General features: G+C 35.4%; 1 protein-coding gene, 1 non-coding gene and 1 pseudogene across 5 annotated transcripts; all 3 read left to right on the top strand.

Annotated features, from left to right (window-relative positions):
* Window positions 1-88,941: 88,941 nt before the first annotated feature.
* LOC115515124 lies at window positions 88,942-89,049 on the top strand. The gene has a single exon (XR_003969183.1). It is a non-coding gene; the product is annotated as a U6 spliceosomal RNA (small nuclear RNA).
* Window positions 89,050-104,896: 15,847 nt separating this feature from the next.
* On the top strand, window positions 104,897-254,417 carry LOC115514131 (pleckstrin homology domain interacting protein). 4 transcript variants are annotated; one of them, XM_030315881.1, is made up of 41 exons: window positions 104,925-105,150; window positions 105,266-105,324; window positions 105,460-105,489; window positions 105,679-105,738; window positions 120,941-121,091; window positions 121,179-121,277; window positions 139,445-139,605; window positions 155,064-155,285; window positions 155,560-155,660; window positions 160,263-160,333; window positions 161,727-161,827; window positions 161,917-161,957; window positions 162,725-162,823; window positions 163,617-163,770; window positions 164,202-164,336; window positions 175,872-176,000; window positions 177,167-177,392; window positions 180,965-181,102; window positions 181,768-181,951; window positions 186,837-186,951; window positions 198,233-198,373; window positions 201,038-201,114; window positions 203,653-203,884; window positions 205,290-205,349; window positions 207,394-207,513; window positions 209,465-209,572; window positions 210,310-210,434; window positions 210,562-210,644; window positions 214,190-214,301; window positions 214,470-214,531; window positions 216,901-217,056; window positions 218,247-218,367; window positions 220,809-220,934; window positions 223,747-223,816; window positions 224,190-224,240; window positions 224,553-224,702; window positions 231,888-232,040; window positions 233,416-233,579; window positions 234,034-234,293; window positions 234,799-234,996; window positions 254,142-254,417. In XM_030315881.1, exons 1-41 carry the CDS (start codon window positions 105,111-105,113, stop codon window positions 254,294-254,296), a joined length of 5,040 nt encoding a protein of 1,679 aa, XP_030171741.1. In that variant the 5' UTR covers window positions 104,925-105,110; the 3' UTR covers window positions 254,297-254,417. The 4 variants fall into 4 exon arrangements, with proteins under 4 accessions (XP_030171740.1, XP_030171741.1, XP_030171739.1 ...); XM_030315879.1 differs by lacking the exon at window positions 254,142-254,417 and adding an exon at window positions 238,957-244,425 and having other exon boundaries at window positions 104,931-105,150; XM_030315878.1 differs by lacking the exon at window positions 254,142-254,417 and adding an exon at window positions 238,954-244,425 and having other exon boundaries at window positions 104,932-105,150.
* Window positions 141,962-145,857, top strand: LOC115514134 (annotated as a pseudogene).
* Window positions 254,418-262,666: the final 8,249 nt, after the last annotated feature.

Below are 262,666 nucleotides of genomic sequence, written 5' to 3'. Positions count from 1 at the left end.
AAAATCCTCCATAAGTCAGCAACTGTGAAATGTCTACAATGCGCCCCATGGTGGATAGCAACAAAAGGAAACTTTACTGACCTTTTCTGTCAAAATGAGTTGCTTTTCCCTTGCATTCTCATAGCACTTTTCTTGACCTATATTTTGTACTTATTTTATTTCATCTGGTACCATAAGACAATGCTTCCTTGTCTGTTTCTCTAAGTAGAAACAGAGGCAAGGAGTCTTTCATCCTTGTATTCTCCATAGCACCTACCTAGTGCTCAGTACATAGTAGTTACTTAATGAACGTTTATTGAAATGTTAGGTACACTAAATTAAAAGTCAAACTTTTCTCTCCACTTTCAAAGTCCTGCTAACCTCAAAGGAAGGCAAAACTACAACACTTCATAAGAGAGGAAAAAAGACCCTAGCATACAATATTAAGTGTTAAATGTGTACAGTTCAGAACTATCTTGAGCATCTGTGGGAAGATTCAATGGTGGGGAAAGCATGGAGGCTCCTGATTTGTTAAGGAGGCATGGATGAGTCAGAGAGGAGCAAGAGGACCTGTCAGACAAGGGAACAGTCTTTATAAAGGCTGGAGGCAAGTATGTAGTATCAAATATATCTAGAGTAGGTTCATCTCCCAAAACTATGTTTTGGGTACCTGAGAAAATTGATTCACCACTGCCTGCTTCCCTTATGTAAAATGATTGGGTTGGATTTGATTAATGGCTTGTAAAACCATTTTCAAAACAGTAAGGTACTAATAATTCTCTCTTGATAATGATGGGAAAACTGCAGGGGGGTGTATGACTCACCCTCTTGACCATCACCTCATCCCTAGGGGCAGCTCCTAACGTTCATTGGCTGAACCCATGGAACCCAAGTGTGTTGAACCAAGGGATCTCTGAAGGCCTGGGTGACAGGATGACTCTTCCCAACTACCAAACTTGCTCAGTTTGTGCAGAAAGACAGGGATACATGATGACCGGAGTAGAGCATTGATGGTAGGAAGCAGAGAACACTGAGACTATGGACATAAATCACTCAGCACTGTGCGTAGCACACAGTTGCAATTCAGGAAATGTGATATAATGTATGTGGGAATGTGATCTTGTGGGCTAGGAATGTGAGCTCTTCTACATGGTCATGGAAGCATTGAATGGCAGTCACCAGTGTTTGGATTTGATCCAGCAAGAAACATGGAGCCCCCCTGGCCTCTTGCCCTGAGAAGACACAGGATGAGCATGGTGTCCAAGGAAGAGGATTCTGGCAATTAATTCAATTTTTAACCCGTATTTTCCCTTTAATTAGAATATAGTCTGGATATTGCATTTCACAGGATTATTATTAGTTTTTTCTAAGGTGTAAAATAGTATTATAGTTATTCTTAGGAAATCTGTGCTGAAGTCTTTTAGGGATGAAGCGTTGTGATAGCTGCAACATTTTCAAATAATTCAGATATGTACACACGCATACATACACAAATATCCATCTACATAGATATAGCAAATATGGCAAAATATTAATTGTTGGATCTAGTGGTTTATATAAGAACTCCTTATATTATTCTGTTCTGTATACTTGCATATTTTCATAAAAAAGAGTTGGAAAAGAAGTGGGAAATGTTTTCTTTTGATCTTCTTATAGGAGGAAGAGAACAATTAATAGTGATAATCACTAATGATACTCCTACACATTAGGAGAATACTTACTCTGTGACAGTCTGTGAAGTAAAAAAAATTGGCCTAACCCAAAGCTCCTGAGAAGTAAACCTTTGAACTCTTACAATTTCCCAAGTGATAGGAGTGTTTTTGTTATTCCTGGTAGGCACCTTGGGCCATGAGTATCAATCCAAACTGGGGTGGAGGAGGATGAGGTAGAAAGAAGACTGGAGACTGATGGGCAGTCAGTCAATGGGCAATCAGTCAATTAGTCATGCCTATGTAATAAAGCCCCAGTTAAAACTCTGGATACCAAAGCTATGCTGAACATCCCAGCATGGCAGTATTGCATGTGTATTGTCACACATCGATACCAGCAGGGTAACACATTCTGAGGAAAACAGAAGCTTTGCCTTTGAAACTCTGCTAGACTCCACTCTATGTGTCTCTTCCTATAGCCTGTTCTAATTTGTATTCTTCCCCTTAATAAATCATAACCATGACTGTAACTCACTTCCGGTGAGTTCTGTGAATCCTTCCAGTTTTATCACATTATCAACCCCAGGAGTGGTTTTGAGAACTCCTTGAACTTGCACTTGGTCTTAGAAGTGACCACAGTCTTGGAGATTGTGCCATTAGGCTTTGCAGTTTGGTGAACACAGGCTCAGATATTCTCCTTAGTATTTTTGTATGAATGTTAAATACTCATAACCTAAGCATAAATGAATTGCAGTAGGACCTACTATGTGGCCTATTTCACAGATAAGGAAACTTAGGAACAAATAACTAATTTGCCCAAGTTTATATAGTGAATAAATGGTGGAACTAGAATTTAAACTGTGGCAGGCTGCTCCAGAGCTAGTGCATCTTGTTGATAAGGAAACAAGTCTCTATCAGGAATACAAGTGAAAAGAATTCCAGAGTACATAGGTCCAAGGAGCAATGTAGGTTGAGTTCCGTGTCTTCCATTCGCTAGCTGCAGAAATGTATAATAATAATGCACCTTCAGAATGAATATCCTGAGGCACAGCAAGACACTGCCCTGAAAGACAGATTCAGTGATGTTTAATACTACTCACTTTGTTTTGTAAGGCCATTAAGTGGACTAATTAATTTTATAAAGAAGTCCAAGAATTCTAACAGAATGGGCTTTCTCATAAACGTTCCCCTTATCCAAGTAACAAGACCTCCACATTCTCTGACCATTCTAGTTAATAGGAGGCCTGCTGTAAAATTTCAGTGGCATGGAAAAATTGCTTTAAAAGCGAGAGCAGTCCCACACCTCTTTCCACTAATTGATAGTTGACAGTAATCCAAATCTAAATGACATGTGCTTCAGAATTCAAAAATAGGAATGGTAAAAACTTTAACACCCTAAAAAAAATAAGATGAGGAAAGAAGACCTATCTCACAAATGGAGCTCCTATAGACTCTTCTTTGCAAAATTCAAAATGTTCCAATGGGAAAGGTCTAATTTTCAACAAGCCACAAATTTCAAGACTTTGCAAGCACTTTGGTAATTTCGTAAATCAACTAGCTGAATATGTGTTCAATTTTAATCAAATTGTCACAAAAGCTTGCAGACAAATGGTACTATATAGGTGCAAGCAAAAAGTGTGAATGACTGTCTGCAGTAGTCACCAAAGTCGGGCATTTGCTCTTTGAATACGTGCACTGATGTGTGAACAATGCCCTTACACAGGTTGTGCGATGCTATTCTTCTCTTGCCACCCCCAAAAAAGCCTGGAGGTAAGCAATTCACTAGTGGGGGAAAAAATTAAGCAATGCCAAGAGTACATAAAAACAAGAGAGATCCAAGAGATTAAACCGCTGGTGCCGCTTTATTCTGCTAACTTGAGCCTAATGGCCAAACGACTCTCTTAAGAGGTTTTAGTTTGTGCCTCTCTATGGAATTCCTTAAGTGACTTATATTTCATCTAAAACATAAAACCCACAAGTCCAAACACTATGTCTTGACATCATGCTTTGCTCTGATCTCTGCTATCATCATTTTCTGATTTTTTTCAATCATTAAAAACAAATCGATTCTAAAACGTAATTACACACTGTTCCAAAACCTCATGTAGGAAAAACAGAAACAAAACAAAGAGAAGAAAAAAAACACACACTACAAAAGGAAAACAGGAAACAGTGTTTCTATAAACTGAGAATAGTGCAAGGGCCTGAAATCATTATTACACTGTATGTTAACTAACTTGGATTTAAATTTTAAAAAAACTTAAAAAAAACCCACAATAGTAAAAGTGCCTATCTCATAGGAGTGTTGTGAGGATTAAATGAATTAATATTTTTAAAGTGCTTAGGACAGCACCTTGCACGTAGTAAGCTGTATAACTTTGTTTAATACAGTTTTTTAACACAAGCAGAAGAAATGTCTGGGTCACAAGTGGAATGAAGTGAGTGAACATGAGAAACCCGCCTTTGTCCTCCTTCTAAGTAATTTAGCACCGTGAGGCAGTTGTGGAGCAGATAGAATTGAGGTACAGTGGGAGAAATGTGTTTCAAGCAAGTCTCAGCTAAGTGTGTTACCCCTCAGTTTATTTTCATTATGTGAGTTTTTTGATTCTGCATACTTTGAAGTTTGCCTCAAGGGAAAAAGTTGAATTGGGACTCTTTGTGACTAGAATCTTTGGCCTAGAAGGTTGGCACCTTCGACTGTTTCTCATGCCAAGCCTTTGAGATTCTGTTCCCGTTCCAAAAGCTGACAGGAGCTTCCTTGCAAGTTGTTCTAAAAGAAATGAATGAGACTAAACTCCAACAGATTTCTGCCTTTATGGACCCTTAACTAGCCTAATTAGCTTGGTGAATTAGCAGTACGAAGGCCAGAATGCAGAGTGCAGCAGGCCCCAGCACTGGGGGTTGACACATACGAGGCTCACAGATCACGAAGCAGGACCAGTCCTGCGGCCCGTGGGGGACACTCAAGAAAGGCTGCCCTGAAAACACTGCAGAAAAGCTGCTGCCATCTTTTGGCTGATTGCACAGGAACATGGATTTTGAACCATGAGCTATGCAAATCTATACCCACAAAAAGGCTTTGTAATGCCAAACCTGGTGAGCATAAGATATTACATCGTTTATACTTTTGGACTTGAAAAAAATGAAGGAAAATGTTAATTAAGGTTGTTCTGAGTAGCTCTTTTCCATCCCCAATGGGAGGGAGGAAATGACTGCCAATGGAAAGTGGCATTAAGCAGGGACAGAAGGGACCCAGGGCTTCTTAGTACAGTTGTACTAGACCCAGTCAGAGCCACCCCCTTTGCATAACAAATATTTGTCTCCTCTATTATACTGTACTAATGCTTATAGGTAATATACCCATAGGTGTAATTTTAAAAACTCAATATACTGCTCTAACTGCAAAATGCAGAAGAATTTAAAAGGAAAGTAATTTATAATAAACTATTTCTATATGTAAATGTTTGATCATGATTTAACAAGAAGACATAATGGAGTAGATAGATGCACAAAATAAGTTTAGATTGAAGAAAACACAAATTCAGTGAATTGTCAACATACTTCCTTTATACTGGAAACTTTGAAATCGGAGTTAAATATGTTTATATATGCATGGAATCACTGCAACACAAGAGCTGCAGTCGTACCAGAGACTCAAATACTACAAGGGCGCTGCAGTTGGTGATGTGGTGTTCTGAAATGGCGCACGACACTTGTTAAAGCTCCAAACTAAGCAGTGTTTAAAACTGTGCAAAAGGTATTCAGAATACTCAGTATGTATATGTTAAAACAGAGTTAGGTTCTAGGCTTAGAAACTTATGAGCGTGATTTCTTTTTTAATCTACCTGAATATCTGGGGGGCCTGAGTGGCTCAGTTGGTTAAGCACCAGACTTCAGCTCAGGTCATGATCTCACGGTTCATGGGTTTGAGCCCCGTGTCGGGCTCTGTGCTGACAGCTCAGAGCCTGAAGCCTGCTTCAGATTCTGTGTCTCCCTCTCTCTCTATCCCTGCCCCACTCGCACTCTGTCTCTGTCTCTCTCCCAAAAATAAATAAACATTAAAAAAATATATACATGAATATCCAGTGGGGACATGAGAACATCATGAGAGATGTAAGAATGCTACACTCTGTGGGATTGTTCACACACTGCAGGATGTCCAGCACCTCTGGTCTCTGCCCAGGAAATGCCAGCAATTTCCTCCAGACACCTCTCACCCACCTCCCCACTTCTGATCATTGTGACAACTAATAATGACTCCACAAAAGACCAGAATACCATCTGAGGGCAGAGGGGTAGGCTCCATTAAGGAACACCACTCTAGAACTTTAGTATCCTCTTGGTGAAGTCAGAATAGGAATGAATCTGGGCATGAGGTTAGGTCCCAAGTGATGGAGCCTCTGCTGTTGTTTGGGGACCTGATGGCATCAAGGTCACAAATACACCTCCTTTCCTGTGTTTTTCCATTCTACCTTTTTAATTTTAGTGTACTTTTTTTTTAAGTTTATTTATTTATTTTGAGAGAGAGAGAGAGAAAGAGAACCTGCACACAAGCAGGGGAGAGGCAGAGAGAGAGGGGGAGAGAATTCCAAGTGGGCTCTGCTCAGTGTAGAGCCCGATGTGGGGCCCAAACCCACGGACAATGAGATCATGACCTGAGCCAAAGTTGGAAGCTTAACCAACTGAGCCTGAATACCCCTGTACATTATTTTTTTACTCAAATGTTTTGAAAGTCAAGTAGTACATAACAGTTACCTGCTATATACTTCCCCATCAAGCTCTTTCCCCAAAGGTATATACTTTCAGATATTTCCTCTGATATTATGTATCCATAATTCAAAATATGTTTTTCTCTCCCTTAGGGATTGATGTTTTAAATCATAAGCTTTTAAAATTTATATATAATTACATTATTATTATATATAATTTTATATTTTATATATAATTATGTAATTAAATAGAACTTTATATTATATACAATTAATTATAGATTAAATTATATTATTAAGTATAACATATAATAATACATATTATTAAAGTAATTTATAATCATAAATGTTATCTACTGGCTTTCAAATAGGGTATATAAATGTTTATGCCATATGTACAGCATATATTAAAATTAAGCTACTTTCACATAGTGTTTTAGAATTTACAAGCACACAACACTTGCACACACATCATCTCATGTGATCTTCACAGAAGTTTTGAGAGGGTTATTGTTAGTGTCATTCTCATTTAAAAGATAGGAAACTGGAACACAGCTAAGTGACAGATCCAAGATCTTGACTTACAACATAGCAAAGACAAGACTAGAGCCCGGAATGTTTGCTCTTAATAGACTTGTTTTCTACCTTGCTTCAACAGCTTATTTGCCTATAGACCTATTCTGCTTAGATTCCCTTCCAGCACTTCAAGGCCCTGTTCCAATGCCACTTTCTTCCTGAAACTTTGCTGACCCTCCCCAGGCTGTGAGTCCCCAGCACTTTGGCCCATACCTCCATAATAGCACTCATCACAATGAATCATGACTTGTCCTTTTCACACTGCCTGAAGTTGGATCATGAGCTCATCAAAGCCCTAGGCAGTTTCTACTTCCTCTTTTTGTCCTCAGAGCCCAGCAGGTTATAGGGCACATGGAAGGTGCTAGTTATCCAGGAATGTGAAGAGGCATCTGTGTGTCAGGACTTGTGTTATGTGCTGGGGGTAGATGACCAGAACAGAACACATTCCCTGGCTTCCAACCCTCCAGTTGGTAAATACGTGAATGCTTGAGTGCTACTTTCTGAAATGGATAGAGAAGCAATGATTTCAAGAGGATAGCCACACAGACTGCAGTCCACTCAGATTTGGCTTGCTTTGCACCTTAAAACTTAAAAGATTAGCCAAAACAGACTGCAAGAGATACTCATGGAGGATGAACTAGATTCATAAGGTAATGAAGATCTTGAGAGAGGAATGGAATTAACAAAAGAGGTCAGTAAAGGTATATTCTGACAAGAACAAAGATGAAAAATGATTTTGGTGAACAGAAGTGAGCTATAAGTAAGGCCAATAGAAGTTTACATTAATCAAGATGGGGAATTTATAAATGCATGGATTGATACTTTATCTGAAAATTTTTTAATAGCTTTAACAATAGAGAAGATATCTTTGGCTTTCAACATGATCGGGGAGAAAGGAGAAGAGGAACAATTTTTTTTAATATGAAATTTATTGTCAAATTGGTTTCCATACAACACCCAGTGCTCATCCCAACAGGTGCCCTCCTCAATGCCCATCACCCACCCTCCCCACCCTCCCACCCGCCATCAACCCTCAGTTTGTTCTCAGTTTTTAAGAGTGTCTTACGCTTTGGCTCTCTCCCTCTCTAGCCTCTTTTTTTTTTCTTCCCCTCCCCCATGGACTTCTGTTAAGTTTCTCAGGATCCACATAAGAGTGAAAACATATGGGATCTGTCTTTCTCTGTATGGCTTATTTCACTTAGCATAACACTCTCCAGTTCCATTCACGTTGCTACAAAAGGCCCGAAAAATAAATAATCCAGTGAAGAAATGGGCAGAAAACATGAATAGACACTTCTCTAAAGAAGACATCCAGATGGCCAACAGGCACATGAAAAGATGTTCAACGTCGCTCCTCATCAGGGAAATACAAATCAAAACCACACTCAGATATCACCTCACGCCAGTCAGAGTGGCTAAAATGAACAAATTAGGAGACTATAGATGCTGGAGAGGATGTGGAGAAACGGGAACCCTCTTGCACTGTTGGTGGGAATGCAAACTGGTGCAGCCACTCTGGAAAACAGTGTGGAATTTCCTCAAAAAATTAAAAATAGACCTACCCTATGACCCAGCAATAGCACTGCTAGTAATTTACCCAAGGGATACAGGAGTGCTGATGCATAGGGACACTTGTACCCCAATGTTTATGGAAGAGGAACAATTTAAAGAGATAAGCCATGGGGCATCTGGTGGCTTAGTCAGTTAAGCATCTGACTTCAGCTCAGGTCTGTGAGTTCCAGCCCTGAGTCGGGCTCTGTGCTGACCGCTCAGAGCCTGGGAGCCTGCTTTGGATTCTGTGTCTACATTTATCTCTGCCCCTCCCCTGCTCACACTCTGTCTCCCTCTCTCTCTCTCTCTCTCTGTCTCCCTCTCACTCTCTTAAAAATAAATATTAAAAAAATAAGAGAGAAGCCTTCAGAGGCAATATGATAAGAGAAAAGGAGTAAGGCTTAGCAATAAGCTAGTAATGGATATGAAATTGAAAGGAGTTTATAAAGTTATCAAATCAAGTGGTATTGAGAAATTATGAAGGAAAAGAGAGGAGGCTTTGTAGGGGGTGAGTAATTTTTTCATTGTCCAGTTGAGCAAGAAGTGAATGCAATGAACACCTAGTAGGAATTACAATATATAACATACAGACTTTATCCATAAATGCTATTAAAAGGTATTTCAATTGCCAGTTATGCATTTCTTTTATTTTTCCGAGCCTAAAAAGGAAAATATCCTCCTTTACCTTTGGTAAATAAACACAGTTGTAAATAAATGTATTGGGGGAGTACTGTGTTAGCCAAATACTTTAGTTCAAAGAAAGCATTGACTATTTGTAAAGAATAATGTAATAGGGGCACCTGGGTGGCTGAGTTGGTTAAGTGTCCGACTCTTGATTTTGGATCAGATCATGATGTCATGGTTCGTGAGATCGACCCACATCAAATTCTGCGCGGACAGCATGGAGTGTGCTTGGGATTCTCTCTTTCCCTTTCTCTGCCCCACGCTCTCTCTCTTCCTCTCTCTCTCTCAAAAATAAATAAATAAACTAAAAGAAGAAGAATACGCATAATAGTAGATGCATACATGTGCTAGGCCTTGACACAAACTTGCCCTAATCTTCTGCAAAGAAGTTTTAGTGAGAAAACTAAAGTAACTTGCCTTTGGCCACATAGAACAGCTCAAAAGATCTGCTGTGCCAGGCACAGTGCTAAGCATTTCATATATAGTGTGACCCTTAATCTTTATAATAAATCTAAGGAGAAACTATTGTTCTCATTTCATGGATGAAAAAACAGGAACTCAAGAATAATTCTTGCCCGAAGTTGGTAATAATAGTTGTAGGAAGAATCTCCTGAAAGTCCACCTGGTTCCTCTCTTCCACCTGGCATCCAGCAATTCCTCTTTGATGATATGATGGATTATCAATTGTGCAAGGGTGTCAATGTAAACATGAATTATAATTTCCAGAAATATCTAGTTAAATAAACTCTCTTTTGTCAAAAAATCATTATCATCATTATCATCATCCTCATCATTGATGACAAACATCCGCCATTCTCAAAAAGAAGGCACTCAATTTTCATTAATGATGTTGAGTTGGGAAAATTCCTCATACACAGCAAGTTAATGGCCACTTTAGATTCAAAACAGGGGCTCAATAAAAGGAACAGCAAAGGAAGATAATTCTTGTGGCTCCGATGCAAAGCATGCATTAAAAAGGTAATTTATAGGAAAGGCAGACTGAATGAATTTCGGGTTGAAATAATGAATGTTAAATTAGGCTTTTTAAATCTTAAAGGAAGCTTCAGAGTGACCAAGTGTAATTTTGTTTCACACTTTCTCCTTTTATATTAGCATTTGTTTTAGAACAGCCAGTAATTTATCTTTAGCTAGCTTCTGAAACTAAATAAATTGATTTAAAAAGAGAGAGTTTTAATAAAATACCTCTGTTCCTGATGCATTTATTTGTGTCTCCACCCACAACATCTTTGTTGAGAGTCCAAGAACTAAAGAGTCACTTGGGGCTATGCCCTTTCAGGACCAGGTGAAATGGCAATTATCAGTGTAATGGGGTCAGCAGAGGGCCAAATAGCTTTCCCTGAATTAGCATGTGAGGGGAGTGTGGGCAAATTAACTGTGTATGACTAAACTCCACTTTAGTTGCTGCTGGTGACACATTGCTGGAGCCAGATTCATCTCTAAAAATGGAACTCTTCAGGGATCCTGAAAGAGTTCATTTCACATTCTTGGTCATTAGTCTGCATAATAATAAAGCTCACAAGTATTGAGTACTTACATACACTGGGTTTTGTGCTTTACAGTATTTCATTCTCACAATAACCCTAGGAGATATTGATTCCAACAGGATTCAGTACAAAAAACAAAAGGAACCCTTCTAAGTATTTTAAGCAAGGTAGGATATAAGACAGGGAATTGGGTGTTTACGAAACTATTAGATGGGCCAGAGGAGCAGGTTCTAGATGGGGCCTCCAGAACTGATTCCCAGAGAAATAACAGAACCGGTCTACGAGGAGAGCAGTTACCTTCCAGGTTACTGAAGTTAGTAAATTTACAAACCATGTGCCAGAACAGGAATCCAAATTCAAAAAGCTGCTACCATTGCCACAACTTTTGACACCCAGGCAGCTGGAAAAAGAATCCCGGAGCACTGCTCAGATGAAACCTCACGCCTCCAGGATTTTTAGTGCCAGCAGTAAGATGGCCAAGTGAGATGAGAGGATGGCCTTCTCGTGTCTGCCTTCCAAATTTCAAACAAATCCATCTAAATGATGGGAACTAAATCACAGCCAAACTCCTAGCTGCAAAACAGTTTGAGAAATGCAGGATTTTAGCTTTTCAACCTCTGCAAGAGAGGAAGGACCGAGAAGGGAGGTGGAATATGTGATAAGCAAGGTAATCCACATTATTATTCCAGGGGGGTACTCTATTACCATCCTCATGCCCCCTGTTAATAAATAAGGGAACTGAGGAACAGAGAATTAAGTAAATGGCCTAGTAACACCAAGGCAGTCTGCTCCAGAACCCGTGCTCCTAACCATGGGCCTTTACCGCCTCCTTATAGTCAAGTTATGGTCCTTGTGCACAGAGACTAAATGAAAATTCTGGCAGCATTGCTCACCAAGTTGAAACTTTTTTTAACGATAAAAAAGTTCCCACAAGGTAAATCAGGAAAGAGCCAAAGCTATAGTAAGGGTACTATTGGATTCTTCCTACTTTAATAATACTAAACAAAATCCATTTAATCAGATAGATCCAGCAAAACTCTTGAATTTTACTTTTTTTTAGGACCTGACTATTGATTTAGGTACTATTAGATGCTATGGAAATGGTGTTTCAGCTTGGAGAACCAAGAATAAACAAGGACCCAACTGCAGATTAATCCCCTTTCAACACTAAATTCAACCCAAAATCTCAGAATTTACCACTACAATCTGATGAGTAACCTCTTCCAGAGACAATGGAATCAGACCTCCAGAGAGCAAAAGAAAATATCTTTTATCCCCAGCCCAGAACTGGTGTGACTGAGACGTTTCCAAATGTTTACCAAGCCCATTTTAATTTCCTCGTGGGCTTCATTGCAGTTAGACTGGGGCATGTAAGTTCTGGACAATGGAGGTTGGGAAGTAAAGATGTACATTACTTATAGGCCTGGCCACCCTTTCCACCCATCACTGGACCCTGATGACCAGTCCATGTGTTGATGATGGTGGGATCACAAGATAGAAGGAGCCGGAGCTCCTCACCACACTAGACCATGATGTGAGGAAGCAATACATTTTTATGGTATTAGGCCACTGAGGTCTGGAGCTGTTTGTTACAGCAGTTAGACTGACTAATCCAGCTGACCTGGACCTTCTACTAAAGATCTTCTTGACAAAGACAAGACCAGGTCAAGAAGACCTAGCCCATGGGCAGAGGCACAGCATGTTGGATTTATAGGCGAGTAGCCAAAAGGGTGTTACTCTCTGGATAGCCTTAGTTTCATGGCGTTTTACCTGCCTTCTCCTCATCAACATCAGACTCTTTTTTCAAAAATTCATTCAAATATTTCCATACCCTTTGCTTTGCTTCTGCTTCTCAGACCAGAGTAGCAAAGCTGGACACAGTGTTGGAGAGGAAAATAAAAGAGCTAAAATGGAATCAGGGAAAAAGGACTCTACCTGAAATTGCTGGACCTTTAAAATCTTTTGATAGTGTCACCCCTGGAAGAAGTAGTCCCTTCCATCTGCTGAAATCAGATCATTGATGAGCCCTCTTCCACCTGGGGTGGGAGCAAGCAGCATGGGAGGACAGTAAGGACACAGAGGATTTGAGCTCCCTTTTCTGGGGAACATTGGTGATCACAGGATAGGACTGCACTGATGAGGGTCCCCTTCTGTACACCAAAAACATATGAATAGGCTAACCCAGAATTCACACACCCTAAAAAGAAAACCCTAAAGCTCCTTAAAAGCACCATTTATATACAATAGCAAATATGTTCATTGTAGATCACTTTTAGCTGTTCATTAAACCAAATTCCCTGGGGACATTTTATGTCAATGCTTTGGAAATTAGTCCTTGTTACTTTATGTAATTGAAAACAATAAAACTAAGTGCCTGTTATACTCTTCTGTAATTTGAAACAGGGACTCCCAACCTCAGGTCCTATCTCCAGGCCCCTCAATGGCCTCAGAGGTAATGATGGGAATCTGCATTATTTCCATTATATCAGAAAATCTTACAGAAATTGAACATTCAACTTAAAGCTGTATGACCTAAATAAAACGTTGTTTCTATTTTTTGACTGAGATATATCAGTTTAGTACAACAATTGATCATCTCAGAAGATAATTGATAGTTGATCACCTTATGCTACCTGGCCGTGCTGAATAGCAGTCATTTAATGTCTTTGATTAATCACCCAATAAGATCTTCATAAAGAGCAACCTTTAAGAAATGGGCTCCATGTAAGAAAAATTATTAGCAGTTTAAGAATCTAGCCAAAAAGTGGAAACAACTCAAATGTCCATCAATGGATGAGTGGATAAGTAAAATATGGTGTAGCAATACAATGGAATATTATTCAACAATAAAAAGAATGAAATACTGCTACGTACTACAACATGTATGAACCTCACAAAACATGCTTAGTGAAAGAAACCCATCACAAAAGACCATTTATTATATGACTCCATTTATATGAAATGTCCATCAGATGCAAATCTATAGAGACAGAAAGTAGATTAGTGGTTACTTAAGGCTGAGATGAAGGACAATGGAAAATGACTATTAATAGATATTAATAGATTGAGGGGGCGGTGATGACAGTTAGATTATGGTGATTGCACAGCTCTGTATATATTCTAAGACCCTTTGTAGACTTAAATGGGTGAATTTTATGCTATATAAATTATATCTCAATAAAGCTATTAAATTTTTTCAGAATCATGAATTGAACTCCATAATTTTCCATTTGACCAAAATTTGCCTGGATTAATGGAATCTTATAGTCTCGGAGTATAATTGGGCTCTGGAGAAACAACACAAAAACAAACAATAACTGTCTACAGCATCTTCTCTCAACCCTCTCTCCCCACTTCAATTGGGTCTTTCTCCTGTACCCTGTTCCTTACTCACGGCAGGAAGTCATGAGAAGAGAAGCTGTTTCTCCCACCGCATTGTCCCAAGAAATGACCCGGGGCTTTACACATTTTCACTTCTATGCAGAGAATACAGCCTGCGGCGCTTCAACCACAGCAAAGTCAATCCTTCTCTTTGGCAGTTTTCCCTTTTCCCTCTATAGCTGGTTTTACCTGGCACTAGATCTGCACACATGACTTTTCCTTTTCTCTCTTTGAGTCATTTAACAAATTCCTACCAAAGTCACCAAGAGGCACAACAGCATTCTCCTAATTATAAGTTGGAAGCCAATTGTAAAAATTTCAGAAAATATACCACTGGCCAGTAATAACCTTTGTTAATGTTTTGGCATATTTCCTTTTATGGTTTTATATATATTTTTACTCTTTTTTTTTTTTTGAGTTGAGATCATACTAGAAATTTATTTTTGTACATTATAGGAATCATGTAACTAGTCTCCTTGTCAGTAGCTGCTAAAAAGCCTAGAGGCAAAAGCACAAAATCTTACAACATTCATGCTCCGGATAAAACTCTCCTAGCTTAATTTTATGATTTTCCATTTAGTTTTTTTCTGTCCTAATTTCCTTGTTCTTTTATTTCTACATTCAATCTTTTATTATATGTATCTCTATAAACAATGCTAAAGGCTTTCCAAAATAAATACTTTTGTCCCTCACAATCATTCTTAAGTGTACAGTTCAGTAATGTATTCACACCATAATCTTGCAAAACTGAAACTCTGTACCCATTGAGTAACAATTCCCATTTCTCCCTTCCTCTAGACCTGATCATCATCATTCTACTTTCTGTTTCTATGAATTTGACTACTTTAGATACCTCACATAAGTGGAATCATACTGTATTTGTCTTTTTGTGACTGGTATATTTCACTTAGCATAATGACCTCAAAGTTCATCCATATCGAAGCATATTGGAGAATTTACTTCCTTTTTAAAACTGAATAATATTCCATTGTATGTAAATATTTTGTCTATTCATCCATTAATAGACATTTGGCTTTTATTTCCAATATTCTTGGCTATTGGGGATAGAGCTGCTATGAACATAGGTGTACAAATATCTCTTTGAGACTCCACTTTTAATTTTTTTGGATATACAGCCAGAGTAGGATTGCTGGGTCATATGGAAGTTCTATTTTGAATTTTGAGGAACCACCATACTGTTTTCCAACATGATCGCACCATTATGCAATCTCACAAGAGTACACAGGGATTCAAGTGCCTCACCAATGCTTGTTATTTTGTTTTTGTTTTTGTTTTTGTTTTGATAGTAGTCATCCTAATGAGTGTGAGGTGATATCTCATCGTCCTTTTGATTTGCATGTCTCTAATGATTAGTGATATTGTACACCTTATATGCTGTTGGTGATTTGTATATCATTTTTTTTAAATAACTATTCACATCCTTTGCCCATTTTTGATCAGATTGTTTTTTGTTGTTGAGGTGTAGGAGTTCTTTGTATATTCTGGATATTAACCCTTTATCAGAGATATGATTTGTAAATAATTTCTCCTATTCCATAGGTTGCCTTTTCACTCTAGGGATGTGTCCTTTGAGGCACATAAGTTTTTAAGTTTAATGTAGTCCCATTTGTCTATTTTTGCTTTCGTTGCCTGTGTTTTTGGTGTCATACCCAAGGTATCATTGCCAAATCCAAAGTCATGAAGTTTCCCGTATGTTTTTTTCTAGAAGCTATATGTTTGGGGGTCTTATGTTTAAGTCTTCAATCTATTTTGCATTAATTTTCATATATGGGATAAGATAAGGGTTTAACTTCATTCCTCTGAATGTGGTTATCCAGTTTTCCCAGCAGCATTTGTTGAAGAGACTGTCCTTTTCCCATTGAATGATCTTGGCATCCTTGTCAAAGACCATTTATTTGACCATATACATGAGGGTTTATTTCTGAGCTCTTTACCCTATTCCTCTTATCTGTATGTCTGTCTTTATGCCAGTACCACACTATTTTGATTACTGTAGCTTTGTAATATGTTTTGAAATCACAAATTGTGGGGTTTCCACCTTTTTTTTTTTTAATGTTTTGCTTTTTGGAGTATCTTCAGATTCCACATAAATTTTAGAATGATTTTTTTCTATTTCTAAAATAGTGCCATTGGGATTCTGATAGAAATTGCATTGAATATATTCATTGCTTTGGGTAGTTGACATCTTAATAATAAATTCATGAACACAGGATATCTTTCCATTTATTTTTTTCTTTTTTAAATTTCTTTCAGCAGTGTTTTGTAGTTTTTAGTGTAAACACCTTTTTTCACCTCCTTGATTAGGTCTGCTTCTAAGTAGTTTATTCTTTTTAATGCTATTATAAATGGGATCATTTTCTTAATTCCTTTTCAGATAATTAATTATTCGTGTATAGAAATAAAACTGATTTTTGTGTGTTGATTTTGTGTCCTAAAACTGTACTGAATTTGTTTATTATTCCTAACAATTTTTTGTAGAATCTTCAGGGTTTTCTACATATAAAATAAAATCATGTGCAAACAGATAATTTTATTCTTTTCTGATTTAGATGCAATAAACAATTTTTTTAATGGAATAAATGTGTTCCTGTGTTATTGAGATATGACTGACATGTAACATTGTATCCACTTTAGGTGTACAATATAATGATTCCATGTATGTGTATATTGAAAGATTATTCCTACAATGAGTTTAGTTAACAGCCATCACCTCAAATAGTTACATTTTTTTTTCTTGTGATGAGAACTTTGAAGATTTACTCTGTTAGCAACTTTCAAATATACAAGACAAGTACTATTAACTATAGTCATCATGCTACACATTACATAGTCAGAACTTATTTATCTTATAACTGGATGTTTGTACCTTTTGACCACCCTTACCCATTCCCCCACTCCCCCACCTCTGGCAATTACCAATCTGTTCTCTGTAGTTCAGGGTTTTGTTGTGTTTTTGGTTCTGTTTCTTTGTTTGTTTGGTTGGTTTTTTTGAGATTCCACATATAAGTGTGATCATACAGTATTTGGCTTTCTCTATCTAACTTATTTCACTTAGCATAATGCCCTCAAAGTCCACCCACATTGTTGCAAATGGCAGGATTCCCTTTTTTATGGCTGAATAATGTTTCATTATGTATTTATACCACATTTTCTTTTTTCTTAATAATTTTTTTAATGTTTATTTATTTATTTTGAGAGAGAGAGAGAGCGCGCGCTTATGGGAGGGGCAGAGAGAGAGAGGGAAAGAGGGAATCTGCACTGATAGTGCAGAGCCTGATGTGGGACTTGATCCCACGAACTATGAGATCATGACCTGAGCTGAAATTAAGAGTCAGATGTGTAACTGACTTAGCCGCCCAGGCACTCCTATACCATATTTTCTTTATCCATTCATCTATCAGTGAACACTTACGTTGTTTCCATATCTTGGCTTTTGTAAATAATGCTGCAGTGAGCATGTGGATGCAGATATCTTTTCAAGATAATGATTTCATTTCCTTCAGTCATATATCCAGAAGTTGCATTATTGAATCCTATGGTAGTTCTATTTTTAATATTTTGAAGAACCTTTATACTGTTTTGTATAGTAGCTACACCAATTTACATTTCCACCAAAAGTGCACAAAGGTTCCCTTTTCTCTACATCCTCACCAATACTTATTATCTCTTGTCTTTTTGATAATAACCTTTCCAATGGGTGTGAGGTGACATCTCATTGTGGTTTTGATTTGCATTTTCCTGATAATTAGTGATGTTCAGTACCTTTTCATATATCTATTTGCCATTTGTATGGAAATTGTCTTACTGGAAACATGTCCAATTTCCTTATTTGGAAAAATATCTACTCAGTTCTCCTGCCCAGAATAAATTTTATATACCACCTTTCACTATCAAAAGTATTCTCAACATCATTAAAAACGTTTGTAAACATGATTTTTTTTTAATTTTTTTAACGTTTATTTATTTTTTTGAGACACAGAGAGACAGGGCATGAACAGAGGAGGAGCAGAGAGAGAGGGAGACACAGAATCCGAAACAGGCTCCAGGCTCTGAGCTGTCAGCACAGAGCCCGACGCGGGGCTCGAACTCACAGACCGTGAGATCATGACCTGAGCCGAAGTCGGACGCTTAACCGACCAAGCCACCCAGGCGCCCTTGTAAACATGATTTTTAATTGCTACATGAGTCCACCATCAAGGTGTGCCATAATTTACATGACCATTCTTCATTGTTCTATTGTTGGACGTTTAGGTTGTTTTGAACTTGTGTTATAAGGAGCAATATTCGAAAGCATGTCTTTATGTATAGTTCTTTGGTCACATTTAAGATTTTTTTCTTTATGATAGATTCCTAGAAGCAGTACCACTGAGTTAAAGCTTGTGAATATTAAGACTTTTGACACATTTTTTTTCTAATTTGGGAAAGCATAACTTTAAAAAGATAATTGAACATACAACATTTGGGTACATCATTCTATCTTTTGAGAATTTACATTATATCTTTATATTTTTAGATGGCATGAAATACATCATATAGGTAGCTTCAAATACACAAATATGTGAATTTTATTTTTCATAACATTGAACTCTTTTGTTCCTTCCCAAATCCTTCCCTTCCTTGCTGGGCTGCTGGGCAGCCAGTACTGAAGAGTGAGTTTTGTGGGGCCAGGATGGGAAGGGGTAGCCTACTTTAGGATGTACAAAGTAGGAAGCAACTATGGGGCTAGTTTAGACAAAGTTTTGGGGGGACAGATGGCAAGGCTGAGAGTCATTTTTCTGAAGACATATAGAGCAAGCCTGAGAGGCCTGACCTAGATTGGACAGTGCGAACCTAGTGCAGACCTGTGGGCCAAATGAGGAGTGTATCACAGCTGGGGGGCAATTGGAAAGGTGGGAGATTCGGGGCTGTCACAATGATTGGGAGGGTACTACTGGCATTTAATGGGCAGGGGAGAAAAATGCTAGAGATATTGCTTGGCTTGAGACTATTTCCTAAATTAATTTTCTAGCCCTTAATGTCAGTATCTCTCCCACTGACATACACTGGACTACTTTTGTGTTGATGCTTCCAGACTCCAAGGGCTACCCTGTATTTGTTCCGTTCACCATTAAGGACCATAGAAATGTAGAAACTCACATTCAGTGATTTAATTAACTGGATAACTTCAAAGTCCCTAAATGTGAACCATTTGAATGTTGGGTACCTTTTTAAAATGTATTCTCTAGGGTTGCCTGGGTGGCTCAGTTGGTTAAGTGTCAGACTTTGGCTCAGGTCATGATCTCACAGTTTGTGAGTTCAAGCCCTGCGTTGACAGCTTGGAGCCTGGAGCCTGCTTTGGATTCTGTGTCTCCCTCTCCCTCTACCCCTTGCCTGCTCATACTCTGTCTCCCTGTCTCTCTCTCTCTCTCTCAAAAATAAACATTTAAATAAATAAATAAATAAATAAATAAATAAAATGTACCCTCTAGTGATGATGGGTTTGGAATAAAAGGACAAATTTTATATTTATTCAAAAACCTATTATAAACCACAAACTTTATGTATTAGTCTCTTATGGCTACTGTAACAAATCACTACAAACTGAGTAGCTTAAAACAAAAATTCATTCTCTCACACTTCTAGAAGTCAGACATCTGAAATCAAGATGCCACCATTTAGAGAGGCTGTATTCCCTCAAAGGCTCTAAGGGATAATACATTCTTTGCCTCCTCCAGCTTTTGATGTCTGTAGGTATTCCTTGACTTGTATCGACTTTCCTCCAATCTCTGCCTTCAATAGCCTTCTCCTCTTCTATCTTATGTCCCTCTGTTTCACTCTTATAAGGACATTTGTCTTTGGATTTAGGGCCCAGCTGGCCAAGCCAAGATGATTCCTCATGTCAAGATGCTTAACTTAATTAAATATCTAAGACCTTTTATAAAATAAGGTAACACTCACAGACTCCAGGGATTATGACATGAGTATCTTTATTGGGGGACCACTATTTAGCCCACTACTACACTTTACTTCCAGAATCTTAAATTTTATAGCAATTGTATGATGGAGCATTGTATTTCTCGTTTACAAGTGAAGACACTGAAATTTAGAAAAAATGAGTATTTGACCAAAGGGTCCTGGCACTTGAAGAGCTAAGATTCATGCCGCAGCTCCCTCATGCTTGGATCCAGTGCTGATAGGATCTGCCTCATGCCTGGTGAGTTACATGGCTCTGTCTTCACTAATGGAAAAGTCAGTCTCAGACAACAGAGTTCACAGATGGCTACGTACACACCACTAGTCTTGACCTAAAGAAATAAAACTTTTTTGCTAAAAGAACATTTAGTCAAATACAAGAAAAATATAGTCAAGCCATTAGAGGTGCTCTTTCCACAATCAATTCTGAGTATGTATCAATGCAACCTAAATTTAGATATTGCAATGTTCCAAAAGTGCCTTTTTCCATTTTCTTATCCCCTGAAAAAAAAGATACATTTTTCTACCTCAGTCCAACTTATTCTCTCAACATTTGTTGAATACCTACCATAATTTATGATATAACCTCCCTTTAAATCTTTCTTGGGCATTTTTATTTTAGAGTAAGCATACATTTGAACTCACACACATATACAAAAAGGTATAAAGATAATTCTAGCATTCTCTATATCCTGGGTTATTTTTTAACATAATTTATTGAACATTAACTTTTTATTCTTTTTGCTTAAATTTAAGATATATTAAATAGCTTTAAGATTTTACATAACTGTGAGTGGTTATTTCTAAAAAATTTTTTTTAAATAAAGATTTTTTTTCACAATTCAAATTTAGGAGTGTTTTGAAACAGGGCCATGGAGTACACATTCAGTCAGGCCCATCAAAGCAATTGTAAAATAAAGAGAATATCCTACTGCTTTTCAAAAACAGGTCATTTTTCTACCAAGAGTGAGTTTTTCAACAGATACATATTAAGATATCTCATTATATACATAGTCAAAAAAGTTGATGGTTTAGAATCATAACACTTTTCAGGGAAAGGATAGATTTCCTGATAACCTTGTATGTTTAAGGAAATAATGTATTTAATGAACTTACACACAAATAACATCTGTTATTACTAATTGGGTAAATAATGTGGAAATAAAAAAAATTGAAATGACATTAATTTGGCTACACTGGAGAGCATCCACAAAAGAGACCCCTTAGAAGCTTTAAAATGTAAATAGTACCCATCAGGGGACGTAGCCTCACTTCACATAATAGGTTTTCAGATAAACAAGTAGGGGAAATTTGCACTAATTCTATAGGGGCATAATTAAAAATAATTAGAAAAAACCACATATTTTATGAAATAACTTCAAGAAAACATACAGAGATGGATTTTGCATTTTCAGAAAATGGTGAGCATGTTGCACAGTCCTGGGATCTGAAGTCCCCAATGATACAAGCTTCCTTCCCTGTGTACCTGCCAATTTTCTTTAAAAAAAAAAAAAAGAAGAAGAAGAAAAAGAAGGAAAGGAAATACACACACACACACACACACACACACACACACAGGACTCTCCAGGGAAGAAAAGGCATGTGTTTAATGACTCAGTCCTTGGCAACCATCAATAAGTATGCTAGTTACAGGCAACCAAAGAGTGTAATATGTATACTGCAAATCCAGGAAAATACTAGAGTGGATAGATAGATAGATAGATAGATGACAGATAGATGAACAGATTCCTTACTGTGAAATAAAAGAGTAAACAGAATGACAATCACTCTTGGCCTTTGCTACAATAACAAACAATAGCCAAATCTCAGTGCACCCACAAATATTTATTTTTCTTTCACATTACATGAAGGCTAAAGATTCACAGGGCTTGTGCTGAGTTTGTCTGGGTTCTACATGTCTTCTCGTTCTGGGACTCAGGTAATACTCATAGTAGAGAGCAGAAGCTAAGAGACAGAGCCAAATTACACAAGGACATTGTTCTGCTGGGACACAGCATACTCATCTGCCCACATTCCATTGGCCAAGCAAATCCGAAGTCAGTAGGGTGAGGAAATATGTTGTATTAAGAGGAAATATGGTGGGGAGCCTGGGTGGCTCAGTCAGTTAAGTGTCTGACTTAGGTCATGATCTCATCGCTCGTGGGTTCTAGGCTCCTGTCTGTCTCTGTGCTGACAGCTCAGAGCCTGGAACCTGCTTCAGATTCTGTGTCTGCCTCTCTCTCTGCCCCTCCCTCACTCATGTTCTCTTCCCCCCTTCTCTCTCTCTCAAAAACAAATAAACTTAAAAAAATTTTTTTAAAGGAAATATGGAAAAGTGGAGAGGAATAAACAATTGTGAACAAATAGTCTATCACACCTAAGATATAGAAAATAGCAAAATAATATGACCAAATATATTTATTTTAAAGAAATATTATTATTAAACATTTAGGCAATTCAAACAGGAAAGTGCTCTAGTCAGTGGTGGACCCAAGTTTTATGGGGTCCTAAACCTATGCATTTTTGATAGTCTTTAGAAAACTATGATCAAATACTACTAATACAAAATTAGGGGACTTAAGCTTAAGCTTAATTAACATCAAGGTAAATTCAATTTTGTCTTCAATTTATATAATGTAAAAAAACTTAATGTCATTCATCGGTAAAATTGTAACCAAGATACATATCCTCTACTTCAAAACTTGTATTAGCATAGTTCTTTTTTTAAGCTGAATTTTCTTTTCTTTTATTTTTTGTTTTTATTTATTTTTGAGAGAGAAAAACGAGCATGAGTGGGGGAGGGGAAGAGAGAGACAGAGACATAGAATCTGAAGCAGGCTTCAGGCTCTGAGCTGTCAGCACAGAAAAACTGAAAAATTTTAAACAATTTTATTAAGTTTTTATTTATTCGTTTATTTATCTCTATATCCAACATGAGGCTTGAATTTACGACCCCAGCATCAAGAATCAATGCTGTTCTGACTAAGCCAGCGAGGCGCCCCCAGCACAGTTCTTTAAAAATAAAATACCGTGGGGCGCCTGGGTGGCGCAGTCGGTTAAGCGTCCGACTTCAGCCAGGTCACGATCTCGCGGTCCATGAGTTCGAGCCCCGCGTCAGGCTCTGGGCTGATGGCTCAGAGCCTGGAGCCTGTTTCCGATTCTGTGTCTCCCTCTCTCTCTGCCCCTCCCCCGTTCATGCTCTGTCTCTCTCTGTCCCAAAAATAAATAAACGTTAAAAATAAAATACCGTAACTTTTAATAGGCAAATGATGTTTATTCATTTGGTCCTAAGAACACAATACAATAATCTTCTGTCCTCCTGACGCTACACAGGGCACAGACTAAAAGGAAGGTGGGAGTTCTCTAAAGGTCCTCATCTAAAGAAACCCATCTATTCACAGTTTTATTTATTCAAAGAATCCAAATTGGTTGCCATTGTTAAGTATATTATGACCATCTCATACTGCTGTTTTAATGCGTATGTTTCATTTTGGAAAAAAATTTAGGCCCCTACCCCAAGAGACAACTGATGTGTAGATGCAAGATTGTTACTGAGAATTAACACATATTTTTTTTTTATTTTTTTTAAATTTTTTTTTTCAACGTTTATTTATTTTTGGGACAGAGAGAGACAGAGCATGAACGGGGGAGGGGCAGAGAGAGAGGGAGACACAGAATCAGAAACAGGCTCCAGGCTCTGAGCCATCAGCCCAGAGCCTGACGCGGGGCTCGAACTCACGGACCGCGAGATCGTGACCTGGCTGAAGTCGGACGCTTAACCGACTGCGCCACCCAGGCGCCCCAACACATATTTTTACAGTAAACACAAAAAGCACATTATTTCTTATACATTTTCCACATCCTAGATATTGTTGAGGATAATAAGGGAAATCATAGATGGTATGGTTTTCAAGCCAGTGAGCTAAATAAAACTAAGCAATAAGAAGGGGGTAGTGTTAGAATATGTTGGAATGTATAGTAGTAGGCCCAGATCCAGTCAGTGTGGGTTAAGATCAGGAAGGTGGAGGCCAGAAAGATAAAGATTATCCTACTCTTTCTTTACTTGGTGTGGTAGGCAGGATAATGACTCCCTAAAAAACCTATTTCCTGTCCCCCCAAATCTGTGAACGTTACCTTACATAACAAGGGTACTTTGCAGCTATGATTAAGGTTACAGACCTTGAGATGGGGAAATTATCCTGAAATAGCCAGGTGGGCCCCATCTAATCACACGAATCCTTAAAAGCAGAGACCTTTTCCAAAGGTGGTCAGAGAAAAAGGTATGGTGACAAAAGAGTCAGTGAAACTTGTTATGAGAGAGACTCCACCTGCTATGCTAACCTCCAAAAGCAGACACAGCTCTGCTGACACATCTATGTTAATCTAGTGAGATCCTTACTGGACTTTTGACCTCCAGAACTGTAAAAATAAATTTGTGATGCTTTAATCCACTCAGCGTATGGCGATTTGTTACTGCAACAATAAAAATCTAATATATTTGGCAAAGGCGGGAAGCGAGCCACTTGATGACATATGCAGATGGTATCCTGATTCACCAGTGGGAATGCTCTAGGAAGATTCATTCCCTGAAGCTCAGCACCAGGTCCTGGTCTTTGACCCTCCCCCCAAGTTTCTAGGGCTCTCCCAGGTACCCACTGCCACTCTGCATGGCCCACCAGGGGAAATCCTAGTTTATCTCTTCCAGTTTCTTCAGTTTGTTTGTGAAGTGACATTTCAAGATTACTCTTAGTTTGATTTTTCTGCATGAGGTATAGTGGGAAAACACGCTTCAGCAACTGCATGGGTCACATTCTCCAATGTGATCAAGCTGTTTGCAGTGGATCAGGGAAATGATTTTGGAAGTACATTCATTTTCCACTGGTTCAGTGTTTGACAGTTTGGTTTGTTCACATTGCTGAAAAAGAGAGCATATAATGTTAAGTTCTGTGGTCTTTGAAATATGGATATATTTGAACTGTAAAACTGCATTCTGATTAAACCCACTTAAACATTGTTGCAAAAAACACAGGTCTGTATTTTTGTTCTCAGCTGGACATTCTGCTGTGCAAAACAATATCTGCCTAGCTCCAAAGGGGATACTCAGGAAGAAACCATAAGAAGAACCTCTAATTAAAAACAAAAGCAAAAAGTGAGTCATTTGGGAAAGTTAGAAAAAGATATAGAATATACGCAAAGGCAAGGGATGGACCGATTCCAAAACATCGTTTAAAATAGTTTGAATAGAAATGGTCATTGACTAGAGGTGAAAAACAGTCACACACAAGCTATTATGAATGATTTTCCTCGCACATAAAATAGGCTAGAAAGTGAAATCAAGCAGCAGTAAAGTCATGATAGGTAAGTGGACTACATCTACTGGGGAGGAACAGAAGTCCTCAGGTAAGAAGAAACTATGAAAGAATAAAGCCATTTGCCAAATAATGGACCAGAATGATGAGCTTTGTGTTAACTGATATTATAAAGTTATTATATAATATTTTAGGATACTTTAATGCATATTCTTTTTCAACATCAAAGGATTTAATGTTGAGAAGAATGTTTACCATCCTCACAGAGCTTAGTTTCTGGATTTCAACTGTGCATCACTGAGAAAACAGAATGTAATATTAATCAAGCATTACGTTGCCCAGAATATTGACTATTTATAATAGACACTTATTAAGAAGAACCACTAGTATACTGACACTATTTAAATAGTAGAGATTGGCAAAAAAGGAGGTTATTTGTGTTCGTAAACTAGAGATATTTATTCATGCCAACTTTATTTCCAATATAATCCAAGTAGAAGCACCAGGAGTATATTATGTATTTCCCCTTGAGAGATGGCTAAGTATAACAAGGAGCACTGGACTTGGTGCCAGGACACCTGGGTTCCAGTCCCCATTCCTCTGCTTCTGGCACTGACAATGCTGGGAGTCTCCCAGAGCCTATCCTTCACCTGAAAAACAGAGATAATGTTACCTATTTTTTGTCTGATTCACAAAAGAAGGTAACATGATATACCACAATATGAAAGTGCTTTGTAAATTTTAAAGGGTCATACATTAGGGTCCTCACATGATGCTTAAAAAAACATATGTAGTATATAAGTCATTGAAATACCATTTAGCACAAATATACATTGTAACAACTTCTGGTAGAATTTAATCAAAACTTAATCTAATGATAGTTTTATAAGCTGGTTCTTGTTCTTGTCATGAACTTTGGTTGTGTGCTTGCACTGACGTCCTTTGCACATGAGTATTCTATAAATAAATGTTGCACTCTCCATAGTTTTGCCTAGAGCTAGCCTTTTACCTTGTTTCCAAGTTCTCTTACAATTGGTGTTCACAGCCAAATTGTGTCTCCATTAACGTGCCAGAACAAATGTTAAATTCACTGATTTATTGACCAGCAAATATTAATCACTTATTATGTACATAGCACTATTCAAGGCATTATTCAGTAAACTCAATGAAATGAACAGTTTGATTTTTTTCCCCCTCTGCAAAACTGACTAGCTCTTTGTCTGAATTAATCAAATCAACCAGTAGGTTTTTGGCTTCCTGTAGACACAGCTTAAATGTCACTTTCTATCTTGAAGCTGCTATTTTGAGAATTGGTGATGTGTAGGTGGAAAACACTTTACTATTTAGAAATAGAGTACTATACAGTAAGGCTTATTAGGCAGTTATTTTCACTTTGTAGTTTTTGTTTCTTTTCACTTTTTATTACAGAAAATTTTAAACATGTACACAAGCATATGGGATAATATAAGGAATTCCCATATACCTAACCTAACTTCAACAATTAACAATTAATTCATGGTCAATATTGCTTCACCTGGACCCCTACCCAACAGTTCGTTATCCCATATTATTTTGGTGTGAATATCAGAGTTTATATAATTTAATTCTCAAGTGTTTCAATACGTATCTCTAAACATAAAGATATTGAGAAAATAACCACGGTAGCATAATCACACTCAAAATAAAATTAGCAGTAATTCCTTAATATCATCAAATATTCAGTGTGTGCTCAATATTCCAACTGTTCTGTAATGTCATTTTTTTTGAAGTTTGTTTCAATAAGTTTTCAAATAAATCCACCCATTGTGATTGGCTGTGTCTCTTAATTCAATTTATACTTCAGCTTTCTCTATTTTCCTCCTTGCAATTTATTTGTTAAATAAATTGAGTCATTTGTCCTGTGGTCTTTTCTACAGATTAGATTTTACTGAGTGTGTCCTATAATATAGTTCAATGTTTTTCAGTCTTATGTGTTTCCTGAATATAAGTATAGAACTGTGCTGTTCTCTATTTCCATGTGTAGCTTCTTTTTTAAAATGCACATTTTTCAGGGGCACCTGGGTGGCTCAATCGGTTGAGCTACCGACTTCAGCTCAGGTCATGACCTCATGGTTCTTGAGTTCCAGCCCCACATCAGTCTCTGTGTTGACAGCTCAGAGCCTGGAGCCTGCTTCAGATTCTGCACCTCCCTCTCTCTCTGCCCCTCCTCTCTCTCTCCCTCTCTCTCTCAAAAATAAATAAACATTAAAAAAAATAAACATTTTGCATAATAGTTTGATTTACAGAAAAATGTGAAGATTGAACAGAGTTAACACCCAGTTTCCCCTATTATTAATATCTTCTTTGTTGTTGTTTTTATTCCAGTATAGTTAACATACACTGTTATATTAGTTTTAAGTGTACAACATAGTGATTCAACAATTCCATAGGTTACTCAGTGCTCATCATGGTAAGTGCACTCTTTAATCCCCATCACCTATCTCACCCATCCCTCCTATCATTAATATCTTTTTTTTTAGTTTTTTTTTTTTTAAGTTTATTTATTTTGAGAGAGAGAGAGAGAGCAAGCGGGGTAGGGGGCAAAGAGAGAGGGGAGAGAGCGAATACCAAGCAGGCTCTGCAGGGTCAGCGCAGAGTCTGATGTGGGGCTCGAACCCACAAACCATGAGATCATGACCTGAACAGAAATCAAGAGTCGGACACTTAACCGACTGAGCCGCCCAGGCACCCCTCATTAATATCTTAAATTAAGATGATTCATTTGTTACAATTAATAAGCAAATATGGATACACCATTAATACACCACTAATATCCATACTTTATTTAGATGCTCTTAGTTCTTACCTGATGTTCTTTTTCTATTCCAGGATCTCATCCAGGATACTAGATTGCATTTAGTTGTCATTATCTCCTCAGACTCCTCTTGGCTATGACAATTTCTCAGAGTTTCCTTGTTTTTGATGACCTTTATAGTTTTGAGGAGTACTGGTGAGTTATTTTGCAGAATGTCCCCCATTTGGATTTGTTTGATGTCTTTCTCACGACTGATCTGAGATTAAGGGCTTTAGGGAGGAAGACCACAGAGGTAAAGTGTCATTTTCACCCTATCACATCAAAGGTACATACTATACAGATAATTTATCATTGTTGATATTAACCTTGATCACCCAATTGAGGTAGTATTTGTCAGGCTTTTCCAATATACAACTACTCTTTTTCTCCTCTTTCCATGCAGTCTCTTCTTTTCCCGCAGTATCCTTTGGAAGGATAGCTCTATGTGAAGCCCCTGTTCGTGAAGTAGGAAATTATGTTCCATCTCCTATAGGTGGAATAGTACATACATTATTCCGAATTCTTCTGCATGGGCAATTTTTTCTACTCCTTTATTATTTATTTATTTATTTATTTATACTGGTATGATTCATGGATATTTATTTTATACTTTGGATACAATCCTATACTACTTTATTTTGTTGCTCAAATTGCTCCACATTTGGCCATTAGGAGCTCTTTCAGTTGGCTCCTGTGTCCCTTTGTCATACCCCACCATTGTGAGTGTGTGTAAGTTGTTTTTTAAGTAATTTCCTATTTTCTGGCATGTAAGATACCCCAGGTTCATCTTGCATGTTCCCTGCTCTCATCCTAGAACAAGGATTTCTCTAAAGATCCCTGGTTTCTTTTATTAGAGAATGGTATTAGAAACCAAGATCTGGACACTAAGTTTAATAAAATATTTTTAATCATTCTTTTACCGACATTTTGTCTATTTCAAAAAAATTTAATTATTTTGTTATAGTTTGTGGTAAAATTTTTATTTTTTAAAGTTCCAATTTTCAAAAGTCGGTGGGTGTTGGTAGCATAGTGGTGAGCATAGCTGCCTTCCAATTTTCAAAAATCACTTTTAGGGTTTTTTATCTTTAAATTTTTATTATATATAGAGAGAGAATGAGCAGGGGAGAAGGGTAGAGGGAGAGAGAGAGAGAGAAAGAGAGAGGGAGAGAGGGAGAGAGAGAGAGAGACAGAGAGAGAGAATCTCAAGCAGGCTTCATGCTCAGTGTGAAGCCCAATGCGGGACTTGATCCCACAACCCTGGGATCATGACCTGAGCTGAAATCAAGGGTCAGATGCTTAACCAACTAAGCCACCTAGGTGATCCAAAAGTCACTTTTAGTCTAAAATTTCTGCCTATATTGAACAGTAAGTCTTTTTTTCAAGCAAGTAATTTACACATATATTTTGGTTTTTATATCTTACTATTAAATCTAGGGTATGAAAATTTGAATTTTTCTATATTTTGCCAATTCAGTTAGTTCAAGTATCTATTTGGTTAAGTGATGTTAAGTGTCTGTAATCTTTGACTCTTTTTTTTAATGAATTGACTAAATATTTTGATATGTATAATTATAAGGTAGCTAGAGAAAGTGGATAAAATGGCAAATGTCATAAAGAAAGATTATGTTAATTCTGTGGAAATCATACAACAAAAATTCATTAAGGTGAATCTGTTTACTGTGAACTTTCTGAATAGCTAGGTAAACTAGTCACTAAAATTTCCTCGTAACATTTGTGAAGTGTTTGTTAAGAAAATAAACAATAGAAACATTTTAATCTAATAATACAAAAATAAAACATCAAAAAAATTTTTGAGTATAGTTGAAACACAATGTTACATTAATTTCTGGTGTACGTCATGATCCAGCTTCTCTCTACATTATGATGTGCTCATCACAAGTGGAGCTACCATGTGTCACGATAAAACTTTTTCAAGAATTGTCATTTCTCTACAAGTATATTACTTATATTTTTTCATTTGTTGTATCTTCATAGAATTCATTTTTAAAAAATAGGTTTATGAAAGTTATCCATTAGGATTCCAAAGCCAGGCAAACCTAGCAAAACAGGTTACCAACTATCAGGCAAGTATATTTTTCTGTGTTGTTTCCTTCTCTGTAAAATCAGTTATTAAGATAAATTGGCTCATATTTGTATAGAACTTAATACATACACTACATGTATGTATAAAATAAATCCATATCTAGATGTATTGACATACATGTATAATGTATGCACACACAGAAAAATACCTAGAGCCCAGCCCTTCCAAATGTTCAGTGATAGCTGTGCTTTTCTTATCTTTAATAGTATTTTTTTCTACATACTCTAATATTACTTTTCCTTATTTTATTAATAGTTAATAACTTATACATTTTGAAAATTCAGACTGACCTCACCATTCAGTCCAAATTAGTGGAATTTGCTATAGTTAATATATTTTCTCTGAATCAATACTGTAATGGGAATGTTTTGATATATATTAATGAGTTTTTCTCCTTTGCGTTTCTTAATGTGTGACCTTTGCTCATTCTGCCCAAGGCATTAGGATTATATTATAGCCGGAATGCAAAAATAAAGAGAGTTTCAATATTCAGCTTTTAATATCCAAAGGAGAGGTTTTAAGTTTGCAGCAAAAAAATAATCCTGAAATTTGGTCTTTGTCAAAAGACTATACAATTTTCTATATTTTTTTAGCTCCATGTTGACTTTGTCTATGGAAGTTATAAAGTGACAGGGATAGACAGAATTCAAGATAAGACCTGAGGGAGGACCTTGTAACTTGGGGAATATCATAAAGAAGGAAAGGAGAGGTCAGGCTATCTCTTTTGGCTTAGGGGAGATTTGCAGCAAAGAGAAGAGAGTCAGGGATAGAAAGTAAGACCTAGGCAGAAGCCCTTCCAAAAGGGTAATGCCTTAAATATGTTGGGGAATCCTGAAGGCAGAAGGCCTTTGCTTTGCTCCCTCTGGTGAGCCTTGGGAGAAGAGGTGGTGTGGTGCCCAGCAATGGCATTTGGTGGGAAGAATCTGTCTACACCAAAAAGTCTGATCTGCTGACTTGCCTGGCCTGTGTGCAGTAAGCAAGGGATCCAGAAGTTTCTGTGTGTCCTGGTGAGGAAAGCAAAGATCTAGAAAAACCCAGTAGACTAACAAGATCCAGGGGCAAGGTCCAGTGATGGGTGCCTACACAATGACACACAAGGCAGATGGGTCTGTCAGCAACCAGCAGTTGCAATTTCCAGGGACCAGACCAGGCACTCAACTGCAGAGATCAGTGAGGGTCCACCGATTCAGAGGTCACTATCTGAATCCAAAACCCGTTTTCACCACTACTCTCCCCACCTCCACCCCCTCACATGACATCATGACAGTATCTTAGAGTTGAGTAAGGGGAGGAAGAGAAAATCTTATATAATTAGCATTTGCCTAAAAGAGACTGGCATGCCCAAAAGAGACTGATTAAACCACCAGAAACTCAGTTATAGTGACTCTGTAAATTTAAAACACACTATCTAGTAGGTGAGAAATAAAAAATCAGTTATGAGAAAAATAGTTATTAAGTTTGCAACCCCCTTAAAAATAGAAAAGCTTTTGCAATGATGAATGCCTTCCCTTCCCTGGCATCTATGAAGATCAAATGGGTCAGTTGATGGGAAGCAATGTTGGAAAGTGAGAGTACTCACTGCAGGCAATGATAATGGCAGCTGCACATACTGCCTTGAGCATGATGGAATTGGGACCATACAAGCAGCGGGTACATCTCAGCTGTGGGCCAGGAGGCAAGGGTATAGACAAGAAGCCAAGTTCAAGCCAATTACATGGTATCAGGGAAAAGAGACCAGAAATCAAGAGCTGCATGCAGATGTAGCTGAGAAGTTGTAGGAGGAGAGCCAAAAAGCAGCAAAGGACCAGGTCTGAGTACAACCTCCCTACATGGGGAGCAACGTGGAGACACATTCTTCAGGAATGACACAGGGCCTAGGGCTATCTGATATGTTCTTTTTTTTATGTTTTTTAAAACATTTATTCATTTTTTAAGAGACAGAGAGAGACAGAGCATGAGGCAGGGAGCGGCAGAGAGAGACGGAGACACAGAATCCGAAGCAGGCTCCAGGCTCTGAGCTGTCAACACAGAGCCCAACAGGCTCAAACTCACGAACCATGAACCACGAGATCATTGCCTGAGCTGAAGTTGGCCACTTAACCAACTGACCCACCCAGGCATCCCTATCTGATATGTTCCTTAATTAAACATATGGTGAAAAAGACTGAATATGTAATAGTAGATTCACTAAAGATCCTCAACAGAGTGTGGCTCCTAGTCCCACAGAAAGAGTCTTGAATTAAAATTAAGAATCATCTTGTTAGGGTAGAGAAATATGAGAAGGTTAAGTCATAAAACTAAGTGAAATCAGGATAATTAATTCATGGGAAATTTTCTCAAAGCTTCCATTTGAGGAAAGAAAGTCTTTACAAGAATAAGGGGAGAAAACAGATTCAGGGATTCTGATGAATCATATGTTATTTGGCTCGTATTTATGGCACCTATGGTGCCAGGTTCTTTGATAGGTAATTAAGAGGTCCTTGCTAACAATCCAGTAGGAACAGATAAGTCAATAGACCTTTAAAACAAATGCACAATAATGGGAGAGGTATGGGAGAACAGAGGAAGAACAGAGGGGAAAATGGCATTTTTGTAGTCTGAACTGTCCAGTGTGGTACCTAGTTGGTCAAGTCTCAGAGCATATTTATTGAGGGCCTACTATGTGCAAATTGTACTAGAGGATATAAGAGTGGATGTGGGATGCCAAAAGAGGCTTTCCAAAAGGGGATTGCCATGAGAAATCCAAATGGTGTCCTGGAGAAGCAATTGACTGTTTGGAGCTGGGGTTCTAAAATGATATCTGGACTGGAGATGCAAAGCAGCTTAATTCAAGATGCATAACTGTTAAAAAATAATGCTCATATTCTTCTCTTCAATAGAGCTGTGTAAATGATTTTTATTTTTCAAACTTCATACCATAAAAACAAAGTTTTGAAATATATTTGAAGTATGAATCGAGAATATTATTTCTAATATTGAATAAGTACTTGGCAATGTAAAAAGAAATCAGTTTGCTAATTTAAAATGTTGGGGGGTTTTGTATGGCAGGTTTTCTAACAAAATTATAAAATGTGCGTTTAACTTTATATATTGTTCTTTTTACTCTCACAATTGACATATTTTAATTTTTCTAATTTCTTATTATTGTTTAATTAGAGTCTAACTATAGTTTTTTAAAGTCACAGATCAAATTTTTATCATTTCTTGCAGAATTCCATTCCTTTGTGAGGTCATTTCTGCTTCAAATTTTTTAATTTTCACTGAGATACAATTGACATATAAAACATTGTGTAAATTTAAGGTGTATATGATATCATTTCTTTAATGTGTACCTTTATCCAAACACACATGCGTACTAAAATTTGACAGTGTTTTGTCGTCAGTAAATTTGGAAAATACTAGCCTGGTGCACCCATGTTGGTGTGGCTGGGGCCTAATTTATAGCTGTGCAGTAACTTGTGACTTAAACCCAGCCAACTGCTAGACACTTAAAATGTCTTTGATTTGGGAATGTTAATCATTGTCCTTCTCTCAACAGAACTAGTTGCGTTCAAGAGAGGGCCCCAAGCGTTGAGCCCCAACTGACCATGATGCCCGATACAATCCCTGTCTTTGGCTAAGGCTGGCTCTACTTGACTGTGAAACTAGTATCTGTTAGGTCAAGGTCTTACTAAAATACTGCTCAACATGCTCAGTCTTCACTGTGGGTTTTTACTATATGAAAATGGAATAGTTGGAGCTAGACAGAGAACTTCCATATGTAAAAAGACAATTGTCTCTCCATGCATGAGTTTGTTTTATCATAATGTTACAAAACTTCCAAGGAAATTGTGGCATAAATTATGTATTTGAAATATGCTTACCAGATAAAATCCACCCAATGTTCCTGTCTACCACAGGCATTCATTGCTTGGCCAAGTCCCAGAGAGTGAAAACTCTCTATCAAGGCCCGTGTGTTTGTCACTTGTGAAAGGTGAGTCTGGGAAACTATTAATATGGAAGTGGTATGAAATTGGTATGGAAATGCTATTTGGAGTTTCTATTTTAATTCCAGATGCCAGAGAAAATTTCAAATTGTTAACCATTGTATAATTGGCAAGCCTTAGCGTTTAGATCCACCAGCCATATTCATATGACTCTCTAAACACCAGAAGAAAGTCCCAAAAGAAAGAGAAGTGGAGGATAATGGCATATTGAAAGTGTGGCTGGGCACCTGGGTGGCTCAGTCGGTTAAGCGTCTGACTCTTGATTTTGGCTCTGGTCATGATCTCACGGTTGTGGGATTAAGCCCCACTTCGGGCTCTGCAGTGACAGCACAGAGCCTGCTTGGGATTCTCTCTCCCTCTCTAAACAAACAAACAAACAAACTTACAAAAAATGTGTGGCCTACTTATCAGAAAACAGATATTTTGCTTTTACTTTCTTACATTAGCTGGGGACAACTGATTCTTTCCTGACTTCAAATCATTTATTAAAAATTCAGTATTAAAAACAGATATAGAAACCTATCAAAATACATTTATGGAAGCAATAATAAAACAACATTTGCAAAGCTGTAGTCATATAGATATACATTCAACATCACCCAGCATTTATTGGGCTTTTCTTGGGAATGTACTAGATACTGAGGAAAAATATGTAAATAAAATAGAAGACATGGCCTATATGTGTCAACACTGTTTCTACAGTTAAAACAATTGTTTGATTTAAATCTGACTCTTCCGATGCATTTAATCATTTATTTGCATTTATTTGCGTGTGACCAGTTAATATGAAATGGAACTTTGAAATCACCCATTTGATTCAATGTAGACTGACAGACTGTTTAAAAATTTTTTAATGTTTATTTATTGGGGGGGGGGAGGGGCAGAGACAGAGGGAGACACAGAAACGGAAGCAGGTTCCAGGCTCTGAGCCGTTAGCATAGAACTCGACACCGGGGTCAAATCTACAAACTATGAGATCATGACCTGAGCCAAAGTCGGACACTTAACCGACTGAGCCACCCAGGCGCCCTGACAGACTGTTTAAATAATGTTCTCTAATGAAAGTTTTTAGCTTGAATTACCCAGTGTGGTATGTAGTTGATCAAATATCTCATTCATACATATTTACTGAGGGTCTACCGTGTGGTAGTTTGTATTAGAGGATACAGAGGAATGTAATCACTGTCCCCATCTTGGAGAACTTATACTCCAGCAAGAAATAATAGTATCCTTCAGGCAGGGCGTGATAAGGACCAATGATACAAGAGGGAGTGAATGTCATGGAAGTTCAGAAGAAGGAAAGGTTTCCATGGGTTTGAGGGTCTAGAGAGAATTCTGAGAGAAAAAGTTCAGGCTTTAGACTTAAGATTCTCATTATTTAATGAAAGATAATTCTATAGTGACAAAAAAAGTTATCTTTTACATCAACCCTCAAACATGTTTGTGCTGTGAAGCTATATTATGAGATTGGGTATGTCATGTTGTTTATTTTTTAATATTTTAGTCCCTAAATTCTTTCAGTTACCAGTTAAAGCCCAACAACAGCAACAACAACGAGACCAAAATTAGTTGCATGACTTTGTATCTCCAGATAATGTCGTTATATAAATTCATAGTTATAAAAATGAGTGGTACTAAGAAAACAAAAAACCCTATAATCAAATAAGAAATTTTATAACTCTTAATGATATTACTACTTAAATATGAGGGGGAGGAATGTGACAAGATTGTCTTACAAAAAACATTAACATATTGTCCATCAGGTTTTCTTCAAATTCATAAGACCTCATTTTTCACTTATTTATTATGAGTCAGAGCTACTAATCTTCATACAACAAAATAACCACACTTTTCAATTTTCAAACGTTTTCTTTTTCTGACCTAGGAAGACCCAAGTGGATCAGAATTTCTCCTGCTCTAGTTAAGCGTTAATTTTTGGCCAAAGATTCAGTCATAAAGGCTGAATTTGGGGGAGGTTTAGCGAAGGTTAAAAAAAAAAAAAAAGAAGCTATATAAAGGAAATGATAGTGTAATTTTAAGAAGAATATTTATAGCTGTGGGTACTAATTTATTCTTTTAAACTGGCTCTGTATTTTGAATTGGTCTAAAATAGACCAACCCTACTAAATTTACATTGGATGAGTGTTCAGCTGTTATGTATGTGCAGAGGTGGTATAGCATGGTGGTTAAATGCCCAGACTCCAGAGTCTGACTTGTCTGAGTTCAAATCCCAAACCTACCTCATCCTCTCCACATTTCCCTGGGCAAGTTGCCTAAATAAACTCTCTATCTTTTTCTTTACTGTAAAACAGGAATAATAACGGTGCCTATCCCCGAAATAAATCGGTACGTGGAAAGCAATTAAAACTGTGCCTAGCAAAGAGCAAGCACGAAGCGTTAGCCATTAATATTATTCTGTTTTCATGTAGTGATAACTGCAGGTGTGTTGTTTCTTTACTTTTCTGTCTACAACATCTTTTCTTTCCTCTCTCCTTCCTCCCTCCCTCTCATCTCCTAGACTATCTATCTTTCATTTTATGGCCATTTTCCATTGCTGTGCACATGTCTTCACAAAGGTGCCCAATAACTGTTGAAAGAATGAACCAAACTCCTATTTATTTTTTAAATCCCCTCAAAACCAATCCTGGCCCTCTAACCCTGTTCTGTAGTGGACAGGGTGCTTTCTTCCTTGCTCCCATGAGCCTTTATGTATACCCAGTCACTACAGTTAGCACTGGAGGTTAGGGTGATCTGTATATGACTCTTCCTCTTTTTCTTCAGGTTTGTTCAAATTCACGAGATCTTGTTTCTTAGGAATTACTGTGAACCGATATCTCTGAACTTCTTGAGGGTAGTGGCTCTCACCTTCATCCTCTAAGGTTTGGCACACTGTAGGCCTGGCTAATGATTGATTGAATGAGTACATGGACAAATGAATGGACTCATCCCACCTCCTCAGCAGGGGCTGGACATTCTCCTTCCACTAGTCACCATCCAGGAATGTAAGCACATGGGCCCATGGGTCCTCTGTTGAATGGCCTGACCCTGGGAAAGGTTGGCAGAAACCAATAGCAAAGAGCTCTGCCTGCTGTTGTCTAACCACAGAAATGAATGCTATAGCTAAAATTGTAGTCTAACACCTTCATTTTTCAAATGAAGAAACTAAACCTTAAAAAAGGTTCAATTAGCCAAGATCTCTTAGCATATTAGAGAAACAACTGGGAATGTGATTTAGGTTTCCTGGCTTGTTGCCTGTACATATCCAAGTGCAGAGAAAGTTTTCATTTAAGGTTTGCATATTCCATTGAAAGCTTAGTAGTAACAAGTGGAAGGAGGAGGGAGATAGGATAAATAAAAAATGTCCTTGGAATGCCTGGGTGGCTCAGTCAGCTAAGCATCCGACTCTTGCTTTTGGCTAAGGTCATGATCTCACAGTCTTGAGACTGAGCCTTGAGCCTCAAATTGGGCTTCACATTGACAGTGTGGAACCTGCTTGGGATTCTCTCTCTCTCTCTCTCTCTCTCTCTCTCTCTCAAAAACAAATAAACAGGGGCACCTGGGTGGCTTAGTCAGTTGAGCAAGTGACTCTTGATTTTTGTCTCAGGTCATGATCTCATAGTTTGTGAGTCTGAGCCCTGCATTGGGCTCCCCACTTACAGCAAGGAGCCTGCTTGGGATTCTCTGTCTCCTTCTCTCTCTGTCCCTCCCCTGCTTGTGTTCACAAATGCCCTCCCTCTCTCTCAAAATAAACTTTAAAATAAATAAACTTTTTAAAAAAAAGAAATGTCCTTGTTTTTCTTGTTCATTATTTTTTTAAGTTTATTTATTTATTTTGAGAGAGTCTGTGAGCAGGGGACGGGCAGAGAAAGGTGGGGAGAGAGGGAATCCCAAGCAAGCTCCACGCTGTAGTGCAGAGCCTGACACAGGGCTCGAACTCACAAACTGTGAGATCATGACCTAAGCTGAAACCAGGAGTCCGACACTTAACTGACTGAGCCACCCAGGCACTCCCTTATTTATTAGTCTTAGCAAAAGCCTTGCTGGCTACAATATCCTCCCACATGTTCTAACTATTAATGATCAAAGCCATAGATAGCAACTACAAATAAATGTTATGGTAGCTACAGTATGTTATATTTCAGGATCTAAGAACATGTACTACTCTCAACTCCCAGAATCTTTTCCTGTTTTTGGTAACCATGCCTTGATTTACCTCTGGAGATCTATGTCTTTCCAACTCCCTGCCTTCTTCGTCATAATTTCAATGAAGATGTTCAGAATGTCCCAGTCAAGGTGTGGCCTTGTGAACTCTCATTCTGGGAATCTGGATCCTGAGCAGAATGCTGCTGAGACAGGGTGTAGATTCATTCCAGTGAGCTTCTTCCCGCAGACATTGTCCACTGATCCTTTTTACCTAATCCCTACAACTGCTCTAGGTCTGCCGTTCCTGGGGCTGCTCAGCAGCTTTCCTTTTGATTCTGTGAGCTAACCTGTATTCTTCCAACAAATTTCTTCTCTGTTTAATTAGGCAGAGTTTGGGGCGCCTGGGTGGCGCAGTCGGTTAAGCGTCCGACTTCAGCCAGGTCACGATCTCGCGGTCCGTGAGTTCGAGCCCCGCGTCAGGCTCTGGGCTGATGGCTCAGAGCCTGGAGCCTGTTTCTGATTCTGTGTCGCCCTCTCTCTGCCTCTCCCCCGTTCATGCTCTGTCTCTCTCTGTCCCAAAAATAAATAAACGTTGAAAAAAAAATTAAAAAAAAAAAATTAGGCAGAGTTTGTTTTCATTGCTTGCAATCAAATTCTGGTACTGGTTGGACTTCAACTTGCAAGTTCCACTTTAGCTATGGTTTGTGAGTACAAACCAAACTGGCAGAAAAAAGAAATAACTAGTAAAATGTATGTGTGTTCATGTGCGAGAGAGAAATCTACTAAGCATATAATTGCTTAAGAAAAAATAGATTTTGTGCTACAATATATTCAAAGCAAAACAAGCCAACCATATTTTTACCATGGAATTTGTATACGTCTTAAGATGGTCTGGAATTAAATTATTCAATTTAGGTTCTTTGCTACCTGACCTGACATATATTTCCCTTACAACTTAATATTTAAATTAAACTCATTTATTTATGTAGGTAATAGTAAAACAAACAAATCAAGTTCATAAATTAGAGAAAATAGTATGTATAGTTTAATTTATTCGTATTTATTACACTAAGCTATAAATACATACATTTTATAAATAATAGACATGAAAAATTCTGTGTAAATTCAATGTTAATGATTTCACTATGAACTGTAGCTATTCTTTAATTTTAAATTGCACTTAATAGGTTAAACTAGAAAGCACATTAAACATGTTCATTTTAAGAAGTATTTATGAAAACTCCTTAAGAATTAAATTATAAGAACAACCATCTATGTTCTCTCTGAAAAATAATTATTTTTTGGAAGAATATGACACAAAGGTCTTGAATAAATAATATTCGGGGTTTTTTTCCATCTCTCCTTTACATTATGAGGTTTTTAAACATGTTATCTATTTAACTCTTTCTCAGGTGAATGTGTTTTGCAGGCTGAATGTTCCACCAAGCACTGGAAATAATTCCAAAGGGGTATTTATAGTAGTAGCAAAAAAGTACCTAAAAAATTTATGAAGAGGTCTTTACAGTTTCCATAATGCACATTTTTATAGTACATGTACACACATTTGAAGGAATTTTCTAATAGCTAATGTGTCAGTCTCTATGGTTGGCATACTCTTCAATTTTTAAAAAAATGCATACAGAAGCAACACTAATTTTTATTTCTTCCTCAATACAGGAGCTTAATGCATAATATTTACAACTAAGAAGCAGAAAGATAAAAGAGACACAAAGCCGATCCCACCTGCCTTGCTTTATCTGGGGTTACTTTCCATTGCCTTTCACACCCTGACCTGTGTAGAACGAGGCTCAAGCACTGGTCTTCAGCACAGGTTGACACCGAGGTAATGTGTGCATTGTCATTTAGCACGTGTTCTCTGATAACACTTAAAATAATGGTCTTTCATGAATTGGCAAAATCCATAAGAAGACAGTCCTGGTTTCCTCAGATTCTGGGTATTTTGATTTGTGAAAACTGCTAGGACTATGAGTGTGTGTGTGTGTGTGTGTTCTCTTTAGTTACCTATTTGGTATGGCTTTTCTGTGCCAGTTTTCAACAGAAGGGGGGACTTTAAAAAAAACCAAAAATTACTTTTGTATTGTTTGTGAGATAGGAATTTTTACATTAAAATTTTTTTAAGTTTATTTACTTTTGACACAGAGAGAGGGAGAGAGCCAGAGCATGAGTGGGGGAGGGGCAAAAAGAGGGAGACAGAATCCGAAGCAGGTTCCAGACTCCAAGCGGTCGGCACAGAACCTTACAAGGAGCTTGAACTCATGAACCACGAGATGATGACCTGAGCCCAAGTCAGATGCTTAACCAACTGAGCTACTCAGGTGCCCCAGGAATTTTTACATTTAAATGGAAAGTACATTTTAAGATTCAGAAAAACATACATCAAAGTCTTATTTTATGATTACGCTAGGAGGAGAATGTTTCTGGGGAGGGAGGAACAATAGCCTGGAAGGGAGAAACAGAAAGGAGATTTTTATTTTTAACTCAAGATTTTTATTTAACTGTACTGTTTGGATTTTTAGAACAATCATACACTACCTTTTATAATTAAAATTAAATTTTAAATGTTTGAAAAATATTGTTACTATATACTACAATAAAGCCTTGTAAAAACTGGAAAATGTATGTTTTTCATTTGTTCTTATAGCTTTTAAAGTTTGACACAAAGTAGTTTAAGTTTTTTCATTTGAATATAGTTGACACACAATGTTACATCAGTTTCAGGTGTTGATTTTTAATTTTGATTGAGCTTTTACAATCCTTTGTATAGATAAGTAATATAGTAGTATTAATAATGATAATGGTGACAGCAATAGCTTCAAGGGCTTGTGCTAAGTGTTTCCTATACATTGTCTATTTCATTCTTACAAAACCCTACCAGTAGAGGCAGAGCTAGGTTCAATGGGACTTGAAGTTGATAGGGTTTGGGGAAGGATGGATCTTTAAGAAAATAATACAAAATTACCATGGCCCTTTACAAGGTTCTGGAAAGGGATCTGTGCAGCTTTAGCTAAGCTTCATAGGCTTTCTAATAAATCCATCTTGACTCGTCAATCACATACTAGTTTCATTATACATACAAGAAACTGAAGCCTAGAGAGATATCTCACCTAAAGTTATATACCTAGGGAATGGACAACCAAGCTAATTGCAATATTTTATTATTTTAATACAATTCTCTGTATCTCAGTAGTCTATGATCTAAAGTATTTCCAGTGGAAAGTTGGAAAGAGTATTCAACTCCTGCCCAGCTCTCATTACTACAGATCTCTGCTTCCCTTAATGACTTACCCAGTAAGAAAAGTAGAGGAGAAAGAGGGAACACTGAAGGAAAGCAGGAAAGAGTAGGGAATGGAACAGGAGTGACCAGAAGTTGTGCCATTGAGAGAAGGAAGGAGAAAACAAGCAATGTCCAAATTCATGAGCACGTGCTTTAATGGCTGTCTATAGGCTACCATGGGCTTGCTGAAAAAGGCAGGGGGAGGCCTGAGTCAAGGGTTCTGAAGGTCTGAAGCAACAAAGGTGTTCTTGCTTGAGATACACTCATGATGACGTACAGGGGTAAGACAGAATGGGAAATGGCCATGTTAGCTAATGGCATTAATATTATCAGGCTAAAGGTTAGAAAAATCAAAAGGAGCCCCGAGTAGCATTGTTTGAGGACTTGGAGCAGAAAAGAGTTGAAATAGCTGATATAGAGCTTAATCTCCACGAGAAGCAGGAAGATTCGCACTTGGAGGAGATCAAGAGATCTCCAAAATGAGGGAAGGAAGGTATATTGAATGATTTCCGATCTAATTTGAAGAGTTCCCTATTTTCAGTCCAACACTAAGGGTGATCCTTTAGGACTAGCGATTCCAAGGCAGACTTGAAAGAGCTACCAAGGGAGTCTGTGCCCTCTAATTGCTAGTCACCCTTAGATCTTTCACAAGGTCTTGCATGCAATGTGCCTTTAATATAATAAGTACTCAGTAAAAGAGTTTGAACGAATCAATCAATAAGTGAAGCTCACCAGAAAGTATAACCTTGAGCTGCCAAAAAAGTAAACTTCCTTAGGACCCTTCAAACCTTTCCTCCCCTCTAGTCTCCTATTTCCACCTCCCTTTAGCAAATCCCTTCCTTCTAGGAAGTCACTGCACATGAATGGAATCCCTAAGTAAACTCATAGTCATGGTTTTTCTCTCTAGGTCTATGAAGATGCATAAATAACTCCATAGGAGTGGAAAGACCAAAGGCAGAGAGATCTTCTGAAATAACCTGATTTATAGGTATGTATGAATACAGAGCTATTATTTACTTATAATTCTCTGTATATTCCCAGGGAATTTGTGTTACTGTAAAGTTCTTGGTCATCATCCTAAACCAGGTACTTGATATTTCCTGACAATCCTACTAGATCTTTCATATTTGCCACAAGCTCTTTCTCATTCCCACAGCAATCACCAAGTCTCATCAGTGCTACCTCTCCAATCTATTTGATTCCATACATTCCCAGGGTTCATCTGGAGTTCTGACCACTATCCCTTCCCTATCGATTACAGCACTAAATTCCTAATGAATTTGCCTACCTTTCCTACTGTTCCTCTTCTTTCTCCATTCCAGTAATCATCTTGGACTTCTCTTGACTTCTAAAACATGCCACATGCTCTTCCTTCACAATTTTCTACATGTGCTCCTATTCCCTGAAACACTTTTTCTCTCTACTCTCCATTTAGACAGCATCTACTTATGCTACAAATTCCCAACTAAATCTCTTTTTTAGCAAAGCATTCCCAGACGTGTATGCCTAGTTCAGTTCCCTTCCTGTATGTTCTATCATAATAGTCAACTTGCTTTATGGCGTTTATTTGTTGAATGTATCTTCTCTGCTAGTCTGTAAATTCCTTGAGGTCAGGGACAGTGTGGTCTCTTTCATTCCTGTGCTCTGAGCTCCCGAGTTCCACCCCAGGAATTCACAGTCCTCCAAGGTCTCTATTTTTCTTTCTGCTTTTCCTTGCCAAAGCCCATGAAATCTTTATCTAGTCTGGGAAAAGTTGAGAAACCTTCTCTTCTTACACAGCCTGCTTTCTTTCAGATATGTTGTCTTTGCCAAGGCCAAACCTTTTGAAACTCAAAAGCAAAGAATTGATCTTTGTGTTCTCTGTATTCTGCTGTTTCATCCCTCTGCCAAGATAATAGCAGATGGAATGGCAGACAAGTATGGGGTACAGGAATATCTATGTGGGGGTTGGGGTAGCAACCAAAGGTTATCTCAACTGTCAGTCACCTCACATTCGCAGCGAGCACCTTACCCAAGAATGACATCTATCCTCCATGACTTCTGGATCCAGTGCCACACTGCTTAGATTGTCTCTCCATGACCAAGGATCCTATTCTCCTGGAAGCTAGAAATTTTACTTGCTGACAGCCATCAGCTTTCAACTTTCTCTGGGAGTTTCCCTCAGGCGTAGTCAGCCTCCTTTCCTAGAGTGGAGTCCCTTCCTACAGCCATCTCGTATCCAGTATAAAGGTGGGCCTCTTTCCCTAACCCAATCCCAGGAGTTGGCTGAAGTCTTGTTGTGACTATATATATTACAGGCTACCTTCTTGGGCCCATCATGCCTCTTTCTCTTCCCCTGGAAGTGTCAGTCCCAAGAGCAGTCCAGTAAATTTTGTGCACAGAGATGTCTATCTCAGGGGCTCCTTCCTAGGAGACTTGTCCTATAGCAGCCACCTTTAGATCCATTTGCCTATGATTGTGTGTATATATATATATATATATATATATATATATATATAATTTCACCTATCTATCTGCCAATTCTAGAAATCTAAAGAATATGGGGGGAATTTCAGGTCATTTAGAGTCTTCCCTCTTTTTTAAATGTATGTATAAGAAAATTTAGTACATTCTCATATATATACATTGATTGTGTATATATAAGTCACATAGAAAAACAGTTATAGTTTATTTCTGTTTACTTTAAATTTCAGATACAGTCAATGGGGTATTGTTGCAAGGAGAGAGAAAAGATAGGAGAAACAAAAATTCTGCACATTTATCTCTTTCTAGATTGCATTGGAAAGGATTTTATATGTGTGTGTATATATATAGAGAGAGAGAGAGAGAGAAAGAGAGAACTTGTAGAATTAAAAATAAGAAAGAAATGTAAATGAAAGTTGCTGGTAATTTTTTAAATACGAATTATAAAATTTTATAAACTTCTCTATAAGCCAAAATAACTCAAGTCATCTTGAAGAGTAGAGCTGATGTTTGTTATGCAGATTATAAAATACCATTTGCCAAGACTTTTAGTGTTAATTGCCTCTCACTGAAAAACTGAAGAAAATCAAGTTGAAGAGAAGGTAAGATTTAAAAAGACAACATTCATTGTGTTTTTCATGCAAAGGAATGATAATATTACTTTTTCCTGAGAGTTGAAAGATCTTAGAAGTCTCATAGTGTCGAGTCCTGGCCAGTGCAAAAATACCTTCTGTGAATTGTTTTATTTTTGCTTAGAACACATAAATATTTTTCTAATATTAATTTATATTTTCTTGTTTTGAAGTTTAATTAATAATCTTGGCTAAATATCAACTTGAGGCCCTGTGCACTACATTGCTTTTTATCATTCTTTGATTGTCTTAATATCGGTGCATTTACGTATCTTTTGTTTAATTTTACCCATGGGAACTATTACATTTAGTTAGCAATGAGTGTCTAAAGGACATACATTGATTTGCTTTGGTTTGCTCTCACACTTACACTACACTTACCCCATGTTCATGAGAATCCAGAAGGTTTTCCCTCTTTGCTGAGCAACTACAAAACAGAGGTGGACAGTGTCAGAGTAATACTGACAGTGTCAGTAGAATAACTCTCTTGAGCATTGCCTCATTATGAGTGGATTATGTTACCAAGAAGACACCTGTAATTTGTTTTCCTGTATGTGAGTGTATGTGTATGAGGAACAAGAGCGAGAATGTCCCCCTTGCTGAATAGTTTATTATTATTCTTGCCTCTTTATGAACAGTAGAGCAATTCCATTCAGAACACAGAAATTAAAACAAAGTAATAATAGCCACTCCTTATAAGTGTTTCCTATGGTCTAGGCACCATGCGGAGTGTTTTACATATATTTGGCCCATTTAAGCCTCATAACCCTCTGAGGTAGGTATTTAAAACCTACACTTTATAAATAAAAACCTGAGGCTCAGAGAGGTTTAAGTAATTTGCCTAAATTAACATAGCTGGAAAGTTACCGTAAGTCATATCTGATTTTTTTAAAACCATTTTTCCAACACTCAAAGATTTTCACTTCAGGTCTTGACCGACTTCTCCAGAAACAGCCTCTTTGCCTTTACCTCTCCCTCTAGGATTAAGTAACTCAATTCCATAGCTGCTCCTCCCCTGCACATGAAAATGTCCCGTGCTCCTTCCCTCTGCCAGCTACCTTTGCTTCACCCAACCATCTCTCACTACTCAGCGTTTTATCTGTTCGTTATCTCCTAGACCTTGCTAACTGGATGACTAGCTGCCAAATAAAATCACAGGAGGAAAAGATAAAGCATCTCATCTTTCTCTCTTAAGCCTTCCCTCTCTTCGACTTCCTTGTTGGTGAGTGTTCAAGTTCTCCAGTTTCCACAGGGCTAAAAATAGCCCACTGTGTGTGGCAGTACGTGCCATTTCCTGGGGCATGAAGGCTCCAGTAAAGACAACTAGTGCAGTGAGTGCGGGGTCACCCTATCCTTCGTCCCTGCACCCGCTGCCGGGGGCCTCAGACTTCCGCCGGAATTTGCTCATAGTCACTCTTACACAGATCAGATCAAAAGGAACTGGTGTGTTTCCTCTCTCAGATGAGAGTGGTATAACTTAGCATGGCTTCAAGGACATAATATGAGTACACTTGTTGAGGTACAAATATAATTCAAGCCTGTCAACCATACCATTGTTCCAACTAAGCAGAGAGGCTTGATGAGAAGTAAATGTTAATTGTACTGCTAATGTATAACGAAACATAATTAAACTCATTGCACATTGTTGGAGGAAAATCTTTCCTGGTACATACATAGTATTTGGGGGGCCATTTTTAAAAGGGGCTTACATTAAAAAAGACTCCCTGCCAGGACAAAAATAGAAACGAAATGATAAAGAGAAAAATATATATAAATCCGTACTCTCCTCAGCAATCTGTTATGAAATAACGTTTTTCCACAAAAAAATAGCTTTATCATTTTTTATTAAGTAACAATCCCGTGAACTTCTAAAAATTAATCTGATATTAGAGAAGAAAGTAAAAATTACACAAAATCCCCCGCACTGAGAAAAACAAGTTTTGTGACAATCCTTTCTGCATACACATTTAGGCCTAAATCCCTCAGTTCATTTCCCTAGCCACAGGGATTCAGAAGTGCAGCCAGTTGGGGCCAACAAGATGTGAGAAGAAACTGGCTGAAAGGTTTTATTTCCTCACTCTTAAGAATAGGTCATGGGGAAAAAAAAATGGCTCTTTTTATCCTGGCCATTGTCAAGTATAGGTGTCACTTCTAGAAAAACTGTTGCTATAGCTTTCTTGATACCAGCTTCAGAAGGAAACCAATTCAATGTTTATTTATTTTTGAGAGAGAGAGATAGAGAGAGTGCAGGGAAGGGGCAGAGAAAGGGAAACACAGAATCTGAAGCAGGCTCCAGGCTCTGAGATGTCGGCACAGAGCCCAGCTCGGGGGGCTTGATATCAGGAACCGAGAGACCATGACCTGAGCTGAAGTCAGACGCCCAACTGATTGAACCACCAGGCACCCCAGGAGGAAGCCATTTCAAAAAAAAAAAATGAGCAAAGATGAGAGAATCACAGAAAAATGATTTGGATATAGACACTGAGTTAAGCCATTCTTAATGACCACCCTGCCTCTGGACTTCTAGGCATGTGAGCCCATAAATTCCCTTCTTGTTAAAGCCTGTATGACTTGGATTTCTTGGTACTTCAAGTGGAATGCCTCTTAACTAACACAGGTATTTTTTGCCCCAAGAAAAAGCTTAATATTTATATAGAGTCAATCATGCATTTTCTTAATAATCTGGTTAGTAATTTAATAATAGTAAGTACTTACTAATAGCAAAACGATATTGCTTTTCACAATATCCCCAACATATAGGTTATACACATTATCTCGCAAACTTTATCTCTTAAACATTTTATTATTTTATTTTTTACCTTTTAAAATTAGTGGAATGCTTTTATACATCATATGAGGTAATGGTCCAATATTAATCTTTTCAAATGAATAACTAATTGGGGCGCCTGGGTGGCGCAGTCGGTTAAGCGTCCGACTTCAGCCAGGTCACGATCTCGCGGTCCGTGAGTTCGAGCCCCGCGTCAGGCTCTGGGCTGATGGCTCAGAGCCTGGAGCCTGTTTCCGATTCTGTGTCTCCCTCTCTCTCTGCCCCTCCCCCGTTCATGCTCTGTCTCTCTCTGTCCCAAAAATAAAAAAAATTAAAAAAAATTAAAAAAAAAATGAATAACTAATTAAGCAATTTCTAATATGAAAATAAAATGTACTAATTTACTAAACCATTCTCTCCCTTTTGAAGTGCAATATTACCATTCTCCTATATTGAGTTCCCATGTATTCTGCAATTTTTGATTTGGTCTACTAATCTATTAGTCTATCCGATCTATCTGTATGCTAATACCTCGCCATTTTGATTATGCTAACTTTATAACATTTTAATATCTGGAAAGGAATCTCATCATTATTTTTCATATTCATATATTTCTTAGCTTCCCTTGGACACTTATTCTTGCACATAAAATGTAAGATATTTCAATTTTTTAAAAACATAGAGATATAAATTACAATTCATTAAATATATATAACAACATGGGCAGAAGTGACAAATTTGTGAAATTAATCCTCCCTTGTAAGAATGGGGTATATGTTTCCATGTGTTCAGCTGTTGATGTAGTTCTTCAGTAAGATTTTCTGGTTCTCTTCCTATAGACCCTGAACTTTTCTTATTAAATTTATTTCAAAATATTTAAAGTTTTTATATTATTGTCTGTGGATTATTTCTTACATTTCTAATTCTGATTATTTCTAGTATAGAGCCATACCATTACCTTTAAAATAAGTATGATATATAAGCATGTTACCAAATTCCCTTATAACAGTTTCAAACTTGAATCTTTAAGTCTTTTGGTTAATGTCTAGAATGATATTTGCTCTTGGTTTTGCATAAGTAGTATTTATCACGTTAGGTAGTTTCCTTTTATTCCTAGTTTGATTGAAATTTTAATAGAAATGGCTGGTGAATTTAACCAAATGCCTTTTCAGCATCTATTAATATCATTTTAATACATTAAAATAATGATGTAATAAATTATGTTATTGAAAAAGTTCCTGCCACAAAACCATCTTTGCATCTTGGCAATGAATTATACTTGGCCACTACTGACACCTACTACACTTTATTTGCTAATATTTTTATTAATAATTTTGTATTTAGGGGTGGGTGCCTGGGTGGCTCAGTCAGTGAAGCATCCAACTCTTGATCTCAGCTCAGGTCATGATCTCACGGTTTGTGAGTTTGAGCTGCACGTTGAGCTCTGCACTGACAGTGAATAGAACAGAGCCTGCTTAGGGTTCTGTCTCTCCCTCTCTTTGCCCCTCCCCTGCTGCTGCACATGCACAGGCTCTCTCGCTTTCTCTCTCAAAAATAAATAAATAAACTGGAAAAAAATTTTTAAGGTGCCTGGGTGGCTCAGTTAGTTGAGTATCCAACTCTTGATTTCAGCTCAGGTCATGATCTCAGGGTTTGTGAGTTCAAGCCCCATATCAGGCTCTGCATTGGCTACTCTGAGCCTGCTTGGGATTCTCTCTCTCTCTGCCCCTCCCACACTCACACTCTCTCTCAAGATAAATAAATTAAATTAAAAAAAAATTAAAAACAAATCTTGCCCAAAGTGGCTTTGTGACTCCTCATTCATATGAAGCAAAAGTTCCTGAAGACTCTTTTTTTTATATTTTATTTATTTTTTTTTTGAGAGAGAGAGAGAGAGAGAAAGAGAGAGAATGAGTGGGGGAGGGGCAGAGAGAGATGGGGACAGAGGATCTGAAGGGGTCTCTGCACTGACAGGCTGAGAGCAGCAAGCCCGATTCTGGCTTGAACTCAAAAATTGCGAGATCACCACCTGAGCCAACTTCAGACACTCAACTGACTGAGCCACCCAGGTGCCCCAGTTCCTGAAAACTCTTGAAAGAAGAGGTTGTTCATGTTCTCAAAACCCCTGTGCCTCTGTGAAAAGTTTTAGGAATGGACAACCTTCCCACACTATTGACTTACCAATCTTGAACAATGCCATAGCTATACCACTCTCCTCTCCCATCCTCATGGTCATTAACTTGTGACATCACATTATCTCACAATCTTATTTTCTTTGTTTATCCTCAGCATCTTGAGAATACACACCATCCACATTGATGATTCACCAAATCCCCATCTTGCAATTCCTTAATATTTTTTCCATCTACAATGCTCATCTCCTTATTCCTCAACACCCACTTCCATAGCTACATAAAAACTATCATTATAACAGCTTACATTTACAGAACACTTTTTGCCAAGCACAATTCTAAAAGCTTTATGTATATTAACTCATTCGGTCCTCACAAAAATCCTTCAGTGTAGCTTAAAATGTCCTCTGAGCAGACTGAGGCACAGAAAAAAAATGTGACTAACTTGCCTAGTGCCATATAGGTAGCAAGGGGCAGAGTTGTTATCTAAACCCAGGTAACCTCCTCTTAACCACTATTACATTATTCTCCTGTCTCTATAAGCATAATTTCCTGTCTTTTAACTATTTCTGCACCAATAGTCCTGCTAAACCTTTTCTTTAACCACATTAAACATACAGTTTCTTGTAGAATCTTTTGCCCTATCAGATTCTCTGGACTTTACTTTCTTCCTATTTGGATTTAACAATACTGTAAATCACTATACTTTTGCAAGCCTTAATTATTTTGAAATATTCTCTTTGTACTAAAACTTATTTTCCAAGCCTTACTGTGGGCATAATTATTTGATTTTTCTGTTCCTTCTCTCAGGCTGGCCATCACAGCTATATAAAATGATACACTAGTGTTGACTGACTCTACTATAACCCTATGACCCAGCTGACACCTGCCTACCACTGCTCTTTGGTTCTTTTCCTTCTATCTACTTGGCTGTCTTTCCCATTCTGAATAGTAATAGTCCCCCCAACTGCTCAATAATTTTATTGCCCACAGTCTTGCTATTCACCTTCTCAGCAGATGACTTAATTTCTAATATCACAAGAATGCTGTGTCCATCATGAATAAACTCCTTTAACTTCTCCTTTTCTGCCTCCAAATTTTTCTGTATTTTTGTCCCTCTCTAAACTTTTCAACATTTGTGAGAGGAAGAGGTGGTCCAATTTCTCTCCAGACCCCCTAACTTACCATCTTGAATCCATTTTCTTCTGTCTCCTTTAAATTGCATGCCCATTAAGTACTGAATTTCAGATTTGTGTTTTGGTCAGAATCATCTACGCTATACTGCAATAACAAAAATCCCAAAATCAAATGGATTAATAAAAAAAATGTGTTCATTTATTCCTTCCACCAAAACTATTGTGGATATAGGCAACTCTCCAGTGCAATTGACTTTGATATGGTGACTCATGAATTCAGGTAGCTATGATCATGTGGTTCCCCACATCAACATGAGGTCCCAGTGGTTCCCATGGCAGGGGAAGTGAGAAACTAAAAAATAACACAGGTGTTTTTCACCATCTCAGCTCACAAGTAACACATCGAACTTTTGCTCACAACGTATTCATCTGCACTACTCATATGACCTTGCCTAACAGCAAGGTAGCTGGAAATGGAGCTTTCAAAGAGATTTGAAACAGATTTGAGGACCATGTGGAATTGTTTCTTCCATGTTTGTATCAGTCATCTCTCTCATTTTGCTGAATCTTTTGCCTCTATCACAAATCGTGCCAAGTGTAAACCATCTTGAAAAATGCCCACCCACCATTTCATCTACATACCTTCCCTGATATATTCCCCACATTCCAGCCACACTGTACTGGTTGATGTTACCCACAGGTCTCATGCCACAAGCCTTATTTTCTCTACTCATGAGATTCCAGCTTCCATGTAGATAGATGCTCCTTTCTGGGATACATCTATATTCCTTGCCTCTGCAGCATTCCTGCTCATTCCATAAGTCCTATAGACAGAAAGAAGGTCTTGTATCTGCAATTTATAAACCTATATATCATATAGGTTTATATACCTATATATATCATATAGGTTTATATACCTATATATATCATATAGGTTTATATACCTATATATATATATATATATATACCTATATATATATCATAGTATAATTATTATTTGTATGATTTCTTGACTTTCCATATAAACAATGAGATCACTGAAGGAATAATTGTATTTTATTGACTCACATATTCAGCACCTTACATAGTAGTGCCTGGCACATAGAAGACTTTCAGCAAATGTTTAGAGCATAAATGGCTGAATAAATCCATGAATAGTAAAATTTCTGAATACCAATAGTGGAGAGTGTATGTTGCAATTTTTGAAGTATTATTTATGTCAGGGTTATGTCTCATTTTTTAAAAAGAGAATACAATAAATATTTATTTTAAAAATCAGTTGGTAGCAGGGGTGCCTGGGTGGCTCAGTTGGTTAACCATCTGACTTCAGCTCAGGTCATGATCTCGCAGCCTGTGGGTTTGAACCTCGTGTTGGGCTCTGTGCTGACAGCTCAGAGCCTGGAGCCTACTTCGGATTCTGTGTCTCCCTCTCTCTCTGCCCCTCCCCTACTCATGCTCTGTGTCTCTCTGTCTCTCAAAAATAAATAAATGTTAAAAAAATGTTTTTAATTATTGGTAGCATAAGTAGTGTGAGATAAGGAATTACTGATAGCATTATATTATTTATGCAACGTTAAATAAACATAGCATGACACAAAATACATACTAACCCAATCATCCATTTAAAGGAGTTAAAGTATGTCTCAATATTTATGATACAATGCCTTGCAATAAAGGCTGGGGGTGCTCTGGCATGTCCTCCATGACTGGTGATAATGTTTATAATATCAAGAATATATATGTGAAATTTGCTTATATGTGAATTTTGCTTATATATGTTATAAATGAACATGAAGTGAAAATATTAATGTTGGAAAAGAATTGACTAATTGATAATAATAAAGCTAAACAAATGTTTAAGGAAGATCTTAAATATGCTGAGGAAGCTTATAATTGTAGGTTAGAATCCTTTAAACTTATATTTGACATAGGCATGAAGGCTTGGGCTATAGATAAAGCTGAAATATTAGCATATAATTTCAACCGTTAATTTTGGGCATTTCTATGATGCTTATTCACTTAATTATGGCATTCCACCATTTGTCTTGAAGTGTAGGATAAAAATTATTATCCTCTGAATCTTTCTTATGTTCTAAAATAGAAGCACGTAGATAAGAGGATCTTGGCCAAAACAGTGTTTTATTTGTTCACTTATCATAAACCATACCATATAGAATTTAGCCAATGTGGACCATGCTTTTGTTAGAAAATGCTTTTTGAAAACTAGGATCACTTCATATGTTAAGTCCATCACTAATCCTCAAAATGGAAACTATTATTAAGTTTGAGATATACATATATATGTTATATATTTATATATATATAACATATATAATATATGTATATATATGTATATGCTGGTCCATACTCTAAGACTGGCTGGAGATAGTTGAGGAGGAAAAAGGCAGGAGACAGTCAGGAGGGGTAGCTATGCATGCAAACATTTAGCAAGAGTTTTCCCTAAAATGGGAATCAGAAACTGGAAGGAGTCAAGGTAAGCCTGGTTGAACACAGGTGCAGAGCAAACCCAGAAGCTGGAGCCAAGGATCAAAGGCAAGTTGAGCCCTAACAGTTATTGAAAAGAAAAAGTAAATAAAAAGGAGCAAGCAAGAGGATGCTAAGTAACCAAGGTGGTGAAATAAAAATATACCAAGAGAGAGAATCAAGGAGAGGGCAGAGTAATTAGCTAGAAATGAATTAATGTCAGAAGGAATGTTCAAAGAGCAAGAGGGTCTGTTGAGAATTCTGCTAGGCATTGCCTTCTGCTTCTACTTTTGTTTATTCTTAATCTCCCCAGCCCAGGGCTTTTGATCCCAGGCCTTGAAGGCACCAAGAATGACTTCTGACATTTCAACTCCTACAAACATTTTCTTTCTCTCCAAGAGAAAGAGCAAAGGTCTTAACATTTCAAAATTCAAAGGTAAAAGCATGCAATTGAGAATTTTTTTTAACACCGAGGAATTCTTTAAAATTCATAAAAGTCTTATTTTGTCTATATGTTATTTCATATTTCACCTTGCAAGAGGACTATATATATGTTCCTCTTTTTGTATTTATGTATTTATATACAAATTATATATTTATTTATTTTATATATATTATATATATTATTTTATATATTTTTTCTTCTTTTATATATATACTTTCCCCCCCCAAAGACAGTAGCCAAATACTTGTCAATCATCTGTATGCTCTATTCCATCTCACTGATTTATTCATCTCCTTCTAAATTGGAACAAATGGAGAGTATTCAAGTCAACTTTTTGTTATTTTGTTTTCTTATGAAAGATTATGAAGAAAAAAACTTGTTTGACTCGTTGCTGTCAGATGAGCTTCACTAAATTCAAGAGTCACTCAGTCCTGCTCCCATTTCCTTTTTGTTTTTCTTTTCTTCTTCCTTTCCACCCTTCCTCCTTCCCTTCCTTCCATTATGTTAAAGAAATAAAGAAACGGGGAACATCTAGTCATTACATCTTAAAGCCTAAGAGAGGCCTAATGCAACGAGAAGCCATTGAAGGTTTTTGAAAAGTGGTAAAGTTTCTTGTTTTGTTTTATTTTTTTTTTAATTTTTTTTTTCAACGTTTATTTATTTTTGGGACAGAGAGAGACAGAGCATGAACGGGGGAGGGGCAGAGAGAGAGGGAGACACAGAATCGGAAACAGGCTCCAGGCTCTGAGCCATCAGCCCAGTGCCTGATGCGGGGCTCGAACTCCCGGACCGCGAGATCGTGACCTGGTTGAAGTCGGACGCTTAACCGACTGCGCTACCCAGGTGCCCCTGTTTTGTTTTATTTTTGATGGACTCTAGCTGCATAGAATTAGATTGACATAATCCTTGCTTCATGAGATAGTTTCATCATTGGTCTATGTAAGGCCTATTTTGCTTTATTCATACTAATTTATTTATAATAATATTATTATGTTATTAATGGTACTAATTCCTAAGAAAACTCATTACCCTGCCAATTTAAAAATATATAATTATGGTGCATTAAGAAAAAGACATATAAATCTACACAACTAATGGTCATATCTTGCAGTTACTGTCACCTTGGCAATATTAAATTTCAGATTCATTTCCAGGAGGAAACTGGGGCCAAGAGTTCTTTCTTGATGAGATAAACTTCATGGAACATTCCCTCTTTAGATAACAAGGAAAGCACATCCCGGGTGATATCTGTGAATGCCTGGAGATAAGTGGGCATTATCTTTTCTCTTGTGTGAGACTCACAAATCGAACTCACAATAATAACTACCTTCATTGGGCAGCTACTCTGTAGCCAGCACTGACATAGGCCCTTGATTAAATATTCACAATAAGATCCTGACAATTAGGTACCTATTATATAGGCATTTTTATCAGCATGGTTTAAATGCAAACAGAGGCTCAGAAAGGTTTAAAAATTTAGCGAAGGTAGCAACACTAGTGAACGGTGGAATCCTAAGTTAAACCTGGCTCTGGCTGTAAAATTGCGATTCTCACTTTAGGCAAGTTACACATTTACTCTGAGCTTCAATTTCTTCAACTGTTAAGAAAAATAGAGATAACTTGTTCTAATCTAACACAGATCCTGGTACACAATTTCAGGTTGTCTGGGGATGAAATCTTTGAAGAGAGCATAAAGATGACAAAGACACTGAACCGTTCCCCTCTTCTAGGACTAGGGAGAAGAGTATATTCCAACCAATTTCCTCCCTAAGGAAGAACTACTTTTATAAGAAACATTAAGAGGTAGTAGTTAGAAGCACGAAGTCTCCATTTCCTCCTCAGTAAGGTGGGAAGGGTAATATCTGGCTTATAGGATTGTTGTAAAGGGTAAATAAGATGATACAAAGGAATTATCAGAGTTTGCAAATAGTAATCATTCAAAACATATTATATCAATATCATCATCATCATCATCATCATCATCATCAAAAAGCTATATACCAATCTTGAATTATAATTTCCAGAGGCAGTAATGCTGCTAACAGATTGAAAAATATAAAACTCCTAACTAATTGTAAGTTACTCTTAAAAACCGTGGTTTTCATATCCCTAATTTCTTGAAGAATTTTGCTTTGTAGGATCCACCTTTCTAAGTAAAGACCACGCCAGATGGAAACTGGTTCTCAAAGAACTGTGCCCAAGATGCTTCATTCTGAAAACATGATTGGCCAGTTTTGGGGGCTTCAGCACATGTTTGAAGGACTAGGGATCTGTGGAGGCTGAGCATGGCACCCGAAGATATGATACTTGGCTCCCATTCTCACTCTTAACCATCATCAAACTGGTTATATTCACAGAGAGCCCAAGGGCCAACACCTTTGATCTGTGCATAATTTTGGCCATAGAGACATTTCATCTAATGAAGACTTTTTTTATGAAAGGAAATTAAATGGAAATAATAGGCAAATGATTTGGTTGTAATGTATCAGAAATCAGTTTAGGCTTTGTTTTTATAATATAGACTAGGTGAATACACCCAAAATAGAAATGTAAAATACTGTATGAAATATATTTCTAATCTTTCCAGTGCTATGGACCTCCATATGTAAATCAGATACTTGCTGAATCAAACAACATATTATTCATAATTATATGATCATGGCATGAAAATCTAGACATATTGCACATGCACAGCTAATAGAATTTCATGGCTTTAATGGATAAGCAAAAGTGAAATATTTTACTATCTCCATCAAACATTCAAAAGATCATACTCCTACTGAGATTATTTATTATGATGATGATGCTTTTTATAAAGATCAAGTATGAGTAACCCCCTCCAAAAAAAAAAAAAAACTTAAGCTGTTTCTAAGGGCATAACATTTAGAAACAACATATGGTTCCTGTAGTCAAGAATAGGTTCCTTAAATTAGCCAAAGACATTCACAGAGAAATGAGTTGGAGGAAATAGGATCATGGGCAAGAGGGAAAAAATTGTCATCTCTCATCCTTCTGCTCTTCATCTTCCTTGCCTGGCTGAATGTGGTTTTGGTTTGATACCCAATTTTAGATGTAAAAATAAAACAGGTGTTGTTAGCCTCATAAAGAAAGATCTTTTAATGCACTTACCTTTTGTTTAATGACTATAATAAATGTTATTAAAGTAAAAAAGTGCACCAGATCATAAAATGTAAAAATTACATTTATCATTTAATAAGCATACATTGGACGCCTTCTCTGTGCCCAGGGCTAGGCCCTAAGGGGCAGCACCTATTCTCTTCACTATTAAAATCTAGTCGCAGCCTTGTTTTATTTTGCCAGCACTGTATTTCCATTTGGGAGCCAACATTTAAAAGTAATAGATTTCATATTGTAAAAAAATAAAAATAAAAATAAAAAATAAATAAAATAAAATCTAGTGGCAGGCGCGAAGACAGACCTAACCTGGCACCTTTTACTCTTGCATTCTCTAATCTTTTCAGGATACAGAGAATCGTATTACGTACCTGCTGAAAAATCCTTCAGTGGTTTCCCATGTCAGTAGAATAAAATCCAGACCGATTACTTTTTTTTATACAGTCCTGCATCATCATGCCTCTTCCTCTTAAATTTCAGCTCTTGCCGGTATCACTCACTAGCCTTCTTTCAGCCTCTAATTTTGCCTTGCTTCTTCCCATCTCACGGCTTTACACATGTCTGGAACATTCACACACACACACACACACACACACCCTAGCTAGCTCCTTCTCATTCTTCAGATTTCAACTTAAATATTACCTCCTGGAAAGACTTTCCCTGAAACTCAAATGTAACTCAAATCACTTCACATGCTTTCCTTTATTCCTATTATTTCCTTCATTGCACTTCCTGTGATTTGTAATCATTATCATTTACTTGTTTATTTTTATATATGTTTCCTTTATTATACACACATTTTTTAAGACTTTATTTTTAGAGCAGTTTTAAGTTCACAGAAAAATTGAGAGGGAGGTGTAGAGATTTCCCGTAAGCCCCCGACCCCACACATGCACGTCCTCTACCATTACCAACATCCCCCAACAGAGTGGTACATTTTTACAATTGATGAACCTACATTGACACATCATACTCACCCAAAGTCCATAGTTTACATTAGGGTTCACTCCTGGTGTTGTATATACTCATTCATTTATCATGGTATTCTTCTCCCACTAGATTATATATTCCACAAGGGCAAACACCTAAAGCAGTGTAATTCCTGGTCTGTCATATCGTGTTCAATAAATTTTGTTTAAAAATGACTACTGAACAAATGACTAATTTGTTAAGGAAATAATTGCAGGGTAACATTTACATGAGCATATGACAATTTAGTACAAATTTTAGATATATATTCCAAGAAAGGCTTGATCAGAGTGGAATGGAATCTTTCAGTAGAAATGAGATAATTTAGCTTGGTAGGTTGTATGTTTCCAGGAGGATTCTCTTCACTGAGTTCAATGAAATGAAAGGAAAGAGAAAGATCCTTTGTGACTACTATTTTGCTCCTTCTGAATGTACAAAGTATAGAGGTGGTCTTGGCTCTGTGCAAGAAGCTTCAGGTAAGCAGGGCTTATTTTATGAGAAAGGAATTAAAATTTTCCTTAAGTGACTCAAATAGTATAGCTGACTGGAACCTAGAACTCAGACCTCCTTCTAGTTCCTTCCTGCCCCTCTCCCACCTCGAAACCTGAGACTAGAAAATCATAGACAATTCACACATTTATGTATGGCTTTTCTCATACTTATCATCTCAACCTAAAATGATTTTCAGGTATTTGTAACAGGGTGTCTTATATATAACCAGGAATAAGGGGATGAGGTTTTTGCTTCTATACTGTTCATGTTTGAAAAACAAGCAAACAATCAGAACTATATTCATTTCCATCAGTAAGATGACCTGCTTTAAAATCTTGGTGTCATTGGAGAAAATTGAATATGTTAACTTCAGACCAAATTCTGCACTATAAATCCTTTCTTTAGCATGCTAGTAAGAGTTTTAGAAGTTGAGGCCTCTGTGCACCTGTCTTCAAGTTCTTACATTTCAACTAAACCATTATTTTACAGATCTAACACACTTAAAAACCATACACAGTCACACATTGCTTGTCCTACACACTAACTAAATTCTTTTGTTTGCATGGTTAGGAATTTCCCGATAATGACATTTAACTCTAATTCTGGAAGTAAGTAGGTAAAAAAAACAAAAACAAAAACAAAGAGTTGAGTTAACTAAGTCACTTGCCTCACACAACATTGAATTTGGTCACATGAAAAGTTCTTTTGCATAAATTTCTTGGTAACTTGGCACTTAGTTATTTACAAACTAATGTAGCTACCCTCCAATTTTAAAGGAATTGTAGGCATGAATTTATTTTTTTCTTTTTGGAGAACTCGATAAAATGGGTTGCTTTACTATTTATTTAAATGTCACTTATAGCAATGGTTAGAAATTCCAATAACAACTCTCTCAAAAGATTTGAAGTTTGACATTCATCTTTGTAGAAGTTGATTCATTCTGTTTTTAACTAGTTTACATGTAAGGAATTTGGGGCTCATTCACTTCACAAACCTAATAATTATCTAGGCATAACACTTCTCTGTATGTATCACATGATAGATGGGAAAAGAAATTATTCACTTAACAAATATGTATTAAGAATCTACTATGTGATAACTATTGTGGCAGGTGGGTAAAGGTCAGAATCAACTAAGAAGGGAAAATAGACATGAAAACATCATTTCAATGCAGAGCTAGCTACAAGGGAAGATTGTACAAGGTATGGGAGTAACACAATCCTCCAGTTAAGGGAAGTCAGGAAGGTTTTCTAGAGAAGACATTTAAGCTGGGGTTCAAAGTAAAAATAAGAATTTTGCTGGTAGATTAGGGTTGGAGGGTGGTTAGGAAGAGAATGGAAACATTGGACAATCCATGCAGAAAAATGTATAGGGGCATGAAACAATATAATGTACAAACAAAGCTTGGATGAAGCAACAAGTTTGAGAGGTAGAGTAGTTAGGCAACAGCTATTAGGTGATTTTTAAGTTCCAGGTACCCTGCTTGGTTTGGGGGAATCCAGAAGTGAATAAGACAGATCCCTAAGACAGACCCCTAGAGAGATTACAGGCTAAGCCCAGAAGATAGATATTAAACAAATTATTTCAAGTGTTATGTTCTTCAGAGAAGAAATGTAGGATGCTAAGAGAGAACACTACTCAGTCTGAAAGGATAATAATTTTGAAATACCAACAGACGTTTTTCTCTCCTTCATGTTTGCCCATTCTTGCCTTCTTCCATAAATGCCTCTTTTTCCTTTCTCCATTCCCAAAGCCAATTCAGGTAGCTAGTCTTATTGCCTAATAACCCTCAACAATAAGGAGAAAATAAATAACCTCTGTGGCTTTTCCCAGCTTTGCAATCATTGGTATAATAATTAAAACCATGGAAGTAGATGATTGACCTAAAGAGGGCAAAGGGTATAAAGTGAATAAAGGGTAGTATCAAGCATAGAGCTATGAGAAGCACACAAAGGAATACATGAAAGAGTTAACAGAGAAATAAGAGTGAAAACAGAGAATAAGAGGAAGAGTAGGTAAGTTAGATGGAGAGGTAGACAAGCCTCAGCTCAATATATGTAAATAATATAATATTTGGTTCTCCTTTCATGGTTCCATAGTCAAAATGGCTCTCCCTTAAAAGTTCCTTAGTCACTCCTCTATTACCCAAACTAGCTTATTCCTTTTGCCACTCCTCTAGGTACATTTCAGAAACTCCTCTTATTCCCTCCTTGTTCCACATCCATGCCTTGAAGCAGCCTTTCTCTTACCCCCACTCAAGTGGCTACTGTAATTTACTCAACAAACTTCACCCATGAACAAAAGAGAGTCACTGAAAGAAAGGCCTATTTTCTCACACTCTTTTTTTCCTATTAAACATTTTTGTTAGTTTTACTGAAGTACAGTTTATATAAATAATATTAATCAAATTTAAGTGTGTACATTAATGAATTTGGACAATTGGATACAGTAGTATGAACACAACACAATCATGATATGGTTTCCATGATTTCCATCACCATGAAAAGTTACCACATGCTCCCCTTGCAGTTAATTCCTGACCCTCACCCCTGGAAAATGTTGATCACTTTGCTGACACTATAGTGTTGTCTTTTCTAGAATTTCGTTATGATAGAATAATATAATATAATATGTAGCATCTTACGTGTGACTTGTCTTACTATAATGCTTTATAGAATCCTCAACATTGTTGTGTGTGTCAGAACTTTGTTCATCTTTATGGTTAGTAGTAGTCCATAACATGGATATCCCACAATCTATTCATTCATAGTTTGACAGTATTTTGATTATTTCCAGTTTGAGGCTATTATGAATAAAGTTTCTATAAATATTCCTGTACAAGTTTTATAAAGATATGTGTTCATTTCTCTTGGGCAGATCTCTAGAAGTGAAACTGCTTAGTCATATGAATGTTTAATAAAAGTAGTACAAGTAGGTATCCTCGCCTTGTTCACAAACTTAGGGGGAAAGCATGTAGTTTTTCACCATGAAGTATTATGGTAGCCACAGGTGTTTTTGTAGTCACTTTTATCAGATTAAGAAAGTTTCCTTTAATTCCTAATTTTCTGGAAGTTTTCATAACGACTGGCTGTTTAATTTTGTCAAATGCTTTTGTCTTCATCTATTAAGATGATCATACCATTTTTCTTTTTTGTTTCTTAATATGGTGAATTACATTTATTAATTTTCTTTTTATCTTTAGGTTTATTTATTTATTTTGAGAGGGAGAGAGAGAGCACAAGCTGGGGAGGGACAGAGAGAATGAGAGGCAGAATCCCAAACAGGCTCCGTGCTGTCAGCACACAGCCCAATGTGGGGCTCGAATTCACAAACCATGGGAGCATGACCTGAGCCGAGATCAAGAGTCAGATATTTAACCGACTGCACCACCGAGACACCACACATTGATTGATTTTCTAATGTGGAACCATCCTTGCATTCCCAAGAAAGGCTACACTTGGTCCTGATGCATTGTATTATTTTTTTCTCTGTATTTGATTTGCTAGTATTATGATGATGATTTTGCATCTATGTTCTTGGGAGATATGGGTCTGTATTTTTCCACCTTGTTATGTCTTTGTCACATTTTATTACTAGGGTAATGCTAGCCTTATAAAACCAGTTGGGAAGCATTCCCTCCTCTCCTTTTTTTTTTTTTTGGAAGAATTTGTATAAAATTTGTATTATTTCACTGAAAATACTTGATGTAATTTGCCAGTGAAATCATCTGGGCCTGGAGTCTTCTTTATGTACAGATTTTTAACGATAAGTTCATTTTCTTTGATAAACACTAGCTATTCCAGTTACTTATTTCTTCTTGAGTAAACTTTGATAATTTACTTTCAAGGAATTTGTTCATTTCATTTAAGCTAATTTATTTTCATAAATACTTATTAGGGGCACCTGGGTGGCTCAGTCAGTTAAGCATAAATACTCATTATACCTTTAATATATGACCTACACCGATGTCTGTTTTCATATATCTGATATTGTTAGTGTGTCTTTTCTTTTTTCTTTTTAACCAGCATAGATACAGGTTAATCAATTTTAGTCACTTTTCTAAGAATCAATTTTTTGGTTTCATTGATTTTTAAAATTATTTTTCTCTTTTCTATTTTATTGCTTTATACTATTTATTATTTCCTTTCTTCTACTTGCTTTGGGTTCAATTGCTCTTCTCTTGCTAGTTTCTTAAGGTAAATGCTTAGATCATTGATTTAAGAATTTTCCTCATTTCTGGTGTGAACATTTAATGCCGTAAATTTATAAATTTTGTAAATAAAATTCTACCTTTGCTGTGTCCCACAAATTTTGATATGTTGCGTAGTCACTTCCATTCAGTACAAAATATTTACTAAATCCATTTGTGACTTCCTCTTTAGTATTTACAAGTATGTTGTATAACTTCCAAGTATTTGAGAATTTTACAGATACCTTTCTGTTATCAGTTTTTTAGCTTAAATCCATTGTTGTTAGAGACCATATTTTGCATTATTTCAATTCTTTTAAATTTACTAAGGTTTGAGGTACCTGGGTGGCTCAATCGGTTAAAGGTCCAACTTCAGCTCAGGTTGAAGCCCCTGAGTTCAAGCCCCACCTAGGGCTCTGTGCTGACAGCTCAGAGCCTGGAGCCTGCTTCAGACTCTGTGTCTCCCTCTCTGTCTGTCTTTCCCCCACTCATGCTCTGTCTCAAAAAATGAATATACATTAAAAATAAATAAACTAACTAACTAACTAAGGTTTATTTTGTAGCCTAAAATATGCTCTATCTTGGTGGATGTTCTATGTGCACTTGAAAAGAATGTGTTCTGCTGTTTTTAGGTGGAGCATTCCATAAACGTCAATTAAAACAAGTTGGTTATTAGTGTTGTCCAGGTCTTCTATATTCTCAATAATTCACTCTCAATTTTCCCATCAATCACTAAGAAAAAAGTGTTGAAATATCTAAGTATAGCTGTATTTTTTTGTCTATTTCTCTTTTCAGTTCTACTACTTTTTGATTTATGCATTTTGAAACTATCATTAGGTACATATACATTACATCATGTCTTTGTAGTTAACTGCCTCCTTATTATGTAATGTTTCTTTTTCTTACTATGAATTCTTTGTTTCATATTAAAGTAGTGAATTCAGCTTTCTTTTGATTTTTTTCCTAGTACATGTTCTTCCATTCTTTTGCCTTTTTTCATCCTACTTTTAACCTACCTATGTTTTAACATTTAAAGTGACTTTTTGTAAATGGCATTTAGTTAGGTCTTGCTTTTAATCTAATCAGACAATCTCTGTCTTTCAACTTGGATGGTTAGTTAGATCTGCATTTTTCAGTAAGATAGCAACTAGCCACATATGCCTTTGGACAACTTGAAATATGGCTGGTCTGAATTGAGATGTATTGTAAGTGTAAAATACCCATAAAATTTTAATAAACAGAATGTAAAATATCCCATTAATAATTTTTATGATGACTATATGTCAAAATAACAATATTTTACATAGTTTTTGCTACATATATTATTAAAATTAACTTCATCTGTTTCTTTTAGTTGTCTTTAATGTGGCTACTAAAAAACTTTAAATTACATACCTTACTCACATTATATTTCTTTTGGACAACACTGGTTTAGACCATTTTCATTCAGTTTCATTTTTAATCAATTTAATTAAAATCCACCGTCTTGCTGGTTGGCTTCTATTTGTTACTTTTTCCCTTTTGTTTCTCTTTCTCTGTTTGCTTTTGAATTAATTTATTATTTAATTTTTTTTCCATTGCTGACTTGTTACTTACAATTTTTAAATTTTTTAGTATTTTCTGTAGAGTTTACAATACATGTTTTAGTTTACCACAGCCTACCTTTAAAGAATATTTTACTTCTTTTCGTATAGTGTAAGAATCTTAGAGCAACATACTTTCAATATCTTTCTCCCTTCATTTATGTTATTTTTGTCATACATTTATACTTTTACATGTACTAAATACAGTACATTGTTTCTATTTTTGCTTTAAAAATCCATTGCTCCTTAAAGCAATTTAAAATGGGGAAATATGGGGCACCTGGGTGGCTCAGTCGGTTGAACATCCAACTCCGGCTCAGGTCATGTCTCATGGTTTGTGGTTCAAGCCCTGTGTCAGGCTCTGTGCTGACAGTTTATAGCCTGGAGCTTGCTTCAGATTCTGTGTCTCCCTCTCTCTCTCTGCATCTCCCCTGTTCGTGCTTTGTCTCTCTCTCAAAAATAAATAAACATTAAAAAAATAAATTAAAAAAATGAAATGGAGAAATGCCTTTCATATTTACCTTTATTTTCACTATTGCTGGAGCTCCTCCTTTCTCTGGATAGCTCTAGGTTTCTGCATGATATCATTTTCCCTCTGCATGAAGAATTTCCTTTAACATTTCTTATATCACAAGTCCACGGTAATAATTTCATTCAGCTTGTATTCTTATGAAAAAAATATTTATTTTGCTTTTGTATTTGAAAGATAGTTCTTCTGGGTAAAATATCCCAGGTTGACAGTTTTTTTCTTCAATGCTTTAAAAATGTCACTTCATTGCTCTGGCTTGCATGGTTTCTGATGTAAAATCTGCTTTAATTGTCATCTCCGTTCCTTTTTATGTGTGTGTGCATTTTCTCTTGATACCTTTAAAGTTGTTTCTTTGATATAAGTTTTACACACTTTGAAGATGACATATGTAGGGGTTAATTTTTTGTATATTTTAGGATTTTTAGTATACTGTGAGAATTTTGGATCTAAAATGTCTTCTTTAATTTTGGCCATTATATTTTCCAAAACATATTTTACCCCATTATCCCTCTCTCCTTTTACAAGTCCAGTTACATGTATGTTAACCCATTTTTATATTGCCACAATTCTTGGATACTCTGTTATGTTTTTCCCACTGTTTTACTTTTTTAATGGAACTTTTTTTTTTTTTTTTTTAGAATGAGAGAGAGAACATGAACAGGATAGGGACAGAGAAAGAGGGGGGCAGAGGATCTAAAGCAGCTCTCTGACAACAGAGAAGCTGGTGTGAGGCTCCAACTCATGAACCATGTGACCATGACCTGAGCTGAAGTCCATTGCTTAATGGACTGAGCCACCCAGGTGCCTTTTTTCTATGTGTTTTAATGAAGATAATTTTTATTCAGCTATTTTAAAGTTCACTGATTATTTCCTGTATCAAGTTAAGTGAGGAACACATTGAAGGCATTACATATCTCTGTTGCTTTGGAGGATTTTTTTTTATTTCTAGCATTTTATTAGATCTCATAGTTTTCACTTTTCTGCTAAAATTTCTTATGTGCTCATGTATGTCACCCACCTTTCCAAGTAGAACCTTTAGCATTTTAACAATAGCTATTTTAAATTCACTTCATGATTTCTGACCTCTAGGTCATCTCTGATTCTGATTCTGTTAGTTGCTTTAACAATGGGTTGCCTTTTCTTAGCTTTTTATGTGTTTGATAATTTTTATTGAATACTAGACATTATATGTAGAACAGTAGAAATTGAAGTAGAGGGCACCTGGATGGCTTAGTAGGTGAAGCATCTGACTTCGGCTCAGGTCATGATCTCATGGTTCGTAAGTTTGAGTCCCACATCAGATGAACTCGAGCCCCACTTTGGGTGAGCTTGTGCCCCACTTTAGGTGAACACAAACCCTGCTTCAGGTGAGTTGAAGCCCCGCTTCAGGTGAACATGAGCCCTGCTTTGAGTGAGCCCCACTTCTCTCTCTCTCTCTGCCCCTCATGGAATTCTCTCTCTCTCTCTCTCTCTCTCTCTCCTTCTCTCTGCCCCTCCCTCACTTGTGCTTTTTCTCTCTCTTTCTCTCTCTAAAGAAGAAGAAGAAGAAGAAGAAGAAGAAGAAGAGAATAAATGGAAGTAGATGTTACTTATATTTGGAAATAGGCACACCTCTTCTACTAGACTGAGTTTTCAGTGTTGATTCAAACTTGTCAGAAGTTAAACTGGTTTTGGTTTTGTTGTTTCTATGATTACAGTTTTCCACCAGTTTCAGTATCCTTTAGTAAGCTTACCTTGTGGTTAGGGTTGGGGATTCTGTGCTGAATGTTTTTTTCCAATGATCCTGATATACCCTCAGCTTTCAGCCTTCCTTGTGCAACTATGGCACATTGGAGATATTTCCCCACAATCTTGCCTCCTCCCCAGTGGTAGCCTGCTATTGATTATTATTCAATGCTTGCTATCTGGGGAGGAGGCAGGAAGCTTCTCTGTTGTCCTGGTCCAGCTCAGTCTTTGTTATACTCTCTGTGCCTCAGCCTTTGTGATGGAGATTTCTCATGATCTTGTCCCTCTTCCCCATGACCATCAAACTGTGCCTTGTATCCTTAGTGAGTCTTGTTCAGACTCTGCTTCCCTGCCCCCCACTACATCCCAGTAATAGGAGTACTTTAATGGTATAGATTTATATAGGATCTGTGAAATAGAACTATTTCCTGACTAAGTACAGGGCATTTTTCTTTTACCCAATCACCAGCCACCGTGGTACTTCAAATGTGTCCTGAGAGTATCATTGTTTACTGCTTCTACCTCCATGACTTAAAGCTTTTATTCCATAGAGGTAAAAGATCCAAGAGAAGTTTCATGCCTTTTGCACTGGAGCACTCAATCCCCTTCAGTGATCCTGCACCACTGAAGGAAGCTCTTTCTGGTCTCTTGTCCTGCCCATAACCTTTTTTTGTGTGTGAGTTCCCAGTGGAAACCATGGAAAAGGGTTTGCAGGTTGGTACACACTAACCTTGTGCTGTGACTCTCAAGTAGGTATACTCTCATGCTAGCCCACACTTAACATTTTTTTTTAACCATTTCTTCAATGTTTAGCTAAACTCTTCTTACATATTTTTATGGTGTATATCATCTCTTTTTCCCATGTTATGCCACAGACGAGCCAATTCTCACATTCTCTCTCTTTTTTGGAGGGGTCTGTCTGCTTTTGATTTCAGAGCTTATGGTTGCCCTGTAATAGCTCTCTGATAGGTTCAGGAAAATTTATGAGTTTGTAACTCATTGTTACAAACATGTTCTCATTGTTATGATAAAAACAGTATTCTTTCTAGCTTTCTACATCTGAAGAAAAAAGCAGAAGTTTTCTTCATTGTTGCAAGGTGGTTTTTTTTAGGTTTTTTTTTTTCTGGGTATAGAAATCTGGGTTAAATTTTTTTTTCTTTTGGTTTCATTTCTTTAATCAACTTCTATTATCTTCTGGTCTGCATGTTTTCTGATCAGAACTCTGCTGCCATTTTTATCTGTATTGTTCTGAACATAATGTCTTCTTTATGGATGCGCTTAAGATTTCATTTTAATCACTGGTTTTTAGTATTTTTAAAAATTTTTTTAAAATGTTTATTTATTTTTGAGAGAGAGACAGAGTGCGAGTGGGGGAGGGGCAGAGAGAGAGAGGGTGGCACAGAATCCGAAGTAGGCTCCAGACTCTGAGCTGTCAGCACAGAGCCTGATGCGGGGCTTGAACTCACAAACCATGAAATCATGACCTGAGCCAAAGTTGGACACTTAACTGACTGAGCTACCCAGGTACCCCACTGATTTTTAGTAATTTGATTATGATGTGTCTTGATGTGATTTTCTTCATATTTTTGCTTATAGAGGTTCATTGAGGTTCTTAAATCTGTGGGTAAATGTCATCAAATTTGGAGCAGTTGTGGTCATTATTTTCTAAAATATTTTTTTGTTTTGCCCTCGCCTTCTGATACTCCAATGATATTCATATTATTAGACTATTTGATATCATCCCACAACTCATTAATCTCGTGTTTGTTTTTAAAAATTATTTCTCCAGGTGCCTGGGTGGCTCAGTCAGTTTAAGCGTCCAATTTTGGCTCAGGTCATGATCTCATGGTTCGTGGGTTCAAGCCCCAAGTCAGGCTCTGTGCTGACAGTTCAGAGTCTGTTTGGGATTCTCCCTCTCCCTCTCTCTCTGCCCCTTTCCAACTTGTGCTCTAAATAAATAGATAGATGATAGATGGATAGATATTTCTCTTTACTTCATTCTGGATAGTTTCTATTACTGCATCAAGTTCACTAATCTTTTTTCTACAGTGTGTAATATGCTATTAATCTCATTCAGTTACTTTTCAGATCTTGTCTGTTTCAAATCTGAAACTTAATTTGCTTTTTAATACCTTCCATTTCTCTCATTCTCATGTTTATGTTTTCCTCTACTGTCTTGAACATACAAAACATATTTATAATAGCTACTTTAACATCCTTGTCAGTTAATTCTATTGTCTCTCTCATCTCTGGGTCTGTATCTATTGATTGATTTTTTTCTCCTGCTTATGAGTTGCATGTTTTTTGCTTTTTTGCATGCTTAGAAATATTTGATTGAATACTAATGTAATTAATTTTTACATTGTTAGACACTGGATGTTGTTGCATTCATTTAAGTATTGTTGGGCTTTGTGGCTTGGAATCAGTTTGATCCTTTCCCATTTGCTTTTAAGCTTTGTGAAGCCGATCTAGAATAACCTTTTGTGTAGGCTAATGTGTCCCCATTACTGAGACACCATCCTTCTGAGGATTTATTTAATTTCTATGTATTAGGAGGTTGCTCCACTCTAGTTATTTAGAACACAAACTACTACTTGACTATGTGAGCTCAAGGATTCTTCAGCTTATTTCTTCCTAACAGTTTTTCTTCAGTCCCAGGCAGTTCCTTCCATACATTCACAGATCAATACTCAGCCTCGACATTCAGAGAACCCTCAGAAGCTTTCTGGAGCAAGTCTCCCCCACCCAGCTGAAGCTCTCACCTCTTCAGTATTTTGCTTCACAAATTCTAGCTACTTTCATCTCTCTGAACTCCAAACTCTGTCTCTTCAACTGAGCAAGAATGCCAAGCTTTGTCCTGGTTCTCTCTTACTTTGCTATGGCAGAAAATTTTTTCCAGGCAGTAAGCTAGAGCAATAAAAGGGTTCACTTTATTAGTTTCCCTTCTTTCTAGGTTCAGTGTCTTGTACTGCCTATTGTCTAAATGCCTAAAAATTGTTTTGTCTTGTTTCTAATTGTTTAAAACAGGAGGATAAATACACTCATTTTTATTTTATCAAATCTTTCATGTGGCCAACTTAAAGGTTTCAAGGTATATAGAACATGGTAAAATTTGTGTTAAGTCATTCTAATGGGCAAATATAGTATGAATTGGAAGAGAGTGAGATTAGGCACCAAAGTCGGGTTAAGATGTCAATAGTCCCAACAACGTATAGCAAGAACATGAATTCTTGGCAGTAGACATTGGCATGGTATATTATGCCCAAGAAGTAACAGATATTATAAGTATTTAGAGCACTAGGAACTAGTGACTGATTGAATCTAGGAAAATCAAATGAGATAATGGCACAAAATTATTTCCAAACATCCATTTAAACATTGATTAAATAACAACTGTGTGCCCAGGATTATGATAGGTTAACAGACTACATATATAAATGATACATAGTACCTGGACTAAGAGAGTTAGCAGACTTATAAATATAATTTTAAAACAATGCAGGGACTGATTTGATGGAAATGTACACAAGGTACTATATTGCATAAATAATGGCACAGTAGCAGCTGAGGGAAGTCAAAGAAGCCCTTAAAGAAGAGGTCATACTTGAGATAGTTCTTGAAAGGTAAGTGGGAGCTCTTCAGACAGGTAAGGACGAAAGGACATTGCAGGCAAAGAATAATAAAAGCATTGTGATTTCCAATAACAAAGACAATTTCACAGTGAATGAAGTATAGACTATGTTGGATAATTAAGGTATGTAAATATCAAAATGTAATATTATAAAAGAGAGGTTATTATTTCATTTCTAAGGATTGTTTCTCTACATATATACATACATCATGTGCAATGTATGAATAAGTTTTGGTGATGCTAAGGTACTCAAAGCAGAGTCCGTGTCGTTAGTTACATAGAACAGAAGAAATCAATATTTATGTGTATTTTCAATCCAGGATACAGTAAATGCAATTACTTAAAATGTCTGCATTCATGTACTGAGATAATGTTCAAATAATCCATGCACTTGAAAAGAAATAGAAATAAATATTTTAAATGGCTCTAAGAAATAAAGAACAGTCTATATAGCATTCATTTTCTTAAGTTCCCTTTATGTTGGTGAATTCCATTGCTACCCATCAAAAGAGTGTTCTTTTTCTTCTTTGCCTCCGTATTCCTAAGAAACATATAGAGCTCCTTCTCGATATTTCAATGTTAAGCATTCGGATGTTAACTTTGACTTAATCTACCTATTTTTCTTTTGGAATTCCCATCCTCAAGTGTGTCTGTGGTTCTCCTGTCAAGACTCTCTACTTAATCCTCTCCAGCAAATAAAGCTCCAGTCTGTTGCTGTATAGTAGGGGGTTAGTCACCTGCAGTGCAGAGTGGTGGAGGTTTCTGTGGGTGTAGCTGCTTCTTAGATAGACTTTCAGCCAAGTCTGTTATTGCCTGACATTTACCTTCTCTACCAGAGGTGCCAGACACCCATTCCTGAGCCTTTGGGGTGGGGGTGAGGACAGGATTCTGCATTGTAAATCAGGTTGCTTCTTGGCTTTTCCCCACCACAGCTTCAGCTTTCATGAGTCGAAGTTAGTTGCCATTCGTCTTTCTTCTTTCCAGCTTCCTGTATTCTGATGCTATTGTTTTACTCTTGTTCTCTTAGTCCTTGTGGGTTCATACTTTATTTTTAAAAATCCATTTACTATCACTAGAGTGGTCTTCAGAAGGGAGCTGAAAAATGCATGTACTCAATACTTCCTTTTTAACTGGAAGTCCTTCAGTTCATTCTTTTTTAATATCTATGTCTTTGTATTTGATAATGTATATATTTGAACAATAATACATATAATTTATAAATAAATAAGTACCTTCTTTCACACGGCTCAATTTATTTTTTCTTCTTCTTACAGATAATGCTACGTGATTCTAAAGGTTTGGAGACCACGGGTTTCCTGGACTCTAACTGATGGAGTCTCCAGGACTCAGAGCTTGGCATTTTTCTCTTCTTATGTTCATACTCCCTCAGGTGATCTCACCTAGTCCTGATGTTAATGGCTCTAAAATGCGTATATTTAGGAGCACCTGGGTGGCTCAATTAAGCATCCGACTTTGGTTCAGGTCAAGATGTCATGGATGGTGAGTTCAAGCCTCAAATCGGGCTGTGTGCTGACAGCTCAGAGCCTGGAGTATGCTTCGGATTCTGTGTCTCCCTCTCTTGCTGTCCTTCCCTCAACCATGCTCTGCCCCCCTCTCTCTCAAAAAGAAATAAACATTAAAATATATATATATATATATATATATATACATATATATATATATATATAATGTAACATTTAGCCCTGACCTCTGCATTCTGCATTCAGGCCCAGATATCCAGATTCCCACTTGATTTCTTCACCTGGATGTCTAATAGGTACCTAAGATTTAGTATCCAAATCAGAATTCTTGATTGCCACAACCCCACACCTTCCCCAAACTGCACCTTGCCCAGGCCACCCGGTTATTCAGTCAAAAAATTGTATTGAATATCTGTATGATTCCAAACTCTGAGAATACAACACTGAACCCAACTGAAAAGACTGCTGTCATACAGCTTATGTTCTTGGGGCAGGGGGTGGGGAGACAACAAAAAATTGAAAAGCAAATATATGTCTTGTGTTTATATGCATCTACATTTATCTAGGTTGAGTGCTATTAAGAAAAATAAAGTAAAAGGAATGGAAAAGGGTGTGTGTGTGTGTGGTTTTTTTTCTGTTATGTCTCCTTTCCAGCTTCCAAAATTTTGTCATGAGCGTCTCTTCTTTTGTTGTCTTTGTCTTTGTGAGTTCATGGGCTTAGAAGGTATTCATTTCATTAACCGCCATTTCATGGAGTTTGAGGAGAGTGTTGAAGGAAATGCATGTGTTCAATCTTCCATCTTCACCTAGAAGTTGAAGAGTGTTAAGGGAATATCTTTATGAGAAGATGATATTCAAGCAGAAACCCAAAAGAAGTGAGGAAGTAAGCCATGAAGATATCTAAAAGAAGAGCAGTCCAGATGGAGGGAGCTGCAAGTGAGAAAGGTCCTAAAGTAGGAGTGTGCTTAATGTGTTCAAGGAACAGCAAGGAGTCGTGTTGCTGAAGTGGAGTTGAGAGGTGGGATGGAAAGGGAAGACTGTTAGGAAACAAGGTTGGAGAGGTGGCAAGGGACTAGATCCTTTAGTGAAGGCCATGCTAAGGATTTTGATTTTTATTCAGAGTGAAATGGAAAGGCCTTGGAAGGTTTTAAGCAGACATTATTAAAATTACTTTTTAAGTAAATCACTCTGGCTGCTATATAATGTCTTGTAGGAAGACGAAGGCAGAAGCAGAAATACCAGTTAGGAGTGGATAAGGCAAGAGATGATGATGACCTGAGCTAGAGTGGTGGCAAGAAATGTGGTGAGAAGTAGCAGGATTTTGGATATTCTTTGAAGTTAGAGCCAGCAGAATTTTACTGACGGACTGAGCAACAGAGTGCCAGCCATATTCTAAGATATTTTACTTAAACACATAGAATTACGATATTACTGGTGATTATGGTTGTATGTGGAACAGATGTGGGAGGAGTGCAGGGGACAGGAGCTCAGTTTGACTTGTTAAATTTGAGATAACTGTTAAACAACTAAATGGTGATGTCAAATGATTGCTGGATGTATGAGTCTGGGGTCTCAGGGAGCAGGCAGGTAGAAGATACTTATTGGGGCTTATCAGTGTATGAAGAGTATTTAAAGCCACAGAGCCTGATTGGATCAACAAAGGAGTGAGTGTAGACAGAAGTTCCAATGAGTGAGACTGGGAAGGTTTCAACATTAACTGATTGGGAAGATGAGGAAGAACCTACTGAGCAGACTGAAGAAAGAGTGACCAGTGAAAAAGGAGAACCAAGAAAGGATGGTCCCTGGAAGAAAAATAAAAAGTATCTCAAGGAGAAGGGAGTGGTTGACTCCCTTAAATGCTGCTGAGAAGGTGAGTAAGATAAAGTCTGAGAAACGATCATTACATAAACAATGTGAAGGTCATTGAGGCCTTTGACAAGGTTATTTCCATGGAATGGAGGGAGTAAAAACCTGAATTGGAGTACTGCAGATGTCAACTGATGACTCAGAAAGACAGGAATTATCTGTTGAAGCAGTGCTCACAGTTAGGCAAGAAACACAGGATCCAGGGTTTAGATGCAGATGGTTGTCTCAGGTAGAAAACCAGACAGTTCATCCATTGCAATGAGAGGTAAGGCTGAAGGTTCATTTTGCAGTGGTTGGCAGGTGTGATCAGAAGTGTGGAAGTTCGATTTTTTTTGAAATAGAAAGCAGGTCATTATAAGCTGAGAAAATGGGGAATGGAGAGGTATTGGAGGTTAAAAGAGAGAAAATAAAGTGTACAATAGTTATCTGAGAGAGTAGGAAGGTTAATTAGCTAGGAAATTATAGTAGGATTGCATGGCAGAGCAAAGGTCCACTCAAATTTTGAGGTCATGAAGAGAATCAGTTAGCCTGAGCATGTGATTTTTCTCTATCCATGTTTCATTGTTCCGATGCAGATGAAGAGTCAATGGAGATTTAGATTTGAGCAGGTTTGGGTTTTGCCAGGAAGAAGTGATGGAGAGGTGCAAGGGAGCTAAAGGTGTGTCAGTGTGGTGAGCCATCTCAGCAAATGCACCCTCAATCACTTGGTTGCTTTACTCGAAGACCCAAGAAGCAATTTTGACTCCTCCCTTTTTCATTCCCCAAACCAATATATATACATTGGAATCTATCACCTTTCCTCAATCTCCATGGCCCCTGTCGTGGCCTAGCTACTTGCCTCCTCTTGGTGCCAGTGTCTTGCCTATCTAACTGGTCTCCTTGCCTCAACTCTTATTACCAACTTACTACCATGCAACCCATCCTCAGCACAATAGCCAGAGTCACTTTTCTTCACTCCAGCCTTTTGTGGCTTCCTAATGGATTTCTGTTTTAATCCAAATCATTGCCATGAAGGTCCTTGTTCCTCTGCCCACTTGTCCAAATCCTCTAGCACTGTTTTCTCTGATGACTGTTCTATCTCAGCCACTTTGGCCTCATCTTTGGTTCTCAAACATGCAAACTCTTTTTGTCTCAGACTGATGCAATTCTTTCTCCTTCTACCTGGAATACTCTAACTCTGGCTCTCTAATTGGCCACTTTTACTTATTTTCCAAGTCTTAGATCAAATAGTAACTTCCTCAAAGGAAACTTCCTTGAGCTTAATACTTAAAGTAGTCTTACCCATGTACTCTGTATCACATCACTTCCTTTGTTTTAATATTTACACAATATGAAGTTATCTAAATATATTTGTTCACCTGTATACCCCAACTAGAATGAGGGTAGGGACTTTGTCTCTTTCATTCTCCTCTCCAGCCTTAGAGCAGTGGATCTCAAACTTCTTTATCTCAGGAAATTTATACTCTTAGAAAGCATTCAGGACCCCCAAAAACTTTTGCATATGTGAGTTATATCTATTATGAATCTACCATTAGAAATTAAAACTGAGAAATTTAAAAAATTTTAAGTATTCTTTTATTTTTAAATAATAAACCTATTACATGTTACCATAAGTAACATTTTTATGAAAAGTAATTCTATTTTCTAAAAATATTAGTGAAAACAGTGGTATTTTTCTTTATTTTTGCAAATAACTTTAATTTCTGGTATAACAAAAGACTTCTGGATTCTTATATCTATTTCTGCAAAATCTGTTGTGATATGTTATGTCGGTTAAAATCTGTCCTCAGGGCACCTGGGTGGCTTAGTCGGTTAAGCATCTGACTCTTAATTTCAGCTCAGGTCATGATCTCACAGTTTTGTGAGATCAAGCCCCCCCACATTGGGTTCCCTGCTGGCAGCACAGAGACCGCTTGGAATTCTCTCTCCCTCTCTGCCCCTCCCCCACTCATTTCTCTCTGCCCTACCCTCTCCCCTCCCCCACCCAAAATAAATAAATAAAACTTGAAAAAAAATCTGTCCTCATACTGGCTTGTAGTTGGAAAGGGAAGAATATTTTATAGGTTTTTCAGACATTTGTGTATATTTTCTTTGATACTACACGAAAACTCAGCAAGTAGTAGTTCCTTAAATGCCAATTGCAACATGGAATTTGAAATCATATCAATTAACTTTCTCTTTTTTTAAGTTTATTTATTCTGAGACAGAGAGAATGAGCAAAGGAGGGGCAGAGAGAGAGGGGAACAGAGGATCCAAAGTGGGCTCCATGTTGACAGCAGAGAGCCTGATGTGGGGTTGGAACTCACAAACCGTGAGATCATGACCTGAGCTGAAGTAGGATGCATCACCAACTGAGCCACCCACGCACCCCTCAATTAATTTTTTCAATGTGCATTAATATTTATTGGTCTATTTTAAAATTTGAATGGATTGTTTGCCTATGTATGATTTTGTAACTTTATGCATCGGTCATTTGATCATTTATGCAGATTTTTCAAATGTTGACACATTTTATTATATAATATAAAAAAAATCACATTTGGTTCTGACCCCATCAGAAAAGTATTGGGGAGCCATCAAGCTCATGGTAGTGAATAAAAATTCTCCAAAATTCTAATTTTCATTTGGAAGCTTTAGTTTTTTATTGACATTAACTGTTGCTTCTTTTGAAATGAAGTACTCACTTTTTTCATTTTTGAGAAAATATTTGCCAAATATCCAAGTCTGATAATCAGTTTGTCAGCCAGTTGTTCTTTCAATATATAACGATATTCCATGAAAAAATTGATTGTTTTTTTGGCAAAAATGCTTTTCTTCAAGATGACCATTGCACTTCAGTATGTATACTTTGCATTCTATCACAGAATATTAAAAAGTCATATCCAAGTGTTAGATTTAATAAATTAATAATTTTATTGCCTCAGCAAGAAGACCTTAATGAATAAAGCTGGTGTTTTTTTGTTTTTGTTGTTTCACTATGAGTGCATGTCAGTGAAGAATACAATGACTATTGGCACAGTTTGGTGCTACTGTCTGGATTCATGCTAAGATACTGGGAAGTTTCACCTCTCGAATTGCTTTTGCACCATCAGTGCCAATGTCAACAGAGTTGAAAAAGCAAATAACATCTTAAAATTGTTATAAATAGAATTCTTCTCTTACAGCCCTTCTGAAAGGGTCTCAGGATCATAGGGATCTACAGATGATCCTAGAATACCTGATAGCCTACCATATGATAGGAAGTCAGTAAAAATTTTATAATATAAATGAGGGATTAGATTACTCTACTAGTTGAGTATATTATTATTGAATCAAAACTCTTTATTATAAAAATAAGTCTTGGGGAGCCTGGGTGGCGCAGTCGGTTAAGCGTCCGACTTCAGCCAGGTCACGATCTCGCAGTCCGTGAGTTCGAGCCCCGCGTCGGGCTCTGTGCTGACTGCTCAGAGCCTGGAGCCTGTTTCCGATTCTGTGTCTCCCTCTCTCTCTGCCCCTCCCCCGTTCATGCTCTGTCTCTCTCTGTCCCAAAAATAAATAAACGTTGAAAAAAAAAATTTAAAAATAAGTCTTTATTCTAAAAATAATAATAAATAATAAGGATTTTTCACTTTGAGGGATCTTATGAGAGGCAAAATAAATAATCCTTTAAAGTACATATCGATATCTATCTTTACATAGATCTGTGTAGACATTGAACTTCATGCACAGATGAAGTTTGTAAACATATCTTGTTTGGGGGCACCAGGGTGGCTCAGTCAGTTGAGCATCGGACTCTTGGTTTTGGCTTGGGGCATGATCTCGTGGTTCATAGGACTGAGCCCTGAGTCAGGCTCTGTGCTGTGAAGCCTGCTTGAGATTCTCTCCCTCCTCTCTCTCTCTCTCTCTCTGCCCCTCCCTGCTCACTCTCTCTCCCTCAAAATGAATAAACATTAAAAAATAGAAATAAACAGACCTTTTTTTAAGGAGTTTATAAACACTACAGATATACAGGGCATAAATGGGGCTGATATTGAACATATACATTAAGTTGGTTAATAATGCCAAATTTGTAGAGGGATAATTACATTTTAGATGAGATATCATTAATGCTTCAGTTCGTTAGGGAGAAAATTTAAAATTCTACTAAATGATGTTAGAAGTCATTTGAAGATCTGGGGGTGCCTGGGTGGCTCAGTCGGTTAAGCATCTGACTCTTGATCTTAGCTTAGGTCTTGACCTCAGGATCCTGAGTTTAAGCTCTGCATTGGGAAAAATTGGCCAGTTCTATGATGCTAAGTGTGGCTGGGGTACCAACAACTCCTTCATACTTGAACACTGCCATTTTGGAGAACAATCTGGCAAAGTATTTGCAGATGTACCAATTATGTTTGATTATCCAATCACACTTCTAAAGTAAAAGGGAGAGAGAGAAACCTTACAATAAGAAACATGTAAGAGAGTATGTTTTTCACAACACTGTGGAAGCAGGGAATTGGAAACAACCTCGTTGCCTACCATTAGAGAAAGGAGAAGGCTGTGGATGAACACTGCTGAATATGACCCCGCAGTTAAAAACAACATCACTCTTAAAACATAATGCTTGGAGAAAATGGAAGAAAATACATGAGATCTATTTGCATACATTTTAAAATCCACACCAAAAAAAAAAATACTACTTATTTCCAAAGACACATTTAAACTTAAGAATACACATTAAACACATTAGAGCAGTTATCTGTTGGGGAGGGGAAGATAGGAGTGAAGAATGTGATCAGGGGAAGAAATCCATTTAAAATTGCTTTTTTGCCTTGTTCAGATTAATGATGATACTGTGCCATGGACCAGAGAGTTAGATTAACTCAACCTCTGTATTTATCACACCGTCTGAAACAAACAACAAAACAAACAAACTAGATATATATATATTAGGATAGTAGCAGAGTCATGTAGTGAGTACATTTGGACAAGGATAATTAGAAAAATTTGCTATCTACCTATGTTGTGATAATTCAAGTGTGTTAGCCAGAGAACTGTAGAATTGAGAGCTGAGAGAAAATCTCAATAGTTCAGACTTTTAGTTTCCTGATTGCAAGTATATCTGTTCCCTGCCAAAACCAAATTGATGTGTTGTCTATTTTTCTGTGGAAAAGTCATCAACAAAAGAGACTTCACATCTTCTTTTTATAGCTTATTTTAATATTTAACAAAAAACCCTATCAATAAATTCTTTCTTATATCTGTACTATATTTTCATGGTTACTTTCAAGTCATTTATCAGAGAAGTTGGATAAAAGTCACTCTACATTTTTCTTATGATAATGCCTCATGTATTAGGAGGCAATTATTGTCTCCAAACTAATTAATTCCAACTCCTTCTACCTGTTCTCATGGGTCTTATTTATTCACCGCTTTAATCATATTATTAAACTATTCTGAACTTCCCCATTTCATGGCATCCTCAAGGTGAGGAGACCTAAACTAGATGCAATACGAACTCCACAATGGCCCAATGGGTGCCTAATTGAGAGAGAAATTACTTCCAACTATTGCTATCATGAGTCCTTAAAGCTAATATCTAGTGGCTGGTAAATCTCATCAACCATTTTCTTTATGCATTTCAATTATAACAATCCCTTATATGTGTACATGTTATTGTTAAAAAGCACTATCTTACTTTATCCTCCAACAACTCAGTAGTGACAGGAAAGATCTCCTCCTTCTCATTGCATAGATGAGTCATGTGAAGTGCAAAGAGGTTAAAGTAACTTGCTTGATGTCACTGAGCTAATAGGTTCTGGGGGTAGAACTTCTGATTCTCAGTACATAGAAAGCATGCCTGATCTCAAATATGTAAAGAGCTTGAGGGGGAGGCATTATAGAGTAAGAAAAGGTACATTAATTTGTTGCCAGAGGATGTGGATTCATACCCTAGCTCTGGCATTGGCAGCCATGTGACCCAACAGGGATAATAGGCTGGATGTGAACATTATTGGTTAAGGTGTAATGAGCTCCATAAACTTTGATTTTCATGTTTTCTTTGTTCTGAAGATTTTAATACATCTGACTTTAAAAAGTTATTCCCAAATAATTTTCCTTTGCTTGTCTGCTCCCACATCACCAGTGTATTCTTCTGGAAAATACGTTTCTTTCTGTTGTTAATAGTTGTTTGGTTTTCTTCCTGTTCACCTGGGAGCAACATTCCCTTGCTCCTCTTATTTTTAAGATACTTACTAACAACATTAGGAAATTATGAAACACATTTGTCCTGACAATTTTGTCCTCCCTTAGATTATAAAACAACGCAGTCTCAAAATATTTATAGACTATGAACAAAAGAAGAAGAAGAAGAAGAAGAAGAAGAAGAAGAAGAAGAAGAAAAAGAAGAAGAAGAAGAAGAAAAAGAAAAGTATGCAGTTGAAGATGGAGTGAATGATCACAGGAATTGAGGAAGAAATATTTTAATATCAATCTAACTTTTGCCATGTCTAATGACTTTTTGAACTTTTAAAAGTTAGCATTGGTGAGAGTATTGGTGAGCAAAATTTCAGAATATGTCAGTGATTCACTATTGCAATACTTTATTTTATTGAACCTAATTATAATACTTGTACACCAAATTTTCACAACCGAAGCGTCACAACATCTTCACAGATTATAAGCAATGCATAAACTTTATTTTTGCTTTGTAGGGGACATCTGGAAGTGTATGATTAATAGTCCTCTTCTAGAAAATGCTCCCTTTCACTCACATAATTAAATTGGTCCAGGGCCTCTGCCCATGTTTCCAGTGTTTCCTCAGACTCAGTGATTCCTGGCTTATTATTTGGTTGTTCAGTATTTCCTTAGATTACATAACCCAATTTAATTTTTCTGTCGCCTTAATATGGTAAAATTGATATCTCTTTTGCCATCCAACCAACATCTGCCACAATTATGGTTTACATGGTTAAGATGCTATCTGTCAGATGGGATGCTGAGCTGAGTAGACCAAGTGGGAAAATGTAGAGTAGGAATAAGGGGCTCCTTATTAAACTAGCAACAAAGAAAAAAAATCATGGGACATATGCATGCAAGAACTTTACCTAGTGAGTATTAAAGAATCTGTAGTCAAGACATCAGCAACATAGTGTTGAAAGAACAACTAAGTAAACTGTCTGATTACTTTCTCTGCTTTTATAGATACTATGAGTTGTTGTTATAAAGTTCCCATTGATTATGTCCCAATTATTGCTCTTATTTTTTGCTTCAAGTCTTTAACTCTTTCAAATGTGCTGCCATAGCTGTAATATTCAAAAGGAACACAGAAGATCTGAGAACTCTTGCTTCAGATTCTGTCTCCCTCTCTCTCTGCCCCTCCCCCACTCCCATTCTCTCTCTCTCTCTCTCTCTCTCTCTCTCTCAAAAATAAATATTTTTTTTAAAAAAGCAGGGGGGCATGGCTTAGTCGGTTAAGTGTCCGACTTCAGCTCAGGTCATAATCTCAGTTCATGAGTCCAAGCCCTGCGTCAGGCTCTGTGCTGACAGTTCAGAGCCTGAAGCCTGCTTCAGATTCTGTGTATCCCTCTCTCTCTGCCCCTCCCCATTCACACTCTGTCTCTGTCTTCCTCTCTCAAAAATAAATAAACATTAAAAAAAAAAAGATCTGAGAATACAGACTGATTTACAAAATGGCAAAGAAAAAAGTTGAAACATACTATATTTTCTCCATTCTAGTTTTCTGTCTTCACACTTAATGCACCTAGAGTTGGGTTATATTTTACAGTGATATTTTCTTAAAACCCTGCCAGCCATCAGAGAAAGAAGGGGAAAAAAACAAAAAACAAAAACAGTACATTGTCATTGTCTGTGCATGTGCCAACCTGTATTTAGAAGGAATCTGTTCAATCTTGTTATTTGCTGTTGAATTTTAAGTTAAATGGGGATCTTGTTTATGTGAAGTGAAAGCCATTAACTAAAGCATTGAACATCTATCTGTCAAAAGCTCCCAGCTGGCTTAAGAAAAGTAATTTTTAATTTACAAAAAAACCTATGATTTTACCCAAACAGAAAATGCAGGAAAAACACATATTCCTCAATGTGCCTTGGAAATTCTATCAAGCCTTAAGACGTTAAAGAGGTCAAGGTTTGGGCAGGAACTATGAAATGCAGTTGGTCACTATGGTATTATCCATAACTGAAAATACCCAACGTAGTGCAGACTTCTTAGATGTCAGACATGCAGAAAATTTACTCTCAAATTCTGATTTGCTGCTGAAAGGAAAAAAAACCCTAATTATATGGATAAAAGATATTGGCAAGTTAAAAAAATATCTTCATTTAATATAGTTTTTTTCCTCCTTAAAAGCTACTGTAAAATGGATGAGGTGTCTCAAAATTGCTGGCAACTTATAATTGAGGGATTCATGTATTTTTTCTGTGCTTCCAACAGATTGCTAGTTGTGACTTGAGTATCTGTTTTTCAAATATATGGTTCTAAAAAAAAATGTGGTTGAATTAAATATACCCAGGTCCAATTGAATTGCTTAACAAATAATTTTGTTTTCTTTATCCTCTAAAACTTCTAGGACATGATTAGTTAATACACATTGTAGATTGACGGTTCTGTAAGTTTCTGCCACCGTATTTTTAAAAATTATCTTTTAAAAAATGTTTTAAAAGTTTTTATAAGAGTTTTCCACCAGGAGGCCTATTGAAAACAATTGGTGATCATTAAATGAGTTCCACTGCCACTTTTTAAGAACTGTCATAGAAGGATGCCTGGTTGGCTCAGCCAATAGAACATGTGGCTCTTGATCTTGGAGTTGTGAGTTCAAGCATGTTGGGCATAGAAATTACTTTAAAAAAAAAATGGTCACAGAGATTGGAAATTAATTGGGATTGAAACAAGAAGAAATCTCCAATTTTAAAATATTTGAATGTCCTGGCTCTGGAAAAATTGAAAACTGTATGCTTTGAAGCTAGTGATATTGGGATGATAAGATCATTACTAAAGCAAACAATAAATAGAGCCTGCCATTACTGGTCCTTTTATATCCTTGTTTTTCTTCCAGTATCATTTAGCCCAACCAGCAATATTTAGGTGATCTTTAGCTCAGAGTTGCAACACTATTGGGACATTTTATTTTATAACCTTTTATTTAATTAAATTTCATAGCCTATCTAGAATTTGTTTCTATGTCAGGAATACATTGCTTTCTTAGATCTTTCATATTGTTTTATGAATAACTGTGTCATGATATGTTAAAGTCAGTATGACCTTCTGTAAATAAAAATTTCATTATGTAAAGATGTTTAATTTTTTAAAAGTAATCCAATACCTTTGTTTATCGAGACCTTAGTAAAAAGCAGCATGGAGTATTGTAGCTTGATACTAACAGATCAGATTCAGTTCCTTTGATCTGCCTAAGTTTCCACAGGGATGGATCTTAAAATAGTCCCCATATCATGCTAAGATATTGCAACTTGTCACTTTTGCCACCTGTGCCACCAACTGCCCACCATATTCAAGGGAAGCCACATGCAAGCACAACCAGACTTTATTATCTTTATCGTTATCATGGTCCATAAAATTCAGAGAACACATTAAAAGCATTCCTTACAATCATATACTGCTTTTGAGATTATAATTGCTGGTATTAAATTTAGCTTTTTTCCTTAACTTTAACATTTTATATCAATTTTGCATAGATAAATGATAATTTCCTTTTAGGATAAAAAAATACTTCACCCAACACAATCAATACAATGGACAAACTTAAATAATGATTTAAAGTAATAACTTCAGAAAGAACATATATAAAGGATGAACTTTCATTTAAAGACTTGGCATTTTTAGAAATCAATATTCATTCATTTACAAAATTTAAAAGAAATGTACTCTTTACCAAAACAAACAAAGAAAGAGAGATTTCGTAGAAAAGTTTGGAATCTCTAGCTCTTTTTATTGTATGGAAAAATTGGCAAATAAGACATATCTTCAAATATTAATAATGCAGTAAAATACTTCAGTGATGAAAGGAAATACCTTGAAATATATTTTATTTTGGTATATTATTGACTCTGTTGTTATGAGTGACCTGCTTTTTTGATATATACTGCTTAATTCTGGAGTTGAAATCAAAATGGGAAACTGCCAAAGAGAGAACTGAGTTTAAGTTGAGTCTGAGACACGGCATGAAAAACAACGAATGTGATTGGATGAAGAAATACTCTTTTGAAGGATGATTTCATTGTTACCCTTCTTTTTGCCAAAGAAATATCCCCAAGCATCAGAAATGAAGCTAAAGGGAGCTTTAGATCAAAAGATAGTGCTTAATAAACAGATTCAGTAATAAGGAGGGGGGCGGTGCCTGGGTGACTCAGTCAATCAAGTGTCCGACTTTAACTCAGGTCATGATCTCATGGTTGGTTAGTGGAGGCCCCCATGGGTCTCTCCGCTGTCAGTGCAGAGCCTGCTTTGGATCCCTGCCTCCCTCTCTCTGCCCCTCACTCACTCACACTCTCTCAAAAATAAATAAAAACATTAAAAAAAAAACACACAAGGAGGTGGACTTCTCTTATGAACACAAGCTTTTTTGAAGGTTCCACTTTGTTAGAAATGACATAGAAATAACAATACTTCCCCTGTATAATGATAGACCGATTTATTACAGAGTAATTAAAATGACTAGCCTACATTTTGAGATTTAGTGTTGCTTAACTGGACAGGGAAAAGTAGCAAAGACATGGTTGACTGTGAGGAAGAAAAATGTGACTTTAAAAAATCATTCAAGTCTTGATATATAGTGCAATTAATCTTATCAAACTTGCTTTATGATTTAGCAATACATTGATTAACTAACATCTCCTTGATTTCACTTAAAACGTTAACCGTGTGGATAAGCAACCTTTTCTTTCTTTTTTTAAATGTCAGTTTCCTAGAAAGTTTTTCAGCTTTGAGCAAAAGTTTCACCTGAATATATATTTATTTACATGGTTTTAACGTGACAGAAAAAAATAAAAAACAAACACAGGAATGGTTATATTTTTAAGGCACAAGAAGAGCTGATTATCTTGGTGTTAAATTACCAGCTATAATTTGGATTGTGGCAGGAGATCACTGGGCCAAAAAATGTCCACTCTGAGGCTTGAGTGATAGAGATTCTTAATTTATTCTGAGGATAATTTTATGGGGGTGTAATTCTATATTACTTTGACAGTACGTCTGGTTGTTCTATTGCTCCCCTCTGCAGTCAGACTATGTGAAGGACTCATCATTTAACACCCTCTTTGAGTATAAATAAAAGTTATGGATTCTACGTACAGAAAGTATAAACACATATACAACATTTGCATACAATTTAAAAATGTTCTTAGATTTCAAAGCTCCTGTGTATCTGGTCCAGGTTAAGAAACTATTCGGCAATGATACATATGCCATGAACTTGCCTTTTCATGAAACAGCCTTTCCTTGCCACTGAAGTCTATATATCTTCCATAATGCGATATTCTCAGCTGCCAGTAGGTATAATGCTCACTGGAAGATAAAACGGCAAAAGAGAGGAGCTTTGCCTGCCAGTATAAACCCCAGAAGGGTACATGCCAGCACACAAAAGGAATGAACAAGCCCTAAATATTATAGTCTGTCCTCACTGACAGCCCCAAAGAAGTCAAACTTAAATTTGTCTAATGTTCAAATTTTAGCTCTTAATTTTATGGTAGATTTGATAGACAAATGTATACTTTACATAAATAATTGTAGAAGAATTTACATCTTTCCTTGTCTAAATGGTTAAGAAATATGTCTTTATGACTTCTCAACTAATCAATATGGGGGGAAATGGACACAAAAGAAAACATGGCTGGTTTCCAACCTTTTTTTGCAAAAGCAGTACAGTGGCAAAGAAGAATTAGGCACAGCAGTTAAATCTTTTGCTTAGGTTTTTTTCTTTTTCTTTTCCTTTTTTTTTTTTTCCACAATTAGGGAATGCATTCATCATACAAAGTCTTACTGTCAAATTGATCCCAATAGCTTACACTGAAGACCTTTTATGAAGCTGATGGGTAAAAATTGTATGAGTCAAGCACCAAGATGAATACAACAATGAAAAGCTTTTTTCTCCTCTCGGGGGAAAGTCAGTTTTTTTTACTGTCAAAGTTTTAAAATATTACTAAAAAATAAGCATAATGTAAGAGAGTTAAGTTAGTCAAATTTGGGTGAGATAAATATTTTTAAAGTGGAAGAATGTACTTCTGCTTCCAGCCAAAATGGAATAGCAGGGACTGGATTTACTCTCCTGCCTAAAACAAATTAAAAAACTGAATAAATATATGAATTGTTGGTTTTCAAGAAGTTGGACTTCGGGAAACGAGTGACAATGATCAATGAAACAGAACACAAATGAGATGAGCACCAAGATTTCCCCCAGCTTATTGCCTATAAACAGACATGAAGTCTGGCTATCAATAAAAAAGTACAGAGGCGCCTGGGTGGCTCAGTCAGTTAAGCGTCCAACTCTTGGTTTTTGGCTCAGGTCATGATCTCACAGCTCATGAGTTCAAGCTCCGCAGTGGGCTCCATGCTGACAGCACGGGACCTGCTTGGGATTCTCTCTCTCTCTCTCTCTCTCTCTCTCTCTCTCTCTGCCCCTGCCCTGCTCATGCTCTTTTTCTCTCAAAATAAATAAACTTAAAAAAAAAAGTACAAAGCATACTAAAAAGGCTAACCGCCCCAAAACAATAACAACAATAACAACAACAAACCCAAAACAATTTGAAGAAATGGCAAGCATCAGAACCAGACATGTCAGGTATGTTGGAATTATCAGACCAGGAATTTTAAACAACTATGATTAATATGCCAAGGACTCCAATAGATAAAATAAACAGAATGCAGGAACAGATAAAAAATGTGAGCAAAGATATAGAAATTTGGTTCTAAGAAAGAATCAAAAAGAAATGCTAGAGACTAAAAAAGAAAAAATACTGTAACAAACATAACAGAATAGAAAACATAATAGAATATCCAAAGACTGTGGGACAACTGCAAAAGGTATAATGAGAATACCAGAAGGAGAAGAAAGAGAGAATGGAATAAGAGAAATATTTGAAAAAATAATGATCAAAAATTTTTCTCTAATGTCAGACACCAATCCACAAATCCAGGAATCTCAGAGAATACCAAGAAGGATAAAACCCAAAACTCTTACACCTAAACATATCATTGTCAAACTACAGAAAACCAAAAATAAGGAAAAAATTCTGCAAAATTCCAGGGAGAAAAAACACCATACCTATAGAGGAAAAAATTTAATAATTATATCCAACTTCTCCTAAGAAACTATGTAAGTAAGAGAGTAGAGTGAAATACTTAAAGTATTAACAGAAAAAAAAAATCTACCTGGAATTCTGTATCCTGTGAAATTATCCTCTAAAAGTGAAGGAGAAACAAAGACTTCCTCAGACAAACTGATATTAAGGGAATTTGTTGTTGGTAAATGTGCCTACAATAAATGTTAAAAGAAGGTCTTTAGCGAGAAAGAAAAAAATGTGGGTTAGAAACTTAAATCTACATAAAGAAAAGAAGAGCAGTGAAGAAGGAATAAATGAAGATAAAATAAAAAGTTTGTTTATCTTATTCTTAATTGATCTAATAAGTTTGCTCAAAATAACAATAGCAACAATGTATTTGATGATATATTCCTATGTATGTATGTATGCCTATGTTATGCATACATATAATTGTGTATGCTTATATATAAGTGAAATGTATGATGGCATACATAGGATTGATGGCATAATTAGGATTATTTCGTTATTATAAGGTATTCACACTATCTGTGAAGTTGTATAGAGTAATTTGAAAGTGGACTTGGATTAGTTGTAAATGTATATGGCAAACTCTAGGGCAACAACGGAGAAAAGTAAAAAAAAAAAAACCTCTCTCTCTCTCTCTCTCTCTCTCTCTCTCTATATATATATATATATAAAATTGATATGCTACAAAAGGAGAGAAAATGGTACCATATAAAACGTTCAATTAAAGCCATAAAAAGCAGAAAAAGAGTGGAAGACAAAAATAGGAACAAAGAATAAAGACAAGTAGAAGAAAGTAACAAATATGGTAAATATTGATCCAACTGTATCAATAATCATTTTGAATGTCAGTATTCTAAATGCACCAATTAATAGATGGAAAGACAAATATAAATTAAAAGATAATTGGGAATTAAATATAAATTTAAAAACATATAAAGACAAATATAGATTAAAACTTAGTGGATGGAGAAATATATGCAGTGTGAACACTAATTAAAAAAGAACAAGAGTAGCTATATTAATTACAAACATAGCAGACACCAAAGCAAAGAAAGTTATCAGAGATAAAGATAGGCATTACATAATGACAAAGTCGTTAATTCTTCAAGAAGACATAACAGCCTTTAATGTGTATTCACCTAAAACAGAGTGTCAAACGACATAAGGCAAAACTGACAGAACTGAGAAAAGAGAGAAATAGATGGATTTGCTATCATGGTTGGAGACTTCAATACCCCTCTACCAGAAATGAACATATTCAGCAGGCAGAAAATCAGAAAGATACAGTTGGACTCAACAACACCAACAATCAATGACATAATTGACAGCTATATCCTATTTCATCCAACAACAACAGAATATACATTCTTCTCAAGTTCACATGGAACATTCACCAAGAAGGACCACATTCTGGGCCATAAAACACACCTTAATTTAAAACAATAGAAATCTGGGGCACCTGTGTGGCTCAGTCGGTAGAGCGTCCGACTTCGGCTCAGGTCATGATCTTGTGGTCCATGAGTTCAAGCACTGCATCAGTCTCTGTGCTGACAGCTCAGAGCCTGGAGCCTGTTTCGGATTCTGTGTCTCCCTCTCTCTCTGCCCCTCCCCTGCTCATGTTCTGTCCCTCTCTGTCTCAGAAATAAATAAAACATTAAAAAAAATTTTTTTAAACAATAGAAATCAAACAATGTCTGCTCTCAGACCACAATGGAACTAAATTAGAAATCAATAACAGAAAGATAATTGGAAAGTCCCAAAATATATGGAGATCAAACAACACACTTCTTTTTTTTTTTTATTTTTTTTTTTTTTTTTTTTTTTTAAATTTTTTTTTTTTTTTTTAACGTTTATTTATTTTTCGGACAGAGAGAGACAGAGCATGAACGGGGGAGGGGCAGAGAGAGAGGGAGACACAGAATCGGAAACAGGCTCCAGGCTCTGAGCCATCAGCCCAGAGCCCGACGCGGGGCTCGAACTCACGGACCGCGAGATCGTGACCTGGCTGAAGTCGGACGCTTAACCGACTGCGCCACCCAGGCGCCCCCAAACAACACACTTCTAAACAACAGAGGGATCAAAGAAGAAATACTAAGAGAAATTTTTTAATATTTTGAATTAAATGAAAATGAAAGCACAATTTATCAAAACTTGTGAAATGCAGTGAAAGCAGTGTTTAGGGGGAACTTTACAGCATTGAATGCATACATTTAAAAAAGATAAAAGAGCTGAAGTCAACAATACAAATGTACACTGAGAAAACTGGGAAAAGATAAGCAAATTAAATCTAAAGTAAGCAGAAGAAAAGAAATAATAAGAATTAGAGCAGAGTACTCACTTCAGCAACACATACATTTTAAAAAGTGGGAAAGATACAGAGATTAGCATGGTCCTTGTGAAAGAATGACACACAAATTTCTAAAGTGTTCCATAGTTTTTCACTATATTGTACACCTGAAACTAATATAATACTGCATGTTAACTGTATTGGAATTAAAATGAAAATGTAATTTAAAAAATTGTCACAGATTACATAAAAAAAGAATTACAGCAGAAATCAAAACAGGAAAAAATGGGATACCAATAGGAAAAAATCAACAAAATCAAACCTGGATCTTTGAAGAGATCAATGAAATCAATAAGCTTCTAGCCAGACTAACAAAGAAAAACAAGACACAAGTTGTTAATATAAGAAATGAAAGAGGGGACATCACTACAGATCCTATGGACATTAAAAGGATAATAGAGTAATACTATGAAAACTCTATTCCAACAAATTTGAAAAATTAAATGAAATGGACCAATTCTTTGAAAGACACAATCTTCTAAAACCCACACAAGAAGAAACACAAGATCAGAATAGATTTGTCTATCTAGTAAAGAAATTGAATCCATAATTAATAACCTTCCAAAACAGAAAACACTGAGTCCAGATAGGTTCACTGGGTGACTATATCAAATATTTAAGGAAGAAATTATAATTCTTTACAATCTCTTTCAGAGAATAGGAGAGAATACCTCCTCACTCATTTTATGAGCCTGCACACTAAAACCAAAGACATTAAAGAAAACAAGACTATAAACCAATATCTCTCATGAACACAGATGCAAATATCTTCAACAAAATATTATTTCCTATATGTCAATAATTAACAAGTGGAATTTGAGATTAAAAAATACAATAACATTTTCATAGCACCCAAAAACATGCAACATGTAGGTATAAACCTAACAAAATGTGTACAAAATCTGTGTGAGGAAAACTACCAAACTGATGAACAAAATCAAAGAAGAACTAAAGAAATGGAGAGATATTCCATGTTCATGAATACAAAGATTCAATATTGTCAAGATTTCTTTTCTTCCCAACTTGATCTATAGATATGATGCAATTCCAATTGAAATCTCAGCAATTATTTTGTGAATACTGACAAACTGATTCTAAAGATTATATACAGAGGCAAAAGATCCAGAATAGCCCACACAATATTGAGGAACAAGAACAAAGTTGGAGAATTGAAATTACTGATCTTTAATACTTATTATAAATACACAGTAATCAAGACAGTGTGGTATTGGTGAAAGAATAAACAATGGACCAGAACAGAGAGCCCAGCCAGATGAGTCTACACACAGACCTTATACCCTTCACAAAAATTAACTCAAAATGGATCACAACCTACATGTAAAATGCAAAACTATAAAACTCCTAGAAGATAACATAGAAAAAAACCTAGATGACCCAGTATGACAATGACTATTTACACTGAACACCAAAGTCACAGTCCATAAAAGAAATAATTGATAAGCTGGACTTCATTATAATTAAAAACTTCTTTGTGAAAAGCAATGTCAAGAATATGAAAAGACAAGCCATGGACTGGAAGAAAATATTTACAAAATATACATCTGACTACAGATTGCTACCCAAAATATACAATGAAGTCTTAAAACTTAATACGAAAACAAACGATACAATTTTAAAAATGGGCCAAAGACCTTAGTAGGCACCTAACCAAAGAAGATATATGGATGGCAAATAACTATATAAAAGGATGCTCAACATCATAAATCATCAAGTAAATGCGAACAGTGAGATACACTACACAATATTAGTACTTATGGCCAAAATTCAGAACACTGACATACCAAATGCTGGCAAGGATGTGAGAAAACAAAAAGTCTCATTCATTGCTGATGGAAATGCAAAATGGTACAGCCACTTTGGAACACAGTTTGAAGGTTTCTTACAAACTAAACATATTCTTACTTTATGACCCAGTAATCATGCTCCTTAGTATTTACCCAAAGGAGTTGAAAACTTATATCCACACAAAACCTGCACACAGATTTATAGCAGCTTTATTCATAATTGTCAAAACTTGGAAGCAACCAATATGCCAGTCAGTAGGTGAATGGATAAATCAACTGTTACATCCAGATAATGGAATATTAGTCAGTACTAAAAAGAAATGAATTATCAAGCTCTGAAAAGACAGAAGAAACTTAAATGCAATCTGTAAAGGTTATGTGCTATATGATTCCAAACATGTGACATTCTAGAAAAGCCAAAATTATGGACACAGTAAAAAGATCGGTGGTCACTAGGGATTGGAGGTGGTTGGGTTTGGGATGCACAGGCAGAGCACAGAGGATTTTTAAGATGGTGAAATTACTCTATATATCATAATGATGGATATATGTCATTATGCATTTGTCTGAACCTATAGAATATATGATATCAAGATTGAACCCTGATATAAACCATGGACTTCAGATGATTATGATGGGTCTATATAGGTTCATCAATTGTAAGAAATATACTATTCCAGTGGGGATGTTGATAATGAGGGAGGCTCTGCAAAAAAATGAGGGTAGAGGCTATCTGTGAATTCTCTGTACCTTCCTCTTAATTTTGCTGTGAACCTAAAACTGTTCTTAAAATTTTTTTTTAAAAGAACAAAAACTGTATCGGATTATGTAAAATCCTAAGTGTATCCCAACTTCTGGTGTGATAAGTATAATGAAAAAATGTAGACAATTGTTGAAGCAGTTATTAGCATTAGTTGACCATTTTTGGTGTCACATTTAAGCAGCTTTCATTAAAGTGACTCATCTAACCAGCTGGTTAGATACCATAAGTGATGGTACTATATTCCTTTTGCTTGGAGGTGACAGAAATCAAATGTGATCTATATTAAGCAAACAGGAGAATTTTTAATATGGATATAAGATTTTCTCATCCAACCCAAGGATGGGAACTTGGTATCAAGTAAAAGAAGGAATTTGGACAACATCTGGTCTAGCACCTTTCACACGAAGGAAAATTTAGTAAATAGTAAGTATGATCAAGCAACTGGTTTGTTCAAAAAAGAGATGGTTCAGATGGACCATTCTGTTCTTGGATCACATCAAAGAATTTTTTTCTGGTCAATATAACAATAATTATATAAAACTGACACTTTTTCATGTGATATCACATTTAATTCTTATAACAACACTGAAAGGTAGGTGCTATTCCATGTTACAGATGTGGAGAATACAACTTAAGTTAAATGATTTGTATGTAGCTAAGAAGCTGGAAAGTAACAGTGTTAAGGTTTAAATTCTTTCTGCATCAAAAATCAATGTTGATTTTATTTCATATTGTCATGAAAAAATAAGTAAATTTCACTTTGGAAATTTTGAAAAAATTAGTGATTGCCTGTATCTGCTGTCAATTACATGCATCTTACACCTTGCCCAAATTTGGGGGATTTAGGATTGTTAAATTAAAGAAATATACACTTTGGGAACCTGGCTGGCTCAGTTGGTAGAGCATGCAACTTTTGATCTCGGAGTCATGAGTTCAAGCCTTACATCTGAGGTAGAGATTACTTAAAAACAAACAAACAAATAAACTTTAAAAATATATATGTACACTTGAGGACACTGTGGATATAGGTAACTTAGAGTTAGCCAGTCTTGATGTATAAATCCTCTTTTCTCAAAGATTTTAAAATCTCTTCAAATATAGTCTGAAAGGAGCATTTAGAATAAACTTTGCAAATGCCTAACAGACTGGGATTTGGTTTTGTGAAAAAAGAGGGAGATATTAGAAAACACCATTTTTAGTCAAGCTAGCATAGAATAGTCAGCATTCTGTCCTTGAGAGTAATGTCGAGAGATATAGGTATACTACATCCTGTAATGTTACCTGCAAAAAGCTAAAGAGGTTTTCTGAAACATCTCTTTACCTCTTAATGGATCTGACTTTTATATATTAAGAAATTTTATTTTGAATGTTTTGAACCAATAGGGGTGCCTGGGTGGCTCAGTGGGTTAAGCTTCAGACGTTGGCTCAGGTCAGGATCTCACAGTTCCTGGGTTCGAGCCCCCAGTGGGGCTCTGTGAGGACAGTTCAGAGCCTGGATCCTGCTTCGGATTCTGTGTCTCATCTTTCTCTGCCCCTTCCCCACTTGTGCTCCGTCACTCTCTGTCTCTCAAAGGTGAATAAATGTCAAAAAAAATTTTTTTAAATGTTTGAACCAATAATATTACTTCCTTTGTCTTCTCCTGGAAATAACAAATACAATTTGGGGGTACAGTGAGAATTCACCGGTCCTAAATTTCTCCTCTTTCAAGCTTTAAGAAGTGCTCACAGGACACAACATTACTTACGTAGTATTCATGCCAAAAACTTTAATCTAACCATGAGGAAACAATCAGGGAAATTCAAATTGAGAAACATTCTGCAAAATAATTTGCCTGGACTCTTAAAAAAAACAATCAATGATGAGAAAGATGAAAAGCGCTGGCTGACTCTTCCATATTAAGGGAGAGTAGAGAGTTATGCCAAATAAATGCAATAAGAGCCATCTGATTGGGTTCTGAATACAAAAAAAGAATACAAGGAAAGAAGGAAGGTAGGAAGGGAAGAATGGCAAACTATAGAGGACTTTGTTGGGACAATTGGAGAAATTTGGATCAGATTATATAATAGATAATAGCATTAGTGTTAAATTTCCTAACTGTGATAATATAGGGTGATGTTGTAGGAGACACGCTTTCTCTTGAGAGATATATTCTGAAGCATTCAGGGGTTAATTAAGAACAATAATAAGAACAACTTGCTGGGTTCTGGAACTCTAGATCTTGATGAATAAGTTTGTGTTCATCGTACCCATTTTCATCCTAAAAGTTTTCAGTTTTCAGTGTATTAATATTTTTGGTCCATTTTCTGGCAGACAACTTTCCATATCTTTATGTCATTTTAATTGCCTTTCTCTAGATGGGTTGGCTTTGTGGCCTTATGATTCCCTTCAGGTATGGTGAATAGAACAAAAAATATTCCTAATGCTGATGTACAGTACTATGGGATAATGCTTTATATTTCCAGTGCTCTTCCTTGTGACACTTTGCACTCATTTTTGGTACAAAAGCTTTTCAGGACAATGTTTTACAGGGAATAATGTAAAATTACTATAGATCCTTTGTCTAGCAGTTCATCTGGGAATCCTACCATTTGATATCATTGGTTTGGCCTTTTTCTTCCCAGAAAAGCTTAGGGTCAACTAAAAATTAGTCAATTTTAATGTGCGTTTGAATGCCCCATGAAACTCAACTGGCTCCAGCACTGACTCTGGGGCATCAGCCATCAGCTTCTGTTCTTCAGAAACTTAGTAAAAGTTTCCCTTGCTACTGTTCAAATTCTCTTTACTAAGTATCGCTTGCCTATAGGTCCAAAAAATATTGATATTATGTATAAATGTGCTTTATGTATTCTGTACATATCTACTTATACATCTAAGTGTGGTTTTCGTAAAAGAGGAATAACAAGAGTGTGAATTCAAGTAAGGGTATAGGCTGAAATGTAGTAAAAACAACATGGGCTTTAGAATAAGACTATTATCCCCTTAATCTCTCTTCTCACCTATACTGGCTTCTGACCTTGGTGGGACCATGGAAACTGTCTGGGTGTCTATGGCCTTCCAGGCTGGTTTTAAAGAGAATGCCTTATGCTTAAAGTAGGTCTTCTGTCAATATTAGGCCTCTCTCTTTTTTTTTTTTTCTTCCACTTGAGAAAGTGTGAAAGTATTAATAGCTTACATTTACTAGGTACTTATTATGTACTTAAGCTGTGCATGAAAAGGGGTTTGCACATACTGATAGCACAAGAGTCAGAAGTTGACTGGTTAAAAGTAGGGGCTCCAGAACTAGCCTTCCTGGGTTCAATTCCTGACTTTACTAACAATTAGCTTCATGATTCAGGATAAGTTACTTCACCACTCTATACCTCAGTTCTCTTATCTTTAAAGTGGGGAGATGATAATATTTTCCTTACTGGGGTCTTGTGAGGATTGAATGAGATAATATTTGTTAAACACTTAGAGCAGTGTCTGATATATAATGAGTACTTAACATATAGTAGCTTTTATTATAAAGTGTTATTATCTCATTCAATCCTCTTAGCAGCCTGGTGGGTTAGATAAAATTACTATTCATACTATTTGTGAGAAACTGATCATAAGCAAGGTTAAATAATTTGAACCAGGACACTCAGTAAAAAAAAAACAGAATTAGGACTTGATTCTTGTCGGTTATTAACTACTAAAATTTCTCCTTAAGTCTCTCCAATCCAATTTCTTATGGGGATTGTTTAAACAGTCTGATATAGGAACTTGTCAAAAAGCTTGTTGGAAATTTAAATATAGATTTTTCTCTCTAAATCTCCTTAGTCATACTTATTTATTCTCTCAAACAACTCTAGTGAAACAAACAAACATCATTTCTCATGCAGAAGTCATGTTGACTCATTCCATGCTAAATTATTCTCTTTTAGTTATTCAGCTATACTACCCTTACACCAATACCTCAGAAAAATTGCAAGGCTGACTGAAATTTGAAAAGGAGGTGTGAGTTTGGACAAATCATTTAACCTCCTTGAAAAGGTATTTGGACTAGATAAGCTGTAGGGTTTTTTCCAGCTCTAAAATTCTATGATCCATGATTATGGATGTAATGACTGAGACCCTCTTTTCCACTTGCTATAGGGGCCCTGCTGAGGCACTATTCCATTTATTTGATACTCTACTTACACGGATATTTGTTTTTCTTCTGATTCTTTAGGGTATAAAATAAAAGATAGAGACAAAAGACATGTAAGGAAAATGTACTAAAAAAGACATGTTAAAGTTAAGTAGCAAAGGGTTTTTCAGAGGGGAGAAGAGGGATTTGATACTCACTTTAAATTAGGCTTCCTTTTTTGTTGTTGTTGTTATTATTTTGGTATTCTGTGACCTTCTTTTATTGACCATATCATTCCTTCATTTTATATTCAAATAATACTGTAACAGAATTTCCGAGAAGGCAGAGCTAATATCCAAATTTGTGGAACATTCTGGTGTTTCTTTTAAATACAATGCATACTTTGTTTCCTTCCCTCTAATGGCAAAACTGTCAGTGTTTCCATGTGCCCATTTTAGTCCCGTCAAATTAGGCAAACTAAAATTAGGTCATTATTAGGAACCATCCTACTACACCTTCAGAAATGACCACAGTTCATCTAATAAGCACATTCTAAGAAAAAAAAACCACTGTATTTATTAAATATCTGTTATCTATTCTGAACTGTTGCATATATTGGGGATACAGAAATCCAAAATTCAGAGACTTTCCTAAAAAAACTTAGTGACTAAAAACAATATAAAACAATAACATGCCTCAAAGCTGTGCTACAAGAGACACACAGAAAACTGTTCTGGAAGCACAGAGGATGAATACCTGGTTTGTTTGCTAGGAGGAGATGCATACAGAGTTTCTCAAAGAAGCAATGGATAATTGAGTGGTGTCTTGAAAACTACATGAGAATTGATCTGGTTTTGAGATGAAGGTTCCAGAAAGAGAGACCAGCATGTGCAAAAATGAAAGAAAGGCATGTTTGGAAAACTAATTCCATATAGGAGGCATTTAGACTGCTTATGGCCCAGTGGGTAAAGTTGAGTGTGGAGAGGTTGAGACAGGCAGATTATGAGGGGTTTCACATATCCTACTACAGATTGTCCAGGGGTTCATAAAGTATCATTGATAGGTTTTAAGCAGTTGAATGGGATGATCTGATTTGTTAACTGTGCATTTCCCATCATAAGAGAACTGCTTAGAAAGGGTCCTGATGACTTTTTCCAGCTAATCAATTTCCAGGACTTAATACAGTGTCTAAAATATGGTACATATTTTACCATATGTAAAAAAAATTTCATATGATGGATCAATCCATCAATGAAAGAACTAAGCTACTTAGTATTTGCTTCTGGACTACATATCAAATTATTTACAGGAGTAATGATGAGATTTTCTTTAAAACATTTAGGCAAGAAAGGGGGTGGTAGGGGAGGATAGATAAAATAAGATTGTTCAAATGTAAATAATCATGAATACTGGGCATCTAGTACCCAGGGGATCATATTTCTATTTCCTTTACTTTATGTTTGATATTTTTCCATGATAAAGAAGTTTTTAAAAATTGCTCCTGAGTTAATAAGGCAACTTGATTTCTAGATTCCAAATGTTAATGTTTGAAGCATAAATATCTCAGTTAAAAAGAACTAAGCTTTTAAAGAATGATAATACATTTGTAACTTAAAAAAAAAACTAAAAGAAAAACCTTGAATACTATAAAAATTTTTGGAGTTTTAATGTAATTCTTGACACTAGATTTTTAAGTTTTCAAACTAATTGTGGCTAGAAAAGTTCTTGACTCAAACCTCTTTATAGTTTATATTATAGAATTGCAACTAATGTTAGAAATTCTTAATTTTTTAAATATGGAAATCATACCCTTATTCAAAAACGTGTTGTGAAAGAAATGCTTTCACATTAATCTATATCGCATGCAATTGATTTCACAAAATTTTATGTTGTTAATTTTGCAGTTACTAAAAATAACTTGCTGGAATATATTCCTGCTAGTATTTGAAAAATATATCCACTTAGTACTAAAAGCAATTATATTAAGACACACAAAAACATTGGGGCACCTGGCTGGCTCAGTCGGTTGGGTGTCCAACTTCGGCTCAGGTCATGATCTCGTGGTCCATGAGTTTGAGCCCCATGTCGGGCTCTGTGCTGACAGCTCAGAGCCTGGAGCCTGCTTCCGATTCTGTGTGTGTGTCTCTCTCTCTGACCCTCTCCTGCTCATGCTCTATCTCTCTCTGTCTCTCAAAGATAAACATTTAAAAAAACACACACACACACACAAACATAGTCTACATGTATAAATGTATCATAGTTTCTATTTCAGGAATGTGAATTCATCATCGTTAAATTTGAATTTTTTTTTTCAACGTTTATTTATTTTTGGGACAGAGAGAGACAGAGCATGAATGGGGGAGGGGCAGAGAGAGAGGGAGACACAGAATCGGAAACAGGCTCCAGGCTCCGAGCCATCAGCCCAGAGCCTGACGCGGGGCTCGAACTCACTGAGCGCGAGATCGTGACCTGGCTGAAGTCGGACGCTTAACCGACTGCGCCACCCAGGCGCCCCGTCATCGTTAAATTTGAATGGTATGTATAGCCACTGATTCTATCTCTTGCAGTCTGTTCAATAAATTGAGATATTGCTGCTGATAAAGTCAGATTTTAATAATTGACAATTTCTGGGGACTGGCCAGACTACCACCAAAACCTTTTCTTTCCAGATGCAGCCATTTTGGGGGAGGGAGGAGGGTCTCAGCTACTTCAGATTAGCTGTCATATCTGCAATCAGTGTCTGGTGAGCTGCGTATCTCCATGTGTTGTATGAAAGTACACAATGAGGGTCCAACTGCAAGCTAGTGTTTAAATGCTGGTTCTTCAGTTAATGCATGGAGAGAAAGTAAGCATGTTACAAAGAGGATTGCATAGAAGTAGGAATGGCATATGGAGACAAGGGCAGACATTAAAGGTTGACTTTTGGTCCTTGTATCACTTCAAACAGTGTTGCCCAAGAAAAAGAAACACGGCTTCACAGAAGTGGTACATGTCACAACTTGTGATGAAGTTCTTATTTTTCTTTTTAACACTTACAAAATAAGTTTCTATCAACATATTCTCTTAATAATAAAAAGGAAAAAACTAAGAAGCCACATGAGAAACTGGCTAATTGAAAGGGAAAATGACCTTTATAATTATTCAATAGAAGAATGCTATGTTAATAGGTGTTAGGGGGAAATATCTTACTATCGTGCCATGGAAATTTGCCCTTGTGTGTTCATCAAGGATGCCTTTAAAATTTTTTTTTGGCATGATGGGATCCGGCTCTGGAAATGAAGTAAGTTTCCCATACTAAATATCTCAAAGAGGTTAAGTTAAGCACATCACAACGGGTTTTGAGTCAATGTAAGTTTTCTTCAGCCACTATTAGATTGAAAACTTTACAAACGACAGTCTGAAAGCTGCATTAATTACTCCAAAGATTCTCTCTAAAAAATTAGTAATTCCTCTAACTCAGCAAAATTTAATATCTAAAGAGGCCGCATTTATCTTGACTTTGGCAAAAATGTTGAAATAAAAATTTAGTAGCACAAAAATAGATAAATATACTTCACAAACAGAAAATGCTTCCTGCTTAGCACCTCCTTTCTTAAGGAAAAGTAGAGAACGGAAGCCCTTTTTCTTCCTTTTCTCACAAGTTGTGTAAATTATTTCCCTAGTCTTTTGTGTAAATAACCAGGAGAGCTGAAAATAAGAGATCTTGAAGATTTTAATGTGTGGCACTCTCAACGATAAGAAGCATAGATCCTCTTTATATTTTTAGAGCTCTTAGGATATATCCACATTAATTACATATCTTAATTCCTATGCTTGGTTTATCATTGGAAACTAAAGTTTCAGTGATGGAAGAGAATGAAAATTTCATGGAGACCCTGAAAAAACTGAAAATATGGGGATATCGGGGAAACACGGAAATCTTATATGTACCGAAAAACCCAAAACACTGAATGACAAAAATAAGTGTAAGGTGTAATGTATGCGAACTGGAGAGGTAAGGATGGTGAGACATTTAATGAGGCAATATATTTCTTCTTTTCCATATGATACCACTTACTCAATATTCTTAACAAAGATGTTCCCTAATGATGTTCAGTAACATCACTTCTGATAACTATTGAGAGAAAATAACACATACGTGCTTACGAGGAGATTCCATTTAAAGGCTACATTAGTTTTTCTATAAATCATTGTTATTTGATAAGTTTTGATGATCATTAAAAAAATCTACTGTACCCATTTCATCTACATCTATATTTTTATGTGCTTAAATTTAAGTATGAAAACTATGAATACAATGGAATTTGTAGGTATAATATCAAAATCAAATTGTAAGCTTTCTTAAATTTTGCACACACACAACTCAGGTGAAAGATCTACTTGTTATCAACATTATTTTAAATTTTATAACTGTATAATAGAATGCATTCTTTGTTTGAGCTAGTTAGCTAATCACCATTTCAAAAAATATAAGTATACCTATCAAAGGGACTAAAGTAACAGAAACATAAGAAGATCTTTGCCAAGTATATATACATAAGAAGAAAAATAAAGGCAATTTACAAGGAAGGTGGTATAACTTGACAGACCTTTCTGTAGGAATTCAGAAAATGGAAACACTTTTTTTTTTTTTTTTACAAAGTCAGTTTAAATCTAAACTGGTTTCATTCTCAATTTTGAGTTGTATCTTACTTTTATAATATCTTACTCTCATATTTGAGTATCAGGTCAGACTTTTGGGCATTCTGTCAGTAAGGTCTTACTCTTTAAACAACCATTCTCCTTCTTCACCAACAGTATCTACTTTGTGTCCTTGATTCTGAGTGTTCTTTATCATGTAGAGATTACTCACTGTCATATAAATCCCCCCCCTTTCTTCCCATATAAATACTTTTTCTTCTTTGGGGTTTTCAAAGTTTATGAATTCAGGAATATGGAAAGGCAAGTGACTACTTACCTCTTGTCCTCAAATCCCATCTTTAAATCACATTCATAATAGTATGTTTTATCTAAGACACCACCACTAGCAACTTTCAAAGCCTCTCCATCTCTTCCCCAGAGTCTACCTTCCCATTTCCACTGTTCTGTGTTCAGTCCGGCCCACTCTTGATCCATCAGACATCTGCATATGATAGAACATGCCTACAGACTTCTCCTTTAAGTTTCCTCCCATCTGGAACAGCTTTTTCTACTTCATCCACTGTGCTGCTCCAAATCTTGTGGGAATATGTTCTAAAATTGCTTTTCTTCTTTAATCTTTGTAATTGTACTGTTAACTCATGCATGTTGTTAAAAAAATAAATAAGTCCATGAAGATGTGTATTTTTTGTGTAAACCAAGACTTACATATAAAATATGTAAGCTACTAGGATTATTTAATTTGGAGGAAAATTATTTGAATGGAAATTTTTTGAATGGTGAATTACTAATAACATTCAAATAAGTAAGGAATTATACAATTGTTGGTAAACAACTAATTTTTGTTACATATTAAAAGGAACTGTGCTCTAACATAAGTAAAAAGGTTTTTCAGTGAGATACAGGTAGGCGATATAAATTGTTAAATAATGGATTGGTTTATTAAAGCTGGTTATCTTTTTCTTTCTGGAGTAGCCAAAGAGTATATCTGCTCATATGTTTCAAATTTGATATACATCCAAGCTTTGTGAAGGAAGAATGTCTGTGTAGAGAGAAAGTCAAACAGACATGGACAGAAACATACAGTATCGGGGAGCAAGCCAGGAGGAGGAGTGGGGTGTGTTAAATAAGACTCTATTGATAGTTGTGTGTTATTGTTAGGGCAGATGAGTATTAAAAAAGAAGGTATTTTCTGAAAAAGAATGCTTTCTACTTTTCCATTTCTACACTTTATAGGATGAAGCTTTTGCTATAAAATAAAAGCACAACATCAAAATAAACACAAGACTTAATATATAATTCAAAAGTTGTGTTTGCAGAATCTTTTTGGAGTTATGTATTATTTCATCATCCTACTGGAGACAAACCAAATTTCATAAAGGTAGTGGGATCTTTTCATTTATAAATATCATCCCATCTTGTTCTAGGAAGGACTTAAATGGCAACATTTGATTATTTCATTAGAATAATAGCTTATCATGATCAAGACAAACTTTTTAAGTGTTTATCTTGTTTCATGTGATGCCAAATGAATTTTACAGAAACTGACATTTCAAGAAAAGTTCATAATTCTCCGAAACAGTGTATTAGATAAATACATTTGTTGTTAGCTTTTCAAACTTTTACTATTTTTGTTAGCCTTCTAATATAAAAGGCATGGAAATCCTTTTAAGTTGGCATTTTATTTTTGAAGTCCATGAAAAAGTTAAAATAATCAACAAAAAGGGATATAGATGGAATCTGAGCTATCCTCACATGCAAAAGAGTTAATACTGGAAGAAGAGGTGCAAGGTCCATGGCCTTGGGAACTAAAGTATAGGACTTCAAGGTCAGACTTTCTTTCTATCTGCTATGTACAGACTTTCTGCATACATATGCACAATAAGTGACTTAATGTAAACCTTATAGTTAATTGATGATGCCAGAATCCAGAAATGTGTTTCATGTTTAAAGAAATTAAAAAATTATAAGGAAGTATTTGTTATATTTGAAGAACTTAGAAAAATCCAATTTAACATCTACTGTTAAAAACAAATAGTTTATTTGGTTGTAAAAAAGTTTTAATTTTTAGCTGGTAACCTGTATTTTCTTGTAACAGACTGATGGTAATAAATTAATTCAAAGACAAGCTTACAAATGTCTTCAAATTAGGTATTTGAAAAAGAAACCATAAACATTGTCCAAGGTTAGTCAAAATGACAAGAGCATCATTTCCAGAAAACTTAGAAGGGAAATTTTCCTTAACAATTTTTTAGGAGCTAAGTACTGGTAGCAAGCTTAGGAAAAGTTTTCGTGGCTTCTAAATGAAAAGCATACATGAGATAATCATACTAGCTTTCCATGTTTACATAACACTCGCAAGACATATATGGAAAACTTTACCCAGGGTAATTTTATATTCCATGCCATAATTTTGTTTATTTTCCTTTGCAAGGATAAAACATCTATTAGTAAGAATCAGACTAATACAAATATTTCAAAACCACAAGATTATGACTATAATTTTTAGTTCCTAAAATCTGTTTGTAAGAACATCATGATGATATAAAATATCACAATTATTCGAAGAATATAAGACTTTTTAAAAAGTTAAAATAGAAAGCATCAGTCATAGAAATAAATAGAACTGCAAAAAGGCATATTAAATGTCTGTCTTTTCAAAGCTAACTATCTAGAAGCAAGCCACTTACCTACAATAGATAGAATGGAATTCATGTCTATAAAAATGCAAATACTTTCAATATTTGAAGGATAGCCATTTCAATAAATACAGTAGCTCTGATAACCAGGCTGCAGTAGGACGAGTCATGGTAACTTCTCTTTTTTATTCGATTAAGATTGTTCTAAAAGGCAATTTTTACATCCTATCATTCCAAAGAGGTTGAGGCTTTTTTTCTTCTTCCTCACATGTAGGATGATTTCTGGATATTTAGTATAGGGCATCACACCGGTTCAGTCTTGCAGTGCAACACAAGGCAGTTGCAGCAAGTATTTCCCACTAGTAATGTAACGAGCTAGGAGGGAACAAGGCTTGAGGAAACAATCTAGAAAACCATAACACAGCTTGTTGGTCCTTTACCCACAAATAACCTTTTTAGACCAGATACATAAAACGCAGTTTATTATCTAAAATTTTAAAGGGGAATCTTTTGTTAATTGTTAACAAAGAACGACTATCCTAATTCCCTTTAAAATGCAACCCTTAAAAAAATCAACTATCAAGTCTTTTTGAAAAGTGCTTAAATCATCTGGAGATAAAAATCACTTGGTGTCCTTGTTTTCTAACAAATGGCTTTTTCCATTGTTTCCATTAATTTCACCCATATTCGTTTTTTTAAAAAACAAGGCCCTTACCCTCATCAGCAAAACACAGATGTATTATTTAGCATATAAAACCGGTAATTACCTACTAATTTACGAAAGATTAATTTTTTCTCTTTTCGTCAGTTTTCAAGAAGTCTTCCCGTGATTAACTGTAAACAGGAATGGTTTACACCTCAAATTAGAAGCCATTAATTAGCATGACGAAGTCAACTGCAAGATACACAGATAATTTAAATTATTTAATCACTAATCACCTTGGTTAAACTGTAGTATACTCTTTCAATATCCTTCGGTAGGGTATTGATCTGTCAGTAAATTACCTCCCGATCAGTTAGAGATAAATATTAGCGTTCTTTCCTTTCTCTCAGCTTTACATTATTCCTTCTTGTAAATACTTAAAAAACCTTTAAGGTTCTTTAATCCCAAGTCGCTAATTAGCCATCACTAGCCTTTTTGTAACCAGGAAAAAGAGTATCTGAAGTACAGATCAGGAGTTCGCTTTGCCCGTAAACAATAAAATAAATTAAAATAAAACATCTTTAAAATGTAAAATGCTTAAGGCAACGGCAATAATAAAAGACATACGCAGAGGTGGCTTCGGCAAATAACGGGCTTGCAAACGCCAAGTGCTTAACAAAAAAAAGCCGAACCTCTATTGCAATATACAGCACTCCAATAAATTACACAACACTTTGCATAGGCTGCAGAAATAACGCAGGACAAGACTTACACAGATGCCAATCCGCAGCATTTATACACATGCACATGGCAAGAGACAGAAACCAAACACTATCATTCAACTCGGGCCGGGGAGCGCGATCCCGAGTTTGCCCAGCGCGAGAGGGCTCTCTGCGTGTGTGTCTGTGTGCGCGCGTGAGAGTGAGACCCATCCTCGGGGCATTTCCCCTCTTTGGGCAGTTTTGCTTCATTTGTTTCCCATTTCTGCTACATAGAAACTAACTTCCATCTCAGCCCCAGCCAGCGCCACTGAATAGAGCCTGTGCTGCGGCTTCGTGTGCGTCAGATCCCTCCGCGGAGCCGTCCCCGGCCCCCTCCCTCCCGCGGTCGGCCTCCACAGAGAAAGCGCCTTTCAGCCAACCGGCGGCTCCGACTCCGACATCTTCTCCGACTGGAAATAAATAAATAAATCGCACCTTTGGCCGGGGAGGAAAGGGCAGGGGTCTCGTCACACTGGGCGCGGGGGCGCTGGGCGCGGGGCCGGAGGCACTCTTTTTTGCGCCGGGGGGCGGGGGCGCGGGCCGAGGACCGGGCCAAGCCCGGGCCGCGAAGGCGGCGGACTCCTTTCTGCGGCGGAGGGATCCGCGGCGGAGGCGGCGGCGGCCGTAGCCGCTGCCTGAGAGTTGTTGTTTCCTCCTCCTCCTCCTCCGCCTCCGCCGCCGTTGCTTGAATGGTGGAGCCGAGGCTGGGCTCGTGAACACACACTGACAGCTATAGGGCAGGCGGCGGCACCATCCCCGCTTCCCCTCGGCGGCGGGGTGTCCCGCCGGCGGCCCTGAAGTGACCCATAAACATGTCTTGTGAGAGGAAAGGCCTCTCGGAGCTGCGATCGGGTAAGTCGGGGGGCTGCTGGGGCCGCTGGCACCGGGCGATTCCGCCCGCGGTCCCCCGCCCCCCGCCGCCCGGCCGCTAAGCCTGTGTGTCTCCCCGTCCCCCTCTCCCGCGCAGAGCTCTACTTCCTCATCGCCCGGTTCCTGGAAGATGGACCCTGTCAGCAGGCGGCTCAGGTACGGCGGCGCGCGGCGCGCGGCGCGGGCCGAGCCGGCGCTCGCCGCTCGCGGGCGTGGGGGAGGGCGGCGGCGGCGGCGGCGGGGCTGCGGCCCGGGGCGCGGGGCTCAGCTCTCCCCGCTTTGTTGTTGCAGGTGCTGATCCGCGAGGTGGCCGAGAAGGAGGTAAGGGCGGCGGCGGCCCGGCGCGTCTCGCCGCCGCGCGGCCGCCTCTGGGCCGTGCCGCCGCCACGGCCGCCGCTGGGGCGCGGGGCGCGGGGTTCGGGGTCCCCGCCGGGGCGCGGGGCGGGCGGGGGAGGGGAGCTGGCGGGCCCGGGCTGGGGGCCGGGCTCACGGGGCGTCCTCTCCCCGCAGCTGCTGCCCCGCCGCACCGACTGGACCGGGAAGGAGCATCCCAGGACCTACCAGAATCTGGTGAGACATTCACGTCGCGGAGCAAAGAAACTTTTCCCCGAGTCGAATAAAAATTGAATTTCCCGCAATTTTTTACAGAGACAAAAACTTGGCCCCAGAACGTGAAAGCTCCAAAGGCCACGGGGAGGGTTGGGAGGCCGGCGCGGGGGCTTCGGGGGGCAGTGGTCGGGGGGACACGCACCCCGAGGCCGCAGGGGCTGCCAACAATTTATTTGTGATATTTTGTTAATGTACTAGAAATAAAGATACGTCATGAGTGTTGTGCAGTGCAAGGCCGGAGGAGGAGGGGCCGGCGCGCGCGTCCGTGCGGGCGCGGGGGCGCGCGCGAGGCGGCGGCGGCGGCGGCGGGAGCGGCGCGAGGAAGGAGGGCGCGCTTGCTCGCTCGCTCGCTCGCTTGCTTGCTTGCTCTGCACGCGCGGTCGGCTCGGCTTTCTCCTGCCCCACACAATAGCTGGTGACTAACTGCTCCGAAGTGGCATTAGCATTTCACAAGCAGGCTATTCAGCCGCAGCGGAACCGTAGCAAGGCGTTATTTTTTTTTTTCTCTCTCTCGATTCTTTTGCTTTCCTTAAATTCAGAGCTAGGTTTTTTGTTTGAGGGGTTCGGATGTATGATGATAGTCGGCCGGAGGCTCCTCTTGCTTTTTTCCAAAACACATTCGCAGAAGTGTAAAAGCCTGTAACCCCCCTGAAAGCCAGAAGTTTAACAGGCTTTTTCTAATTTTGCTGATTCTCGTGCTATTCCGCGACTTCAGTAAAAACTGTTATTGGAAGTCACTGAAGAGTTTTGATTTTTACGCTTACATTTATTGTGGTATGGAACTTGGCAAGTAAAAGTTTTCCAGCTTATATTGGGGTGTATTTTGTTTAATAGCTTGAAAAGTAGCTATTTTTTTTAATTTTGTGGGGTTTCACAGTGAATATGTTAGTAATTTCTAAAAATGGTCTTATGAAAGTGGACCTGTTGTGGCTGGACGAGTAACGTATTTGTGTTCGGTAGTTGTATTTTTTCATATTGTCTCTCCTAAACCGATTTAGGTTGTTTGTATGAATATGTGTGTCTGGAGCAGTAAAAGCAGTCACACGGCGGGGGTGGTGGGGGCGCTTAATCTGTGCAGTGCAACTGACTCGGAACTGATGTTTTGAGGTGGTTCTAACGAGTATAACGTTATTTCATGAGGGCTTCTGAAACGATTAGGAAGTTTCACCTACGTTAGAATTGAATGTCTTCTGTGAGGTGAAAGCATGACAAGATTTTGGTGGCATTTGTTTCATTTGGATAGAACATCTAACGTTTGAATTTAAATCTCTTACAATTTCATGTAGATTAAGCGTCCATTAGGTTTAGGAAATTTAATGGAGCCTTAACAGAATATATTTATTTCCACACTCTGTTTTCAAGTAGTGATCGAGGCTTTCATTCAATACTTTGCTACAGTGAATGGAGGGAGTTTGAAGCAAACTCTTAAGATTCAGTGCCTGCAATATTTTAATTTGGAGTGGGGGGGGGGGTGTAAATATTTGACAGAATCCTAAGTGGGTTCCTTGACTTGTTACTTGAAAAAATTATGGAGCTTATAGTATTCTGTTTTTAAGAATTGGGCAGATTTTACAAAACTCATTCTTGAATCTCATAAAAACCTCAGTCACTGAAGATTGCTGTTTTCTTGTAAAATTAAAATGTAATATTACTGCATTTTTAAAATGAAGCAGCTGATGGTATTTTGCTAAATTATGGGAATGTGTAATACTTGCATGAATATCATGTTTTCTCCAGTAAAAACAGGGGCACTAATGTTCATTTTTAGTTTCTTGAGAGGGTTTTTCATTTCATATATTAATAAAATGAATTTATATTTCTTGTCTCTTTAACAGATTTAGAATAGTAAGTGGTGTCTTCTTTAGTGTGTTATTTTTCAAAATCCACCTATTTTGCATGGAAGTGGGGTTTTTTGCCTGGAGTGTTTTCTCCTTTTACCAGAACAGTCATCTTGGCATACTTACGAGGCAGTTAAGAATTCTCGTTAAAATGTAAGAGTTCCTGGTTCATTTTCTCTTTTTGTTCATTCAGCATATTGTTCACTCCATATCTACTGGATACAAGACACCTTTTGAAGTGCTTTTATATCCATCAAACTATATAACTAGGTGTGTGGGTATTTGGTTTAACTTAATTTGGGTTTTTGAAATTCAGTTAGCTCTAAGACATTTTGGAACACCATATGTCTAGGTGAGCACATGCAAAATCTCTTGTATAATGTTCTCTATTGTCTTAATTTATTCTTATGACTTAAAAAACTTCATTGCCTTCAAGTTGAATTTACTTAACATTGGTTTTAAGTTAATTTGGTGAGTGAAACCAAAATAATAACTATTGTGATTTCAGTAGTGTCTATCTCTACCTGGAAATATGTTGCTCTGTTAACTGATAAATTGACTAATATGTTAAGTGGAAGAATATATATGTCAGATTGAAATTTCTAGAAAACCTCAAATTACAGCTATTTAACATAGATCAGCATCTGTAGTCAGCCTACATGTAAATCACAGCGATTGAGTTTTGACCAAGAGGAAACTGGAGTTTTAAGAGCACTTTTAAAGGATCATAGGTTTTAAAAAAAAAGGATGCATTTATTGCTAAGTGTGATTGATAAAGTTACTATAAAACATCATTGTATTATCATCTACCTTAAGATTTAAAACATTTTTAAGATTGAATGGAATTTGATACAAAGTGAAATGGTTTGTTTCTTATAGTATGTGTTTAATCAGAGTTTGTATTTTTAAAAATAGGTTGGTCTTAAAGCAAAAGGGTATATTTTAAGCTTTCATCAGAATTGTTATTTTTTAAATGGAGCCAAGCATAGGTAACTTTTTATAGAACAGGAAAACTCAGATAATTTTTGGGCAAAGAGAAAGCTTTGTCATTTATTTCTTATTTTGAATAGTGAAATTAGTTGGTGTATTAAGTTTTGCTGTCTAGTTGTCACTTTAGTTAGTGGTGATTGCATACTTAAGGATCTTGAGGCAGAATCTTTAAACACTTTTTACCAAATTTGGGATTCTGATTACATTTCTTGCTTACATGGCTGTTTTGTTTTGTTTGTATACATATACATACACATACATATATATGCATGTGTTTGTATACATATACATACACATACATATATATGTGTATATATTGCATATGTATATACATAAAAACTGGGTTCTTGTTAAACCCAGTTAAAATGTTAAATGCTAAAAATGATGTAATTTTTATTTTATGTAGTGGTATTTACTTTTCCTAAAATCATTCCACTTACTAGAAATCTTTCTATTCAAATGAAAGGATTGGGAGTTAGATATGGATTGTGATTTTAGTCCTGTCAGCAATTAGCCTGCAGGTTACCTCAAGCAGTTATGGAATTTCTCTGGGTCCCAGTTAGCTCATTTGTAAAATAAGTGAATTGAAATTTTTGTAATCTGAAAATTGATTTTGAACAAGAAATAGCAATACATTGTCTCTAAAAGCTCAACTCTTTCATTTTGTTGATGGTTATCCAAAACACAAAAAAGTAGATACGGAGAAAACCTGCAGATTAGAAAATTATATAAATGCTTTTTATAGTGCCATTCTTAGGTTGTAGTATATTTCTTCTTAGAGACAGGTGAATATTTTTGATACCCTACCCACATTGTAGACTGCCTCTTTACTCTGTAATTAGTATATTTTTCTCCATGGTTTAAGTACTAGTTTTCATAAATTATTGCTAGTCTTAAATTCAGAGAAGAATAAGAACCATGAATAAGATATACTGAAGTATAGATCATACGTGTGCATGTATTTAGAGTATGCTGATTAATGTGAAAGTTAAGATTCAAAACCTAGGAGACAAGTTTTAGAAAAGAAACAAAAACATGTTTTTGAATGAGGTATTTCTGTTCTATATTGAAGATAATACGGAGCTTTTAAAACTTAACCATTAAAATTTTGGGGGTGGGGGATGACGAGTAATGAAGTGAATGTGCAGAATAGAGTTACATTTCGTTTTTTAATAGAGTATCAGTGAAATAGTAAGATTTGCTTGGTAGTCGCTAAAACACAGCTTTTGTATCCTATAGTCAGTCCTTGGGGTGCCTGGGTGGTTCAGTCAGCTGTGTCCGACTCGTGATTTTGGCTAAGGTCACGATCTTATGGTTGATGGATTCGAGCCCCTCATCGGGCTCTGCGCTTATAGCACAGAGCCTGCTTGGGATTCTCTCTCTCTCAAAATAAACTTAAAAAAAAATCTCCTAATTCTTCTAATGAAAACTACAAAGTTAACATGCTAGGGAAACATGCTGAAGGGCTCAAATGGGCAAAACTTGATCCTTTCTTATCTATGCAGTTATTCTGTTGGTATATATACCATTATTTTAAGAAGTTGGAGGCATTTACAAATATTTTTAAAGGAAACAAGTACCCGTTAAATTCTTTATACTCCCAAATGATTGTAAAGTGGCCTGAACATAAGGAGGAGTTGGATTATCCCATCCCCAACTACATAATGGTGTTTTACATGACTGTAATGAGGCAGAATAGTACTGCAGGAGCTTGTTTCCAGTCTGTAAAATGGGCTAAAAATAGCCCTATTTTGTAGGATTCGGTGAGTGATAACTGACTGGCACAAATCAAGTACAATGTAAAGGTTTGTGTTTGCAATTATCAGGACTTTAATAGTGGTAGTAAAGGTTCCAATTATAGCTTTATGATGCATTAAAGTTTCAGAAAACATCTTTATTTGAGAAGTAAGTATGCATAATTTTCTGAACATAGCAGCTGCAGCCTAAGAAAGACCGCTTTAAAACTTCAGAAGATATTATTGGTAGAATTATATTGTAGATCCAGTAATTAAGTCTAAGGTAGAAAAAAGTACAATAAATACCAAAAGTAAATAATTTTTAAAACATTGTGGCTAGAATTCTAGAAGAATTTTGGTGGTCTGTATAGTGATTCTATGACTTTTTTGTGGACTAATTAACATTAAAAAATGTTTGGGTAGTTGAAGTATCCAAAACTGGTTAGAGAATACATGAAACTTTTTTTCTTTTGGTAGTCAGATGACATTTAGGGATTTGTGAAGGGAACTTGGCTGTTGCTTCTGTCTCCTTCTGTTCAAAGATTTGTATAATTTAAACTCCTCACAATGGTTTGTATTTTTGAAATTGTCAGAGAGGACATGTTTTGTCAGTCTGGTTTAAAGTTACATGTTTTAAACAGAGCTTAATACAGACTTTTTGAATTAATCTTTAAGTGAGCACTAGGTTAAATTAATCCTATGAATGCCAATTTTTTAATCCACTCAAAATTCCTTTGTCAGATCACAAGTTTTTGTTTCTTTTATGTAGAAGCACCTTATCTAGTCTACTGCAGTCATTTTTCTTTTTCCCAAATTTTATAGTTACTTGTCATTGTCACTGCAGAATTGTAACAGATAAAATTGTATCCTATACAACTTGTTCTGGACAAGTAATACCAGACAGGTTAATTTCATTCTTGTAGTTTCTCTGTTTAAGTTTCTGAATTCACAGAAAAGTATATGTAATACTAATAAGCAAAGTGGACGTTAGTTAACAGTACTAAGTATCCATTTTAATGGGCTTTTTAATTATATTCAAGAAAATCAGGCATTAAAATGAGTGTATTTTTCTTCTAGGGTATTTAAGTTGCTTTTATAATTACATCTAAAAGTAATAAAGGTTATTATATGATACAAACCAAACTTAAAATTTTAGAAAAAAAATTTTAAATGTGTAAAGATTATCGATTTCTGATTTGTTTGTGAAAAGCTATATTATGGGTACAATTATGAGTAATTTGTGAAAACTAATAAATTATCTTAGAATGGATAAGTATATGTTACTGAGCATATGGAATATAGAAGAGTCTATTTTAGAACAGATTGGAGAAAATGATACTTTTTTTTCTCTATGGAATTTGAGAATTTAGTGTACTAAAAAATCAAAATTATGATATAGAAGAATGAAATATGTAAGTGAGAACGTTTGGTCTCTGTAGTGACAGAGAAGGCAATCTTCAGATATGATGCTGGTGCATCTTTATTTGCCTTACACACACAGAAGCAGCCTATTTGAGCTCAGGGATGACAGATAAGGAAAAGGGTGGTTGGTTGGATGAGAAGTTTTTCATACTAAGAATATGTAGTTAGCAACATGATCTGATGCTCCTTCTGTTTAAGTTAAAACTAAATTGTAAATGGAATGAGGTTTATAATATAGCTTAGGTTATTCGTGATAGCATGGATGATGGCAGCAGGAGGCACGTATTCTGGACTCCAGGTGGCCTGTGATCATGGTGGCATGACCCATTTGATCTTTATCAGGGATAGAGAACAGGCACATAGCCTGTCTTGGCAGAGGTTATAGTAGAAATGCAAGAAATATTTACCTTGTGTCATTTGATTCTGGTTTAGATTTTGAGGAAATACTAAATTCTAGGCAACTTGGAGAAATGTGCATTTTTTTTTTAAACAACTTCACTGCCATTGTATGTGTGGTGTTAGTTATTTTGAGTATACTGTTTGAAACTGAAACGTGACTAAAAATGAAACTAGTCGTTCTCTTAAGAGTATTTATATTGACATTTTAAGAATAGTTTAAGAATTTTCCGTCTTTAAATTAATAGACGATAACTTTTCCAACAGAATCCCGAATTTAAATTCTAGTTTAGTAAATAATAATTTACTAAATTAACTAAGTTTACTAAATTTAAATTCTAGTTTAGTAAATAATATTTTAAAGAGGATTTCTTAACTGTACAAATTTTGCTTAGGAAACATGATTTAATTTAAAAACAAAACTTCAAAATGTAATATTTCAAAAAGTTAAATTTTATCATGTAGTGTTTTAAATTAATTTTTATAGAGAATCCTTTGTAGTTTGTGGACACCTAAATTCTTGATAAAGTTTTTTTTTTTTGTAGCAAAATATAGTCGGATTGTGATGAATAAAATTTGGAAGAGCATCATGCATATTCTTTAAAAGACAGATTTGTATTGATAATACTAGCTGAATTATCTAAATGAATTCTTAGGTGGTTGATTAAATTGTGAATAGAAGACAGTCTTTCAAGCATGTTTATTGACAGTTAATTAAGGGTAAATAGACCACCAAGATTAATTTTGACACTTAATAAGATTCTGTATTAATTTTATTATACTTCTAATTACAAAGAAATCATAGGCATGTAAAGAGTCCTTGTGAGAATAGTTACCAGATTAGAGGATTTGACTCGAAAAATGTTTATGTAGGTTCTATTAAGAGTATAATCCTAAGAGCTGTGTGACAGTGGAGCAGGGACTAAAGTTTTGAGAAGGAAACTAATGTAGTGAAAGTAACAGTAATCTTGGAATCAGGAGACCTTGGGTTTGATTACTAATTTTTCCTATTTTCTAAATGTATGACTTTTAAGAAGCTGTAACCTTTGGACTTCAGTTTTCTATATCTGTGAAATGGGGAAAATACTTGATCTTACTTGCTTGTGAAGATAAATTTTGAGAATACTTGACACAAAGTAAGTATTCCGTGTATTTTCTACGTGGAAGGCTATCACAGTTTTTTAAAAAATTGCTCAGAAAATGTAAACTAGCTTTAAAGATGGTGGATGTAATTTTAGCCTATACATTGTAAATCTGTTGATTTATAATTAGAAGTTTAAAGTTTTGAGAATTTGAGATCTGGTTTTAAAAATAGATATTAGAGAATGATTAATGGTAAATAGGGCTTTTAAATTTATGATTTTGTTCATATGTTAGAATAGTTGTAAAAATAAGAATTGTATTTCACTAAGCTGACCTTTTAGAATTTAGAACTATAGTGGAGAGCAGAAGTAACTAGCCTTTCAGATTTGAAAAAAATTGAGAAAACGTGAAAAAACTGACATTTTTAGAACAGATCAGGTGTTCAGGACCTAGTAGTGCTAAATATTTGTGGATCTTATTTTCATAGGGACTTCTTAAATTATATGCTAGAGGAAGAACTGATATTTCTAGATCTCATAGGTAAATCAAGTAGTTTCATTGTATTGATCTGCCTCATTTTGGAAAGGTCCTTAAAATGATTTCCAAAATGTTTTTTCCCTGCGTAGGTCTAGAAAGATTCTCAACATGAAAGATCAACATGGAGCATGTAATGTGAAGTGTAATTTAAATGACAGACAACTCCATGTCACCTACCATCACTACCTCCCAAGGTGGTGACTTGGCAGTCTCAGTCTTGTAGATGAGGGCATTGAGATGTGGAATAAATGTTTTCCCGCGCTCAGCAAGTTTAAACGTAGACTGTTGGACTTTAGAGCTTTCAATCAAACTACTGACCTTTTCTTTAAAAATTGAGTAGAATTCTTAATGACAGTATGTCTGGTGGAATGCAGTGGCTTCCAAGTTTTTTATATTTTCTTCCCACTGGTAAAATTTACCTTTTAACGGTAATTTCCATTGACAATGTCAAAATTTTCTTGGCTGGGAAGAACGGCTGTTTATATGAAGTAGCATAGTAAGCAGAAGCAGATAGTTTTAGGCAGGGATGCAAGAAAGTAAACTACTCAAAGACCTCAGTCTTTCCTTGCTCCTTCCTTGCTATAGTTTGCATTTTCAGAAGAGGATCCTGTTGTTCAAATTGTGATAGACAATTCTAGAAATGTTTTAAATATGCAGCTGGAAAAAGGAGTGATAAAGGTTTATGATTTGGGCGAAGGCTTGAGCAGAGTTGTCTCTTTCACAGAATTCTGCTATCCTTGCTAGTGGAAATGTTGATAGAACCAAGAATTGTTTAGATCAGGGGTGGTAAACTATGTTGGTTGCAGGTAAATTGTGTAGGAAACCTGTTTATAAGGCCTCGAAGCTAAAGTTACTACATTTTTAGAGTTGGTAAAAATATGTATGTACAGCTGATAGGTGCCTCCAAGGCCCAAAATATTTACCATCCGACCCTTCACAGAAAATGTTTGCTGACCTATGTTCTAGATATCCTAACATATTTACACAGGGACACCTTTAATTCAGGTTTTAACCATTAATTATGGACCCTTAACCCAAAGATTGTTGTTACTGTATCAAGTGATTTTCTTTTGGGATTGGAGGTGGGAGTGGGGATATGAGAAGTTTGAAAAAGCTCTGACTAGCCCCCTGGTGTAAGAGTGAATCTCAGTGAGATGACATCAGAGTTTGCATCCTTAAATCAGGCTCTTGCATCTGAGTAGGAGAGAAGATGAGATGTTTATGAAAATTTAAAAGGGGAGCACAGCTAAAAAATAGTGTATTTTTCTTATTTTCTTTTCAGGATAGTAATCATAAATTTTATGGTTTAATCTGTTTGTACCTTCTAACTTTAAGAGTTTAAAATTTTAATTTTAGAAATATTGAGAAAACTAGGGCTGATCACATTGATTTCCTTTAACCATAGTAGGAGATAACCATAGTAGGAGAGAGTATTTAGGGTTGTCACTCTATCTTTGTAATTTTATTTTCCATCCTTAGTTGTTTATCTTTTTAAAAAAGTTTTGTTTATTTACTCTGTACACCCAGCGTGGGGCTTGAACTCACAAACCTGAGATCAAGAGTCGCATATTCTTCTTTTTTTTTTTTTTTTTTTTTTTTTTAATTTTTTTTTTAACGTTTATTTATTTTTTGGGACAGAGAGAGACAGAGCATGAACGGGGGAGGGGCGGAGAGAGAGAGGGAGACACAGAATCGGAAACAGGCTCCAGGCTCCGAGCCATCAGCCCAGAGCCTGACGCGGGGCTCGAACTCACGGACCGCGAGATCGTGACCTGAGCTGAAGTCGGACGCTTAACCGACTGCGCCACCCAGGCGCCCCAAGAGTCGCATACTCTTCTTACTGAGCCAGCCAGATGCCCCTCTATCCTTAGTTGTTTTAAGTGTCACCCTTTACCTGTAGGAATTTGTGCCTTTGTGCTAATTTGTTTAGTACTGAAAGTGAACTTCAGAATGTTTCTTTTTCGGCATAGTTTAATGTCTGTGTTGAAAACTATTCGGAATGTCTATTTTTAAGCTTTCTTCTATATTGATATATATGTATTTGAGGCAATAGGTACTACAGGCAGTGTAAATGAGGGCTGGAGTTACAGCTCCTTGGTTTGATTCTCATCTCTGCTATCCACTAAATGTGTGTGATCTTGGGAACCTTGTTTTATATTATTGTATAATAATTTCTTCATTAACGGGAATAATAGTTCATATCTCTTAGGGTTATTAAAATAACTGAGCTTTTACATGTAAAATTTACCAACTTACCACAAGGCCTAGCATTTAGAGTGTAGTCAATATGTGTTAGCTAGATAGTGTTGTTAATATTTATCACCTTTAAATTTATAATTTGATCATACTTTTTATACATTGAATGTCTTAAGAAATTGAAAGCAGCATGGGTCATGGAAAGTAATCAGTATATTAGAATTGAGGATGTTGTTTTGTTTTTCCCAAATAATAGTGTACAAACCATTACCAAGAATCCAAATATATACATTTTGTTTAAGGGATTTTATTACGATCTCATTTCCGATTTCCCTTTTGATTTTAATTTCCTTTTAGTTATTTACTAGTATAAACAAATAAAATAAAAATTTATTCAAACTAAAAAGCTTAATATTAAAGATACGGTATCTTACTAATTTGAAAATTAAAAATCACATATGTGTAGTCATATATGAGCCATTTTAATTTTTTGAACCATTTTCATTTTTTAAAATTTGTGTTTGTCTTTACATTTTATTGACCATAGTGACATGGATTAATACTCCTTAAGAATAATGATTTAAGGTAGCAAAAGAAAGTTTTCATTTATTTTTATAAGTATGTATTGGGTGTGTGTGTGTGTGTGTATGTGTATGTATGTATGTATGTGATGCAGTTTGGACCAAAAAGAGACTTGATTCTTACACTCTTGTAGTTAATGGCAAAGTTGAGAAGAAAAACATTGAATTATTAAACTTTTAGATGTATAATAACAAACTGGTACATGAGTTAAGAAAAAGTTGCCAAGAGTATGTACCCAAGATAACACATTTAGACTGGTAAGATAAAGGAAAACTAGGGAGGTTACATTGAAGAGAAGATTTGAAGCACATTGAAGAGTTGTTTGGGCAAGGAATGTGGGGAAATGTAAAGAGTATGCCACCTGGGAAAAGCCTGAGAGCAGAGAGTGCAGGTAAAGAACCTGAAAAAAGGCCAGTGTGTCTAAATGTGGTAAGTGGGGGCTGGAGCGTGTAGGACTAAGAACGTGCCAGATGAAGCAGAGAAATATGAATGGACCATACGTGCCTTTCAGGATTTGTAGACCATGTTAAGGAGTCAGATATCTAAAGAGCAAGGAAAGTCTCTGAAGTGTTTGTTTTTGTTTTTTAATTTATTTTTTAATGTTTATTCATTTTTGAGAGACTGAGTGCAAATGGGGGAGGGGCAGAGAGGGAGGGAGACAGCATCTGAAGCAGGCTCCAGGCTCTGAGCTGTCAGCTCTGAGCTGTCAGCACAGAGCCCCACAGGTCTCTCGAACTCACTAACTGCAAGATCATGACCTGAGCCAAAGTTGGACGCTCAACCCACTGAGCCACTCAGGTGCGCCCCGTCTCTGAAGTGTTTTTAAATTTTTTATAAGTGTTTATTTTTGAGAGAGAGGCAGAGCGTGAGCTAGGGAGGGGCAGAGAAAAAGGGAGACAGAATCTGAAGCAGGCTCCAGTCTCTGAGCGGTTAGCACAGAGCCCTGTGCATGGCTCAAACCCACGAACCGCAAGCTATAGTCGGACACTCAACTGACTCAAGCCACCCAGGTGCCCCTCTGAAGTGTTTTAAGTAAAGGTGACTTGACCAGATAAAGCTTTTGGAGAGATCATTATGATTGCAGTATACAGAGTACCTCTGGAATAGAAGAGATTATAGATTCGAATGAGGTAGGAGGCATGAGTAGATGTGGGAGAGATAGGGGTTATTGCAACGATGATTTTGAATTGGATTGTTGTGGAGAAGAGGAAGGGAAAATCAATTGAACTTGGTGACTACTTGGATATTGGGAAGGAGATGGAGGAATGGGCAATGTAAAAAATACAACTTTTTCGCTTGAGGCTGGATGGATAGTGTTGCCGTTTGTCAGGGTAGAGAACATTTTGGGAGGTGAGTGTTGACATGAGGATTATGAGTTCATTTTGCATATGTTGAGCTGAGGGGGGCTTGGGATCCAAAGAGAGATATCTTTTAAGGAAGTTTGATGTGTAAGCCTAGGCTCCAGTTACAAATTTTGGAATCATTGGTATAATAATTGTCCAAGTAGGAAGTATTGAGTGAGAAGAAATAGGGTCTGGAGCTGGACTCTGGTAGAACAAGTGAACGAGATCTAAGCCTGTGTTTACCTATATAGGTCATGGACAAGTAAATCGGCAGTCTTAGGATATTGCAGGGGTCTTAAGAACCTTCAAAACAGGGCAAGATAGAGTTGTTGTTTGGGGGGAAGAGGATCATAGCTATGATTAGATTCTCACTGAGGTCTAGATAACAAAATATATGAAGAACAATATGATAGAAGTACTACAGACTGCTGGTTAGTGGGGTAAAAGAACATTTTGGGGAGGAGTATAATGTGCTATGGAAATACAAAGATAGAATGTCCAAAAAAGGGGGGCAGAGGTATTGTAGTAGGTCATAGAAGGCAGTGAGGCATAGACTAAGACATGAAGGAGAATGAGTTGGGGAAGGTGGATGGGCAGAGAAAAGATTTCCAGCAGACGAATCAGCTTGTATAAAGTTTCAAAAGCCAGAAAGCCCCTGAGGATTTTAAGAACTGAAAGTATCTAACTTTTAAAGTGAAAGTTGATTTTGAAAAATTGAAATATACTAAATCACCAAGGGAAGACTAAGTCTGAGAAAGTGGATTCATAGTATTTTATTCAAAGACACAATTCTGCAATAAAGATATTCAGGTTCCCTACCTGAAATGAGTCTTGCAAAATGACTCCAAAACAGGACAATCACAAAACTAAAGTTATTAAGTAATGAACTTTATGATTAAAATAAAATTTTTAAAAGAAATTTTGATTAGTTTAAAGAACACATTAGAATAATGATATACGGGGCGCCTGGGTGGCGCAGTCGGTGGAGCGTCCGACTTCAGCCAGGTCACGATCTCGCGGTCCGTGAGTTCGAGCCCCGCGTCGGGCTCTGGGCTGATGGCTCGGAGCCTGGAGCCTGTTTCCGATTCTGTGTCTCCCTCTCTCTCTGCCCCTCCCCCGTTCATGCTCTGTCTCTCTCTGTCCCACAAATAAATAAACGTTGAAAAAAAAAATTAAAAAAAAAAAAAAAAGAAAGAATAATGATACACAATTTAGAACTAGAAGGGACTCTATTCTAGGCTTTTTCCTTTAAATTTTATTTTTAAGCAAATTAGGGAAGATTAAATATAATTTTAAAAATTCATATTTGGTAATTTCTTCTAATTTTTTTTTTTGCTTAGCTAATCACCTTAGTGTTTGAAAAAGTATGTTTTAAGTCAAGATGGTGATATTAGGGAAAAGGAATCCTAGCTTAATAAGTTTAGGAAATTGTATTAAAATCAAACAGATTTATCTCAGGATTTTTCAGAGGTACATAATATAGTATATATAATTTGTATTGGGACCTCTTTTCTGCAATTCTTCATTCCACTAGTACTTACTGACCATCTACTATATGCCACACACTGTATTATTTTAAATTGTCAGTGTAACAGTATGGCTCTCTGTTGTCTCTAGGACAGGAATGTATTATAAAAAGTAGGTTGGTTTCTCTTAATTGGCTTCAGCTTAGAAGGATGAATAGTAGCTAACTTTATAAAAACACCATTCATGTTCTTCTATAGTTTGGGTATAACAGATACTGCAAGATGGAATGAAATGATTTAACCCTTCACTTCCTTCCCCAGATCAATCTTATAAGGAATTCATATTAAAAGTGCCATTACCGTGTGTACTTGAGTAGCATTTCTCAAACACTTGGCCTCAGAACCGCTTTATGTTAATAAAAATTACTGAACTTTCTTTGTTTACATGGAATTACCTGTTCATATGATTTAAAAATTAAGGTAGATTATAAAATATTTTATTCATTTAAATACAGTAAACTCACTTCATATTGATTAACATTTTTTATAACAGTTTTCTAAAAGTTTTGAAGAGTGGCATTGTTTTACATTATCAGGAATGTTTAATGTCTGGCTTAATAGGTTTCTTATATCTGCTGCCTCACTTAGTCTGTTGTGATATCACATGCCACTTGGCCTTTGGAAAAATCCACCATGAGAAAGTGAAAAAGAAAAATAATATATTAGTATTATTTATGACTTTTACTTTAGGAACCTTCAGGAGTTCCCAGAACTCACTTTGAGAACAGCTGAACTTTATAACTTGATACCCTAATAATGAAATGATAAAATAGTATACTTTTTTTCTGTAATTCTCTTTCTAAAGCATTCTAAAAGACTTTCAGGATGGATAATAAAAATATTAGAATTTCATATCTTGGTTTCAAATGCTATCATAAATTAAACAGTGTTTTGAAGTTGTTCCAAAGTGCCCAAACTTTTTGTGGTAGGTAGATTTATTTTATAGTCGAAGCTTAGTTAAATCAGTAGTTGCAGTTTGGCCTTTCTCTCTAAGGTTTTTTGTGAATTACAAAATTCATCATAGAGGCTATATAATTGTTTTTAAATTTTGTGATGAGTACATGAACTATCAGGGTTTTTTTTTGTTTTGTCCTTAATTATTCTGGAGATACTCCTTACGTAAAAGATTCAAAACATTTATTATATTTTGTAGTTGGATGACTTGTTTGAAGCTTTTGAAAATTAAAATTTAAACATCATTTTAGGTTATAATGCTATATAGTTTTTCTTCATTCAGTATTTGCATTGACTAGAATCTGCTAATTTATAACTTGCTATATTTAGGTTACATTAATTCTTTAGCAGTTTTTCTCCTCACTGAAGTAAATGATGGTTGGGGTAACTATTCTGTGAGTCAAGTGGTTGAACAGAACAGACATGAACTTTGACCCCAAGTAAAATGAAATGTGGACTAGCCAGAACAAATTATTCTATTTTTTAAAGTATATTTTATTTATTACAAAGAACTATATCACTTTATTTAGCAAGTATTTTATATGTCTTTCACATAATAGGTGAAGTATTACAGACATTTAGCACCTGATCACTTGCTGCAAATATGTCATCGGCTAGGACCTCTTCTTGAACAAGAAATTCCACAAAGCGTTCCTGGAGTACAAACTTTATTAGGAGCTGGAAGACAGTCCTTGCTACGCACAAATAAAAGTATGAACAATTTGTAATAGGATTTAGACATTCTTTTTTGTATATGTGTTCTACCTTTGGATCCATAAAAATATGTGTGTTTAATAGGCTGCAAGCATGTTGTGTGGAAAGGATCTGCTCTGGCTGCATTGCATTGTGGAAGACCACCTGAGTCACCAATTAACTATGGTAGCCCACCCAGCATTGGTGAGTTGTTTGAGTTCATTACCAAGTTGATATCCTCTTGGTAAAGAGCTTTTGAATATAAAAATGTTTTAGTTCAAGAGAATTTCATATTATGTGCATTAGCATTCAAGTAAGGAAAAAGCTATCATTTCTTTTTACTATGTCAGTAATCTTCATAGTGAAGTCACGATATGTAATTATGGATTGTATGTATTGTACGTAATGTAGGCTAACTAGCTTATTGATATTCTATTTTTACAGAAAAACTGTTTTCCTAAAATGTATTAGATTGATTTTGTGGGTGACTGTATCACAATACACATTAGTTATGATGGTGGAAAACAAAAATAGTTCGGTTATTTTTTTTATAAAGCATAGTGTATTTTTCTGCCTTTAAAATTTCAAAGAAGGAAAACTGATGCAGCTAGGTCTTCCTTTTGAAATACCTCGTAGATTCATTCATCCCTTGTCTCTTCTACCTGGTCCTTGGTCTTCCTGGATTACTGTAGCATTTCCAAACCAGTCTTGCTTTCAGTGTCTTCTCCCTCTTTCCCTTCCAGGTCATTCTTAGAATACTGTAATATTAATCTTCTTTAATTCTACCCTTGCTGTGTTGTCCTTCTACTCAAGGTAGTATAAAGAGGTTGTTTAAGATATTTTAATGATGTCATACTTCCTCTAGCACCAATCTAAACTTCTAATTTTCAGAGACTTTCATATTTTAGTCATAGCCTTTTCTCCCACCCCTACCCTTTTGCCTATCCAGGAGTGTTATTCTCCCTCTCCCACCTATCCAAATCGTACTTACTTCTTCCTTTTCTGGATACTTATACTGATCATCAACATTGCAGTTCTGCCTTTTGCTTAAGATTTATATGGTATATCTTTTTTCACTGTTTTACTATTAACCTTTTTGTGTCCTTTCATTTCCCATATCTCTTAAAAATAGCAAAGAAGTGGCTTTTTAAAAATATAGTATGGCAGTCTTAATGTTTTATGTAAGGCATTTTGTTCTGTATATATAATTATTGATATATGTGAGTTTAAATCTCCTAACTGTTGCTGCTTGGAAATCTTGATGATTTTCTGCAGTTTGTGATATGCCTTGGTGTCTGTGGGGTTTATTTTTCTTGTTTGAGATCCATTAGGTTTCTTGAATCTGTAATGTCTTTTACTGGCACTGGAAAATTCTCAAATATTATCTTTTAAAATATCATCTTTGCTCCATTCTCTCTCCTTTGGGACTCCAGTTGAACACATACTAGACTCCCTTACTTTATCTTCTCTATCACCTTCTCTTTTTTTATGATTTCTATCTTTTTGTCTCTGTGATGTATTCTGGTTTGTTTTCACTGACCTATTTTCCAAAGGTATCCTATGTGACATTTGTATGGCAGACAATCGTGGATGATTTTTTTTTTCAGTATATTGTCTTGGTTACATAATGATATTTATATATTATCTATATATAAAGAACAACTATTAAAACAAAGGATTTGAGACACTAGAGTATATTTGCACTTAGAAAATTATACTAGGGGCAAAATGGTTTTGTTGAAAGAAGGGGAAGGTAAAATATTAAAGGAGTTTTACTGGTAGGGAGAAGTTTATCCTCTCTTTGAAAAACTACAGGTCTGTATAGTAAAGAGAATGTGTTATGTTATTCTTTCAACACATTGTCATGTAGCCTTGTGGTAGGCAATGCAAGTGCAAGAATGATTGACGGTACATAACTTTCATCTTAACATTTCCTATGTGAGTAATTACTATGTGCCAGGCAGTACTCAAAGCATTTTTCATTTATATTCTCTTTTAAAACCTAAATGGCCTATAGGAGGAACTGTTCTTACTTTATAGAGAAGGAAATTGAGGCATGGAAAACGTCGGCATTTTGACCAAGGTTACACATTTAGTGAGTCATGAAACCAGCCTGACTCCATTATGCTGTCTTATTTTCAGTAAGCTAAACTTTCAAGTCGTAGCATTTGGCTATTCAAGAAAATTGGTATTAAGTCTCATGGTCAGATTAGTAAATATTGCTGACATGGATATAGGGAATATGACCAAAATGTCTTGAGTTTTTTGTTACAGCAGAGTAATGCAACTGATATATTCAGGTATCAGAATTAATTACCAAGCTGGTAATTTTTGTATCTTTCTGAAAGACTTAATTTCATAAGGGTTAAGATGAATGCTTTTTTCTTCCATTTGTATTTTCAGGAAAATACTAGTTCTTTTTATTTAAAAAAGTAACTATTATAATGCCAATTTTACCTGTTTTTTCATATTTCCATATAGTTTCTTAAGTTCCCAAAGAAAAAAAGCTGGACTAAAAATGAGTCTATTTATTATAGTCATAGTTTAGTATCATCTCTTTTCGGTTCACCTTGGTGACAGTCTTGAATGTTTTGTGACTGCTACAAAATTGGGAATAGGATGGAAGTGGAAAGAAAAGTTCATCAAGCTTTTGGCCTGCATGGTGATAAGGTGTATCATTTTACGTTATCACAGAGTATGGGTTAGAAGATTTTTTTTTTAAATATGAACATTTGTAGTACTGACTTAATTCTTTTGTTGATTCCTCTTTGCTATTTTCTGTCTAGCTACTTTTAAAGATTTTCTTTGCTCTTTCCTTGATCTATGTAGTACTACCAAGTAAAAAGGGACGTAAGGAAAAAACCTTAACATTTTAACTTTTCATAAACTATGGATTTAAATATTTAATATACATCTAGATATTTAAATTTTGAAGCATTTGAGATACAGAAGTTTTAAAAATAAACTTTTAACTTGGAAATAAATATTTACTGAAAAGTTGCACAGATAGTTCACAGTTCCGTTTATACACCCTGTGCAGTTTTTCCTAATGTTGTAATCTTATTACCTGGTACATTTCTCAAAACTACAGAACCAGCATTGGGGCAGTATTATTAACTAAACACCAGATCTTATTCATATCTCACCAAGGTTTTCTGTTAATTGTCTTTTCTTGTTCCAGGTTACCAAACTGCACTTAGGAATTTAAGTTTTTTTGTTTTTTTTTAATGAACTTTCTCTTGTAACTCAGAAGATTACGTAAGATAAGTGTGGTGATAAATTGGATTTTACTTTCTTAGATTTTTGCAGACTATATGCAAACTTTTGTACTTCTCAATTTGAGTATTTCACATTTGTCTGAAACTTTAAAATGTGTAAAATAGAACTTCTAACCCTGTGAAACTTGTTATTCCAAGCCTGGGAGTTAGACTTCTTAATTCATTTCTTAACATTCGTTTAGTAAATAAGGCATGTGTATTTTATTCTAATCTCTTGAGTCTGTTTTTCATTACCATTGCAATAGCCACATTTGAGGCCTTGGTACTTCTTGCCTGGAGCTGTAACATCATTCATTCACTTACTAAGTAATTACTGAATCTCTCTGCATTCATTATATCTGGCATTGGGCTAGCATCTGGAGTTTTAGGATAAATAAGAACATGCTTGACCTCTGCTCTCCTTGAACTTATAGGCTACTTGATCCCTTGCCTCTAGTCTTATTCCTGTGCCCTAGGATTTAGCTCTAAATCAAGGTTTTGTAACTTTGGCATTGTTTATATTTTGGGCCAGAGAATTGTTTGTTGTAGGCTACTGCCCTGTGCATTGTAGGGTGTTGTATCAGCATCCCTGCCTGTGCCCAGTAAATGCTAGTAGCATTTCCCACCTTCTGCCCCTGGAATTGTGACAACCAAAAAATATCTCCAGATGTTCCCAAATGTCCCTGGGGCAAAATTGTCTCCAGTTGAGAACTCTAAAAGTTGTAAAAGGCATGTGTGATCCTGTCATGCCTCCTTTCCCTCATTGACTTTGAATAGTTTTAACCATGTAATGTTGCTCATAAGGCTGACCTTTTCCCATCTTCCCGCCTTTTCCTTGCCTCTACCTGTACTCTAGCTTTGTACAACTCCTTGGCAGTTCTTAACAGTCAGCTAACCTCTTAACCCTTTGTCTCTGCACGTTTTATTTCTGTCTGCAATGTCTCTCTTTTTTGTTAGTTCTATGAATATCTATTCATTCTTTAAACTTTAAATGTCTGCTTATACTTACCTCTTCTATAGCTTTTGTCACATAGTTGTGTCTGTTTCCTTTTCTTTTTCTACTATACTGTTAGGACATGGAGGATAGAGATTATGTTTCATTGCTCTTTATAGACCCAACTCCTTGGCATTAGTAAACATTAAATGAAGAGGCAGTTGGTAATTGATGAACTGGAGTGGGACTGAAAAAATTCAGCAGTGTATAGGGGGTAAAAATTGGAATAGATGGTTGGAATAGCCAAGAGAGAGACTTGGTCCAAGGATATCATTGAATTAAGGGAAAACCTCAGAAGCTGGTTTTTAAGAAATTAAGGTTTATTAATGAATTATCAGTTCATTACACTTGAGATGTCAAAAACCCATACCTGTATAATTTAAGAACCAGGTATTGAGCTTATCTCAGTGTGTCTTTACCCTATTTTATAAATCCCGACTGCTTTGCATCTCCTAGTCCTTGATGTAAATTGTGAAAATTGAACTGGAATTCAAATTTGGAGAACCAAAGCAGTCAGCTGCTTTCTAGTCCTCTAGAACCTCTCTTAATGGGAGAGAAATAAAAGAAAAGAAAGGTCCTACTAATCTGTTATCATTATCTTCTAACTCATTTTCTACAGAAGAGATACATGATCATGTATTAGGCATAATAACAGATTTACTTTCAAACATACTTACGATCTCAGGTATTGTGCTTTCTCCAATCTCCGTACCCATATTATGCCTGTTTTCAGATATAGTTTACTCTGTATTTGCCTATGTTAATAGGCATAATTTAATAATAAATGACATTAGTGGAGGGAGACCTGGAAAGAAGAGACATAGGTACATTAAAGCTGTTTTTAAAGTTAAATTTGGGGATTCATTTAATGCATGTTTATCTTGTGGAAAAGGTTGTAATAAAGTAAAGCAATCTTTTGCTAATTGCCTGTTTATATTTTTTGACATTTACCATATTAGCCAAGTAAACTTTCTGTGTTTAGGTTTTCCATATCTCATCTTGTTTGTTGTTTTGCCTATGTAGTTCTACTTGTTGCTTCTGTCATTTTACTTGCTGCTTCTGCTGCAAAGTTCCAGTTTTGGTGGGTGAGGATAAGGAGTATTGAGAAATCTCATTCTGTGTGAGTGTAAGGAAAACTTTACCTTGAAAAATAGCCTTGCTACACAAACATGCAGTTAACATTAAGAAGCTTTTTGCATGAAAAGAAGTTTTAGATCTCATCTACATTTATAGTTTTTTCTGAGAAAACTAGTTTGAGCAAAGGCAGCAAAGATTTGCTTAAAATTAGATTATAAATCTTGACTCGGCTTTAGTCTAGATGTGTGGCCTTAGGCAAATTATTTAATTTTTTAGCCTCTCAACTTCCTCATTTGTAAAATAGGGGTGAAATTTACCATATATGGTAATTTGGAAACTTAAATGAGATAGCAAAGTGACTATGTATGCACAATGTAGACTACACTAAATGTAACTTTTTGCCCTTTCATCGTGTAATTCTCATTTAATGCATTATTTTGCTAGTAAATCTTGAGTACTTTTAAAGCAAAGGGTCTTTTCCCCTTCTATTTTTACTGTGCTGTTTTGCCACATTTCCAATATTTGACTTATTCTACAGTTGGTAGTTTTTTAACATAATTTGGCACTGGGCTGAGATCTGGAGGTTAGAGTTAAGTTTTTCCTTATGTAACCATGTTTCTTACATAAGTATTAATAACATTGTATGTTATAAATCTGTAAGATTTAACATATAATTTAACATTTGACATCTAATTCAGTAATTTGTAAGATTATAATAATAATCTGTAGTTTCTTTCCTGTTCATGTATTCTTTACCTCATATTCTGTTAAGTTTTGTACCTTTTTTACCTCAGTCTATACTTTATCCTAAGTTAGGCATCTATTCATCACTTATTTAAATACATTCATTTTGACCTATTTTCTCAGTAACCATTTTCTCTTTCAGAACTCATTTTCTCCTATTTTTCTAATCTTAGTTTTATAATTTGTGTTGTTTAATCATTTCTGACTTAGTTATATTTTTTGGATTTTTATTTTTTGGTCTTGGTTTCTGTTTTTTAATCTGTCCCTTGAATGATATTTATTTACCTTTGTTTTTTTCTACTGTACTGTTAGGGCCTGGAGGATAAAGATTATATTTTATTGCTCCTTATGGACCCAATTCCTCAGCATTAGTAAATATTAAATGAAGAGGAAGTAGGTAATTGATGTAATTAATGAATGAGGTGGGACAAGAAAAGTTCAGAATGACATTCATATTTCCATTTGGCACAGGTTTTTGTTATTTTAATTCTCTTCCTTGCTCCCCTTCCTCTCCTCCCTCAGCCTCTCTACTTCCTTGTTTTGCCTTCTAAGAATAGGTAACTGTGAGAGACTCCTAAGATGTATTGCATTTTTGTTTTAAGGGAAATAAAGCTAATGTTCATTATGCCAAAGTGCCAAATATATAAAATAGACATTATTATTTATTTTTTTCTTTTGCTTAAATTTCTTTTCAAATTTATGATTGACCAGAAAAGGGGAAACACTTTGAAGAATGACAGTTTACTTAGGTGAGTTCAAATTGTTGCTCTTGTAGCTGTGTTTTATTTTCTTTTGTTAATAATGAGAAGAAATTCTTTTTAAGGTCATAGATGTGATGAGAGGTATCATCTGTGCCCCCTGCCCTCTTGTTGTACTATGTCTGGCAAGCAGTGTCAGTAGTAATTAGGAAGCACTAGCCTTTCATTACCCCCTTTTAGTTTGTGTCCCATATTTTTCCAGATTGTTTACTTTGATGTTGAATTTCATATCTGTTTAAGTGAGGCAAATTATCTTATTTTCTTCATAAAGTCTCTGACTTTTTATTTTGAATTTTGAAGTTAAGAATTGAACGTTTTCTGGGGCGCCTAGGTGGCTCAGTGGGTTGAGTGTCTGACTTCGGCTCAGGTGATGGTCTCACAGTCCACGAGTTCAAACCCCACATTGGGCTCTGTGCTGACGGCTTGGAGCCTGGAGCCTGCTTCAGGTTCCATGTCTTCCCCCCTCTCTCTCTCTGTCCCTTCCCCGCTTGCAATGTCTCTTTCTCTCACAGAAATAAACATTAAAAAAATTTTTTTTAGGGGCGCCTGGGTGGCTCAGTCCGTTAAAAGTCTGACTTTGGCTCAGGTCATGATCTCACAGCTCACGACCTCACAGCTTGTGAGTTCGAGCCCCATGTCAGGCTCTGTGCTGACAGCTCAGAGCCTGGAGTCTGCTTCAGATTCTGTGTCTCCCTCTCTCTCTGACCCTCCCTACTCGCTTGCTCACTCTCTCAAAAATAAACATTTTAAAAATTAAAATAAAAATAACATAAAAAATTTTAAACCAAAAAAAAAAAAAAAGGCAAGGAATTGAACATCTTCCTAGACATCTTGAAACTAGGAAATCCATGATCAGGCTGAATAGATATTTATATGAAGAGAGCAGCAGTTTGTTCAGCTCCATAAGGAAGATGAAGGGGAAAAAATGATGTCCCATAAAGTCTTTTAAAAAGTAAAAGAAAAACTGTGGTTAGTAAGATTTAATTTTATAACATGAAGATTTGATTGTTCAAAGTCAATATTGTGGTAGTATATAATACCTTTGAGTTTATAGAACATGTTGTCTCATTTGCTTTTCATAACAACATTGCAAGATACCCCAACTTTATCAAAGAAGCTGAAAAAAAGAAGAGGTAGTGACCAAGTCAGTTATCCCTGGTTGTGTTTTTCTGAAATATGCATTTAACTTTATGTCACATTTATTTAGCACCGTTTTGCCTTCTCTGTGAAATTCTTTATGCATTAGCCTTGTACCACTTGTGTCCATTTATTGATTTGGGTATAGGAGCCTTTGAATTCAGAATGTGAACTTTAGAAAGATTAAAACATGGTATGTTGTTTCAAGTTTATCTCTTTCCATATAAATAACTTAATTTGAGAGAAAATAATTCAATTCCTTGAGAAAGTATTATTAACAGTCTTGTTGGCAAACTGATTACATTCTAGTTTAAAATGAAATTTTGTTTTTTGAGCCCTTTGATTTCTTTTGCAAAATCAACTTTTGCTTTTAGCCATATTCCTTGTGATCTGTTCTCATTGTGGTCAAGAGATAAAATGGCAATCGGTTATCCCAAAGCAAATCTTATGTTATTCCCACTTCTTTCTCCTTAATAACCTTTAACTTCCTAATTTGGGGGAAATAGTCCAGAATGCCTTACCATAGCTTACAAAGCATTCTGGAGTCTGTGCCCTACCTTCCCATCTCTTCACTTGACACTTTCCCTAGTGTGCTCTGTGTGCTAGCCATACCTACTTCCTTATATAGTTTGAGTGCCATGTTCTTTCCAGCCTCAGACCATTGCACATGCTCTTGCCTCAACCTAGAATATGCTCCCTTCCCACCAACATTCTTTGTTCCACTTTCAGGTCTTAGTTTAAATGTCTGTTTTTCAGAAAAGCCTGACTCACTGATATGCAACCCCTTCCCTCCCCTGCCATATATTTAGGGCCCTCTGCTGTATATTTTAAGGTTTTTCTGAACCTTTTTTTTGTTTTGCTGACACTTCTTGTTCTAAGTCCTTGTTTCACGTCTGTCTTCCCTGCTAGACTACAGTCTTCATGAGGGTAAGTACTGTGTGTTTTCTTTCTCTGTTACATCCCTTAGTCCATACTTGGCCCATATAGGTGCTATATAAATGTTTGTTAATTTAAAATTAAATGATTAAAATGTTTGGCATAAAACTATATAGCTTTAAAAAAATGAATTTTTATTAAAATTACTATAAAAACATTTAAAAGTTTTATGGTTGAAATACCATCAGACTAGTTTCCAAGAAAGAAAAGAGGAGGAAGAATAATACAAATCTAGTAATTTTACAATTCTAGTAAATTTGAATCCTTGTAATTGTAATGTCTGTTTTGGGGGTTTGTTTTGTTTGTGCTTATGTACTTGGTTCATGAGATTTTTTTGCTTAACTCTTGGAATCATCTCTTTACTTTCTGTATTTTATTTTAGTATTTGTGCTCTCCTTTTTAGAGCTTACTTGTCTTTGTGGTATCTGCTAAATCTTAAAAACATGATGTCTTTCATATGGGAGGTACAACTAAACACCAAATTGACTATGTAGAGATTTGGAGGGTAGCTACTGTGCATACTAATTATTTTAGTTAGAGTAGTAAAAGAAAGAGAGAAGCTCTCCTGGGTGCTGTGTTGCCCAGGTGATTATTATACTTTTCTATTCTCTCTTTCCTTTTTTGTGGACCAAAAGCTGTTTACAGGATTGTCCTTGTAATGTTACAGACCCCTTTTACTATAAAACTAAAGTTGGGAATTTTGTTCATTATAGTTAACGGTGATTTATTTGCCTTGTTCTCGTGTTGGTTAGTTGCTAGTTACTGGTGCAGAATGATACAAAGATCAGATGATGATGTAGAAATAAGCCAATCTGTGTTGAATTATTTTCCAGATTATCTGTGGCCCTCAAATTACGAACATTTGGTTGTTATTCCCTACTAATGTCTATATTAGTAACCTCAGGAGAATTGTGGCAAGCTTATCAATTGTGGCTCTATGGTGAATTAACTGTTAAAAGTTCCTTCTTACAGGATTCCTTCCCAAATAAAATTGAACCTACACTGTCTTTGATATATTTCTCTTTTACTTTAAAATTTTATTGGGAAAGATTTTAGAAACAAAACTTACAAACAAAATTAATGGTGCTTTGTATTATTTTATGGCTTTTGAATCAAACCAGGTGTAAATTCTTTGTAGTCTTATTCAATCCATTGTCATATAGACAGTGGTTATTGTCTGTTTTATAGTATACAATTCTGATGCTTTGGTATGCTTAGTCTTAAGGGTTCTTTTTTTATGCTTAAATAAATTTAAATGCTTTGCATCTTTATCCTTGGGCGTGTTTTTCTCAGGTTTTGAATTTAATCTCTTCAGACAGTTTAGATTTGTCATATTGCTCTTTTGAGTTCCTTGAGACAGACTGAGCTATACTTTATTTAATTAAAATTAATCAGAATGAATAGAGGAAATAATCAGTAGAGGAAACTTGGAAATCAGAGAACAGTTCAAAAAGCAGTCAGTCTCACTGGTTAACTGCTATTACTGCTTTGGCATATTTCCTTTCATTTTTTTTTTTCTAATATTTGTTTACCTAACCACCATGGTAAGAGTGCGCTCTTGGGAGTAGATGCCTGAATTCAACCTTGGACTTCACCTCTGGGAAAGTTAAATTTTAGCTTTCAGTTTCCTTACTGGTAAGGAATATCCCCTTCTTGGAGATAATAGTATCTGCCGTAAAAGACGGGTGAGATTAAATGAGAATCAATGTAAGATGCCTGGCATGTACTAAAGCACTCAGTAAATATTAGCCATTATTTTCCAGACTGTTATTTCATAATAGTGTTCTGTAGCCATTTTTCTCCCCACTTTAGTAATTGTATTGTATTTTGACATTTACCCACATTGTTTGAAGCAGATAAGACTTTTTCTGTCATTAGATTTTTTAAAATTTTTTTTTAACATTTATTTATTTTTGAGAGTGAAACAGTGCAAGTGGGGGAGGGGCAGAGAGAGAGGGAGACACAGAATCTAAAGCAGGCTCCAGGCTCTGAGCTGTCAGCACAGAGCTTGATGTGGGGCTCGAACTTGTGAACCATGAGATCACAACCTGAGTTGAAGTCGGACACTTAACCGACTGAGCCTCCCAGGCACTCCAATCATTGGATTCTTGAAGTCTCTAGCTCTAAGCCTTGGTGACTTTTTCCTCATCACAGCCATTTTCTCAAGGTGTTTGATTCCTGGCTTTAGCATAACTTCTCTTTTAGAGATTCATATAGCTATTTTTTTGTGACCCCATAGTCATATCTTCTTTTCATTAGAACATTTTTGTGGTTCTTTAAAATGAATAAAATTTTATGTAATTTTATGCCTTATCAAATACCTTACACCACACATTTATCTAATGAAAATTTTGAAATCACCAACACACTCATAGGCAACTTTTTGAACTTGCAGGGTGTTTTCTATAGTAATTATTCTGTAAGTGCCTGGTCATGGATATAGCATTATTTTGTTGGGAAAACTAGTTATCATCTAGCAATAAAGCAGTTTGGAATTTGTTTTCATGTGGTCTTGCTTACATGTTTATTACCAGTTTTGTAGTTCACTCAAGTTTAGTTTTATAGGTTTCCAAATTCTTGTTTTATAGTTATGAGTTCCTAATTTTACATTTAGAAAGCCTTTATTAACACAGATAATGGAGGTTAAAATGAAACCTTGGTACTGATTATCCAGAAGTCACTCTTTTCTACTTTAATTTAAGAATTGTTTATGTGGTTATTAATTATAAGTTATAACTATTTTGCATTTTATTTACAGAAACTCTGGGAGGTTTCCAAGATTTTTGTTTTGTTTTGTTTTTAGGTTTATTTATTTTGAGAGAGGGAGAGAGAATACCAAACAGGTTTTGTGCTGTCAGCACAGATCCTAACACGGGCCTGAATCCAATCCCACAAACCATGAGACCACAACCTAACTTGAACTCAAGAGTCGGATGTTCAACCAGCTGAGCCACCCAGGCACCCCAAAGTGTTTTTTTAACCAGAATCACAAAATAAAATTAGTCAAAATATAGTACAAAAATAAATTTAGTAAAAATCAGTTATTCTTCTTATAAAGTACCCTGAGGTTTTTTATCTGAGTACCCCTTTCTCTGTATAAGAAAAGATCCCAGGTTACACTGAGATACCTGCTGAATTACATATTCTGTCTTTCCTTTGCTTCTTCATCTATTGTCATAAAAATTCTCTGGGTTTTGGAATCTACAGCCACATGCTTCTCCTTGCATTCATTATGGCACCAGCAGGACTCTGCTTTCATGAGCTGGCAGAAGTTGCAAACACTAGTTATACTAGTTTAGATTGTTAAAGGAAAACAGTTTTCCTTCACTGGAGTAGATCTACATTGTACAGCATGTTATATTGTTCTTCGTTAAGAAAAAAACAACAAAACTCAGAAAAACGTTATAACCTCTGCATTTTTGTTAATTCATAGTAATTAAAATTTTTTTCCCCAACTTTTTTTTTAAGCAGTTTTACTTTTTTTTTTTTTTTTTAAGGTTTTTATCATTTATTTTGAGAGAGAGAGGGAGGGAGAAGGAGAGTGAGCATGAGTGGGGGAGGTACAGAAAGAGGGAGAGAGAATCCCAAGCAGGCCCCATGCTGTCAGCCCAGAGCCTCATGTGGGTGGGGCTTGATCTTGCAAACAGATCATGATATGAGCCAAAATCAGAGAGTTGGACACTTAACCCACTGAGGCACCCAGCAATGGTTACTTTTGATCTTGGATAATTTATTGCAATTCCACGATGTGTTCTTCTCCATTTTAAAAGTACTTAGCAGAAGGAGAAAAAATTCTAAACATTTTGAAGGGAAATGATAGTATTTCTATTTCAGTTCTTTTTTGTTTGCAGAGATTTTATCATGTATTTTTCCAGTGTCCTCAAAATCATAGCTACTGAGGTTATTGCAGATGCTCTTTCCTGGCAGCTACCCAGTGTTTCCTTACAAAACTTGGTTCAAATAGTACAGATTTGTATACAGATTTCCCAGGAAGTTGGTTCAGATGGTCCAGATTTGTATAGTGAGGAAAATCGTAAGGTTACTTTGATTATGTTTATCTTTTCTTAAAATCATCTGTATTGAAAACTTGGTCCCAGGTATAGGAACAGAGCATCATGTTCCTAGATAGAAAGATGTCAGTTGTTTATAAGGTAATGAAATTATCCTTACATTCCCAACAAATGGATTTTTTTTAATTTATCAGTGATCCTCAAATTGGATAATAATCAAGACTAAGACATTTAAAAATGGATGCATAGTGATGAATAGCCAGATAAATACTAAAACATTATTAGTTACAAAATTAAATTTTTGGTACTGGCATATAAATAGACATGTGGTCAGTGATCTGGCACAGATATACATATGTAAGATAATTTAATCACAATTTTTAATAGAGAGAAGGATTCATAAATGAAAAGTCTGGAACAAATGATTATTTGGGGTAGAATAAATGTCTTTAGAGACTCACTTCTGTATATACTAAAACTCCAGATAAATTAAGGAGTTAAGTGAGAAATTTAAACCGCAGAGAAGTAAAAGAAAATGTAAGTGGATATTTGTTGTATTATTGGCTGGTTAGGAGAACTCTTCATATTAAATGAGTAGAAAAAATTATTTTAAAAAGGGAAATATACTGAAAATTGTGAAATTGTGAGATGTCAAAGAACAACATAACATGAAAGTCAAGTATATTGTGGAAGATGTTTCTAGAAATATAACTGGAGAAATTGAAATTGAGATAAAATCACTTGCTTAAAGTCCCCACGGTATGAAGTTTGAACACGAGTCTGTCAAACTTAAAGGTTAATCTTACTTCATTAAGGAATATAGCATAGCTGTTAAAATGCTGTTTATGAGGGAAATCTTTGCAAAATTTTAGAAGTGACTGCTTTAGGTGTTAGAATCATGGATTTTTCTTCTTTCATTTGTGCTCTTATTTTCTGCACTGAATACCCATAGTATTATGATTAGAGAAATGAATCAATTCTTCAAAAATAACTAGGTATAAACTGGGGAAAAGTGACCTGTGGGAAGATTTGATTTATCATCCTTATACTTACAGAAGTAATGAACATGAGCCCACAGGTTAGATATGTATGTATTTATATCTAACATTAAAAATTTGTGGGCCTTTTGTTTATCTCTAATAGTTCTGTAGGCTTGTGCACATAGACTTTGTTTCAACGACTGTTCTGAATGATTTGGTACAGATGGGGGTTTTCACCATTTTGTTTCTTTTCTCTCTTCACACTTTAAGAGACTGATATTTCAAATGTTTAACAGTGATTTCTGAATGTTTATTTGCTGGTCTGTTTACTTAGGAATTTGAGTAATATATGTTTAGTTTTCTCTTTCCCTCCAAATTAAATCCATTTAGCAGAGGAGTTGAAATGAAGAACTATTTAGAGATATTTTGGATATGTAATCAGTTTGACAAATCCTCCATTTTTGTTTTATTCCTTAAGCCTAATTATCTTATTATCTAATAAGATAATTTATTATCTAATAAGATAATAATCTTATTATATATTTATATGTAATTTGTTCATTGAATTTACCAAATATATAGTGATCATCTACTAAGTGCCAGCCATCATTGTCAGCTCTATGCTATAGCTCTAGGTAGCATTGTCAGCTTTTAGGTAATACAAGGACAAAAAAGACAAAAATCTGGCACATATAGAGCTTGTTATATAAGTTGTAGTTTGGGGAGGCAAGAAATAAACATTGAACATAATAAGCTAATAAATGTATACCATCAGCTGATAACTGATGGAAAAAGAACAAATATAGAGCTAAATAAAGGATGACCAGGAGTAGTTGTGGGTTGTGATAGGGAATGAATTGCAATTTTCAATGGACTGATCAGATTAGGCTTCATTGGGAAGTGACAGAAATCTGAGAAAAGACTTGGAGAAGGTCAAGGCATTAGCTGTATGGGGGCAGTGTATTCTAGCCAAAGGGAACAGCCAGTGCAGAAACCCTACATTAAGAGCATGCCTCCAGTGTTGGGAGAATGGGGGAGCATAGAGTGGCTGGAGTAAACCAAGTAAAGGGTTTCAAGTAGCAAGTGAAATCAGAGAGGTAATGAGAGACAAGATCATGCATCGCCTTGATAGGCTTGGTGTAGGAATTTAATGTTTATTCTGAATGAAATGAGCATTGTTGTAGTTTTGAATAGGAGTGATATTATAAGGTGACCAGTTAGGTTGCTTTTGAAATTCACTACAGTCTTACTAGAAGAGGTGACGTTTTAATTGGCCTTAGAGGGTAAGAAAGAATTTGCCAAGTGAAGGAAGATAGAAATTTGCTTTGGCAGGCTTAATTTAAGAATATTTCCCATCACCATACTTAGGAAAATAAATGTACTTTCAAACCAAGTCCTATATGTTACTTGATTTATAATAATGTCATATAAGGAACTTACTCCTTTGTGACCCCTTATATCTGTTTAACCATGCTCATTTTAAAAATTAATGTTCTAGTTTAATAAAATTTAAGGAGTTTCTATAATCCAAGAGACATTTCCTTATTACTCAGAAATCCAATTAGTCTATTAACAGTTTCTTTAGAAAGTGAATAATTGCCATTTGCCTTTTTGTCATAAAACTACAGATTAAATTGACCATCATGTGTATGTTATTAACTAAGATTCATTTATATACTTTTTTATTTAAAGGCTCTATACTCAGTTGTGGGAAATATGAGTAAGAATTTCTTTCCTTAGGGTACTTAAGATCAGATAAGGGAGATAGACATTATGCAAATGGTATAGTAAAAGAAAATGTTGAATTCATTGAATGGGAGTCCTAGAAAATCCTTCTCTCTACCTTTGTAAAATTTTTTACCTATTTAATTTGGTCAGGTCTTCAAATTCAGCCTCCTCAGGTTAACTTCAACTATTGAACCATACTTAAATTTTCTTCTCTAACTCCCTGTATCAAGTTTGAACCATCATCTTATTACCTGCTAATTCTACAGACTGTTCTGCATAGGTTATCTTTTAGTTACTGTTGCACAAAGTTTGTAATTTGTCTGAAATCTAAGGACTTGGCTAAAATAGTTAATGGGTAGCCAAGCATAACAAAAGGTAGTGTAGAATATAATATAGTTTTAACTGTAAATATATTTTACTTAAATATATTGTTTCTGATAAGTTTTACTTGAAAAGTTAATTGTAAAGTAGCTTTTTGAAAGAGATATTCTTGGGGCGCCTGGGTGGCTCAGTCGGTTAAGCGGCTGACTTCGGCTCAGGTCATGATCTCGCGGTCCGTGAGTTCGAGCCCCGCGTCGGGCTCTGTGCTGACAGCTTGGAGCCTGGAGCCTGTTTCAGATTCTGTGTCTCCCTCTCTCTCTGACCCTCCCCCATTCATGCTCTGTCTCTCTCTGTCTCAAAAATAAATAAACGTTTAAAAAAAAAAAAGAAAAAGAAAGATATTCTTTTTTTAGCCTCCTAAAATGAAAATAAAGATTTAATCCCAATTTAGAAAGATTCAGTAAAAAAACTATGTTTAAGAGACAAACAACATTTTCTCTTTACTTAGGGCAAGGATTTTTTGCTTAGAAAATACTTCATTAACTCGATTTTTAAATGGTCTTTATAATGAATTTATTTTTACAAATTTTGGGGCGCCTGGGTGGCGCAGTCGGTTAAGCGTCCGACTTTAGCCAGGTCACGATCTCGCGGTCCGGGAGTTCGAGCCCCGCGTCAGGCTCTGGGCTGATGGCTCAGAGCCTGGAGCCTGTTTCTGATTCTGTGTCTCCCTCTCTCTCTGCCCCTCCCCCGTTCATGCTCTGTCTCTCTCTGTCCCAAAAATAAATAAACGTTGAAAGAAAAAAAAAAATTTAAAAAAAAAACAAATTTTGACATGCATATGCCTGATCATCCTTAAAATAATAGTTTTGATATTGTAATTATCTCCAATAATCATATTTTTATGCCTGAACGGTGTTAAATACCTCAATAAAATTTGTGATTTTGAAAATATTGTAAATTTTGGTTAGAGGGAATTAAATTACATCTTAGTAACACTGTCAGCATTTGTGTTTTTTGTCATCACTGACTTTCTTATAAAATAGACAGGTAAGTTTGGGATGTCATTGATCTTAGTGTTTGGATAAGATCATTTTGAGTTCTCCTTTATCATCAGGACATTTGATGTCTGGTGGATTTTGAACCAAAGCACTAGAGGATGTCTTTTACCAGGCTATTTGAACCAAAGCACTAGAGGATGTCTTTTACCAGGCTATTTCTGTGCATAAGGAAAAATGTGTCAGGTTTATTAGAAAATTAATGAATTACTGTTGTTGTATAAGTAGCTGAAGCCTAAATATGCTAATTCACAACTGTCAAAGCTTATCTCAGATATCCCAGATGTTAAAATAGATTGTAGCATAGAGCTTATGTGCTAACAGCAAAAGGTACACTCTTAGAATATAAAATAATTGATGTAGTAAAAGAACATGTAAATATGTAGTTATTCTTTGACATATCATACAAAGCATTTTTCTACATTTCTCTTCGTAAGTCCCCAAGATTTATTTTTGCTTTTAAATGGAGTGTGAGGCAAACATTTGTTGTACATAAATAAAATAATACTGATTTTTTTTTTTTTTATGATACACCAATATACTTGTATTTCATCAACTTTAGGATATAATTGCTAGGCTCTGAATCTAGGTTAAATAGTATTTTGTATGTATATTTAAATTTTCTTTGGGACCAAATTCAAGTAAGAAGCTGCAGTGTTTATCCAAAGTAGATGGCAGTCATAGTCAGAAATAAAAAGTCATATATTAAAATAATTTAAAAAAGTGTATTAAAGGGAATCTATCGTTGAAATAACATCCCTGCAGATTAGTCAGAATGTATTTATTGAGCATTGTCTTTGTCCATAATTATCAGAATAGAAAATACAGTAGTGATTTAGTTAGAAGAGAACATTTTGGGCTGGAGTCAGCACATCAGGCTCTGGGCAGAAGATAAATTTCAGACATATGAAAGATGGTTAAAATGGATGAGTTGAAAAATAGAGCTAATAGGTTCTAGAGAGGGAATCATTATGCAGGTGTTTGGCAAGATCCCCAGTTTAATTATTTCTTAAAATAATGCAATATATTATTCCTCACTCTTCATTTATGCAAAGTTTTTGAGTACTAGCCAGAGAATAAAGAAGTCTAAATTTAATCCTAGCTTCATGTCTTTCTTATTTTGTGACTTCAGACAGTCATAAACTGACTTTGCTTGTTTGTAAAATGAGGACAATAGCGCCTGACTTACTTCTGGTGAAATAATGTGTTTTTCTTGACTATTTTAGGGAATTTTAACTAGGAACCATATGCATTAGAAAAAGTGTCTTTATTTTTACCAACATATGAGAAGCTGGAGTATGTGAATTCTTGAAAGATGGTAATTGAGAAAATGAATTTCTGAATTACACTCCTATTTCCCCTTTTTCTTGGTAGCGGATACTTTGTTTTCACGGAAGCTGAATGGGAAATACAGGCTTGAGCGACTTGTTCCAACGGCGGTCTATCAGCACATGAAAATGCATAAGCGAATTCTTGGACACTTGTCATCTGTCTACTGTGTAACTTTTGATAGAACTGGCAGACGGATATTTACTGTAAGTAATTTTTGAAGTATTATCTTAATTCATATAAGGCATTGAAGAAACACTGCTTATAGTTGAACTTGAAATAGAGCTTTTGATTTTTTTCTTTTAATGAAAAACTGAATATTCAGGTAATTTAGCTTACTATAATAAAAGATATTACTTGAAGTTGAACTTGATCCAGGTTTGGAAAGTTCCTAAAGGACATGTTGTAATACAGGCACAGCTATATGATAGTGCTACATTATGGATAAATGTAATTCTGAGCATTATATCAAATTTGCAGTTGGACATTTTATAAAATGTCATATAATAATCTAAATTGTATACGGGGCATTTCTAAAGTGTGTTAAGCAAATTAGAAGAGACTATTAAATGTATCTTTTTATATTATCCTTAGCACCTCATTTCTTCAGTGTATCTGATGTTGTGTTTAAAGAGGCTCTTTGGGTTTATTTGCTGTTGTTTCTTTTAGCTTGTTAATGGAGAAAAGCAGCTTTTCAGCTTTAACTTAGAAAATTACTTTTGGAAATATTTTTATTTTTAGTTGCTTTATTATATCCATTAAGGGTAATAGTTATTACACTGTTCTTATAATTAAATACTACCCTGTGGGCTGAAGGTATGCATTCATTCACAAAGCCCTTAATTTTCTTTGAAGTAAGGAAATAGGAAATGGAAGTTAAAATAGAAATTCCTATCTCTGTCTTTGGAGAGCAGCTGAGAATTTTATACAGTTTGGGACAATTACAGATTCTTCTTTTTTTAATGTTTACTTATTTTAGAGAGTGAGAAGGAGAGAGAGTGAGCATGCAGGTGGGGGGAGGGGCAGAAAGAGAGGGAGACGCAGAATCCAAAGGAGGCTCCAGGGTCTGAGCTGTCAGCACAGAGCCTGATACGGGGCTCGACACAGGGCTCCATCTCAAGGACTGCGAGCTCGTGACTGGAGCTGAATTCAGATGCTTAACCAACTGAGCCACCCAGGCACCCCCAGATTCCTCTTTTAAGTAAATGTGCTTGTAAAATAAGATTTACTTATATCTTCTTCTTCTCTACCCATACACCCAGTCATCTGTAAAATGTTTGCTTAAACAGCAGGATGTGGGAAAGGATTTCCATACATATCTTTTCCCTGGTTCTAATCTACTCAGGCATTTTCAGATCATTTCTTAGATTAGTATTCTCTTTCACCTTCTTTTGCACCTTTCCCCATTGTTCTCTGTGAAGCAAAATAAAAGCGAAATTTTCTGGCAGGTCATTATTTTCAAAGTGGAGAACCGGTATCTATAAATTCGCCCAAGTCCTTGATATACCTACAACAGTAATTTGCTTTCAAATGGTAATGGGGAATCACATTTAGCTTTTTCAGGCTCAGTATACTAATATTTAAATTCAGTTCTCAAAACAAAGTAAATTTCACATTTGTCATGTTTAAAAGGATTCTTTGAAAAATAGTAATAAGCTGAAATTATGAGAAAGAAGCATTATGTTGTGTTTGTACTTCATTTTGGTGAGTATAAAGTTAATGCCATTGCATTGAGGCTATAAAAATATATAACTTGGGGCGCCTGTCTGTATCTCCTTGTCTCTCTGCCCCTCTCACACTCACGCTTTGTCTCACTGTATTTCTCAAAAATAAATAAATGTAAAAAAAGTAAAAATAAAAAAAATTAAAAATATATAACTTAATTTTTAATGTTAGTAAAATACCTTGTGGGGATTCTTTCTTTAAAAATGATAGGGTGGTAAGCATTTGTTTTTGTAGTTTATGACGCATTATGTGTATTTTAATTTGATTTAGGTACATAATCTAGAATTTTTTTGCAGGAAAATGCAGTGAAATAATGTGCTGATGCTATCTCATGAGTTTGGTAGAGTGGTAGGTAAGAAGTTTGGAAGAGCAGCTCTTTGAACTTAAGGGGTAACAAACTACTCCTGTGGGTCAAATCCAGCCTTCTACCTGTTTTTGCAAATAAAATTTTATTCCAACACAAGCATGCTTAGTTGTTTACATGTTGCCTATGCTTGCTTTTGCACTACCAAATGGCAGAATTGAGTAATTATGACAGAGACTGGCATGTTTGAGTATTTATGGTTACAAAGCCTAAGATAATTAGTGGCCCTGTAGGGAAAAAATCTGCATGCAGCTCCTGTTCTAGATTTGGGGAGAAGGAATGCTGTGTGAAGAAGAAGCTGTTTTTTGGGGCTCCTGAGTGGCTCAGTCAGTGGTTATGCTTCCGACTTCAGCTCAGGTCATGATCTCACACCTGGTGAATTCAAGCCCCGTGTTGGGCTCTGTGCTGACAGCTCAGAACCAGCCTGGACCCTGCTTTGGATTCTGTCTCCCTCTCTCTCTGCCCTTCGCCCACTCGCAATTCTGTCTCTCTCTCTCAAAAATAAACATTTAAAAAAAAAAAGCTGTTTTTGATGATTTTTCTACAGTTGAGGACACATACTTAAAGGGAGGGAAATAATGTTTATATTATTTTATATGGTCTTACCAGAGCCTAAAATTGTTGATGTTTTATGTATGTGATATAATTTGCTAGTTGGGCCAAACTCATAGTACTGTAATTTTGTACTGGTGATTTGCAGTTATAGAGTCCAAAATGTTACCATGTGATAAGAAATAAAAGGTATGAGAGTACTCTTATTTAAAATTTCCTTGTATTTTTATAATTCCGACCTCAAGTGGCAATGTGGTACATATGTGTTCACTGTTCATATTAACTTCATAAAGTAGGATGGCTGCTCATCCCACTGAAACACACTAGCCACTGACTGACTTTTGAAAATCAGTCTTGAAAACTGATGGGATAAAGCTTTAGGATAATAGATCATGATTGACCAATGAGACATTCCTGTGAGAGAGCACGCTGTTGTTATTTATTGGAACAACAGTTCAGTAATCAACTCAGTTTTATCTTTTTATGTATTTGGTATCTTAAGACCTTACATATTTATTCCTAAAGTTCTTGTGTAGATGTATTTGAAAGTTTTTGTCCAAGGGACGACATATTCTCTTGAGTCCTTTCTCAGTAGACATAGCTCGAGACAAAATAGATAGCACTGTGTTTAAGGGCGTCAACTTTGGCATTAGGGGGTGCTTTACCACTTTACCCCCTTCCTAGCAGTTTTACAGCTTTACCACTACCTAGCAGTGTAATTTGGACAGATTACCTCATCACTTTAATCTCTAGTTTTCTCATCTCTAAAAAAAAGGAGGGAGGGGAAATAGACAATAATAATACCAACCCCAGAAGATTTTTATATGATTACATGAAATAATGCATGTAATCAGTGTAGAACAAGCTCTACAGTAAGCAATCATTAAGTTTTACCTACTGCTGTCGATTTTATAGATAGATTTAAATTTTATCCATTTCATTTTCTTACTAAAATCTTATTTGTAAATTCTATACAAGATCAAAAATGAAATCACTTTAATAAGAGAAATTCTATAATAGGATAATTTACAAATATTTTGTACTAGAATGTTGTAATAGATATTTCCCAGTAGAATAATGAGAAGAACCCAGAGAGGGAGACAGCATTACTACCAAGTCAGACTTGCTGCCTAATTCTCTTAGTTTGTAAGTTGTTTTACTTGGTTTTAGAATCATTTCCTTAAATAATATTTACCAAAGAAAAGCAGAGTTAATGAATTTTCTCAGGAGTAAGCTATTCACTCATAATACACAAAGTATGTTGAGAACCATATAAAAATATTCTTCCCTTCCCCTTTATAGAAGAAAAATATATCTCTCTTTTCAAATTAAGGCAAAAGGGCATAAAATACTTCCATAAATGCTGTAGGTTACAGCCAGACACTCTTCCAGACACTTAGTAACTAGAAATGAAAGAGTATCTGTCCCTGGAAAGTTCATCAGTAGTCAACAGACAATATTGATACAATTGATAAGAAACTTGAAAGAGGCTATATAAGATACTGAAGTGTCATAGAGGGAGAGGTATCTAATGCAGTGTGTTGTAGAAGATGGTAAGGGAAACACTAGGGGTAACACCTCAGCTGAATTTAGCTGGATATTGCAACTTAGGGAAAGGCATTTATAAACCTTAGAAGAATGTAACAGGCAGTTGTGTATTGTTAGATATGGCAAAGAATAAATATAGATAATCATTTAAGCAAGGGCTGGAGATATTAGTGGGAGACAAAATCATCAAGATCCTTTTGATGATGTATGAAGGGGAGTGGGTTTCTTTCCTGAAGGCAAAGGAGAGAAAATGACAGATTTTGACAGAAGAGTGAGTGTAATTTCTCTTTTTAACAATCTCTTGGCATTGTAAGGATGGATTGAAAGAAACAGTCTATATGGAGAAATTGGTGAAAAGGTTCTGGCATTGATCCATGAAAGAAATCATAAGGCTTGAACAGAGTCACAGTGAAATTAGGGATGGAATTAACAGATTAAAAATATCTGTAGGATTTAAGAGCTTCATTTGAATATAGGGAAGAATTGAGTGGGAAGAGTATGGGATCACGTGTTTTTAACTTATGTGACTGGATAGAAAGTCCTATCATTTACTGTGGTAGGGATTTAAGTGAAGTTTGTGAAGGTGGGCATGTTGAATTTGAGATACTTACCCATATAGCCAAATAGAAATGTTCAAGAGGCATTGGGAGCTCAGGAAAAAGATTAAGGCTAGAAGATTCAGCTTGGGAATCATTGAATATGGAAATTGATTGTATTACCTCATATGTATGTAACCTAAGGCTGAAACTTTAACTTTTAAAACAGGTGAAAGAAAAGGAGAGGAGTCAATAATTGAGACTGAGAGCTGCTTAAGAGGCCAGAGAAAAATAAAAGAAATGGTGTCTTAAAAGCCAAAGGATTAATATTTTATGAAAGATGGAAACCTAAAGTAAATTAGAACTGAAAGGCATTTTTTGGTTGTCAAGACCATTAATGACCTTGACAAAAAACAGTTTTAATTTAGTATTGGGAATAGGAGTAAGATTGCAGTGCACTGAAGAGGGACTGGGAATTGAAGAATGGAAGAGACTTAACGCAGACCATTCTTCAAAAAGTTTAACAGTTAAAAAAAAATCGTTTTCTGAATGTGGAGTACTATCACTGAACTGCATACTTCTATTGTATTTTTCTGTTATGTTGCAATGAATTTGTTTAGATGTCTCTTTTAAGTTATGAACTTAATATCAAAGGTTTTTTTCTTGAACCTTTTTAGATCTTTAATGCCTCAGAGTATCTTGTGCATACATTAGGGGTGGAACAAATGATGAATGAATCAACCAGTCAGAGGTATAAAAATGAGTAATGTTCTTTCTTGTAAGAAACTTAGAATCTGTTAGGGGAGATCTATACAGATGTCTGTAAGACTGATTCCTTTCTTGTATCCTCCTTTTACACTGGTCTTTTTCTGTACTTCACACTTGCAAAGCCCATTTATGGCTTAGAGCCTTTGTAGTACCTATTCCCTTTGCATTGAATTGTTTTTTCCAAAATATTCCCATGACTAACTCCTTTATTAGCAGTCTCTGTTCAAACACCACCTTCTTACAGACTTTTTCCTATCTTCCCTCCCCATACTTCAACATTGTCTATTCCATTTAGACACTTTATTATATTTCTCTTAATATAGGTATCATTGTCTGAAATTCATATTTTAAAAATTTGAGTTTTATGAGCTACCACGCTGGGGCAAGTGAGAGCCAGATAGGCACTGGGTGGTGACTGCCTCACTGAGGAAAATAATTAAACATGGACAGAGGAGATCCTTAAGAAGCCAAGAGGCAGATGTCCTCATGTGCTTTCTTTATGCAAACTCACTGGGAGGAGCACAAGAAGCACCGAGATGCTTCAGTCACCTTCTCAAGAGTTTCTAAGAAGTGCTCAGAGAGATGAAGACTATGTCTGCTAAACAGAAAGAAAAATTAGAAGACATGGCAAAGGTGGGCAAGGCCCATTAAGAAAGAGAAATGAAAATTTATATCCCTTCTAAAGGAGAAACGAAAAAAGAAGTTCAAGGATCTCAGTACACCTGAGAGGCCTCCTTCAGCCCTTTTCTTGTTTTGTTCTGAGTATCACCCCAAAATCAAAGGAGAACATCCCAGTCTCCATTGGTGATGTTGCAGAGAAACTGGGAGACATGTGGAATAACACTGCTGCAGATGACAAGCAACCTCGTGAAAAGAAGGCTGTAAAGCTGAAGGAAAAATATAGAGGACATTGCTGCATAGTGAGCTAAAGGAAAGCCTGATGTGGCAAAAAAAAAAAAAAAAAAGTCAAGGCTGAGGAAAGCAGGGAAGAGGAGGAAGATGAAAAGAATGAGAAGGAGTAGGGCAGTTTTTTTCCCCCTGATCTATAAAGCATTTAACGCCTGCTGTACACAACTTTTAAAGAAAAAAAATTGAAATGTAGGGTTGCATAAAAATTTGTTTTTAAACTGTAGATTGTCTTTTTTTTTAATATAGTTAACACAATACCAAATGTGTCTTTAGATAGCCCTGTCCTTGTATTTTCACCAGCCACTAACCTTGCCTGGTACAGTATAGGGGTTGTAAATTGACCTAGAAATTTAAAGCAGGTTCGGAGCACCTGGGTGGCTCAGTTAAGTATCCAACTCTTGGTTTCGACTCAGGTCATGATCTCATGTTTCAAGTTCAAGCCCTGCACTGGGCTCTGCGCTAACAGTGTCAAGCCTGCTTGGGATTCTCTCTCTCTCTTTCGCTCTCTACCCCTCTCCACTCATGCTCTTACTCTCTCGAAATATAACTTAAAAGGAAATTTAAAGCAGGTTCTTATTGGTACACAGCAGAAACTAGTTATGCATGGGGATGGTAGCTTTTTTCATCTTTAGTTTTCTTTGGTGCAGCTTATAGGAAATAATTGTTTTGTTGATGGAATACCACTCTAATTGCAAAAAAAAAAAGTTACAGCTGTTTCGGTGACATTGTAAATAATTGTTTTGATGGAATACCACTCTAATTGCAAAAAAAAGTTAACAGCTGTTTTGTTGACATTGTGAATGCTTCTAGGTAAATATAATTTTTTTAATTAAAAAAAGTAAATAGAATTGGGGTTCTGTTCTATTTTCTTAGTAAGCACCATTAGGATAGTCAGGGATTCTATCTTATTAGCATTGACTAAAATAGGAACCCATGAGTCTGTACTGATATAAGTAAGTAAATGAATAAATGAGAAAGGAGGAAAAACTCTTATTTAGGTCAAATGTCAACTGATAATTGTAGAAAGAATGATGATTTGGCAACTATCACAGTGGTAGTTGATTCATTTGTGTGTCATTAACAAAAGCTAACTAAGACTAGTAGAGGATCTTGGTTTGAAGATACTGGCCTAATCTTGCAATATGTTCCCACAACATGTTAATTAAAAGGGGGAAATTGCAACTTTACAGGGGAGAAAACTTGAAAACACATGATAAAATTAACTTCACAGGTGGTGAGATGAGTTGACATGGTGTGTTCTCTCAAGTGGTACACTGAAAAATACAGCATTTTATTTGTGGGATTCCTGTCAAGACAGTAATTACCTAGATTCATTCGTGAAGAAACATTAGACTGAGGCTTGAGATCATCCTACAGAACTTAAGGTCTGTATTTATAAATTTCTGAGGACACAAAACAGAAAGCCTGAGGAAATTTTCTACAATGAAGGAAATTGCAGAGATAATATAATTAAAATATAACATGTGTTGCTATATGGGATCCTGGACCAAAAAGGAAAAGGAAACATTTTCACAATAGTTGACGAAATTTGAATGGGGTCTGTGGATTGGATGGCAGTTATATAAATATGGATTTACCAACTTATGTAGATGAGTATCCCTGTTTTGGAGAAATACAGACTGGGATATTTAGAAGTGATGAGGCATCAAGTCTGCAGCCTGCTCTTAAATGGTGCAGGAAAAACTAATGGTAACGGGTGCGTTGATCAATCTGGGTTACAGAGATATGGAAGACATTGGTACTGTTCTTGAAACTCTGTAAGCTTGAAATTAAAAATTATTTTTTTTAAGTGCATGAGAAGTATAGTGAGTATTCAGTAAGTTTGGTAGTAATGGAAAGGAAAGCAAGAGCATAGTAATTTATAGGAAGATAAATTTGTGAAAAACTGTTGGTCAAAGAGATGGAACTAGAACAGTAGACTTGATATAGGAAGATCTAAGGAGGATGGATAGAATAAATAGATGAAGATGAGATGTGTAAAGAGCACTTTATTTTGGCCTATTTCAAAAGAGAGTTAATTAAGTTCACAATGAGCAGATTCTACTTTCATTGTGAAATACTTTATGTTAGGAAACAGAACTGGGTCCTAGAGGTATGTGATAAAGCCTCGTAATAGGAAAAGAGTGACAAATAGGGACCAGTTAGCTTTAGCCTCCCAAATAAATAGAGGGAGGGTTCATAATATTTTCAGTGTTGCAGATTTAGTACGCATATCTTCTTTTTCCATAATAGTACCTAGTATCTTGGGAGCAGGATCGGAGTAAGTGATAATTACATGGATACAGGTTAGTCATTGGTGGTGTAGGTGGATGAGAGAGTGAGAAAATTGGGCATGTGTTGAAATGATTGACACTGAAGTTTGGGATTATTTGTAAGGGAAATGAAACAGGTCTGTAGTAGATTGGTAGGAAAGAAAAGCAATGGCATCTTTTTTAAAAAAACATTGAACTACATTTAAATTATAAGCAAATTTTAGCTGCCTGAAGAGCAAGGTACTTTTTAGCTTGAATAAGAAAATGATACTGTAGTATACATGACAATATACATGATGTTTTTAACATTTAATTCTGTTCTAAAGACATCAAGAGTGAAATCTGATTCAAATCTGTGTAGTAGTAGCAAGAAAAATTAGAATTCTCTTGATTTCTGCCAAGGAATGCTAGATTTTCCAAGATATTATAGGTTTAAATATCACATAATTTCTTTTTTTATTTCAAAGTAGTAATGTTTGGTTGGTCTGCACAGTTGATGCTCCTCTTAGCACGGAAAAGTTTATAGATCTACTTTTTCCTTTTAAGATAATCTGTGTAGATGTAACCTGCTGTACTGTTGCCAAATGTGTGTGGTTTTCTGCTTGCAGAAGTCAGTCATTCTTTGGCATTTACTGTTCCAACCTGTAAAGGACTTTCTTCATCACTGACTAGTTCACATAATTGTCACTTCCAATCTTCTAGCTTTTAGTTTAAGTAAATACATAAATACAAATTCAGTTAAGCCTTTAAAAGTTGCCTTAAAAAAGCCTTTAAAATTTAAATTTTGGGAGTGCAGACTTTAGGTTCTGCTTTAGTTTCTGCATAGCATTTAAGTGATTCAGAGCCCTGTTACTGATTGTTTCATAAAGTTTTCATAACATTAATAGCACATTTTCTTCTAGATTTTGAGAGTTTTAATACCCAAGTCCATGACAAAGTGGAAAGCCATGTCACAGAGACCTGTGGAGTATCAGAATACCAAAGTCAGATGCGTACCTAACATTGCCTAGGCTTCATTAATGGAGAATGTCGATATTTTTATTTATCTGAACTTTACCTCTCAAACTTTTTATTTTCATGAAACTTCGAAATTTCCAAGAGGGATTCACAAAATAGAATTTTGTTGTTAGGAATTACCCACAGTGTAAGAGATCCAGTTTCATGTTGGAAGGAGAGGTCTTTGCTGCCATTATCTCCATAGTCTAAGAAAAAGAGAGAAACAGAAAGAAAGAAACAATGATTCCTAGGTAAAGTCTGACTCCGTTTTCTTCCTCTATCCTAAGCTACAGAGCATATTGATTATTTTAAAGGCACACGGCTTTATTGTGAATATGGCTTCCTTGGTGTGGCAGTGGAATATACAAATTAATAGGGTATTTCAAACTAAGTCCTGTGTTCAGGCAAATCTGTTTTCTTTAAGTCCCATTCTTTCTTACCAGGCCTTTTCATAAATAACATCTACACTGCTGTTTTTCCAAATAAAGATAAGTTATTGTTGTTGTTTTGTTTTTTCTTTGGCTTTATCTTTGCATTGACAGTGATGTCTAAAAAAGTCACTGAAAATTTGGTGTCACATCTTATTTGAGGATTTAAATAAGTGAAGCTGCACATTCTTCTCATTGTAATTTTTTTCAGATTTTTTGAATGCTAGGTTTGACATAAACACAAATGACAACATATTAATGAGCACACTTTTCACAGTAATTATGACAATTTAACATTATTGAAGAGTGAAAGTAGTGATACACTGCTGTCTTATGTTTGCTTGTCATTAAACACTAGCTTAATATTTAAATTTGACTCAAAAATGAATTCCAAAAAAAGCAATTTCAATTTTGCACCTAGCTCATAGTTTCTTAGAGTTTATTGTGGCTAAAAATATTGTGGTAACCAAGTCTTGTCTGCTTAAAATTCTTCAGTAGCTACCTCACTGGGTTAAATCCAAACTCCTTAACAGGTATTTAAAACCGTCTATTATCTTACTCAGATAAAACCTTTCCAGCTGTTTCTTGTTTCCACTTCTACTTTGTACTCCCAGCTTTTCTCACTTTGGCAATCCCCTGTCCTAAGAGCAACATCTAGATGTTATTGAAAAGAAATGACTACTCTGTTTTCCCCTAGGCATTGGAGCTTTGCTAAAAAAACTGTTAGTTGAAGTTTTTCTAAAATCATGCTATCTAATTTTAGCAGGACATTCCCCTTTTGCTTACAGAGTTTTTCCTTTTTTCTTACTGCTCTTCTTCCACTTTATTTTCCAAGCTTTGTTCACTTTTTTTTTCTGGTTCCTTATTTTGTTTCTCCCTTTCCCCATTTTAGGAAATAATCCTCAGATAATTGTATTGTTGCCGAGGTTAAGAATCATCTAATTTCTTTCCAGTTTACTTTAAATTTGCTATTTCTACCATACCTCTTTCTTCTTCATACATCTTAGAAACCTGTGTAATCCTCATAGCCAAAGCCAACCACGATGACTATGTTGTTCATCTTGTTCCTTTCACCATTACATAACATTGGTCTTATTTTAATGTCCTTAACACTTTTTTAACATTTTAAGACTGTAGTGCCCTACTCTTTGGTTTATTATTGACCCAACTAACATTTGAGGTAGGCTTGGGGAAGGAAAGTTTTTCTAATTCTGCTCTACGTTTTGTTTTCTTTTTTTTGTTTTTGTTTTTTAAGAATAATCAGTTTTTAATTTATCCTTCCACATTCAATTTAAACGTGTATAGTGGTTTTAGAAATGTTTTCCCAGGGGCGCCAGGGTGGCTCAATCAGTCAAGCGTCTGACTTTTGCTCAGGTCGTGATCTCATGGTTTGTGGGTTTGAGCCCTGCATTGGGCTCTCTGCTTGTCAGTACAGAGCCCGCTTTGGATCCTCTGTCCCCCCACACCCGCACCTTCCCTCCTCTCAAAAATAAACATTTAAATATAAAAATGTTTTCTTTTAATTTAGTTTAATTTAATTTAAATTTAATTTTTCTTGTGCAGTCCTTTTCAGTCGATTTATGTGTATTTATGTTTCTGATAGCCATTTTAAAAGAACTTAGGTGAATTTGTCAGGTCATCTTTAGTTTTACATTCCCATAAAAATAAATTAGTGATCACAAGTAATGATGCATGAAATAGAAATTGTTTAAGGATCCTTTAGAGTTCTGTTTGAAATTCTGCCAGGAGTTCCGGGGAGTAGGGGTGAGGATGGGACAGCACACTATTGTATAGGTCATGGAAGAGGATAGTAAAGAGAGATTTCCCTAAAAGGTCAAAGATTTCTCTCCTGCAACCAAATGGAAGAAAAGAAGTCAATTGGAATAAAACACACTTGGGGAAAATGTGCATAATGTTGTTTTATTTTAGTACTTGTCTATACAGAGCAAAATTATTAAAATATTAAATTGGTGATATTACTAATAATGAAGTCAATATGAATATAATGGGACTTTTTGTTCTTTTAGTTGGTGAAAAGTCACTGAACGCTGACTTTCAGGTTGCTACTATTTTCATTAAAAACTGGCATTTTGGTCAAAAAGGTGTTTGGTTTTTGTTTTTCCCTCTTTGTTAACATGAAAATATGTGAAACACCCTCTATAGTAGAATGTAAAGCAAACTTTTATTCAAATACACAAGAACAAAATGATTTCTATCAGTATTATGAAGCACAATGAGATGTCATGATTTTACTTTTTCATATATTCTACCAGTATTAACATAAAATTTTACTTTTGTTGTGAGTTTAGGTCAGAGCCAAATATTACCTTAATTTTTAGAAGATAAAGTGAATAAATTGACTTAATTTGTGGAGTTAAAAGAGTTGAATAAGTAAGTTTAAGAGTTGAATAAATGCTTTATTGCCGTTTTTTATTCAGCTAATGCTTAGTGCAATTCCCATGTGCCAAGTGGTATGTAGACCACCTTTCTGGAAGTCATAGTCTACTACCATTCCTTCTTCTCTTTTCACTGATAGCAGAGATACAATCTTCTTTCCTTTAATTCCCCAAACAGCTCTGTATTCTATCTCTTTTGAGCTTTCTCTGCTATCATCTGTTTTATCACTTCTCTCTCCTGCCTGTACTGTTTTAACAACTTTCACCTGGCCTCCGATTGTTTATCCTAATTCACACTGATGCCAACAGGATCTTTGCTGATACTGACCTGCTTAATAATCTTAAGTGATCCCCTTTAGAAAACATATTTCATAGTATACCATAAAAGGTCCTTTACAGTTTTTCCCTAACTTCATCCTTATGCCTTTACCTCACACTCTAAGTTAGCGTACAGACTAACTTGGAGTTCTTACATTGACATTTTCATGCCTTTGATCAAACTTTTCTCTATTGTTGCCATATGGAATGTTTCTGTTTTTTTAAAGTAGTAAGAGTATTGCTAAAGTAGGGGCACCTGGGTGGCTCAGTCATTTAAGCATCCAACTCTTGGTATCGGCTCAGGCCATGATCTCATGGTTGTGAGATCGAGCCCCAAGTTGGGCTCTCGCGCGCGCGCTCGCTCTCTCTCTCTCTCTCTCTCTCTCTCTCTCTCTCCCTCTCTCTCCCCCTCCCGTCCCCTCTCCCCCCACGCCAAATAAATAAAGAAACCTAAAAAGAATATCACCAAAGTAAAAATAAGAATACTACTACCAACAGAAGCAGTGGTAATGGTCTTACTGTGTACCAGGTACTCCATCCTCACTTACTTAGTTTTTGCAACAGTGCGATGATATGCGTAAAGAAAAGAAAACTTAGGCATAGGAAACCTGTAACTTACCCAAGGTTAAACATATAGAAAGTGGCCATACCAGGTCATGAACTAAGATGTTTGACCCTGGAGTCTGTGTGCAAAGCTTACTACATTACGTTGTGTCTTCATGCAGAACGCTCTGTCCAGGCATCACTGCTTCTGGATTCTTTTCCAGATCCTATTTCTTCACCTCTCAGGAAAAACACCCTGTTCCCTTGTTTGAATCTCTTCTGATCAACAGTATAGCACTTCAGACATGTTACTGCATTTACACTCTTTTGCCTTGCTTCTTAAGGACAGGAATCCTGTGTCTTTGTATCTCTAGTGTTTGGCACATACTTAATCTTCAGGCAAATGAATAAATGAGTGCATGAATCACTGAATTTTAAAAGTAGAAGGAACCTTAGGAATCATCCAATTTAACCACCTTGTTTTTATAGATAAAGAGCCTGAGATAAGTGAATGGGATAAAAATACCAGATTTTAATGTAGATAATTTACCAAAGTTAAATTTTATCACTAGTCTTTAGTGGTTGGTTACCCACCACTTCAAAGCTCAGAAGAATGTGAGTTAATTGAGAGTATTGTAGGTAGTGTTGGCCGACTCTGGTTTAGGATATGGCATTTAAAATGTTCTGTTAGGGCGCCTTGGTGGCTCAGTGGGTTGAGTGTCAGATTCTTGATTTCAGCTCAGGTCATGATCTCAATGGTTGTGAGATCAGCACTAACAGTGCGGAGCCTGTTTGGGATATATTCATTCATTCATTCATTCTCTCTCTCTCTCTCTCTCTCTCTCTCTCCCCCCCCTCCCCCCCTCTCTCCCCCCCTCCCTCCCTCTCTATCTCCCTCTCTCCCTCTCTCTCTCCCCCTCCCTCCCTCCCTTCCTCTTTCCCCCAAACCCCTGCTCAATCTCCCTCTTTTTCTCTCTCTCTCAATAAATATTTACTTAAAACAAATGTCCTGTTAATACTGTGTTTGTGGTCATTTATATGTCCTATCAGTATGAAGGTGATAATACATCTGTACATTTGCTTTTGTGGATCTTCTAACTACTTTCTAATGTCAGATATAAGGAGGGGGTTGTTTTTCTTTTTTTTTTTTTTTTTTTTTAATTTTTTTTTTTTTTTAAAGTTTATTTATTTTTGGGACAGAGAGAGACAGAGCATGAACGGGGGAGGAGCAGAGAGAGGGAGACACAGAATCGGAAACAGGCTCCAGGCTCTGAGCCATCAGCCCAGAGCCTGACGCGGGGCTCGAACTCACGGACCGCGAGATCGTGACCTGGCTGAAGTCGGACGCTTAACCGACTGCGCCACCCAGGCGCCCCGAGGGGGTTGTTTTTTAAGAATTAGATTGGATGGTTGTAACATGCCACCTCTGAAACCTATTGATAAGTTTGAATTTGGGAAATGGATAAGGCTAATGACAATATTCTCCACTTTTTTGTGTATTTAAAACTTTCAAATAATGGAAAATAAGAGGAAATAGAGGTTGGTAAAAAAGTATAAATTTACAGCTTTAAAATGAATTAAGGAAACTAAGAAAAAAAATAATAAAGCCTAGAAGTTCTAATCTCTGGTTTTGATTATGTGAAATTGAAATGTCTATTTGTAAATATAGATATTCCTGGAAAATGTGTATCTTTTACAGTTTCTTTCTGAGCTTATGCTAGTATAGCAGAATGTGTATTTATGTATTTTTATTGACTTCATGGGAGATAAAATGAAATTTGTTTTGGTAACTAACAAATCAGCTTTGGTGATTTTATATGTAACGTATTTAGCTGAAGATTACTGATGGGAAACTCATTTATGAATTACATTTTTAACTTCCTAGGAGAAAAATTAGCTTTCGTTTCTGTTTAACATAATATCATATACAGGATTAATCACTATTGTGTATTACATTATGTTCTCTTATTACAATTTTGTTTTGTTACTTCAGAAGTTCAGATTCTTTCACAAGATTCCGGATAGAGGTTACCAGAGGTGGTGGGTAGGAGATCATAGGTAAATGTTATTATTAACATCCTGTTTCTCCTGGTAGATTGGTGGACACACAGGTATTGTTTATAAGTGAATGATTTAATAAAAATAGACTTGTATAGAGGAAAATTCCTAAAATAAGTGTTTAACACTCCAGTACTTAAGAATATAAGTGTTGGGAAGTGAACATAACAGATACAATTTTTTATCTCTGTTCAGAATTTGAATTACAATTTATAGAGTTAATTCCATTAATACTCATTTTTGTTTTAAGGGTTCTGATGACTGCCTTGTGAAAATCTGGGCAACAGATGATGGAAGATTATTAGCTACTTTAAGAGGACATGCAGCTGAAATATCAGACATGGCTGTAAACTATGAGAATACCATGATAGCAGCTGGAAGTTGTGATAAAATGATCCGAGTCTGGTGTCTTCGAACATGTGCACCTTTGGCTGTTCTTCAAGGCCACAGTGCATCTATAACATCACTACAGGTAATTTGCTTAATCCCTGTAAAATCCTTTTGATTATGATTTAAATTTTAAGTCACTGTTATAATCCATTGTATAAAGCCAACTAAAATGAAGAAAGGAATATTTCTTTTTTCTTTATAAATATATGGACTTTAAATACATGGTAGTCATGACCTTCATCCATTGTGAATGCTTTCTAGCTCTGTTTATTAGTTGCTGTTTATATGGTAAAAAGTGGGTTATTTGGATTGTGTCACTCTTCTTATATTTTTTTTCTTCTTCAATTGTTTTTCAGTTCTCACCATTGTGCAGTGGCTCAAAGAGATATCTATCTTCTACAGGGGCAGATGGCACTATTTGTTTTTGGCTGTGGGATGCTGGAACCCTTAAAATAAAGTCAGTTGCTCTTTTATTTCATAGAATCGATTATTTAATTTAATGGTTAAAATTGCAATAATATAAAGTAGTCAACAATAAGTATAAATTTATTTATTCTCCTTGAGTAAAAAACAGAAATGCATTCACTGACCTCTTTGATTTTCATGCTTCTCCCCGCACCCCCCTTTTTTTCCATGCTTCAAAGAAAGTTTATGTTAACAGGTTTGGTTTTTGGTTTTTTTCTCTTTTTCCTAGCCTTAGCCATTTCCTTCAGAACATACCTGTTTCATTATCACTCCTTTCTGTATACGGCATAATTTCATCTCAGTAGCTCCTTCTGGTGTTGAGAACATAATCTTAAGAATTCCTAAGGCTATTCTTTAGAAGAATTGTAGTTTATTTGTGTCACTGAATCTACAAACTTTAGGTTTTATTGAAGATCTCAGGAAACGTAGGAAAACAGATTAAGTTTTTACTAAATTACATCAAGGTAGATAAATGCATCCTCACCTCATCCCATAATAGCATTTTGCATCTGTGCTTTCTCTTGTTCTAGTATCTTGGTTTATTAAAACAAGGTGGTTAGACAGTGTTCTCTTTCGATTAAGGACAATGAGGCAAAACAGTTCTTAAGAATTGGCATGGCCAGGACTTAGAACAACACTTCTCTGCCCTTTGGTACCATGCTATCTATGCCTTGCCACCTCTCAAGTGGGTATAATAGGGAGAGGAAGTGCTGCATATTGCCCCATAGGCAGTCTGTGAATGGGGAATTGGTGCACTCAGTGATTCTGCAGTGTCTAAATGGTCATCTCTGTGCTCTCATGGTAGAACATCATTCAGATTAGAAGGGATATCTCAATAATTCTGTCTGACTTTTGTTTATAAATATCAACTCAAGTTGAGTAATTTGCGAATGTCTTTATAATTTTAAAACAGTAGTATTTAGATAAGCTTCGTGTATATTAAGATTCCTGTAGAGTGCTGCTAATGGCAAGGCATTAAGAGGCCATGGAAGGTAGAATAACATAATAAAATGTACTTCATTTGAAAAAAAGGATTCTGATTAAGACATGAATGTTTGGAGAAAGCAAGTTGATTTCTAATTTTAGTTGCATTCTTAATATTTAGAATATTAAAGATTTTCTGTAAACATTAAATAAAAGTTTAAATATTTTACTGATGTGTGTGGACAATAGCAATAGTTAATTGTTGTTTTCCTTTGAGTATTTTTTACCTTCTTATGGACCAGATTAGGATACCATTGTGTTTTCATGTTTTGTTTTTATACAGAAGAAAAATATGACTAACAGTCTTCAAATTAGCATAGGAACAAAAATGTTTTCACAAAATTAAACTCTCAACTTTGTGCTTCTTGAGGATTACATTGCTAAGTACGATAATATTTATCTGGATTCTTGAGAAGTGAATTATTCCATATAAGTGATATTTTTTTCAGAACCTTTACAGAGATTTACCCATTAACCAACTATCCTAACAGCTTTTTCACATAAATGTGTATTTTTAATGTAGATGCAAGTAGAGAAATGTATATAATTTTCTGCTGTTTTTTTCTTAACATTTTATTATAGGTATTTATAATAATTTTAATAGCTGCATTATGTTCCACTGAGTTGTTATGCTATACTTTGCTTCATGTTTTTCCTATTTTTGGACATACAAATTTTTTTATAGTTATTATAGGTAGGATTTTTTTCTATTCTTGTAATCATCCCTTAAAAGCTTTTAACCTACAGTCAGGCATAAAGGAGTAATTTTTTCTTAGTTATAGACTTGGGGACACTTAGTTTCTTTTCCATATTTACTCATGGCTAATAACTGCCAAAAATTTTGGCAGGATGTAGATTGTTACTGTCACATGGGTTTTAATTACTGATCAAAGGCAAAAATTGTATTGAACTGTAATGCTTTTGTATAATCTGATGAGGAGGTGCCTTCAGCAACCCAGTCTGCATTGAGAAAATCAATTCTTTTAGAAGTTAATGAAACCTATTTTGATGGGGCGCCTGGGTGGCGCAGTCGGTTAAGCGTCCGACTTCAGCCAGGTCACGATCTCGCGGTCCGTGAGTTCGAGCCCCGCGTCAGGCTCTGGGCTGATGGCTCGGAGCCTGGAGCCTGTTTCCGATTCTGTGTCTCCCTCTCACTCTGCCCCTCCCCCGTTCATGCTCTGTCTCTCTCTGTCCCAAAAATAAATAAACATTGAAAAAAAAAATTAAAAAAAAAAAAGTTAATGAAACCTATTTTGAAACCCAAACCTCTTGATAAATTTGTTTTTATACAGAGTTTATGTATGTGGTAACAACTTCCACTAATAAAGATGCTGCTTCTTAGATGAGAAATAGGAGTGGCTGCGTGACTCGGAATCTGACTGAAGAGATCTCTGAGTAGGAGAGAAAGGCTGTCCAAGCATATTTAGATGTAAGAGGAGAATGGGAATCCTAAAATATATAGATGATAATGATTACAAATTTTTATTAAGCACTTAGTCTGACAAGCTTGTACTAATAACCACTTTCTATTTGTCATCTCACTAATCTTTATGACAACCCTATGAAGAAGGTACAATTATTTTCTTTAGGACAGATAGGAGAGAAAATAGAGGTGGATACTGGAAGTATTTCGTCAACCCCCTCTCAAGCAGAGTGCCAAACTAAAAAGCAGTTATTCATTGATTGACTATCTAGAACTGGTTGAATTAAATTAATTAAAATACTAATGATACTAATACTTATTGAGTGTGCAGTACTAAGCATTTTACGTGGGTTAAATTTATTCAATTATCTCAATAACTCTTAAGATATGCTTTGTTTTTACTCCCATTTTATAGATGAGACTGAGGCACAGAAATGTTAACTTGCCTAAGGTCATAATGCTTGATAAGTGGCAGAGCTGGAAACTGGACTCACAGAATCTGATACCAAAGCTTTATCTTAAAATATTTCCTCAGATGTGCTTTTAAAAACAAATTATTTGTGGGGTTCCTGGGTGGCTTAGTTGGTTAAGCTTCCGACTCTTGATTTTGGCTCTGGTCATGATCTCGCAGTTCGTAAGATAAGCCCCACTGCTGACAGCGTGGAACCTGCTTGGGATTCTCTCTCTTCCTCTCTCTATCTGCTCCCACCCTCAAAATAAATAAATATTTAAAAAAATAATAAATTATTGTACTTGTTTATCTATTTTTTCCCTTTAAAAATATTAAAGTCCATTTAAAATGGCAATTTGTATGATTATTTGTATATTCTGATTGTAAGTTACAGCTAAATGGTTGCTTAACACTTACAAGAATGAATGTGCTAAAAATTAACAAAAATGGAGAGCTGGAATCCATAAGATATTAATGAAAGTAGTGTATTTAGTTGTCTTTATAATTTCAGATTACTTAAATTATGGTTACTTAATTCTACTCTGAATAATTGTTTAGGTTTTAAGAGTGTTTTAATAACTTTCTGTTCTCTAAACTATTCATGCTCAGTTATGTCAGGGCTTGTTACTATTAGGAAAAATTGTATAAATGTCACTTTAAAAATTTATTTAATTAAAATTTTTAACAAATAACTTTTGTGTTCTGTATCACTTTGACAAAAATTCCTTTTTCTGAATGTATAATTGATAGATCATAAATATTTTGTCCTTTTTTTCCCTGATATGATTACAAAACTGAAACCACTCTATTTTCAATTGCTATGGATTATACAATTTATGCAGTGCACTTTGACTGAAAGCTCTAATTATTTCTTTGAATTTTCTCCCCTGATACCTTAAGGAAAAACTAGATCAAAATGTACATTAAGTAGGGCTCTAAATAAAATCCCTGTATTAGAGCATTACAAATATATTGTGTACTTATTGGACCTGGTATGGTATAAAATCTACAGTTTTTCTTTCTTCAATACTGTTGATTGTAACAAACATGTAACGTCAGTAGTGTAAATATAAGACATATTCTGTAATACAAAATTATACAGTTAATGTACATATATTTAAAGGAAGATGATTTTTCTGTAGATGTCTATTTTGAATGAACATTATAGTTGACATAAGATTCAAACAGTCTTCAGATTTTCACTAGGATAAGTGTTTAAGATTCTTTTTGGAGTCTTAAAAAGCGTATTTTGTCACATTGGAAGATAAACAGAGGGAAATATTTAATTAACAGTGCCTAATATTGAAAAAGTTTAGTTAACTGATGGTGTACTTATGCCACAGAGGCAGTACCTATTTTGCTGGTGTGTTCATGTTTTCAAATGACTTATTTTCTAATGTATTTGTGCATTGCTACGGTACTGTATGAAAAACTAAATCCTGTTAAATATGGTTAGAAGTAAGTATAACTAATAACTACATGTCTGGTGTGACAGTGGCTTTGAGAGTGTTTCATGTGTGGATTGTTGTATAATCTGGGGCTCCTATGAAATCTGTAGAGTTTCCATAAGATCTGCTGATCACGACACATAATGATTTCCAACTTGTTTAGGAAGGGAGCCATCTGTTGCTTCTTATTTAATTTTGTCTTTCTGTATTTAGTTTTTGAAACAGCTCATTTCTGGTGTTGCTGTTCCCTTTAGGGATATTTTTAATTGTTTATTTTTTATATTATAGTCCAAGACCTGCTAAATTTACAGAGCGCCCTCGGCCTGGAGTTCAAATGATCTGTTCTTCTTTTAGTGCTGGTAAGATTTTTCTCTCCCTAATTTTCCACTTAAAGTTGTACATTAGAAAGCTTCTAGTGGAACACATAAAATTTCGGAAAATATTTATTATCGTAATATAAATCATATTCACATACATAAACCAGGGGATGGTCATAAATTAATTTAGAAATATTTGAACTTTGCTAGAGTCTTTTTATGTATTCACATGACTAAGAATTTTCCTTGAGACCATAATGCTCTGCTCTGGAGAATAAGAGTTTCAGAATCGACTCTGTTAAAGAATATATCTTTGAATAGTTATCTCATTGCGAGAAAGGTATTTTAAATACGTTTTATATTTTCATGACATTTGGGAGGTATCCTGTAGCTAAGTAAAATAAATTTGATTGTTATTTGTAAATATTAAATACTTCGCTCCAAATTCTTGTTCTTTGCTCTTTAAAAAGTAGCTATATAGCAATGCTGATAACTCCAATTATGTTTTGAGTTTGTGCAGTAGCATTTTGAATGGACATGTCTTTTTAAACAAACTATAATTTGAAGATTTGAAATGAATTGATGAGAAAGTGAAATGAAATATTAATAGATTTAACACCTATTAAATGTTCCTAATACCAGTTCCTTTTACATTTACTTCGAGTTTTACTTGTCTTTTCAATTCATAATTGTGAATAGCAGTAGTTCCTCAGATAAGTGATAGCATACTAATGACATAAATCTGTTTTTTCCATATTAATATCCAAATGTGTTTAATTTCTAACTTCTAGATTTCCACTTCTACTGCCATGAAGACCATTTTCCTTTTCGTAATAACACAATTACAGGCTTTATACATGATTTCAGAGTACTCTGTAAGGAGTTATATACAGCACTGTTTTCAGCACTGTAGGAGAATATTGATTCAAAGTGGAGAGAGCAAATTGCTATATAAATAACTGTAATGTAAAGTAGAATGTATGTATTACAGACAAAGTCTTAATAAGAGTTCAGAGGATAGCAGGCTCATTTGATTGCAGGGTGGCAAAGACAACCCATTGAAGAAATTGGGCCCTAAAAGTTTGATAGATTTTAACATAGGAAATGTGGCAAGAGAGGGACTTCAGTAGAGTTAAAGGGCATGTTTTCTAGGGAGGGTGATAAATTTTAACAAAGAATTATGGAATCACTTAATGAAATGATTTGTAGTGGAAATCTGTAAATATTGAAAATGCATCTTAGTTAAAGCTGTGCTAGTTAAATGTATTTTAAGTTCATTAAGTTCAGTTTTAGATGTAATTTTTATGCCTAGGATAAATATGCATAGTTTTAGAGTAAAATAATCATCAGTATATATTATGGTAATATAGCTTGCATTTTATTTTCAGTGATTTTGAAAGTGTTTTACTCACAAATGTTTGCTCCTACTCCTCAGGTGGCATGTTTCTGGCCACAGGAAGCACGGATCATATTATTCGGGTTTATTTTTTTGGATCAGGTCAGCCAGAGAAAATATCAGAATTGGAGTTCCATACTGTAAGTACTGATAAAAAGAATAAGATAGGTACAATTTAAATGAGTTTAACAGTTTATATTCAGGATTTTTTTTATCTCTTTATATGTAGGACAAAGTTGACAGTATCCAGTTTTCCAACACTAGTAACAGGTAAAATAATTATTTTTGTTTGTAAATTTAATTCCAGTTTTAAAGTTATCAAATACATTTTCTACAGTCAGATTTTAATTAGAACTGTATACAACTTAGCTACTAAAATAAGGATCTTGAGCAGTTACACTGAAGAGTGACTATAGCCTTCACTTGCATGTGAGAACAGGTCTTATGTTTTATTTCTATAAATGTTAGTTTATTTGGGCACTTTTAACAATAGGGACTTTTATCCACCCTATATATTTTCTATACATATCAAAGTGTAGGGAAACTTAGTAGAGTTTGGAAATGTATCATAATGTAATATTTGAGACAGAACTATTTACTGAAGATAAATGATGTTTTGTAAATTTTCCCAGGTTCTTATTTGAAAATGAAAGAAAGCTATTCCTAAGTACCTTTTATCTTGAGTAAAAGAAGTCAAGTTCTTTAACATTGAGAGGAAAATCAGTATTTTTCCATTGGAAAATACTCATTTTATTTGTAAGGTAGTAAATGGTGGCCTTGAATCCCTTTTGAATGTCCTTTTGCGACCTAGCCATACACATTAGAATATGTATATAAAGTTTTAGAAGCCCGTTAAGTTGCAGAAGTTGTTAATTTAGTAGAGAATATCTGACAGAGAGTAATCTGTATTATATTAGAATGCTGTGTAAATAAAGATGAGTCTGTCTTTTAGTATTTTGAAAAACAGCTCTGGAAAAATTCATTTAGTAAAGTACATGTGTTTTTTTTGGGGGGGGGGTGGGTTTCCTTTAATTCAGATTTGTGAGTGGGAGCCGTGATGGGACAGCACGTATTTGGCAATTTAAACGAAGAGAATGGAAGAGCATTTTGTTGGATATGGCTACTCGTCCGGCAGGGTAAGAGATCGAATTTGAAATATTACATAAATATAGGTAGATCATTTAAAGTATGCTGTATTACAGGCTGGTGTGACTCTCAGCCTATAGAAACATACGTCATAATCTATGTTAAAATGATTACTTTTCTGTAATAACTAGAGGTGTTACTGGAGATGGAAAGGGGAAATTTCTAAAATTATTTATTGCCGTATATATACACAAAGATCTGCATTAATGACTTTTTCAGTTTGATTTATTAAGATGATGATAGTACTACAGGAATACTCCTAGTTTTCTTTAAAAAGTAGAACATATTCTAGTGTTAATCTGTCACAGAGAGATGATGTAGTGTATCTAGTGGTTTTCTCCAGCCAAGAGAAATTATATTACACTTTGTAACTATTATTTTGGTTTTAATATTTAATAAATAATTCTATATTTATATGTAGTGGTCTCAGGTGGATGGGAGAGCAAAGCAATTAGCGGGGCATGACAGCAGCAGAAGATAGAGAGTGAGCTGCATGGCATAGAATTCTTGGATCCAGATAGAGTTAAAGCATTAATAACATGTTCAAGGTCATCTATCACTAAGGGCTTAGGAGTGCTGAAATCCTGGGTGTTTGCTGACTCAGTGCAGTGTTTTTGCGCTCATTCTTTGTTGATACAGATTATTCTTAATTGCTGTTAAGTGATAGTTATTCATGTAATGAACTTAAATATAGATTATAAGAAAACACATTTAGGTTTTTGTCATAATAGTATTTTAATAAATAATATTGGTGTAAACAAATACTGCCTCCATCACTTTCAGCCAAAACCTTCAAGGGATAGAAGATAAAATCACAAAAATGAAAGTAACTATGGTAGCATGGGATCGACATGACAATACAGTTATAACTGCAGTTAATAACATGACTCTGAAAGTTTGGAATTCTTACACCGGTCAACTAATTCATGTCCTGATGGTGAGGAAAAAAAACTCATTTTTATTTGGTATAATGAAGCTTATTATAGAATGGAATATTTTCATTGAGGACTAAAGTCTTTTATAAAAAAAGTTAGCCAAAAAATCTTGCTAGATGGATAACAGGTCTTTGTGGGAGATTAGAAATAATTTTAAAATGTAGTTAAGCAGGTTTGACTTGGAAATCAAAATTCTTGGCTGTTCTTTAATACGTAGGGCTGCATCAGTAGTATTCTCAGGTTTCACTAAATGATAGCAAAGCCCTGAATAGTGGTATTAGCTCAGCTTCATTATTATACATTGACAAATTTGAAGATTTTTGCCACTTTAATAATTCTTAGAATTCAGATTCTAGACATGTTGCCATATTGATGTTTGATTGAATTTTCTTTTTTAAATTCATAATTCTGTGCAACTTCAAAAATATTTCAGGGTCATGAAGATGAGGTATTTGTCCTTGAGCCACACCCGTTCGATCCGAGAGTTCTCTTTTCTGCTGGTCACGATGGAAATGTGATAGTGTGGGATCTGGCAAGAGGAGTCAAAATTCGATCTTACTTCAATATGGTAATTATCAGTCTCTTCATTTTAAAGATTTGGGGACTTCATGCAGGTACTCTGCATATCACAAAGGAAATCCATTTAGGAGTTTATTTAGACGTTTTTTTGCCTTTAAGTTTCAAAAAACAATTCTGTACTCTACACTCATATTTAGGTGTTAAATTTAAAAGAAAATTGTGCATATTAACAGTACATGTATATTGGTGATAACTAATTTGGTTTCTAAAATAGTTTTAAGAGTGATCCTTTGAGAAACTCACAAGTAGAAAGATACAAAATAATATAGATTAGAAAAAAGTTTGGAAAACCATGTTAAGAAATTATAAATATATTGTGTTAGTGTACTTCAGCAGCCCTCTTGTGCACAGTTTTATTCCAGTACACCCATTTTATTTGTTTTATAAAGTTTTATTTAGGTAATCGCTACACCCCACATGAGGCTTTGACTAATGACCCTGGTATCAAGAGTGTCATGCTCTTCCAACTGACTCATCCAGGCACTGCCCCAATGCACCCATTTTAAAATTAGAGCCAGATTAAAGGCTTTCTTGTCTTTTATCATCGAATTGTAGTATGTTAGATATTTATTGTGTTTAAACCCTTTCCCCTCCAAATTTTTCTTCTTATGTAAATTTTTAGTATAATTTGCTCAGTATATATGTAGCTTACTGTGCAGTGTTTTCCACTTGTCTCTAACCACTGTATGAAGTTTTCTTCAAATACTGCTGTTTATCGTCACTTTTTAAAACATCTACTTCCTAGGTATTAGGGATACCTTTCAACAAAAGGAAAAAGAAAAACATTTATTTCCACTATTTCAGCATCTTTAGATTTTTTTTAATCAATTATGGAAGCCTCTTGTAATGAGTCATGAAAAGGTACAATTAATAGTGTGTATAGTCAGTTATTTTGAAAAGAAAAAAACCTCAAAGTGTCATTTGTGAAATGCCACGTTTTGTGAAAAAATTTCATGAAGGTGATACTATACTTCATTGATAATCATAGTAAAGTTCTACATAGTAAGAAGTAATTAAAAAGTCAGAGGGAGGAATAAGAAGATAAAAGCATTATTAGTGAAGGAATTCAGTTACCTGCCTTTATAGATATACCTTAGTGTACATAAGGTAAGAACTTAAGATTTGTCAAATTCTTATTTTTCTAAAAAGACTGCTAATTATTTGGAGTACAATTTTTAGTGACAGGTGGATTTCCTTAGTGATATGTGTATAGAGAGTTTTTTTTAAAGCAAATCCTTAAATATGCTGGTAAAGAATTCTTTCTTTTCTATCCTTGTGTTTCTGGTTTGCTCTTTTTTGAGGCATCTCTGTTTAAATAAAAATACTATTTTCTCAATTTGTCTTTATAGCTTCAAAAGAAAACAATTTGTGGCCTATGCATATATTTTAGTGACTTTTTTTTTTTTTAGTAATTTCATATTTTCAAAAGGCATTGGTGGGTTAATTGAGTGTTTGGGGGGAAAGTTTTATCTCATACTTGAATACTGCTTTCACCTTTAAGCTACAAAGGTGAATTTTTCCTGTTCAGGTAAGTTGATCACACTAATATTCCACCTTATGTTATAAAAATTGGAATACATTGAGACTTAAGTGATTTGCTCTTAGACCATTACAATAAGTGATGTAGCCGGGAATTGAAGTCAGACATACTATATTGCATAGTCTTTGAAATTAACTAAGGGATTTAGTTAACATTATTGCCTTAAAAATTGTTTTAAGAGTTTTAGATAAGGATATTTTTCCTGTTCCAAGAATAAGGGAAAAGTCTCTAAAGGGCAGAAGAAACAACTTTATGTAATAAGTAGATTGGATGGTATCCATAGAATACTCAAATTGAGAAAGACAAAACATAGACTAAAAAGGATTAAAAATATATCCTGCACTTAAAAAACTAGAAAATGAACTACATTTTATCTAATTAAAATAAAGATACTCCTTTTAATTTTTTGCATGATTTTTAATGACTTCCAAAATACTTCTGTGTATTACCTCATTTGGTTTTCATGAAAACTTTGTAATACAATCAACAGTAGATTTTATTATTACTGGTTTTATGAATGGAGAAACTGTACAGAGATGAATTGCTTTGCCCAGGTTTATCTAGGTCACACACCTGTTACAGGGGAACTTGGGGTTTTAAACCCGTATTTTTTGGTCCATTGTTACTGTGTTCTTAATAACTCTAGTTAATGGTTGGCCATTGCACAGCTAACTTCCAAATCTACCTAGTTAGTGATATGTCACCTGGAGGAGATGTTTTTATAATGGTATTAACTCTGAGTAGATCATTTGAGATCTTAAAGTTTAGCTTGATGATTTTTTTCTGTCTCTTCATTTATAAGTTCTCTAAGTGCCCTCCCTGCTTTTTGCTCTTTGCTTTTTTGTTCATTTCATTGTTTGTTTTATCTATGGACAGATGGAAGATAAAGCATCCAGCATTGCTATTAAAATAAAAACAATTTGAGGGGAGAGTAGAAGCTTGTGTTCACTGTCCACTATCATGAAGGTAGCATTTTGGTTATAGTAGTTATAACTATTTAGCTCTGTGTAGCAAGTCAGTCATTTTTTCAGTTACTAAAATACCATAAAAGTTGAAGAAGTACAAATTCAAACTCTAATATTAAATTGTACCAGTAATCATAAGTTCGACCTAGTAAATAATTTTTTAGTGCTCTCTAGAGGAACTATTTATAGCGTGCCTTGGAAGACCTCTTTTAAGGATGAATAATTCTAGTGGAATACTCACTGTTTAGACTAGAACTGGTAAAGTTTAGAAGAAGTATTATTAGGGCTACATAATATTTCATGTGAGTTTTAAAATCAAAGCTTTACAACATGAAGAAAAAAATCACCATTAAACAGATATACAGCCAGAAAATACGGCATGTAAACTGCCTTTAAAAGAAAAAAAAATGTATATATAATTCTTTAAGATGCAGGTTTTTATCAATTATATTTTGAGAATACTTTAATACTGGTTTTTCTTTTTGATGATACTTTGATTTTCCACTTGAAATTCATCATACCTTTGTAAGAAGTTTTGAAATCATGTAACAATTAATTATTACGTGTTAATCAGCATTTTACTGTCCCTTTTTACCTATTACAAAAATTAAACTTTTTTTGAAATTTTATACATAGTCAAAAATTCTACGTCATCAAAAATGCCTTTCATGGGGGAAAAGTTGAGTTTTGTAAATGCCTATGTTTGGCATGGAGTAAGTACATTTTAATAAAATTATATATACATTTAATAAATTTAAAGTATGAGGCATTGATGTATTAATATTGCACTGATACTTGTCATTCTGATAAATATTCTAATTACTTCCCCCCTCCCCCCCCCCATATCAAGCCTTGACTTACACTTTTAAAAATCTGACACTTTATTTTAGGACCACCTAAATTTGTAAACAAGGTTTGAAATTAAGAATTGAGATAAAGAGTTAATTACTTATTTGCCCATAAAACCCCCTAATTTATTTCATTTCAAAATTTAATAAAGATTCTTAACCTGCTAGTGGTATTGTCTAGAAAAAGTGATGGAGTTACCTTGCTTATTTTTACTACTAGCTTTCCTCTTAATGGAAGATTTGAATGAAAAAGCAATTAGGGGTGGGTGGGTGTTAGGTTTGCTTTTGTTACATACAAGAAGTATATGACAAGTGAAAAGAGATAACAGAGCATGAAGTCGAATAGACAGTTCATGTTCCTTGTAACACCCTCCCCCCCACCGTTGTCTCATCTTTAAAAATAAAATAATCTTAAACATTCAATAGCATTTGTTGGAAAAGTATATGAGGAAGAAACCTGGAACCTTTCTTTATTGTTATTATTATTATTATTATTATTGTATTTGAGAGAGCACACAAGTAGGGTACAGGGGCTGAGAGAGAGAGAGAGACAGAGAGAATCCTAAGCAGGCTCAACACTTACACAGACCTCAGTCCCACGACCCTGGAATCATGACCTGAGCCAAAATCAAGAGCCAGATGCTCAACTGACTTAGCCACCCAGGCACCCCTCCTTTTTTTTTTTTTTAAATGAACCAGAGAATGAAAGTAAAGAATATTGTAGAGACGATTAGAAGACAACTTTATTTTCTTTAAAAATATATATAAATTTTAGCCCTTAAGCTTTACTTGTCTACATTCCTCTAAAAACTGTGACAGTTATTCATGTTCTAGTTGAACAGACCTTATATACCTATATCATATATATATTCAGGATAAAAGTGTATTTGGGTATTTTGTTGAAGACAGATAGTATATATTAAGAATATTCCAAACTATTCAGGCGCTGTTTAGCAAGCCTAGTATAGATGTGTTTTAATGAGAGGTGTTCTAAACTCTAGTTTAAAGGCTCTGAAACTTCAGTTAAATGTTAAAAGGCAGATAAATTGTTCCCAGAAATAACTTGAAAATGTGTGCAAACTCCTTGAACTGAATTTAAAGGATTTTGTACTATTCCCATTTCCTGAAAGAGGTAAGCAAGTTTGAGAGTTTAATATAACCATAGATGGTCCTAAATATAAAGTTGTTTTAGCCCTTTTCACCTTAAATTAACACAGTATAACTACGTTTTAACTACAAGTTTAAATGAACAATAAGTTAATTTGAAAGGGGACTTTCAAATTTCTTAGTTTGATTTGATTCTTAGAAAGTAAATAAAAGCTGTTTGAAGTGGGATTGTAGACCCCACATTAGTAGCTTTCCTCATGTTTCTGGTGCTTTTATCTTTTCTGTTCCCTTCCTTTTCTCCGTATTATTCCTAGCTGTGTCTATGATGTTCTCTTTTCATATCATTCTGTTTCTCTCATGTTACTCAAAGCTGTAGTTTGTTGTCTCTTGTCTGGTTTTGATTTTAATTGAAGAGTACAATGTCTCTTTCTAGACAGCAATTTACTGAATTTGAGTTTTGCTTTACTTTTGTTGTTTCATGAGTAAATTCCAAATAACAATTTTTATTTATTTAATTAAAATTTTCCTTATTTTTATAATTAACCTTTCTTTTACTTGAGATTTTTAAAAAAATGTTCCAGTGTCCACTAATCCAGAACAATATATTTCTCCTTGCAACGTTCCAAACAAGCAGAGGCTGCCAATCCACCACTCAGAATTTTTGCACATGCATACTTCTGACAATATGTTCTCAGTGTGACCTCTAATTTAGTTTTAGACAGTTGTAGCTGCATATATCTAGGAAAGGGAGAAAGAGAAGCTCAAAATAGGCAATCTCGTATTGTGTTCTCTTGTGAATCAAGATTTCAAGATAAATCTTTCTCTCTTTTTCTCCTTCTCTCTTCTCCTTCCTTTTTTGCTTTCATCCTTCCATCTCTTTCATTACCTATCTATCATCATCTAACAAGATGCCATATATCTGCACTCTATGTTAAAAGGATTCTTTGATGCTTCCAGTCCTTGTTTCAGCCTCCCTGGGTAAGGAATTACCTTCAATCTTCTGAGTATAAACTTTATTGTCACTTTTTTTTCAGGTTTCTCCGGTTCTGTAGATTCTGTCTCTTTCTCATCTTTGGTATCAAAAACATATCTTAAAATTTGTTGCCATGAATGTGAGTTTGTCTCTCTAGCTTGTCATACTGTATTATATTTAGTGGATTACTTTTATGTAATTCTTTGACAGGGTCTATGAATTACTGTCACAAGGGTTTTGGAGATTTGATAGTTATACAGGGAAGTATGTAAACATACACATGGAAGACACTTTGATTAGCAAACATTTGAGTATTTTGTGCATTAGCACAAAATATGGGGACCACAAAGAAGAATAAGACATTGTCCTTGTTTTTAGCCGGCAGTGGTAGCATGGCATGTGAGAAAAGAGAATTGTTGTATCTAAAGATGTGTAAGGATCACTTCAGGATGGATGTTCAGAAACAGTTTTTTTGAGGAAAAGAATTGGAATTATGGCTTGAAAAATAAAAATTGAGTCATTAAGAAAGATACTTAATTTTATAAATGAAAGGAATATTATAAATAACCAAGTAAGATATGTTAAGATGTAATTTAAAATGGTTGTCTGGAATAGATTTTGAAAAGTGGATGACAAGCTGAAAAGTGTAAGTTGAGGTGGATTGTTGATGGCCTCGTATTACCTTGTAAGCGTAAAAAGAATAGTTAACATGGTGGGATTTTCATAAATTATACTTCAGAAACAAGGGAAAAGGTTTGATTGCCAGTAGTAGTATTTCAGGTGTGAAGTTGAATAGGTTGGGGGATAACTACTTTTATCATTGAAATCATAATGAAAATTTATAGGGGTTAAGGTAGTAGAAAATTAGTGAAAGAAAAATGTGTAGAAGACTTGGAGTTTTGTGACTGATAGAAGGATTAGGGCTGGAGAGTGCTGGAAAATTTAATAAATATGTTGGGAGTGTACCCCAGGTTGCATTGAAAAAATGATATTAATGGAAATATGAGTTATGTGAAGAAAAACTGATTTCTTTTAGCTCATCTTTATGTTTATTATGATGTAGTGTTGGAGATCTATGTGGAAATGGCCAGCCAACAATTGAATATAGAATACTTAGAAGGGCTAGGAGTGGAAAGAGATGTTGAAATCTTCCATGTAGAATGCTGTTTACCTCACGGAGATAGAGCAGTGTAGAGGGCTTACAGCTAAACTTTTAAAATATAGTCCTATTTAGCAAATGGAGAAGAGATCATAATCTTTAAAGAGTGTGTTAGAAAGATACCATGCTAATATTATGTCAGAGGCCTAAGGAGGAGAACAGATTACAAGGAAGACTGATGAATAATATTACAGCCCTCAGTGAAATCAGAATATGGGTAAGCAGAATGCTGTTAAATTTGAAGATTAGTTATTTGTTTTGATAAGAAATGTTCCTTTGATGAAAATTAGAGCTCATTCTTCAAAATCACTTTTATGTATCTACTGGTTCTATCAAGATAGTTACAGCAGTTTCCTTTTTTATATAAATTTATTATCTTAGCACTCCATGAACAGTTACCTTTAATTCATATTTAATAATGTTTATACATTAAAGAATTTTCGATATTAAAGGAAACATTCATTTGCTAATGGTCTTTAAAGTAATGTGATGACACCTACCTAGCCTATTACAGTGTGGGTAATTTCCCTGAAGATCTGTTTTTTGTTTGCACTGTAACCATCATAATGATTAAAGTGGCCAAAGCATATTTTAGGCGTATGTATGACAGTGTCTGTCTTCAGTATTTAGTATACTTTCTTAATTAAGTTTATTTCTCCCCTGGTAGATAAACTCTAAAAGTTCTTTATACATAAGGACTTTCTAAGGATAATTCTTAGCATAAGTTCTGTTTCCCAGCTATTTTATTCCTGGGATGAGTCTGTATCACAGAATCGTTAGGATGTTTAAAGATTCATAATTTCAATTATGGAGTATTTCTAGGTAAGATGCTCCGTTCTAAACAGTGGAATAGTTTTAAAAATGAATGAGGCAAAAAACAAAACAAAACAAAAAACCTGACCCTGGTCATAAACCTGGAATAATTCCTTAACAGGATGATTCTGCTTAAGATAGCCCATATTTAAAAAAAAAATTTTTTTTAATGTTTATTTTTGAGAGAGACAGAGACAGCACAGTCAAAAATAAATAATGTTTATTTTTGAGAGAGACAGAGGCAGTCACAGAGACAGTGAGTGGGTTAGGGGCAGAAGGAGAGGGAGATACAGAATCCGAAGCAGGCTCCAGGCTGTGAGCTGTCAGCACAGAGCCCGACGCAGGGCTCGAAATCAGGAGCTGTGAGATCATGACCTGAGCCGAAGTCGGACACTCAACCGACTGAGCCACCCAGGCGCCCCAAGATAGCCCATATTTTTAACATTCTTGAATTATGTTGAGTTTCTCCACGACTGCATACTTCTCATTCACCTGTGTGTATATTCTTCATGATTGATGTAATTTAGACTCTGTAATTTTAGTCTGCATTGTAGTGCTTTTACTATATACCTCATTTACAGATTTGTCTAATTTTTCCAAAAGTCTTCCTGAATATCAGATGTTAGAATTTTAGAACTGGGTAGGACTTTGGCGATCATTTAAATTATCTCTATCGCAGAGAGATTAAGTGATTTGCCAATAACCAGAGAAGTCTCTTAGGTCTTAGGCCTCATTTCTCTGTCTCCTTTAATTATTCATCATTCTGTTTCACAAAAATTACATTGGTAGTTGTGGATAGTATTCTGCCTTAAAAAAGATACTAGTATTCTTCATTAAATATGACAGTTCTGTCATCATCATGGCTTTTCGCTCATAAGTTTTTGTATTATTTTAAATTCAGTGTAAACCTCTAAATAGTACTCCTCATTTCTTGGAAATATTTCGAGAATTCTTTGGTCAGTAATGAGAATTTCCCTAACAAAGGAATTATTATTATTTTAACTCATCTAATCCTTTTATCTCTTGCTTTAAAAATAAAACAGAATGACTTCTGTATCATAATTGCATAATAAATTTTTTATTTTAACTCCTGTTCTTTTGAAATTTTTGCACTTACTGGTAAATACCATCTCTTGGATTTTCTCAGCTCTCCTTATTGTGATTTAATGTGTATGAGTTTTATTATGTGGTCTGTATTTACATATGTTCCAAATGTTTCTTAAGCATGCTTGATTTTATTAGGAGTAGTTCATCCAAAATTTACTTTGAAAATTCTTCTCTTATTATTCCTTTCCATTTTTAATTTTCTACAACATACATCAAATACTAGCATAAGTTACGTGCTGTATTAAATTTTATGTTGACTTATTCTTGGTCAGTACATTTAGTTTTATGATAGGCCCATATAACTTTAATATGGATAGAGAAGATATTTTCATCCTTTTGGTTTTTGAATAGAAGCTTCATTGTTTTCTAGTTGCACATGAATATTCAAATAGTGCCTTCATTATTTTTTTTTTTTTCCCTTTGGGAATTCTTAGAAATACTTTCAGCCTGATTTAAGGTGAAATCATTTTTCAGAGAGAAATACGTAACTTTCTTTTTTGGTTGGCTTACTTAATCATAGCATAAAAACAGTTACAGTGTAGTTATATAGGAAAAGTAAAATAATTTTTCTACTTTGTATCAGCTGGAGAGCCTAGTCTGCATTTTATAGTTGTGTGATGATTATGTTCTGAGGAGCAGTTACTAAAGATAAATTTGGCATTTTAATAAGGTTATGGACACCTTTTCTGATTCATGAGTAGATTCTTTCAATGCCTTCTTTAATGAATAATGGTTAAGCCAGATAATGTGCTTTTACTTTTTTCTGATGTTCTGGAAATATACTTTTATTTTGTCCGTATGAAAGTCATAACAGATGCCTTAAACCAAGAAAATTGGTACTGTCCTGACATATTCAAACATCATGTGTTATATAGGAAAGACAGTGACCCTCAGTAGGACTGATTTTTTTCTTTGCTTCTTTAGAATTTTATAAGTTCCACATCTCCCAATTATTCTTTTAGAGATCTACTAACTATAAATGTGGCAACATTGGTAGATTAAATGGAAATAGGGTTGATTAATCGTCATACAGCCCACTCCACAAAAAAAAAAAAAAGGAAAGAAAATGTGTAGAGTAGGGTTGCCTAAACATGTAAAGGATACCATGCTTATGAACATCTATTAAATATCCCTTGTCATTGCTGATCAGACTTCTTTCAGATCTCTTCCTCTGTTCTGCTGTGTACTTAGAATTGTAAACTTAGACTTAAAATAATAGTGTTACATTTTGGGGAGCATTTATTATAATAGAGTAGATTTATAAAGTAGTTGCTTTTTTGTTTTCACTTTCATTTTTTGTGAAATTTGGAATGAACTGAGATAAAACATCTAACAATTGCCGAGGCAATTTGAATTGTCTTGAATTTTTTATATGAAATTCTGTCTAGAGGTAAACTTTTTCAAGTGGTTACTTGCTTATAATAGTTTGTGTAACTTTTTATTTGGTCAGAAAACATTGAAAAAGAAAGACCTGAACCCTGACACTTCTTTTTTTGTAGTCTTTCATTTTTGGCATATACTGAGATGTGTGTATCTCCTAATGCTTGTATGCTACTTAGGAGAAATCATTCTATTCTTTCTCTTTTTGAATAGTTTTAAGCAAGACTTGGAATCAGTTCCCTTTCTCTACTGTCTTATCCTCCAACCTTCTTCATAACCATTTTCTTCCTTGTATGGTAAATCTTTAAGTGTATTAGTCATTAGGTAAGTTTACCAATTTTCATATGATTAATTTTAAGAAAATTCTTTTTTCTTTCCCATTATTACCACTATCCAAAACATTAATAAACACCAGTGGTCTCTTTCCTTCTTTTCAAAAAGCTGAAGAAAAACTAGTTTTCTTTTTGAGTCAGTCCCATTTGTGATATTATGTTAACTTCTGAGGCAGAGCCCTTTCTTTTAGAGTGATAGTTTCTCTTTTGACCACAATGCAAACTTTCCTTGAGAAATTAACTTTTCTTCTGAATTTTAATTTCACTTCCATTTTTGGTGAACTACACATCCATCCCTATGCCATATTTTTAACACTAAAGAAAGAAAATTACCATTTCTCTCTTCTCTAAGCATTTCCTGGAATATTGGGATAGTACTAGTACAATTCAGTTGTTCTAGATCAGTGGATACCGGAACAGAGAGGAGGTATTTCTTACCTGATAATGTGTGTGTGTTCCGATTCTGCTAATCCAGAAATCCAATCGCATTTGTTGAAAATCATCCTTAGTTGTTATTTGTTAGGGAGTCGACTCCCTATTTTAGTTGTTTTCTGAAATTCAGTCCCTAGATGTGCTTTAGATAGGGTAGAACTTTTACCTCTTTCAGAACACTGCTAAAGAAGTTTTCAACTGGAACATAGTCTGAAGAAGCACTGAGAGCAAAAAAAATTCAGAGTGGTGATTGGCCACCTCTGTTTGATTGACAGGTTGCAGGGAGAAACCCATTCGTTCTGGATTAATGGAACTGGAAAACAGAAAACAATTATCAGGTAAAAAAAACCTTTTCTTTAACCTTTGAAATTCACCATTTAAAAGATGAGTCAGACCATCAAGGGAATTTATTACCAAAAGGAAAAAATTTAGTGTCTTGTGAACAATAATCTCTGGCTACTACTTCCAAGAGTTAAGAAAAAATCGCTACAGTTACTACACATTGTCAGCCTTTGCTGAAAGGGCTTGATTAAATGCAGATAAGATGGAATGCAAGGTGCAATTACATTTTAAATGTGGCTTAAAGACATGAAGCAGAATTCTATGGGTGGGGGAGATTGATGTTTTATTTCCTGAATTGTGTCTGGTCTGTGTGTGCATAAAGAAAACACTTTGTTTTTCAAGGCTATTAATCTGGCACTTTTCATGAATATTCACAAATTTTGTTACTGTACTGTGTTATACTTAATCTTCACTTCATTGGGATGTATACTTTTACATATCTTTTACCATAAAATTTTAGTAACAGTAATGACCAGTCTTTTTATTTTAATGGTACCTTTCTGATTGTTGGTTAAATATATTTCAGATTGAAGGCCAAGGACATGGTGCAGTATTTGACTGCAAATGCTCTCCTGATGGTCAGCATTTTGCATGCACAGACTCTCATGGACATCTTCTAATTTTTGGTTTTGGCTCCAGTAGCAAATATGACAAGGTAGAGTATGATGATGATGATGATGATGATGATGATGATGATGATTCTTCTCTTTGTTTTTGTTTTTTTTTTATTTTAATCTGTGGATGCTTAGGGGTTGTATTTCTTCTTCAGGGGTGGGTAAGCATCATTTATGCTTTAAGAATCATATTTTAAGTATTCTAGAGACTTAAGTTTCAGTGAACATAGCAGTTGTTAAATTCCTCTTCTCTGTAATAGACATTAGATAATATTTTATTCAGTCGTCTATATTTCAGAAAGAATAACTTTTTACTTAGGTTGCTAGAGCAATATAGCTTGTAATTCTAAAGCTGAGCATGAGAGAGGTTGTCCATAGAGAGACTCTGAAATTATGTAAAATGTTTTATCTATATGGATAAAATACATTTATTTACCTGGGGTAAAAATCTGTAGCTTTTATATGATTCCCAAAAATGTATGACCCACTGATGTAGCTAATATTTTTAAATACTAAAGAGCCTATTTAAGTTCATTGATTAAAAGACTTAAAAGTTGAATAGGTCATAGTTTAAGAAATACCAAATCAATAAAATTGTGAAGTTACAGATGTGTCAGGCATGAGTTCATGTTAATAATTTTGTGTTAATTTAAAAAAAAAATTCTTTAGCGAAAATGCTTATTAACTCTTGGAAAATCTTGTCATGTTGATTTTTAGGTTAATATAAGTCACATGTATAGTATACTTAAGAGTTTTCTTAAATTGTATAAGTGATTGCATTAGAGTTTAATTCAAGGAATATATTCATTGAGTGATTTCCTCTTGCAAAATGCTAGAACAATTACTGTTTAATAATTTAAAAAATAAGATAATGCATGGTAGCTCTATGAAAGTAATAGTACCCCTGAATGATTTATACCTAGATTTTATTTTACCATTTAATTTGAAATTACACAACTTTAATTATGTTAGTGTTTTATGTATACAGTCTTTTCCTTGTTCCAGAGAAAATTGAGAGCAGCTGCTTTTCTGATCATAAAATTTAATGTAAAAATATAGTAAAGATTTCTTTACCATTAACTCAAGAATATTCTTTTATATTGTTGCTTAATACCATGATTTACATTAAAACATTGCCTTCCATTAGAAATTTATCAATGATAAATTTTTGTTTTCCTTGTCTTTTATGGGTCTTTTCTTTTTACAGATAGCAGATCAGATGTTCTTTCATAGTGATTATCGGCCCCTTATTCGTGATGCCAACAACTTTGTATTAGATGAACAGACTCAGCAAGCACCTCACCTCATGCCTCCTCCTTTTTTGGTTGATGTTGATGGTAACCCTCATCCATCAAGATATCAGAGATTAGTTCCTGGTCGTGAAAATTGTAGGGAGGAGCAACTCATCCCTCAAATGGGAGTAACTTCCTCAGGTAAATGCTCATTTTCATAGACTGCCAAATTTTCCATTTCTACTGATGTCCTGTAAAACTGCTAATTGGGTAAAATTTTGTTACTATTTTGAACAAATGAGAAGTAAAGTGATTTTTAAAAATTTCTCTTAAGTCTTTTGAATAATGCTTAAGTATGTACTACAAGATAACTAAGGAGCATTGGAGAGCAATAATCTTGGTCATTTATTTATTTATTCAACAGCATATATTGAGAATCTTCTCTGTAACACCTCTAAACTGGTTTGCAGTACTGAATTAAACAGACACAATCCTTGTTCTCCTGGAATAAAATTCATAAACACAGTTGTAAACAAATAGTTAAAACTTGTGATACATGTTCTTGAAGGGAATAATAGTATGAGGTGAAAGATTAAGACTAGATAGCCTGTTCATATCAAAGATTATTTTAAGAAGTGATCAACTTTTAACAATTTTAAGTAAGTTAGGGACAAAAGTGTTGAGATCTTATTAGTGAAGTAATGGAGAGTAAAAGTAAAATTAGTTGAAGAATTGAAAGGAAGTTGAAATGGAAACAAGGTCTGCAGACCTTTCCTTTTGACAAAAAATGTGGGAATAATTAATGAAGTGAAAGTAATGGAGAGACCCTATAAAGAAGATTAAACCAATTCTAATATATGAATCTGTTATATTTTAGATTAGAAAAATGCTTATGAAAATATTTTAAGTTCTGAACGCTAGCATAATGGACAAAAGTTCTAAGTAGATGTAAAGGACACATATGGGATGTAATATATACTGAGTAACTTTGAAATAATGGATTTAGATTCTATTAAGGCTGCATCAAAAAACCCATCTCACTGTATTACAGAGAGCGCATCTCTTATTTTCCATTAAGGATTGGGCATGAAATTGCCATGAAGGTGAACATATTGGATAGGAAGGGCTACTCTTTAAAGTAGATATGCCCACTAAGGATGGAAGGTGAGGAGAAGCATTAGAAGAATAGTCCCTGCTGCTACTTGCAGTGAGTAGTACAATCCAGCAGGCCTGAATGTCTGAATATGTGAAACTAAAACGTCTCATACATGGACATAGCACAAACTCAAAGAATCTAAGAACAGGTAGTATTTGAGAAATCTAGGCAAGTATTCAAATTAGAGAAGTCTCAATTATTAAAGAAGTCTTGATCATGGGACTGAAATTAAGATAAATGTCTTCAGTCTCTTGGAGGGGAGGCAAGAATCAAATCTTGCCCAGGTCTCAAAATAGGTACCTAGGCTGGGATTTCAGGCATAGAGAAATATTAAAATATCAGTGCAACATGATTATCATGGTTATCACTTTTTTCTTCCATTTAATAGTTTGTATTGGACTTTCATAAATAATATCATATATATATATATATATATATATATATATATATATATATATATATATATGGCATCCTTATTCTAAAAGTTGAGAAAATGAAAATATAGTAACATGTCTTATTTAAGTATATGGAACCACTGGGACTTTAAATCCAGCTCTGACTTTTAGTTCATTCTTTCTTCCATACTAAGCTGCCCTTACAGTAAAAGAGTGTTCCTTTTCTTGACAGTAAGTTAGACACCAGTTATTAGTACAGGACCACAAGAGAACCCATAGCAATAATTATAGCTTCAACGTGAGTCATAGGATTAAGTGTTCTAGGTCACAAAATTCAAGGTAAACTTCATTTTTTTTCCATTATTTTAGACTTAACCTAGTGTAATATAGGACAGAAGGAAAATATTTTTAGCATCATTTGTAACTATATTTGTATTTGTAAATCTAAATCTGCAATAAAATTTATTGTGGAAATCCCTTAGAATTAGGTAAAAATAGATGGCTGTTATGATAATAAGTTGCTTCAGTGCAGTTTATATTTACACTGTTAAATTTGTATTTGAGCAGTGCACTTTTTAAATATGCTGCTTCAGTTATAACTTGAGCTATCAGATTAGTCACTGATGTTCAGACATGAGACACTACCCAGCAGCCTAACAGGAAAGGAACATCCACAGGCATTTTAGCTTTTACCTCTACTTTTACCACTTTGTAGCTCTGTGACTTTGGGCAAGTTCATTTTATCCCATTGAATTTTACTTCTCTCATAAAATGAAATAACACTGTGTGCTTATTAATACATGTAATTTTCCCTTTCCTTATACCTTCCTTACTACTAATTCTTCATTTCAGAATGTCCTTTGTATCTTCTGTTCCCAGCCCACTCTAGAAATCCATCTCTTATATACCCACACACCCAATACTAATTGCTCCTTTTTTCTCATGGCAATGTTTTCATGTATCTCAATACACATTTTTTATCTATTCAGCAGGATTGAACATTCTTATATCCCTATTTAAAATTAGAATATTAAGGTAAATAAAGCAATCCATGCTTTTGAGGAACTATCTAGTGGGCTTCCTTTTTATATTGGGCTTGAGGAAATGAAAGAGGATAGCAGCTAAGTGTTTCAGGGGTAGTCTGGAAAGATTTCACAGAGGAAGTATCATAGAGTTGCCTTTTCAGTTGGTGCTTGAAGGATAAGTTAGTGTTTTTCAGATTTATACTTGAACTGGGAGTATTGTGGTTAAAATCTCCAAAGCATAAAGGTGTTTATCCTGTTAGGAGAGCAGAAGAGTCAAGTAGTCCCATATGACAGATACAGGTGAAAGTTGATGCTGGAAAATTATGGTGGGTTAAAACACACCCAAGTTCCTACCTACCTGAGGCTTTGTTCCAATTCTTACTTTGTCTGGAGTGTTCATTTTCTTGCTCTTCACCTGGACGACTAATTCTTTTTCTTCAAGTCTTAGCTCAAATGCTGCCTTCTCAAAGAGGGCTTCTTTGACTTTTCTGATTCACCATAAGTAGTTCCCATCTCTCTTCCCCATTTTCTTTTTCTCATTATCATCTTTAACATTTTTCAGTCTGCATTTTTTATATGGATTTATTGTTCCAACTTTTCCATTAGGATGTTAGCTGCTTAAAGGCAAGGACCTTGAATTCTACTCACCACTGCATCCTCACTTCTTTGGTATAGTTCCAAACACATAATAGACACTCAAGGATTTGGTGAATAAATGAAGCAGTAAAGTTTTTTTGAGAAAGTTGGGTAATGAGATTTGCCTTTTTTAAAAGAAACTGGTCTAAGATGAAATCCTACTTTTGCCATTTACCAGATATGTGACTTTGAGTAATTATTTTGGTTTTCTCATCTGTAAGTGGAGTTCATAATACGTATCTTACTGAATTATTGTGAGGATTATATGAGTGCCTGAATCATAGTAAACAGTAAGTTATCCATGTCACTGTTATTTGTAGCAAATTAGGTTTGCGTTGTCATGTTCCTGGTGTGTGTGTGTGTGTGTGTGTGTGTGTGTGTGTGTGTGTGTGCGTGTGTGTGCGTGCACGCATTTTACTGCCATTATTTCAAATTAATCATTTTAGGTCTCTTACTCAAGCAAAATTTATGTTTAATTCAGGACTCAAAGTGAACTCAATTAGTAAAATGGTTTGACTAGTGGACTAAAGTGTCCTTAGCATTTTATGTGGTATTAAATAGGACTGAATCAAGTTTTAAGTCAGCAAGCAAACCAGGAGATCAGCCCACTGGACAGCATGATTCAAAGACTACAACAGGAGCAAGACCTGAGACGTTCTAGTGAAGCAGGTATCAGTAATACCAGCCGTTTAAATAGAGGTAAGCAGTGATTGCTTTAAGTAAAATATTTTAAAAATTGTAATAGTTTAAACAGTAAAGAGGCGATGAAACAAATTCATGGCACATCCATAAAATGAAATATTTGGCTGCCAGAATGATCATGTTTTTAAAAACACATAATAGCTAAGAAAATCCTCATAACATAAGGTTTCAAACTGTAGATAATGAGTCTTTAAATAGATATATTCTTCAAATTTCCCATAGTAAACATGTAGAACCTAGAAAAACTTAAAAAATAAATGTATTCAATAATGTATGAAATACCTGCCACATTCTCAAATATCTCGTCACCCTACTGTAACATTATTTTAAGAGAAAAGTTAAAGCAAATTTATGAACCATAAATATTTTGGGTTTATCTGTTTTTGCTTCTTACATAGGTTTCCCAGAGTACAAAGCATATTTTAAAAATTAATGATTTTACATGTTTACAGTCAGTTAGTAGTTATGATTCATTAGCTTATTTAATTAACTGAGTAACTGTGTTTTGTTTTCATTAAACTTTTGCCTGTGGTCTGGTTCCTGATTTGGTAGTTTGTTTGCCTTAATATGAAGTTTCATGTGGAAGATAGTATAGATTTTGTTTTTTCTGTTATAAGCTTATGTTTCTAACTAGAACTTACTATATTAATTTTTTCACTCAGGCTCTGTAAGTTCTACCTCAGAGGTTCATTCACCACCAAATGTAGGACTAAGACGTAGTGGACAAATTGAAGGTGTACGGCAGATGCACAGCAATGCACCAAGAAGTGAAATAGCCACAGAACGGGATCTGGTAGCTTGGAGTCGAAGGGTTGTGGTACCTGAGCTATCAGCCGGTGTAGCCAGGTAAGGGGGGTTGTGAAGTTTATGTACCGCAGTTGTTTATGTTCATTTTGAATTATAGCCTTCAAAGTACCTTTTCAAATTTCTAATTTATTTTAAATGTATCTCAAGAGCTAGTGTTTTAAACTAGCCATGACTGGGGCGCCTGGGTGGCGCAGTCGGTTGGGCGTCCGACTTCAGCCAGGTCACGATCTCGCGGTCCGTGAGTTCGAGCCCCGCGTCAGGCTCTGGGCTGATGGCTCAGAGCCTGGAGCCTGTTTCCGATTCTGTGTCTCCCTCTCTCTGCCCCTCCCCCGTTCATGCTCTGTCTCTCTCTGTCCCAAAAATAAATAAATGTTGAAAAAAAAAAATTAAAAAAAATAAAAATAAAAAAATAAACTAGCCATGACTCTGAAGGAAAGTTAAGTTTCAATTATGTCCTTTTCTAGAATGATTCATGCAAATGATTCATGTGAAAGATGTGGGGGGGGGGGGTTAAGGTGAGCAGCATATTTAAATCTTAGTTTATCTTGTTTAACTATATTTTAAAACATATATTTCATGAAGTTATAATTTTTTATGGATTTTGCTCTGCACACCATATATAGGTAATTATAGTGAAATTATAATGAAATAATTATAGTGGAATTACAAATATAGTGAAATGCGTGGTATTTATTGGTAATACATTATATAATCATTTTTTATATATCAAAATGGTTCCTTAATTATTTTTTATATTTGGATGTATACATATATAAATTTTGATTTGATATAATTCTGTTCTGAAGGTCCATGTTATGAAAGAACTTTATATCCAGTTGCTTTTGATTTCTTTTGATTTACTAATGCATTATTCATGAATGTGGTCCATATGAACCCAGCTAGTACTAACTTAAAGTTGACTCTGGAACAACATGGGAGTTGGGGATGCTGACCCCTGTACGACTAAATTTGCATATAACTTTTGACTACCCAGAAACTCAACTAATAACACAAACAGTTAGCTAACACATGTTTTGTGTATTATATGTATTATGTATGGTATTCTTATAATGAAGTAAGCTAGGGAAAAGAAAATGTTAAGAAAATCAAAAGGAAGAGAAAATGCACTTATACTACTTTACTGTAAAAAATCCACATGTGGAGTACCTGGTGACTCAGTTGGTTGAGCATCTGACTTCAGCCTAAGTCGTGATCTTGCTGTTCCCAACTTCGAGCCCATGCCGCGCTCTGTGCTGACAGTTCAGAACCTGGAGCCTGTTTCAGATTCTTTGTCTCCCTCTTTGTTTGTCCCTTCCCCACTCATGCTCTGTCTCTTTCTCTCAAAAACAAGTAAACATTAAAAAAAATATTTGTTTAATCTTCTAAAAACAAAAATCCATGCATAAGCGGACTTGAACTCAAAAGATAGTAATGATACAATTTTAAAACACTTTTAAGGGTGCCTGGGTGGCTCAGTCGGTTAAGCGTCCGACTCTTGATTTCAGCTCAGATCATGATCTTGCAGTTCCTAAAGTTGAGCCCTGCATTGTATCAGGCTCTGCACTGGCAGCATGGGGCCTGCTTGGGATTCTCTGTCCCTCCCTTTTCTCTCTGCCCCTCCCCTTCTCGTGCACAGTCTTTTTCTGTCTGTCTCTCAAATAAATAAACTTCAGTAATAAAGAGATAAATAAAATTAAAAACCCTTTTAACCTGAATGTTTATATAGATTATGCTTCTTGATTGGACAATACTTGAAATTTGTGTCAGGATTTAAGATTAATTATAGAAATAAAGTATAAATTTGAACAACAACGTTACTTGATGACAAGTCTACCCAGATGTTAATAAAAAATTAACTCTCATGGTGTGTATATATATATATATATTTTTTTTTTCATGTTTATTTATTTTTGAGATAGAGACAGAGCATGAACGGGGGAGGGTCAGAGAGAGAGGGAAACGCAGAATCCAAAGCAGGCTCCAGGCTCTGAGCTGTCAGCACAGAGCCTGACGCGGGGCTCGAACTCACAGACCATGAGATCATGGCCTGAACCGAAGTCAGACGCTCAACCAACTGAGCCACCCAGGCGCCCCTCATGGTATATTTTTAGTTGGATTTTTGTCCACCTTTTAATTCTAACGTTAAGGTTTGAAGGGGGTATAAGTAACACGCATCTTTTTAACAATAGTTCTATAGTAACTGAAAACAAAAAAGAATGGGATATGAAATCCGAATGTTACTCTTTATTATTGCTACAACTGTGGAGGATGAGGGTTTTATCTGCATGAAAGTGTGTTCCTAGTCCTGAACCCTAAACACCAGTAGCACTGGATCACAGTATTTCACCCCATGTGAGGCAAGCAGGTTTGATTCTTTAAAATGCAGAACAGAATGTATACATTGCAAATAAGAGCATAAGATTGGGAAGAAACCAGAGGAGTGGGGAAGATTTATTTCTCTTCATATGTTGTCTTTTTATCCTTTTTACATTGTGCTTAACCATTGAGCTGATGGTCAAGCAAGGCTGTGACCAGTGACTTCCTGGAGCTTTTCCCCCAATACTTAGTACTCTCACTTTGAGAATTTTCCTGGGATATTCCCCCCTGGTAGGTAGTTTACAGTTTGCTCCTAGAAGGCTCTTAAGTGGGTTAGACCTATTACGTTAATTAAAATTAAATGCAAATGCACTGATTTGATTCTAACAGAGTATTGTCTATAGTATATAAAGAACTCTCAAAACTCAGCAGTGAATAAAACAATCCAGTCAGAAAATGGGCAGTAGACAAGAACATTTTATCAAAAAGGATATACAAGTGGCAAGTAAGCATATAAAAAGATACTTGACATTAGCCATTAGCAAGATGCAAATTAAAAACACAATCTCTGTATAAAAATAATCTCTGTATACCCATCAGAATGGCTAAAATGTAATAATAGCACTGAGTGCTAAGGAGAGTGTGGAGAAACTGGATTATTCATGCATTACAGGTGGGAATGTAAAATATTACAGCCACTCTGGAAAGCAGTTTGGCACTTTTTAAAGAAATCTAAATGTGTAACTACCATATTATCCAGTAATTGCATCTTGGGCATTTATCCCAAAGAAATGATAACTTGTGTTCACACAAAAACCTGTACCCAAGTGTATAGCAACTTTATTTGTAATAGCCAAAACCTATAAACAATCCAGATGTCGTTTAGTGAGTGCATGGTTAAACATATTAGCTATATACACACTGTGGAACACTACTCTGCAATAAAAAGGAATGACTTATTGATAAACAAATTGAATGAATCTTTAAGAAATAATGCTGAGTGGGAAATCAGTCTCAAAAGGCTACACACTTTTTTATTTATGGACTGTTCTTAAAATGACAGAAGTATAGAGGTGGATAACCGATTAGTGGTCCTAGACTTTGTGGAGAGGAGGTGCTGAGAGGGAATACAAAGGTGTGGGCATGATAATTAAAAGTATATACCACAAGGGATCTTTGTAGTGATGGAAATGTTCTGTATCTTGACTGGGGTAATGGATACACAAACTTGCACATTGATAAACTGGAATAGAACTAAATACACATACACACGAGTAGAAGAAAAACTGGGGAATTCTGAATAGTACTAATATGTTGTATCAATGTCAACATCCAAGTTGTGATAGCGTATTATAGTTTTGCAAAATACTACTATTGGGGAAAACTGGGTAAAGGAGACAAGGAATTTCTGTATTATTTCTTAAAACTATATGTGATTCTATGGTTATTCCAATAAATTTAATTTAAAAAGAATAAATAATGGGGCTCCTGGGTGGCTCAGTCGGTTAAACATCTGACTTTGGCTAGGGTCATGACCTCATGGTTCGTGGGTTTGGGCTGTGCTTCAGGCTCTGTGCTGAAAGTGCAGAGCCTTCCTGGGATTCTCTCTTCCTCTCCCCAAACTTGGGCATGTGCTTGCGTGCACGCTTGCTTGCTCGCTCTCTCAAAATGAATAAACTAAAAAAATAAATAAGAAATCAAGATCAAACAAAAAATTAAATCAAGCCCGTTCTTTTTACAAGATTTAAATTTACTCTATTTTCCACTTAGAATTATGACCAGCTGCATTAGAGATTCTCCAGTTAAGTAAAATGACAACATTCATATACTCTAGTAATAAAATATCCATATTATAGAGCTATTCCAAGTTTGAATATTAACTCCCTTCCAACTGAAATCTCCAGGGAAAAATTAAAGTTCAAATATTAAATAGCCCTGCAGGTCAAAAACTTTAAAGGTGTAAGGAATTAAAATAAAAAATAAAATTCTCTTGCAATTGTAAGCGAGGTTCCATGAAATTAAAGTTCACAATTAATGTTCTTCAACTTTTTTTCTGTTGCTCACTTTCAGCTTGATGCCTGGAATGAGTTGAAGTTTTTTCAATAGTTGAAGCTATACCTACTTTTCATTGGAGAGGACATAGTTCTTTCAGGGCATTAGAAGTTATATTAGTTCACCCTCAAGGTTTTCTCCTAATTCTTTTTTTAAGATTCTAGCTATCCATGGGCACAAGAGATCATCACAGCCCAAAGATCATCACAGCCCTACACTGACATAATGTTAAAAAATACAATTTCTAACCCTTGGAGTAGTTACCTTAGGAATAACCATGTTCCCAGGACTGAGTACTTGATTTGCTAGGGACCATAAGCAGAAACAGTAGTATCAAGTTCAAGTAGACCATCTGTCTTTCCAGTATTCCAGTCATTTAATGCCAAATGTCCAGAGCTCATAGCCTATGCATTTAAACTTAGAAATGGTTATCATATCCTCTGCCTGAAAAGAAAACATCAGGAGTAGCATTCCTTCTCTGACACTGAACATACCTTTCAGAAATCATTTATAATAATTCTAGATTAACGTGTGACTTATAATTCTCTTTCAGTAGGCAGGAAGAATGGAGAACTGCAAAGGGAGAAGAAGAAATAAAAACTTACAGGTCAGAAGAGAAAAGAAAACACTTCGCTGTTCCAAAAGAAAATAAAATACCCACTGTTGCAAAGGTAAATAATAATTACTTTGATGTTTAATATTTTGCTTCATAAGTATAATGAATATTTTAAGGCCCTTTGGTAATTAAAAATGTTAACATTTTTAAAAGACTATTTCATTAATGAAATAAAGTTTATATAGTTAATTCTTGATTATCTCTTTGGATGATCAGTTATCACTTTATTTTTTTATTTTACTGCCTTCAAGCATACCTTTTCCCCAAATGCCAATTATTACTTGCCCATTAAATGTAATAAATTGTATTGTAAGTCTAATAAGCAAGATCCTTTTAATTCTGCCATTGATTGCACACTTAAAAGTTTTTTAGTTTTGTTTTGTCCTATCCATTTTTTTGTTTTGTACCTGTTCTTCTAGGTAAGTCAGTTATGCTACTATAAATAATAGTTCTTATTATCTCTATTAAAAAAAAATTGTTTCTATGAGTTTGCTTTGTTGGTTTCTCTGTCTTCCTACTCTGGAAAAGCTTTTGGATCTGGTAGGTTTCTCTTTCTTAGTCATTCCCTAATCTGAGAAAGATGTGTACTTATCTTCTTGAATGTCAAAGAATCACAATGACCTATTTTTCCATTCTTTCTCTTTTTCAAACCATCTTCGCTTAGAAGGTTCAGAGCCTTAGAGTGCAAAATGGAAGTAAACTATGGTGCTTCTTTTCTCTTAGAAGTCACCATCTAAACAAAAAATAACTGATTTCTTTACCCTGCTTTGTCCTCTTTCCTCTTTCTATTTGAGTTCCTTAAAACTATTGTATATTAGTCTTGCTTACAAGAACTCTCTTTTTTTTTTATTTTGTGACTCTTGTTTTTAAAGGACTCAGGTGGTCCTTTGCTATTGTATATTTTCCTTTATTTAGGGGTATCATACTCTGGAATCAGTAGGACCTCACAAAGGTTCATGTTAGTGTAATCTGAGGTAATCTTTTGTTTTCTGGGGGTCTTTTTGGTTGGTTGGTTGTTGGTGGTTTTCGTGGTGGCTAAACAACACACCCTTTTCTGGATCCTTTGTTCAGAATCCAAGGATGTGGAGATATAAACTCATGTAATGATGGTGAGAGTTTGTATGGCTAGCACCTTTTTGGATGAGATATGGTAATATCTGTTAAAAGAACATGCTTGCTTTTAATCCAGTGGTATTTGGATTACTTTAAAGAGCGGTTTTTGTGGGGGGCACCTGGGTGGCTTAGTCGGTTAAGCGTCCCGAGTTCAGCTCAGGTCATTATCATGTTTCGTGAGTTCAAGCCCTACGTCAGGCTCTGTGCTCACAGCTTGGAGACTGGAGCCTGCTTCAAATCTGTGTCTCCCACTCTCTCTGCCCCTCCCCCACTTGTGCTCTGTTGCTCGCTCTCTCAAAAATAAACATTAAAAAAATTTTTGAAGATGGGTGTTTTTTTTAATAGAAAACTACTGATGTACATGTATGTACGTGTATATGTGTGTCTGTGCACTGAGATATTTATAGTTTCTCTGATGGGAACAACTAGAATGACTTTAGTGTCCACTGGTAGAAGAGAGGTGAGGTAGGCTGTCATTATGTATCCATGGAATATTATACAGCTTTTTAACAAAATGAGTTAGAACTCTGATGCCTTAGAGAAATGTTTATGATGTATTTTTAAGTGAAAAAAGAAGTATGATAGTAAGGTTTATGACCTAGTTTTTTCTCAAATTTTATCAAAATAAGGGTTTGAAACCATACCTACAGGTGTATAAATTATGAGATGGCCATCTTTCATCTCAGAGTTGCAATGTTTTTTTCTTCCAATAATAAAAGGTACTTAGTATGCAGGTAGGAAGTATAAATTAATACAAGAAACTGTTTAGAAAGCAATAATAATAGGGGCCCCTGGGTGGCGCAGTCGGTTAAGCGTCCGACTTCAGCCAGGTCACGATCTCGCAGTCCGTGAATTCGAGCCCCGCGTCAGGCTCTGGGCTGATGGCTCGGAGCCTGGAGCCTGTTTCCGATTCTGTGTCTCCCTCTCTCTCTGCCCCTCCCCCGTTCATGCTCTGTCTCTCTCTCTGTCCCAAAAATAAATAAATAAATAAATAAATAAATAAATAAATAAATAAATAAATAAATAAAGTAGAAAGCAATAATAATAAAAGGATTTTTAGCAGTAGGTTTCGTCCTAAAAAATTACTTGGCTTAAATAAATAGAAACTATATTTTGCTCTGATAAAAGCCTTAGTCGGTGGTCCTGGTCCACTGGTCCGTAAATTTTTAAATGAATTTGAATTGTAGGTGAAAATGTTAGATGAAAGAAGTAGGGTACATTACATTCCTCATGCATTACAATCATGATTTTAGTTGACCACTATTTCCTTTTTATACCCTTTTGAATTTCCCAGAATTCCTAGAAAATTACAAAACCCTTCAATAATCCTTTTAGAGAGAATCCAGGTGGAGTGAATCTTGTGTCCTTGTATGTGAAAATGTCTTTTATTTCACATGGCTATTGCTAGTAACCATTTGGACAAGAGTAGGGCTGAAGTGCAAGGCAGTGTTCTAGTGACAAGAGTGGTTGCGGAGAAAGAACTGGAGAGTGGAGTTGGATGAAAGAACAGGGAATGGTTGAACTCAGATTGCAGTTATGATGAGTCTTTTTTTTTTTTAAGTCTTTACATTTGCTTTATTTTTACTAATGTTTGTTAATTCATTTTTCTTTTTTTTTTTTTTTTGTATGAAATTTATTGTCAAATTGGTTTCCATACAACACCCAGTACTCATCTCTCCTCAATGCCCATCACCCACCCTTCCCTCCCTCCCACACCACATCAACCCTCAGTTTATTCTCAGTTTTTAAGAGTCTCTTACAGTTTGGCTCTCGCCCTCTCTAACTTTTTTTTTTTCCTTCCCCTCCACCATGGTCTTCTGTTAAGTTTCTCAGGATCCGCATAAGAGTAAAAACATATGGTGTCTTTCTCTGTATGACTTATTTCACTTAGCATAACACACTCCAGTTCCATCCCTGTTGCTGCAAATGGCCAGATTTCATTCTTTCTTATTGCCAAGTAGTATTATTCCATTGTATATATAAACCACAACTTTTTTATCCATTCATCAGTTGATGGACATTTAGGCTCTTTCCATAATTTGGCTGTTGTTGAAAGTGCTGCTATAAACATTGGGGTACAAGTGCCCCTATGCATCAGCACTCCCGTATCCCTTGGGTAAATTCCTAGCAGTGCTATTGCTGGGTCATAGGGTAGATCTATTTTTACTTTCTTGAGGAACCTCCACACTGTTTTCCAGAGCGGCTGCACCAGTTTGCATTCCCACCAACAGTGCAAGAGGGTTCCCGTTTCTCCACATCCTCTCCAGCATCTAAAGTCTCCTGATATGTTCATTTTAGCCACTCTGACTGGCATGAAGTGATACCTCAGTGTGGTTTTGATTTGTATTTCCCTGATGAGGAGTCATATTGAGCATCTTTTCATGTGCCTGTTGGCCATCTGGATGTCTTCTAGAGAAGTGTCTGTTCATGTTCTGGCCATTTCTTCACTGGATTATTTGTTTTTTGGGTGTGGAGTTTGGTGAGTTCTTTATAGATTTTGGATACTAGCCATTGACCGATATGTCATTTGCAAATATATTCTCCCATTCTGTCGGTTGCCTTTTACTTTGTTGATTGTTTCCTTGCAGTGCAGAAGCTTTTTATCTTGATGAGGTCCCAATAGTTCATTTTTGCTTTTAATTCCCTTCCCTTTGGAGATATGTCAAGTAAGAAATTTCTGCGGGAGAGGTCAGAGAGGTTTTTTTCCTGCCTTCTCCTCTAGGGTTTTGATGGTTTCCTGTCTCACATTCAGGTCCTTCATCCATTTTGAGTTTATTTTTGTGAATGGTGTAAGAAAGTGGTCTAGTTTCATTCTTCTGCATGTTCTGTCCAGTTCTCCCAGCACCATTTGTTAAAGAGACTGTCTTTTTTCCACTGGATATTCTTTCCTGCTTTGTCAAAGATTAGTTGGCCATACTTTTGTGGGTCCAATTCTGGAGTCTCTGTTCTATTCCATTGGTCTATGTGTCTGTTTTTGTGCCAATACCACACTGTCTTGATGATGACAGCTTTGTAGCAGAGGCTAAAGTCTGGGATTGTGTTGCCTCCCACTTTGGTCTTCTTCTTCAATATTACTTTGGCTATTTAGGGCCTTTTGTGTTTCCATACAAATTTTAGGATTGCTTGTTCTAGCTTTGAGAAGAATGCTGATGCAATTTTGATTGGGATTTCATTGAATGTGTAGACAGCTTTGGGTAGTATTAACTTTTTAACAATATTTATTCTTCCAATCCATGAGCATGGAATGTTTTTCCATTTATTTATATCTTCTTCAATTTCCATCCTACGCTTTCTATAGTTTTCAGCATACAGATCTTTTACATCTTTGATTGGGTTTATTCGTAGGTATTTTATGATTCTTGGTGCAGTTGTGAATGGGATCAGTTTCTTTATTTGTCTTTCTGTTGCTTCATTATTGGTGTATAAGAATGCAACTGATTTCTGTACGTTAATTTTGTATCCTGCGACTTTGCTCAATTCATGTATCAGTTTTAGCAGACTTTTGGTGGAGTCTCTTGGGTTTTCCATGTATAATATCGTGTCATCTGCAAAAAGTGAAAGCTTGACTTCATCTTTCCCAATTTTGATGCCTTTGATTTCTTTTTGTTGTCTGATTGCAGATGCTAGCATTTCCAACACTATGTTAAACAACAGTGGTGAGAGTGGATATCCCTGTCGTGTTCCTGATCTCGGGGAAAGCTCTCAGTTTTTCCCCATCGAGGAGGATATTAGCTGTGGGCTTTTCATAAATGGCTTTTATGATGTTTAAATATGTTCCTTCTATCCCGACTTTCTCGAGGGTTTTTATTAAGAAAGGATGCTGAATTTTGTCAAATGCTTTTTCTGCATCGGTTGACAGGATTATATGGTTCTTATCTTTTCTTTTATTAATGTGATGTATCACATTGATAGATTTGCGAATATCGAACCAGCCCTGCAGCCCAGAATGAATCCCACTTGATCATGGTGAATAATTCTTTTTATATGCTCTTAAATTCGATTTGCTAGTATCTTATTGAGAATTTTTGCATCCATATTCATCAGGGATATTGGCCTGTAGTTCCCTTTTTTCCTGGGTCTGTGGTTTGGGAATCAAAGTAATGCTGGCTTCATAGAATGAGTCTGGAAGTTTTCCTTCCCTTTCTAATTTTTGGAACAGCTTCAGAAAGATAGGTATTATCTCTGCTTTAAATGTCTGGTAGAATTCCCCAGGGAAGCCATCTGGTCCTGGACTCTTACTTGTTGAGAGATTTTTGATACTGATTCAATTTCTTTGCTGTTTATGGGTCTATTCAAGTTTTCTATTTCTTCCTGTTTGAGTTTTGGAAGTGTGTGGGTGCTTAGGAATTTGTCCATTACTTCCACAGTGTCCAGTTTGTTGGCATATAATTTTTCATAGTTTTCCCTGATAATTGCTTGTATTTTTGAGTGATTGTAATTATTCCATTTTCGTTCATGGTTTTATCTATTTGGGTCTTCTCCCTTTTCTTTTTGAGAAGCCTGCCTAGAGGTTTATCAATTTTGTTTACTTTTTCAAAAAAACAACTCTTAGTTTCATTGATCTGCTCTACATTTTTTTTAGATTCTATATTGTTTATTTCTGCTCTGATCTTTATTATTTCTGTCTTTCTGCTGGGTTTGGGGTGTCTTTGCTGTTCTGCTTCTGTTTCCTTTAGGTGTGCTGTTAGATTTTGTATTTGGGATTTTTCTTGTTTTTTGAGATAGGCCTGGATTGCAATGTATTTTCCTCTCAGGACTGCCTTTGCTGCATCCCAGAGCATTTGGATTGTTGTATTTTCATTTTCATTTGTTTACATATACTTTTTAATTTCTTCTCTAATTGCCTGGTTGACCCATTCATTCTTTAGAAGGGTGTTCTTTAACCTCCATGCCTTTGGGGGTTTTCCAGACTTTTTCCTGTGGTTGATTTCAAGTTTCATAGCATTGTGGTCTGAAAGTGTGCATGGTATGATCTCAATTCTTGTATACTTATGAAGGGCCGTTTTGTGACCCAGTATGTGATCTGTCTTGGAGAATGTTCCATGTGCACTTGAGAAGAAAGTATATTCTGTTGCTTTGGGATGCAGAGTTATAAATATATCTGTCAAGTCCATCTGTTTGTTTGGGCCCTTGTTTCTTTATTGATCCTGTGTCTAGATGATCTATCCATTGTTGCAAGTGCGGTATTAAAGTCCCCTGCAATTACCACATTCTTATCAATAAGGTTGCTTATGTTTCTGATTGTTTTATATATTTGGGGGCTCCTGTACTTGGCACACAGACATTTATAATTGTTAGCTCTTCCTGATGGATAGACCCTGTAATTTTATATAATGCCCTTCTTCATCTCTTGTTACAGCCTTTAATTTAAAGTCTTGTTTGTCTGATATAAGTATGGCTACTCCAGCTTTCTTTTGACTTCCAGTAGCATGATAGATGGTTCTCCATCCCCTCACTTTCAATCTGAAGGTGTCCTCAGGTCTAAAATGAGTCTCTTGTAGACAGCAAATAGATGGGTCTTGTTTTTTTTATCCATTCTGATACCCTGTGTCTTTTGGTTGGAGCATTTAGTCCATTTACATTCAGTGTTGTTATTGAAAGATACGGGTTTAGAGTCATTGTGATGTCTGTAGGTTTCATGTTTGTAGTGATGTTTCTTGTACTTTGTGGTCCTTGCAACATTTCACTCACAGAATCCCCCTTAGGATCTCTTGTAGGGCTGGTTTGGTGGTGATGAATTCTTCTAGTTTTTGTTTGTTTGGGAAAACCTTTATCTCTCCTTCTATTCTGAATGACAGACTGGCTGGATAAAGGATTCTTTTTTTTTTTTTTTTTTTTTTAGTTATTTTAAATGTTTGTTTATTTTTGAAGGAGCAAGCAAGTGAGCACGCAAGTGGGGGAGGGGCAGAGAGAGAGGGAGACACAGAATCCTGAGCAGGCTCTAGGCTCTGAGCTGTCAGCACAGAGCCCAACGCGGAGCTCGAACTCACAAGCTATGAGATCATGACCTGAGCTGCAGTCAGACGCTTAACTGACGGAGCCACCCAGGCATCCCTGGATAAAGGATTCTTGGCTGCATATTTTTTCTGTTCATCACGTTGAAGATTTCCTGCCATTCCTTTCTGGCCTGCCGAGTTTCAGTAGATAAGTCTGCTACTACCCGTATGTGTCTACCTTTGTATTTTAAGGCCTGTTTATCCCTAGCTGCTTTCAGAATTCTCTCTTTATCCTTGTATTTTGCCAGTTTCACTATGGTATGTTGTGCAGAAGATCGATTCAAGTTATGTCTGAAGGGAGTTCCTCTGTGCCTCTTAGATTTCAATGCCTGTTTCCTTCCCCAGATCAAGGAAGTTCTCAGCTATGATTTGTTCAAGTACACCTTCAGCCCCTTTCTCTCTCTTCTTCTTCTGGAATTCCGATGATAGGGATATTGTTCCATTTGATTGCATTACTTAGTTCTCTAACTCACCACTCATATTCCTGGATTTTTTTAATCTCTCTTTTTCTCAGCTTCCGCTTTTTCCATAATTTTATCTTCTAATTCACCCATTCTCTCCTCTGCCTCTTGAATCTGTGCTATGGCCACCTCCATTTTATTATGCACCTCATTGATAGCATTTTTTAATTCCTCATGACTATTTTTTAGTCCCTTGATCTGTGTATCAATAGACTCTCTGCTGTCCTCTATGCTTTTTTCAAGCCCAGCGATTAATTTTATGACTATTATTCTAAATTCTTGTTCCGTTATATTGCTTAAATCGGTTTTGATCAATTCGTTAGCTGTTGCTACTTCCTGGAGTTTCTTTTGAGGAGAATTCTTCCGTTTCGTCATTTTGGGGTAGTCCCTGCAGTAGCTGCAAACTGCAGGGTACTTCCCCTGTGCTGTCCAGAGAAACTTGTGTTGGTGGGCGGGGCCACAGTCAGACCCGATGTCTGTCCCCAGCCCACCGCTGGGACCACAGCCCCTCTCCTAGGGGCAGAACTCGCAGTATGATGAGTCTTGAAGTGCACATCTCCTTCACCCATACACCTCAATAATCTTTTTTAGGAGTACAATACAAGACCTAGATTTTTGCTTTTTTCTCTCCTCCTCCTCCTCAGTGCAATATTAGCGCCCCAACATGCTTGTGAAGCCAAAGCATGATAGGTTAAAAAAAAAACCACACTACAGATGGACCTACATGACTTACATAGGGAAACTAATTGGTTGCACAGAACATATAGTTGAAATAGCATATTCTCAGAGAGCTAGGCAAGGATATTGGGAACATGTAACCTTAAGCAGTTTTGGAGAGGATCCCATTAGATACATTGGGATGAAACACATCATTATTGAAACCAAGAACTCAGTGGATGACCTGACTAGAAGAATGTAAGACACTGAAAAATTAGTTAGTAAGCTGGAAAGTCAAGTTGAAGAACTCCCCCAGAGTGTATCAACAGGGAATGAAATAATGGGAAGAATGAGGGAAGTATAAAAAGCAAACGTACATAGTTATGTAATATGTATGTAGGTATATGTAAAGAGAGCATGCAAAGTATTAATGAGTCTCTGAAGAAGAGACAATAGAGGGAGGAAAGAGTTGAAAAATAATAAACCAGCATTTTCTTGAAATTAACCTGGCTGGTGTGCCATGCCAAACAGTAGAAACAAGGAGTAAATGATATAGAATTAAAAATTTTAAAACCTCAACTAAGCACGTGATAGATTTGAAAACATGTAAAACAACATTCTGAAAGTTTCCTGACCGAGAATCACCTGAAAATGAACACAAACTCGATTAATGTTACATAACTTCTTATTTTGTGTTAATAGCATGAATTCTTGTGAGCACCTCATAGAAGAGATATGAAGAAATTGTTAAGGAACCAGCACCTACATTAAGAAAATTGGCTCAGGCACCTGGGGTGGCTCAGTTAGTTAAGTGTCCAACTTCAGCTCAGGTCATAGTCTCACTGTTCGTGAGTTCAAGCCCTACGTCGGGATCTGTGCTGACAGCTCGTAGTCTAGGCCCACTTTGGATTCTGTGTTTCCCTCTCTTTCTCCCCCTCCCCCACTCACTCACTCTCTCACGCTCTCCCTCCTCTCTCTCAAAAAGGAAATTGACTGTAACCTCTACACCATAGCATTTGTGCCAGTTTTCAGTTGGACTGGTACATATTAGAACCAAGTGCTGACGTACATTGGTTCAAGAGATGGAAAATCACCTGTAAAGATGACAGTGCCAACGGAACCATGCTGCTTGTAGTTCTGGACAGTTTTGACATTCTACCACCAACTCATCCAGCTTACAGACATTTGTACCCGCCCTTCCCTGTTGCCTACAAAATTGGGTAGTATTAGTGCTGTCCCCGTAGGCCCAGTGCAGACTGGTGTCCTCAAACCTGGCATGGTGGTCATCTTTGCTTGAATCACTACAGTCGTAGTAAAGTTTGTTGAAATGTGTGCACCATGAAGCTCTCTCTGGTGCTCATGTGGGCTTTAGTGTCAAGACCATATTTATAAAAGATGCTTGCCATGGCACTATGGCTGCTGATAGCAAAAATAACCCACCAGTGCAAGCAGCTGGCTTCGCAATGCAGATTATTATCTTTAGTCATCCAGGCCAAATTAGTGCTGGCTGTACACCTGTGCTGAATTGTTACACAGTTCACATTGCTTACAAGTTTGCTGAGCCAAAGGAGAAGATTGATTGGTCTTCTGGGAGGAAACTGAAAGCGGACTCTGAATTCTTGAAATCTGTTGATGCTGCCATAGTTGATATAGTTCCTGGCAGGCCTGTGTGTGTTGAGAGCTTCTCTGACTGTCCTTCTCGGGTCATTTGGTTCTTTGTGACATAAGACAGTTGCTGTGGGTGTAATCAAAGCAGTGGACAAGAAGGCTGCTGGAGTTGGCAAGGTCACCAAGTCCACCCAGGAAGTTAAATGAATATTATTCCTAATACTGGCCACCTTGTCTTAATTAGTAGTGGAAGAGTAATCTCAGAGCTGTTTGCCTCCGATGGCCATTTTAAGTTTAAGAAACTGTTTAACGATAGTAATGCATTGTAAACTCTTGAAAGAACCTTTTGTGGATCATTTGGTGTGTGTTGGGGCGGGGGGTGGCAATTTTAAGGTAATTTAGCTTTTAAATTGGTACTTTTTTTTTTTTTTTAATTTTTTTTTTTTCAATGTTTATTTATTTTTGGGACAGAGAGAGACAGCATGAACGGGGGAGGGGCAGAGAGAGAGGGAGACACAGAACCGGAAACAGGCTCCAGGCTCTGAGCTATCAGCCCAGAGCCCGACGCGGGGCTCGAACTCACGGACCGCGAGATCGTGACCTGGCTGAAGTCGGACGCTTAACCGACTGCGCCACCCAGGCGCCCCTAAATTGGTACTTTTAATGGAAACAACTTGGCCAGAAATCTGTCACAGAATTTTGTGACCCATTAAAACAAAGTTTAATGAGAAGGGGAAAAAAAGCCGGGGCTGGAGGGCGGTGGGGAATTGGTTACAGTCTCAAAGTTATTTTCTGTCACTTTAAAGATTTTCTTATTGTATGATATATATTCATTTATGATATATTGTATGCATAAATCTCATGGCAGTCTGTTTTTAAAAGTAATTTTTATTTTCTGTTTTCTTTTATATTCACAAGTAGTCTTTTTTTTTTTTCAGGTGTGAATTCTTAGGTTTGTTGGGTTTGTCACCATGTTGGGTTTTCTCAGTTTTTGATCATTGTTAGTTGTGTTCTCATCTGCTGCGTTCAGTCTGCAGCAAAAGAGAGATAGCCAGCCACCTGGTGTCCTAGCCTCACAGTGGTAGGGTAGTTTTGTGATCACCGTTTTGGTTTCCAGTTTGCCCCTGCCTAATGACATATGTCTCACAGCCCATCATCCTCTTTCTTATATCTGTTCTATAGGTTTAATGTGGGTATAGGAGAATTGTTAGTCTGCCATTATGAATCGTTTAGTCTGTATCACTTAATCAGAAAAAAACTTTTTCTAAGCTAATTTATCAGTAAGTGAATTTTAGCATTTCACAAACCTGTGATTTAACCTAAATATTTAATATTAATGATTTACTATTAAAATACTTGAACTGGAACTATAGTCCACTTATGTGATTATCTTAAATATGAATGTATTTTTTAATAATTAAAAAATATATAACTTCTACAGGAAAAAGCATGCTCTTTGATCACATTTTAAATAAATAAAATTTAATTTACTTTTTTCCAGAATCATGCTCATGAGCATTTCCTGGATCTTGGAGAATCCAAACGGCAGCAGACAAATCAACACAATTATCGTACAAGATCTGCATTGGAAGAGACTCCTAGACCTTCAGAAGAGATAGAAAATGGCACTAGTTCTTCAGATGTAAGATCTCAGCACATTCATAAATTTGTTATCAGTTTTACTTGTTTTTTTTAATATGACTTTCATTCTTTGTATTCATTGATGTATTATAGATGTAGCTCAAAGATGATGTTTTCTAGGTCTTACAATGATAATGATAGCTTCCATTTACTGAAGACTTATTATATATGTTCCAAGCATGGCACACATATTCATAATACCAAATCCACAAAACAAATGCATATGAATGAATTATTCCTATTTTATGTATGAGGTGTCTGAAGTTCAGAGATGTTTAGATTACCTATGTACCTAATTATTAAATGGTAGAGCGGGAGTTAAACCCAAGTGCCTTTCTTTACACTAAAGCCAACCTTTTAAACTGATACCATGTAGCTCTAGTCTGTAATTATAATAACTAATTAAGAGACATTTGGCAATTTTGGTTAGCTTTTTAGCTCTGTACTAGTGTATGACTTTCTTAATTTAATCTTTTAAATTTTCCTTATGCCTAATTATTTCTATAAATATCATTGTCCCTACTAAATTATATATTCTTTCAACAAAGGCAACCAATTTACGATCATAAATTAATCTTAAGTATTTACAACATTTCCCTTACCCTCTCCACCTTCCCAATCATCCCTCCCCCAGTTAGGTCAAAGACTCTATGATCCTATTGACTACTGTATGTTTATGAAGCAATGTTAGACATATACGGGAATTCTCTGAGTATATTCTACTTTGTAGACATGGCAGTAAAACTCAAACTGTGAGAGTATGCTAACCACAGTTGAGAAGTTAATCTCCATTGGCTTCAGGTCCTAGTATGGCCAGGTCGAAATGATAATGTCCAATCTAGTAAAATGACCAAATATACTAATAACATAATTTTGACACATGACAGTTTAGATATACACATAAAATATATGTGAGCTAGTTATTTGCCTTTATAAAATATTTCCTTATTTTTGAAAGATTTAGTATGATTCTTTTAGTAATATGTTTCTATAAAATATTCTAAATATGATTCAGCTTATTAGAAACATATTTTCACATATATCTGTTACATAGGAAAAAGTTAACTAATCCTTCATTTGTCTTCAAAACTAATTTGCTTATACTTTAACATTCATTCAGAGCAACTGAATAAATTTCTAGAGGAATACATTGAGAACAGAATATTATGTATGGTACAATATATTAACGGAAAGAATCCTGTTTTTTTTTTTAGTTCAAATATTTTGTACTTCTCTATAGTACTTAATTTTCTACTAAGTATATAGAAGTACATTTCTTTTCTCTCCCTTTAAAGAAGTAATATGTATAGTAATGATGGGAATAATCGGATCATTTGTTTATTTTTTCAGTTATATTGAGCAGAGATTAAATTTACTGTTGGATTTGATCTTTTCATATTTGCTTAGTTCTCAAAACATTGTGGAATAGTTGTATAATACATATTCTTCATTATTAAGACATCAAAAAGAAAAAATTCTTCCCCAAATAGGCTATTTTATTGAATTAGTAAAGGAATACATCCCATTATCATCTTGGAAAATTCTGTGAATATGCCCAGCAAGTGATAATACTGAACCATTCTTGTGGAGAGTAGTCTAAGCTTTGGAGTAGCTTAGTTGCTTATTAATTATGCTGCCTAGGGTAAATTGCTTAACCTTTTTAAACTTTAATTTCTTTAAATAACTGCTCCCTATCACCAGCAATGTTTTGTCTAGGTCAAATGGGATAATGTATACAACATGCTTTGAATAATTTCTGAAATACTAATAAAAGCTTAATTAACGTGAGCTGTTATTTTTACTGAAGCATAAAGTTTTATTTGAGCAAGGGAGAAATTGTGTAAGATTTTGTGACCCTGAAAAACAATTTTTATAAAGAAAATGGCTTCTCTGGAATATCCTACGTTGAGCAGAGTATATTTACTGAAGAGAAAGTGTTTGGGTATTTTTTAATCCTCTACTATTTGTATAGAATAATATCAGAGTGTAACAGTAAGATATAAATTCCTAATTTAAGCTTCTCATAACATCTGTAGAAAAACCTTAAGTTTTTAAAATGGGCCAAAAAGTAAAATTGATTCCCATTGTTACCTATAGAATTTAACATCCAATCGCAAAGATATATTGAGGCTTAAAAAACAATAACAAACAAAATGTTAATCACCTGAGAGATTGCTCTGAATCCATTATTAATAGGTATTATTTTGTTGGCTATGTTTAATAATTTTGTTGGATAAAAATATAAGACCTGTGTTTTATAGCTAATTAAAATCAGGTTTTAATGGTTGTAAATATACTATATGATTGGTACTATTAAATATCATTGATATTTTTTTTTAATTGTTATGTAATAAGAACATAGAACAAATGAGATTAAAAAAAGTTTTTGACATTTAAGTTGCTTTAAAATATGCTACTTCCCATTATGTCTGTATCTATATAATCACATATGCATAACCATTTAGCCAGGGATACATAAAGCAAGTATTTGTTAGGTATATTTCCTTCGAGCTACCTCCCCCATTTTAGCCTGCATTTTTAAAAAATCGTTAGTTAACATATAGTGTAATAACATCAGGAGTAGAATTGAGCGACTGATACTTTGTATAATCATAGAATGTTAATGTAAAATTACACAAAAAAATATATATTAAATATTTCTTAGGAAGGGGAAGTTGTTGCTGTCAGTGGTGGAACGTCTGAAGAGGATGAGAGAGCATGGCACAGTGATGGCAGTTCTAGGTAATTCATCGGATTTTATTTCTACACGTGTAATATAAAATCTTTACAAACCTGAAGGTTCGTTTTTATCAGCAACACATTTCAAATTTTCTTTGGGTTTAAAGTTATTTTTGGCGGCACGTGGGTGGCTTGGTTGGTTAATTGTCCAACTCTTGATATTAACTCAGGTCATGACCTCACTGTTGTAAGATCGAGCCTTACCCGTGTCAGGCTGCAGGCTGAGTATGGAGCCTGCGTAGGATCCTTTCTCTCCCTCTCTCTCTGCGCCCCCCCCCCCCCAAATAAATAAATTAACTTAAAAAAAATAAAGTTGGTTCTTCTTTGGCGGTCTTTTTGTAGTCCAAAAGTTAGGAGATTTTCTTTCTGATATGTTTATCTTAGCAGAAAAAAATTTTGGTCATTGCAACTAAATGTGCAAAATGCTGCTTTTAATTTGTCCTCTTAGTTGATCTTTTATATTCTGAATCCTATTATTTGTAATAGTGAACTACAAATTAGTTTCATTACTGGTTTTGAGAAATACTTAAGCATTGAAGTAATGAGATCTTGTAGAATTGTCTATTTTCATATAGTATAATTTGTCGAATGATAATTATTTCTTCCAGCAATGAGAAGTGAGGATTCCTTTATTTCCTTATAATGGTGATCTACGTTGTTATAGGGCTGATCTTTGCTGACCTTATAAGGTCTTAGTACCAAGAAAGTAGCTTTTGATTATATTTAGCTCCTTACACTTATCCCTGTCAGCAGTAGCTCTTAAAATTGCCAAGGAAACGAAGAGGTGGAGGTTATCAGAATTCCTTATATCAGTGTTAGAATCAAGGGCTTTCTTATTCCTACAACATTGACTCCTAGTGATGATATGCATGTACCCGTGGTTGTGTCTGGGAGATTTCTATATTTGAAACAGGGCAATAAAAGAAAAACTCACTTTCTTTTGGCTCAGCAATGGAAAATAGAGTATCTCAAATCATGAGACAGCATAGAAGTTCATATATTGAGAAAGTAGTAGTGGCTTCAGCAGTTAGGGGCAGTTGTAAAGACCACGGGTTCTGCAGTTTGTAGTCAGATCTGTGCTGGCATCAGATTTTCTGTGAGTGCCAAGTGCTCTGGAGAGTAGCAGCTGTGAGTATTTGGCAGGTGCCATTTTTAGTGACCATGGGCTGGAGTTAGTATAAATAAATGCTCATAAGTTGAGGACAGCTTATTCTTGGATAGATGTTTGCTCTGCAGATGCATTCCCATGCATCCAGTATAGAATCTGAAAATATTTTTTAAACCAAGTTCTTTAATATTGTTTTCAAATTAAAATGAAGTCATGAAATCATACTAGAACGCACCTTAATTATTTGATTCTTATCTGTAATGATTATTCTTAGGGAGATATAGGTAGATGTCTGTTAGGGATTTTGGGGACAGGGGTTAGAAGTGGTGGTAGTAGAATAAAACTCCAGACAAATCTGTCCTTTCCATGTTAATCTTTTTAGAGAAGTAAGGTTATACATCATCACTAAATATAGGAAAACTATTGATTTTAACATAGTGTAACTTAGATTTCTTTAAGGCATTTATAGTTTTAAAATTGTAAAAAATCAAGTAGTATTCTCATGTACTAAAATTAGAACAGAAGATAATATAACTGCATTCTTTATTTTGCACCAACATCAGTTCAATAAAATTTGACTCTTTTGAAGGTACACTGAAAAGAAATGGCAAACATGCTTAGTAGTGATACATAAAACACTAAGGCATATAGTTTTCAGAATCATGGCATTCTTTGAAGCATAAGCTATGTCTAAGGTATATGTAGATGTTGAGTAAAAGTTGCAAGCACAACCTTCCTAATAGGCTGGAACACTTGGGACAAACCCCACCTCACCCCCATTTAATATCCAGCTATCATGAAGGCACCAGTGCTCTACCATCAAAATACCTATGGTGAAGAGTTCCCTGCTCCTCTCAAATAAGTAATCCCTATGCTTCCTCCTCCTTAATGTTGGTATCTCTGCGGCATCCAAGACTACCTGCCGTTGCTAGAATTGCTCCTTATTTTTGTATTCCCCATAATATTTTGCCCCAGAATGCAGCACTCTTCAGAAATTAATTTTTTAAGTCTATTTATTTATTTTGAGAGAGGGGGAGAGAGAGAATCCCAAGCAAGCACACTCCCCACCTATAGTGAGGAGCCAACACAGGGCTCAAACTCACAAACTGTGAGATCATGACCTGAGCTGAGATCATGAGTTGAACACTCTTCTGACAGAGCCACCCAGGTGCCCCAGAAATTAATATTTTTGTTAAAATCATAGGAGGCACTTAAATTCATTGTTTCAATTAAAGCTATAGCCTTATTTATCTTAAAGTTTTTGAGATACTTAAGTTAAGCTGACAGAATTTTAAGAAACTGTTTAGAACATGAGTTGAAAGGGAAGTGTTTTTAGTTTATTTGTTACTCTGTCATTGTGATCTCTTTATATTTATAAAATAGTCTTACGGTATATCTTCTGTTTGTATTTTTTAATCCCTTTTGCCTTTTAGTGACTACTCTAGTGATTATTCTGACTGGACAGCAGATGCAGGAATTAATCTGCAGCCACCAAAGAAAATTCCTAAGCATAAAACCAAGAAAGCAGAAAGCAGTTCAGATGAAGAAGAAGAATCTGAAAAACAGAAGCAAAAACAGATTAAAAAGGAAAGGAAAAAAGTAAATGAAGAAAAAGATGGACAAATATCACCAAAGAAAAAGAAACCCAAAGAAAGAAAACAAAAGGTTTTTTTGTTTTTTTTAATATAAATTGTTTTCTATGAAAACAAAGCACACTTTTTAAAAGTGCTACTGATAAACATAAATGCTGTTGAGGCATACCAGCAAGTAGTATTGGAAAAAACTCAGAAGTATACAGTAGCAAAATATAGTATGCCAAACGTATTTAATTTTCTCAAGTTTTAAATTAGCATGTGCGAGTATTTACTTATAGAATTACCATATTCTCAATATTGAGCATTTAATCTTAGGAGCAGATTTTTTTTTGGTAATCTCTTGGGATTTATTCATTTGTGTATATAAAAAAAGTTTAAAAACATATAGTTTTATGAGTCTTTTAATTTCCTTTGCTTTTTGACCATCCTTATTGATTGTTAATTGCTGAAAATAACCAGCAAGCATAGAGAACACATGACTTGGAATAATAATGGCAGAACTTGTCATAGTTGACTACAAGGCAAATATGAATCTAAAATAGGATACTACAGTTATTAACAAGCTTTCATTAATTTATAGAGAAGATGAGCCATAATTAGATGATCCTTAGGTCAGTAGCAGTATTGACTTGATTACTTCATCTTTAGTCTGGGTAATTTGAGACAAATCAGAACGTAAGAGATAAATGTTGTGGAAATAAAAACTGTCAGCTCTTATGGAAATGGAATTCTTTTAAGAAAAATAAGAGCTGTTTAACTTTTGCTCTAAAGTAAATGAAATACAAGGGAAATGTTTTCTATTCCCCCAAAAGACTATAAGTAGAAAGTATATTTGGTTAAATAAACACAAGGAAGATTTTTTTTAACCTCTTTCATTTTTAGAATTAAATATAAGTTGTTAATTATAGGATTAAATACTAGGGAGGCTGTCTTTATCTCCAGAGAGCTTTGAAAATTTTAAGAATACTTCTGTTTTTAATGTTTATTTTATCTGTATCATCTGAACTCTTGTTTCAGCTTTATAATTATTTATTAATTTGGATTCCACAGCCTACTATTCTTATTACTTAGTTTGCTTTTGTCTGGGGATGATTTACCAAAGAGAGTATCACACATATATGTGCTCGGTTTTCTCTTGTGTGTCTCTTGTGTGTCAGTGATGATAAATGTAGGCTGACCCATTATTTTATGTGGTACACAGACTGGTTGAAGAAAACTGATTTAGCCTTCTATCTGACTAATAAACATTTTTTTTCTTATCTCAAGACAGTTTTGATTAACTTTTGAGGTTTACAGTGTTAAGTCACTGTGAGAACGTAATTTTTTTGTCTGAAGAGTGCAGTTTACCTGACTCACCTGGTTCCTTTTGATTGATAATTGTGTGTAAACTAACACCTTGGGCTTTTTCATGCAATGCCACATTTAGATCCACTGTTGCTGTTTGGCATATTTTAACTTCACAATTTTTATTGAAGTATTACAACAGGATCTGTGTGCCACTGAATTTATGTGGGACAGACTTTAAATATCATGAGGTAAGGATATTATAGACTGTTCCCTTCAATTTGGTTTTTGTACACATGGTTTGGTATTAGTCTACCAATGGATCTAACAATAGAATTGTTCTTATTCTTTAGTCTCTTTGTTATTCCAAATAAACACAATAATATTTCCCTTCTTACGCATAGGGTCATAGAGTTGGAAAGTTACAGATTCATTAAGTAATATTTACTGCAAGTATGAACAGATGAAGACATTTTCCATATGACTAATTGTATTCAAATTAATTAAGAGCCAGTAAGGCAGATAAAGAAAATGGTTATTAATAGAATTCTCCAGAGATGCAGTAAAGTCATCTCAGATGTATCTGATATATGTCCATTATATTGTTAGGAACTCTGGAAACCAGATTAATAAATTTTTATTGAAGGCTTACGGTTTATAAAGCAATACAGTGGATAAAAAGAAGTGTAAGACATAGTACTTATCTGAAAACAATGTGTGATTAACAAGTTGCTTTAATCCCCCAAGATAAAAATAGAATATCACATTGTCTAATATGTTTAATTACCAGATTAATTTTAAAGATGATAGCTCGAATCAAATAAGGACATCTTTTCTTAGAGTTTCAGGTTAAGGCTTCCAGAAATAAGATGTGAGGTAGACCTAGAAGAATTTCCATGAATACAAAGGAAAGATCTCAATTACCTGTATCTCCAAAATGAACAAAAATTCAAATGATGAGGCTGGAAATTTTGAGGAATATTCAGTGCATTTTATTTCCTAAGTGGTTTTAAGTACTAAGTGATAGAAACCTACTTTAAAAATTCTAGGTTTCCCAAGAATTATTGAGGAATAAGATGTATCATCGTAATGATTCTTGGCTGTGCCATACCAAAGTCTTACAGTTATAAATATTATTCCTATTTAATAGCCAACTTAACCTGGTTTCATGTAAGTGTTGTTCACTATTTCAGTCAATATAGGTATTTTCCTTACAGGGAGAAATATTTTTCTGCTATAATTAATAGCCCATATTGAGGCTGGAATTAACAATTTTCAGACTTTTCCTACCTTTTTTTTTCTTTTTATTAATAAGTCCAAGGAAACCGTTTTCACACATACTTTAACTCAAAACCTCAATGTATAAAACTGAAATCTGTGGCTCTAATTTTTTTTTTCTTTTTCAAGTTTTTATTTAAATTCTAGTTAGTTAACATACAGTTATGGTTTCAGGAACAGAATTTAGTGGTTTAGTGATTTATCACTTATTTTAACACCCAGGGTGCTTATCACAACAAATGCCCTCCTTAATACTTGTTACCCATTGAGCCCATGCCCCACTCACCTCCCCTCCAGCAACCCTCAGTTTGTTCTCAATAGTTCAGTCTCTAATGGTTTGCTTCCCTCTCTTTCTTTTCTTTCTTCCCTTCCCTATGTTCATCTGTTTTGTTTCTTAAATTCCACATGAGTGAAATCATATGGTATTTGTCCTTCTGTATTTCACTTAACATAGTACATTCTCGCTCCATCCATGTCGTTGCAAATGGCAAGATTTCATTCTTTTTGGTGGCTAATACTCCATTTTATATATACACCACATCTTCTTTATCTGTTCATCAGTCAGTGGACACTTGGGCTCTTTCCATAGTTTGGCTATTATTGATAATACTGCTATAAACATTGGGGTGCATGGGCCTCTGAGTATTTTTGTATCCTTTGGATAAATATCCAGTAATGCAATTGCTGGGTCATAGGGTAGTTCTGTTTTTAACTTTTGAGGAGCTTTCGTAGTCTTTTTCAGAGTGATGCACCAGTTGTTCACCTCCTTTTGTTCTGAATGTTGTCTGTAGGTTTTAGTTTATCTGGTTCTTTTTTTGTGGTGATTTGGAGAGACTGAATAACTATACTGCCATTGCTGCCGTCTTCCCAGAATAAGGTTTTTAAAAGCTGAATATATATTTTTGTTCAAAGATATCTTCCTCCTTTTATTTAACTACGTTTATAGTTATTTCAAAGGGCAGATTGAGAGATGAATGCTTTTCTGATAATATTACTTTATAATGTTCTAACTCTTAGAGATTGGCTGTAGGAGAACTCACGGAAAATGGTTTGACATTAGAAGAATGGTTACCTTCAACATGGATTACAGATACTCTTCCCCGAAGATGTCCATTTGTGCCACAGATGGGAGATGAGGTACTTTAAAATTTTTAAAAACAATCTTATCTTTAAGCCTTTTTTTTTTTTTTTATAGCTCTTGAAACAGAACTGTAGAAAACTGTAGCAGTCTCATGAAGTATCTCATTTTTGGATGCTTGTAAGCTTTGTATGGAAGAACTAATTAGGAGGAAAGCTCCAATCTTTTTTGAGGCCACTTGCCACTTTAAATATTGCAATAGCAAAAACTAAATATTGTAAGAGAATGGGAATTTTATTAACATTTTAAAAACTCGTATTGTTTTTAACAAGAGGATTCTATTGCCAGTTTTCTTTTCCTTTCTAAAAATATTTTTTTTTTCTTAGCTTAAGGCTTAAATATATAGCATGTTAAAGGAAAAATGCAATTCAGCATTTTATTTCTATTTAATTTTATTTCATAAGTTTTCATTTAAATACAATGTTTATAATTTATTTATTAGATCTTTTAAAATATTTATTGTCTTAGAATAAGGAATATTTCATTTTTTAAAAAATGTGATTGGCCATCATTTTGGACTATGCACTTATGAATTTGAAATGAAAATGTAAGATCTTAGATCAAAATTTCCCACTCCAGGGTTCATGTGTTCTTATTTTATGCATAGATGTTCAGAAGCAGAGTCATCTGGTATCCAGTAGATTAGCAGTAATAAATTAGGAAGTACAATATGAGCTTCTTTAGCAGACCACACTAATGAGCAGTAGAAAGTGGCAAGTGACAGTGGACAGTAAAAAGAAAAAAGAAAAAACAAGGGGCGCCTGGGTGGCTTAGTCGGTTAAGCTTCTGACTTCGGCCCAGGTCATGATCTCATGATTTATGAGTTGGAGCCCCCCCCCACCCCCCACTCCCGCACTGGGCTCTGTGCTGACAGCTTGAAGCCTGGAGCCTGCTTCGGATTCTGTCTCTCTCTCTCTCTGCCCCTCCCCCACTCAGGCTCTGTCTCTATCTCTCAAAAATAAATAAACATTAAAAAAAAGAAAACATATAATGCAAGAGTAACTCTAAAGAGCAGTCCAAAAAAACTCATTTAGAGACCCTACTAAAGAAGACATGAAGTGCACAGAACATTCCCGTAATGGTGATAGGTCCTAACAGATCCTTGAGCATCAAGAAGATGCTTGGTTAAATTATATTTATTATTTCCAGTAAATTATATTCACTATTACTAGAAAGTGTGTAAATCCTTGTTAAATAATTTTCTTTCAATATGTTAAACTTGTCTTTTTGATCATTGATGCTTAAACAGGTAAGTTCTCATTATTCAGCAAGCACTATTCCTTCATATGAAATTTCAAACAACTGGAGCAAAAGTACGTAGAATAATGGATATCCCAAAATGTTACTAAGAACTCAGTAACATCTTTAAAATTTTAAGCAGCATTTCTTAACAAGCTCTATTATTTTTTTTTGTAGTGGGAAGAATAGGTGGTGTCAGACTACTATGTCAAGTACCAGTTTACAAGATGGTAGTCAAGTGTCAAATTTGACCTTCATAAAATTGGAACAAATATATGCCTTGTTCTCTTTTTAACAATAAAATATATTTATATAAATACATTTTTCATGTTAAAGTTTTCTGCATATGTATATACCACTTGCTACCAAAATAAGTGAATAATAAACTGATGGTGACTCCTACTTACAATTTACTTTGTTATATAACATAGGTCAACTTATTTTGAATCCAGAAATAAAACAGTGAAACAAACAAACTGCTCATTTTATCCTCTTAATGTGTAACCAAAGTAATGTTATTTAGAACACTTTGTTTATGATTAAGTGACATTAGGACAACTTTAGGAAAAGAAGGGGAAAAATAACAAAATACTAGAATTTCTTTCTGTTCAAAGAACATTAAATTCTCTCCTGCAATTTTAGTTGATACCTTGCATCTTGGGTTAAAGGAAACATTCAAGTTTTAAAACTGTGACTTTATTTACTTTTTAGGTTTATTATTTCCGGCAAGGACATGAAGCATATGTTGAAATGGCCCGGAAAAATAAGATTTATAGTATCAATCCCAAAAAACAGCCGTGGCATAAAATGGAACTACGGGTATGGTGTTTATTATTTAAAAAGTTCTAGATTATGTAGAAAATTGTATTGAATGGTACTCTTTTCACTGTAAGAAACTGTTCCATGAAGATACCTTTTTTAGTTGAAGCAGTCCTAGAGAGTAGAAGGTATTTTCAGAGAGACACAAGATTGAATTTATATATTCCTATAGTTTATAAATTGGGTACAAAATGTAATTATAGAGAAAATTAGTACTAATGTCTAAGGTAAACTACGTATGTGTGAGTATTTCTAGATTTATCAGACAGAGTTCAAAATTATGTAGAGGTCTTTGGAACTATGTTGGAAAACTTTTATTTCAATAAAGTTTTCCCCTTTATAAATTTTTTATTTATTTATTTTTTAATGTTTATTTTTGAGAGAGAGCTTGAGTGGGGGAGGGGCAGGGGAGGCACAGATGATCTGAAGCAGGCCCTGCACTGACAACAGTGAGCCTAATGTAGGGTTCAAACCCACAAACCATGACATCATGACCGGAGCCAAAGTCAGATGCTCAACTGACTGAGCCACCCAAGCGCCCCTCTCTTTTTAAATTTTCTGTTGAGATATAATTTGTGTACTATAATATGCACAGATCTTCAGTACACAGGTCAACAAATTTTTACATGCACAGGATAATCACCACCTAGATCAAGACAGAAATGAAGAAATGTTTTAATTATTTTTATCAGTTTATTTTGTGAAGATGGTTTCTTATTTTTTATATCTTTTTTCAGGAACAAGAACTGATGAAAATAGTTGGCATAAAGTATGAAGTAGGATTACCTACCCTTTGCTGCCTTAAACTTGCTTTTCTTGATCCTGACACTGGTAAACTGACGGGTGGATCATTTACCATGAAGTAAGGACTATTGAAAGAGGCAGTGGTTTCTTAGTATTGTAGATTGTTTTTCAAGATTCATATAAATTTGAACTTTTAGATATTTTTAGGTATGTGACCTAATCAATTTGTTTCTATTTGTAATTAGATACCATGATATGCCTGATGTTATAGATTTCCTAGTCTTGAGACAACAGTTTGATGACGCAAAATATAGGCGGTGGAACATAGGTGGGTAATTTATTTAGAAGCCATACATGTTCGTAATTTTTTTAATCTAATAAATTATTTACTATTTTTAATAATTTAGAAAAAGATAATCAGAGGAATCTTCTTGCCATTTGTGGGAACGTTGATAGCAAAGTAAGATATGGTGTCAGGTATTTAACAGTGTACCCTTCAATGCAAGGATTAAGAGTACTGACCCCCTGCATAATCAAAAATCTGTGTATAACTTTTAATTCCCCCAAGAGTTAACTACCAATAGCTTACTGTTGACCAGAAGCCTTACTGATGACAATTAATACATATTTTATATATGTATTATATACTGTATTCTTAAAATAGAGTAAGCTAGAGAAAAAATATTATTAAGAAATAGTAAGGAAGAAAACATGCATATACAGTACCGTATATATCAGGGAAAAAAATCCACGTATGAGTGGACCCACACAGTCTAAACCTGTATTGTTCAGGGCTCAGTTCTCCTTTTAATATAGTTCATGCTGAAATTCTGAACATTTTCTCTCTCAGATTTGGTAACTCATTAGATTGTTTATAGCTATTTCTTCAGCTGTTTTATGTGTTGACTTAAATTTTCTTTTAAAAATATAATAATTCAAAGTTGAAGCAGAAGATGTCTTCCAGTTCAAAATGTTTAATAATTTGGACTGGGGCCAAAGCTAAACTGACATTTTCCTTTCATTTGTTTAATCTGTTATAATCTTTAAACTTAATATTGTAATCAAGACTCAAAGAAACTTTAAAATTCTTAAAAGATTCCAGACATTTAAGATGTATTCATTTATGTACACATGGATGTGCAGTTCATTAGAGTTGGGTTTTTTGTTTTTGTTTTTGTTTTTTAATTTTCAAATAGGGGCACTCTTTGGAGTGGTACATATATGGCATATTTGGTTTGAAAAACCACATCAGTTGATATGCCGGTCCACCTCTCTTCCAGTGCCATTGGAAGGCATTGGCATGGTGATTTGTCTTGTTTGGTCATGGTAAACTTAGAAATTTACATATGTGTGCTCCAAAAAGAAAAATTAGAGAAATACAGTTTATCAAAATTAGGGACATGGGAGTTATTAAAAAATTTACATTCCATGTAAATTCTATTACACCATTTTTCTGGAAACTTTGAAAGGTATGTTCCATCATATAAGGAAATGAACCAAGGAAGAGAAAGACCTGGAATCCCCTCGCCTCCACCAGGAAACAGAAAATCCAGAACAAGAAAGAGCCGAAATGAATTCCCAGTAATAAATAGTCCATAGAAGTCTCAGGATAGCATCTGTCTAGCAAGATCTATAAAATGATAATTCAGAAGATGTTGTCCTCTAAGAGCAGTCTTTAGGAAAAAAAGAAAATGGAACAGATGAATTATCTAATGTGTTTGACTTTGTTGGAAATTAAGTTGAGGAATGTTTTATAATTTAAGCCTTTAGAGAATGTGGGAAGACTTTATAAATACAGAGAAAACCAACCACAGACAGTGAAGCAGTTATTATACAAAACTATAGAAGAAGGGAATTGTATGTTTGGCTTTGTAGCAAACATAGTGCTGATAGAAACAAAATAGATTAAATAAAATACACATAAATTGTTTATACAATTATATGGAGAGGTCAGTACTTAATGTCTAAAATTAATGAGTGAAGCTGTATACTCATTTAGAAGTCTAAATAAATTCAAGAAGAAATCTTTGCAAGAATTAGAGGTTTTTCTTGGTTTTGGTTATAAGCCTTTGGTACACTTGGTTGTTTAAACTATTTGAATGTGTTACTGATAAATTTTATTTTATATATTTTTTTTTGTTTTAGAGAGCATGAGTAGGGGCGAGGGGCAGAGGGTGAGAGAGAAGAATCTTAAGCAGGCTGCATGCTCAGCATGGAGCCCAACACAGGGCTTGATCCCATGACCCTGGGATCATGACCTGAACTGAAATCAAGAGTCAGACACTCAGCTGACTAGGCCACCCAGCCACCCCTAAATTTTATTTTTTTAAAGACATGCATCTGCCAATAAAATGCAGAACAAATATTAACAGTCAGAATTTAGGAATATTCCGGAAATGAGCTGATAACCTATGTCTTCAGAAATGTTTAAAGTTTACTCTGAATGGTGTACTCTATTCCTTGCTTAATTTCATTGTTATTCTGTAGTATTGTTTGTTGAGGTTAGACATACATTATCCAGTTCCTCTTCTTTAGCATAATGTCATCAGTGTGTGTAAGATCATAAAAAATAGCTTTTTGAAACTCATGTTTACTGTAGGGTTGTGGTGACATCAAGAATGCTGTTTATTAATTATATGGTAGCTTCTCACTAAGCTTAGTGTCACTAATATATATGCATCTGAAGAGCAAGTAGAGATCTGATCTGGTAGTAGATCCTGTTTACTGCTTAACATTGGCTGTTAGAATGCTTGAATCTGCATTTGGGTCCCAATGCATACCCATTCAAAGTTAGATATAATTCAGCAACATGCACTTGTGTTCTATTAACTTACTCCTGGCTCCAGTTTCCGTTTGTCATTAAATTTCTTTTAATTTTTTTTAGTTTTTTTTTTTTTTTTTTTTTTTTTTTTTTTTTTTTAGTTCATTTTATGCTATATGTCTCTCTAAACTTCTAAATCTTTTTTTTGTAAAAAATGAGAATATAAACAAATGCTTGCTCTTTTGGGTTTGAGAATGAAACTTACTCAGATGAGTTCTAAAATACCTAATTTGTTCAAAGTCACACAGATAAGTTATTTGAACTCAAGTCCTTCAGACCCTAACCTATGCTGACCAGGAGAAAACCACTCTGTACTGTGAAAGCCAAGGAAGAGGAAAGAGGGGCAGAAAGGAAGACTTGATTTACAGTTTTCATATGACACAGAAGGAAGTTGAGAAGATAGCTTATTGGGTCTATTGGGAAAGTAGTTTTAGTAACATGACAGTAGCTGAGTACAGTTGGGTAAGGAAAGAGACAAAAGGAATGATGTCTAGTTTACAAAGGTTAGTTGTTTTTCTTTTTGTTTCTTGTTTTTATAGGAAAGGGAAAGTGAGTATATATAGGAGTGTTACAGCTTCAGGGTGATTGACATGAAAGGGACCAAACAGATTGGATGTTTTATTTTTGTTTCTAGGCTGGAGTCTTGATTGTTGGAGGAACTTGCCTATAGGAAACAAGAAAATAAAGATAGACTCTAAATACTTGTTGGGTAGAAATTATCTAAACTGTGCTTTTATTTGAATGAAAAGTTTGGGCATAGTCCTAATGATGAGCTTAAAATTCTAGAATGGTAAAAATGCTTAAGAGTGAATTTCTCCTGGCCCTAATAAATATAAGAAATGGTACTGGAAACTGGTAAGTCATATTGATGTGTTTATTAAATAAGTGTTTTCTTAAATATTACTAATTTTATTTATTGTTTATTTTGGAATGTGTAGGTCACTTTTTATATGTTTTCTGAAATTATACAGGCAGTTTAGATTTGGGTAAAAAGGAGTAAGTACAGCATCAGTACATTTCAGAGTAATGAGATGGCTTTTATTCTTATCCAGGTGACCGTTTCAGATCAGTCATAGATGATGCCTGGTGGTTTGGAACAATTGAAAGCCAGGAACCTCTTCAGCCTGAGTACCCTGATAGTTTGTTTCAGTGCTATAACGTTTGGTAAGGGAGTGTTTGTTGTATTTTAGTTCAGCTTGAGTTACTTTTAATATTTTCCCCCATCTGTTAATAAAGTGACAAAGACACTTCTTTTAAACACTTAATGTGATTTTGTAAAACTTACAACACAATATTTAGATTTTTTAATGTAAGGATTTTCCTTCCTTTAAGCTGGGACAATGGAGATACAGAAAAGATGAGTCCTTGGGATATGGAGCTTATTCCTAATAATGGTAAGTGTATGTTAGGCTTTTTGTGTCTGTGTTACAAAATTAGTTTCTTAAATAAGGAATCTGATTTGCTGACTTGCTATTGCGTAGGGTTGTTATGAAGAGCAAACAAAATATTCCGCAGTTATTTATTGCACACCTGCTATGACCTTGGATTGAAGGTAGAGATGGCATAGCATTGAACATGATAGACATAATCTTTGTCCACTTGGAATTTATAATCTTACAGTGAAGATTGAAATTAGTTAATTATAGCAAAATATGAAAATGTTTTGCTAATTATTGTGTCCTCCTAGAAGGTGAGCATTTGGGAGCAAAAATTTTTTTTTGGTAACTCCAGCGGAACGCTTAAGACTATAACATAATATTAAGATTCAGCCTTTTGAGTGAGACAAATACTCATACCCTGTCTCTGCCATCTTCTATCTGGTGTCATCTTGGCAAGTTCCTTTTTTTTTTTTTTTTCTTTCTTTTTAAATATTTATTTATTTTTGAGAGAGAGAGCGTGAGCAGGGGCCGGGCAGAAAGAGAGGGAGACACAGAATCTGAAGCAGGCTCCAGGCTCTGCACTGTCAGCCCAGAGCCTGACACGGCTCGAACCCATGGACCGTGAGATCATGACCTGAGCAGAAGTCAGACACTCAACTGACTGAACCACCCAGGCAACCCTTGGCAAGCTCTTTAAAAGACTTAAAACTTCAGATTTTTAGGACTTCAGCCTTTGAAAGTAGGTAAACTAATACAATACAGGGCTGTTGTGAGAATTAAATGCCATCATGTGCATAAAGAGCTTAATATAGAGCCTGACACATGTAAGGGCCTCCAAGAGTAGGTAGTTTGCTACTAATAACAACTGTCTTCTTGCATATGGCCTGATATATATTGCCTTAGGATTAGGGAGTCAGATTTGGGCAGTAAGCAGATCTCTTCCTGGAACTGAAAAAAAGCCGGTGTGGGTGAAGCCTGTAGATTGCATTTTCCTTCTACCTCAGTGCCCATTTTTGTTTCTATTTTTAAAAAGATATCGCACACATAAGTGTATATGCATAAAAGGACTTAAAAAGCTGTATATTCCAGAATATTAAGAATGATTATTTATAAAGGTTGGGGATTTTTCCCAATGTGTCACTTTTCTTTTCAGGTAAGAATAAAGACTTTAAAAAACAAAAGGGAGGAGCTCTTGTGACATAATAGAAATAATCATTTATAATGCAGTTGTTCACTAGTTATTGTATTCTCAAAAGTCAGAGAAAAGATAACTTGGAAATTTAACCCAGCTGGTAAACCTTAGAGATGAGAAAATCATGCTCATACATTATCTAAAACTAATTCTTTCTCAAAATTATCGCTTTGAAAATTTAATACCAATAACATATTTTTTTATCTCACTACTAAATTAGAGCTGTTTGAAACTATAAAATATCTTATACAACTTGTAACATTGTTACATGGCTTATCTTCTGATTTTATTTATCTTGTAAGCTTGAGTTTGAAGTCACATTGGACTATATATGAGAGAAGTGATGCTAGTCAGTGTTGTAATGCTTGGGGTATTTCTTGAAATGAATTAGTGGCATTAATTAATACGGTGTTTCCTACCTAAATTTAGCTGTGGGTGAAGGGGGTGATTTTTGTTGGTTTTGTTCTGTCCTGATATATATACACACATGCACCTATGGAGTTTAATTACATTTTGTAGAGGAAGAATTTTGTATACAAATAGTAGCATATTTTCCAGTGTTCTCTGATGAAGTCTAGCTCAAAGGAAAAGGTACTTGGCAGATTTGTAAATTTTGTCACCATCACCTCCTAACGATACTGTTAAAGATTCAGGTATGCAGAAGGCATGCCTTCATCATTTAAAAGCAAGAAGCATAAGAATCATCTGTTAGTATTAATAGTTCTCTGTTTCCACATTTTAAAAAGTTGAGACTTCGATTACAGTATTCATGAAAAACACCACTTTAGTTCAGTTTCACCTTGTGTATGTTTTATCAAAATAAATATGAAGATTATATTATAAAATTCAGAAAATCTTTAATTTCTATCATTTTACAGAAATATTTGTCCTTTATCTGAAACTGATAGTAGAGCAAGTTGTCTGGTATAATTTTGGAAAAGTAATTATATACCCATCTAGAGAATTATTTATAAAATTAATGTTTTAAAAATTAATGTTATTGACCCTTGAAACATATTTCTCTTTAAAGAAAAAAAGGAATATACTTACCAGATCTTTACAAGATTATACTTTAGGTTTTTTTGACAATATCAACTCTTTGTAAAGATAACCTAAATATTAACAAATAACCTAAATATTAGCAAGAAAGACATATTTTAACTAAATCTGCTTTTCTTTCTGTGTATTTCAGCTGTATTTCCTGAAGAACTAGGTACCAGTGTTCCTTTAACTGATGTTGAATGCAGATCATTGATCTATAAACCTCTTGATGGAGAATGGGGTTCCAATCCCAGGGATGAAGAATGTGAAAGAATTGTTGCAGGAATAAACCAGTTGATGACACTAGGTAAATAATAATAGTAACACAGCAATGCAGGACAAGCTGGCAAAAAGCAAAGGAAAGGAAAACTGTTAGTATTTGAATAAAATTTTTCTTCACAGTGTCATGTCAGTGGTTTTCAAATAGAGTGAGGGCCCCCAGAAATGCCAGGGATACCTCTGAAAAATCTGGATCCTCCAGAACCCAACTTGAAATCCCTCAACATATTTAAGCTGACATGATGTGAATTGGGAGAGTGGGGCTGAATGCTGAATTATAATTATATGAATAGCTGTACCAGTTTTCCCCTTAACTTTATCAATATATACACAAGGGAATACTTGCAAGGTAATAGGAGAGAATGAAATGCTTTGTCTCATATGAAAAAAAGAAAAACAATGGCCACAAAATGTTTGGTTATCTGAATTAAGGGCTTCCAAAACAACTCTAACTGGTGTGGTGGTTGGTAGCAACCCCTTCTGTCGATAGGGAATCAAGCTTAAAAGAGGGAAAAATGATGAATAAGAAGAGGAAAATACTCTGGAGACACATATTGGATGATATTTTCATTTGAAGTCTTTTTAAATATGGCAACACTTCATTTAAAGAGTCTATAAATATAATCCTAAATAATTTTAGTAGTAGTTTAGCATAAAAAGTTGTCTTACACTAAATGTGGATAAGCAAAAAATGGAGAGTGATCTTTATCAGGTTTTAGATTTTACCAGTTTACTGTGTGCCATTTGGTCAGTGACGTTGAGTCAGAGACTTCTGGATCTGTTTTTCCTCTGTACTTGCCTGATATTTCACAGAATTATGTTGTTAAAGTAAGGTAGGTTTTTGAGAAAGGTTACATTTGAATGGAATGTGTTATTATAGTGTTACTGAATGATTGTGAAAAACCTACAGATTCAGGACTGGCCAGGTTTTAAGTATAGAAATATGTGTATACTTAATAGGTCAGATTTATGTATTATCTGTCATGGCTTTTCTTCTAAGAAATCTGAATAACAAATATCCCTAGAATTTTGCAGTATAAATATAGATGTAATAAGAAGTGAGACTCTACTATGCTAGCTAAACTGTATGTATTTTCTATGAAAAGACAGTGGCAGTCTAAGGGTTATATGAATCAGAACTTGTCTTAACTCAAGCAGAATTGTGAAGTCTTGTTAAACCATGAAAATTAAACATACAAACTAATTTTTTTATTCTAGATATTGCTTCAGCGTTTGTGGCCCCTGTAGATCTGCAAGCCTATCCCATGTATTGCACTGTAGTGGCGTATCCAACGGATTTAAGTACAATTAAACAAAGACTGGAAAACAGGTTTTACAGGTTAGAACCCATTTGCTGTAGCTACTACCAAAAGAATACTAAATGATCCTTGGGTGTTTCTCAAACTTTAATGTCCATACATACCACCTAGGGATTTTGTTAAAATGCAGAGTCTGGTTCAGTAGTTTTAGTAGGACGTGAGGTTCTGCGTTTCTAAGTTCCCTGGGATGCTGATGCTCCTGATCTATAGACTTGGAATATGGTTCATAGATATGGTTTTTTCTAGTTGCTAATGAGTGGGACCTCACTGTCTTCATACTGTATTTTACAATTCAAGCCAGAGTATTTCATTTCCCACAGACATCACATTGAAATATTTGTTCATGGATTTTTTCATAGAACAATATTAAAAAGTGGGTTTTTTTTTCTTATTTTGCTTATAAATACTTAAGAACAACAAAGTTAGGAAAATTAGGGTATTTTTCATAGCTGTACTTTAGCTTGAAATATAGAGTTTAAAAAAAAGACGTCTAATTTAAATTAATTTGCATCTTCTCGTTAGCGGTTTGAGTAAACATTGAGTTCTAATCTGAGACATGCGTCGTAGGCTTATTGCCTAGAATACGTTTTTAGAAAAGTGAATTTAAGTCTATAGTTTTCACATAATGAAATCATATTTCCAGTTTTCATGACTTTTGCTTAAAAGACAACATTTTAATTTAAATCAGTGCATTAAAAAATTTCTTTGGGAGGGTCCCTGGCTGGCTCAGGTGGTTAAGCATCTGACTTTTGATCTTAGCAAAAGTTCCCACATTAGGCTCTGCTCTAGGAGTGAAGCCTGCTTAAAAAAAAAAAAAAAAAAAGTTTGTGAGCACTTTCATTTTACTGCAGTTCTTTACATTACTATTCATTTTAACTTAGGGGAATTTTTATTCATATTTCATATATTTTGATATAAAATGTGCCTTCGGTTCTTTTTATTCCTTAAATTATAATTCTGATTTGGTACTTTCTGTGCCTGCACTGAAAACACCATTTATTATTCCTTAACTTACTAAGCAAGGTTTTTCAACAAAAGCATTTATTGACATTTGGGAGCTAGAAAATTTTTTATTGTGAGGGGCTGTCCATACCTTTACCCTTTGGGTGCTAATAGTAACCCCTAGTTGTAAAAAGGAAAAATGCCTTTAAACATTGCCAGCTAAGATGTTAAGACTTCAGGTTCTAAAGATTTTTCTGATCTTGTTAGGTGCTTCTGCTGTTGGTATATTGATATTTGTCAAAAGCATAGAGATGAGGAAATCATAATGATGTGCGCCTCCCAGCCATCTTACCTTCAAAGTACACTTCTTTAAATCTTTTTTAACATCACATGTTAGAAGTTTAAGAGAAAAGGGAGTAGTTATTTTTAACTATATCCTTCCTTGTCCCTAGACCCCTAAAATTGCTAAGCCTTAAGAATTGTACTTAGTGCTTCAGAGATGGAACAAGATAGGGGAGGAAAACGGGAGAAAGAGTTGTTCCTATACACTAATTGTTGGATTACAGCTAAAAAGATAAGCTCCTGACATCTCCCACTATTGTTGTAAATGTACTTTCTCATAGAAATACTACTTAATATGGTAATGGCTAACGTGTAGTGTTTTTTAGGGTACATTATAGCTTAAATAGGCTTTATTGGCAATTGCTTAGCTTAGTAGTCACTTTAAGAAAAAATCTTGGAACACAATCCTTACATAAATTAGAAACAAACTGCCTGTTTTTGAATCTGGTAATAAAGACCTGAGTTATGTTATTTAATAAAATGATGCCTTCATGTGCGTTTTCACTGCTTCAAGTTTTGTTTTTCCTTTACTCATTGGCTACAGATTTCTTGCAGTTTATGGTTTTCCTCTCTGATACCTCTGGTTCAGTCTCATTAAACTACTACTGTCAGTTTGCCCTGCTGGGCATTAATCTAATACCTTATTTTACACAGTTTTCTATAGAGTATCCTGAAGATGCCTGTGATTCTGTTACTAGAATAAGTCTTGCAATGCTGTATGAAAAGCACACAGCTTTCTGTATGCTTCTGTACCCACAATTGTATATAATACTTGTAAAATTACATATAATTGTGTTTCTGTTCACACATCAGTATCAGTAATATTTTCTGAGCATTTTCTTCTTTGCTATTTTAAGTGGGACCACATATTGGATGATACTCTAGATGTCATTTTTGGATTTTTCTTTACTTTCAGAAAGAAAAGAAACCACTATTAATAGTCTAGTGTGTCTAATCTAGGGTGACATTTTCTATGCAAATACACAGTTACTGTTGCTACTCCTTTTTTTCCCCTGCCCAAATGAGATATATATTTTTTCAGAATAATTTTTTAAGTGGTGAGTTTTGTAATTGAATTGAGACTGCCGTTGGAAAGTTGGAATGTCTTGGTTTTAAATTGTGTGGAAATATTTCTAAATAAAATGAGGCTAAGACTTCTGTATTTTGTTTGTTTAAGGCGAGTTTCTTCCCTAATGTGGGAAGTTCGATATATAGAGCATAATACACGAACATTTAATGAGCCTGGAAGCCCTATTGTGAAATCTGCTAAGTTTGTGACTGATCTTCTTCTACATTTTATAAAGTGAGTAGTTTTTCCACACTTAATTATAATTAATTAATGTCAATATTTTAAGCTTTAAAAATGTCAAAATATAAAATGCAATCATTTTTTATATGTATGATGTTGCATGCTGTGCTATAAACTAGCTCCACTCAAGATAGGAAGCATACAATGTCTGTCTAAACACTTAGTTCATTGGCTGATATTAATTATGAAATCATAAAAGTTCTGTTACAGTTATATTCTATAGTTAATATTAAAAAATATGAATCTTTCTCTAAATCTAGCTGTTAGATAATAATAGTAAGGGGTTAAGCACTTATAGAACATAATAATGTTTTACCTAAAATAGTTCTAAACCAAATAATAATAATACAGGTGGCAGATATCACTATCTGGAATTAACAGTTAAGAAAACAGTTGTAGAGGTTTACATGTTTAATTTGCACAGGAACGGAGTGTCTGCCATCTAAGAATTTTTCATCTTAACATTATATTGCCCTTGACAAGTTTGTAAATAAGTATTTATGTAGTCCAGCAAGAAACTAAATTTAGCTTTCAAGATTCTTCTTAAAAGTCAGGTTTACTTCCTCATTCATTAATCTCCTACCAAGAATGATAACTGCAGCTCTTTAAGGGAGTAGCTCTTTTATTTTTTTATCTTAATGAATTTTATATAGCCACAGAATGAATTGAGCTTTCTAAACTGAAGCCAGAGGAATGACTCAGTGGTATGTTTTGTCTAACATACCACTCTTGAGTTCATACTAAGGTTATTTAAATTGGATAATTTTTTCTGGCTAAGAAAAAAATATATTTTATAAGTTAAGTTTAAATACTCAGCTGCTGACAGCTTTCATTTTTACATGAAGATATTATTGAGGCTTTTTTAAAAACATCTCCAATTTCATTCTCATTACTCAGCATAATCATAGGGCCCCTTTTTGTGGTATTAGTTAGGGGTTTTTTTTTGTTTTTTGTTTTTTGGAAGTTTTTTGGTAAAGAACGTAGGTAATTTCAATATAAGAAAACACCAAAGAAAATTAGTAAGATAAATGTTATGCCCTACTCTCTACCTCACTCTGTAAAGAAATCTGTTGCCTTTCAAATGGTTTGGGGGCTATTTTTACTATGCCTTTTTTTTTTTTTTCCCCAGTTTTAATGGGGAAACTAATTAAGACTAATTAAGGATTAATTATCCCTGGAAGATTGCTTACATAACTTAGTTATAAGGGCTTATAATATTTTGCCAGTGAAGTTTATAGTCTGTAATTTTGCTATATGTGTGTGTATGTACATTTCTCTTTTCCAAAGAGGAATCAATAGAATTGTGTGATACAGGAATTTCACACTTTAGTGAAATAATTTACATGAAACAATTATTTTTATATTTGGAATAGTCTATAAAATATTTTTCAAACTGTTACTTTGAAATGCCTTGTAAGAATAGATTAATGTTTAAAGCATCTATATTTTATGTATCTAAAAATAAACCCCTGCATTTTTTTAGAAGTATATAATTTGTTTATACATTTTTAGCTAACAGTAACTTTTAAATATTAGGTATATCTTGAAATTTTTATTATACTTTGAGTTATTTCTCAAAGTTTGAGATAACTCATAACTTTGAGTTATTGGCCAAATTTCAAGCAATAGGGTATATATAATGAGGTGATGTAAGAGATAAATGAGATAGAAATGTGTATTTATCATCTTAATACAATTTCGTAGATAAATTTTAAGTAACTATAAGGAAAATAACAAGAAAATCTGTATGAAAATTTAGATGGGGATTACTTCTAGCTTATGAAAGTGGGGTTTTAGGTACGGGAAACATGGGTTAGGATGTTACGGACAAGATAGATATCGATAGATTCAAAAGTTAGATGAAAGCCATTCTAGGGACAAGGAGTGTGGCATAAGGGGTAGGAAAGGGTAAGGAGTTATTAACGGAATTAAGCAATTTATACCAGGTGAATTAGAGAGTACGCGAGCATAAGTAATAAGGATACAATGCTATAAGCATGAGTTGGAGCCAGATCATGTAGGGCCTTGAATGCATTTCTAATATTAATTGATAGGGAAGAGACAGAAAGCCTAAATAGCAGATTGATTGCTACAGCTGACCAACTAAGAGGTGATGAGAGTTTAATTTATGGAAATGAGAAAGAAGCAGAGACCAAGAGATTTTGAAGGTAGAATCACAGAACTTGGCCAATGATTGGGTTTATAAGGAGGCAAGGGAAGGAATAGTGAAAAATCACGCATTACTGTGAGAATGGTAATGCTGTTAAAAATAGGAGGAAGAGTGGGGAGTGAAAATTAGGTTTAGACATGTGGAATTCTAGATGATGATAGGAATCTCAACAGAAGAGTCAGACCAAATTATAGAATTCGGAATTCATTTACACAAGTAAGGTTATCAGGGCAAAAGCTGTAGTGTCAAGAAAAGATGACTAAAGGACAAAATTTTAGGGAATGACTATAAATATTTAAGAATGAAAGGAAGAAGGAATTAGAAGACAGGAAGTATCTTAGATTTCCTTTGTGTATTGAGGAATGGAAGAGGGCATCCCACACACAGCAGCAACCTGAGCAAATACTGGGAGGTAAAAATTGGGTTTGGTGTATTGAAATAGGCCAGAATGGAAGCTCCACATAGGGTGGAGGGGCACGGGCAGGTGTGTGGGTATAGGATTTTGGAGTTAACCAATGAAAAAAGCCTTCCGCTTCAAACTTTATCTTAAAATCTGGTTTTGTTAACAGATTTAAAGGAAAAAAAATAAAATCTCAGGACTCTAATCTTACGTACTAACATTTCCTTGCTGTTTAGGGATCAGACTTGTTACAACTTAATTCCACTGTACAATTCAATGAAGAAGAAAGTTTTGTCCGATTCTGAGGTATTTAACATTTCATTATGATATTAATATTGGTCTTTTTCTATATATATATATATATATATATATGTATATATATATATATATAAAGAAATGTACACATAGTAGTTTTCAGGTAAATGCTGTAATGAAAATTATTTTTGGTTAATGCTGTAGTTTCCAAAAAGTAGTTCAGCATTTTTTTGCTGTAGTTATTAAAAATATTGTGGGGGACTCTCTAATGAGCCCATAAAGTGTTCCAGCATATACATTATGGGTTTTCCAAAGTGTAAAAGTGATAATTGGTATATAAATTACTATGGTAGATTCTCTAAACTCTAAAACATGTAATGAAGTCTAGAATGTTTAGTGAATCTGATAAACTCTTATTTCAAAGGAAGAAGAGAAAGATGCTGATGTGCCAGGAACTTCTACCCGAAAAAGAAAGGTAAGATTTTTTGTTTTAGCAGAAATACTTTATATGAATTAAAATGTATTAAAGGCAGTTTTTTAACTCTTAGTATTTTTAAAGACAGATTAAGTATTACTTCTAAATCAGTTTCCATTACAAAATACATGGTTTTCAGAACTAGGTGAATAATATTTTCATTTGAGTTACTGTATATGACCTAATTATTTGAGATTGCATTAAAAATACAAATTGTACTGTATAAATGTTACTTTATTAATTTTTTATTTTAATATATTTGAAGCTTTTATACGTTATATTTTATTAATACATTGAAAATTTTCATTTCAGGACCATCAGCCTAGAAGGAGATTACGTAACAGAGCTCAATCTTACGATATTCAAGCATGGAAGAAACAATGTCAAGAATTATTAAATCTCATATTTCAATGTGAAGATTCTGAGCCTTTCCGCCAGCCAGTAGATCTCCTTGAATATCCAGTAAGTATTTTTGAAAATATTACCTTACCTGTCAGCTTGCCATATATCTCACACATGACAATTGGCTATTTAAGCTATTTCTTATGGTTATAGTTTATTTCTTCATTATTAAATACGTGTTCTCATCTATTTGGCTAAATGGAGCATCTAAGTTGAGTAGTGTGGTATTTAAAACAGAACCCCAAATTAAGACTCTGAAGTATTAGATTATGGCCCCAGCACTCCCACTTACCAGCTGTGCAACTTTGAGCAAGTCATTTAGTTTGTTTATCTGAATATTATTTTTTACTATTTTCTTTCTCAGACTAATTCCAAGAATTTATTATGGCAGTTACAGGAAACAAGAGTAATAATACCTAACCTTCCCTACAGGGTTATGGATGAAATGAGAACACATTAAAATAATTTTTCACTTGTAGCACTATATACAAATGCAAGGTGGCATAATTATATTTATGGAATTCAAGGTAGGGAGGTTGAGTAAAACTGATCCAAATATTTATTTTTGCATGCAGTCTTAGCAATCTAAATATAGTTTAAAGTGATTTTTTTTTATTCCTTTATTCAGTTATTAAAGGTTGTACAGTTCAGGTAACATTCATTTATGGTTTCAAATGAAAATAAAAATGAAATATTTTATAAGAGATCATGACCCAAATGTGATATCATCTGACTTCATTAATTGTTTTTTATGTGTGTGTTCTAATTCAAAATGATGAATGAAAATAGAGAAATTTCATCAGTAGATAAATATCATAAAATGCCTTTTTTTTTTTTGTCATTTAAAGATCGAGAAACCTGGAATCTTGAATGTACAAGATAAACTTTTAATTCCAGCAATGTAATAAACTGGGCTAATTTGAACCCTATATTCCAAAAAAATCATAGAAGAAGTAAGCTAATGCTACAGTACTCTGGTTTTCAATTCTCTTTGCTTTTGGAACCTGTGGATTTCCTTTTGTTTCTTACAAGCCCAGCTATGTATTTTAGAAAACATTATAGTTTATCTAATGCTTGCAGGTGTTTGTATTCTAGACTTTTCCCCAGAAAAGAAGAGATAGATGTAAGCTTTAATGTTTTGATTCTAGAGGCACAAGAATAACATGACGTAGAGACAGAAAAAGCCATGCAATCCACACTGAGGAAGGAAATTAGAACTGAGACCCCCCCTTCCCAGGACTGTTGAAAGACTTCACCCTCGATGAAAACAATAGTATAATTCCCTCCACAAGGAAAAATATCTCTGTTGTTCTGTTGTCAAGAGAGAAATCTCTCATAGCTGTCTCTACGCATAGATTTACAGCCTAAATTTACAGTATCCATGTTTGTAGAAATTCATCAGAGGGAGAAAAAAACCAAACCCTAAACAAAGGTGAATTAATGATAAAAAGAAATCGCAAGCTATATGAGGGAGTGATCCATCATAAATATTACAGAAACAACAAGTGGAAATATTAGTACCCTCTTCCCCAAAACTTGACATAATAGATTATTTCTGAAATACTATACTTCATCAGATATAAAACACTAATGACTTATTTTATGCATCACCAAGAAAGGAAAAAATGCTGCCAATGAAACTTGGTTGTTATTTTGGTTTAATAGATAAATGGAGGGATAAGAAGCATAAGGAAAAAAAGACGTTATTTGAGGGGGAAAAGGCAGATATTTTTAAAAATTTAAACTAAATAAGGGGACCTGGGCGGCTCAGGCGGTTGAGCATCTGACTCTTGATTTCAGCTCAGGTTATTTCAGTTTGTGAACTCAAGCCCTGTGCTATGCTCTGCGTTGACAGCATGGAGCATGCTTGGGATTCTCTCTCTACCCCTCCCCCACTTGCATGTTCTCTCCCTCAAAATAAATAAATTTTAAAAAATTGTAAACAAAATGGAATTTCTGAGAATGAAATTGGAAATAATTGAAATTAAAACTCTCTGAAAGAAAGGAGATACAGTAGATAGGATGAAAAAATTCAAAACATAACTTACAGGAGTTTCAGAATGGGAGAGGGGCAGTCTTTGAGGAGTTAATGGCTGAAGGTTTTCTAGGTTTCATAAACATTTGACAAAGCATGACTCCTGAGCAGGATAGATATGAAAAAAAAAATCTTTACCTGGAATAATAGTGAAAAATCAAAACTCTAAGTACAAAAGAAAAATGTTAAAACAGCCATACAAAAAATATAGAAGAGACCTATTCTCATGACTGCATATAGTGTTACACTTGTGCATCTGGAATCTAAACGTTAAAGCTTGTATCTTTCTCTTCCTTAATGGGGAAAAGTCCAGAATACAAACACCTGCAGAGAGAGAGAGAGAGAGAGAGAGAGAGAGAGAGAGAGAGTGTGTGTGTGTGTGTGTGTGTGTGTGTGTAAAAAATATATATATGATAACAATACATATATTTATATATGGATACAGGTATAGCTGACTCATTGTTGAACTGAGGCTCATGTTAAGCAGCTCTCCAAGATACACAGCTATTTGTTGACAAAGTGAGGACAGGAGCCCCTATTTCCTATATCAGGTGCACCAGAGCTTAGGCAGTGTTCTTACAGAATAACTAGTATATAAGAATGTAGTCTTTCTGAGGTACTGAGGTATTCAAAATAATGAGAACAGTATTTAGAGGTTCTCCTTCTAGCAGCCAAAAGTATTAAACAAATAGAAGAAGCAAGAAAAAATTTTAATTTGATCACTTGTCTCTTACAGTACTCCTTGATGGAGGGAAGTGTAAAGACTTAAGATTATTTGCTGTTTTTTATTATCACTGAGAAGAGAAAACCGGATTTATCTGCTTTTTATACTTCAGAATTAACTATAAGTTAACTGCCAGCCTAACTGTACTAGAATATTTATGGCAGTCATATTCTTCATATTTCAGCTTTTGTATGAAAATGTTCACATTTTGAGTTTAGTCAAATACTTAAAGCAGGATTTTAAAAATTAAAATTTTTTGATGGAAATCAGCATGCTACATAAATATTCTACCCCATTTATTCAACAGATACATTAATTGGTTATCATATAGTGTATGGAGTAACAGAAACCCAAGATATGAACCAAGAAGAAGTGTTCTATATAAATATATTTAACATTTTCCTAAAATCTGCAAAATTTATAGAGCCAGTATGTCATAATATTCAGTATCCATGTAATTATAGTTTCTGTTGAAGTGGTTAGTTACCCTTAAGGAGAGAGAGAGGTTGCACAGACACTGTTCAAATGACGTTACCATTGCATAAAGCAGTTTTCTAACTCCTTTAACTTTGCTGCCCCCCGAGCCCCTCCCCCTACAAACTATCTTAAGAATCAGGGTTTCAGTCTTTGGAATGTCTTTTTTTTTTTTAAAGGTCATTTATATGATTTTATTACACAGGAAAATCTGAAATTATAGTTTTCACTTTGGATATTTTATTCTTTTCTATTTCACTTTTTTAAACTTTGTTTTTATTTTAAATCCAGTTAGTTAACATTCAGTTAGTTTCAGCTGTACAATATAGTGATTCAGCACTTCCATACATCACCCTGTGCTTATTAAATAACCACAAGTGCATTCCTTAATCCCTTATGGTAACCATTAGTTCTCTATAATTAAGAGTCTGTTTCTTACTTTGACACTCCCCCCCCTCACTTTTTTCCTGTTGCTTGTTTTATTTGTGAAATTCCACATGAGTGAAATCAAATGGTATTTGTCTTTCTCTGCCTCATTTTGCTTAATTAACATTATACTCTCTAGCTCCATTCATGTCATTTCAAATGGCAAGATTTCGTTCTTCTTTATGGATGAATGATATTCCACTGTATATATAGACCTTCTTTATCCATTCATCAATAATACTGCTATACACATAGGAGTGCATATATCCTTTTGAATTCGTGTTCTTTGGGTAAATACCCAGTAGTGTGATTGCTGGATTGTAGAGTAGTTCTATTTTTAACTTTTTGAGGAACCTCCATACTGTTTCCCAAAGTAGCTGCACCAGTTTGCATTCCCACCAACAGTACATGAGTGTTCCTGTTTCTCCACAGGAGTGTTCCTGTTTCTCGCCAACACCTGTTGTTTCCTGTATTTTTGATTTTAGCCATTCTGACATGTGTGAGGCGATATCTCATTGATGAGCATCTTTTCACATATCTGTTGGCTATCTGTATGTCTTCTTTGGAAAAGTGTCTGCTTTTTTCCATTTTTAAAATCAGATTGTTTTTTGAGTGTTTTATAAGTTCTTTATATATTTTGGATCCTATCCTTTATTGGATATGTCATTTGCAAATAGCTTCTCCCATTCCATGGGTTGCTTTATTTTGTGTATAACACCAGTATATTTTGATAATTTTGTATATATTATAAATACCTGATCAACCACTTAAAAGGTGTATTCATAGAGTTACAGTCATAAACACAGTACATAAATCAAATTGAATCTGTTCAAGTGACCAAGGAAGATTGGGAAGAAAAGTAAAAAAACAGCAGGACAGATGTAATTGAAATCATTAGAGTGTTTTCCAGCCACAGTGGAATCAAACCAGAAATAAAGTAACAGGAAAATCTCTAATCACTTGATTGATGACTAAATAAATATATATTTCTGAATAATCTGTGAGATCAAAGAAGTCTTATGGGAAATAAAACACATTGAACTAATAAATGAAAATGAATACAATATAAAAATTTGTGGGATGAAGCTAAAAAATTGAGGAAAACATAGAGCACTAAATAGTACATGAGAATAGAAAAAGTCTCGAATCAGTCATCCACGCTCTCTCCTCAAGAACCAAGAAAAATTAAAATTAACCCACAGTGAGCAGAAGAAAGGAAATAATAAAAAGAAATCAATGCAACTGAAAACAAAAACAATAGAGAAAATCCATAAAACCAAAAATCTGGTTCTTTGAAAAGATCTATAAAAGTGACAAATCTCTATTAAGAAAAAAGACACAAGTTGCTAATATCAGGAATGCAATAGAGGATATCACTACAGACCATACAGATACCAAAAAGATAATAAATACTACAGGCAGCTCTACACGTACAGATTTGACATCATAGGTGAAATGGACCATTTCTCAAAGTACAGACTACCACAACTCCCCCAATAGAAAATAGATCATTTGAATAGCCCTGTAACTAGTAAGGAAATTTAATTTGTAATTAAAAGCTTTCAAAAAAGAAATGTCTTAAGTCCAAATATCTTCACTGGACAATTCTACCAAAATTTAAAGAATTAACACAAATTCTACATAGTCTCTTTCACAAGACAGAAGAGGGACGACTACTACTTCTGCACCCATTCTGTGAAACCAGTATTATCCTGATTTTAAAACTGGACCAAAAAAATACAAAAGAAAATGCAAAAATTCTCAATAAAATATCAGCAAATAGAATTCAGTGATATATAAAAATGATATTATACCATGACCAAGTGGGCTTTTATCCAGGTATGTAAGTCTCATTCAATATTCAAAAATGAATCTGTGTAATTCATCATATTAAAGGAGAGAAGTCAGATGATTGTATCAATGCATATGAAAAAGTATTTGACAGAATACACATTTGTTCTAAGAATGCACATATCGGATATGGGATTAGATGGTACAGTCAGCATTCCCATAAGAGGAAATGAGAATGGGGCTTAAAAGGAAATTTATTACATTCACAAGTCCTAGAGATGGTGTCACTGAATGCCACTTAGAGGCACAAGGGAAACATCAGGTTTTGGTCAGATGGCAAAAGGCAGGAGCAAGGAAATGCTTAAGCCAGAGCCTTTATTGGGGTTTTTATGAGAAAGGCAAGGCAGAGCAGGGTAAACACTTTAGGACTGGCTAATTTGAATATTTCCAGTGGGCTTTGGGGCGTAGGGTTGGTCTGTCTCTAAGAATTGGTTAGTCCTGGGAGGGGCAGGCTCTCTTCAGGTCTGTAAGAATCCCAAATCACCAGAGCATCAGGAATACAAAAGATATGAAAATATAATTTACGTAATTAGTCCTGTGATGAATGGATGCAATATAGACAAATACGTAATGTAAGATAACCACCATTAATGATAATTAAAAAAAAAAAACTCTTAAGTAAACTAGGAATAAAGGGGAACTTTGAAAACGTGATAAAGAGTATCTGTTTAAAAACCTACAGCTAAATTGTACTTAATCATGAAAAACCAAATGCTTTCCCCCTAAGATTGGGAATGAGGCAAAGATGCCTGTTCTCACCACTGCTTTTCAACATAGTACTGCAAATTCTAGCCAATGCAATAAGGTAAGAAAAAGAAATAAAAGGCATATAGATTGTTACAGAAGAAATAAAACTGACCCTATTTGTAAAAGGTAATAATGCTATTTCCCTTATGGTCAAATATACTTGATCATAATTTAAACTTGATGGTGCAAACTCAAGCTACGTGTTGAAAAATGTAGTTACATACTTCTGGTCTATGGAAAAGATGTATTACTCTTTCTCTTTTAAAAGATACCATATTCAAATAATTTTATACCCTTCTGTTTCTTTCTGCTTTCACTTGTCTGTTTTTATTGCTTCTAATCTATTGCCTTATTTTATACACAGTTGACTAGGTAGATACTTTAGGTGATTCCACTTCTCCTTTGTCTGATGAAGTGTATAGGCTTTGTGACAACTGTTTACATTCACAATTCTTGATTAATGCAGAGTTCCCAATTGTAGTACTAAAGTTGAAGTTACTAGAATTCAGGCCTCCACACAAATGGGGTATTAGTGTATTTCTATTGTTTTATCTCCTTATTTTATTTTTTATTTATTTTTTATCTGCTTATTTTAAAGATATATGTCAGAGCCTTTAGAGTTCATAGCTAGTATAAAATTTTGAGTTTTATTATGTGAAATTTGTTAGTTGTGGATCTAAGGTTTTTTTCAGTACTCTTAATCCTCTTTTTCCAGAAAAACTCTACCCTTTACCTCTTCCTCAAGAAAAAGCAGCAGAACTCAATAGCTTCTTGAATGAGAAGAACCTATGTTGACTGCAATAAAAGGGAGAGGGCATGAAAAAAATAATTATTAGGGGAAAAAAAAAAGCCTTGAGGAAAGTAAGGGATTATTAATAGTTCTAGGACTTATACTCATCACAGGAATTGTATGTCAATCCCTGTGCTGAGTATTAATGCCTTGTGGTAGTGATGTTAATAGTAATACCACCTGTTTTTCTTCCTTTAGGACTACAGAGACATCATTGACACTCCAATGGATTTTGCTACTGTTAGAGAAACTTTAGAGGCTGGGAATTATGAGTCACCCATGGAATTATGTAAAGATGTCAGACTTATTTTTAGCAATTCCAAAGCCTATACACCAAGCAAAAGATCAAGGGTATATACTTAAAACTGGTTTTGTCTATGTTTAATTTAAATGAAATTAGTAGCAAAGTATGTTAAGTAACTAAATGTTCTGTTAATTAAATATAGAGCAAAATTTATATTATGTTCTTAATGGTATCCTAGTGGAAAAAAGAATTCACATATTTTTATTTCTTTCCTTCTATAAAATAAAAGTGATGACATTAATGTTTAGGGATGGTTACTTTTCCTTAACACATACCACATACTTATTGTCCTGGTATATATTAGGGCTATGTGGGCTTAACTTTTCCAGCTATTTTCTGCATTAATGGAAAGGTATTTTTGTGAATGATTTATAAAAATGAGTAAAATTATAAATATCATTTACCTCTCTTTGGGCAGACAAGATATCACAAAAGGGTGATATATGGAAATGAAATGAAAAAGAATAGGGGCACTTGGGTGGCTCAGTCGGTTAAGCGTCTGACTTTGGCTCAGGTCATGATCTCACAATTCATGAGTTTGAGTCCTGCATCAGGCTTTGTGCTGACAGCTCAGAGCCTGGAGCCTGCTTTAGATTCTGTATCTTCCTCTCTCTGCCCCTCACCCACTCGTGTTCTATCTCTCAAATAAATAAATGTTAAAAAAAAAAAAAAAGGAAATTAAAAAAAGAAAAAATATAGATGATAGTCCTAGGTAGTAACAGGTTCAAAACCTCAGGGATAGTTTCAGTGTGATAGAGTTCAAAGGAATTTTGTCTGTATAGGCTGTGTGAATTGATACTAGGGCTCTTATTTAAGAATCTGAAATCCGGGGCCCTTGGGTGGCTCATTTGGTTGAGCATTCAACTCAATTTCAGTTCAGGTCATGATCCCAGGTTTGTAGGATCGAGCCCTGCATTATAATGGCTCAGTGCTGAGCATGGAGCCTGCTTAAGATTCTGTCTCTACCTCTGCTCCTCGAACCACCCCCCCCCCCCCAAAAAAAATAAAAACTTAGACTCTGAAACCTTGGAAGATTTTTAATCCAAATGTAAAAATAGTTTAATTGTCAGGTCACCTGGGTGGTTCGGTCAGTTGAGTGTATGACTCTTGATTTCAGCTCAGATCATGATTCCAGGGTCATGGGATTGAGTGCTATGATGAGCTCTGCACTGAATGTGGAGCCTAGTTAAGATTCTCATTCATATTCTCTCTCTGTCTCTCAAAAATTAAAAATAAAACTTACAAAAAATACAGTTTAAATGTAAAAAGGCTTTAGTTTTACTCTTCATCTAAAGAGATTGGAAAAATATAATGTTTAAATTGTTGAAACTTTTTGCTAAAGAAAATACTTAAGTTATATGTTAATATTTACTGAGCAGGCATTTTCCTTTCCACATTTAAACACTTTTTTTCTTATCGTAGATTTACAGCATGAGTTTGCGCCTGTCTGCTTTCTTTGAAGAACACATTAGTTCAGTTTTATCAGATTATAAATCTGCTCTTCGTTTTCATAAAAGAAATACAATAACCAAAAGGAGGAAGAAAAGAAACAGAAGCAGCTCTGTTTCCAGTAGTGCTGCATCAAGGTATATGATTTATTTTAAAAAACATCAACTGATCTTTAACTTTGTCATCTAAATGATAGAACTCGGTGTTTTTTAATACTTCCTTTACTATTCCCTATATTGCAGAATGATATATTTGACATGCAAGTTCCTATGATGTGGAGGATTTTTAATCTTTTAACTAAAGCTATACTAGTGTAAGTGCTTAAATTCAAACTGCTAAATCTATACAGTAAAACAGCATTTTTAGGATAGTGATGGCATCATGCTTTCTGTCATATAACTGTAGCATTTATGGCAATCCTTCACTAAATATTCACTTTCAAAGGCTCACAACCATATGAAATCCACTACAAATCTCATATTTTAACATATTTCATAATAGTACAAATATTGAATCCAACAGTATTATAAAACTATTTTATTTATCCGCATAGAGCTATAGGAATGACTAATGATATTATTTTATTTACAGCCCTGAAAGGAAAAAAAGGACCTTAAAACCCCAGCTAAAGTCAGATATCTCTACCTCTCCATTCTCTACACCTACACGATCAATACCACCGAGGCATAATGCCACTCAGATAAATGGTAAAACAGAATCCAGTTCTGTAGTTCGAACCAGAAGCAATCGAGTGGTTGTAGATCCAGTTACCACTGAGCAGCCATCTACTTCTTCTGCAGCAAAGGCTTTAATTTCAAAAGCTAATACATCTGCAATGCCAGGGAAAACAAGTAAGAATCATTTACAGTTTCTAAATTGAAGTATATATGATTTTTAAATTTAGCTTTTATTTTCCCAAATGAAATATATGAGATTTTTGTAAATTCCAGCAGAAAGTGTTGGTTTTGCTCTTTTTTGCTTATTTGTTTTTGCTTTTAATAAGAAAAAAAATGAGGTTTAGTAATGTTAGCATAGAATACTTAAAAATGGTAACTCTGATGCAAACTGCCTGGATTAAAATCCTAGTACCCAGACTTGCTAACAACTTGCTATGGCTTGCCTTCATAATCTTGAAGTTACTGGACATCATCAGAAAGGTCTGAAACTGTTAAAAGAGTTTCTTTGTGTATTCCTTTTTCCTGTTTGAAAGTAGATTTCCTAAGAAAGCATTAAGCAACTCCTAGGTTTTATCCTTTTGCTAATTCAAGCAGTTCAAATTACAAGTAATCCCAACCTCCTTGCTTATTTATAGGTTAAATAATTTAGCTTTTAATTGTGTGTGTGTGTGTGTTTCAGTTCTAGAAAATTCTGTGAAACATTCCAAAACCTTGAATACTCTTTCAAGTCCTGGTCAGTCCAGTATTAGTCATGGCACTAGGAATAATTCTGCAAAAGAAAACACAGAAAAGGAAAAGCCAGTCAAACGTAAAGTGAAATCATCTGTACTCTCAAAAACATCCACTGTTGCAAAGTCATCACCCGTCATGGAGCAAGGTAAGGTATTATTTGTATCTTCCAAGATAAAGTAGGTATTTCTTAAGAATGATGCTTTTTGTTGGAGGTAGCATCTATATCCACTTTTTGTTAGGTTGCTCATTTAAAAGTCACATTCTGTATTAGTTGGTACATTCAGTGAGACATCTTTTGATTTGCAGCTTTGTGCCCAAAGCAAACTGTATTGTCATTAAATTTTAAGAGCCAAGAAATACTTGCTTTATGGAAATAAAAACAAATTCTAGAATCAAAGGCTTTTACTGATGTAAGTTAACTAATTCCTGACTTCATTATTACAAAACCTTAAAAAGTATTTTCAGGTAGTTTAAATTAAATTAGATTTACTTAACCAAATGTAGACGCCTTTCCTTTTTAGAAAAATTAAGTTCTTACATCACAAAATTCAGCACACTGCCCTGCTCTTCACCTAATGTTAACTCATCAGGGTTGTCCACAGCCCGACCTTTGTTCTGTCATGAAACTTTTAGCCCTTTACAGTTATGCTTCCAAGTTCTCTCATCTGCAGATTTTCATTTTAAAGGCTTTATGTTTGAACGATGGAGAAAGAAACTGATATAGTACACCCTATGATGTGTTAAAACAATTATGGCTTATTGGCAGTGAGCAGTTCAAGAAGAAGCATTTTGTATCACAGCTTCCAACGTATGCCTAAACAATTTCCTCTTCAGTGTTCTCCTCAGAAACCTCTCAAAATTTAATATTTCTACTGAAATGTCCTTTTATATGTATAATGGCATTGGGATATACCCCTCTATGTAAGCTTAAAGTCAGGGAGTCATCTAGCCTTCTCTTCCAGATCTACTTCACAGTCGTTAGTTTCTGTTATTTCTGCCTCCTTAATTTCTCTAAAATCGGTTCCTCTCACTTCCGTGTTTTTAATTCAGGCCTACATAATTTCTCACCTGGACTGTTCTAGTTTTCTAACTGGTCTTGCTGTCTTGATTCTCAACTCTTCCTTACCCAATACGTCTTCCACATTGCATAAAAGTGATCTTTCTGATCATTTATCTTTAGCACAAATGCATGCATGCCCATACACACACACAGTTGAAATCCTTCCCTGCGTTCAAATCATCCATGGAGTCAGATTTTAATGTTTTTGCTTATTATATAAGACTCTTCATTACTTGGCTGCTGCCTAACATTCCAGCTTTCTTTACTTTTCCCTCTCCTTTTTATGTCCCAGCTATCCTATACCACTTGAAGTCTCTGAAATATCATTGTCCTTTTCTTCCTTCTTTGGAATGTCTTTTTTTCCCTCCCAATTTAATGGTTTCCTATTACCTTTCAAGTTCCACTTTGAAATATTATCCACTCCAGGAAGCCTCTTCTTGGGTTCTTTAGACAGAATCAAGCACTTTTATGTTCCCAGAACACCCTGTTCATTGCTTTTTGTGGTAACACTTATTAGAGTATTCTTTTTTACATGTATTTGTATCCAGTGGAATCTGAACTTCTGGGTTTAATTACTTTTTCAGTCACTTATACTTACTATATAGTGGTCAGTAAGTGAATAAAGAAGCAAATGACTTTGTATATCAGTGTTTTACATTTTTATTATTCTTCCTTTCTGAACTAAATTCAAAGTTTTTTGTATAGTATATTGGCCTTGCTTCTGTCACTTTGAACCCTACGGAAATCAGATGTACATAGTGAATTGGTTCTAGCATTAACAATAGGGGGTCCAGTAACCAATTTGATTTATAAGTTTTGCGTATCACAAATACATGAGTTACCAGTGCAGTATAGAAATACAATTAGCTAATAAGTCATTAATGATGACTTATTACATAAACATTGACACCTGGATTAACTGTTAGAATCAAGAGGCAATTCTGTCCAGTGGAAATATAATATAAACCACTATAAATCATGTATATTATTTTAAGTTTTCTAGTAGCTACTACATCTAATAATAACAAACAGGTAAAATTACTAATTTTAATAATTTATTCCATCATATCAAAAATACTATCATTTCAACCTGTAATCAATATTCAAAATGTACAGTGCTTCAGTATTCACATTTAAATTAAAAATTCAGTTTCTCAATTGCATAGCTGTTTCAATTGCTCAGTAGCCACATGGTTAATAACTACCATACTGAACACAGGCCCATATAAAGAGTGTTACATTCATTCTTAACCTTTTTACTTAATGCATTGCTTTGCAAAGTTGATGAAACCTGTAGTCCTTTCCCCATAGGCATATTCACACAAAATTTGGACATTTCAAGAAATTCATGGAGTCCTTGAAGCCAAACTGTAGAATTTCTATAGTGAGTATGTGGACTGGTTATTTACAACCTTGTCAGCAGTCTTAATGTAAAACAAGTAAGATATACAGAATCCTCAGACAGGTTAAGTGTAATTGTGTGTTAGAAGATACTTAATTACTTTATTCACACTCACACACATTTCTCCCCTCTTCCCACTCCCCTCCTTATGCCGGAAAACCACTAAAGAAAATTATTTGTATCATGGGGGTCAGGAAATGAGGGCTTTGCCTTTTCCCTTTGCTTCTGGCTCTGGCCTTTTGTGACCTCTTGATTTTTTTCTTGATATATATGAAGTATAATTCAAAGCTATACAGATATCATTATGAGGAAGCATTCTCTTTAAAAGCAGTGTTCATCTCTTTATGTATTTTCTTTAGAATATTGCAGTGTAGATCACCCACCACAACCAAACACAAAAACTTAAGAACTTTAGAAGAACAAAGGTAGTAGTAATACATGTTTGTCATCTTTTTCCTTCATCTAAAGGGGTAATAGCATTTATTTTTAACACAGAAAGGCAATTCACCATGGTCTCTAGATAGATTTAGAGTTTGATCTCTAGAATTTTATATTTTTTTATAAAGCACAATAGCCTTTATCTTGGAGTTTGTTGCAATTATAATGGCATACATAATAGATTTGATTGATACATGGATTCAGTACTGCTTATGATAATAAATCAATTGTTTGCCATTCAATTACGTAAGGATATAGAACCGTTTGAAAGAGCCTGTGAAGGAAACTACTGTTTAGTTGTTTACTTCATCCTTTTTAAACTATTCTGAGAACATAGTTCATAACCAAGAGTAACTGATTTCTAGTGTTGTAGTTAGGATAGAGGAAGAATGTCAAAGGCATGGTAGTTTTTATGGGGAATAATTGATATAAATTATTCTAATAGATGTACTCAAAAACCTCTTTTGTAGTAGGATTAGGAGAAGAAATTCTTCTTACCTCTGAGGAACATAAGCAAATATTTAAATTGTAAACTCTTCTCTGATACCAGAGAGGGTATGATGATCGTATCCAAAAAGGAATCAAATAAGAGCTAGAAACATTCCAGTCTTGATATCCCTTTTTCTTCCATCCCTAGTAGAAAAAGTTATTAGAGTTAAGTGGAAGGAGATGTTATACTTACTATGTATTCAGATTACCAAGTTAAAAGGTCATGGATTTTATACTAACATCATTTTCCATGATTGAGCTGCTTAAAGGTAGGAATACTGAAAACTTGTTAATGAGGTAAGCAGTAAAGTTCTTTGTGGTTGCTAAGCTCTATACAAGTGAATATGGTCATTTTGTGTAATCGAAACAGTGTTCATATATTAGAACATGTAGTAAAGGTAATAGTGCTAAGAAACCTTGGCTGATCTCAGCTATATCATAATTTACAATGTTAACAGGTTATTTGCTGAGTGTCATTTCCCTCATGTGAGGTCATTAATGATTTCATTAAGGGTCTTTCTTCCTCTGTGAGTTTTAGGTAGAAGATAATATCATTAAACTATTAGCCTTCTGTTAGTTCCTTTTCTCATTTTAGTAAAAACAAAGATTAGAATTACGTGCTTACGTAAGTATAGCAGTGTCCTTATGACTAGTTTGAGAGTCCAATAAAAAAAGCAATTCCCTATGTTAAGTGTACTGTTGTTCCTTTTTAGCAGATTGCAGGAACAATGCTCTTGTACCAGGAAGCATTCAAGTAAATGGCCATGGAGGTCAGCCATCTAAACTTGTAAAGAGAGGACCTGGAAGGAAGCCTAAGGTAGAAGTTAACACCAATAGTGGTGAAGTTATACACAAGAAAAGGGGTAGAAAGCCCAAAAAACTACAGTATGCAAAGCCAGAAAACTCAGAGCAAAATAATGTACATTCAATCAGAGACGAAGTAGTTCCTTCTTCAACATGCAGTTTTCTTTCTGAAACTAATACTGTAAAGGAGGATCTGTTACAGAAAAAAAGTCGTGGAGGCAGAAAACCGAAAAGGAAGATGAAGACACAAAAACTAGATTCAGATCTCATAGTTCCTACAAGTGTTAAAATGCTAAGGAGAAGTAACCGAAAAAAGACAGATGATCCTATGGATGAGGAAGAAGAGTTTGAGGAACTTAAAGGCTCTGAACCCCACATGAGAACTAGAAACCAAGGTCGAAGGACAGCTTTCTATAATGAGGATGATTCTGAAGAGGAGCAAAGGCAGCTGTTGTTCGAAGACACCTCTTTGACTTTTGGAACTTCTAGTAGAGGACGAGTCCGAAAGTTGACTGAAAAAGCAAAAGCTAATTTAATTGGTTGGTAACTTGTACCAAAATATTTTACTTCAAAATCATAAAGCAGGTACAGTTAAGGAATACGTAGAACTAAGGCTTCTGCTTCCTTGCTGCTATGGTGGATTAGGGAATGTTTTGATTTGCAAAAAAAAAAACAAAAAAACAAAAAAAAAAACCACAAACAAACAAACTTACAAGACACTTCACTTCTTTAAATGAATATATATATATAAATATATACATATATATTTTAAATGTTTGCTATTTATTGCCTTTAGATAGGTTATGCATTTCAACATTCATTTCATTCACTGTTTGAAACAAAAGAAATTGAGGACCTATAATGAATTCCCAGTTTATTTCTGGAAAAGACAGTTCTGCTATACTCTTAAGGAGCATAATATTCCTAGTGATAGAGCATTTCATGTTAAAATGAATTATTTTTGACCAAGCCAGGTACATTTCTATTGATACAGAAGGTCGTGCCCCTAGGAAGACAGATGTTACCAGAGTAGCAGTAAATTCAGAAGTGTGTTTCCTCTAAAGATAAATATAAAAATTCCCACCATTTGATAACCCTAAAAAGTTTAATTTAACTATAGATTGTTCATCTACAAAGAATCTAGATGAGGCTTTTGCTGTATTCCATTTCTGCCAAACATAAGAGAAAATGTACTGATGGAAAGGAAACATATCCACATTGGAAAACATTTGACTGTCTAATTTTTCAGACCTTGATTCTTATATCAATCACTCAATCTCTGTTTATTGTGCCAAAGACTGAGAATCAGTGCAGTGGAAAGCCTGTTTTTGACTGTCAGGACAGCATACACTTTTCAATATTGGAAAGGCTATATATTATTCTAAAGAGCACGTTATTAAAAAGAGTTATGCTGAGATGTATCTTTTTTTGGTACTTAATAGTAGAAAATAATGCACTGGTGGGTCCTTTGACAGAGATGTTTTAGAGAAAATGTTTAAGTGGTTAAAGGATTCAAGGAGAATACAGGAAAAAGGTATGGGATTTGATGTTTACTTGTTGATCTGGATTAATGTCGTTTCTAAACTTTAGACATATCTAATAGGCTAAAATGACTTACAAAGAAATGTGTCTGTGTGTGTATGTGTATATATTGATAAATGGGTATAATTAAATATATATACAAACACATACTTATATACTATTACCCAGGTATAAATTCTTTTTTCAGGATTTTTTAGATAGTGGTAGAATAAAAATAATTTTAAAATGTCATACTTTATAGTTTAATTTTAAGGGGAAGATTGGTTATTTTCAATTATTAAAGGTTAAAATAGGCCAAATCACTTTTTATGCAATCATGTTTTATACAGTGGTCTCATTGCACATTGTGTTTTTTCTGCACTTTTTATGGTATCCTTATCACGCTGGTATGTCAATATACACCCTAAAGAAAAATTCCATTTAATGATTGTGCCTTGTATTCTATTATTTTTTGCATCATTAGTAAAATTGAGTTGTCTATTGTAAATGATAACTATATGACTTAGGAGAATGTATTGCTATATGTACTGCTATGGAAAAGGAAAGCAGTTATTTATTTGTTTATGGTACAGTAGTTATTTTATACCTTAAAAACCAACATAAATACCATTTCTATTGTTTAAAAATTGTCCATTTTTTTAAAAGTTTAAAGAATGTAGTATTTTCTGAGGACTGGTATGGTACAAAAATGTAACCAAAATTTTCAGATACTACATTTTTAAAAAGTGAGGATGGGAAAATCTGTATCAGCATGACCCTGATGTAGAAAAATAAAGTCTTTAATTGAACCTTGGCAAAATACATTACATAATTATTTCTTTACTTATTTCTGGTAGGGATAAATGTTAGCCGTCATTTAATTGTCTTGAAGAACAGTGGAAAGTGATGCATTTGGGCTTTTTAGATCATTTGTACCTAAATTTGTACAGAAAACCTCCTGTGAAATTAAGTAAACCATTTTCCAGATCTTAACTGGATTGCTGTGATTTTGCAGTTGAAAAATAATTTCAAATTTTTCAGGTTTTTTGTATATTTATTTTTTTCTAACAAATATATTTAACTATATAATTAAAAGTCAGTAGTTAAACTCTTCATAATGCAGAAATGGATGGCTTGGTTGTATAGTAAAATGAGTCTTTCAGTTACACCATTATTGAGAATAATGTGTATGTTTGAAATTTAAGTCATTAAAGTAATTTGTTGCTTTTGAAGGCAATCTGTTTGAAACATGTAATTTCCTGATGTTATCTGCATTGTGTTGGAAAAAAAAATAGACTATAAATCCATTTTTGTAAAAAATAAGTGTACAGTTTTAAGGTGTGTACAGAAAAAGGAAGAGCGTACACAGTCTTAGAGTGGAATATACCTCTAGTATGATGTATGGATTAGTTCTAACTCTTGAGCAAAGAAATGAGTAATTACCATCTTACATGCAACAAGTAAATGTATTATTTCTGTTCTAAAGACACTGTATATTTATGACCTTATTTGGACATTATTAGACATTGGTTTCTTAGTAAAGCAAAAATGACATGGATTCAGATTCTTTGTAATTAAAACATTTAAAAATGTATTAGTAATATCAGATATATTTAGATTTTATATTTTTATAATTTAGCTTCTATACATTGCAAAAGTTGAATTGAGAAATTTATGTCATCACCGTATTTTTGTTCTGTTTGACCAGATATCAAAAGTATTGGAAAAAATTACCCTCTTTAAGACAGTGACACCATGTATGTATTCTTTGTAGGCCAAAAGAAAATTTGGCAGTTGTCTTAGGTGAGCAATAAAAACCTCAAGTTTATTGAAAGCTTCAGAAATATAACTTATTACATACATGGAAAATATAAGTCAATTTCTGTATTTTTAAGTACCTAATCTCTCCACCTGGTAGTCTCCAGTCCCAATCAAATCTTATAAAATTATAAAAGGTTGCAAATGAGCAGTATAAATCATTCAATCTAATTACAGTCTCATAACTCTGGGCAATAGATCTATACTTTCTTAAAATTTTATCCTGTTTTCTGCTTAAATTTATGTAGTAAAGATTTGTTGGTCTTGTTTCCATTGTTTTTATTATTGGCACAGCTTCACAAATTTGAAGGCTCTTTGTTAACATTATTATGAAACTATCTTCCTCCTTAAATTTAATTAGAGTAACTGTATAGAATTGTTGTGGGCTTGATCATGTCACATCTGAAATACGAGTTTGGCAGAATTTAGTATCGCTTGGAAATGAATTGCGTTAAGATAGACTGGTCTGCAAAAAGATCCTCACGCAGCACATGTGTGTTAACACCTAGAACTGACCCTTATCTGGAGTGTAGTATATTAATCAGACATTTTAACAGACATATTCAAATAACATTTTGCTTATGTTGTATTCACATTTACATGTTTTAAAATATGATTAATAATATAAATCAGTTCTTCTTGCTGATGTTTAATTCTAGCATTCCACTTTATACAAACATAGCTTGTATCTCTCAAATGTCAACTAAAAGCAAATTGTTATTCTGAATGTTTTTATTCACCTGAAGTTAATTTTTGAGTAGGTTGAAAGGACCAAGATACTTGAGTGTTTAAAGGGCTATAAGCATTCTTATACGCAGGAAATACATGGTTGTAGAGTCATAAAAGGGGAAGTACTTATACGTTCTGTGAATTACCCCCATACTAAGAAAGTACTTTTTACATAACAGGTTGTGATGTGGTTTAGTTATGTTTAGGTGAGAATTTATTTTCCTATTAAAATTAGAAAAATACACCTTTTCCTTACTTTCCTCCTTGCACTTCTCCAAAGTTCCCCAAATTTCCAAGTGATTTGAACTGAATATTACATTTACTAAGAAACTACTTATGTTCTTAATTATACTAAGCTAAGCACTCCAAATGATGTACTATGTACAGTAACTAAGAAGAGGTCAAATTGAGTTAGAAGACTGTAAGTACCACTTTTGGCGCTCCAGAGATAAATCTTGTACACACTACAGTAAAACAATTAGAAAATATTATGAGCTATAAGTATATATTATTTTTAGTTTTGATAGCTCTGTGTTGAAGTACTTCTTTTAATGCAGATAAAATCATCAGGAAATTAACCTTTATATGGCACAAACCAAATACGTAATAGTGGGTGGCTATGAGTTTCTACATTTAAGGAGCTAAGAGAATAGGTTTGAGATGATATATAGTACACGATAGGATACAGAGGCACACACATGCTCATGACTTTTAAGATTGTGTGTGTTGATTAATCACAATGATAAACTATAAATTGAGGCAAAATACAAAGTTACATTTTTGGACCATATTAAAACTGCAAGAAGATGAGGTCTTATTAAAGATCTTTTAGAAAACTGTTAAATCCTGTCACAAGATATTTAGACGTGTAGAATGTAGCTCAATTTTTTAAAAGTAACTGACCTAGAGGGTTAAAGTTGAAACTGACACATTTTCAAATTAAAATTATACTTATACTTATTTTGTACAGAAAACAATGTTAAACACAAGCAAATCTGTTGTATGTAATAAGTAACAGAGTTTAAAGACAAATTATTTAGCTTTATTGAGGTTTTTGTTTTTTTCCTTCCAGAAACCTGGAAGTATCATGTTATAAACGGCAGTCTCACACCAGAATAGCAGTGCCCTTTCTTTTTGTACATATTGATTGGACCTTTCTTTACTGTTATGTGGACACTTTCTATGTTAGTTTTGATGCATAATTCTTTGAATCCTTTTATACAAACTAGAATGTATGTGTAAGAATTCCTGTCCCTGCAATGTAGTAACTACAAACTTATTTTTAAAATAAATAGAAAACTTGTTTTTCTAAGCTATTTTGTAGAGCCTCCTGATTTCTTACTTGCTCTTTTGTGTGTGGGGGGGGGGAGGGGGTAACACATAACGTGCTCAGTACATAATTTCAACAGGCACTGTACCAAAGAAGCCATTATGTAAATACTGGTGCATTAGAGTTTTGCCCTATTTACCAAAATGTTAAAATTAATAGCCAGTTAAAGGATTGTGGGTACACTAATTCCAAAATAACCAAAGGTTGAAAATAAGTCACTTGCCTTTTAATGTGTACATTTTATTTTAAATTATTAATTTGTTACTATGTGCAAGTTACTGTACTGGGTGATAAATACAGTATTCAGATATGTAAGATAATTCAAAGGAACAGTTTGTGTAAGTATTTTTTCAAAAATGTGAAGTAAAATTTCTGCAAAAGAAATGGAGGAATGAGGAAATATTTCACTTGTTAAGCAGTTATAACAAGATAAGATTTATGAAAGCATTGCTTATTGACTTCCCAAGAATCCCAATTATAGTAAAAAGAATATATAAGGCTATAATAAATGACCATTCAGATTAAGCAGCTAAAGGGATGATTTGTATTTTTGTGCTATTGATCATTTCTCCCTATGAAATTTTGTTTAAATGACTAAAATTTCTAAGTTGAGGAAAGCAGGTAGGCATTCCTGGGGTACTTTTTTTTTCCCTCTTTCTAAAATAGACGGATACTTACATGTGGTATATACTTAGAAGAACCAGTCAAGAAAAATTCATTTTCAGCAATCACTTTTTACTGGTTTCTTCTTGTAATAGCATCAATTTTATGTTCGAGGCTGTTTCCCTATTATTTAAGGACAGTAAGATTAAAACCCAAAGCACAAGACTTCTGTCCCTTGCAGTATAATACCTTGTATTTGTAATCTTTCTGCACTTAACACATTTACTGTGTATTGATTGCTCTTCGGTTTTGTTTGGGACAAGAATAGAAAGATTCAATGAAATACCTTTTAGCCTGATTAGCTAGACATGGTGGCAGCAGCGTAATGGAATGAAGTAGGCTTAGAGTTGAGTCCTTTCATCTCATTTAGCTTTACTTTCTTCATCTGTAAAGTTAAAAAAAAATTTTATTAGATAATTTCCAAGGTCCAATTCATTTCAAATAGCCTATGGTTACTTCTCATTTGTATATTGTTCGCTGTACTCATGGATCAGTCTTGGCTTTTCTGTTTAGTCCATAAATAAAATAAGCCATTTAATGTATAACTTCCAAGCAAGCTGATTGTAGTAAGTGTACATATGACCATGACCTAATTGTAGGGAGTGTAAAATCTTGTGAACCCTTAGAAAATGGAGTTTTGAGTTGCAATATTTGTTTGCTACTAATAAAGAGTACTAAAGTTTGTGATTTTCCCAGGGCCCTCTGGGAAGTCTCAAAGACAGTTTCTGTGTAAAACATACCTTGAAATTTTTAGGATTCAATTTTGGGAAAGCAAAATCAAAAGTTTTCAGAGATTTAATCACTTCATTAAGATAGGATCATGGGTGCCTGAGAATAATAGTGGGTTTCCCACTTAATAAAAGTGAAAGAAAATATTTAAAAAGAAACCTAGAAGGCAGAGCAATTTCAAGGAAACTCCTCTATCGCAAATGGGAAACTTGTTCTTTCATTTTGATCTTTGTTTTAATAATTAACATTATAAAGTTAAAGCCAAGCAAATTATTCTGATGAGATATGGGATATTTGAGCAAATTATACAGAAGTTATAGAGCAATTTAGTCTTCTTTTGAGTTCTTTAAGAACAATTTATTATTTTAACAAAATCAACTTCTAGTTCAGTATTGACATAAGTACTTGGCAATAAAGTTTTCACACGCTCTTCTCTCCCTTGTGAATAAGTGCATCAAAACTGGGGAAATTTTGTAGTACATTTTGTAGTTTCTTTTTAGACTCTTACTTTTTCTTCTAGATACTCCAGTTTTTCATATTTTGGAGCAAATAGACACTTCAGGAAAAAACTGAAAAACAAACTCATTGTATTATTCCGATACTTAATTGTATTTTTCCATCAGTATTTGTACCTGGTCTCAGCTACATACGTTAATTACAAATTTTAAGCAAAGTAACTATTTAACTGAGAAAACTGAAAGGAAAGTAATTGAAAACTCATATGCAAGCATTTTTGTAGAATAGCAAAGCTCATGAATACACAACTTTGAAACCTTAACGTTGCAAAAATGAACATGTTCATTAAATACATGACTCAAAGATAACCACTCCATAGTATATAAGAAGCAAATGTAAATGAAATTATGCTGAGTGAGCAGTATTTTAGTATTGAATCTTACAATTAAATAAGTAATGATTGCCCATTAATATTAGTCCAAAGTTTTAAGTTACCTGAGGATCTTGGAAATTATGTTCAAGCTGGCATAATATGAAATGTTATTACTGTTAATTAAAACATTTGTCATGGGACACCTGACTGGCTTGGTTGGTAGAGCATACGACTCTTGATCATGGAGTTGTGAATTCGAACCACGTGTTGGATGTAGAGATTGGGTAAAAATAAAATCTTAAAAAATGAATAATATTTGTCAGAAGCATAATTCAATTTGAACACATTTTATGTTTTTCTTCCAAATATGTAAGTAATGTTAGCTTATCTAGTCAGTAGACCGACATAAATTTAAGGACTTAAGATTAACTAGTCTCTTGAGAAAGCAAATCCAATCTTCATTTTAAAAATAAAATGTATTGTTGGATTATACTGTATACATAGAAAAGATGCAGCCATTGTTTATCTTTTAAAACCAAAACTACTGGAACACCTGGGTGGCTCAGTCAGTTAAGCATCTGACTTCGGCTCAGGTCAATCTCAAGGTTTATGAGTTTGAGCCCCACCTCAAACTCTGTCCTGACAGCTCAGAGTCTGGAGCCTGCATCGGAGTCTGTGTCTCCCTCTCTCTCTGCCCCTCCACCATTCACCCTCTTATGTCTCTCAAAAATAAACATTAAAAAAATGTTTTAAACCAAAATTACTAAATCAGCTTAATTTGCCCAGAGATTCACCTTAATTATATGAACTGGGACCCATTTTAAGACGTTTGTGAGCCAGTGGTTTTTGTAAGAAAGATTGTTTTAAAATGTATTTATTTTGGGGGCGCCTGGGTGGCTCGGTCGGTTGAGCATCCAGCTTCGGCTCAGGTCATGATCTCACAGTTCATGGGTTCAGGCCCCATGTTGGGTTCTGGGCTGACAGCTCGGAGCCTGGAGCCTGCTTTGGATTCTGTGTGTGTGTGTCTCTCTGCCCCCTTCCCTGCTTGTGCTCTCTCTCTCTGTCTCAAAAATAAATAAACTTTTAAATAAATGTTTAAAGTTTATTTTGAGAGAGGGCACATGCACATATGGGCATGCGCACGATTGGGGGAGGGACAGAAAGAGGGAGAGAGAATCCCAAGCGCAGGGCTCAGTCTCACCAACCATAAAATCATGTCCTGAGCTGAAATCTAGACTGGGATGCCCGACTTACTGAGACACCCAGGTGCCCCAGAAAGATTGCTTTTAATGTCTCCTACACGTACTAGAAAAAGTCTGGGTTGGGAGGCAAATGTGGTTTCCAGTTACCATATTACGACATTTTAAATGTCCACTTTTTAAACAAAAAATTGCATGCAAAGACGAAAGTGGGGCTCATTCACAGGAAGGTAAGATCGCTGGATTACATAAAAAACCTGGTTAATGTTTTACAGACCAATACAATAGCTTTGTAGTTATCTTTTCCAATAAACAGAAATGATTTTTAACTCTACTAGACAAAATCTGTAAGTCAACATGTAACTTTACTTGATCTGGGTGGGACCTTTAACCAAAATCTTAAAAGTCTTTGGAAAGGACTTCATATACTCAGTTAAAACACCATATCCAGACTTATAAAACATAATTTCATCAAGCTTTCTGCTGTTCTCATCGTATAAGGACAACCCTATTAAACCCGTGTAGGCCATATTTATCCCAGAGAAATAATAAACGTATATAGCCAATTTGCTTCTAGAGCGGTATCCTAAAGACTCTGAGGTCCCAGTTTTGTTTTTTCATGATTCACTAAATTTTGCTAATCCCCATGGTGATCTATTTGCTCTTTTACTTTAGCCAGTCTTCCTCACTTATTAAGACCACTTGAAAGGTTGGTCTAGAATGTATTTCTCCATCATTGCTATTAGGAAACCAATTTAATGCTAATTAAATTATCATAGTAGAGTAGCCATATTTTATAAAATAAAGTGACATTATTCACCAGATGTCAAATTACAATTAATAAATAAGCTTGCTATATAAAAACAGTGCAAAACTTAGAGCAAATGAAAGAAGTTCTCTTTCCCTTTTCAGACATGTCACTGAATGAACAAACTCTAGCTTTTTTCTAACCACTCTGACCATCTCTTTTCTGACTTTTTTCACTTACATGTAGATTTTTCTATCTTAGCTGTGTTTGCAATCTACGTGTTCTCAAGTACCAAATTCATACTGATAGTAATAATGATCGCTAACACACTAAACACTATGTGCCAAGCACTGTTCTACATTCTTTACATATAGCAGCTCTTTTTTTTTTTAAGATCTTATTTTTAAGTAATCTCTACACCCAACGTGGGGCTCAAATTCACAACCCCAAGATCAAGAGTTGCAGGCTCCTCCAACCGAACCAGCCAGGCACCCCCTATAGTAGTTTTTTTAGACTACAGAATAATCTTATGAGTTAGGTACAATTATTATTCTCATGTTACGTTAGGGAAACTAAAACATACAGAGATTAAGTAACTTGCTCTCTACTCCCAAATGAGTTGACTAGATTAATGAGTGATTTCTATTTGTGATTTATAATATTGGCTCTAAAGGCAATTTTTTCTAAGATTAGGTCTTGTTACAAAAGGCCAGGACACAGACCACCAAGAGGTCCTACTTGTACTACCCATGATCATTTTCTGATATCTTGGATTAAAAACATCACTAATCTGTCATGGATCACATTACTGTTAATCCCCAACAGTATATTTCTAGACATATGTTAGTCAAAGTCCTCTAAAGAAGTATACACCAAGATGGGATTAAACATGTAAGGATTTGAATAAAGGAAATGCCTCTGAAAGAAAATTGGGAGGGAGCTAGGAAAAGCTGAGATCCATCAGATGCAATCTAAGTGTGACCCCAGATGAAGGAGAGAGGGAAGTAAGTTTGGATGAGAGTACCTTTGAGTGGGGTGCCTCAGTGGCTCAGGAGGTTGTCAGACTCTTGATCTCTGCTTAAGTCACGATCTCACGGTTCATGAGTTCAAGTCCCTCACTGGGCTCTGCACTGACAGCACAAAGCCTGCTTGGGATTCTCTCTCTCTCCCTCTCTCTGCTCCTCTCCCACTTGCACCCATGTGTGTGCATATGTGCACTCTCTTTTCTCTCTCTCAAAATAAATAAATAAATAAATAAATAAACTTAAAAAATTATCTTTGCTGTGTAGTCTAAGGAAGTTCAGCAGGACAAGTGGGAGTCCTTGAACCAAAGTTGACCACCAGAGGAGTCCCCCCCCCATCTCCCAGGTATGTATGCACCTGCTTTAGTATCCCTGCATGCCAATATTGGCTGGAAGCAGCCCCAGGAAGATGGATCTATGGCACAAATGCAGCAATGGAGTTCAGAGTGTGGCTGTGGGGGCCCCTGGCCTATTAAATTCCCTGTAGTTGGAATTCTTCAAGGTGCATTCTCAAGGCCAACACAATATGCTTAAGCAGCTGAAGAGCTTTGGCTTTATTTTAGTCTAAGTTCAGTGTAACATTTTTGCTACATTATTTCCATCACTCCTAACCTCTTGATGTATTGCATTGTTAAGAATACAGACTCTCAGTCCTTCAATATGTTTTTCTGCTAATCTCAGTTGTTCATAATTTAATTCATGATATGCAACCCAGTATCCCATGACCCATATGATGTGGCCAGAAGTTCGTATGTCAAACATGATGACAATTCTGTCTATAATACCTAAGATATAAAAACTATAACTTAATTGTTAATATTAGTATCAGTAAAATTTATTCAGCTTATTAAGCCAAGTGTCATAATCACCTTACAAGGGAGTTGTTCCATCATTACATATAGGCAATGGATGATTCACTAGAAATCTTGAGAGCAATTCTGTATGTGCCATATATCACAGAAAGCTTTAAAACTGTTTAGGAGTGTTGCCTTGAATTAAATTTTTTTAATGTTTGTTATCTTAGAGAGAGAGAGAGAGAGCATGTGGACGGGGAGGAGCACAGAAAGAGGGAGACAGAGGATCTGAAGCAGGCTCCACGCTGACAGCAGGGAGCCCAACGTGGGGCTCAAACCCACCTACCATAACGTGAGCTGAAGTTGGATGCTCAACCAATTGAGCCACCCAGGCACCCCAACCTTGAATTAACTTTTTACATGATAGAGGCCATCAACCAGGACACTTGCAGAAATGGAACTTAGGCAGAACAACCTAAAACACACTAGACAAAATACAGAAATGTCAGATTATAACTGCATAAATAGACCTTACAGTCTGACATTTTCTTTTCTCAGTTTGGATGCCTGCCTACCAATAGCCTTGGTATGCAAAAACTAGACTTTATTTTAGAAACATGAAAGTATTGTACAAACAATTGTAATGGATATTACATTTGCTGGGTATTATGATTCCAAAATTTTAGAAACATGAAAGTATTGTACAAACAATTGTAATGGATATTACATTTTGGATATTATGATTCCAAAATTTAGAAAATGGCTCATCTTTAAAATTAAGATTCATTTCATGGGGCGTCTGGGTGGCGCAGTCGGTTAAGCGTCCGACTTCAGCCAGGTCACGATCTCGCGGTCCGGAGTTCGAGCCCCGCGTCGGGCTCTGGGCTGATGGCTCAGAGCCTGGAGCCTGTTTCCGATTCTGTGTCTCCCTCTCTCTCTGCCCCTCCCCCGTTCATGCTCTGTCTCTCTCTGTCCCCAAAAAAATAAATAAAACGTTGAAAAAAAATTAAAAAAAAAAAAAAGATTCATTTCAGTCAAGACTTTAAAAGAAGTTAGCCTCTGGGTTAATCTTTTCATAATTTTTGTTAGGTGAGAGGCAAGTTAAGACACACGCTTTTTCTTGAGTTTTGAGAAAAATTTTCAATGTTCTCTTACAAGTTTTTAAAATCATCCAGGAGTTAGCTAATAAACATATTAACTTTTTGATCACTAGTTAAAACAAGTTTCTTTTAATTTAGAGGAATGGTTAAAGTGGTCTATATTACAAGTGAAATTTTATTTTGGAACAGTACATATCACACAAGAATTTTGGCAATTATTTGGCAAGTATAATATGGCAATTATTACAAATATTGATTCTTCATTCTGTCATCTTGTCATTGCTAGAAAGTGTCAAAAGACATCAGAGTGTATCACCTGCTCCTTCCTATTTACCCCTCCCCATTTTACTTACAATTTTACCTAATAGCTGTATTTTTCCAAGAAGTCTAAGAAATAACCAATTTAACTCCTTTGACAAAAATGGGTGAAATACTGCTAAAGAAAAAGGAAGTTCATTTTAAATATGTGTTAATTAATTTGTTCTCCTCACTTTTTGGTTTAAATTCTTATTTTTTCTAGACTTATTAATGTATAATTGACAAAAATTGTATATATTTAAGGTGTGTAATGTGATGGTTTGATGTATACATTGTGAAATGATTACCACAGTCAAGTTAATGCATACATCCATCACCTCACATGGTTACTTCAGTTGTGGTAGTGAGAACACTAAAGATCTACTCTTTTGGCAAATTTGACACACACAATACAAAATTATTAACTATAATCACCATGCTGTGTAAATTAGATCCCCGGAACTTATTCATAACAAAGCTTATGCCTTTTGACCAGCCTCTTCCAAGCCCCTATCCCCTTCTCAGCCCCTGGAAACCACTGCTCTACTGTCTCATTCTATGAGTTCCACTTTTTTAGATTCCATATGTAAACGAGATCATCTCCGCAGTAATATTTGTGCCATCGATCATGCTTTCACAGTCCATTTTATTCCAAACGCATTATGTGTTTATACAACATGTTCTTCATGTGCTTATAGATGCCTTGTAAAATATAAACACTCAGATGTTTGTGAAATAAGTTGCAAATACAATAAGTGAAAATACGGATATCACATTTCTCTTTAACAAAGAGCCTGAGCGCCCTTTTAGATCTTGTCTAACTGTAGGCTCCATGCCCAATGTGGGGCTTGAACTCACAACCCCGAGATGAAGAGCTGCAAGCTCCACCTACTGAGCTGGCCACGCACCCCTCTTATATCTCATTCCTGCATTTTTGGTGGCACATTCTTTGTCCCTTTATATGACAATAATTTTGTAATATTTTCAAAATACCATGTTTTTACACAAGGTATAATTCAGTCATTTTCATTGCTGTATATAATACTTATCCTGTGAATTTATCAAAATCTAATCACTGTTGCCAGTAAGACATGGTAATCCTTTCCAGCCTTTTGCTATTCTGAACAACCCTGCTATAGACATCATTTCCTGTGTTTGCTTTTGTCCCACAACTCATCCCCTGCATTCTTTTTTTAAAGTTTATTTATTTTGGGGAGATAGAGAAAGAGTGTGAGTGGGGGAGGGGCAGAGAGAGAGAAAGAGACACAGAATTCAAAGCAGTCTCCAGGCTCCATGCTCCGAGCTGGAGCGCTTGAACCCACAGACTGGGAGATCTTAACCTGAGCCAAAGTCAGAAGCTTAACTGACTGAGCCATCCAGGCTCCCCACATCCTCTGCATTCTTGCTGACAGTGTGTGTGTGTGTATTCAGTAAATACAATTCTTATCATACTACTTTTCTACTTAAAAATCCTTCAACCTGGTGACTTGGCCTAACCACCTGGAATATTTCAGATGGCCTGTAATGATATCAAGATAACTACAGTTAACTCAAGCCATTCCTTTTGAGGATATTCATCAAAATAGCAACGTTGCGGGGTGCCTGGGTGGCTCAGTCGGTTGAGCGTCCGACTTCAGCCCAGGTCACGATCTCGCAGTTCGTGGGTTCAAGCCCCGCGTCGGGCTCTGTGCTGACAGCTCAGAACCTGGAGCCTGTTTCAGATTCTGTGTCTCCCTCTCTCTCTGACCCTCCCCCTATCTCTGTCTCAAAAATAAATAAACGTTAAAAAAAAACAAAACAAAAAAAAACAAACAAAAAAAAACAAAATAGCAATGTTGCTTAGTGAGTTTGCTACTTCTCTTTCTTTTTGTCACCAGAAGCTGAAACCGCTATAGAAACGTAAAGATGGATGGAAATTAAGATGGATACACTGATGCTTCAGCAAGGCTTGACTTTAAACTGAAAAAGTTTTCTCTTTCTCATTCTTGAAGCCTCTCCCTCCCCTTCACTTGTTTTTCTGTAGAATCCTTTGTTCTAGGAACTTGGCATTGATATGGATATCTTGCTGACCTTAATGTAACCAGACTTGGATGGCCCCCTGCTAGTGCTAGTCACCTTGAAAGACATGATGAAAGCAGCTGGCAGCACTGTTGAAACAGCCATGATCCTGTGTTTTCCTATAAAACCCCTCAGACTTTTACCCTGGGCAGGTCTGCAGTTTTGAATGCATTAGTCTGCTGCAGCCTCCTTTTCCTGACAAAATAATAAAACTACTGTTTCTCTTTTTCTCCAAACTCTGTCTTTGTGCTATGTTTCAGCTCTGGAACACAGTTTTCGACAACAAATCTACCCCGTCCCTCTCTGCTGCGTACTCTGGCACTGTATAGATGCTCCAAATCCGGTCAGATGTGAATATCTTATCACTGAAAAGATAAGCAACCAAGAATTCTTTCTCCAGCAAGTCTGTCATTAAGAATAGAAGGAGAGATAATAAGTTTCCCATACAGACAAAACCTAAAGGAATTGGTGAGCAACTAAACCAGCCCTGCAAGAAAATTTAAGGGGACCTTGCTGAGTGGGGGAAAAAATAAAATAAAACAAAAAAAAGACCAAAAGCAACAACGACTAGAGAACATCACCAGAAACACTAACTCTACAGGCAACACAATGGCACTAAATTCATCTCTCTCAATAATTACTTTGAATGTAAATGGACTAAATGCTCCAATCAAAAGACATATGATATCAAAATGAATAAGAAAACAAGACCTATCTATATGCTGCCTAGAAGAGACTCATTTTAGACCTAAAGACACCTGTATTGAAAGTAAGGGGATGGAGAACCATCTATTATGCTAATGGACATCAAACGAAAGCTGGGGTAGCCATACTTATATCACACAAACTAGATTTTAAAGCAAAGTTTGTAACAAGAGATGAAGAAGGGCATTATATCATAATTAAGTGATCTATCCACCAAGAATGTCTAACAATTATAAATATTTATTCCCCCAACTTGAAGGCACACAAACATATAAATCAATTAATCACACAAAAAAAGAAATTCCTTGATAATAATACAATAATAGTAGGGGACTTTAACACTCCACTTACAACAATGGACAGATCATCTAAGCAGAAAATCAACAAGGAAACAATGGCTTTCAATGACACACTGGACCAGATGGACTTAAAGATATATTCAGAACATTTCATCCTAAAGCAGCAGAATACACATTCTTCTCAAGTGCACATGGGATATTCTCCAGAATAGATCACATACTGGGTCACAAATCAGCCCTCAACAAGTATAAAGATCAATTATCATCCCATGCATATTTTCAAACCACAACACTATAAAACTTCAAATCAACCACAAGAAAAAATTTGGAAAGACTGCCAATACTTGGAGATTAAAGAACATGTTCCTAAAGAATGAATGGATTAACCAAGAAATTAAAGAGGAAATAAAAAATACATGGAAGCCAATGAAAATGAAAACAGGACAGTCCAAAACCATTGGGATGCGGCAAAGGCAGTCATAAGAGGAAAGTATATAGCAATCCAGGTCTTCCTAAAGAAGATAGGTCTCAAATACCCAACCTAACCTTACACCTAAAGAATCTGGAAAAAGAACAGCAAATAAAGACCCAATCCAGCAGAAGAAGGGAAATAACAAAGATTAGAGCAGAAATCAACGATATCAAAGTCAAAAAACAGTAGAACAGATCAATAAAACCAGAAGCTGGTCTTTGAAAAAATTAACAAAACTGACAAACCCCTATACAGATTGATCAAAAAGAAAAAGGAAAGGACCCAAATAAATAAAATCACGAATGAAAGAGGAGAAATCACAACCAACACCACAGAAATACAACCAATAATGACAGAATATTCTGAGCAATTATATGCCAACAAATTGGGCAATGTGGAAAAAATGGATAAATTCCTAGAAACATATTAACTACCAAAACTGAAACAGGAAGAAATAGAAAATTTAAAGAGACCCATAACCAGTGAAGAAATTGAGTTAGTAATCAAAAATCTCCCAGTAAGTAAGAGTCCAGAGAGAGATGGCTTCCCAGGGGAATTTTACCAAACATTTAAAGAAGAGTTAATGTCTATTCTTTTGAAGCTGTTCCAAAAAATAAAAATGGAAGGAAAACTTCTAAACTCATTCTATGAGGCCAGGATTACCTTGATTCCAAAACAAGACAAAGACCCCACTAAAAAAGGAGAATTATAGGCCAATATCCCTGATGAACATAGATGCAACAATTCTCAGCAAGCTACTAGCAAATCAAATCCAACAATACATTAAAAGGATCATTCACCACAATCAAGTGAGATTTATTCCTGGGCTGCAGGGGTGGTTCAATATCAGCAAATCTATCAACATGATACATCACATTAATAAAATAAAGGATAAGAACCACACAATCCTCTCAATAGACGCAGAAAAAGCATTTGACAAAATACAGTATCCTTTCTTGATAAAGACCCTCAAGAAAAGGGAGAGAAGGAATATATCTGAACATCACAATGGCCATACAGAAAGACCCACAGCTAATATTATCCCCAATGGGGAAAAACTTAGAGCTGTCCCCCTAAGGCCAGGAACAAAACGGGGATGTCCACTCTCATCACTGTTGTTCAACAGAGCACTGGAAGTCCCAGCACCAGCAATCAGACAACAAAAAGAAATAAATTGCATCCAACTCGGCAAGGAAGAAGTCAAACTTTCACTCTTTGCAGACGACATGATACTCATAATGTAGAAAACCCAAAAGGAAGAGTTGCATTTCTATACACCAATAATGAAGCAGCAGAAAGAGAAATCAAGGAATCGATCCCATTTACAGTTGCACCAAAAGCCGTAAAAACCTAAGAATAAACCTAACCAAAGGGGTAAAAGATCTGTATACCTAAAGCTATAGAAAGCTTATGAAAGAAATTGAAGACACAAAGAAATGGAAAAACATTCCGTGCTCATGGATTGGAAGAACAAATATTGTTAAAACGTCGATACCCAAAGCAATCTACACATTCAATGCAATCCCTATCAAGATAACACCAGCATTCTTCACAGAGCTAGAACAAACAATTCTAAAATTTGTATGGAACCACAAAGACCCAGAATAGCAAAAGTAATGTTTAAAAGAAAACCAAAGGTAGAGGCATCACAATTCTGGACTTCAAGTTGTATGACAAAGCTGTAATGATCAAGTCAGTACTCAACATGAATTAAAGACCTAAATGTAAGACAGGAGACCATCAAATTCTAAAGGAGAAAACAGGCAACACCCTCTTTGACCTTGGCTGCAGCAACTTCTTACTTGATATGTCTCTGAAGGCAAAGGAAACAAAAGCAAAAATGAACTACTGGGAGTTCATCAAGATAAAAAGCTTCTGCACAGCGAAGGAAACAATCAATAAAACCAAAAGGCAACTGACAACATGGGAGATGATATTTGCAAATGACAGATGAAGTGTTAGTATCCAAAATCTATAAAGAACTTACCAAACTCAACACCTAAAAAACAAATAATCCAGTGAATAAATGGACAAAAGACATGAATAGATACTTTTCCAAAGAAGACATCTAAATGGCTAACAGACACATGAAAAGATTCTCGTCACTCATCATCAGGGAAATCCAAATCAAAACCACAATGAGATACCACGTCACACCTGTCAGATAGCTGAAATGAACAACTCAGGAAACAGCAGATGTTGGTGAGGATGTGGAGAAAGGGGAACACTTTTGCACTCTCACTGGGAATACAAACTGGTGTAGCCACTCTGGAGAACAGAATGGAGGTTCTTCAAAAATTAAAAATAGACCTACTCTACAACCCAGCAATTGCACTACTAAGTATTTATCCAAAGGATACAAAAATGCTTATTTGAAGGGGCACATGCACCCCAATGATTATAGCAGCACTATGAGCAATAGCCAAAGTATGGAAAGAGCCCAAATGTCCATCAACTAATGAATGGATAAAGATGTGGTATGTAGATACAATGGAATATTTCTCAGTGATCAAAAAGAACGAAATCTTGCCTTGTGCAACAACATGGATGAACTAGAATGTATTAGGCAAAGCAAAATAAGTCAGTCAGAGAAAGACAAATATATTATTTCATTTGTATGTGGAATTTAAGAAGCAAATCAGTTGAACATAGCAGAAGGGAAGGAAAAATAAGATAAAAAAAGGGAGACAAACCATAAGAGACTCTTAAATACAGAGAAGAAAGTGAGGGTTGCTGGAGGGATGATGGTGGGGGGCGCTAAGTAGGTGATGGGCATTAAGGAGGCCACTTGCTGAGATGAATGCTAGCTGTTGTATGTATGTTGTATTTAGTATGAATCACTAAATTCTATTCCTGAAACCATTATTATATGTTAACTAACTTGGATTTAAATAAAAAAAAAAAAACTAATCCTTATTACCAAAGTTTTCTAGGAAGAATAAAAAAAAACTCTTCCTTTGGGAGGCTGTCCCAGAAAAGGTCACTATGGTGAAAAGAGCATAAGAAGAGTCAGATGTCTCTAGTCTTCAACCATGGTACTGCTATTTATGAATTCTCAACTCACTTGGCTTTCTGAGTCTCTGCGTAACAGCAAAAAGGCAGTTATGATTCCTGAATGTCCTGCCTTCCAATGTGGTATAGAAGATTGTGGTATTCCACAACACCAACCCAGTCACTGGACTAGGTCCACAGAGGAAACACAAGGCCCCTTGTCCTAAAAGAGCTCATCAGGCTAGAGCAGTGGTTCCTGGGCTGTATATGGGAATCACCTGGAGGTTATTTTTAAAAATATGGAAGCCTGAGTTCCCTGTGTCTGGGCCATGTAACATTGAACAAATTTCTTAAGCTTGCTTAGTCTATACCCCTCCTGTATGATGAGGATAATAGAGGCTACTTCATAAGGTAGTTCTAAGTATTAAATAATTTATAACACCTGCTTAACTTCGTGCCTGGTGCCTAATAGCTGGCAATGAACTGCTGCAAGTGGGGTGGGAAAGGTAAGTGACTACATAGCTGGATAATGATGGTGACTACAATGGAGAGAAACAGGCAGGTGCTCCGGAGATCCCAAGAAGGTCCTCTAACTCAGCTGGGATGGCCATCCCGGAAGATAGGATGTCAGAGCCCATTTTTTAACTCAAAGATGAGTAAAATAGCCAGACAAGCCTGGGAGGCAATTGGGATGAGGACTATACCAGAGAAGGGAGTCTATTCGTTTTCTCTTGGAGCATACAAGGAGGGATGAGAATGGGAAAAGCACAGAGGCCAGACCTTTTTAAATTTTTTAAGTTTATTTATTTTGAGAGAGAAAGCACAAGCGGGCAAGGGTCAGAAAGAGCAGGTTCAGAAAGAGTGCAGAACACAATGCTGGCTGGAACTCACAAACTGTGAGCTCATGATGAGCGGAGATTAAGTCAGTCGTTTAACTGACTGAGCCACCCAGGGGCCCCCAAGAGGCCAGATCTTGAGGGGCCTTCGAAACCTCGAAGAGGGCGTTGGTCTCCCTGCTGCTGCCCATCAGAAACCACCTAAAGGGTTTGGCGGGAAGGGTCTGGTATAGTCCTTTTCAAACTGGGAAGAAGGCGATGAGAGTCGAGTTTAAGTTAGGCCACTGCGTTCTGGTGTGGATTTGAGGGGATCAGATTTTGAGACTGGAGTAGGGTGATCAGTGGGGCCGGAGGCCTGCTCTCAGGCGGTTGCCTGAGAGGAGAGGGGAGAAAATGGACCAAATCGACAGCCCTTGGCTGTGTAAGAAGCGTGAGTGATGCGGCGGATAGGAAGGCCATCCTGCCTCTTGGCACTACCAGTGGGCAAAAGAGGGCAGAGCCACCGCCTAGGACGGCACTTCACCACACGAGCGGGAGCTCTGGGTGGACTCGGTAGAATAGACGCCGTGTAGGGCCGGGCGACTCCGCAAGCGGAGAAGGTGCGGCTCAGACCCCCGGGGGGGCGCCCTAGCCCCGCTAAAGCCTCCAGAAGAGTGCGCGCGGCGGTTCCATGTGCAGCGCGCTCCCGCCGCGATGCCCGCGCCGCCCAGCCGGAGGGAGCGCGGTTTTCGCCCGCGTCGTGCCCGCAGCCTTCCGTTGCGCCCCACCCGGAAGTGAGGAGCGGGAGCCGGGGCTAGACCACTAGGGCGCAGGTGGGGGGCACCCTGGCAGAGGCCCCTGGCTCTCATCCGCCTGCTTCCTTAGGGCACCGGGCCGCGGGGCCGCGTGCGGATTGAGGGCGCGGCCCGCGAGGGGCCTCCTCTCTGGGACCCCTGAACAGGATCTACGAGGAACCTGGGCGATGGCGGCGCCCTCTGCCTCTGTTGCGTCATTTCAGGTATTTTGGGGTGAGGGAGAAGGAGGCGACGTGCATATTTTAGTGCGCCTTTGTCGGCCTCGGGGAGGACAGGTGTTTATCTTTCTCAAAGTTTGGTTTGTGCTTTGTGGTCCGCACCTTTCTCTCTTCCGGTCTCTGTCAGGTTTCCTCCCCTTGTTACATCGCATTGGTTAGTTTCTTCGGGTATTTTGTGGCTTTTTTAGAAAAAGTTTAATTTAATTTATTTGAGAGAGACAGAGACAGTGTGAGCGGGGCAAGGGCAGAGAGAGAGAGGGAGAGAGAATCCTGAGCAAGCTGCGCACCGCCAGCGCAGAGCCCCACGTGGCGCTCGAACTCTGCAAGCTGAGAGATCCTGCATGACCTGAGCCCAAACCAAGAGGCTCTTGCTTAACCCAGGTGCCCCTATTTTGTGGCTTTTTAACAACCTGGATCTACATCAGTGGAAGTCTTCCGTCAGTAACTGTGGACTCAACCGGAAATAGATTTTTCTGTCGAATGTTAACACCAAGGCCACTACTTTCTGTGAATAGTCTGCCCTGGTGATTTTGTAGTGATGCTGACTCTTTTTTTTTTTCTTTCTTTTTTTATTTTTTTTATTATTATTTTTTTTTTTTAAATTTTTTTTCAACGTTTTTTATTTATTTTTGGGACAGAGAGAGACAGAGCATGAACGGGGGAGGGGCAGAGAGAGAGGGAGACACAGAATCGGAAACAGGCTCCAGGCTCCGAGCCATCAGCCCAGAGCCTGACGCGGGGCTCGAACTCACGGACCGCGAGATCGTGACCTGGCTGAAGTCGGACGCTTAACCGACTGCGCCACCCAGGCGCCCCGATGCTGACTCTTGAGCCAAGTTCTAGGACGTGTATATCTCTTGAATATTCCATAATGTCCAGGACAGTGGTCGGTACATGGTGGACTTTCAATACATTCTTGATAATCTATCACGTTTTTATGCGGAGAGAAACCAGTATCCTCTTCTCATTGTTCTTGTGACCTGATCACACACCCACTCTCCAGACTTGCCCTCTTCCCTGTCATGGACCTCGCACTTTATCCGAGAGCGACTCCAGTTTCCCTCCACTGTAGCCTGCTGTTTACCCAGACACATGTCTAGGCTTGGCATCGGGCTTCAGCCTGTCTTTCAGACTCTGCATGTCTATCCTTTGTGACCCACCCAAGTCTTTTCCTTTTTCTTCCCCCCATTCCCTATATTCTTGTCAGAAACAGCATACTATAATGGAAAGATGCCATTTTTAACAACTATATTATGAAAATAGCAAACATATAGAAATAACGACAAACATCTAGGCACTATTTAAATTTCCAAATATCTCCTGCCGTAAATATTTTTTTAGTTTGTTTGAATCAGGACCCAAATAAGCTCCACACGTTGTAATTGGTTAATATATTTTAAGTAAGCCGTACATTCCCCTTCTATCTGGACTTCATCTCAGCCTCTGTACCTTTTTATTGTTATCGGAGTAAGAGTTTTTTTTTTTAAGTTTATTTATTTTGAGAGAGAGGGAGAGGAAGAGGGTGTGTGTGTGTGTGCGCGCGCGCGCGCGCGCGCGCATGAATGGGGGAGGGGGAGAGAGAGAGAGGGAGAGAGAGAATCCCAGCAGGCTCCCTGCTGCCAGTGCAGAGCTAGCTGCAAGATCATGATCTGAGTCGAAAATCAAGAATAGGGTGCTTAACTGACTCAGCCCCCCCAGGAACCCCTATTTTTTTAATCTTACTTAATTGGTTTATTTTATTTTATTTTTTTAAATTTACATCCACATTAGCATATAGTGCAACAATGATTTCAGGAGTAGATTCCTTAGTGCCCCTTACCCATTCAGCCCATCCCCCCTCCCACAACCCCTCCAGTAACCCTCAGTTTGTTCTCCATATTTATGAGTCTCTTATGTTTTGTCCCCCTCCCTGTTTTTATATTATTTTTGTTTCCCTTCCCTTATGTTCATCTGTTTTGTCTCTTAAAGTCCTCATATGAGTGAAGTCATAAGATATTTGTCTTTCTCTGACTAATTTCACTTAGCATAATACCCTCCAGTTCCATCCACGTAGCTGCAAATGGCAAGATTTCATTCTTTCTGATTGCCGAGGAATACTCCATTGTATATATATATATATATATATATATATATATATATATATACCACATCTTCTTTATCCATTCATCCATCGATGGACATTTGGGCTCTTTCCATACTTTGGCTATTGTTGATAGTGCTGCTATTAAAATTGGGGAGGCACCCCTATTTTTAAGGCCCTTCTCATAGGTAGTGAAATGTGTGACTCACCAGTGATGTTTAGATGTACAGTTTTGGAATTCTTGTGCATTTTTCATGCACTTAAAGCCAGCATTTTGGCTTTAAAGTCTCTTAAATTATGCTTGCATTCAGGGGGATCCTTGATGTACTTTAGAAAACATACAGACACTCTTAATACATGAACACATGGTGGGTTTGCTGAGAAGCTAGG

This window comes from Lynx canadensis, chromosome B2, assembly GCF_007474595.2.
Source record: "Lynx canadensis isolate LIC74 chromosome B2, mLynCan4.pri.v2, whole genome shotgun sequence".
Taxonomy (NCBI): domain Eukaryota; kingdom Metazoa; phylum Chordata; class Mammalia; order Carnivora; family Felidae; genus Lynx; species Lynx canadensis.
This window is presented reverse-complemented; position numbering and strand designations above follow the sequence as displayed.

Excerpts from the sequence above, each read along its gene's own strand:
- LOC115514131 (XM_030315878.1), top strand. The coding sequence starts at position 105,111 with ATGTCTTGTGAGAGGAAAGGCCTCTCGGAGCTGCGATCGG. Across the intron at positions 224,241-224,552 it reads CTTCTACCCGAAAAAGAAAG|GACCATCAGCCTAGAAGGAG; the intron begins GTAAGATTTTTT and ends TTTTCATTTCAG. Across the intron at positions 234,997-238,953 it reads ATCACCCGTCATGGAGCAAG|CAGATTGCAGGAACAATGCT; the intron begins GTAAGGTATTAT and ends GTTCCTTTTTAG.